Source organism: Botryllus schlosseri, chromosome 4, assembly GCF_051294905.1.
Source record: "Botryllus schlosseri isolate E-star chromosome 4, Bs_hap1, whole genome shotgun sequence".
NCBI lineage: Eukaryota > Metazoa > Chordata > Ascidiacea > Stolidobranchia > Styelidae > Botryllus > Botryllus schlosseri.
In genome coordinates, this window is record NC_137239.1 from 2,629,305 (window position 1) to 2,873,009 (window position 243,705).

Below are 243,705 nucleotides of genomic sequence, written 5' to 3' on the forward strand. Positions count from 1 at the left end.
GTGTATCGTTTGGTATGTTCACCAATCACTAAATTTCGGTTAGTTAAACGATACATTTACAAGTTTACCGAAATCTTGATTTACAAATGACAGCTTGATGATGTATAGCTCAACCACTCAAATGTGTTCATTGCAAAGTATTTGACACAAACAAAATATCGAATGGAGACCAGCACACTGGTTTCATTTCCGAGTGAGTGAAAATGTTTTCTGCTGGCCGGGTATGATTTACATTCAGAAAAACGACCTACACCGATTAAGCGACGCTGTTTCGTATCGGTCGAGTGAGTAAAATTTCTTTGTAGTTCGGTTTAGTGAGTTAATTGCTAGGGATTCAATCACATACTAGTAAGGTATTTTAGCGACTGAGTATTGTGATGGTATTTACTTTAGCGAATGACAACAAAAAAAATTCCGAATACTTTGTCGTACACATTGTTTCTTCGTGATGGTAACGACTTTCAGCGGCTTGGTTTCATGTCGGCAATTATTATTCGAGGGTTCAAGAACAATTTCAATCAATACTACAAATGAACAACAATGCAAAACACGTTTAGCAAATAACAGTGTAGCAAGTAGTCTAGTTTTTGATATTACGGGTGTTGGGCACTAGACACTTCTAGTTGAATTGGATGCATCTAACAAACATATCACAATTTACTTTTACTGTTTCAATTCTCTATCACAAATTCCGACAATAAATCGTATCAATTGCTGGATTCAATGGATTCAATGGATTCAACGTGTCATTGTGATATACTGACTCTACACTTAGTCGTTTCAATTGAAATATCGCGATAGTATTTACTGAAACTCTATTTGACAAACGGAAAACTCAGTCGTGAATAGAGTTGTAAGGTTTCATTACTTGTTTCAAATCAATATGCGTATAATATCTAAATATGACTGGTTGAAAGTTGGTAGTCATGATTGTCAATCTATTTCAATTCAGACTATGTCAAAGTCCAAATATTTCGTTTTGGATTATCTGGATATACCTTTAGTACATCTCGCGAGTGGATTCCGACGCCGTACTATAACACTCTTAATAATACGGGTTCAAGGATTTTCATGATAGAGTTGATAAGTGATAAGATGCGGGTTTTTGTTAAGAGTTTGATTTCAAGTTGATAAAGACAATAACTGTATAATGCATATACTTGTGATTCTTGATTCTTGTAGAGTTATAGTTGGTATTGATTCGATAGGTGTGAAAACAGCGGCGCGGAATGTGTGAATAATTCGACGTGGCTGAAAGTCGGTGTCAGTAATATTCAGGTTACGGTCGAATCAAAAGATCACGTTGAAAAGATTTCTCAAATTAATTAGAATTGTACCGAATTAACACATTCAGATACGAATCAACTTGAGCTGTGTAGTAAGTTTCATTTCAAGTTGACAAATTGACACATTGCTTGAATATTCACATGATTCTTATCATACAACTAAAGTCAACCACGTTCCGAAGTGTCAAAACATATAGCGACCACCAGAAAGTGTCAAATTGTTGGTTTACGAATCACCGTCTGCGACGGCTCCGTGACAAACTTATTGCGGAAATATTACCTTGTGAGCGGTCGGTATGTCTGTAACACCAAATCATGAGCGATCGTTATGTCTGAAGCATTACTCTGTGAGTGGTCGTAGGATTTTAAAATTATTTCACACCTATTTCAGTATGCGGTAACCTCACCAAGGGTTAGGACGGAAATAAGTGGTAATTTGTTGCTATTCAAGTTACCGACACTGACGGTCTGTTATTCGTTACTTATTAAATCTTACGAGCGAAATCAAGTTCTGTGACAAACTGGTTACTAAATTTTCACCGCGTAAGCGATCGTCATGCCTGTAACACCAAGTCGCGAAAGATGGTTATGTCCGAGACATTATCTTGTCAGCGATCGCGGGGTTTTACAAATATTTCACATCTTTTTGAAGTGTTAGTTTGTGAGCGTGGTTATTGTTGATATTCGAATCGCCTTCTACGCCGGCTCTGTGATAATCTAATTACCCAGACATTACCATGAGAGTAATTCCTAGATTTTGCAAACTATTTTCACGGCTTTTTTGTTGAAAGTACGACATTCCACCCGCAGCCTATACCCGAAAGTACGAATCACCGCCGCGGCCATAAGAATAACGATATATCATTGTCGTACTCGCCGTAATTTGGAATATACACATTAACTAAGGACCAATCACATGACTATTTACTTGATACATATTCAACACGAAGTAAGACATACCAACAATGAAGCCGCATGCGACCGATCCCTATACTGAAAAGTTTTACCGTGCCACCGCACCCATAAGACGCAATTGCCGCTTGCCACCCCCGCCATAAGACATAAGAGCCGCATGCCACCCCGGGTTTTCCAGCCGCGTGCGAGCGATCCCTATACTGAAAAGGGTTACCGTGCGAGAGGGGGCCATAAGACACAATAGCCGCATGCCAACGCACCCATAAGACATAAGAGCCGCATGCCAACACGAGTTTCCCAGCCGCATGCGAGCCGGCCCATAAGAGCCCCTGCCAGGTCACGACCGATCTACTATACTACTGACTCGTGACTTGACTTGACTTGACTTGACTCGACTTGACTCGAGTCACCTCCAAAAATCGAGTGACTTGACTAGACTCGAGTCACCTTCCGAAAATGATTGACTTGACTTGACTCGAGTCAAAATCTGCAATGACTCGAAATGACTCGTGACTCGAAGTGACTTGATCCCAACACTGTTGCGATGACGAGAGTAGGTTGCGCATCGTGAACGGCATATGTAACTGATTGCAATAGGTTATTAAAAACGATCGATGAAAGTCGTATTTAATGCATGATATTAAAATTCAGAATGGATAATAAAATTTCGCGTAGTTTAATGAATGGGCTCACAGATAACCTACCGGTGAAAACATCCATACAACTGTGGGGTCTGAGGCGAAGACCCCACAGGTCTAGTTTATCTCCTGACGGGCCCCCATGACCAACGGTTTTATTAGGGGGGCTTACGACGTGCTTTTTCGGCCATGGTTTTGTGGATGGCAAGGTACAGCTGACACATTGTATTCGTAGTAGCCAGAGTAGCCTAATTCTGGTGGTAGTGGGCAATGAGTAAGGTTGAACGACAAAGTGCTTTGTTAGACTCCGAAACGCTTCTTCTCTCGATATGTTTGAGACGAATATTATTCGAGTTAGCGTGGTAGGTTAAATCCATGACCTTCGGCACGAAAGCCTGTGAACGACTCTCGACAGTAGCACGTTTCTCTGGGCAGGGCAATTCTACCTCGCTCAACAGACTCGCTACCGTAAAATCACACACATGAATTTAATCTTCAACATAATTAATTACGACCAAAACCCTCAAAATGTCACTTTGTAGCACCATCTACTTTCAAGAAAACTGTGGCATACTTTTCATTTTGGGTTAACATTTGTGAGTTCACCGGTCCGCTAAATATTTTTTGAAATTTGACTGGTCCGCGAGGTGGAAAAGGTTGAGCACCACTGCTCAACATCACAAGTTATATGAACCAATGCCCACGCTGTCTTGCCTCAGTTAGGATATTGCGTTTTACGTTGAGCATAGCACCATGTCAACAAATTTATTTCATTTGACGGTTTTTGATTCAAAATGAGCATGCAACGGTAGGCCTATAAAGTAGGTTACAATAAGAAAAATGTCAAATGAGAAGTTCACCGACAGTGCAAATATCTATGATACAAAAGAAATGTAGGTTCTAAAATATATTGAAATTATTTATTTGTACCGTATTTAGTATCGGCAAGACGTGATGATAAAATCAATGGGTTATATGTATATTTTCATTGATCGTTTCTCAAAGGGTACGGCGCGATAGCTCGTTCACTCGTCTAAGCACCGGTATTTTAACTGATAATCTACAGTTGTGAAGTAATGATTGTTCCGAGCGCCGGTCGTCGATGATGATAACGATGAGAAAAGACATATGGTGCTTGAAACGAATGTTATAGCCTATGTATTTGTCTCGCTAGTTATTATATAGCGAAAGGCATCCACACGAATAATTAAAATTCTCAATTATACTATGAATCGCTATCAAATATCACACGAAGTATTGTAATCTGACTGTTTTCGTTTTATGCCTATAACAGGGCATACGTATGCCCAAAATTATATATGAGCGTTGGTGAAAGAAACAAACTGACATAAAATCATGATTATAATAATATGAAGCAAATCTAAAACATGCGTTTGCTGATAATTAACTCCTTATAAGCCAACCTCTCATAAAGAATATCTGTCTGGTGTGAAATGATCATTGTTATCAAAACACCACGAATGCTCAACGTCAACAAGATGTCCAGTAGGACTGTTCAAAAATAACTTTTTTCCCAGATTCAAGCCGGTCACCTCTTAAATCGTCAGGTTGCAGTAGAAAACCTTGCTCACCAAATTTCACTCGATTCCAACCAGTTAAGGCCTCCGCAGACCCGATAAAAATTTGTAATTTATTATGGAAAATTAAAAAAAAAATTTTGCAAATATTTCTGCCAACCCCATGAAATTGTTGAGCTGTCTTCAAAGACGTTGCAAAACAAATTTGAGTCAATTCCGACCAGTAGAAGCGGAGTTATGTGAGTTTTTCGATGATAATCCTCGGATTATCCTTGATCTGTGATAATCCGCGATTTATCAACGTAAAACTTACATAACTCCGCTTCTACTGGTCGGAATTGACTCAAATTTGTTTTGCAACGTCTTTGAAGACAGCTCAACAATTTCATGGGGTTGGCAGAAAAATTTGCAAATTTTTTTTTTTAATTTTCCATAATAAATTAAAAATTTTTATTGGGTCTGCGGAGGCCTTAACTGGTTGGAATCGAGTGAAATTTGGTGAGCAAGGTTTTCTACTGCAACCTGACGATTTAAGAGGGGACCGGCTTGAATCGGAAAAAAAAAGTTATTTTTGAACAGCCCTAATGTCCAGGGGTCATTGTCGAAATGTCCATGGATGCTAGTGAGTTTCAGAGGTGGTCAGTAACGAAGTACTACCAGAGGTGGTCAAAGAAATCAAGAAATCTACTCAAGTAGAAGTAAAAATAGCGACTTTCTCCATAAGCAACCTAAAACTACTTGAAGTAGAAGTAGAATTGGCTGACTTTAAAAGTACTCAAGTAAGTAAGTATGAGCCTAATTCATTCACATGGATTGTAAAAAAAAGGGAAATTGAGCCATATTGATGCATACCAGCAGGTACCCAATTTTCGATTGCATAGGCATTCGCCTACATCATGGGATGAAAATGATAGTATTGATATGGAAATGAGATACTAATCCTCTGTTTTCTCGAACAGCACGTTTTAGAAAATAGCATGGTATGGCGCCACCCCCATATTATAAGGCCCGTAGTTTAGTCGAACAGCAATGCGGAGAAGTTGTATAGCATACGGTGTAAACACTTTGAGCGATTAGTAAACGGTAATAGAAAATGTGTTGGACCACAAAAATGCCATATTGTGTAGCTTTATTTCCGGAAATTGATGGCATTACTACACTTGCTTTTATACTTCAACAGATATGTTATCTAGACAAAAGAACTGTTATTAATTATAACCCAAAGTACATGATACTGGCAATGGCAAGTGAAACATAAACACTACTTATGAAAGCGGAACATGTATTTCATGCCTTTAGTCCAGAGAGTTTCAAAGGTTGTATGCTAAAACAGCTCTAAAATTAACAAAAAAGTCAGAGTCCACTTTTCCAGGTTAGGAGAGAGAGAGAGGGAGAGAGAGAGCGAGAGAGAGGGAGAAAGAGAGAGAGAGATTTATCTCGTCAACCGATGACGCCAAAATAAATAGAACTTATATAAATATGCAATATTTAACAAACACAAAACAGTGGTTTATCAGTATTGACTGCACACAAAAAAAATTTACCTCGATTTACCGCGAAATGTCTGGAAGCAGGGTGGCCAGCCACTTGGCAGTAATATAACATTACCGTCACTCAATGTAAATTTAATTTACACCCGTCCGGTAATCTAACTTTACACGCCAGACTGTAATGTTACAGTCATATCTGGTATATTCAACCTATATTCTCTGCTGTACATTTACGACCGAGACTGTAATTTTACCGCCTACCTAGTGCCTACAACTAGGGCTGGGCACAATGATTCGAGTACTCGAATCTGAATCGAGTATTAATTTTAATGATTCGAGTCGAGTAGTAAAAGACGATTTTTTCGAGTACCGTACTGAAATTACACCTATACGCTTCTCACCACTGAAAGTTAATTTATCAACGAGAATTATAGTTTCGATACTAATTTTCCCCGTTGAAGCCTTGAAACCTTACTTGGCGGTATCGTAGCATACGAAACATATAGTACAGAGCTACGAAGGTTACTGGACGTACCATATTTCCGAAGTCATGATTATCTCACAACATTGTCACCAAGTGGAATGAAATCGGTATGGTCGAAAAAATACCAAAGTATCTTATATGGGATGGATAACAGGCATTATATTCTTCGTGGTGACATAAACGGTACATATTTGAATATTAACGTAATGCACTCTGTTATGACGTCATAATGAGTGATACTCGATTACTCGACTCGACTCGAAGCATATTGCGTGATTCAGAATCGAATCACTCAGGTACTCGATTTTGCCCAGCCCTACCTACAACCCTACATGCTGTCCTTTGTAAATCAGATTACATGCCAGCTTCTAGATTAACGTACATCCATACCTATCCCAAAGCAACGTGATGCCAAAATACCGCAAAAGTTTCTTCATGCTCTAAAAATGACATTGGGACAACTGTATATTTATGCATGATTCACGATGAAAAAGTATTGCTGCTGGAGGTCTAATTCTTCTTTAGGAGGCATGCAAATATAGCACGAGTGGTCCCAAGAAAGGGTGAATTAATTCCAACGCCGGATAAACTTCCAATTGTTTCTTTTCTCGTCTTCATTCCTTCTGTGTGACTAGTATCTTGTAGTTCCACTAAAAAGAACTCATGCGTAAGTCGCTATATTAAGCAAAGTTCCTAACCTAGACATGACATTATAATAACTACTAAGACAAATAGGCTAACAAAAATATAAAAATTTTTGAAGTACCGATACTGGTACATTGTGTGATGACGGCTCCGCCTTTTACATGATATAGCAGAGATTCATGACTTACTTAATCTAATGCAGCGGTTGTCAACCTTTTTGGACATGCGCCTCCCTTGGCGATGTTGAATTGCGTGGAGCGCAAGGAAAATTTCAAGATTAATTAAAATCTTTCAAAAATTTGGGAGTGAATTAGTAAATTCAATTTGCATATCGACGGCCGCCAACACATACCAATTGAATTAGGTGACGACGGCCGCAGGTTGCCCACCCCTGATCTAATAGTATACATATGGTGTATCTTACGCCAAGTTTGAATCTGCATTCCAGTGGTTGATTCTTCAAAATTTCTGACAACTTTACCCAAACTTGTTTGAAAATAACAAAAAGACATTGAATAGGACATCAATTTATTTCAATGTAGGATGCACTGAGACTAATTATATTGCTGGTAGTGACTACAGTGAGCACGGCGTCGTTCTGTCCTGCCATACTAAATTTGATCAGTTTTGGAATTGTTTTAAATTGTCTTGATATAGGGTAGCTTAATTGAGGGCGAAACCGAGCAACCTATATTGTATCCAAGTCTGTCTTAAGCAGTGCAGTTTTCCATCTATTACGAACAGCAACCCAGCGAACTGAGCTTTAGGCTACTGCCAAATCTATGAAGTAATGAATGACTTACACGTGGGAATTGCTCTAAATCTTCAAAGAATATCAAAAATTTGCTCAAATGAAGTTGAGTGCGACTGCTGGAGTTTGAATTCGGCGAGCTTTCTTGAATACGAAATAAGTTTCATTTTCAACAATCGTCTTCTGAAAGTGGTTGTGAAACACATGTTTAGTCAGAATTCAGACAAACTTAGTCAATTTCTCGCGCCCCCCAGGTTGAGAGCCACTGATCTAATGTATTCCCAGCAAACACTCGATGTCCAGTTGACTTCCGGTGGAATTACCGGCAGGACGTCCGGTAACTTACGGCCGTCACCTCCCTGGAGTGAGTTTGTCGACAACTAGGGACTTCCTGTCTGCCCTCTGAGTACATCCGCAATGACGTGTTGTGGACATGAAGCGACTCCTCATGGACGCGGCTGACCTATCCTGGACGTCACATGGTTCCCTATGGACGCGTCTGACGTACTGTGGACGTCACGCCACTCCCTGTGGACGTCATGCCACTCCCTATGGACGCGCCTGACGTACTGTGGACTTGACGCCACTCCCTGTGGACGTAACGTCACTCCCTGTGGACGCCAGTCCACGTACTGCGGACGTGTTATTCGCCCCTGTTCAAGTCCCTCAGGACTCCCTTAATGATCTCTATGATTACCTTCTCCACTTCGATACCTGCTCCCACTACATGGAATCACAACTACATGGAATCCAACATCATATAAGCTCACAAACTGTTTATATTGGGTTACTGGAAAACGACAATTGCAAATTTCAAGTAAAACATTAATTAAAGAACTCTTATTATTTAATTTAACAAAGTTAAGGATTAAGTGAAAATTCGATCACAAAATTATAAATATATGAAATAAATGTGTCACATGAATTTTGGAAATATCAGCTAGTTTTAACTAACTAGTCATGACAAACATTCCAATTGAGGTGCATACGAGAAATTTGAAAAAAAAGTGTCAAAGGAATTTGACAAAGGACAACCGCTAAGTTAAGAGCGCGTATTCGTCTTTGGCAATAAACTTTGGTTGCAACAACAGGTTTCTTCTCAGTCCTTGTTTTGCCTGTAGCACATAAAAACAATGTCAGCAAATTGTATGTAGATACACTCTTCATAGCACATGAAATATGTATCAGAGCTTCACTATATATTTCCACTTGCTTTAATTGTAATATGTCTTGTAAATCGCTACTTCTATTTGTACTTGAGTGAAAATTTATGACGATGCTATTTGAGTGTGGAGAGCTTCTGAACTAGCGATACAGAGTATGCGTCAGCCAATCAAATCAATTTGTGGAAACACCCAGGGCTGTAATTGCAATGAGTCGAGTTGCGATTTCTGGTGACTCGAGTCTTTTTCTCAAAATTCGGAAATGACTCGACTCGAGTCAATCTATGTAATGACTCGGACAAGTCATATGAATCGAGACTCGGACGGCCAAGACCGATAACACACTAGTGTAACCACACTATTGGTATTTCGTCTAATGGTTGCGGTACTTGAAAATGCGACCAGAAACTGTTAAAGGTGAGAAAAATCAGTAGCCTATATTATAAATGCGAACCGTTGATATCACCGAACAGAGTTATAAAAAGTGGATTAAACAAGAATTTAACTGGAAACTGTCAACGAAATGGTTGAACTTGAGTCATACCACCATGACTCGAACTCGACCCTATACTCGCTGATTTGGACTTGACTCGGTGGTGAATTGAAAATGACTCGACTTGACTCGAGTCAAAACTATATAAGTGAGATTGACTTGTGACTTCACTACAACCCTGGAAACATCTAAAGTACATACTTGAGTACTTTTCAGAAATTATACTTTCACATAAATTAGTTTGGACAAGACTTGTAATCACTGCTTGTAGCAGAGTGGAAATACATGGCCTTACTACTACTTCTACTCCATTGATGACACAACAATTACTTCTACTTGAGTGTTGAAAACAACTACGTTTTTGACCATCTCTGTTCAGAAGCATGCACCTACGACTCAGGGTTGTAACCAAGTCACAAGTCAATCTCAATTTTATAGTTTTGACTCGAGGCAATTCGAGTCATTTTCAATTCACCACCGAGTCAAGTCCGAGTCCAAGTCACTGTGTTGACCGCTCAGTTTCCAGTTAAAGCCTTGTTAACACTCTTTTTATAAATGTGTTTGGTGATATGGAATGGTTCTCATTCAAAATATAGCATACTAATTTTCCTCACTTTTAGCAGTTTCTGGTCGCGTTTTCGAATACAAGTAGCAATAGACGAATTCCCAATAGTGTGGTCACTTTACTATACTTCGAAATTGCAATGAAATGTTGGTCTCTCGAGTCATATGACGCATGACTCGAGTCCAAGTCGAGTCAATATACAGATGACTCGAGTAGAGTCAAGTCATTTCCGAATTTTGCGAAAATGACTCAAGTCAAGTCCTCAGTCATGACTCGAGTCATTACAACCCTGCTACGACTACATGCAATAAGTCTCGACATTTCGACCTGTGTCCACTTTTTGAAACTACTCACCCCAGTAGCCTACTCTTCCGAACTTCACTTTCTACTTATACTTGAAAGGTAGTTTGATGTCTTGTAAATAGTTATTGATACTGAAGTACTGACCAGTGACCACGACTACTTCGATCATCTTTGTTTGGAAGTGACTACCTACAATAACTAGGACTGGCCACAATGATTCTAGTACTTGAATCTGAATTGAGTATTAATTCCAATGATTCGAGTCGAGTAAGTGAAAGTAAGTTTCGAGTACGAATATAGAATCGAAATTCTAATTCTCAGTTACGTATTATATATTTTCAGTATTCGAAACTATACAATACTTTACCGAGAAACCGAATTTCGATTCTATATCACTGTGAGCAGAGATGCCACTGGGATATTTCGGAAAAACCCAGATGTGGAGGAGAAATAAACCCAGAAAAACCCAGATCCTATATTTCACTCAAAAGACACGATATAGCTGTGAAAGTGGAGCCTGATAGTCGTCGAATACACTCATACAGTCCTTGAAGCCTTTGATATTAAATTTACAACAGTTCATAATGCACATTTCGCTTGGTCGCACAAAACATGTTGCTTTAATCTCGACACATTGCAATGAAACAATTGGGGCGCAGCGTGAATACTTATTAGTGTACCGGCACTAATTATATCATCGCGCTGCGAAAGTTCAATGCAATGCCATCCATTCCCTATTTCTAAGGATGATCTCATGTATTTTAAGCGACCTGGACAGATTGAAAGTAGCTTTCGGTTGATTAATCATGACAATCACTTTTATTTGGAATAATCACGGACCAATATATAGTGAAAATAAATACCGTAACTGACAAATCATGAAATTCAGGGTTAGGGTTCGAATGTGCTGATAACCAATGCCTCTGATTAACTTGCTAGGGGTGTCCAACTAACTAACTAACTAACTAACTCTCTCTCTCTCTCTCTCTCTCTCTCTCTCTCTCTCTCTCTCTCTGAGTGTCCCGGTTGGAACTCTAAATATACTCAGATAACAATAGGATTATATTAGTCGAATCATCACTTGGTCTGTTCATGTGCTTGTGCATAACATGCAGTTACATGATATTTATCGCTACATGCCGAATTGTTCACCAAGTGCCGAGTTCGCTACTGGCAATCGTCCTATATGAACAATGAACATGACTTTCTGCAACCTGGAAGTTACCATTCAATGAAGCTCCATCGCATCAAGCGGAAGCCTCTTATTTTAGTAGTGAAATAGATTCTCAACACTTTGTCGTTACAATAACAGCAAAATCCATCGACAATGGCGAACTGAAGTGCGTGGATTTTACGATATTGTGACCATACGAATCAAATAATTAATTTTTGAGCGTAAAACTGCACTGGAGAGCTGGATGTTGAAAAAAAACCCGATTTCAAGGATAAAAACCCAGAAACCCAGGTGATGCTCAAAAAACCCAGATCTGGGTGGAAAAACCCAGGAGTGGCATCTCTGACTGTGAGGCCTTGAAACGGTGATTGGTCGAATCGCAGAATACGAAACATGTAGGACATAGCTACGCACGTTCGTGTAAATGACACATGTGTTGTCACAAAGTGCAATGAGCTAGGTATGATCCAAAATTTACCAAACAATCTTCGATGGGATGTAGAACTGGAAATTTTGTCTTTGAAGTTGCATACAACTTGTCATCATTCGTACTGTTGTGATGTCATAATGAGATAATTGAATCGAAGCTAAATATTCGATTCAGCATCGAATCACCCGGGTACTCGATTTTGCCCAGCCCTAATAACAACGCGCTAAAAGTATGTAATACCTCCAATAAATATAGTTTTTGAAACTTGTGTACTTGATACTTGCGTAGGCCTACTTTTCAGAACTTTCCTGTTTCTTTTTGAAGTGATTTTTACAGGCCTTGTGAATCGCTAATTATACTGGAGTAGATGTTAACAGCGTTGCTACTACTTCTACTCAAGTGCAAACAATGATTACTTTGATCACCCCACCAGCTATTGAGTATGCAACGGTCTGTGGACATACGGGCATGCGACGCATGGTCATGCGAGGTAAATTACGGGTTAGGGTTGAATTTAAGCTTGGGTTAGGGTAGGGCTTGGGTCGGGATATATAACGGTTAATTTCAGTGTTATGTTTCGGGTTAGGGTTAGTTTTGGGGTTATGAAGTTACATACTGAAGTGACGCATGCTAAAGTGTTCCATGCTTAACTGTTGTTTTCCATTGTGTCGCATGCTCATATGTCGGGCAATCGTATGCAGAGGTGGTCAGTACCGAAGTACTTTTACTTTTTGAAGTACTTGAAGTAGAGTTTGCCTACTCACACTACTTTTTAAGTAGTTGTGATTTTAGACTACTTCTACTTGACAGTTTGCAGTTTTGTAGGCAAAAATGAGCGTAGAATACCAACTTACTTACTTGTGAACCATCATTCCTACTCCTACTAGAGTAGAAATTCCGGTGCTACTTCTACTTCTACTTGAGTAGCGAAGGTGACTACTTTGACCACCTCTGATCGTATGCAACACATCGACCAAATCTACTTTTTAAAAGTAATTACTAGAGCATATTTCAGAACTTCATTCTCGACTTCCATTTCAAATAGATTTGACACACCTTATAACTTGTTACATCTACGTGTGTATAAATTCATGACATTACTTCAACTTCAGTACAAAGGATGATTACTTTGACCACCTCTGGTTTCCATATAGTGTGTTCAACGTTTTTACCTTCGATTGCTTTCTGAGTTTTTCCCGAGCATGGCGCAGCACTAATTTTGTAGAGTAAAAGCAAAGCTTGTTCTAGGTGGCAGTAGTTCTTCCAAACGATGTCGGCCCCAGTCTAGAAGGCATTCTTTGTACAGCCTGCTTGACGTTGTTGACATCAATTGAAGACATTGTCGATCTAGAAAATTTGAATGATTAGAATAGGTTTAGTGAAGGCATTTGTCAAGAACTCAAGCCAGGTATCCATAACATCCTGTTCAAAAAACAAAATCAAATTGGTGTACAAGCTTGGCGATTCGCACATTCTACTCGCTAATCCAGAGGTCTCAAACACGCGGCCCGCAGAGCATTTTGTGCGGCCCGCGACGACGTTTTGGAATTTCAAGTATTCAACAATATATGCACGAGCCATATATCTGTTTAAATATAAGAACTTGAAGTTCACGCTAGAACTAATACAAAAATCACTGAAATCTCAACATACTTCACCATAGCATCACTTTTAAAAGCTACCATGCGGTTGAAGATCAGCTATTACGTCACATTTGTAGTTTATGATGATAAAACACGACCCGTTGATGATTCGTGACTCAAAATTGTGATTCGGTTTGGTGCGACCTTCTCATAAAATTACTCAATTTCGGATTGACTGGATGATTAAATAGAAATGACTCGAGTTGAGTCGGGTCAAACGTTAAAATCAGAGAAGGAATTGCGACTCGGAACGGTGACTTGGTAATCATGCGGAAGCAACAATTAATGAAACTGCCATGGAGAATACAGAATAGTAATATATCAAAAGGTCGTAGCTTGCGTTGCATTGAGTAGGCCTGTATAGCTATCTAATCAGATCAGTATGGCAACTATTGGTATTCTGTGACCTCCGTGACGTATAGTTGGTTACATGCTGGGTGTTGTTTGTTCTCTTTATCCATGTTATTATCGGTGGCGAGTAGGGTATAGTAGTACCTTCTACAGCTGTAACACCAATGAATTCTTCACCGATTGGACATTTCTATTCCAGGGGTTCTTAACCAGGGTCTGTAGACCCCATCGCGGTACGAAGCGCCATATCAGGGTGTACGAGTTGCATTGTGGAATTAGGCCTATATGCTGTGGAATATTTTTGGCCGATTTAATTAACTGGAAAATAGTCTAATATAGATACCACCAGAAATTGTGTTGAAAATGGGCGAGCGATAGCGGTACGAGCACAAGCGGTACGATCGATAAAAAGGTTAAGAAGCAATGATATTACTATGGCTCAATAATGATTTGATTCAAGTTGTTATTGATATGTTCCAATAAATCGAAGGCAAAATCAAACGCTAATTTAATTTGACTTGGGCAATGACAGTAACAATAGCCGCTAGATCTACTCATCACGACTATATCAAAACCAGGATTAGGCTACACCGCTCAAATGCTCTGATATCAGATCAATCTTCAGTAGATTTTAAAATATTTTACATAGAATTGTGGCACGTCAAAGGTTCACTAGCTGCAATATTATAACTCGACAGTTTTACGATACATCATCTCGCATGATGTCTATCACTCATTAATTGGAAAAAATTATGCCCGGCGCAAAAACAATTTTATTAAATTATTTCAAAATGTGATTTTTTCCGTGTCAAGCGTGAATAGTATAGAATAGCAAATTACATTTTCACGATGTTTGTGGATTGCCTGTCTGCAAGGTCCCGTCAAATAAGGCCTACTTAGAAATTATACATTGAATATCCCTATTATTGATGCTGCGGCCCGCGGCGTCATCAGAACTAGGAAATTGGCCCGCGAGCACATTTGAGTTTGAGACCTCTGCACTAATCAGTAGGGCTGGGCACATGAGAAATTGAGTACTCGAATCTAAATCGAGTATTAATTCGATTACCAGTGAACTCGGGCCATGGTTAATTCGGCCCATTGAACTCAGCCTACGGTAAACTCGGCCTTCGGTGAACTCGGCCTAAACCTAAGCCCCTCCAACCCTAATCTTGGGATACACCGAATTCACCATGTGCGATCTGATCCTTGACGTTCTGCACTCTTCGTCAGCATTATACAGCTCCGTACGCCTAATAGAACATTTTATACATCCGACATACGATACCTAAAGCTATTCACTTTAGTGGAAATGACATATCTGTGAAGTCATGATTAACCCAATGCATAGTCACAAAGTGCAATGAAATAGGTATCGGTCGAAAATACACCAAATTATCTGTAATTTAGTCTGATGTAAAACTTGCATGGCATCATTGTATGTTCTTAGTGAAAACATAAAAGATACATTTTCAACCTTCCATAATACTCATACTGTTATGAGAATAACATGATGAGTGTTTATCGAATACTTGACACTTAACACCAAATTCAGAATCAATCACTCTTCACTCAGGTGCTCGATTTTGCCAAGCCCTACTAATCAGAACAGAAGTGATGCGGCCAACCTGAGATATCTATAGAAATCATGCATACCAGATCAGCGTCACTGTGAATTATGGCACACTTGGATTCAACGAACATCGATATAATATCAAAATATCATGCAGCAATTTTGAGCACCACTGGCAAAATCCTGATCGGGAACCACCGACACAGAGTCTATTTGCGCATCATTTATGACACTTTTTTCAGGCTAACAAATCGCTGATTAATGAACATGAACAATCATAAATCATCACTCCAACTTATATGATTCAACTTCTTAATCCATGGACAATGCACGACTGCGATGCGTTGCTCCAAAGTTGAAAAGTACTATATAACATTGCCTGTTCCATATTTAGACTCCTGCTAAAAATGAAGCAATGTTGTATACGCAGACCCAGGTATGCCCAAGCCTCATCCGCATGAAGAATCCATTGATAATAAGGGTCAATAGTGTGCTTTCTTATTCACGACAACATGACTATCAGCAAAGCAATCAGTCTTCCCTAGGGCCCATCTACTTTGTGAATTTCGCTGTAATGTAGGCAATGTTAATATATTTTGTGAATGTTGGCACAATGTCTCCGTGCAATATAGGCCTACTTATTGGAAGGTAATGGGCGAAATATCTAAAGATCAATGTCAACTCAAGGTCCAAGAAGAAGTGAAAATTCAAATGGAATAATTATCTATTTTCACCAATTTTAAACTTTCATAATATATGACGAGGAACGTGCAAGATATCCAATGAGCTAAATGCGACTACTATTTCTTACCAGGGATTTCAAGATATCATATAGCTAAGTTACATGTATATAAATTATAAGCTATCGTTATATTGCAAGTTATAAGTAAGCATTTTAAGTATGTTGCACGGCAACATTGCCGACATTGCGACAACCCGTCTTCCCCATGAACATGTTAAAATCAATGTAGTTTATAATTGGTTTAGCGTTTGGGTATCATTAAATTAGCCTGAGGTTAAAGTTGGGTTAACTATACTGATTGTTCCTGGAATACCCTAACATTAAACTAATAATAAAGCCATACATTTTGACATGTTCACCGAAAGCCTCGCCTAGTATCAATTGTTTTAATGTTGTTGTGGACACAACACAAAATTACAACAAATACGATAATATAGCCTACATGCCGGTCAATGGGATGCTACTATTCATTATCATAGGCGCAACTATAGTTTTCAGCCACAAATTCAGCAATCTCACATTCTGTAAAGGAACATCCTATAATACACTTTCAAATTATATAGCTATATAAACCTAAACACTGGCTATAATACATTCATCGATAACTGCATCTGGTTTGCTGCATGGATCTTGCAGTCTTTGGAAATTCATGTCAAACTTTTCATAGTATATACCGTACACATCAAACAGTAAGTTGGATATTACAACAACATGAAACCCACTGTGCTGCAAATCGAACTTCAATGATTACATTATAATTAAATATTATCATGATCATGCTCATCGCTATACTATATAGTATTACAAGTACTGCATAAGTTTACGATTAGCAGCGGTTCGATTAGTTTCGTTCGTACATGATAAACCGCGGCGCAGCCGCAGACGTGCCACTAGAATCGGTCCGTGGACATATGAGCATGCGACATTACAGCATGCGACAGTTCGGCATGCGACAATTTGGCATGCGACACATGAGCACGTGGGTTAAATTACGGGTTAGGGGTAAGTTAGGTTAGGTTTATGGTTGGGTTAGGGTTAGGGTTTAGGTTAGGCTAGGTTAGGTTAGGTTAGGCTATGTTTCGGGTTAGGGTAAGTTTTTGGGTTATACAGTCACATGCTGAAGTGACGCATGCTGATGTGTTCCATGCTGAACTGTCGTTTTCCATTGTGTCGCATGCTCATATGTCGGGCAACCACTAGAATCATAGTGAAATTCATTACGGTTATCGCAGTTAATGATGACCGAGGCTGTTGCTGTTCAATAAATATAGCACTCAAATACCAAGCTTCCGTGATCTCTGCCTTTCCAGTACTCATGACAGCGACAATATCAATAATAATCAATTGCAGGCACAATCCATCCACGCCGTTAAGTATCCTATTCTAAACTAAACCATTCCTGTGATAAATCCGTCACTCCGCCATTACTACAAAACCTGTTCTTTCAAATTCAAATCGAATCACGCGCGAATGCTCGCCAGACAGAAGAACGGAGTCATTTGGTTTTATGGTTGAATGAATTTCAAGCAACAGGCGTGCTCGGCTCGACACTCGAGATTCGACAGGTATCGGAATGCCTCATATGCATTATCGCTGGCCTCTTGCGCAGTGCGGCCTTAATTATCGATAATAGCCGGGCAGACTGAGTATAGTTCCCTGATTGGAATAGTCATCACCATGCCGTTATTACGGTTGTCAAGTTTTCATGCATTGGGTATACCGTATACGGTATATTTGAAATAATGTATTTTGCCTTGATGTGGACATTTCGATCCAGTAATGTCACAATAAAATAGCTGTATGTCTCTACATCGTAGGCTACATATGTGCGACCGCGATCATCGATAGCCGGGCTTCTGAAGTTCCGCGCGATAGAAAGTCATCGCCATATCATCAATCAACATTCTCGTATTCACTCCGATAGATTACAAATGGTGAAATGTATCATGACATTCATGAGTGTATTCAGAAAACTATTTTGCAATGATTGCACAATGCACACTTGAATTCATAGAAACGATTTCCAAGTAGGGACATTCTGACGAACTGTGTAGGTGGCATCCAGGCATAATACCATTATGACATCCACTGGAATGGTCATTGGTGACTGGTACAGGAGCATTCTAAAATTCACTTCCTCTGGTAGTCACCTGGAGTTACATAAATTGACGTTCAATCTTGGGCATACTGAGCAAGTCCTCCGTAACTGAGGGTGGGAGGTGGGACGAGTGGGAACAATTGTGGACATACCAGTAACTCCACGGGATATCGAGTGTTTGCTGGGTTGAAGCAAAATTTTCCTCATTTGAGGTGGCATGTGTGCCAAACAAATCCCAGCAAGCATGAAATCAAAGTCATCCCGGTTGTGTGCACAGTCGTAGATATTCACGGTAACAAATACAATGTATTACTGTACCTTTTACGATGCATATTCCATTCAGCATTCTTAGGAATCTTCAACGATCCACTTTCTTCAGACACAACAAGCCTCGCTCCACCAGGGTTAGAATCCCGGTACTTTAGCGCTTAGCGAGACACCGATTCCATAATGGCGCGCCACGCTTTGCCCAAATCTCAATAATGGCCAGACGCAGACGACGATACGACACTCAAACGATTTCGAAATAAGTGGTATTCATCCGCTAACATGCCACCAATAATATTTACTGGCCACGTTATAATCTTTGATTTAGGTCTTATTTTTTCATACAGAAACATTTATCATTGCATATAATCCCTTTCTTTTCCATCGAATTTCCTATAAATTGATATTATTCCATGTGTTGTTCACTACTTACTGTACTTATACTTAACCAGACGCTGTTTGTGATGTCACAGTTGGTTGATGCGTTGGTTGTTTACTACGAATCTCAGAAAAAGCAGTAACGCGTAGCGTTAACATACTGTAACCTAAACCTATTACTGGTCGCCCTGTCCGCCATTACCAAATGGTCAACTGAGCATGCGTTGCTGATATTTCTAGTTTCGCGAACAATATTATACATCCTAAACTGTTATTCTATCTTATTAGCCCTATCCGTGACGAATGTAACCAGCGAGACCGGCCGTATAGCCATAGCCTTATAATATAATATAATGGCTATGGTGTAACCACATTAGCTACGATTGTCAGTTGTTTCTTGTACCCTACTATGTTCTATACTGAAATTGGTACTAGGGCCAACAATTTCCGTATGACAGACCCCAGTCTCGCGATCGTGGTTGAATCGGGTCAAATCACCACAAAAATGATATCAGTAACATTCAGTTCCACGTATAACATTGGCCGCAGCGATTTTCAAGCTAATCAATTTTGACAATAGCCTGGTAAACTGCAGTAACGAGTAATTGCCACTGAGCTATATAAACACTGGAGTGCGCTACTCGCGATATTTACGTTGTCACTAGAAACAGTTGCATTGTGGGGAATAGGCTGGACGATTTAGTACAGGAGCTTATGGAAAAACGTCCAGTTTTAAAATATATTTGATTCGTATTGGGTTTGTAGTATTTTATACGAATGGAGCTTTGAATGAATAATCATCGTAACATTCAGGATTTGTTTCAGCCCAATATCTCGTGTTTATATCTGTGTTATCTGTGTATTTCGACATGTCGAAGATATAAGTGGTTTCGCTTGTTCGTGGTAAAATAAGGTTGTCTATGTGTCATCGTATGTATTTTTTTGTGGTTATATTCCTGATGTAGATTGCTTTACTCGTTGTATCGAGCATATTTTACCGGTACAGAAATAACCAAGCTGTCAAAAGATGTATAATGCCAGTTCAGTTATCTTTCAGATATATGTATCTATAGGAAGTAAAAGCATCTACGATTGTCAGCTTGAAGTTATTATCGGAGCGTGCCTCAGAATTACCTATCCTGGATTCAAAATCTTCATACTGCAATGGAGCTGATGTGAATGCTGTAACTGCCAGCTACGTGGTGGCTGTGAATATTGCTGATGGAGAAAATTCAGCATCATGGGACATATCAAAAGGCACTGCTGAAATCAATTGAATGCCATTGTGGTTATTCTACGTATTTATTGGTTCAGCGTATTTAAATAAATCCAAAAAAGAGAAAGTAAAGATATGTCTGCTATGTGTAGCGATGGGGTAGTGATTTCTGTAGAAGTGACTGAATCAGTTCATTGAATGAGAGAAACAAGAAATGCATGGGTCCTTATTCAGATGTAGCTAGAATTGCCCAATTCACAGTGAAATTGAGGCTATGTTGGTTACAGCAATCTGTGCACTGTGGGAGTTCATAATAAATATTAATTTTATCGAATCAATGCGGCACAAGATACAATCTAAATGGCGTACATGTATTTGATCATAATTACACCTTTAGCTACCCATATACGTGTGTACATGAAGCTTGGCTCGTTTTGCACTTTCATGAAACCAGAAATTAGATTAGATTCAAAACTAACTGGAGATGTGAACATTCCAACTCAGTTTTTCTGCCCACGATACTTGCCTACCCTGCTAGATGAAGCACTCGAACCTGGCTTTAGATCAACCATTTCTGTGGTCACACGCAATAACGCGCTGTACTGTCTCGTACCAAAATGCTGAACTTTCGTTTTCAGAAACACCAGCTTCGGTTATGAGAAACGAATTTTTCTATTAAAATAACAACATAAAAAAATAAAAACAGAAATAAATTAATTAATTGTGATCGACTTTACGTCGCCTTCGGCGTAATTAACGGTGATCTGAAAGTCAAATGTGGGATAAGTTAGGGCTTAATATCTGCGAACGAGGTATAATAAACGAACCGATTCTGATCTTAGTTCCAATTTAATGGAATTTCTTCTCTTCTTACGCAGCACAGGCACAGTCACATTGAAGGCCACCCCACTGCGGGGCCTACGACGACGACGTCGTTTTGGGGCACTGTTCAAGATAAATGAACTGACATATGAGAAATTGTTCACTTGAAGACACATTGATCGACATACCTTGATGTCACGACAACGTTTTTATACCAAAATGTGTATAAAATAGTAAAGAAAGTGTGTTAGCCGGTGTCTTCTACGGGTTTGAAGTATGTGTTGGCTAGACTTGCTCATCCTTGCTCCCTTCTTTGTTTTCTTATTATCTGTAAAGAAACCAAGAACGGTTTGTACAGAATTACAATAATGAAAATTCTACGGCATACGAAGAAAGTGGCCTCACCTCATTCAGTGGGTTAGCCGGTGTCTTCCGTGGGTTTGAAGTAAGAGTTGGGTATGTAAATATTATCTCTGGCGACGCAGGGTTGGCTTTACAGCTTAACGATGGTCGATTCCAGAACCTTTGAATGGAAAAGAAAACAGCCACGAGCAAGTATGGAATAAAGCGATAGTTACATCTGTGTACAAGAACACATATCATATAAATTATATATTCACAGTTTACCGCTAAAGGTATTGGACACTGAATGCAGCCTAATGATAAAAGGATGACAGATGTAACAAAATTGTTATCCATCTTCTCAACGACAACATCGGAAAGCGGTAACGAATTGTCATTTTCTTTTTCAACGGAAGGGTGAAGGTAATTCAACAAATGAATCAGCTTGAGCCTCATTATTGAACATATGGCAAAGGTGTCAATCGCCGTAACAGAACCAGCTTAATGAAATAACATTAATGCCCAATCTGTGCTAGTAGAGAATATATTTTAATGGAAGCCTATAAAATACGCATGATCGAAAAAACAACAAAATATGTTCTATAGATAGAACCAACTCTTGGAATTGTTTCAAACATAAAGATTTGAGCTTTCCACATAATTTATATTATCATGACATTACGCCGAGCATGTCCACATTCAAGTCGAAATACAAGCAATTACTACTAAATAAATACAGTCCATCCTCAAGATTACCGGACCACGACTGACCTGTCGATCTCACTCCCCATGACATGCCGCCCTATTTCTTGTCGCTTTCTTTTCCTATACCATCTTCTTTACTTTCATTCAGTGTGCATGCCTCCTCTTTACATCGCCTATAGGCCAAGGTGGGTGTCAGATTCCATAGACTACTCCTTGTCGCTTCGACATCTTCCTGTCTTTTCATTGTATCGCATTTTTTGTGGTGTATTGAACTGATAAAATTGCTAATAAACCAATGATGATGATGATGACTCTAGAGACACAACTATAAGCCCTAGTAATGACCAGAGGTGGTCAGTTAAGAAGTACTTCTACTTAAAGTAGGTTTTGCTCACTTGCGCTACTTCTTCAAGTTTTTAAACTACCTCTGCTTGAGTAGAATCAATAAATACGATGGCCATTGAGCGAACTCACCGGCTTCAGGAATCCTCACATCCAAGTTGCGGTACGTCGATCCGACCATTGATTGTGTAGCATGTCCAAATTGCGACTCTTTTAATTACAAAAATATCAAATAAAATCGCTGAGGGTTACTGAACCACAATAACTTACAAAGCCGTATGCGGATGAAAGGATCGTTCCTTTTTCTTCGCGTGTGCGCCATGTCCTTACTACTTCAGTGTAGATGCACTACTGTGTAGCAACCACGCCAGGCGACTTGGCCGATTTGAATCGGCCGCCTGGATTTCCTTTCCTAGGCCTATACATCGGTCCTGAATGTGATTGCTCAATTGCTTGTCGTATGGGAGAAAGTCGTTCCACAATGTTATGATATGACCTGCCACCGCTTCACTCAAACAGTAAGTACAATCTCTGTGAGTTAGCAGGCAGTCGGCCAACGCTGAAACCTTTTCATATCCGGGAACGTTATTCGATCCCACTGAACCGTCGACTCTGGTTTGAATATCATAGCGTCAGGTTCAGAAGATCCTCTAGCACAGCGGTTGACTGACAATGTACGACAACGACACATTTCCTGAATCTTTAATGCAGCGGGAACTTTGAGCGTGTCGTTGCCCTCGAGCTGGCGAAGATCATCAGCAAATTGTAAACAAGCAACCTGAAAGTTGACTGACCAACTGTGGCAGTTACTGATTTTTGAAGAGAATCAGCTTTGTTAACACTCTGCGGACGTTCTTGTCTGATGTCCTTTGATTGTATTCTACTCCTAGATGTTTGAATTTAATCTTGCAATAGGTCTTGGCGATGTCTTTTGTCATAGTGATTATATGATCGTCACCAACTGAGGTGTCATAAATATGGTCTTCAAGTTCTGGGAAAGCTGGTGATTTACCAGACATGTTCGACAGAATAGCAGTGGCAAAGGCGTTGATCAAGCCCTTGCAATGAGGTAACTTTCCAGAAGTAACATGAATCATTCGCTGGAAGCATTTTTCAGCCTCCTCACATATTGCAATAACACCAGTAGATGGTTTAGTTAGGCTACCCCTGTTCTTGAATTGCAGGAAACTGCCACTGGTTGCCGAAGCCACCATGAGCGACCCTTTACACGTTGGGCAAAGACATCGCTCAGCCACTGACTTGGCAACATAGCCAGCAATATATGATATGGCTTGACTTTTGTACTCAGACAAAGTTGTTATTTTAGGAACATCGGAGTAGTCATGCTCATCTTGCATAGGTCGTTTCGCTTCCAAGTCGTATTTTCTGATCAAGGTCGCGGAAGAAAGAGAGAGTCCATTTTCTTGAATCCTGAAATCATCCAAGAGGTCCAACATGGCGGTTGCGTCTCTTTCTTCGCAATTTCCTGATGATGCACGGATTCCCAACTTCATCAATAACCTTTTATACGCAGCAGTAAATTGCAGACAAGTAGGATTATTGTTGAAGCCTCCTGCTTTACGGACAGCACAAAAAAATAGCTCAAGATGATCTTGACTGAACTTGTACATCAGCAAGTACCTCACCATATTTGTAGCCACTAGGCGATCAAAAAGGCTCTGCGTGCTCTTTATGCAAACCAGAAATCCTGTTTCCCTGCGAGATTCAACAATGGGCTTTCCCGAGGGGTCCTGTAATTTGGCAATATAATCCATCATTTCATACATGAATGGACGCCACAAGTGCTGGTTTGATTCCTTTAAAAGAGATATATACCCTTTTGCAAACGAATTTCTCGAATTGAGTATTTCGAAAAGGCGATCAAAACTACGCAAAAACTTGACGGTAGCAGCACTACCCCGAAAGCATCTCACTTTGAGGTTTTTATCACAATATTCGATTGCATCAGCAACACTGCTGCTGATTGTTTGAGCAGCCAAATTGACTTTCATCTTTTGCTGCTGCCATTCCACATGACACTTCTTCAGCTTATTGCCAAGTCTCAGGCCTTCTGATGCCTGGAGTTTTTGCAGTAAAATGATGAAATTCCAAGAAATTTGGTGCCCACTACCATCTTGCAAAGTACCCCATTCTGCTAGGCAGTTTCTGATTAGTTTGAGCATGTGACAAGGATCTAGAATTACTTGGATTTGATGATCGTGTAAATACGGATTAGTAAAACTAGACACAATGTTCCTGGAGGATATATTTTCCCCTAATGCAGAAAGCATTGCGAAGTGACATGAAGGTCCGTCACATGTCAATGAAGCGACAGTTGCACCCACTTCATTAGGCTTGTTTATGCAAATTCTGACCAAATTTGCTCGTTCCGATCCTGTTAAACCATTAATGAAAAAGTATCCAAGCGGGATCTTCCAGGATGAATTGATACAAACAGCCATAAAAACTGATGCATCTTTAGCAAGAGGCAAAGAATCATCATCCTCACAGTCAGTACCCATGTCTACATATCCTCGGTATCGTTTTCCATCCCAAAAAAACTGTTTGCGGATCGACATTTCATCCATCATTATGGAGCATATTACAGGATTTGCTGATGCCTCTACTTTTCCTCTGATAGCAGAAAAGGCAATACTAGTTAAGCCAGGCTCAGCGGGAAGTTTTCCATACCAGCGTCTTATCACACTTGGATGGGGAAGAGCAAGTTGAAAATTCTGACGCACAAAATTGTATGCTTTAGTGGAATAATACTGAAGCGTCATTGCAAATGATTGCAGTTCCTTAGAGTATTTGACTCCTCTTCCACCAGCTTGTAGCTTCATACGTTGCAAGAGCTCACTTGGTAGACCACTGAATTTTTGCGACATTACCTCTACACACGAATCGCTTATCAAATTGTTCTTCTTAAGAGATGCAATGACCTCATCCAGAGTTTTCACTTTTTTTTGCAGACGGTATGTTCTCATTCTGGCTGCAACCAACCTCTTTTTAATTTCTGCCACCCTACGGCGTTGCTGTTGAACGACTTTTCGAGGAGACGTGTGCGCACAGTAGCTGTGGTCGTGAAGAACTACTTCAGGTTCAGCGGTTTGTGCTTCATAATGCCGTTTCTTATCTGGAACTGCAGAAGGTCTCACTCGGTTGTTCGAAGCCAGAAATTTGTGAATTTTATGTTAACTAGGGCTAAAATAAAGGTATAGTAATTGGAACTCAAACTCCATAAATATATAGTCACTGTCTAGTGTCTACCGTACCTTTGGCCTCATATATTTTGGAAAATTCAGAAATCTTGTCGGCACCGCATTCGTCCTTAAACGAATTCTCCCGCCTACACGGTAAATATCACTTTCTGAAAAATGATCAGAGCAGATGACCGACGATCTTGCTGGCTCCCAGTCTTTTCTTCTAATACATTCTATCCATCTTTCTTTCAGGAAATCATTGGTAGGAAAGCTGCGTTGTAGAGAACATTGTATCAGTTCACAAGTAATTCTATGATACGAAGCACACCAAATTGAACATTCTTAGTTATGAACCATGATAAAAGTAGCAGGAACATATGTGAAATTATCTTGTTTGATTTAGATATATCTGTTACTTTCCACCCCAGAAGGATAAACTATTAGGTAACCTTTTAAATCTAAAGCCAAAGGTAAACCTAAAAATAACATCTTACGAGACAAATCGAACGTCTCGCACGCACAAAGCTATAATGAACTCGACCACGGAATTAGCAATTTGAACTTTAGTGTGAGCATCTGGCACCAGAAATATAGAATTATTACTCAACTATGCTGGACAAAACCGTGTGGCCCTCAATTATACCTTTCCTTCTAGTCCTACCTCCAACCTTCACGACAATTTTAAGCAAGGATTGAATACTAAGCTAGTTATTGGCTGAACTGCCCATACAAAATACAAACAGTGACCTGGCTGGTCATGCTATTACAGGTATACTGATGAACTGACATGGTGCTGAGACTGCTGATATAGTCTGCTCTGATCATACCAACATCCATATACTTGTGACAAAATGTTCTGGTATAATGACACTTTAACATGGCCTATTCATTAATGCTGTGGCTTATCTGGACACTGATTAACTGTGATGGTCAGGAGATATTAAAAATAGAAACTGATTCTTCAAAGATAGTCTTGCTGCCCAGTGCCCTGCATATTCTGCCATTCACTCACCGGTGAAATGTTCTTGGATGCCGACGCTTTACCAAAGACTCTTCATCGCTACTACCATCGCTATTACTTCTCATATATGACTCCGTGGATATCTTTTTCTGCCTTTTACTGCACCCATAGGCGCAACAAACACTACCACCAAAACGAGATGTCTTCGACATGTCGAAATACACAGATAACACGGATATAAACACGAGATGTTGGGCTGAAACAAATCCTGAATGTTACGATGATTATTCATTCAAAGCTCCATTCGTATAAAATACTACAAACCCAATACGAATCAAATATATTTTAAAACTGGACGTTTTTCCATAAGCGCCTGTACTAAGTCGTCCAGCTTATTCCCCACAATGCAACTGTAACATGGTGACAACGCAAATTTGCTTAGCCGGCGATGGCAGTAGTTCGGGGCTTGGTAATTGCCCGTAAATCTGCGACTAAATTCTGGTAACTTGACTTTACAGCTAAATTAAGGTAATATTACATATCAAAATGTAAAATTACGAGCTACTCACAGTTATTGGCTGCGACCGGTAATTCGTTGCAAAATTTACAGAGATTTCCCAGTAAATCTACAAGATTTTTTTCAGTGTGGTACCGGCGATATGAGCATGACGATCTTCGTGTCAGCCGGAACCAGGTTGAATGGTTATTTGAATGAGATAACCTCATAACATGATAACGAACCAGGGTAAGCTAATACGGAATGTACGGAATCTCACAAAAAGCAATAGCAGCAATAACAAAGAATATATGAAACACATAATAACAGTTACAGACAGTCACAATCAATGTGCAAAAAAACACAAGTAGGTTGAGGATTTATAACTGATAATGGGCAGTGTACAAGCATTGACTATTATTTGCTCAGAAGCGAGTTCAACATCCCTGACTTAAATGAATTATAGTTGGAGCTTTTTAGGTGTGGCGGAATCTGGTTGTTTCATACATCAATCCCTGCTCGTTTAAATGGAGGGAAGCCTCTATCAGAGTGGGACATAAATAAGTTAGTGTTTGCGGCAGACCGCGTGTCATGACTATGCACATCTCTACAGTATTGAAAATAGTTCCGTAGAGATACAGGGACTTGCAGCTGGTTAATTTTATACATTACTTTAGCTAGTTCAAAGATATAGATATCACTAATTTTAAGAATACGCAACTTTTTGTAGTACGGATCAAGTCGACTATAGAGCAATAGCTCTTAATGCTTTGTTCTGAACGACCTGAAGCTAGTTCAATAGAGTTTTGGTAGCAGATCCCCAAATTATAATATAAGTAAGTAGATCACAAAATATTACGAAGTAGAAGTAGCGAAAATCAGATCTACTTGAGTAAGTACCACAAGTAGAGGAAAACTACTTGAGTGCTTCGAAAAAGTAGAAGTACTTCGTTACTGACCACCTCTGAGTACTACTATTTCGTAGTGTTCAAGTAGTTCTTCACTACTTGTACCAATTACTCAAGTAAATCTCATTTTCCTTACTTCTACTTCTACTTCATATTACTTCGTGATCTACTCACTTACTTCTTGATGTATTCAGTTGGTCACGTTGAAATAGTAAAATCCTCCAATTCGAAAGAGAGACTGAGGAATTTCGAGACTGTATTCATGGTGAACCAACATTTAATTTCCATAAAGAGAAAAGTAAAGCCCAGAATTTTCATCACGCTACGAGCAAAGTACACATGGAGTGAAAAGCATGTCTTCACGAATGTATTGGTGAATAGGCTATAATTCAGGTAGCGGTGGCGTGGCTCCGTTTACTCACATCACACTGTCGCCCTTATGAAATAGTTCTCCACAGTAAATATGGCCCATCATAACGTTTTAAACTAGTAGCCTAATATAAAAATCTATAATTGGCCTATCATATCGTAATTTAGCACCCCAGCATGGCTTGCCCTGACCTGGAAAAGTGGTCTCTGACTTTTTGAGCGCTAGAACTGTATTAGCAGGCCGCTGTTGAAGCTGTCTTGACAAGAGACATGTAACACATTTCCCGCTTCTCGGAAGTCGTGTTTGTATTTTTCTTTTAACTCACGATATTAGTTTGAGATCTAGGTAGTTTCAGTTCCTTTGTCTGGATCTGGAGAGCTTACATGCTGAAGTTTAAAAGCAAGTGTACTAATGCCTCTATTTTCCGAAACTAAAATTACACTCTAGTATGACATTTCTACGATCATTCATATTTCTTATTAACGTATACTACTCTCGTTAATTGTGAACACCGTGTACGATACAGCTTCTTGGTATTGTTCCGCGACTAAACTATGCGCCTTGTAATATGGGTGAAGGCGCCGACCATGACGTTTTCTAACTTAGGGTGTTCGGGTAAACAAACATTAGCATTAACAGCGATACTTTCATTTGAATCCCATGATGAGGACGAATGCTTTTGCTCTCGATACTTGACACCTCATGTGATGCAACAATATGAATCAAGCTATCTGCACTTTCCGTATACCTCAATTTGCAGATTTTGACAGTCCATGCGAACGTATGACTGTTTTCAAAACTTCTTACTTACACTTACTTGAGTAGATTTCAAGCCATGAAATTATACTTCTACTTCAAGTAGTTTCAGGCTGCTTACTTCTAATCAAATTTGTGTATATTTATGCGTCGCTACTTCTACTTCTACTGGAGTAGCCGACTTTGACCTTCGGTGATGAGTTTTGACTGCTGGTTTCGTCATCGATAGACTAAGTGAATTGTAAGCCATCAATTTATTTACAATCGCGATATTGGATTGCTGTATACTTGCATGCAACCACTCATATTTACCCTAATATTGCCAGTACAGATGTGGTTACCAATGAATGATTCAAAGAACAAATAGCTTCAAAAACTCCCAGTAATGCAATAACAGACGATACCTATGCTGTGAGGCATTTGTCCAATAGAATATTTATTTAATGTACATCCAGAAACTGGAATGCTGGTGAACCGAACAGCGTAACCGAAGATTGTGTATCCCTGTTGCATCGAGAATCCGGTAAATGGAACGATGCTCCATGCTCCAAAGTCAAACACTTATATACTTGTGAAAAAGGTAACGCGTATTAAGAGTTAGTTTGGAGCGGTTGGAAGCATTGGGCGTACGAATGAAAATATTCGTGAATTGGTGTACGGACAAATAAAAATTATTGCATGCGATTCTATGTGTCAATGAAACGGTGTCATACATATTATATATGGGCAATCAATTAATCATCAAAGCATATATACTGAACGAACCAGAAACTGAAATAATTTAAACTTTTGTACTCTGTTCATCTATAGGCCACAAGGTTGACCTCAGGTTGAAATAACTAACATAAAAACCTGGCGGCATTCTACAGTAGATAGATCGCGTTTCATTCGTATCTGTTTTCGTGTTGTTCCGAATCCTGGAAAGACCTGCAACCCACCCTATAATCTGTTGCGGCACACTAATGTGCCGAATAACTAATGTTCCCTCTAAGCTGCGCACGTGCGCAAATGTGCAGTGCTGACAAGGTCTCTGCGCACAGAAACTTTAAGTTCGGCTTTTAACAGTAAATTCATATTTATTGACTCGAAGAACTTTTCGCATGGCTCTTATCCAGAGGTGGTCAGTAACGAAGTACTTCTACTTTTTAGAAGTACTCAAGTAGCTTTCCTCTACTTCTAGTACTTACTCGAGTAGATGTGATTTTCTCTACTTCTACTTCTACTTTGTAATATTTGGTGATCTACTTACTTACTTTTCGCTATTTTTAGTTTGTCAAGTAGAAGTAGCCTGATCTCCCCAATACGAAAGATAGCCTGAGGTATTTCGGAGCTGTTTTCACGTAGTACCAACATTTAATATTCATAATAGTCCAGTAAAGCCCAGAAATTGTGTTGCGCTTCGCGTACAGTAGTTATGGAGGTACAAATATGTTTTCACGAAAGTATCAGTGAATATAATTTAGATACCGGATTGCTTGGTTCCGCTCACACCGCATTGTCGCCCATATCTAATATTTCATCACAGTAAATATGGCCACCACAACGTTTGAAACTACCGTTTTACAATCTAGCAATTACCTATCATATCGTAATCTAGCAGCCCAATACGCGTCTTGCTAATCTGGAAAATCCAGCTTTTTTGAACGTTACACCTGTTTTAGCAGATCACATCTGAAGCTTTATGGACAAAAGACATGAAATATATTTCCGCTTTTTAGAAGTGGTATTTGCATTTCACTTTCGATTGTGAGTGCCATACTTTGAGTTCTATACTCTATTTTCTGAAAGTAAAGCCTTAATAAATATAACATTTACGATCCACAGTATTTGTTATTAACGTATACTAATCGCGTAAAGTGATGAAACCGTATCCGATACAACATCTACGCATTGCCTCATGCTTCGCCGAAACTTGGGACCATATCATACGGGGTAGGGTGCCATGCCATGATATTCTTCAAAACAGGGTCTTCTTTAGTAAACAAGGGGTTAGTATCGCATTTTCATATCAATACTATAATTTGCATCCCTTGATGCCAAAGCATGCTTATTCTGTCGAAAATTGATACGCCTGGGATGCATCAATACGAATCAAGCACCTTTCGCATAGCTCAATCCGCAACTTTTGACAGTCCATGCGAACGAATTAATACTGTTTTCAAAACTACTTACTTACTTGAGTAGATTAAAAGTTAGTCAATTCTACTTCTACTTCAAGTAGTTTTAGGTGGCTTATTGAAGAAGTACTTCTACTCGTACTTTTGTGGATTTTTCTTCGCCACTTCTACTTCTACTTGAGTAGCTATCTTGACTACTTTGACCACTTCTGCTCTTATCAAGAGCAACCAGCACGATAAAGGATACAGAAAAGAGATCGATTCAAAACCAAATAGCGAATTGTGACGCAATAATGGAAATTTATAAATAACATAAAAGGAAATTCAACCATAGCAACAATGCTGCGTATATAACAACAAGCAACTTGAAAAAGTAGTGCCCGTGAGGAATAACATACAAATACAATGAGACAATGCAGCAATACTAGGCTTACCATATTTTGGAAATGTAAAAAGAGGACACTTTTTTAGAAATTTCAGACATGCAAAACTGGAGAAGAATACTCAAAAACAGGTAAATTTTTCCCACTTTGTGATCGGTTGACTAAAAAATAAGGTCATCACTTTCGCTCAGAGCTCAGAATAATGGGTATCTCTCCACATTGCCAGGTCGATGACTAAAAAAAAAAAAAGGGGGGGGGCTTCTTTTCGCCCAGAGCCAAAATCACAGCTATTCCCTCCGAAATACCCGCCGGAGCTTCACTTCTGCGCTAATTTGCGGCATATCACTCGCAATTTCCTCTAAATCTGACCTAAATTTTCAAAAAAGAGGACAAAATCTCAAAAAGAGAAAAAAAGGGCGTCCTCCGAGGACACTTTCAAAAAAGGCAAAAAAGAGGACAAATCCTCTTAAAAGAGGACGTATGGTAAGCCTAAGCAATACAGAAAAAAATTGAACAAACATACGGATGAACAGCTAAGCAACGACAACTAATATGGGATTTTGAGATTATTCAAAAATTCTTTCTGGCGACAAAGGACCGGGTTGTTTAGTTTGATGAAAGTTGAGTAAATAAAGAACAAAATAGTTCCCTACTATTTCTTGATGTATTGTTAGAAAAAACGGGTGACAAATTCACCACATCAGTTTATCGGAAGTCAACATTCACCGGTCATTATGTTAGGTGGAACTATTTTTGCCCGAAAAGGCGTAAATTAAATTTGATCTCCACCCTTGTGCATCGAGCACTTGTGATTTGCTCTAACGACAAATTGCCCTCAGAATGTAATTGGATTTAATCCATTCTGTTCAAAAATCGATATCCCGATAGCATCACTGACTCTGCCATTGCGGAGAAAATGCGCGAATTCAGACAACCTACAGTTTTCGGCTCTGTTTCTAATAGATTCACCAAATCCATCAGATCATGCGTCGAATCGTGTTATGACATTGTTAATGCTAGGATTGTGTATACAACGAATCAAATTTTGCCAAACACGCGAAAGGATGTGCTGCCTGCTTTTCATCAAAGTATCATGTATTAATACAAATGCCACTGTGCCAGTTGGTATGTGGGACGCGCATCCCACCGCTTGCTAGAACGTATCAAACAGCATGTTCCTAGGAGGATAAGATCAGCATCGCAGTCTCCTGATTCTGAAAATGTCACTCAGCAGTGTAAACACGCATCAAAATCCCAATCTTACAGCCAAGTGTTGGCATGCAGTTTTTCAATTGGCCGGCATTTGATCGAAAACCCGTCTTGCTCCTATTCAGACGACATTTTTTCAGTTTTATCCAAGGGTGGATCTATATTTCATTCAACAGCTTTGGAATCCACTTTCATCAAACTAAACAACCCGGTCCTTCGTCGCCAGAAAGAATTTTTGGATAATCTTAAAATCTCATACTAGTTGTCGTTGCTTAGCTGTTCATCCGTATTTTTGTTCCATTTGTTTTTGCGTTGCTGCATTGTTGCTATGGTTGAATCTCCATTCATGTTATTTATAAATTTCCATTATTGCGTCACAATTCGCCATTTGGTTTTAATCCATCTCTGTTTTGTATCCTTTATCGAGCCGGTTGCTCTTGATAAGAAGCACGCGAAAAGTTATTCGAGTCAATAAGTGTGAATTTACTGTTAAAAGCCGTGTTCAAGTTCTGTACCACCAATGAGTTATTCAAAATTTAAGCTGCGCACAAAAAATCCGAGGTGATGACCTTTTTTTTAGTCGTTACGCACTGTTTTCTAACGGTCTGTACAGTGAATTGGTGAGTGTGCTCAGACTCGTCAAAAATTAGAGGGAACATTGCGCATAACATGGTTTGAGAATCACTGATCTTGTCAGTTGTAATCATGCAAGGCATTTGGCAATTTTACCAAGTCGACACTTTTTTAATTTGCTCTGTCGAGAGATGTCAAGTTATGCGACTATGGTAAAATGTATCTGGCTGGACCATAGTTGCAAAATATATATTGCATACCCACATTTCATTGCATATAATATCACACCTTACCAATCTTTCCACTCTTAGATGAAGATGAATGTGAAGCAGATGTGCCTCCGTGTTCTGCATATCAATTATGTCAAAATACGATCGGTTCCTATCATTGCGATTGCATAGCTGGGTACACAAAGTCAGATGTTGACGTTTGCGTTGCTGGTGAGTGTGTATTATAACCTATCGACTGTTTTATGATATTTTTGATCAGCTCCACTGTGATCAGAATTGATCACATGGATATATTCATGTATTTGTGATATAGTCGCGGGAGAGGCTAAAAAACTTTGATGATTGCATAGGCCTATATTACTTGCAATTTTTGGACCTCTTTTAATCCACATGAACAGATTTACCGGTAGAGCTGGTATTTATTACTTTGTTGCATGTAGCTTTTTGTGACATCCGGTCTGCTTTACAAGTACAGTAAGATATATTGGAATTGCCCAAATCAGTGACGTGCGGCGAATTTCATGGCTGGTGAGGCACGACCCCCCCCCCCCGCCCCATATACACACAAACACGCACTCACGTAACAATAGCAGCGGGTATAGAGAGCATTTTGTTTGCACACTGAGAGCCGTTGCAATTCCATATTCTACAATACATGTAGGACTGGTCGCTATTGTGCTAAATGGTCAAGTTTAGACGTATAAGAATTACTACCTCTTCAAGTACCGGTATAGATTATTCGAAGCACCTGAAAATATCATCCTCAGTTACAATTATTTCTTTAAAAAAACACTAGATTTGCCGAATTTCGAAAGAAAATGCACTAGGACACAAGGTCAAGTCAAAATACACTGGATATAGTGTAAAACACTAGGAGCGGCACCACTGGCCACAAACAACGATAACGCAGGCTGTGTAGCTATCACTATCACATACAATTTTGGGTTATTGCAGTCGAACACAGCATAAAGGACACAAACACCGATAATGCAGCCTATGCAAGTAGCTATCACATACCACAATTTAACGTAAAGCTATCGATGGAAAATACATAACAGCTACATACGTAAGGGGATGTATTGGCTCCGCATTACGTATTGGCCGTCGCTACTATATAGTTCCTACAAGACTGTTGGATACCGAAATCGATAGCGCATTTCACTGCGCTTCGATTGTTTAATTGTTAGCGAATAGTGCATGAGGATGATTCGTTTGTGCCTCACCTGGCAATTGTTTCTCTACAATGGCATTGTCTGTAATAAAGCCGAATACCACCTTCATTGCCGATTTTTGGGGGTTCTGGTGTCCTGACACTGTTAATATTTGGATTTTCGGAATCAGTATGACGATAGCATTTGATTGATACCACTTATTATGAATTCGGAGCTATTTATAGTGAGTTGCAGAGTCGCAGGTCTCCTTTTGCGCTGCATTTTTTAATAATAAGTTATGCAAATTGATGGTGTTGGGCGAAAAAAATGTTCAAATTTAGTTATTTATGAGCATCGCGCATTCGAATTGACAATTATTGTGCGTCGCAAGTAAATTCGGTACAAATAGGCCCGACTTGCAATTGGGTGTACTGTAGGCGTTGCTGCATCCCAATTCTCCCATCAGCGAATAAGGAAGATTTGCCTCATAACTTGTGGTAAAGACCGGTTGTACATTAGCAGCTCGTGCGCCCAGTGAAGTAGTTATTTTTTTGTTTTCTCTATTGATCACACAGAAGTGATGTGATTATATATTCACCATCTAATAAATATTATATGGGAATGTTCAGTCCGTAATCTCCCTCCCTAATCATCCGGAGACTTGGTATGGAGCAGCACACAGCTGTTCATGATCGACAGGGCAGAAATTCTTGCAATCATAAATTTTTGTCGCATCGCAAAGCCAGTGTGTACCGGGCTACGGCCTGTGAAACTGCAATATTCAGAGTTGTTATGGTCGTGTTTTAACATGATGCATTAGCCACCCACTATTTACCGATCAACCCACATTTTATAAAACTTCGTGCAGAGAAATGTCCGTCGGTTACCGTCGAGTGTGACCAATTCGTTTCCAAACTTTGTGAGAGTACAATGAATGACATCAAAAACATTACCTTTCCTCCAGTATTGGCCGGATATTCGACGACATCAGACACGAGGTGCGGTGAAAATACAATTAGCGGTGAGTCTAACATTGTACATGTAAAAACGTGACAACCTTAATCACACAACTTCATTAGTTCATTCATAAGAACCCATACCATTTTGACGGTGGAATTGGAAATGTTTAAGATAAGGCCAGATCATTCAACCTGAGTGTAACACTGCTTTCCAGGAAACATATGCTCATATACAACTTCAGATTGGTAGTTATTATCTTTCTGACAATGGATCCATCAACCTTGCCTGTCCTCGTTGGATCTTAGAAACCTAAATTGTGCTTATCGAATCATCCAAAATAGGTGACACTAAGCCAAGAATAGCCTTACTCGCGTAGATGTGATTTCTGTATTTCAATATGTGAAACTGGCACTATTTTCTATGCAGTCTCAGAGACGCACTCTTATGATTTCATACTTTGCGATACTCTGATATTCGGCTGGTCTGGAAGCTTTATGCTTCATTAGGAATCGAAGAAATCTGCTTTTTTCAAACCTTCCAAATGAACAATTATTTGTTACTGCTACATAGCAGCGACGACACCATTTTAGTAACTCGAATTCGTCTTACCGCGTTTGTGTATAATGCTGATTTTGACTGGGATGAATTGTATGAAACCAATATAATCTTTTGATCACACTGGACAACAAAAAATCATCATGATAGGTGAGAAAGATTTTCTGGTAAATCAGGGGCGCTGAGCTCGGTAATGGCTTGGGTTTCTGCAGTCTGGCTCTATTCTTCAAGATATCACTGAATTTGAAAGTTTTAATTTTTTTTCATTTTATTCAAACTAGGTTACATTTTATTCTAACAACCTATATTAAGTGTTTTAATAGGCCCGTATGTACTGAAACCGCGAGAATATGAGAAATGCAAAACAATATTAGATCGTCGGAACGAAACTGTGCTGCATAACTCTATTCTTTGTCACATATCGAACACAAAATCCCCTATTTATTCGTATTTTCAGTGGATTGGCCTTTTATTTAGTATTTTGTCACAATTAGCTTCCTATACCGGTAAATGTGCTCGAAGCGAACAACAAATAGCAGTAACTCGGTAATAATAGACCAAGTATGCCCAGAGGTGGTCAAAGTAGTCAAGAAAGCTACTCAAGTAGAAGTAGAAATAGCGACGGAAAAATCTACTCAAGTACAAGTAGAAGTACTTCTTCCACAAGCAAACTAAAACTACTTGAAGTAGAAGTAGAATTGACCGACTTTAAATCTACTCAAGTAAGTAAGTAAGTAGTCGTGAAAACGGTCGTAATTCGTTTGCATGGTATGTCAAAAGGTGCAAATTGAGCTATGCGAAAAGGTGTCGAGCTTAATTCATATTGATGCATATCACGAGGTATTAAATTTTCGACAACATGATCATTCGTCCGCATATTGGGATGAAAATGATGATATTGATATGGAAATACGATACTAATCCTCTGTTTAATCGAACAGCACGTTTTGGAAAATATCATGGTATGGCGCACTCCCCCATATTATAAGGCCCGTAGTTTAGTTGAAGAGCAATACGGAGAAGTTGTATAGGATACGGTGTAAACACTTTGCGCGATTAGAAAACGTGAATAAAAAATATGTTGGATCGTAAAAATGCCATATTGTGTAGCTTTATTTCCGGAAATAAAAGGTATTACTACACTTGCTTTTATACTTCAACATGTATCTTATCCAGACAAAAGAACTGATATCAAATATAACTGAAAATATATGATACTGGTAATTGAAAGTGAAATATAAATACTAATTATAAAAGCAGAAAATGTATTTCACATGTCTTTCGTCCCGAAAGTTTCAAAGGTGGTATGCTAAAACAGCTCTAAAACTAACAAAAGTTAGATTCCACTTTTCCAGATTATGATACGCCATGGACTGCTAGATTACGATATGATAGGGAAATGCTGGATTGCTAAACATCAGTTTCAACCGTTATGATGAGCCATATATATACTGTGATGAAATGTTTGTTATTAGCAAAGGGAGACAATGCGGTGTGAACGGAACCATGCCAACTCGCCACCTAAATTATATTCACCGAAAACTTTCGTGAAATCATGCTGGTTAATCCGTATCCACGGAGCGCGACAAAAATTCTGGGCTTTACTCAACTTTTATGAACATTAAATGTCTATACTCCTTGAAAACAGCCCCGAAATTCCTCAGGCTATCTTCCTGATTGAAGGATTAAACTACTTCTACTTGACAAACTGAAAATAGCGAAAAGTAAGTAAGTAGATCACAAAAAATTACGAAGTAGAAGTAGCGAAAATCAGATCTAGTTGAGTAAGTACCAGAAGTAGAGGAAAACTACTTGAGTACTTCGAAAAAGTACAAGTACTTCGTTACTGACCACCTCTGAGTATGCCTGAACCTTCTCAAAAATACAATTTGTAACGAAATAAACAAGCGGGCAATATTTTTGTATACTAATGTGCAATCAAATCTTCTCGTAAAAATAAATCAATATCGGGCTGTGCATTGATGAAGTTAATTCTTGGATGTAATTCATAATATGACCTTAAAATAGCTTGGAGTCATTTGCAGGAAAGTACTCTTGTAAGATTTTGTTGGAGACAGATTCGCAATTGGCAGCTGGTGTAATCATTAATAATGTGAGCATCCTAACTATCTTGATATTTCGCTTCCATTTATTTTATTTTATTTATAGGAGAAACCTTCCACCCCGTTCGTCACTCATGTTCCCCCGGTTTCCGGGAAGCGATAATACTGAACTTGTATGCTTACGCTTATCCTTGATCCAAGAAAGTTCGTGAGCATGACTTCAACGTTATGCCCATAGTTTTTTGTCGTCTCAACACAAGCCAAGACCTTCGTTGTTGAGCTGGTCTTGGGTAAAGGGCGTTGGTTCGCTATGTAGGCTATTCGCGATAATGTTGAGGAGTCCGTGTCGATGCATTTTCTACAGCATATACTATTGCCATCTTATTCGTCCACTACATCGGGGGTGGGCAATTATTTTCCTTCGCGGGTCAAATGAGAAAAATAAGTACTTTGGCGGGCCGAATGAAAAGTTTTAGCTATACTCTACAGCGTGTGTTAATTTTATTTCTAAATTACATTGTTAATAAATGCGGGTCGGTAAATGTTTTGATATTAGGTAATGAGAAAGTGACGGTTAATTAAATAAATTATCTATTTGCTGTCATGATTCGCAACAATGTTAAACATGATACATTTTAGCTCTTTCAACCCCTATACACGTTCTTCTATTAGGAGTCTAAAACAGTGGTTCTCAAACCTTTTTAGGCACGCCTACTTTTAGGTTAATTACCAATATCGCGACCCCTAATCATGATATCACAAAACATTAAAAAGAACAACCAGAATGCTAGCAATCCCAACGGATAGTTAGATGACATGGAAAGATTATGGCTGTTAATGAGAGAATTGTGACATATCCAAGTCGGACAATAAACAGAGCAACAACTATAAGACGAGCGTATATCGCGCGGAGCACGAACAAATAATTCAATAAACTTCGGCTTCGCACCACCCGTCTGATGCTTTCACGTCCCCCAGTTCGAGAACCACGGCACTTGAATGTATATGCAATAGTATAAAGCCTATTTTCTCGGTCGCTGCTATCCGAGCAGTGTGCAGTTTAACTAGCCTTTATATTGAGCAAAGCTTGTAATTTTTCTGCACTTCGACCTCCCTTGACCGAGTGTTTCGTGGTTTTGTCATAATACCAACTTTAATTAAAATCCTTAAACTCAGCGACATGCTCGGCAAAAACTGAAAGGACGGGTTTACCTCTGATTCAGGTATGCGAATATTTAGCGCTGTAAATTCTAAACCTAACTGTGCAAGTCTGTAAACCTCGATTGGTCGTATCGTACCTTCTTTGAATTTCAGTTTTCGGCTTTCTTTTTTGGCATGCCCGTTAATCATTTATGAGTGATAGATATGATGATTCATATAGTAAACGCAAGCACTGATTGACTTGTTTTACGAACTGGGGATTTAGAGACCACATTTAAACCACATACCGTAAATGCGTAATTTGACAATGGCATCAAGGAAGGTTGGAACTAAACCATATGAAAAGAGTGATTTCTTGTGACTTCAATTGCTACTCATACTTTGCCACATTGCCTTTATTTTGAATCTGGATTACGCATTCCAAGTATGTAGGCAGCGTAATCGCGGCATACTAAAGAACAGGCGTCAAAGTAAACGAATTTGCTGTTCATTTGATACAGCCTATGTGTTTAGTCAGTCCAAAAGCAGATTTTATGTTTTGAATTCCAAGCAACCTTTCGCGGGCCGCACTTTGCCCAGGCCTGCACTACATCCTATATCGTAGTATCATTCGAACTCAGATCTGGCAGGAACGTAAACCTTTCACTGGAATTTCAGGGGATTGGATAATTCGCTGTAAAGTATAGTCAATGTTGAGTAAGTGCTATGACTTCTTGCTTTTGTTCTATCTTACATCTCATTCATGTAAAAGTATCAATCAACATGGTGGCTCAACATTCTCGCAGAAAACTTCGTGGAGTACAAATTACATCATTTAGACTTCACCTTGAGTCCATAAGCGCGAAGTTTCAGCCTAATGCTGTCAGACCGTTTACATTGCCCTGCATTTATCTTGATCTCCCAACGCCATACCTGAGTACTCCCTGTGAGTGCATTTGATGACGTCTGACATATAAAATCACTTCATGTTTAACGTGTTCTCTTAACATACATAGCAAAACAAATCTAGGTCATTACGACACTTTCTCTGACTAGCTATATAATACTCATTTTTAACATACTCAAAACACCCATCAATTGAAAATTCTGAACATAATAGCAAGCGACAGTATCGAACATTAAAACAGTGACGTGCGGTCGATGGAGCCAGGTCAGGAATTGCCTCACCTGTCGTCAGAGTGGAAGAGAAAATTCTGAAAACCCTCAATGATTATTGATATATTTCATAAATGTTCATGAATAAGTATATTTGAGCATTTTTCATCCAAGATCACCAATTTACAAATCTATTTTTCAATAATACGGCGCGAAAGGAGAGGTGACGTACTGGTAATGCAATTCATGGTATACAGCCCAGAATTCAAAATAACTGGTATCAATCAAATGCTATTGTCGCACTGATTCGGAAAATCCGAATATTATTAATGTTAGAGCTCCAGAACCCCGTAAAATCGCCAAGGTGTGTAAAGTTCGGCTTTATTGCTCACAATGGAATCGCAGGGAAACAATGGCCAGGTGAGGCACAAATGAATCTGCCTCATCCAAGATTCGCTAACAATCGCTAAATCGCAGCACTGTGATACGCGCTATCGATTTCGGAAACCGGCAGTGTTGCCATGAATTGGTATATAGTAGCGACGACCAATGCGTAGTGCCGAGCAAATACATTCCCTTACTGCTGTTATGTATTTTCCATCCATATTGACGTATGTGATAGCTAATCACAAAGCCTGCGCTGTCGTTGTATGTGGCCTTTATGGTGTTTCCAACTGCAATAGTCATCAACACCAGGTCGATATTCTATATTATGATTACATATCTGTCGACTTGTAGCACGGCCCACTTCCAGGCTTTTGTAAGACACCGCTTACGTGGAGCAGATGGCGAGGAGTAGCTTAAATATCCTGCGTGTGTAGATTGCTAATGTGATAAAAACATGTCGTCACCTCAATCAGTTAACCTTATAGGTTGAGGTATTTGCATGCTTATGGAATCTGCATCACCTAATCATGAATCTCATCCTGATTTTTCACAATCTGGCTTAAGTCTAACCCTTCAAATTTGATATATCAAGTTTTGCTGATACAGGGTGCAGAGAAAATGTTCTCACCTACCCGCTTTCTCTTGCTGCTGTTGCCATTAACATCTTTGCGCATCTATATCAGGTAGCTTAGCTTTCTGTGTGTGAGGTGAAGGGGGGGGCGGTCAGTGCCTCACCAATCACGAACCTCACCACACGTCACTGCATTAAAAGCGTCGGGAAGCGTGGTAAATTAGAGCCCACCAATCATCGGTGATGAGATTAGTGTTCTTTGACTCATTCTGTAGCTCAAATGAGGGGTTTGTTTGACGTAATCTGTATAAAAAAGATATTCTCTAAATGATAATTTTCAGGATAAAACGAATTACTTCTTTATCAGTGCACTACAACGCACATGTTAGTACTAGAGTGGAGTTGATATAAAATAAACTAATATAAGCCCACATTGACCTGCTCTAGTGCGAGCTAACCTATATTACCCACAAACATACTATTTTTCATGGCATATGTAGGAAGAGGCAATATATCAAACAATAGAGCCAATTTGTTAAAAGTAATGCCATTTCCGGACGCAGCGCCCTGATATACCACTGAACCGATCTCATATATCATGATTTTCGAAAAAATACATTTTGTTGCCCTGCGAAATGGGAGGTAATATGCAGTGTTGGGATGACTCGAGTCAATTTTTTCGAAAGACTTGACTTGGCTCGATGTTTCAAAAGTACGGATTGACTCATGACTAGAAGCAAAATATAGGAGCCGATTTCAAGTCATCGAGTGATCAGTGTCAACTAGATCGCGGTATCTTGTATAATTTCTGATTGTCAACGGTTCGCTGTTATGACATGTGAGCACAATCCAATACTCACTAATTGCGCGTTTAATCGAGCCCACATTGTTATGTCACAGATAAATTGACCGCAAGCGCAATCATGGGAGTTTACAGATTATGTTGTCGCAGTAATGAAATCTAATATCAATGTTCAGTGTATCTATGTTCTATAAACTGTTCAAATAACCAACCATCTTGTATTATTTAAATCGAACGAATATCGTTTACACGTTTATATTACTCATCCCGGCTCAAAATGTACATCACGGACGTGTAGGGGAGCATAGTGAATTCCATCATATCATTTTTTTCTTGTTTCTGAGGTTCTATACTTTAACTGATAATTACAGTCTGGGCTATACCGTTACTTACGTGGCTTTTTGCGAGTATATTTAACACTACATTCAACTGAATGGAGAATAAATAGGAACACAATCTGTATTTCAAACAGCTAGCTGCTAGCGACATGAAATGAACATGACTTACTACGTACTTTGAAAATTCAACCTGACTTGACCAGCGACTTGACTCGTGACTCGACTTGACTTGACTCGGCTTGACTCGAGTCACCTCTAAAAGCCATCTTTACTTGTTATTGCTACAGGGTAGCGACGACAGCATTTTAGCATTTTCAATTCGGCTCCAGCGTTTATTGGCGTTCGCTCTTGATTCTTCGTCAAAAATCTCGATTGAATTTATGTGATGTAAACCAATATGGTATAACTTGGTAGGCTATATGCCACTAATGAACGCTATACGAATAGATCCCAATAACGCTTCCTTGAACTGAAGATTTTGTTTCAGGCAACGTACCACTGGGAACAAGAGAATGTGCAATTGACGGAACATGGCTAACAGCCACTTATCTGATGTCGTGTGAAATTGGAATCTCGGTAGGAACAAAAAAGTATTGGACTTCGCAACGTAGTTGTTGGGTCCAAATGTTTTTTTTTTATATAATTTCATCGCCAACAGCGAAATCTAAAGTAAGGATGGTGCGAAAGTTCGATTCGCGTTCATGTTTGTTCAGTATGAACACCTTAATAATACAGCACTTCGCATTGCTAAAATATATTGTATATTAGGCATGGTGCAGTGGCGGCTCGTGACAATATCGGGTGGCGGGGCAAGAGGTACATGCGATGTTAATAATCTAAATGACGTCACAATGGTGTATTCCGACGTGAAAATGTGACTTCGTGGTCGTCACACACAGTTTGTATGGTGCATAGATATCATGCATGGTTCACTAGGCTTACGCATTTCAAATTCTATTAATATATTCATGACAGAAATATATTAAAACACGAAGCTTTTCGAGCTGACACTCTTCAAATTATTCGGAAGAAAATATGAAGTACAGTAGTTCATACCTGCATATTGTAACGCTTGTATCAGTAGGCGTTTTGCGCGCGGCGTGATTTCATGGTTGCAAGATGTTCAATAACGAATTCATTGAAATCTGGAATACCCATAATGACAGCGCTGAGAATCCTAAGCACATCTACTATAACTCATCGAACCTATATCTTTACACATCCCGATTCTAAGAGAAGTCTCGATGCGTTTTAATGTGCTGAAACCATGCTTGGATTCTGCGGATGAAATCGGAGTGGTCAATATGATATTTAAATAGCCAGTTACCGCAGCAAAGTTGATAGAAAGTGATTTTTCAACTATAGGAATTTGGAAAGTTCACCACTGGTTACTAGACTTCGAAAAAAAGATGCATTGGAATATAAGCCAGTCAACTCTAACCGAGTAATGTCGACGATCGGGTAATATCGAGACACCGTTTGCAGTAGAGACCACATGATTCAGATCACGATACCCGATTTTGTTCCAACTGCCTCTGGCACCAGCAGCGTAAAAGCGTATAACAAGACGTCCTTATCCTCGCTTATACCTCAGCCATTCATTTTCATCGAAATATGTTGAGAAAAGGTAAGAGTGCGATTTCCTCCCGCGTATGATTAGATCAATGGACATGGACAATCTCTAGGCTGGTAAGTACCGAGTCTCTTTACCTCTAATCATTGCTCTAAACTGCATAAACGGCGTAAGGAACAGAAATTCAACACGATTCATGTTCGTAATTGACCGCTGGCTAACAATCATAAGACTATAACTCGAGATATTGTGTATAGCCAAACCGGGAAGGTCAACGAGTTCAGACACAAACGCCATTGTTATCTCATAGATTGGACCTGTCATATTGAATCCAACACATCATTTTAAATTTGAAGAAGTAAGACGAAAGCAGCCTCGAAATTTCGGTCTCGGAACATCATAGGAGATTTTGGCCTTGAAACTGGAGACTGTGACATAGGCTAACACAAATGGCTTACTGTCTACAAGTCTGCTGCTAAATCGGCGTTGGAAAATATATCACCGAATAAATACGTGAATGAAAGCTGTAAACTTAGTATACTGTTACATGACATCATCGAGAAGTAACCACATGACCCTTTTCGGTATGGTACTGTCAAAATTAATACGAACAGCCTGTTCGGAACAGACCAACAACGAATTTTACGTAAAATTTTCTGAGGAAAAGGTTGATCAAGTGATCAGCTGTTAGCCGTCATCGAAAACGAAATAGCTTTCGCGCATGACAGGCGGTTGTAGACAAATGGCTTGAAGACCACAATTTCATGGTGACATTGACATTGGAGAATATAAAATAAAAACAAATATTTGAATGCAAAACGAGAATGTTAGTAAACTGTTTCATGATACCATCGTCTCATCATCTATCACAGTATGGAACACAGTTAAAGTTAGCACAGACACACCACATCGGCTTTTGCGTGAAATACGCAATGCGTTAAGTAGGCTAAGTGTCAGATCGGCACACATATCTGCCATACTCGACCTCAATGACGAAATTACTGCCCTAATCATTGAGTGTCAACCTTGAGACTTGACACAGCGTTCGATACTAAAATCAAGACATACCGTGCAAAAGCTCATTACCGATCTAGGTAAGGAGCATCGTTAAAATCAATAGAGACCAATACCGGCTTTGCGTAAAATATGTTAGCGATAAATGACGAGTCAGCTCTCACTCGACTCAGGAAACGAAATTACCACTAACACAGTTCAGTGACAAACTTAAAACTTGGTACAGCGTTCGATACTAACATTAAGACTTACCGTGCCAAATGTCATGGCCGATCTTGGTATGGAACATCGGTAAAATAAATGGACACCAATACCGGCTTCTGAGTAAAATCTGTTTGCGATACATGACGGATCAGCACACACTCAATTTCGGAAACGGAATTACTGCCTAATCTTTAAGTACCAACCCTGAAACTTGGGACAGTGTCACATTCCACCATCACGACATAACACACTAAGTTTCAAGAATTATCATGGTGTGAAACACAGTCAAAATGGACCTATACCAGCAAAGACCGACCCAACGCATATGACGGTAACCGAGTTCAGATATAGATACGATTGTTACATCACACCTTAAGGGCAACTAGGCTATGTTGCCCCACCTTCTCGGTAATTTTATGAGTAGGAGAGATTAAATCACCGTTTCTTTATTGTGCGCGGCTTTGAGAGAATAGACAGTAAAAGCTTGTTTTGAGCGCTACCGGGGCATGCCCCGGCTAGGCATTCGCAAAGCGAAAACACGAAGAGAATTCGATTTTCGCTGAGACTTCGCTCTATATGGGCATTAGAAGCGAAAGCACAAGAAGAATTCGATTTTCGCTGGGATGTCGATATATATTGATTGATGTGCGTCTATAAATGATAAATAATTGTTATTGAACCGAATTTTAGGTGGTGCAATGCCCCAGTTGCCCTATAGGACGAGCCGCCACTGGGATGGTGTGAACGTGAGGTCCACGTTCGCGTTCTGTGCGTGAAGCTCTGAAATTTAGAGGTTCACTTTCACCAGCGAACCTTGCATGGTAGGTTCTGCACTGTGAACCTTTTGTATGTATTACAATTTTCACTTCATTATAACATCTTTGGTTCTATTTCAACCTCGGGCCACTATATGCATGGCGCTGGCAGCATAAAAAAACACAATTACCACTAATCGAGCATGCACCGTGACAATCTCCAAAATTTTACTTGCTTTGATACAAAAAATTCATATTTATTGACTCGAAGAACTTTTCGCGTGCCTCTTATCAAGAGCAACCGGCACAATAAAGGATACAGAACAGATATGGATTTAAAACCAAATGGCGAATTGTGACGCAATAATGGAAACTTATGAATAACATCAATCGAAATTCAACCATAGCAACAATGCAGCGTATATAGCAACAAGCAACTTGAAGAAGTATTGCCCGTGAGGAATAACATACAAATACAATGAGACAATGCAGCAACACAGAAAAAAATTGTACAAAAATTTGGACGAGCAGGCAGCACATCCTTTCGCGCGTTGGGCAAAATTTGTTTCGTTGTATTTGAATACAATAGGGCTCCTCAAAAATGACTTTTTTTCTCCAATCTTACTGGCTTCTTGATAAAATTATTAGGTTACCTAATTTAAAACTACACACAAAATTTGGTTCAATTCCAGCCGGTAACCGCTTTGCTACAGGAGAAGAACGTTTCTATTTATTATATAAAAATAAATAATGAAGAATTTGAAAATTTTCTGTTCACCCCATGAAAGTGTTAGGCTGTCTATAGAAACGATGCTCACCAAATTTGGTTCAATTCCAACCAGTGGAAGCGGAGTTATTGCCGTCAAAAATTTGGATTTGAATAAAATAGTAGTTACGGTGAGCACAACTATAATAAATAAACAAAGAATCGGTCACGGTAAATACTATTTTATTGAAATCCAATTTTTTCGACGGCAATAACTCCGCTTCCACTGGTTGGAATTGAACCAAATTTGGTGAGCATCGTTTCTATAGACAGCCTAACATAGACAGCCGACAAACGAGAGAGCAAAGCCAGCCGAAATAAGAATGATTTTCAATATGGATACAGAAGGAAACATGACAGACACTCAGGAAACAGCGCTCGTTGAAATAATCACGATATACAAGCAAGCCAACTGGATGGCAAGAAACATGACGAAGTTTTAAGGAAGGAAATTGGGATACAAGTGGATAGAAAAATCAGTACAACAAAGACTGAAAACAAGAACAAGACTCCAAGGACAAGACCGCCTGGAAGAGATCCTAGACAACATCAGAAAGAAAATGTAAAACACGAAAACAAACATGTGATAGAGAAAGAAAGCCATGCACTCACCCTCATCTCGCTCGTACATAGCCTATGGTAGGACATGTATGCCAAGATGTAGCGGACACCGAAATGTAATCGTTTCTATAGACAGCCTAACACTTTCATGGGGTGAACAGAAAATATTCAAATATTTTATTATTTATTTTTATATAATAAATAGTAACTTTCTTCTCCTGTAGCAAAGCGTTTAGTGGCTGGAATTGAACCAATTTTTTTGTGTAGGCTTAAATTAGGTAACCTACAAATTTTATCAAGTATAGCCAGTACGATTTGAGAAAAAATTCATTTTTGAAGAGCCCTAATATAAAACACTCGCATTCTACACATCATCACTAATTAATTAATATAAAATGCGATTTTGAGCGCAGACAGGTTGCGGTTTCTATTGCCGAGGTCTCGGCATTTCACGACCTAATATGAACGCGCACTACAACTGAATAGGGCTTCATTCGAATACTCGCAAATTTACTTTGCATGTCGAGTATAAGGATAATTTAATCAGCACTGAAACGCCAACGGACTAGCCGCAGGCGCACAATTCTCGGTGTTATAATTAAACAAACTCTTCGCTGCAGGTACGCGATTCCTACCTCACAGTTACGGAGCAAAAGTCGATATTGCTTTGTGATGATTTTGATGTTGTTCCATACCGATTGGGAAGATAGCACACCTAATTTCGTAACTAACTACATAATCCCTAGTAACGTAGTAAGACGCATAACGGAATTTACGCAAAATCGGTATTGCTCTGCGATAATTTTCATCACTATGTTTTGATAATGACTTGCTTCCTAGAAATAAAAAACATTCATTATACGTTAGATGATACTTTTCCTTGATATTCTATTATGCGTATTTAGGGCTAATGCAACATCACTATGTTGACGACAGGCCTGATTTGAACACACTAATTTTGCGAATTAAACTTATCGCCCACCACGGACACTCAATGAAGAGCACCCTGGAGCACCCACATAAATGCTCTACAATTCTTGACATATAATATACTGAGCATATAATAAGCTGATAAAACTTATACTTGAGTACTCCTAAATGTACAAGTACTCTACCTTTACACGACGTTTTGTAAAATGAATACTAATTTTAATGAAAAGTAAAAAAGCGCGAAAAACAATTTGTAAAGTAGATGGAAAATTACTTATTCATGACATAATAATATTTCTACTTGTACACTTTTTCACATTTTATAACACTTTTAGTAGTACTTAACAGTTCCAGTTTTAAATAAAATTCGGAATATAAACTAATCAAAAAATTCGGTAACCAATTTCGCATAGGCTATGCATAGAAATGAGGAAAGTTACATCAACGCGTGTTAACTAGTTGTATTATGTAGCTTGTAATTCATGCAAGTAAGTCGGACATTCTGTAGTCTCCACATTTTACGACTTATTTTCATTAGACACAGGCACAACTGAATATCGCTTTTCAACTCCCAGTACAACTGAATAGGGCTGCATAATTTTTGCATGTCTAGATTAACTGTAATTAAATGGACAGTAAAACGTCGGCGGCGTCTTATAACGTAATAATGTAAGCTGCGACGGGTGCTGCAATAATGTTAGGAGTGAATATAGTAGTAAGTCCAATCTAATAAGGGTAGACTCTCTAGCCCCGTTTATTACTAGAATCTCGCTGTGGTTACAATATGAATTATTTGAGTAGAGCTATACTGTATATTATTTATCGTCTATATTTAAATTCGGTATGCTAATGCGTTGAGTTTGAAGCTAAATCGCCCCATTTTAAACAAACTTTTCGCTGCAGGTACGCGATTCCTAACTCGCAGTTACGGAGCAAAAGTCGATATTACTTTATGATGATTTTGATGTTGTTCCATACCGATTGGAAAAATAGCACACCTAATTTCGTAACTAACTACAGAATACCCAGTAACGTAGTAAGACGCATAACGGAATTTACGCAAAATCGGTATTGTTCTGCGATAATTCTGATCACTATGTTTTGATAATGACTTGCTTGCGAGAAATAAATATCATTCATTATACGTTAGATGATACTTTTCCTTGATATTCTATCATGTGTATTTAGGCATCACTATGACCATGGAGTTAACACTGGTATTACCTTCGCTCACTGATGAAAAAGATGAAAGTTATTAAAGAAAGCAGATTTGTATGAAAAGTCGTTAAATAGAAGTAAAAGTAGCCTAGAAACATAAATACTTACTGAAAAATCGTTACGTAGAAGTGGGGTTAGTCTAAGAACATAACCACTTACTTACTTTGAAATCTCAACATGTACTTGTATTGGTACTTTACCTTTACACGGCGTTTTTGTATGATGGTTACTAATTTTATTAAAAAATAAACAAAAAAGCGCGAAAAATTACATTTTATACCGGAACGCAGCAAGAAAAATCGTATAAATTTTGTAAAGTAGATAGAAAACTACACTATTCCGATGCACTAAATACTCTTACACTCTGGATTTTGTGTAGTATATACTAATGTTACATTGCAGAGTATTCCATAAACGTTAATCCAGTGATCCTCCTTCTATTTTCAATCACGACCGCTTATTATTCTAGGCTTCGAACCCCACACCCAGTACGTTTTATGGAGATTAATATTTTTAGATTAAATATAGCGTATCGAGAACTACTCATTCATGACATAATGATAATTCTACTTGTATACTTTTGCATATTTTATAACACCTTCAGTAGGTCTTAACAGTTTAAGTTTTGAATAAAATTCGGAATATAAACTATTCGAAAAATTCACGAAGTCCTGATACGCTATATCTGTGTTTAAAAAATTGTTCATCCTAATCTGCCTCATCATTATAAGCTTGTAACTAGTTCCAGGCTTGCTTGCGTCATCGGCTACGCAGTGCTAGTCTTCTTGGCCGCATGAAATAGGATGTTTTAGCTTCAACCTCAACGCATTAGCACACCGAATTTAAATATAGGCGATAAATAATATACAGTAGCTCAAATTTTAATGAAAAATAAAAATAAAAAAGCGCGAAAAATTGCATTTATCCTGGAACGCACCAAGAAAAACCGTATGAATATGTAAAGTAGTTAGAAAACTACACTATTCCGCTACCTTAAAGACTTTGACACTCCGGATTTTGTATAGTGTATACTAATTTTACATTGCGGAGTAACCAGTAAAGTTTAATACAGTGATCCTCCATCTACTTTCAATAACGATCCTCTTATTTGTCTAGGCTTCGAACCCCACACCCAGTACGTTTTACGGGGATTAATATTTTCAGAGTCAAGTATAGCGTATCGAGACTTCATGAAACTTACTTGGAAATAGTTACTTCTACCCTAATTTAAAAGGTTTCTCAGATATCGTTACAATGAAACTGGGTTGAGCGAGCGGTGAAGGCGTTGGACCTAAGTTTCAATGAACTCAATTTACTCTCATTTGATACTCAAGTACTAAATCCCTATCTTCCGCAAGTATGATAAAGGCTATCGCTCGATACTCAACGATTCGTAATTTTGCTGGAATACAAGTACAATTAGGGATTTAAAAGTAACCAATATAGGTGGTTATGTTTGTAGATTATTTACACTTCTACTTATATGTTTTTCAGGAGGAACTACCTACTTTTAGGACTTTATATTTTAAAGTAGTTTGAGGTTACGTTTGTATCACCTTGACAAGTGCTATTATCAGAAACTGCTTTTACTAAACTCTTACACTTTCACTAAACTTCTATACTGAATCTTGTAAAGTATAGATAGAAAAGGAAAACTATTAACATAAGGTAAGCGAGAAGCACACAAATTTCGATTGCATACAAATACCATAAATTGCGCTAACTTCCAGAGTTGCTAAGGATAGAAGTACTCGTACTTCTTGAGAATACCCAAGTAGGTTTTTTGCCTACATGCATCAAATACTTTCAAGTCCTTATGATATTAGAGTACATCACCTTCATGATAGCTACAGTATTAAACAGAAATAGACCTAGAGTACTAACGTTTTACTTACTCGGAAATGACTACTTCTACCTTGTTTTAAAGGATTCCTCGCTCGGAGCGAAATTTTATGTGGTTTTGGATAATATCCAAGATGTAGGCTCACTTTGATGGGTACTTCGTAAGACTCAACTATTGCGCAGTGAGAGTTCTCATATTCTCGAAGTATTTTTGTTATTTCTATTGCGATAAGTCATTCTGCGGAGAAAGGCACCTAATAAGCAAGACACATAGTGAAATTAATCGCGCAAGGCGCGAATAAAAATTGAAAGATGTTTGAAAAAGTTTCATAAAAAGACGCTATGATTTTTGTTCATTTGGAAAATATTTTTTGCTCTTCACAAGCTCGGCCCCTTTCCAATTGGGCGGTTTGGGGTGCCCCAGTTAAGGTCTGGCACAAAATGAATGAGCCGAAAACGAATGATCGCGCAAACTGCGCAGTTTAGCGATGAGTCAGCTCGTGGCTGTTCTATACTTGGCACTCGCATGTCGGGAAATGACACGTCTTGAACTTCAAGTCAAATCGAAGATGTTTCCAGCCATAATATTACCTCACGAAGTTCTGAATCAGTTTAAAATTTGATGTTTTATTAATTTTAACAATAAACAAGACTTCAACATTGCATCTTGAATTTAAGGTATAATATTGTAATATACCTGACGGACCGGCAGGAATGTCCTCGCGGACCGGAACCGGTCCGCGGACCGGCGGTTGAGAACCACTGATCTAACGTATAATGAATGTTTTTTATTTCTCGGAAGCAAGTCATTATCAAAACATAGTGATCAAAATTATCCCAGAGAAATACCGATTTTGCGTAAATTCCGTTATGCGTCTTACTACGTTACTAGGGATTATGTAGTTAGTTACGAAATTAGGTGTGCTATCTTCCCAATCGGTATGGAACAACATCAAAATCATCACAAAGCAATATCGACTTTTGCTCCGTAACTGCGAGTTAGGAATCGTGTACCTGCAGCGAAGAGTTTGTTTAATTATAACACCGAGAATTGTGCGCCTGCGGCTAGTCCGTTGGCGTTTTAGTGCTGATTAAATTATCCTTATACTCGACATGCAAAGTAAATTTGCGGGTATTCGAATGAAGCCCTATTGGATTCAGTTGTAGTGCGCGTTCATATTAGGTCGTGAAATGCGGAGACCTCGGCAATCGAAACCGCGATCTGTCTGCGCTCAAAATCGCATTTTATATTAATTAATTAGTGATGATGTGTAGAATTTTGAAATATCATCATAAAACCGCGCCTATTTCATCGTTGATGAGTGTTATCTGTGAATATCTGGCAAATATAGTTTTGCATTGACATCATAGTTTTGGAAATTTAAGTGTAATCTGAATGTTATTTATATCCAGAAAGCAAGTTATTATGAAGCTTCGGAATTTATTCATTCAACGTAATCATCATAAAACCGCGACTATAGCTCAACGTTGATGAGTCTATCTGAGAGCTCATGTTATCCGCTAAAATACAAATTCCAAATACACATAATAATATTATCTGGCGAATATAGCCACTTATCAAGTTGTCCTATATACACATGAACTTATTTCTCAGAAGCAAGTTATTCAATACATATTGCTAAATACACATGGAAAATCGGTATTGAAATTCACAAAACATTCGAATATCTAGGCGTGGCAATTAGGGTGACGTGACGAAATTTGATTGGCCTGCGCGAAAATAGGTCCCCTCACTACTATTGGGATATAGCTTTCAATACAACATCCATTGTAGCAGTATATTTATTAAACTCGAAGACTTTTCGGGTGCCTCTTTTCAAGAGTTATCGGCACACTAAAGGGATTTAAACAGATTTAAAAGCAAAACCAAAAAGGCAAAGTATGACGCAACAATCAAAATCACAGACCATGAAATTCGCATCGTATCAATGGCAACAATAACAAGCTACGAAGTATACGGACATACGGTACTATAGTAGCAGCACAATTTGTAAATAAACTATTACACGCACGGAACAACACGCACTAATGAGAAATTTGTAGGTTATAGAGGAAATCTTTCTGTCTGCATAAAATAGGTTTGCTCAACTGAATAATAGTAGACTCCAACACTTTTAAATGAAACACAGACCTACCACGCGCAATGACAGTGAACATATTGTCATCATAGTGCTGTGCACAGGCAAGGTTTTCGCTCAGATGCTGACCGATTGACGAAGCATATGCTTGGTAATCATCATAGCAATCTGTTTTTGCAGCCAATTTGCACTGACGTGCGAGCTCCGTGCGATCATTTGCGCATGTTTTTCACCGAATCAATTTTGGGATATGCTGCTTAATACGCTCAAACAATCTTTGAGATGTACGTCCTACATACCTACTATCACAGTGGCACTTGTATTGGTAAACAACATTACTTGCATCAAAGGCAGGAAGTACATCTTTTCGAGAGTTGGGTAACAAGGGTTTCGTCGTGTACACTACATGCGTGTTAACGCTGTAGTAGCAACGGTGAACAGCCGATTTAATAAGCTTTTCAAATCGGCTAGACACGTTACCTAGCCAAGGTAGGTGTAAAAATGCCGGGCATTTTTCTGGGCCATATTTTGGAGCTGTATCCGATTTTTTCAATACCCTAGAGATGGAGCATTTTAATATGTGGTCCGGATAGCCATTTTTGGAGAGAATCAAGTGGATATCATCCAATTCGCGTGACGTCTTAGTAGAGAGATCTCTTTAGACGTCTTAGTAGAGAGATCAGGACAAACGTTTTTAACGTCGGTGTACAGAAAACCTACTTTCACTGGTCATTATATTCGTTGGGATTCATTCTGCCCGAAGCGGCGTAAATTAAACCTCATTTCATCTCTCGTTAATCGCGCCTTGCGCCTCTGCTCACCGGAAAAACTGTCACGCGAATTGGATGATATCCACTTGATTCTCTCCAAAAATGGCTATCCGGACCACATATTAAAATGCTCCATCTCTAGGGTATTGAAAAAATCGGATACAGCTCCAAAATATGGCCCAGAAAAATGCCCGGCATTTTTACACCTACCTTGGCTAGGTAACGTGTCTAGCCGAATTGAAAAGCTTATTAAATCGGCTGTTCACCGTTGCTACTACAGCGTTAACACGCATGTAGTGTACACGACGAAACCCTTGTTACCCAACTCTCGAAAAGATGTACTTCTTGCCTTTGATGCAAGTAATGTTGTTTACCAATACAAGTGCCACTGTGATAGTAGGTATGTAGGACGTACATCTCAAAGATTGTTTGAGCGTATTAAGCAGCATATCCCAAAATGATTCGGTGAAAAACATGCGCAAATGATCGCACGGAGCTCGCACGTCAGTGCAAATTGGCTGCAAAAACAGATTGCTATGATGATTACCAAGCATATGCTTCGTCAATCGGTCAGCATCTGAGCGAAAACCTTGCCTGTGCACAGCACTATGATGACAATATGTTCACTGTCATTGCGCGTGGTAGGTCTGTGTTTCATTTAAAAGTGTTGGAGTCTACTATTATTCAGTTGAGCAAACCTATTTTATGCAGACAGAAAGATTTCCTCTATAACCTACAAATTTCTCATTAGTGCGTGTTGTTCCGTGCGTGTAATTGTTTATTTACAAATTGTGCTGCTACTATAGTACCGTATGTCCGTATACTTCGTAGTTTGTTATTGTTGCCATTGATACGATGCGAATTTCATGGTCTGTGATTTTGATTGTTGCGTCATACTTTGCCTTTTTGGTTTTGCTTTTAAATCTGTTTAAATCCCTTTAGTGTGCCGATAACTCTTGAAAAGAGGCACCCGAAAAGTCTTCGAGTTTAATAAATATACTGCTACAATGGATGTTGTATTGAAAGCTATATTCAAGTTCTGTACCACGAACCAGCTATTTAAGTACTATTGGGATATCCATTTTTTGACAGAATGAATCTAATCCAATCTAATTCTGCGGGCAATTTGTCTTTAGAGCAAATCATATAAGTGCCTGATATCCCGATAGCATCATTGTTGCTATATACCAGTGGTCGGGAACCTTTTTCGACCGGAGAGCCATATTGGCCCAATATTTTCCATTGTAACTCCCAAAGAGCCATACATGTCAATTAACTGTCATGTCACGTGGCGTATTAGTAGTGTCAATAATATATGGGATTCGTAGTGTGTGCCATATTTTATTGCTCACATGGATAGGTGGAGCCAAACGTGGTCACCACAGCAGTGCATACCCACCGTGTGATATGCCAGTAACGTGGAGTTAGAGAAGGCAACTGAGGCTGTGCCTCAGATGTCGTCAGGGATGATTGAAGGACAATTGTGAAGCCTTCGATTGTTATTGTTATCTGCTATCGATGTTTATGGATGACTAGATTTTAAACATTTTTATTCCCACAGTCACGGGATTTTCATTTTTGTGGTTCGAAAATAGGGCGCGAAAGGAGAGGTAAGGCTCAGATCAGACAGAGACGGGCCAAGCCTCACCTGTGACGGCGCACCTCCCCTTAAATGGCTTAGAATTTATGATCACTGAAATTAATCAGATGTAATTGTCACCCAGATTCTGAAAATGTAAGTATTGACCGAGTTCTGAAATATACGGCGTAACGTAACGTTGCGTTACACATCTACATTTTATGGCGGTGCTAAAACGCTACTGGCCAATCAAGAAATGGATAGCTATGGCGTTGTTTTTAATTTGAATTTGTAATTGTGAATGTCACTTCTAAGGCATTTTATTTCTCGGCGTAGATCAGGAAGACAATGTGTATTTTGAAACTGCATTGTCCTACAAGTGTCAACACGTCTGCTATTCTCATTCGCCAAACAAGGCACCGTGCGATCCACGATTTATAGGCGCGCGATGGTGGGTAGATTGAATTCGCGCGTGGTGTTCGTCGCTGGTGCGACAGCAACTTAAATTTGGAGATTCTGAAAAGAGGGCGGTATGAGCCTCTAACCCTAGATACCCAACTGTCTTGACCTCACAAAGATATGTTCATGCTGCCACGAGAATATTTATTCTCGCCGTCATGAAAATGTGCTAACAAGTTGCTGCAATATTGATAAATTTGGTACAAAATTTGAAATTTCACACAGGGCCATAGGCTCCCGACCGCTGCTATATACACTGCATTGTTGCTATGGTTGAATTTCCATTATTGCGTCATAATTCGGCATCTGGTTTAGAATCCATCTCTCTTCTGTATCGTTTATCGTGCCGGTTGCACTTGGTAAGAGGCACGCAAAAAGTTCTTGGAGTCACTAAATATGAATTTACTGTTAAAAGCCGTGTTCAGGTTTTGTACCACCAATCAGTTTGTTACAAAAGTTTGCTTGAAATATCCAGCTTTCCTTTAGTGAATATTTAGTGACTATCTGCTGTGAGCTTGACCAGCAATCACACAACGTCAAGAGCGAAATGCACTATATGTAGGTATTCACGGAATGATGCTAATTCAGCCAATCAATGAAATTGATATCGTTGTCGGATGTAACAAATCTAGCAGACGTACGGGGCCAATCTTGATTTTATATGTTTATTGTGTCATAAAAACCTAGTCCGTGCGATTAAGGTGTTGGCTACTGCTGTATAACTCGATAATGGGGCATTATCGGTAGCAAGTATAGAAACCTGTCTTACTCTGCTAAATATCAACATAGCAGTACTCAGACGCCGAATACATTGTCCGATCTGGCCTATACCGTTAGGGCGTTAGCTTATATTCCCTGTCAAGTCCTCGTCGAAGTTGTTGCCAAAGCGACGGAAGATATTAATTTTCTGGGATAATTATACCATTTGATTTTCCCAGTAGATACACTTGACGACGTTTAAAATGTCAATATGTGCTTCAGCATTGTGGCATTATGTGGCCCGAGCCGTCGCTTGGTATAGTGTACTGGCGTTCCTAAATATACGCCATCACTCCACTGAAATGCAGGGTTAGAATTAGCAATATAACGTCACGTGACGTCATGAGGTTCGCGTTAACACAGAACCTTTCGAAAAGGTTCGCGTTCACACGAACCTGAACCTTTCAGAGGTTCACACCATCGCTATTGTATATGTTTAAACTGCAAAAAGTTTTCTGAAATATCAGAATTTTTTAAATGCCCGTTGGTAGATGTAATATTTTTAAATATCGACCTAATGTATCGGGGTTATCGGTGGCAGCATACTCGGCCATCAAGAAGTCATCCGTGCTCATTTACATCAGCTATTTTTAGTGCAAGTCGACAGCTGCATGGCATTACAAATATATTTTGACAATTTCCAAATGAGCTTCAAGATTTATAAACTAAAACCTGCTAGCTAATGATATTAGTCTCCAATATTGTTCGAAATTTTGAATAAATTCTAATTCATTCAATAAAGGATTTAACTGTAATGCAACTACATTATTCTTGCTGTAGAAATCTGAAGAGTTGAACACAGCAATCGAAATACATGATACCAAATCATGGTCGCGCAAGACATGCTTTCTGAAATCACTGATGAAATCGGTTGAAAAAAGCCGTTTCCTCATCTGACAAAGAAATGCTGGAAAACCACACTAACGCGGATTTACCACTTGTCGCAAATTTGCAGAACGTTGCGAGTGGGCCAATTAAGAATGAAGAGCAACGTGAAGAAGTGTCAGCCACTTTACAACTCCTGACGTCTGATCCTGACAATCTCGACACAAATGATGTGGCTGTGACGATGCAGGCCTTGGAGAACGTCACTAAAACAGCAGACGTTATATTTGAAACTGTGGGTATATTTGACCTCTCATCCGTGTCCTGTATCTATGGTGAGAAACTTCAAGGCAACGTGGTCTGCATGCTACAAGCGGTTAACATAGTTAAATTGTCTGTCCCGCAATGAAGCTTCTATTTTAAATAATGGGCGGCAGACCATATAGGTTTCTGATTAAAGTCAACGTTTGAAAGGTAACCTAAGTCATTTCCGGGAATAGAGAAAATAACGTTAATCACTATATTATGGAAATGTCGACTTTACGGACATGATTGTTGTATAACACAGTAACTGAGAGTAGACATTCCTCACTAAAATCTTTTCCCTGCGTGATAAATCCTGATTAAACTCGTGCCATCACTAATTTTCAACAGACTGCCACCGCCGTTATCTCCACCATGAGCAATGTGATCGAATCAGCAGCATTCGCTGAGAGTGGTGAATCGTCAAGGTAAGTAATCGGATGGCGTAGCTACAGACTTATACTCTCCACTTGACTGAAAATCAATTTTGTATACGTTACTAGGATGCTGCAGCTGTTGGATCGCGTCGCTGCCCTTGTAGATATGAACAATACTAATATATTCAAAGCTTCGAGCAAGAATCTTGCAGTGTTGGTGACTTCAAGTAAGCTAATAGTCGATATATAGTATATTTGAATGTTGAATTACGAAATCGAGGTAACGAACTCTAGTCATCTAACTAACCGTTTCATGTCGCTTAGGCCATCGGTACAGAGACATTTTGATAAAAGTATGAAGTTTAGGACAGTTGTCGTGGTTATTAAAACAAAAATTTATGTGTATCCATTTCGCCAACACCAACAGGTGATAAGCGCCGATTTTTTTTTTTGAAACGAAAACAACAACAACAACAACAACAACAACAACAACGACAACAACAATAACAACAGTGACGCTTGTTATGACACCCTGACAGTACGAATCACTATGTAAGTCTTTGCGAGCACAGTCAAAATAATGATAATGCTAAAATTTATTTCAAACTTCCAGGCCTTAAAAGTTTCATCGCGCTTTTACGATGCTGCGGGTCGGTAACAGACCTGTCATGTTCGTGAATTTAGGTAGTCTTGTGTCATCCTTTAAAGATTGCGCGATACTGATTGGCGTTTGATTAGTGAACAATCTCTCTCTATTCGAATCCTTTCTCCTAGTACCAGCTGCAGGTCAATGTAGAATTGAGTTTCAGATTGATTCGATTCACTCCGAATCGAGTTATTACGCTTCGACTCTAGTATTCGACGACCACTCATTATAACGTTTAAACAGTATGGATGATTCAAAATGCTAAAAAAGAGACTACAAGATCAAATTCCAGTTATGCACCAGTGCACATCAAAGATCAGTTGCTCTAAGTCTATAAGAAATGATGTGGCTGGGTTGTTGGCAGATGTGTCGTAATGATTTACATATCAACTTTGAATATTGGTGACATAGGAATTTTGTAAAATTATGTCATGTTAAGTTATTGCACCGCGACACCACTAGGTTCGACTGGTTTGATTGATGTCGGTGTTATAACATCATATTACCTGTTCAGTGTTCAAAGATAAACCATGCCCTTTCGATTTCGTGACAGCATGGTGTCACGGGTCTTTGAGACTCACTGCAGTGTATTATCTAGGTTTGCATTTAAAACAAATAGTGGTTTGAACAAAGGCCTTTAAAAAAATATTCTTTTTCAAGTTGTAAAATTATTTCATAATTGTGTAAATACTTTCCAAAAACATGTTTTATGAGCATACAGACAATTACCACCCGATATAGCCGATGTATATCGATATGGGTTGGAGAGAACCCTCAAAATAGTCGGCTCAACCGCAAAAGTACAGATATTTCGACAAATGAGTTCTATTAAACCCTATATTTTCCATTGTCAATGTCAATCCACTATGACGTCACTACTGATTATTCATGACGTCATGACTTCCAATAAAATTGAAATTTGTTTCAAATGCAACCCTAGAATTATCCTTATGCGAAATTGAACAACATTCTCGGTCATTTATGTAGTAAATTTGTGTTATTTCCTTGTATGAGACATGATATTTGGTGATGGTTATAATCTGTGTTCACTCGAACCACTGTACATGTACATGATGACGTACGAGAGAAAATTACCGCTCGGGGATAGAGATATCAGCATACGTATCTTATACAAGAAAAAAGCCTCAAAACAATAAATAGCGATTTGAGGACCGCGGACATTCTACATTAGCAAACTTTGTACACATTTTGCGCGGCATGACACGATTTAGGCCAATACCGATACTATATGCCCTACTCGCATAACTATGTCATTTGATTTCATAGGAAACACAACGCAGGGCGGTGTCGGTATCTTAACGTTTGAAAGACCAAACACGACCACACTTGGATTCAGAAGCGACCAAATCAATGTCATGAACACGTCAATATTGACAGGAAGAGTTGTGAATGGAGAACGGGTACAGGCGTACATTCACGTTCCGAAACTTGTGTCGCAAAATTGTAAGATTATAGTTGATTAGCCTTGTCGTAATTGATGCTCTAGAAAAGCATTTAGTGGCGGTATGTTATGGATGCAGTTATAGGAACAAAATTGTCAGCAAACGTTTGAAAGTTGCCGAGTAAAAGTCAAAGGTATTGAATGTATTTTAGCATAACCATACGCCCGGGTTTCGGCAAAAGTTTTCGTGATATCGGTGGTGAAATTTAGGTTGGAGATTTATGCTAAAATGTCCGACATTTTTAAAAACTTAATATAATTTTTGGCGGGCATATGGACCTTCAAAACGTAGATCGTTCCGGTAAGTGTGGGAAGCCTATAGGCAAGTGGACAAGGTGCCAAGGAAGCCATCAACGTGGTTGGTTGGTTCGTTCCTTCGCTACCTTCTATAGATCGTTAGGCATCGTAAACACCACTGACAAAGTGGCAAAGTTAGTCGGAAGCTCGCATTGAATAACCGCTCTCAAGTGTGTGATTTTTCAATCAATTTTAAGTGCTGAAAATCGGTATAATAATGTAATTCACAGAGCCACAAATACTCCATCAATTCATTTGTTACGCCGTAACGACACTAATGCTAAGACGCTATTGCAGTGACCCAGATATCAAACGGTAGACAAGTAGTGATTGATTAATATGAAAGTTATGTTTATTTTTCAGCGTCGAGAGTGTATTTTAACGTTTTTGGGAACACCAATTTATTTGCAACAAACAACAATGAACTATCATCAGCGTTGGACAACATTAATGTATTATTGCCAGTGCTTTCAGCGACGGTGGAAAACAACAATATAAGCAATCTACCGTCATATGACCGTCTAATCTACTCGGTATGTTTCTACAAATAGATTGGAATTTGAGTAAATAAAGCACCATTACAAAGTTGTGTAGGCATATTATAAACAACGGACATTCACCTAAACACTGTCGATAGTGGCACTGTGGGATGGAGTTCGGGTATTTTTGTCTCTGGCAGGCCGTACCGACAGTAATTCAGTCATATCTCTTGACTTTTAGTCGAATCGGCATGACGTGTTCGGACCATACTAATATTATTTGTTTTCTTGTTTACGAGAAAAATTCCGCTTTTATGTCATCCTTAGGGGGTCATTGATGAAAATGATCTCGCGTCACACGGGTAGTGCAAAGGAAGATTAATCTACCTCTCTTACAGCACCTTTTATCGCCGACGCGACTATGGACGATGAGTGAAAATTGAATATGAAATCTTCGAAGTAAAAATCATTAAAATAGATTTAATTGCTACCAATCGTGGGTAGATAATGTAGATCAGCGGTTCTCAACCATTTTTGACACGCGCCCCCCTTGGCGATGGTCAAAAAAATCGCGCCCCCTGACCCCCCTTACATTTATCGTCATGTCAAAAAGAGCACATCATCTAATATCGAGGTCGGCAACCTTCCTGCTAATCATTGCTTATGTAGCCTAAGGCCGCATTCCAGGACATAGCCACAATGAACGACCTGGACGCAAAATACCTATGGTAAACTGTCCATAATATCCATTCCCGGTGAACTCCGGACTATTCTACTTTTCACAACGGCCTATTGTGCGCACCGAAATCGCGAGTGGCAATGTTATGAATAGTTGTTGGAAGTGCATATTGTCGCGCTAAGCGGGAAAACTTTTCAGAGCCGCGAAGGAATTGTTATTTCTTGAGGATTCCCATTCCTGCTCCAAGTAAGAAGGGCGCTACCGTATTAAATCGCAAAAGGAAGTCTTGTTGAATTGCGCGGAGCGCGAAGAAAATTTAAAGATTAAATAAAATCTCTCGAAAAATCGAGAGTGAATTCGTAATTGCAATTTGCATGTCTACGGCTGCCAACCAGAGATGAGCATGGATTAGGATTAGGTTTTGAAAAAACAGGATTTGTGAAATTTTGTCGGATTTGGATTGGATTTGGATTAGACATTTTTTTCTGAACGGATTAGGATTTGGATTGGATTTACCTATTTTCAGGAAGATTGAAATGTCGTGTGGCAAATGGCGACAAACTTTATTCAGATCAGTTATTAATGTACTTATGGTTACTAGGTTATCTTGAATCAAGTAAATCGTTGGTTGTGAAAGAAAATTTTCGAATCCCTCCATTGCATAAATTAGTTTTTTTCTGAATTTCCAGTTGGAATCGGATTAGGATTGGACATGGACTTGAATATGAAAAAATTATGAATTAGGATTTGGATTTGGCGGTTCGGATATGGATTGGATTAGGACATCGAAATTTCAAATCCGCTCATCTCTGCTGCCAACACATACCAATTGAATTAGGCGTCGACGGTCGCACAAATCCCCTTCTACGGCCGTATGCGGCCGTACGGGCTGCCCAGCCCTGATCCAATAGTATACATAAGGTATATCTTACGCTAGTTTTGAATCCGCATTCCAATTGTTTAGTCTTTTACATTGCTGACAAACCTACCCAAACTTGTTTGAAAATAACAACAAAAAAACATTGAAAAGGACATCAATTAATTTCAAGGTAGGTTGCACTGAGAATAATCCTGATGCTGGTAGTGACTACAAAGAGCACGGCGTCGTTCTGTCCTGCAATGCTAAATTTGATCAGGTTTGGAAATGAATTAAATTGTGTTGATTGATAGCCAAATTGAGGGCGAAACCGGGCAACCTATATTCCATCTAATTCTGTCTTAGGCAGTGCAGTTCGCCAGCTATCAACAACAGCTACCTAGCGCACAGAGATTTAGGCTACTGCTAAAGCTATATAGTAATGAATGACTTGCACGTAGGAATTTCACTAAATCTTCAAATATCAAAAATTTGCTCGAATGAAGTTGAAGTCAGCCTATACTCCGTTGAGCGCGACTGCTGGAGTTTGAGTTTGGCAAGCTTTCTAGAATACGAATTAAGTTTAATCTTCAATAATCGTATCTTCAGAATGGTTGTGAAACACATGTTTAGTCACAATTCATACAGACATTGACAAAAATTTCTCGCGCCCCCCCTGAGAGCCTCCCGCGCCCCCCAGGTTGAGAACCCCTGATGTAGATCAAGAATGGCCAACTCGTCGCTCCCAAGTCATATGCGGCTCGTGTAAGCACTCGTAAAACACATGCTAAAAAGTTTACATGGATTACATGGTGAATGCTGCAAACTGATAACACTGGACATCAAAATGAAAAATAAAATCAGGCAAAACATCTGAGAGCCGTTTCTGGGGTTTTTGAGGTTGCTGATTACGAATAGCACATTAGTTTTGCCACATTGGATCTTTGTCAGAAGATATTTATACCCCTAAAAAGCCATCAATTACTGTATTTACCCGTAAATGTTTCACTTGCTAGGTATAAAATCGTAGTTTTTCATAATTTTATACTGCGCCTAAATAGATAACGCTGGTCAACACATATTTTTAGGCAGACAAAGTAAGAGTGGTTTTGGGGGTTCTGAAGGGCACTGATTCCGAATATTGCCTTAGTTTTTTTTCAAATTGGCTCTTGTTGTGGAGATAACCCATGGGGCTATTTTGACCAAAATCTTTTCTAATGGTAAGATGTATCGTACGTTAAGATTGTTCGGAATAAACCAATTTTCAAAAGATCGTCCGTTTCATTCAGTTTCCAATGCCTTACACATTAAAGACGTATTCCAGCTACCTGTCTCTGTAACTCATCTCTTTCCTATATCTGCATTTGAATTTATGATAAAAGGACTTCAAGGCACCATTTTGAAATTGGGCACTGCAATATATATAATGCAACATGCGCATGACAAATTACACTGGTCAACACACATTTTTAGGCTGACAAAGTAAGAGTGGTATTGGGGTTCTGAAGGCCACTGATTCCGAATATGACCTTGGTTTTTTCAAATTGTCACTTGTGCAGATAACCCATGGGGCTATTTTGACCAAATCTTCCATTTTTGCGGTACTGACGAGATATAAAATCGGCTTAGTCGTACTATAAGGTTTAGAAATTCAATCTACTTGTTATTTTTACACACAGAATACTATTTTAAATCAAAATACAGCAACAGCACTATATTTAGGGGCAATAGATTTATCATAGTTACAGACTTTCACGGATATCATGTGCATAAATAAACTCCAGTCATGTATACAAATATTTACCTAGATACTCAAATAACGTGACATTAATTCAATCAGTTTTACGTCAACCACCTATTGTAAATTTGAAATATTCAGTTGGAATACAATATTATTGATATATTTTTAATCGATATTGTTTTTTGTACGATTTTCGCCTGTAAGCTGTTTAGTGCAGTTTCTCGAAAGGTTCCGGCAATGGTCTGACATAATATGTTCAATGGTTCATCTCATCTGCCCTGGTATCTTTCTTTTGTTGTTCTGATGTCTTGGTAGTACCTCTCCCCTTGCTAATCAACAAGATGATCGGGAAATATATCAAGATGACTGAACAGGAAGTGAACTTTTATGCTCATGTTTGTTCCAAGTTTTCGATATGCAGTTATGAATTTTCGGACCAACTGGGTGCTTTGTGATCATCTAAAAAGTTTTATTTACTACATCTTAGGAGAAATTACATGCTGTGAACCCCTTCCTAATGTGAAATTGGAATCTTTCATCGGTATTCGAATATACCAGATACCAGATTTAAGCTTCTCGTTTGATAGGGTTACTAGGTATACCCACTTCGTTAAATCATTGGAAAATTAACCATTTACCAGTCGAAAGAAATGAGGCACATTTGAGTATTGTAGTTGAGCCTTTCAAGGACAAAGTTTATAGTTTTATACTCCTCTTTAATCTTGATAGAATGACCAATTGATACAGGAGAATACGAATTTCCGTGGTGCAAAAGTACAATTTTTAGGCTTGACAAACTGCTTTTTTGACGAAAATATATTTCGCATCATGCCCATTAATATTGCTAGAATGACTGAGAATGACATGAGGGTTCTTCACAGTCAATTAGCCATTTATGCGCAGTATAAAATTAGAACAAAACTACGATTTTCTTCCTACCAAGTGAAATATGTAAGAGTAAATACAGTAATTTTGGGGTATAAATATCTTCTAACAGAGAGCCAATCTGACAAAACTAATGTGATATTCGTAATCAGCAACCTCAAAAACCCCAGAAACGGCTTTCAGATGTTCTGCCTAAAAAATTTCATTTTGTTGACTAGTGTAATTGACTATGAAGAACTCTCATGTCGTTCTCAGTCATTCTATCAATATTACTATGACATGATGCGAAATATTTGTTTCTCAAAAAAGCAGTTTGTGAAGCCAAAAAAATGTACTTTTGCACAACGGAAATACATATTCTTCTGTATCAATTGGTCATTCTACCAATATTAAAGAGGAGTATAAAACTATAAATTATGTCCTTGCAAAGCTTTACTGCAATACTCAAATGCGTCACATTTCTCTTAACTGGTAAATGGATAATTCTCCGCTGAGTCAACAAAGTCGGTATACCTAGTAAGTCTATCAAACGAGAAGCTTAAATCTGGTATCTGGTATATTGGAATTCGAATAATAGATTATAATTTCACATTAGGAAGGAGTTCACTGCATGAAATTCCTCCTAAGATGTAGTAAATAAAACTTTTTAGATGGTCACAACTCACAGAGCATCCAACTACAAACAGTTGGTCCGAAAATTATTAGCTGCATATCGAAAACTTAAGCACAAACATGAGCATAGAAGTTCACTTCTTGTTCAGTCATCTTGATATATTTCCTGATCATCTTGTTGATTAGCAAGGGGAGAGGTTCTACCAAGATATCAGAACAACAACAAAAAATATATCAGGGCAGATGAGATGAAGAATTGAACATGTTATGGAAGACCATTGCCGGAACCCTTCGACAAACTGCACTAATTAGCTTACAGGCGAAAATGGTACAAAAAACAATTGTTTCCAAGTGATTATTTCATATTTACAATATGTGGTTAATGTAAAACTGATTGGATTATTGCCAAGTTATTTGAGTATCTAGGTAAATATTTATGTACATGACTGGAGTTTATTTATGCATGATATCCGTGAAAGTCTGTAACTATGATAAATCTATTACCCCCAAATATAGTGCTGTTGCTGAATTTTGATTTAAAAGAGTCTTATGTGTGCAAAAACAATATGTAGATCGAATTTTTTAACTTGATAGTATGACTGAGCCGATTTTATATCTAGTCAGTACCGCAAAAATGGGAGATTTTGGTCAAAACAGCCCCATGGGTTATCTCCACAAGTGACAATTTGAAAAAACCAAGGTCATATTCGGAATCAGTGGCCTTCAGAACCCCAAAACCACTCTTACTTTGTCTACCTAAAAATATGTGTTGACCAGTGTAATTTGTCATGCGCATGTTGCATTATATGTATTGCAGTGCCCAATTTGAAAATGGTGCCTTTAAGTCCTTTTATCATAAATTCAAATGCAGATATAGGCAAGAGATGAGTTACAGAGACAGGTAGCTGGAATACGTTTTTAATGTGTGAGGCATTGGAAACTGAATGAAACGGACGATCTTTTGAAAATTGGTTTATTCCGAACAATCTTAACGTACGATACATCTTACCATTAGAAAAGTGATCACCACAGATTAACTGATAAAAGGTATGCGACCCTCATCAAACTAGATTTATTAAAACTACTCTATTCTGCTGTTAACATACCTTTCACTTTCTACTTCCATTTCACTTTGTCTTGTCTGCTTTGGAAATTGCTACTGTACTGTGTCAGTAAGTATAAATTTACGTCTGACTGTTGCTAAAGTGTTGTATAATTACTTTTATCAATTTGATATCATAAAAGTAGTATATCTGTTTCCATATTACGCCATATATAGTATTATCATTCTTGGTATTGCCAATATGAGTGGTGCTTATCGCCATTTATAACCTTGTGCGCCACGGTCCCCAGGAAATTAAAATCAAGCAGTATACATGATGTACAGTATGCTATCACAATGCTATGTTTATGTCAGCTGTTCGTGCCATACGACAATTTAACGCACGATATAGAATGCGCTTTTTGGTCGGAATCACCAAAGATGTGGAGCGATGAAGGATGCAATGTAACAGACAAAAGTCCTCAATCATTGACTTGCACGTGTGATCATTTGACAAACTTTGCAGCTTTATTGGTGAGATGGTACAAATTTGATATTTTTCACTAACTTTATGTATGTATGCATTCACTTAGAAGTGAGGAAACTGATACAAGTTAGTAATGGTAGTTATAATAATTGGTTATAGTGGATTAATATATTATTGATATTGATAAATAGCTGTCAGCCCACCTCATTGACGGGATCTTGTGAGACATGTCGTCAGTGTTGTGACATCGCGATATCCTATGGATTTCCGCTGCCGTAATTATTCCGTGTCATGGCGTCGTTGTGACGGTTTTGAGATTTTTGAGCGGTATTATCTGTGTTTGCCAAGCTTGCCAAGTTACACTGTCAAGTGTCACTGTCCAGTGACGAGAATTCTGTCTTTTAGTCGAAGATTCGAATCGCCCACCAAGCCATTGATAATAGGATATTACCAACGTAGGATTCAATTAGACCCAACCTAGCTTGCCTTCGCTTTTGGGTAGTGGAGACAACAATGAAATATCAATGTCTATCACGATAATGTGGATTAACTGCATGCTAACGACGGTTCATATCGGAAAAAAATCGATCATTTTTCAAAATAGAAATGGGGTCCAATTACTGCTATAAAGATTAAGGCGAGAAAACACTGAAGTGAAATAATTTTATTTAAAGTTTCCACACAGATGAACAGAGATAGTTGGTTATCATCAATAATTATATCATAGATATAAATAAAACGTGAATTTCACCTTTCTGCAAAACTACAAGTTATTATTCTGTTGCTATTCATGGTTTTTAGACAACTATGGTGATTAACACCAGCCCGATAGCTGTGATGATGATTCCTATGTCGCCGACTTGTAGGTGTAGCACGGAACGGTTAATATCTTGGATTCTCGTGAGACACCAAATTATACAGCCCGGTCTTACTGCTACAACAATGACAGCGTCACCCACAGACAGGCTTGTGGCCAAGATGCGACACCAGCCCTCTCACTGGTGTTACCTTGTGCATGAATTGAATAAATGAGTAGGATAGCACAAATTAGAATACCATATATGATGTGAATATTTCCGGGCGAAGGTCCTGACCTTGGTTTTAATAATCAGCATCCCAAATTTATTGGTTATCCGCGGAACATTTTGACATCTCAATTAGGGTCACGTCCATAAAGGTTTGAACCCCTGAATTAAACTCTCCGAATTCAAACTCTATTTTGGATTATGTGTTCCAAATTATCATTAAGTTACTTTTTGCGTCACTGTACAGAGACCCATTTATGATGTACCTGAAGCACAGCCGCTCCGTACCATAACTATGGCTGGATGTTCAATTTCCAGTTGCTCGCTGCTCCTGATCGTGATGATCTTCGTCTGCCATCCGTGAGTACATAGTAATAAATATTTGCCGTAAATTAAAATCACATATAGACATAAATTGTCAGCCATCCACTTTGTTACCCACACAGTAGGGCAGAGTCACCAACATGCGGTCGGCAAGGTCATTTGTTGTGGTCGCGACATGATTTTAGATTTACAAAAGAATGTTTAGTAAAACCATTAGAATTTCCGAAATTGACTGTAAATTGAAAATATTGTTGTTGTTGTTGTTCAAAATAAGCTATTCTTTTGTGCCCAACACCACTTTTCCTCCCTAGCTGATACGGCTTAGGCGATGGTAACTGCATTCCATAGATGAGGAATTAGCTCTTATGAACAGGCACAGGCCCATCAACTTGACGTGCAATGTCCTAAACCAGTGTTTCCCAACCTTTTTTCCCCCACGTACCACTTCGAGGTTTTATGCAGTGCTCGCGTACCACCTACATAATTTACGCGCGCCATAAGCAGTCAAAAATGTGCCCACCATTTATTACGTCATAATCACGTATTTGACCTATGCGGGTATAATAGCTATGGCGATTTTTTACCTAATAAATGGAGGATTTTGACCAAAAAAGACTTAATTTGGACCAAATTTTGACCTCACGTTTGCAAATTAGGTGTTATCGCACATGATGGTAAAATTGTAGGCTACTTCTTATATTCATTTCTTGATGGGAGTCTATGTCCTTACGAAGTAGTGTGGCCTGAAAAAGCGTTTTTGACTTAAAAACTGACAATATTTACATGATAAAACTTTATTTAAATGATATCTGGCCCTATGAAGAATTTCAGTAGTTACACCACGTAGAGGTAATTAAAACTTGCTGTAGTACAACGAAAGATACCTTCCTAAATTCTGGGGTAGAAAGTGTCTGTCCTTACAAAATAGCTTGCCAAGAATGGAGAAAGAACGTTCAACAGCAGCAGTTGTTGGCTGACAACACTGAAGTTGTGCGTACACTGCTGGTGACACACCGTGTTGCTTAATTCCGACAATGCTGTCTACATCACAATCTTTCATCATGCGCTTCTTGATATAAGAACCATGCCATGCCCAAGCAGTCTTGCTGCAGTTAGGATATTGCGGAACGCTGACCATAGCACCATTTCAAATGTCGACCTGTTTGTTTCGTTTGACCGTTTATTGTTTGTTTTGTTTTTGGGGTATTCATGGCGTTTGTCGACTACCATGGTCATTTACACCAGACTGATATTCTTCTAATTTTCCGTAACTGCCGACTTATAGCACGGCCCACCTCTAGGCTTTTGTAAGACACCGCTGACGCGGATGAGGTGGCGAGGAGGAGCCTAGGTAAACCTCCAACACTTAGGTATCGGAATTCGGAAGTCGACCTCGGTCGGACTCGAACCCGCACCCATTGGTGTTGCAGCCGCGGATTATACCACTGCGCTATCTCGCCACCCAGTTTGACCGTTTATGATCCACGATGAGCAGAGAATGACATGTCAAAAAATCGCCCAAGTAATAACAAATTCTATTAAACTAGGAGGCATTATCAGTCAGGGTTGATGGGATGCATGGAATTGTTTTTTCACCCCTAGTCAAAAACTTTGAACAACCTTCGGTCGATAAAAAAACAAAATCTACTCGCGTACCACCTGGAAGACCTTCGCGTACCACTAGTAGTACGCGTACCACAGGTTGGGAACCACTGTCCTAAACAGTGCCAACACCGATACGCTTAGAAAATGGATTTTGGCTTCCCGTGCACGTGATCCAGCGTTAAGAGGGTCTAGTTTTCCAGCAAGTACCGTGTCTGGCTAACCCCAATATCGATTATTTAGTCACTGAAGTGTTATCAGGTATCTTGTTCAGCTCACTGTTTAAAATAGAATGAAAGTTATGATCGTGATATTTTTTCTGTAATTGTATTTCTTTATTAAAATATTTTTTCGGTAACTATGCCCGTCACCATTGTTAGAGAGCACAGTGCTGTACCCTTGTATAGTTTAAAAATATTGCTTGTTAGACTGTGCGGCCTATTTCATCCCGATATTGATTTCATCCGTCCCGCGGCCTCTACAAGATTTGAAAAGTGGCCCGCGACCAAATTGTAGTTAGCGATTCCTGCAGTATGGTATATTTAATATACTGCACCAAAAATATGTGTCATGCTTGGCGAAGGTTTCTGCCACTTGATAATTCGGTGTTGTGACTTTATCAAAACCATCATTAAAATCAATACCTTAGCCCTAATAGATGAGCAAAGAAACCCATCAATTCGGACATGTAACATTTCCGACGTGTGGTTTCGAACATTTGGACACCTAAATTGTCAATCCCCTCATTTTTCATTGCTGCAGATCGACAGTTTATCGCCAGTCACCAATGACATTAGACTAGCTGTTTATACTCAATCCCTATCATTGCAGTAGAAGTAAGTTTTCCGGAATCCAATGCGAATGAAGGCGATGTTTCAGATGATTATGAATGCATTTCTGACCTGAGAATGTCCAAGATAGTGTTTCTGCTGCCTCACAATAAGCATCGTAGTCACGTAGTTTATATCTTGCGGAAGAATAGAAGATGGATATGTCTAACTGCGTGCGTAACACGGCCCGGATTAAATATGCGTCTGGCTATAGGACAATATCAAATATTTGCAATGGTTTCGCGTTTTACCATAAATTCCGTTGATTTCACAGGAACACGCGCTCAGGACGAAAATTCAATGCCGCATTTTTGTTTCTTAATCTATCAATCGCTCTTCTCGGACTTAATGTCACCTTATTGATCAGTGAGATGCCATTCGTCACATATCCATTCGACTATGACGACATATCTTCCTCGTGCATCGCCATTGCGGCGATTTTACATTTCTTTCTACTTGCTTCGTGTGCATGGATGAACTGTCAGGGATCCATGCTCGCCGTTGCGGTCATAAAGGTTTGTGCATGCACATAATTCTGGAGTTATGCGTTATGGGAGTGAACCGGCCACTGATTGATTCGGATCTGTTTACTAAATCACCAATCGCATTTCGCAATGCAAGGATCGTCGCAATGCAGATTAACCCACTTTGCGATGAAATCGCTATAATAATAAGCCTGCATCTTTCTTGCCACGGGAAGCAAAAAGTTTCCGGTTATGATGTTTTGTTCAATGTTCAAATGTTTTTGAGCGCTTGTGTGCACAGCATATCCAGGGGTCAGAATAAATAAGAGCGTATAACGAACACCAGCAGCTACAGTATGGGGTATAGCGTGTCCATATTTTGATCGATGGCGAAATATTATAATATTACAATAGCACTTGATATTTCACTTGCATGGAAGTGTGTTCGAGAGCAAATGTCCAAATTATGCTGTGCTGGACAGTAGATACCACACCACAGAATTTGTTCTGATGCCAATCCCCCAAGAAAGAATAATTTCGTTGTTCATAAATTTTCATTCCATATACCCAATTCAAATTTACAGCCTGGAGATCGAATCGCTGAACTTGTATTATATATAAGCAACAGCTTATTCACGTAATTATTGAATTTTGTATGTCCACGATCCAAAATGCTGTTTCGATGTATACGCATCATGTTTAGCCTATATGGACAAAGACATGCTTAAGTGATCGGATGGTGGTTTTGACTTCGATATCGTGGGCGTGGGCTATGCCTGCGATCTTCGTGGGAGCTGTGGCCATTATGGATTACGAACTGTACAAATATCCACATGGTGAAGATGCCCCGGTGATGTAACTATTACAAAATGCAGCACACGAGTGCGAATTTGAGGCGCATTTTTTAATCTTACGCAGATGCTGGATTGACCCAGATTACATCTTCTACCTTGCTGTCACACCCACAATCGTAATGATTGGCTCAAATCTCATCACGTACGTCGTGCTATCGTATAAACTATGCAGAAATCGAGAATCTGGTTAGGTATGTAGTTCGAAAATTTTTACATTCAATGTCATATAACACATAGTATTTGAGAATGTTCCGACTTTGTACGCCAAAGCAAGGACACGCATCTCTATCTTACACTTCAACTCGTGGAATATCAACAGCATTATTCATATTAAACACAAAAATGACCATTTACTGTAGATTAACCTAACCGATTTCGTGCCTGGGACATGTTTGTGCTGCGCCAGACATGCCTCAGATATGATAACTCTGCACTATTGTTATCCGAACATGCTCCGGTGCTGATACCTCTGCACTAAATACGCACTAAATACCCCCAGGCATGGTCCGTACCAGATTTCTGCGCGCTTAATGGTCACAGACATGCGTCAGACGTGATACTTGCGTCCAAACTACGAGTAACCTATATATGACCTATATGTCTGCGATTTTTGCTGATATCTGCGATAGCTGGGTATATCCACAGTAGTGATAGATGAGGATATGTTTGTGATGCGCACTATTTTGCTCTGGACATCCTTCGGAGCTGATACCTGCGCACCAAATACCCAATACCCCCAGGCATGGCCCGGACCTGATATCTGCGCGCGGAATGAACATTGGACACAGATATGTTTCAGACGTCCTAAATGATGCGTGACTTATATATGACCTCTATGTTTGCGTTTTTGGTTATATATGCGATAGATGAGTAAATCCGTAATTCCACATACACAGTAATGATATCTGTGATAGCTGAGTATATCCATCACCATCATCATTGGTTTGTTAGCAATTTTATCAGTTCAATATACCACAAAAATGCGACACAATGAAGTAATAGGAAGGTGTCGAAGCGACTTGGAGTATTCTATCGAATCAGACACCCACCTTGGCCTAGGCGATGTAGAGAGAACACATGCACACTGAATGAAAAGTAAAAGAAGATAGTATAGAAAAGGCAAGCGACAAAAATGGGGTGGCATGTCATGGAAGGCGAGATCGATAGGTCAGGTCGCGGTCCGGTAATCTTGAGAATAGACTAGTGAGTGATCATTTAGTAGTAATCGTTTGTATTTCGACTTGAATGTAGACATGCTCGTCGATTGACAGATGGCTTGCGGGATACTGTTCCACGCGTCAGCTCCGGCATATTTGATGGAGCGATGATCTTTTCGGTCTATCATAATGTGATATTTGGACGACGTGGACGCGCGTGTGTTGTACTTGTGCGCTTTTGATTCCCAGGTAAAGAAGTCATTGAAATATTCGGGGCAATGACCGCAGCGGAACTGATACATAAACTTGGCTATTTCTAGTTTCCGCATATCTTCTGTTTAGGACACCGAATCTCTTCAGCAGCGACTTGTTGGATTGACAACCAGGACCCTTTGTGGCCCTAGCTATGATAAGGAGTACGTTATGTTCTAGTTTTTGCAGTGACTCGAGTGCAGTTTTACTGGAAGCACCCCAACAGAGGATGCCATATTGTAACTTCAATTTCACTATCATAAAGGGGGGCGTATCTAAAAAAAAAGGTTGAGAACCACTTCTGCAGAACAGGCCGCACTTCGGTGATAATTTAGTGTCTAGGAACTGAATATGACTCTTCCAGGACATGTCCAGCTATCACTACTGTAGACGTGGATATATGCTCATCTATCACTACTGTGGATATACCCAGCTATCGCAGATATCAGCAAAAACCGCAGACATATAGGTCATATATAGGTCACGCGTCGTTCAGGACGCAGGTATCGCGTCTGACGCATGTCTGTATCCATTAGGCGCCCAGATATCTAGTCCAGATCATGCCTGGGGGTAGTTAGTGCGCAGGTATCAGCACCGGAGCATGTCCGGATAAAAATAGTACTAAGATATCAGGTCCGAGGCATGTCTGGCGCAGCACAAACATCTCCCAGGCACGATGTCCGAAGGGCAACACAGTCCGAACACCCCCTCAAACACGATGTCCGAGTGACAGCACAGTCCTAACACCCTTGATATGATGTCCGAACACGCCCTAGACACGATGTACGAATGGCAACACATTACGAACACACCCTAGGCACGATGTCCGGGTTGCAAAACTGTCCAAACGCCCTTAAGACATGATGTCGCGAACACACCCCAGACACGATGTACGAGGGGCAAAACAGTCCGAGCTCATCCCAGGCATGGTGTAGGAATGGCAACACAGTCCGAACACACCCCAGACATGATCTCCGCACATAGCACAGACTCGATGTCCGAACACGCCCTACTAGTACTGTATTTCAATGTACAAATGAAGTGTGCTCTTGAAACTGCAATTTCATCACTTTACAGTCTAAAAACCAAAATCAAACAGCTTTGAACGAATTCTCCTTGGAGCAAACTTTCATTTAATATCGTTTTTTTTTTTTTCAAAATAAAATGATATGTTTTTGAGCAATCCGCAGTCTAAATCGTGTAACGCCTGACTGATTTTAGATTTCCCCCTAAATTTAACCTTTGGCCCTAACATACAGGGTATCAAATTTCACTTGGAAATGTGGACGATCGGACAAGCTTCAGATAAATCCGAGTGCTGTATCTCCACTATCGTCCATCATCTAGCTACACATTCTTGAATATTTCATTGATAAAACCTGAGAAGTGCAGACCCAAAATGAGCAAAATATTGTCAATTTTCAAAGTGGCGTAACTTTTGACCCCAAAGTCCGATTTTCATAAAATAAAGTTCATCCTGTATTAAATTAGCTCTTCTGTGTGTGTACCAAATTTCAGGAGATTTGAAGAGGTAGTGATATAAACATCGGTTGTCTGTGTATGGAATGACCCTTACATGATATAGCTCCCCTTGTCTCGCCTTAATATGTATTGCTTTTTCGCCCGCGCATTGTTATTTAACAGAGCAAATCCTGGCGTTCAACGAGGCAATCTCAGAAGCGGAAATTACGAATCAACCTCAGCATAGTGACGTTATTGGGAATAACGTGGATTTTTGGATTCCTTCTAGTGGGAATTCCAGATGAAACTGCGGCTCTCGTCTTCGCGTATATTTTCACAATATTCAATTCGTTGCAAGGTAACAAGAAATGTTTGCTTGCAATCTTCTACCTTATGAAATTCAAAGACGATATCGATTTTCTTATGGAGGCGTATATTTATCAATTACCGCTCAGCAAATTACAAAATCATTTTTAATGTGTATTGTACACATACATTATAAAATCGACATCTTATGCGACAGACCGAAGCATCGAGCGGCAGCTGTGTTTTTCAAAATGAATGTCATTTCACCCAGTTCCTCTCTCAAATGCCTCGGCATAGTCACATTAATAAATTGTCACTCAAATGAAGTTATTGCCAATTCCCTCTAAATGAGTCATCATGCAGTAAAGCAATTAACATCTGTCAAATGTGTTCACCAGTCAGAGGATCGTGAAACATTTTAGTTTAATTTCATTACAGTGTGCAACACAGCATTTGTCCAGGAATTATTATAATATTTTCTGATTTAAAATGGCCCAAATCAATGCAAATGAGCATTAATAAGCTTCAAACGTTGGTGCTAAACTTGTGAGAATAGATATTTTTAGTTTTTAATATTCAATCAAATCACGTAATAGTGCTGATATAGGGTTACCATATATTGGGAATCGGAAACGAGGACACTTTTTTCAAAATTTTCAATGTTACAATACCGGAGTGAAATCCGGAAAAATTGGTAAATTCAATCCGAGTTTTACTTGATTGACTAAAAAATGGCATCTTTCCAACTCGGCCACCGAAACATTCACTTGGTATGAGATTCGCCGTTGCTTGACTAAAAAAAGTCGTCTTTCTGACTCAACTCCCGAAGGACCCACCGGACCGATATTTGATACTAATCTCCTATATCTCAGTTTAAATATCAGGTACAATTAATCGAAAGTTTTAGAAAAGATGAGATTTGGGCGTGCTCCGAGGACACTTAAAAAAAAGTCCAAAAAGAGGAAAAATCCTAATAAAGGAGGACGTATGGTAACACTATAGCTTATATCAGCGTATAGGTCTTTTGTATTCCAAGTTAAATAATTTCAGTAACAACACAATCTTCTTCATTAATTTAGCAAAGAATTATATAATATTGATAATAATGATCTAATTGTCAATAATTATAAGATTAATTGGCTATGGTACAACATTGTACTCTATGAAGTATTGGCATTTCCCTGTACTTTTCGGGGAGAAGAGTGTCGCTTCGGACAGCTTCCCGACTTTATGACGTTTTTTCGTGTTCGGCTAGTAAGGTCTTGTTCACCGGGCACCGGTTAAATCAGATATGCCTAGTTTGTCTACACAATACAACAAATTCTACGACTGAAATAATCACGTGCGGATCTGTTAACACACATTCCGAGTTGAGGGTCACTTTGTTACGTTCGGCTACGTTTTTCCATGCTATGATGACCCAATATTTTCAATTGTCAATGCCATTCCACTGTGACATCGCAATTAAAGATTCATGACGTTATGGTAAAAAAAATCGAAAAATCAATCAATTAGAAACATGTTGTAAACAAATCCCTACTTTAAGCATGTTTTTTTCAAATGGATTTTTGTTTTCAACCCTAGGAATAACTAAAAATTTGGTATAACAATATACGGTAATTATTGCCCAACAGAGCCCGCATGTTATCTAAAACAGCGGTGCCGATCCGCGGCGACTTTCCTGCCGGTCCGCCAGGCATTTTACAATTTTATACCTTAATTCTAAGAAGCAATATGTTGAAGGCTTGTCCATTGATGAAATAAATAAAACATCGAAATTTAAACCGATTGAGAACTTCGTGAGGTGACATTTTAGGTCTGGAAACATTTGACTTGAAGTTCAAGCCGTGTCATTTGACGACATGCGAGCGACAAGTACGAGCTGATTCGCTAAAATGCTCAGTTCACACGATGATTCGTTTTCCATTCATTCATGTTGTGCAGTAGCCTAGGCCTATCGTAACTACCGGACCACAGACCCTCAATTGATGGGGGCAAAGCTTGGAGGGGGCCGAAAGTTATATCGTGAATGAACATAAATTATAAAGTATTTTAGTTGAAACTTCATCCAACTTTTTTCAATTTATTTTCCACGCTCGGTTCGATTTTGTGTCACTAAATACCTTGATTATTGGGTGCCCTTCCGCTAAGAAATACGCATGATTTATGAGATCAGGCATTTTCGGCGTCAGCCATTGCCGCGCCACGACGTACCAACAATAGATTAAGTTTAAGCTAACATAGGACTGCAAAAATGTGCCAAAATTTGGCAGCGAGAACACCTTGGCCGAAAACGGATGCCCTTTGTAGACCGAAAACCTTGATATGCATATGTCAAATTGGCACCAAAATGGCTGGAGCTAAATTTCACTGTCCTGGCAATCTGTACCCCACAGGAAAAACGCGATCCCACAGAGAAAAGGTATGTTCCAGTGAAGAAATAGCAATTTGGAATTCTGTGCGTCTTTTAGCTTAGTACGCTTGAGCGATTTCAATATCTATTCACTATACAACAAACAGTAGGTCATGAATTGATGACAGGCCGGGAAGTTATTATTTGAAACAGTCCAGTACGAATATGCTTAATTTGATTACATGCCCTAAATTTTCCAAGACGACACCTCGCTTACATCTACCGGATAATCTGATAATTTATAGAGGAAAAAAAACTTACAGTAATGTGTACGCAATTCACAATATTATTGACTGATTCGGTCAGGAATTATAGAAAATCTCCGCGCATGGCGCGATTAGGCTACGTCAGTGGTTCCCAACCGGGGGGAATTCCCCCTGGAGGAATTTTGACATTTTTAGGGGGGAATGTGGCTTTGGCGTTGTATTGGAAGATCCACGGGGTTCACAATGTGTGGCGAAATAGCGCAGTGGTAAACTCCACAGCTGCAACACAAATGGGTTTAGGGTTAGAGTCCGACAGAGGTCGACTTCAGAATTCCTACCTAAGTGCTGGGGGTTTATCTAGGCTCGTCCTTGCCATCTCATCCGTGTAAGCGGTGTCTTAAAAGAGCCTAGAAATGGTCTATGCTGTAAGTCGGCCGCTACGGAATATAAAAAATACAGGAAATGGGCCTGGCCCGCGACAGCCTCTCGACGAAATTGCTACTAAGCAGGAAAAAGTCAAGCTGAATTCAGCACAAGGCCGCTGGTGAAATTGTTTACCTTTTTAAGACAACATATGAGCTAATGTGAAAAACATAGGAAATTAATCGATTCGACTCAAGGCCATAGCAAGCGGGCTTATAGTGATTTATGTTTCGTCAACGGCTATACCCGACCGGTAAACAAACAAGTCAAGTTTAGCTGTACTATGCCACAGTTTAGGTAGTGCGGTCCGCATTCGACATAGTTCGGACATATCTGAATATGATTGTCCAGTAATTGCTAAGTCAAAAAAGCACCCTTTTTGTCACAGGCAAATTTTTCATAGGGAGGAATTTCAGCTAAGATATCGGCCAAGGTGGCCACTAGACGAAAAAGGTTGGGAACAACTGGGCTACGTAAACTCTCTGCCTGCACTGAGTAGAATGAGTGTGCTCAAAAGTACCGGAGAAAGCATCCATTTAACTGTTGGGGGGGGGGCAAGACCAATGTTTTTCGGGGATTGACTGACGATGTGCTTTTTCGGCACTGGTTTTGTGTATAGCCATGAGCCAGGTATGGCTGTTGCCAGGTGTTTTCGTGCGGCCCATTGTATCCGTAATGGCCAGAGAAGCCTACGCCTGGTGGTAGTGGGCAATGGCAAGCTTCTTGGTGCGACTCCGAAATACTTCTTCTCTCGATATTGTCGAAGAGAAGAATATTATTCGAGTTGGCGTGGTCGGTTAAATCAACGGCAAACGGCGCGAAAGACTGTAAACGACTCTCGGCGGTAGCACTTTTATTCGGGAAAGGCAATTTTACCTCGACTGAGAAGACTCAGTACCGTAAAATCACATGGATGTCATCATGAACATAATTAATTACGATCAAAACCCTAAAAAATTTCACTCTCTAGCACCCTTGCAAAAAACGGCTTCATACTTATACTATACAAATGTATTTCCGATATTCAAGGGTTTATATTATATATGCATATATTTAAGACAAACCAAACATTGATTTGATGATGTCAGAAACATGGCAAAAAGTAATGTTAATGGACTCATCCTTGATATAAAATTTGTAAGAATTGGGGATGACTGTCGAATGTGCCGCTTCTTAGAAGAGGATGTAATTTTGAATCTATGAGGAACGATCCGTTCATAGATTTGATGATTATACTTTAGGTTTACCTCAAAGACATACTCGTGATCCGAATTTGACCTTGTCACTTTCTGTGATGTTGAGCAATTCAAACCTTTTAAAACGTCTGGGACTTTAAATCAGGTCATGCGCCAGCAGTAAAATAATCATAATATTAATAATATAAATTATCCTTGCCATGGTGAAATGTATCAAAAATAAGTTCAGTCAATTCGCTGCCATAATTACATTAATCCACATATGAGTATATTTCTTGAGGATTTCGCGGGCCGCACAAAACGGAGTCTCAGACCGCAGTTTTCCCACCCCTTGTGTAACCCATGTGGACCTATAGATAGGAGGCTGGCTATATATGAGATAATCGACGCTATCTTTGCGAGTCCGTCATGATGTTACTTCGCTAAACGAAACTCCTCATTTATTACCTTATATATAAGCTGTATTCTTTTTTCGGAAGGTGAGGGTAGCTAAAAGAGCTAAATTATCGGAGCGGAGGCAGCCAACACTAATTATGGCTCCCGTTATTACCGCGCTGGCCGAATATCCGGCTACTAAACTATTCGTTGCTGGACGATTCTATACATATAAATATATATTTCATAACTATGTAAATAAGCGACATCGCGATGTGCAATGGTACAATATTCTGCACGGGCACTTCGATGAAACCTTGTTAAAATATTGCCATTACATGAAGGCAAAAACTCTCGTTCACGGTAATATTTAGGGTCCGAAATAGCACCCCCGAAAAACACTGTGCTCTTACAACTAGGGGTTCCCAACATGTTGGCCATTGCTCCTTAGCGGTTCATGAAAAGTATATCTAAGTTTACTACTGATATAATATTATTTATTACTGTACCAATGAGCTATGCATTGATCTTAGGTTTAATTTTTGTTTACAAAAATAATTAAATCGTGCATGAATCTTATAGATGGCGGTATTAATTGCATGTCATTAGTGTTGCCTTTCCCATCAACATAGCGTTGAATGTGGATTTTCAACAATGAATATGCAGAATGCGGCACATTGTCATGGATATGAAACATGGCATGCGGCGTGCTCTTTCCATCACCAAACCAGACATTGCCTGAACAAAATCGAGCTCAAACGTCACATTAATTGAATATGCATGAGGTAATTAATTTACAGTCATTTCCATTGTTGTTGTATTTATATGAACTCTTCATTCTAAACAATGATACTGTATGAACCAGATTTTCAATTTAAAAACATCACGTAATCAATCAGGAGGTTGACATAATATGTGGGATTGTGGGCCGTGGGTCTATTTATTTGTCGAAATTAGCCAATGCACCAAGGTAACAAAAGTTTCGGCACCACTGCTAATTTGCTTGGTAGTCGTCTTCAACGATATCATATAGCAGTGACTCCAAACTGTGTTCCGCAACAGATTTCCAGGTGTCCTGCGTAATTTTTGACAAATCTGGAAAATAATTTTAGAATATATTTGAATGAATCAACTCATAAACAAGAAATCCGTCCGCAAATCACGGGCATATATTGACTGGAGCTCCACTTGCACGGTAATAATGTATTCCATAATAAGTAGTTAATAACTTTGGGTATCTGTAAACTGTTTGAAAGTTATGAATCTTTCGTAGTAGAAGAACAGCTCATTGATAGGGCTGGGCAAAATGATTCGAGTACTCGAATCTGAATCGAGTAGTAATTTTAATGATTCGAGTCGAGTAGTAAAAGACGATTTTTTCGAGTACTGAAATTATACGGTCCTCGCAACTGAAAGTTAATTTACTGACGAGAATTATAGTTTTGATACTATTTTCCATTGAGGATGCCGTGAAACCTTGATTGGCCGTGTTTTAGCATACCAGGCACAGTACAAAGCTACGAACGTTACTGGAAATAACACATTTCCGAAGTCATTATCATCCAACAAAATTGTTAAGAAGTGCAATGAAATCGGTAAGGTCGAAAAAATACCAAAGCATCTTTAATGTGATGGATAACAGGCATTACGTTCTTTGTGGTGGCATAAAAGGTTCATATTTGGACTTCGACATACTACATCCTGTTGTGACGTCATAATGAGTGATACTCGATTACTCGACTCGACTCGAAGCATATTACGTGATTCAGAATCGAATCACTCAGGTACTCGATTTTGCCCAGCCCTACTCATTGATTTACGAAAGGACCCGTTTAAAAAAAAATCGATGTGTTTTGACTGTCTTCTTTCCAATCCTATGCCTTGGTCGCTGTACAAGCGAGCTAATTATAAAGTAGATGCATCCTCCGAGCTTTATGAACGGGTCCGTATGTGACTTTCCCCTTCAGTTCATCCCCACCGATGCAAATTCATCCGTTACTTCGTGATTCCGGATTCTTATGTGTGTTGACCTGATATTTCATCATTTTGCAGCACTGGTACAGTCAATGTACGAAGCAGATCTACGTTCAGGCGGATGCAAGAATTTCCAGCCATGCATTACAGACCGCAACTTCCAGCTGTGGATCAAGTCGACGTCATTGCGGACGCGTTGTCTGATGCATCTATTAGCAGGCGACCGAAGAATGATTGTTGTGCTGATGTTGCAGTGGGAAAGCAAACCAGGAAAAATGTCAAGGCTCATTGATATCGACGCTGCAACTTTGCAACTGAACATAGCTATTACTTACCATCTACAATTAAACATGCAATTGAAAATGAATATATTCAAATAAATAATTCTTCTCGTCAACAAAAGTCATGTGTACTATGTGCTATGTACCTAGATAAAAACTCCATCGAGTCTAAGAAGAATGTGCTCATCTTGAAAAAATATAATGAAGACTATCTTGAATGTTGACATAAAATAACGTTTAGATTTAATCTCAAACTTACATATTTGCGGGTACATACATATTGCCGTAAAACGACATTTTTACTTCCAAATAGCTCGTTATAGCGATAAAATATAGTGCAGGTAATTATGACATATAGCAACGCTGCCTTAAGGCGTATTTCAACTGTTGCGCGATTATTCCAACTATTTAGCCTGATTTGGCTATGGTGTTCCATCGGTCTTCACTCTAAAATTTGATTTGTAATAGAATTGAAAAAAGTCAAAATTAAGGTCAAGGACGGTATTGAATATAAAGATATGTGTTGTGATATAGCATGATACAATTCCTACACTTAACATTAGAAACTATTGCCGGTTTGTTCGTGCTGGTGGTTACAGAGAGCGTCGATCTAAATTTACTTAACACTGATCAAAACAGAAAATATCTGTCACAGATCCCATAACTCGCGCGAGTCGGAGTTGATTGTATGTCAGAAACGCATGCAATTATAATTAAATTGACGGATTATCATCATGAGATTAGCATAAATATTGTTTCAAGTACTTTTAGTCCCACTTTTTCATCGGTCCCGCATCCCCCACCCTCCAATGCGACGGTTCACAATATCCACTTTTCGACTTTAAAGACGTGATAATCCAAAATGTCTCCATTATAATACGCTTAAGATCTTGGGAATACAATTTTCCCTGTCGATTCATTGTATTATAATGTTCATTCGTAATTGAGAAGATACGTTCCTAAAATCCAGCGTTAAAGTGTGGAATCCACCAATGTGCTACATTGGTCGGCCTCCAACTCGAGCGAAAGGGTAAATTATCAAATATGAACCTGGCTGCGTACTGTGCTGTAGCCTATATGTGGCGTTCTATTTTGTCGCATCCGCCTATTTATTATTGAAAACTATCGTGCATCACAAATCAACATTTTACAGATTCACGTAAAGTAATGCATATACACTGTAAATTCATAGCGTTGAATGAGACACAACATTGTGCATAGGTATATACAATATTTGGCTGACACGTATTATTGGCTGAGATCTGACATCGAGAATCCGCCATGTTGTGTGCACGTCCACACATCATCAGGGAATGTTATAAGATGTGGGTTAATGCTCATATGATGTGTCTATGAGCTCACATGCATATCAGCAGTCATTCCGGACGAATGTCATGCGGTGTCAAACATTCATACCGGATATCAATTGAGAGGGAGTTTGAGAGATCGCCGGCCAAGCTTCACTCTGAAACTTCGCGAAGTTACTATTGACGTGATATATCATCCCAGGCAGCCTAAAGAGCGTTAATCTTGATGCACGTCGAAAAGCCTCGCAAAATGTGATTTGATTGGTATGTCCTAAGCTATAGATTTTTCTTCAGGCTGCAGTGTTTAATTACCAATATTATTACAGATATAACTAACCAAGGTTGTAACCGACGGTGGTACTGGGATTAAAGCAAATAGGTTGGTGATCAGATATTAATATGGTCGTGCTGTACCAATACCTGACTGACGATTCGCTGTTTTGAGGTTTGCTCTGATCTGACTTTACATACCTACGATAGTCACGTTACTCCTTATAGTTAATCGCTTGTTGTTGTATAAACAAATTATCAGATCAACATACCAATAGATTGCGATCAAATAGGAGAGAGAGAGAGAGAGAGAGAGAGAGAGATGATATTCTTTCTCGCCTGCACCATCGAGATGCTTTGGCGACGGAGTTGCGATACGGCCCCATGAAGTCATCTAGTCTAGTCCGGCCGGGGATCGAACCCACGACCTACCGCTCGAGAAGCCGGACGCATAACCATTACACTATCTCGCTCGGAAGGAAGGTGATGATATTATTTTCCTACCGAACTTACTGAAGAAATTTGTGATACAAACATGTATGAAACACCCCGACGTTGAACATTGTACTTGTATTTGGTACCGCTGTCATTGTCATCGAACTACAGTATACCAATCATTCAGTTAATAATAGTACCCTTTCCATTTTATTATTGATGAACTCTTTTACGCATGACTTACTGAGTCACGTGACTGTATGACGCAATCGGAGCAGTAAACTGAGTCTCGTGACTGTATGACGCAATCCTGAGACGATAGATCGATACCACGCAGGACCAGAGTGAGTGAGATATATCGTGAATCTGTCGGTCAATGTTACGTGAATCTAAGTAGCATATAGCGAGGAAATGGAGATGTTTTTAGTGCAAAACGGAATTAAGAGGGAGCACATTGATATACTGCAAGGTAATTCGTTTATGTAAATTTTCAACATCATCTGTAAATAATGTCATGTTCATGTTTTCGAGTTTCACACACAGCACCAGCGGCATGAGTACATATATAGATTATCTATTTTCTATCTAGCAGCTTAATGCGCCATAAGAGCAGACCATGAAAATGGAAGCTAATGCTGTTCAAGTACTTCCTCTGAAGATATCATAATAGACCTAGTGATGAAACCTCACTTGTAGATTAAGTCAGTGCTCTTCAACCGGGGTGGTCGTACACCCTAGGGTGTACCAGAATTCACAAAGGGTGTACCACTCGGATGGGGTGTACAGGGGTGTACCAGATCCGATTAACAATGAGCCGATGGCTAGCTATCACAAATGCCGGTTTATAGGTCAGTACAGACAGGTTGACGCACAGGTTAACGATAGGCTTACCATATTTTGGAAATCAAAAAAGACGGCACTTTTTCAGAAATTTTCAACTTGCAAAACCGGAGTAAAATTCTCAAAAACCGGTTAATTTTTCCCACTTTGTGATCGGTTGACTAAAAAAAAAAAGGTCATCTTCTCGCTCAGAGCTAAAATCACCGTTATTAACTCCGAAACACCCGCCGGAGCTTCACTTCTGTGCTAATATGCGGCATATCACTCGCAATTTGCTCTAAATCTGCCTAAATTTTCAAAAAAGAGGACAAAATCTCAAAAAAGAGGACAAAATGGCGTCCTCCGAGGACACTCCGAGGCTACTAGTTGGAATTGAACAAAATTTGGTCAAGTAGCCAGTACGATTTGAGAAAAATAGTCATGTTTGAAGACCCCTAATGAACAGGGGTGTACGAGTTTTGAGCAAAACTTAAAAGGGTGTACCACGTCGAAAAAGGTTGAAGAGCACTGGATTAAGTTACGTACATCTTTCTTTGCAGTTGACCTGTTTCAATTAATTGATATGGTTCGGTAGAATGTCTATATCTAATGGAAAGTGTTGGTTGTGCCCCTTTATCGGAACTACCGATTTGCTGTCTACACATTTATTGAGGCGTCACAGACAACATCCGAGTGTTGTCATGACATGCAGGATCTGTGGCATAGTGTATTCAAAATATGAAGATCTCCGTAGCCAATGTAAAAGGAGACACAAAAATATGAAGACTCTGGACTTGTATTGCTATGAAGCAACATCCTCTCTTGACTATGACCTGCTGCCCGAATCCTATTGCGAAATTGGAAATGATAAGAAATCAAGCCCTTCAGCTTGCTCTGAACTTACATCTACTTTACCCATGCAAAATGAAATTGCTTGTGGATCAGGTTATAAACCTTGTTCTGAGCTTACCTCCATTTTACCCATGGCAGCTTTATTGCTGAGACTGCAAACATTACATAAATTGAGTGATGCAGGACTTGATGATATAGTCAATTCAAATGGTGGTGGTCATTTTTCTCCTTTGATAGGTACCACTAACACTACCATTGACAGCCCTTGTACATCCCATCATTCGGGAGAACAGGGATTGGGAATTTCACTATTACAAACTAAAGCCGGTAGAAACAAATTCTATCGAGAGCATTTTGGCCTAATTAATCATGAAAAAGTTGTATTAGGAATGCGTTTTGCAAATGAATATCATTGTGGAAAGTACCAGCTGATTGAAAAACCAGCCACGGGTTTTTTTGTTCCTTTTCTCAAGCAGCTTGAAACGTTATTGTGTAGCCTTACTTTGCCATCACCACAATCACCGCGTACAAATGGTATAATGAAAGATGTCACACAAGGAAAATTTCTTGAATCACATATAGGGTTTAATCGTAATCCTGATAGCCTCCTGTTTTCGCTGTATCATGATGAATTTGAAATTGTGAATCCAATCGGTGCCCATCGCAAAAAGCATAAAATGTCTGCATTTTACTGGTCCCTTATGAATACTCCACCCGAATGCCGTAGTAAGCTTGGTAGCATTCAGCTCTTATGCATTGCAAAATCTATTGATTTGAAGGAATTTTCTTCTCGTAATGAACTTTTGAAGGATTTTTCTGAGGCGATGCAACAAATGGCTAGAGGTGTTACTCTCACAGTGAATGGTATATAACTCGATATATTTTGTATTAAAGTGCATTCATGATCAAATGCTTTTCAGTATTACTTCTCGAAAAAGCTGTCGCAAAAGTTGAGGAATCTCAGACAAAAGACAAAGGCATCTGGTACGTCTTCTTGGAGAGCGCCGGCTTTGTGTCTAGGCTCATCAGGTGATTGGGATGATTGTTATTCGTTTTTTATTATTTATAAGTTTCATGTTATTCAAAAGGTCACCCTAATATAACGATTGAAGATGCCAGGGTGCAGCTGGAAACAGAGTTCAATAGACCTGGCGCCAATTGGCTGAATGTCATCACTCTCATGAAGTTCACTCATCACGACAGACGCAATCAGTTAAAAGTGCTAGAATTTGGTGGCGTTGCCGAAATTTTGAAGAGCTTTCCAATGCTGCAAGATATTAGACTGGTGAGTTCTTTCATTCCTTACAGATGACTTCAATTTGCAGTCATAACTTCGAAAATCAGTAAATTGAAATTGTTCGTGTGCCTCGGCAAAATAAGCAATTATATTGCATATTTATCTTCCTAATATTTTTTCGCGTTATTCTGAATAACTATGTGTTTTAAAATTAATAATATGGATGAATTTACTTCAGCTAACCTGTTTGAGTTATGTGCATATTCATGACTAACAGCTCTGAGTAACGCATTGTTATTCTCAATAGATCAGACATGAGTTTCAACTGCTTGTTGATAGAAGTGTTGAAGAAATGCATGAGAAGTACATGGAAATGCTTCTCACTCTTGATAAAGTTTTTGGAAATCAGACTGATCATGAGGTTGGTATCATGTTTGATAATTAACAGTGCTACAGTCATAGGCGCTGACTTTTATTTTTGCATGTGGTGGCGGCAGGCGCGTAACCAGGGGGTGTCGAAATCCCTCTATTTGAAACGCTAAACCACGATCTTTTAAAATGGCCATTCTGAGTCTAATATTCAGTTGTAATTCGACTCGAGTCACCTTCGAAAATCGATCTACTTGACTTGACTCAAGTCAAAATGTGCAATGACTCTAAATCACTCGTGACTCGAAGGTAGTGACTTGATCCCAACACTGACAAGAATTAGTAGCCTTCAGATGATAGCAAACGAGATAGCGCTCATTTAATCAGTAATTCCACAACTTGCGTACAGCCCAAACTTGCCTTTATCTGAAATGGAATGTGATGGATGGAATGGAAACTTTTGAATTGCAGGAATGTCCCTCACCTGTCTATTATGGCTCTAATTGTTTGCAGGGAAATGAAGACGATGAAATTTATATCCTGCTCGAACTCCAGAAGGCTCTCACAGACAAGAAAATAAAGTCGAACCATGGTTTGAGTGCAATATGTCTTTGTCAGGTAAGATTTGCTACCTGTCTAGTATGGATCTGCTTCAGTTTAGATCAGAGGTCTCAAACACGTGGCCATTTTATGCAGCCCGCGACGGTATTTGGGATTTCGTAGTATGTGACATTATTTAACTGCCAAATATCCCTTTTTACTTTGAAAACTGGGAATTTGCCCCCAAACTACCCCAGAAGCCTGAAACGATCGCTAAATAGACTAAGATGCAATGCTATTACTGTGGCTCAATAATGATTATATTCAAGTTGTTATTGATATGTTCCAATAATAATCGATGGCAAACTCTAACGCTGATTTAATTTGAATCTGGCAATAACAATATCAATAGCCTATATTTATAACGACTTTATCAAAACCAGGATTTGGCTACACCTCTCAAATGCTCTGATATCAGATCAATCTTCAGTATATTGTAAAATATACTACCTAAAATTGTGGCACGTCAAAGGTCCACTAGCTGCACTATTATAACCCGACAGTTTTACAATGTCATGTTAAATGTTCCCTCGCACGTGCTGCGCACGGTGCTGACACGGTCTCTGGGCACAGATTATCTAAGTTGCGCACAAAAAATCCAAAGTTATGACCTTTTTTTCGTCGTTATGCACTGTTGTCGCAGGGTCTGCGCAGTGAGTTGGTGAGTCTGCGAAGACTCGTCAAAAATTAGAGGGAACATTGGTCATGATGCATCCTCTCGTATTATGTCTATAACTTATTAATTAGAAAAATTGGGCCCGGCACAAAAAAGATTCTTCGAGAATTTGAGAATGTGATTTTATTTCGTGAAAAGCATGAAAAATGCAATAGTAAATCACATTTCCACGATGTTTGTGGAATGCCTGTCTGCAATGACCCGTCAAATAAGGCCTAGTTAGAACCTTCACACTGAATATCCCGATTATTGATGCTGCGGCCCGCGGCGTCATCAAAAACTAGGAAATGGCCCGCGAACACATTTGAGTTTGAGACCTCTGTGCTATGCTAAACACTGCGCTCGACGTAATGGAGCTGCAGAATTTCGTACTAAAACCAACTGACGTGGCTGCGAGTCATCGATTCTTGACCCGTTGCGAAAATATAGAAGTCACAACGAGTAAAGCGATGGTGAAGTTAACGCACCATAAATTTCGCAATGGGTTAAGAAACGCGGGAGCTCGAGCGTAACGGGTCTTATGCAAAATTCATTTAATTTATATATTTGTCATATTTTGGAATCGGGATAGGATTTTGACACTAACAGTACTAGAGTTGCCAAAAAGGAAGACATTTAGGCGTCCTAGGACGACAATTTGAAAAACCTGAAAAAGGAGGACAAATCCTTCTAAAGCAGGTCGTATGTTAACCCTAAGTTAATTGCAGCAACATTACGGTGGCTTTCTGAAGACGATGTCTGTGGCAAATTTTTTTTCAACCTGCGAGTTAATATGAGGCCTCATAATTTTTATAGCGCAGTGCCCCTTTGAGAATAAGCAGGTAACAAGTTATGATCAAACGAGGTCTGAGGTTCATTGGTACCCCTGAAGATTCTGATGAATTAGAGAGAAATTTATGCATCTGAACACAATTGGTGCATAAATCAATGCTTCAATTAATAATCGAATAATATAATAACTTACAATATATTTTCCCTTTGGAGCTAAGCTTGTTAACGGTGCACTGCACTCTAAAAATTATGTGGTCTCAAATTGAAGGGCGAAACGAGAATTTTTTTAGGCCGCAGCCATTTTCTTCAGAACACCACTGTAATGGAGCTGTAATTTATTGAATTTTCCACAGGGGAATCATGCTCCAGCAGTCACGCAGAAATCCAACTTCATATAGTTGTCAGCCGATCCTGTATGAAGGAAATATGTCGTACACACCCTATGTCCTCAAAAAAATAGAATACACTAGGCCCGATTTTGACATAAATCTCCTGACTGAACATATTCTGTTGCACGGGGTATTTGAACGACTTTTGCTTGTACGACGTATTTCCTTCATAACATCGGCTGACAACGATATAAAGTTCGATTTCTGTGTGACTGCTGGAGCACGATTCCCCTGTGAAAAATTCAATAAATTGCAGCTCCATTATGGTGGCGTTCTGAAGAATATGGCTGTGGCATTAAACTTTTTCTCGTTTCGCCCTTTAATTTGAGACGACATCATATTTAGAGAACAGTGCCCCTTTGAACTGTTAGCCGATTCAACTACATTTATATCTTTAGTATGAGAAGCAGGGTCGTAATAACCAAGTCACAAGGCTCCGAGTCACAACTCAATGTCACTTTTATAGGATTGACTCGAGTCAAGTCGAGTCATTTTCAATTCACCACCGAGTCAAGTCCGATTCTGAGTCAACAAGTAGAGGTTAGAGTTCGATTCATGGTGTTATGACTCAAGTCCGAGTCCAAGTCATTGTGATGACTGCTCAGTGCTCAGTTTCCAGTAAAAGTTCTGTTGAACCCATTTTTTATGACTGTTTGGTGATACCGAATTATTCGCATTTATAATACACCGATTTTTCTTTTAGTAGTTTCTGGTAGCATTTTTTAGTGCCAGTACCAATAGAAGAAATGCCAGTAGTGTGGTTATTTTAGTATTATTCAAAATTACGGTGGAAATTTCTTTCTTGGCCATCTGAGTCTCGAGTCATGCGCAATGACTCAAGTCGAGTCAATACACAGATTGCTTCGAGTCGTTTTTGTATTTTGAGAAAATGACTCGAGTCAAGTCGAGTCAAGTCGAGTCAAGAGAAAGTCATGACTTGAGTCATTACATAATGGGAAGTCTCAAATAAGCATTTCTAGCTAAAGTTCGTCATGTGCTCTGGATTCGCACATGAGTATTTAGCGATATAATTTGAAGCTAACATATTGTTTCAATTCCAGGCACATACAGTCGATTTAACGACATCAAAGTTGACACCTCCACATCTTCTGATTGCACGTCATGAGAATGGAGATGAACAATCGTGGATTGCGGCCAATGGCATCACCATCAAGCGCAGATCCGAAAACGAAAGAAGACCGTTTGAGATGATTATTGATCTCGTAGCATGCTATTACGCATGGGATCTTAGTTATCCCAAGGTCTTTCAAATATTGCCATTCATTCAACGTGTCCTTGTTGGTGATAAAAATTCAGGATTCCAGTCGAACAAGTTCGTCAATTTTTGGAAAAAATATCAGAATGCCCAGCAATCGATTGAAAAAATGTAGGCTAATTATTCTCCCTTGCTCCAAGTACTTGGACTGTGAGTAGTGCTTTCTTTTGGTATGGAATGTACCTGTACATTAGGGTTGTCCATAATTTGGAAAATCTTACAAATCCTCGGTTGTAATGTCTTATTCGATAGATTATTGATAAAAAACGACACTGAGCCTGAAAGAAGCTCACAGAAAGGCCGTTTAGATTTCGTACAAAGCGTTTGAAAGTAGCTGCCGAAGAATGGGCGTGCCACCGACCATAGAACGGCGAGAAGACTAGTAATCAAGAAACCACGGCTCTTGATTGGATAATCGGCTATGCTTCAATGACCACGTCAGCAGCAGCTTGCTGATTAGGTGAACAAGGAGTCTGCTACTGGCGGCGATTCTGAAAGCGCATTGTATGTAGGTTGACAGATAATGATTTAGGATTGATTAAGGGTATGTTGAGGTACGAAATACATGATGAACAAACAACAGCTGCTTCACAAAAACGTCTAAAGCATGACTGCTTTATTGTGAAAGAAACCGCCGTAGCCTATATGCCTTGTTTTCAACGAGGGAAAGCATAGGCGCTTATGCAAGTGGCGACGGATTCCTAGTTTCAAAAATAATATATCATTATTGAATACAAAGATAAAGCTTAACAATGACACTATAGTTTGTGTGATCTCATTGGGTTCAGGTTGTAGTACATAGTTGAAGTTTTGAAAGCTCTAAGGGTCGGCTGAATCAGCGGGTTATGCTTGGCACTTGTCAGACAATAATCGATTTTTTTTAGATGCCACATTGCGTGGTAGCGATGTATGTCATAATATTGTGTGGTCTGAAGTGGCATGTCAGTACCTATCGCTGCAGAGCTCGAAATTATGTACCTGAAATACCTCCACACTGTGGATCCACAGGCTCTTCTCGAAACAATATTTTATTTTAAAAGAATCGGTTGTGGAATGTACAATAAAAGAAACAGTGTAAGTTGCCGTTAAATATGACAATACAAATTGAAAACATAACAATTTTTTGACACAGTAAGACAGGATTTTATACAGTAATAACAGAGATTCTTGCAGGTACAGAACTGCAATACACAACTGAATAGTATGTGCTGTGCATGTTGAAATGAACCCAATCATTTTCGGATGACACTCGTCAGAGGTAAACGTCAGCAACTAGTGGAGAATTGGAAATAACATTGTATATCAACAATCGTATCACAAAATAGGCCTTCACCAGCATGAAATTTCGCGAGAGTGAGCGTTTAATGCACTATTCCCATGCAGGTGGTGCACAAACTTCTGTTGACAGAGTTTCGAATGGTGTATTTTGATAAGATATAAAATACACCAGCCGAAACTCTGTCAACAGGAGTTCGTGTACCACCTGGGAATATTGGATTGAATGCTCTCTCGAAATTTCATGCTGCTGACATCATATTTTGTGATACGATTGTTGATATACAACGTTCTTTCCAATTCTCTACTAGATTTGCTGACGAGTGTCGACCGAAAATATTCGGGTTCATTCCGATAAGAATATACTATTTAACAGTAATAACAGTATAAAAGAACTGGATTCGGAACTAAAGCAAGGTGTATGTACAGTAATGTAGTCAATAAATATTGTTTCTCAAAAATTGTCTGGTTTCATGATCAAATGATTGATTGAATTGCCAAAATGCCATAGTAAACCAATTTTGGCTAAACAGTATGTTATTTTGGAACAGCCCTAATATACAGTGCCACTAAAAACGAAAAATTTACTAATGAAGGCATAGCAAAAGTCTAGCCACTAAAAAAAACGAATTATTGTGCAAATGCATAAAATAACGAAATCCACTAGGTACAGGTACATTCCATACCAAAAGAAAGCACTACTCACAGTCCAAGTACTTGGAGCAAGGGAGATTAATTAGCCTACATTTTTTCAATCGATTGCTGGGCATTCTGATATTTTTTTCCAAAAATTGACGAACTTATTCGACTGGAATCCAGAATTTTTATCACCAACAAGGACACGTTGAATGAATGGCAATATTTGAAAGACCTTGGGATAACTAAGATCCCATGCGGAATAGCATGCTACGAGATCAATAATCATCTCAAACGGTCTTCTTTCGTTTTCGGATCTGCGCTTGATGGTGATGCGATTGGCCGCAATCTTAGACTGTTCATCTCCATTCTCATGATGTGCAATCAAAAGATGTGGAGGTGTCAACTTTGAAGTCGTTAAATCGACTGTATGTGCCTGGAATTAAAACAATATGTTAGCTTTAAATGATATTGCTAAATGTTCATGTGCGAATCCAGAGCACATGACCAACTTCAGCTAGAAATGCTTATTTGAGACTTCTCATAATGTAATGACTTTCTCTTGACTCGACTTGACTCGAGTCATTAATTTCTCAAAACACAAAAACGACTCGAAACAATCTGTGTATTGACTCGACTTGAGTCATTGCGCATGACTCGAGACTCAGATGGCCAAGAAAGACATTTCCACCGTAATTTTGAATAATACTAAAATAACCACACTATTGGCATTTCTTCTATTCGTACTGGCACTAAAAAATGCTACCAGAAACTACTAAAAGGAAAATCAGTGTATTATAAATGCGAATAATTCGGTATCACCAAACAGTCATAAAAAATGGGTTCAACAGAACTGGAACTGGAAACTGAGCAGTCGTCACAATGACTTGGACTCGGACTTGAGTCATAACACCATGAATCGGACTCGAACCTCTACTTGTTGACTTAGAATCGGACTCGACTCGGCGGTGAATTGAAAATGACTCGACTTGATTCGAGTCAATCCTATAAAAGTGACATTGAGTTGTGACTCGGAGCCTTGTGACTTGGTTACGACCCTGCTTCTCATACTAAAGCAGAGGTCTCAAACGCGCGGCCCGCGGGCCGCATGCGGCCCGCCAGAGCATTTTGTGCGGCCCGCGACGACATTTTCGATTTTTATTAATTTGACAATATAAAAGTGTCACATATATAATTTCAGGTTATAAAGTGAATATTCCCTCTTAAATTGCCCCGAAAGCCTGAAACTATTAATCAAACATCAGCATCACATCAATTGCAAACGATGTCGCAGTGGAAGATTCACTATTTCGCCACATTTCCAATTCATGATGACAAAACCTGACCCTTAGACGATTCGTGACTGAAATTTGTGAGTTGGACTTGGACGCGACCTTTTTTAGAATTACTCCGACTCGGGCTAACTCGATGGCAAAATGAATATCACTCGAGTGGACTCGGAATACCGTGAATTTGTTAGAACCATGGACGCAACAAACTAGTCGCGTACAGGGGGGATAGTAATAGATCAGAAAGTCGCCGCTTGGTATTTCGCTAACTAAGCAAGTAGTTTTGGCAACCATTGGCAATCTGTTAGTTACATCTTTGGTCGCTAAACCATGTTATTAGGGTCACTCAAAGGTTCCGATAGTACCGTGGTACGCTCCAACGATGTAACAACAATGGGCCGTTCGGCGTTCCAACATTTCAATCACTAGGACACATTCATCAATATATTTATATTATATTTATATTTTTTTCCGTTCCTATTATTGAAGATATTTGGCCATGAGATTAATAGCCTACTTATCAGAAGTATACCCGAATCCTGGATTGGAATTACAATGATCAACCTAAAAATGTTTTGATATCAGATCAGTCTCTATTATCAATCTGTTAAATTCAAAATATTCACAGTAGCTGCAAAATTGTAACCCGATAGCTTTTATGAAGGCATCATACGTTTGTCCGTCCATATGGTGTCTATATCTTATTATTAATATATATTATGTTTAATCGTTGAGTTGAGTACAACAACAATTCTATCCAAATTTGATGATTCTTTTCGTGTCAGGCCTAAATTGATACAAGAGTAAATCACATTTTGACGATGTGTGTTTACTGTCAGTCTGGTGGATCGGCTCACTTTCAATAGGACAATTCATTCCCGCTAAAGAGGGCCTACTTGGAAAGACATAGAGTACCCCTATAAATGATGCGGCCCGCATCGTCGTCAAAACTGGAAAACTGGCCCGCGAGCACATTTGAGTTTGAGACCTCTGTACTAAAGATATAAATGTAGTTGAATCGGCGAATAGTTTAAAGGGGCACTGTTCTCTAAAAATGATGTCGTCTCAAATTGAAGGGCGAAACGAGAAAAAGTTTTAGGCCACAGCCATATTCTTCACAATGCCACCGTAAAGGAGCTGCAATTTATTGAATTTTTTACAGGTGAATCATGCTCCAGCAGTCACACAGAAATCGAACTTTATATCGTTGTCAGCCGATGTTATGAAGGAAATATGTCATACAAGCAAATGTCGTTTAAACACCGCGTGCAACGGAAGATGTTCAGTCAACTACAGAAGACAACTATATGAAGTTCGATTTCTGCGAGACTGCTGGAGCATGATTCCCCTGTGGAAAATTCAATAAATTGCAGCTCCATTACGGTGGCGTTCTGAAGAAAATGGCTGTGGCCTAAAAAATTTTCTCGTTTCGCCCTTCACTTTGAGACCACATAGTTTTTAGAGTGCAGTGCACCGGTAACAAGCTTAGCTCCAAAGGGCAAATTTATAATAAGTTATTATATTATTCGATTATTAATTGAAGCATTAATTTATGCACCAATTGTGTTCAGATGCATAAATTTCTCTACATCATCAGAATATTCAGGGGTACCAATGAACCTCGGACCTCGTTCGATCATAACTTGTTAGCTGCTTATTCTTAAAGGGGCTCTGCGCTATAAAAATTATGAGGCCTCAAATTAACTCGCAGGTTGAAAAAAAATTGCCATAGACATCGTCTTCAGAAAGCCACTGTAATGGTGCTGCAATTCAATTATGGTTAACATACGAACTGCTTTAGGAGGATTTGTCCTCCTTTTTCAGGTTTTTCAAATTGTCGTCCGAGGACGCCTAAATGTCTTCCTTTTTGGCAACTCCAGTACTGTTAGTGTGAAAATCCTCTCCCGATTCCAAAATATGACAAACATATAAATTGAAAGAATTTTGCATAAGAACCCGTTACGCTCGAGCTTCCGCGTTTCTTAACCCATTGCGAAATTTATGGTGCGTTAACTTCACCATCGCTTTACTCGTTGTGACTTCTATATTTTCGCAAAGGGTTAAGAATTGATGACTCGCAGCCACGTCAGTTGGTCTTAGTACGAAATTCTGCAGCTCCATTACGTCAAGCGCAGTGTTTAGCATAGCATAATATACCTTCGTTTTAGGACGGCTCAAGAATTTCGATCATATTGAAAGATTTTATTAATAGAACTTTTATGTATATCTAAAACAGAGGTCTCAAACTCAAATATGCTAGCGGGCCAATTTCCTACTTTTTGATGGCGCCGCGGGCCGCAGGCACCAATAATAGGGGAATTCAATGTATTTCCGAGTAGGCTTTATTTGACGGGACCTTGCAGACTGACATTCCACACACATCTTGGAAATGTGATTTACTATTGTGAATTCATGCCTGCCACGAAAAAAATCACATTTTAAAATATTCGAACACAATTGTTGCTGCACTTGGCATAGTTGCTATATATTTAGTTGTAGTCACCATGCGACTGTACAAATGCATCGGGACATCGTAAAACTATCGTGTTATAGTTTTGCAGCTAGCGGACATTTGAACTGGCACAATTATAGGTAGAATACTTTAGAATTTTAAAAAGATTGATCTGATATCAGAGCATTGGAGCAGTGCCGCCTAATCCGGGTTTCGATCATACTCCTGATAACAACGCTATTGATGATGTCATTACCCAAGTCAAATTGAATCAGCATTAGATTTACGCTCAAATGTTGGAACAGATCTATTATAACTTGAATATAATGATTACTGTGCCATAGCGTTAGAAATTTCCAATCGCCGAAGTATTTATCGACCTTCCATTGCGTGGTAACTTTTGAAATTGATGTAATAGTGAAGTTTGATGAGTAGTTTCAGGTTTCTGGAGTAGTTTTGGGGCAAATTTCCAGTTTTCAAAGTAAAAAGGGATATTTGGCAGTTAAAGATTGTCGAATACTGCGAAATCCTAAATACCGTCACGGGCTGCATAAAATGGCCGCGTGTTTGAGACCTCTGATCTAAACTGAAGCAGATCCATACTAGACAGGTAGCAAATCTTACCTGACAAAGACATATTGCACTCAAACCATGGTTCGACTTTATTTTCTTGTCTGTGAGAGCCTTCTGGAGTTCGAGCAGGATATGAATTTCATCGTCTTCATTTCCCTGCAAACAATTAGAGTCATAATAGGCACAGGTGAGGGACATTCCTGCAATTCGAAAGTTTCCATTCCATCCATCACATTCCATTTTAGATAAAGGCAAGTTTAGGCATTAGCACTGTACGCAAGTTGTGGAATTATTGATTAAATGCGCGCTATCTCGTTTGCTATCATCTGAAGACTACTAATTCTTGTCTGCTTTATACACTCGTATTCCGTCGGTGTCACTTGTCAGTGTTTGATTTGTTATTAGTACTGCGCATTGTGCAGTACACGGCGTTGAATTACGTTGTCAAAAATTGATGCAACACAAGATTCTCGATGGCGCAAATTCTGAATTTATTCGATTAGTTTGAGCAGCAACATTCTATGCTGATTTCACCAAACTTACGATCCTTATTTGATGTACAAATTCGACTTCATCGTTAGAAACGTAGATTTCATCGCGCGCTCCGAGAAAACCATCTCTTATTGCGATTTGACGAGCAAATATACCTTCTACAAATTAAAGTGCATTATTTGCATCGGTGAGGACCGCAAGCCGCGTTTAAAATATTTCAGCGGGAAATCGCATTGCGTAGCATTGTGCGATGCGATATGCGTGACCAGACGAATCTCGCTAAATGGTCGCGGCCCCGCGTAACACTGATGATACGACTTCTTGAATTACAACTGAATATTAGAGTCAGAATGACCATTTTAAAAGATCGTGGTTTTGCGTTTCAAAAAGAGGGATTTCGACACCACCTGGTTACGCGCCTGCCGCCACCCCATGCAAAAATAAAAGTCAGTGCCTATGACTGTAGCACTGTTAATTATCAAGCATGATACCAACCTCTTGATCAGTCTGATTTCCAAAAACTTTATCAAGAGTGAGAAGCATTTCCATGTAGTTCTCATGCATTTCTTCAACACTTCTATCAACAAGCATTTGAAACTCATGTCTGATCTATTGAAAATAACAATGCGTTACTCAGAGCTGTTAGTCATGAATATGCACATCACTTAAACAGGTTACCTGGAGTAAGTAAATTCATCCATATTATTCATTTTAAAACACATAGCCTAGTTATTCAGAATAACGCGAAACAATAACTTCATATTGTTTATTTATTCGCTAAAAGCTTTTCGACTGACCCTCATCAGTAGCGAACGTCAATGATAGGGTGGATCAAATTCGAAATGTAAGAATTATTTTGTGTCTAAGATGTAATAATGACAAAAACAAACAACTAGTAGACGGGCAACATACGGTAGTAACGATACAATACAAACGTTAACGAGTACATATTCGGTTATAAATAACCGAGAACACAGCACACATTAATGAAATATTCCAAGGGTTTAGAGGCGTTCATTCTGCCTAATTGACCATGTTGTTTCGTAGTGAGCTAACAAAAATATCCGCCTCGTGCAACAGCACGACCAACTTTTCAGCTATGGCGCTGCAATTTGGAAGAGCTAAAAATTTTTTAGTCGTCCAAGCCTGGTATAGTGTACACTGTAAGCATGTCATGTAATGGGAAAATAGGGTATGCTAATGCAATAGGAAGATAAATATGCAATATAATTGCTTATTTTGCCGAGGCACACGAACAATTTCAACTTACTGATTTTCGAAGTTATGACTGCAAATTGAAGTCATCTGTAAAGAATGAAAGACCTCACCAGTCTAATATCTTGCAGCATTAAAAAGCTCTTCAAAATTTCAGCAACGCCACCAAATTCTAGCACCTTTAACTGATTGCGTCTGTCGTGATGAGTGAACTTCATGAGAGTGATGACATTCGGCCAATTGGCACCAGGTCTATTGAACTCTGTTTCCAACTGCACCCTGGCGTCTTCAATCGTTATATTAGGGTGACCTTTTGAATAAAATGAAACTTATAAATAATAAAAAAACGAATAACAATCATCCAATCACCTGATGAGCCTAGACACAAAGCATGCGCTCTCCATGAAGACGTACCAGATGCCTTTGTCTTTTGTCTGAGATTCCTCAACTTTTGCGACAGCTTTTTCGAGAAGTAATACTGAAAAGCATTTGATCATGAATGCACTTCAATATATTGAATTCGGATAGGATTCGGGCAGTAGGTCATAGTCGAGAGAAGACGGTGCTTCATAGCAAAACAAGTCCAGTGTCTTCATATTTTTGTGTCTCTTTTTACAATGGCTACAGAGATCTTCATATTTTGAATACACTATGCCACAGATCCTGCATGACATGATAACACTCGGATGTTGTCTGTGACAATAAATGTGTAGACAGCAAATTGGTTGTTCCGATAAAAGGGCACAACCAACACTTTCCATTAGACATTCTACCAAACCATATTAAGTAATTGAAACAGGTCAAGTGCAAAGAAAGATGTACATAACTTCATCTGCAAATGAGGTTTCATCACTAGGTCTATTATGATATCTTCAGATGAAATTATTAAACAGCATTAGCTCCCATTTTCATGGTCTGCTCTTAAGGCGCATCAAGCTGCTAGATCGAAAATAGGTAATCTATATCTACTCATACCGCTGGGCGCTGGTGCTGTATTTGAAACTCGATAACATGAACATAACATTATTTACAGATGATGTTGAAAATTTACATAAACGAATTGCCTTGCAGTAAATCAATAGGCCTATTTACATGACGGTTTAAGTCAGCTTCGAAGCTGACTCGTCGATCCGACTCTCTCGTATTCGATGAAGAGAGAAAGGCAAACTGCTTCAAGTCGACTCGAGCCTCAAGCTGTTGTGTAATGTGGTTTACGATCGGCTTGAGCGTTCGGCCAGCGGCGTCCGGCGATTTTCGTTCGACGGCGCTGGTTTTTGCCGCGCGGGCTCTTGGCATCGTAATTCGTGTTTTTCATCTGATGTTGAGAAATTGGGCAAACATGGCAAGGAAAAGTGGGGTTACTTTGTAAGTGCTCGCTTGTTTATGATGGAATACATATGTAGTACACCAGTACCGGTGTAGCAACCGTGCTCATTTACGGCAGTTTTATTAGCGATTCCCTTCGCGTTCTTTGATATTTGGCTGCGACGCTTCGATCTGTAGTAGCCTAGTTGCTGTCATCAGCTACATAAGATGGCTAACAAGGTAAAACGTTGCATCTGTATTTCGCTACTTCTCAGACTACAGTTCGGAAGAGATGTGGATTGTACCGGTACTACAATTCGACTACGACATGCATAGTGAACTGATGGAAGAAGCGGCCTTGCAGTGTGCTATATCGATACGGGAATACATGAACGATTGCTGCATTTCCTACATACTGTTCCACTGGATAAACTGATGTGAGCGCGCGTGTGATGGGATGGAGCTGGTGTCTCTCCCGGGAGGATGATATGGAGATTTGTGACTCTCCTGGTGATGATGAAGCGCAGCGGTGTTAGGATTATTGCTTTGTTTTTAGTTCTGGGTTCTGGGTTATAGTGTTCTGCTGATATGATGCGGTCGTGCGGGTGTTCACGATTTTCAGCTTGCCGTTTTGATATTGTATTCATGGTAGCCTATGTGTTTGTGAGGGTGCTGAAATTGGCACTTCTCAAAGTTTAATTGGTGGGTAGCAATTTAGTAGTAGTGCTCTATATTGCTCTTTATGACAGTTTTTATAGACATTCTTGGTATTGTTAACTACTTATTTGGTATATCATGCCGACAAGATGCTTCAATAAAATCTCTGCAGTAGTTGTTGTATCGTGACTCTTGAGTCACCGGCATACACGGGGTAGTCTGTTACAGAGGAGCTGCCGAACAACTAGAGGCCACATGGGGGTTGCAAGTGGGTCACTTGAGTGTTAATGACCTTATTTTAGTCGCATCGACAAGTGATGCCTGAAATATCAAAACAGTCGTTACTCCCGCCTATACTCCACGGCCCATTTTCGTTGACGCCGAAAAAGCTAGCTGATAACTTATACTTGTTGTTTTCTTCTACAATCATGATATAAACAAGATTATTTTCCTCTACAAATATCGATGTTATGAGTATCTCATCATCCTCGTTAATTTCGAGGATAAGAAACGTTTCAGAGTACGACCAAACACACATTGTCGTTGTACCTTTGCCCACCAAACTTACTACGAATATATATTTGTAAGGGGTAAAGCGACACCGGGTCGTCCACGATACAGCTTCCTGAAGGATCATGTAAACAGGGCCCCGCAACGAGTCAGCTTGGAGATGAGGCGTGACGTCACCGGAGACGACTTGAACGCCAAGTCGAGTCGAACATGTAACCAGGCCTAATGTGCTCCCTCTCCATTCCGTTTTGAACTAAAAACATCTCCATTCCCTCGCTATATGCTATTTAGATTCACGTAACAAAGACCGACAGATTCACGGTATATCTCACTCACTCTGGTCCTGCGTGGTAACGATCGATTGTCTCAGGATTGCGTCATACAGTCACGTGACTCAGTAAGTCATGCGTAAAGAAGAGACAGTTCATCAATGATAAAATACAAAGGGTACTACTAATAACTGAATGATTGCTATACTGTTGGCAATGATAGCGGTACCCGATACGAGTAAAATGTTCAAAGTCGGGGTGTTTCATACATATTTGTATGACAAATTTCTTCAGTAAGTTCGGTAGGGAAATAATATGATCAACCTTTTATTTTATCGCAATCTCTTAGTATGTTGATCTGATAATTTGTTTATAATAAACTGAAATGAGTAACAAGCGATTAACTATAAGGATTAACGTGACTATCGTAGGTATGTAAAGTCAGATCAGAGCAAACCTCAAGACAGCGAGTCGTCAGTCAGGTATTGGTACATCATGACCATAATATCTGATCACCAACCTATTTGCTTGAAGCCCGGTACCACTGTCGGTTACAATCTTGGTTATTTATAACTGTAATAATATTGGTAATTAAACACTGCAGCCTGAAGTAAAATCTATAACTTAGGACATACCGATCAAATCACATTTTGCAAGGCTTTTCGGCGTGTATCAATATTACCGCGCTTTAGGCTGCCTGGGATGATATATCACATCAATAGTAACCTCGTGAAGTTTCAGAGTGGAGATTAGCAAGCGACCTCTCAAACTCCCTCTCGATTGATATCCGGTATGAATGCTTGACACCACAGGAAATTTGTCCGGAATGACCATACCGATATGCATGTGAGCTCATAGACACATCATATGAGCATTAACCCACATCTTATGACATTCACTGATGATGTGTGGACGTGCACACAACATGGCGGATTCTCGATGTCAGATCTCAGCCGATAATATGTGTCAGCCAAATATTGTATATACCTATGCACAATGTTGTGTCTCATTCAACGCTGTGAATTTACAGTGTATCAACTCAATCTACTTGAAAAGTGAATTTCTGTTATCGACGGGTGAGTTATATCGTCCCAAACACGCGGTTCGGGATACCAGATTGCATAATGGTGAGCGTCCGGCTTCTTCATCGCTAGGTTGTGGAATAGACACCCGGCCGGGTCAAGCCGACCCCTCGTTGGAAGCGCCGTCGCGAGACAAATCCGGAGAAAAAAATGATCCGAATCGAGTCATCCGGAGCCGAGATATGTCCGGTCAAAGGGCGAAAAAAAGCGACCTTCGATCGGCTCTGGAGGCCACAACGTTTGTCCGATCCGGATAATTTTTTCACGGGGCGCCTAGTTATTGAGAAAGGAACGCGACTAGGGGTGTTTGGGCAAAAGGAATTTTGGACTTCCACTATCTTTCAATTTCGAACCCATGTTAAAGTATAGGGAAGTTGGACTTAGTGGTTATTACCAGATTTTTCAAAACTTTTGATCGGCTCTTGAGACCCCGCCGTTTGCCCGATAGGTGCGATTTCTTCTCAGGACTCAAATTTAGATTTATAAGATTTTTTTGTTCATTCAGATTTTAATTTTGGTGTGAGTCCATCATCTGGATATTCGATTTTAAATAGGGATTTCTGAATCATGATTACAATAGTGCCTATTCAGATTCAGACCGACCAGTGGTTGTCAAAATTTTCAACCTTGCGGCACCCTGGCGCAGTGATTCTCGACCTTTTTCGCTAACGGCACCCTGCAAACTGGAATATTTGACGGCACCGAAAGACATACAGAGTTTTGTTTTGAGGTGTTCATGGTGTCTGTCGACTACTATGGTCATGGTCATGTACACCAGGCAATTCTTTTCATTTCAATTCCGTAGCGGCCGACTTGTACAACGGTCCACATTCTTGGCTTTTATAAGACACCTCTTATACGGATGAGATGGCGATGAGGAGCCTAAAAAACGTCCATCGCCTAGGTAGGAATTCTGGAGTCGACCTCGGTCGGACTCGAACCCACAACCCATAGGTGTTACAGCTGTGGATTATACCGCTACGACCCTCCAAGTCAGAAATCCCTATACTTTAACATGGGGCCGAGATCGCAAAAAGTTGGACTTTGGTGGTTTTTGGGCCATAATTTCCCTCTCCTTGGCCCGATCGAGACAAAATAAGCACCGCCGCGTTCTACAGCGTGCGCAGCTTCGACCGATAGCAGAAATTCGGGAATCGAAAAAAATTGAAAAATTATGAAATTTCTGAAAAATCGACCGAAGTCCAACTTCCCCATACTTTAACATTGGGACGAAATTGAAAAAAGTTGAAGTCCAAAAATATTTTCGGAAAATTTATAAAAAAATTTCTCGGCCAAACACCCCCCCACGACTAGGCTCACACGAAATCTGGGACCGATCCGAACAAGTATAGGCAGTTTGCCATGGGGCCACGTGTTTTGGGGTAGGCGACGCGCGACAAAGTTGCAGCAGTTATTTCGCCCACGTTAAAGTATAGGCGAGCTCGAAAATTTTCGAAGTCCAGACTCCCCTTTGAAATGCATGGGCCACGTTACAAGGTCTGCTCCCGCCAGGCGGGTCCAAATGCCCCGTGCTACAGAGTAGTTATTAGCTTAATTAGCTTTTCATTAGATTATAATTTTCATTAGCGTACTTTTCCATTAGCCAAATTAGCTTTTCATTAGCTTAATTAGCTTTTAATTACCTTAATTAGCTTCATTAGCTTTTCATTGCCTTGCGTGTACAAAATAAAGGCACCCAGCGAACATGATGTCATTTTCAATGACGTTGGTGACAGTGGCGTTCTGCCACTCTCTGACCTCGCTTCCCCGTAATATCATCTATATCAGTTATTTTTAACATTTTTGAGAACCATCCTCACTTTCATATTTGCGAAAGATTCATCAGCGCCAAAGAACCGAAAATAATAGGATAGTAGATTGTCAATTGTATCACCCAGAAGACAACTCCTTTGCCTAGCTTTGATATCAACTTGGCCACTAAACCCCATGCAACCCAATTGATTTGATCGGCTTGTTTCAAGAACTTACAGCGTTTGGATCATAAGGAGACTAAATTATTGTAGACGTTACTAAAAGTTTTTACGTACAACGATAAAAGTTAGGGAGAAAAAAGTATTTATTTCTATTAGCTTTATAAGCACTGACTTTCATATTCCGGACACCATTCCAATTATGCGAACCGATTATGCGAGGATTGCCAAGTGCCCGAGTGGCACAGTGCCTACATGCTCGATTGAACGAAGTACGATCGACATAGGTAACATCCATAGGAAAGTGAACAATATTCCAACATAACATTGAATTCATACCGTTGCTTTCTGGCTCACAGTAGCAGAAATTGTAATATCATCTGACAGATAAATATTTCACGGACATTGTCTATATATATTATATAATAGTATTGACTGAATTGTATTATATGAAGTGGTGCGCTTTGTGTCTCAATCATTGTTAGCGTGTTTCGTCCTTAGAAAACTATTGTATCATGAAAGACTGGAGCGCAGCAGTACAATAGAGACGTATTCACTCTCCGCACTCGTGAGTAATTACATGTGGCATCAGAATTCATGTTATTGTTTTCGCAATACCAACATGTACTTTCATCATATTAAACCAGGCCGATATCCTTCATTATAATTTATCAGCTGCCTATAGCTCAACCCAGTTACGTCCTAGGTTTGTGTAAGACTTTGCGTGTACGGATCAGATGAAGAGGAGAAACCCCATGTAATTATGTAGGAAATATAGTGCCGCTGAGAGATGTCTACCAGCGAAGTCGTAATCGGATTCGGAATGTGATCTCACAGTGATTGACTCTTTGTGTAGATTCGATAACACGCTTACATAGTAACATGAGGTGTATTACTAATATCAGGTTGCAACGAACTGCATATTCTTATTATATTCTTTATTTACACTGAAACTTGTGAATACACACATAATTCGGGGAGCAACCTACCCCAAAAGAAAATGGTGAGATTGGGTAAATTTTTAAAATTTCAGTAATACAGTCAAATTGTTATTCCTATGAAATACACAAAGAAGTCCGATTAAAGAATTGCACTAGATGAAGAGTTGAAAAGGGTCACAGAGCAGAGGTGGAGATGATTAAAAATGAAGATTGAAATTATAAAAATTATGCTGTGAGCACGTGAACGAGTGGAATTTTACTTCAGTGGTGCATTCAATGCCTTCCAAAGAATATGCACAGTGCTCAATAACGTGATCTTCTGGATCATGTCGAATCGAACGTTACCCGGAATCTGTTGGATATGTCTCATGAGTTTTTTGCTTACGACCCCTGTAGCGTCAATGACTATCGGTACAATGTTTATTTTGCGTCGCCCCATTTTCTCACATTCCATTTTGAGGTTTGCGTACTTCGAATGTTTTTCTACTTCTTTTTGCATTATATTGTGATCAGCTGGGACAGCCAGTTCAATGAACAAGCATTCTCTTGTCTTTTTTTAGTTTGATTGTCATATCCGGGCGGTTGCTCCTGATTTCGCGGCCAGTTATAACTGGTAGGCCTACATCCCACTGAATTTTTACTTGGTCGTTTTCTGTCACTGGTTGTCACGAGCGTGTTTACGTGAGATAACGTTTGGATTTTACCAATCGTATATTCAAACGCCTTTTGTAAAGATTGAGCAGTAACTCCTCCTGACTGATCATCTTCCGTTCCGGTAGCGTACGCCTGCTTACCGTAACTAAATTACGGCAGTTTGTAAGACACAATTCCTTCATAATTCGGCTGACAACTATCTGAAGTTCGTTCTCTGCGTGACTGCGTAATCGCGTCGAGTAAGTACGACAGTGAAGATATCGTGTCAGAAATTTCCAGCGGGTTAAGAAACGATGACGCGCAGTCGCGGCATCTGGAGTGGAACGGGTCTCTATCCAAAAATCATATAGTTGCAGTTCCATTACGGTGGCTTTCCGCAGAAAATGACTGCAGCGATAAAATCTTTTTCCAGCTGTTCATCAATTCGATACCAAGCCATTTTAGAGCGCAGTACCCCGTCAACAATTGTTGTCGGTAACGTGCGGGTATCAGCGTTGTTGTTGTTGTTCGCGGTATTCAATGTGTTTGTCGACTATAATGGTCATTTAGACCAGACCAATTTTCTTCATTTCTATTCCGTAGCTGTCGACTTGTAGTACACAACACTTCCAGGTTTTTATAAGACACCATTTACATGGATAAGATGGCTTGGAGGAACCTAGATCAACCGCCCACACTTAGGTAGGAATTCTGGAGTCGACTTCGGTCGGACCCCAATCCGCAATCCATTGCTGTCACAGCTGTGGACCGTTGTAGTTGTTCGGTTCTACCACTTACGTGACACCACGTACGAGTTGACATGAGTTCTTTCTATATTAGATATCCTCATAATATTACATGATGGGGGAATCAATTGTCTCTCTCGACTCTCAGTGGCAGCATCCTATCACTCACGGTAATCTATTATTACAATGAGTTTTCATATGTAGTAATGGAATTTTACTATTTCAGTGACGACGCACTATTGGAAGAATTAGTATAGGCAACCGGGATGACGAAAAAACGCGGTAAATCGTGGGGTTTTATCTTCGGCTCGATCGTATTACTGATATTGCAGACTTCTGTGTTTGGTCAAGGTAGTGGTCAAGGTAGAGTTGTGGCTCGATCGTATTACTGATATTGCAGACTTCTGTGTTTGGTCAAGGTAGTGGTCAAGGTAGAGTTATTGTTATGTGTATTGCCTGGGTGTTGGTAATCTAATACATTTTTATTGTCAAATGGACGTACGCCACACACTGTATATGTATTTATGGATTGTATAACGCAACATCGAAGTTGAAAAGCTGGTCGAATGCACATCTTGTCTTTATGATAGAGAGTTAGGAACAGCACTAAATTACCAAATCAAGCCTTTAATAACAGTTACATGATTTGCTCAGCAACATATTTTCATATTTATTTCAGATAAAACCCAATAACTTCATGAAAGAGATGTGACTAATTATACACATTGACTAAATGGATAGGATTGGTCCTAACTAATTTTAAAGTGGTAATTGGCTGCAGTACAACAAGGGTCGTTTTAGATTTTACTGTTCAGCCCTATTCACTTCCTTATTCGTGTGGAAGGTTCAGTACGTTTTTAATATCTAGAATATAAATTAATGCCGACATCGCCACATGTTATTTCCAATATATTTTCATTCTTGCGACAGCAACTGATACTATTCATGAGCGATTTATTTGAAATTACGTACTTTACAGAATACAATCCCTTTGCATATGTATATTAATTAAGTATAATAAACTATACAAAAGCCTTCGAAACTCAATACATATTGCTGATTGAAGTCCTACTACGAGCATATGATCTTGAAACTGGACGAACCCAATATGAATTAATAATTAGAACATTTATACTATATATAATTGAACGCACCGCACATTCGACACTTGGCGAGTAAAAATTGCGGAAGGTTATCGCAAACATAACTCATTAGACTTGCGACGCATTTCAGCAGTAATGATGTCACATTTTATGCCAGTCGATTCTGGAAATGAGTGTATTTGTGTATACTATTTACCGTAAATGAAAATTATATCTTGTGATATCTGTCTATCCAGATCCGTGCGCTAGCATTACTTGCGTCTGGAATGCCATTTGTACTGTGACTCAAGGATCACCTACCTGTACTTGCAATGCAGGTTACGAAGGGGACGGAACTAATATTTGTTCGGGTGAGAACTGACGATGTCAGGCATGGGGTGTCCAACATTTTTTAAACCAAAGGGCCACATGCGGCTTGTAATGATTGCGAGGGCGACTTTCGTGTTTATTGGTCATATTCATGATCTCGGAAACGAATGTCTCATAATATGGGCTGTAAAATCTCTCTATCAGACCGCCATAGATTACTCTAATCTTTGATTTCGACATGAAAATCTATCTAACAGCTTCTCGCTGTGTCCTATTTACCTTGCGGGTAATTTCTACACTGCAAACAATCCACAAACACGTATTACACATATACAAGAGTTACCATATTTTGGAATCCGGAAAGAAGGACACTTTTTAAAATTCATAACTGTAAGTGGATAACAGTCGATTTTGGAATATGTACTAGAAATTATGCTGTGTTGACTATGAAAAAAGAAAAAAAAGTTTTTCATTTCGACTCGACTCCCAAATTACCCACATTTTACGATAGTCATCACGGTGATTTAACTCCCGAATGACCTGCTCCCAATACCCATTTCGAGTCATTTATGCCGGTTTGCAGTTGTTGCTGTCAATTAGCCTAACTAAATGCTTTAAGCGATGACGAATTGACAAAACCGCGGGTATTTTGGCGTCCTCGGCGGATGTTTTCAATTTCCTCAAAAATGCGGAAAAACTCTACTAGAGTACGACGTATGGTGAGCCCAGCATATGTACACATATACGGATACACCCATTCCGTAGCAAACAAAACGCGGTATTACGAGATTCAACAACGAGTCGGAATAGATAGCCGCGAACGGGAAACATCTATTTAGGCTTCACAAGAGGTCAGAGTAGTCAAAAACGCTATTCATCCTACTGAAAATTATTAGAAGTAGCAGTGCTTTTTAAAAGTAGTTTAAAACTACTCGAAGTAGGAGTAAAATATTATGCATTTGCAAGCTACTCAAGTAAATAATTAGCTGTGGAAAGGAGTCATAAGCACTCTTCCCTGGACTGACAAAGCCATGATACTGACATATGCGGTATGTGTAGGGAGCTGTGTATGTGTCTCCACATTCCTTGCAGGAGATACATATTATTAAAATCGCGACATCGCAGTGGTTCTACATTATACCCTTTCACCCCAGTGTATTCTTTCAGAAAATTTGACAGTATGCAGTCATCCATAGTATTACAAGGCCCCTATCTAATAAGACGATAAATGATAGACATATGTTTTACCGGATGCTACATTAAGAAGGCATCTGAGAAAAGTTTTTGCTGAGCGCACTTCTTTAAGATGAAACTGTCATGTGGGCCACTATACGGTTTTAAATTGCGCGCTTGAACCTCGCAACCACTACATAAATTAGATTAACCGTTGCGCAAAGCATGGCGAAAAATCTGTAATCTTCGCAAAAATGGCAATCTCTCTCTCTCTCTCCTTCTTTCTGATTGAAAGTAATAGTAATTCTTTTTGAAAATCTGTGAATAGCGAAAAGTAAGTAAGTATAAGTGGTATATTATTATGAATTGAAGTAGGAGTAGAAGAAAATTAGATTTACTTGATTAAGTACTGAGAGATGACGGAAAAATTTTCAAGTACTTCGTTACTGACCGCTTTTGCTTATATTCTCTTAGAATGTATACCGCATTATCAAATCAGATTTCTTGAAGCGTATTTTGCGTCATATTTTGTGCTACGATTGTTGATATACGATGTTCTTTTGAATTCTCTACTAGTTGCTGACGATTACCCCTGATGAGTGTCAGTCGAAAATATTCGGTTTCATTTCAATATGGATATACTATTCAATTGAAGCATATTTATAACTTACTTGTTGAATAAATGCAATAAAACTGTCTTGTAAGAAGTAATGTATAGCTGTCGCTTGTAGTATAACTGGTATTCCGTGACTGTAATGTTCATTTACATAAGTGCGTTTCTTTATCATGATTCCGTATAGGCCGACTTATATAACGTCCCAAGTCCTGTTATTTTTTATATTCTAAAAACACGGCTTACGTAGGTAAACAGTAAGCAGTAAATAGTGTTGACGTTCTTGAAATGACATGATGTAGCACGAATAACTATTTATAAAGTACTTTATTTGACCAGTACTCATCCATTGATAAGTGGGAAAATTACATGTGACTCGGAGTCACATTTTCGAGTCAATTTTCAAGACATTCTACCTCTTCAGAAATCATTATTAAGGTGCCAGTCACAACGAGAAGTGACCGCGACATCAACACCAAATCTTCATTCACGAATTTATCCAATTACATTCCCATTTAGGTTTTCAATATTTCATAATTCAATCAGTATTCAACCCACCTACAAGACAATGCTGACATTTCCTTGATACAGCTATTATATCATTACATCCATGCATAAATTTTTGTAATAATTATGGCAAGCTTTTGTTGCAGTTAAATCCGTGGAAAGTTGCACTTATTTTTCACTAAAGTTTCAGTAAAAAGTCGCATTTAATATTCACAAAAGTTTCACTAAAAACTGCATTTATGGGCAAGTTCCTTGAAATTATCAAGGTACGAGACACTCGAATCGTTCCGTATCCAAGGCACTTTAGCAAAATCCGATGTTGGTGACTTCAACAAAATCAATAGCCTGAAAAACTTCACCCAGTGAAAATATTATTTTTGTAGGTCTAGCCTGAATGTACGTCAAATCAAAAAGGACCTCAAATGTAAACGACAGTGAAATAATTAACTGTCTACATATAGTGCCAAATATTTCCAGTAAAAAGTTAGTTGCATGAAAAATAGAAAAAAGTTGCAAAACGTTTCATGAAATATGGAAAAAGTTGCAGAAAGTTGCATAAAAATGGAGAAAAATTGCTAAAAGTTGCAATATATGATGCCTTTGAACAGCTTAAAACACCATACCATGTAACTTATGAGTATTTAGGAAACTGCCGGAAGTTGTAAAAAAAGTTGCAAAAGCTGCAAAACCTTGCCCTAATAATAATGCTACATCGCTTGGATAAAACCAGATGGGGTTAGCTATAGACCAACGGTTCTCGACTGCCGGTTTGTGGCAAGTTTCCTGACGGCCCGCCAAATGCATTTGACTTGTATACCTCAATTCCAACATTGCGAAAGGTGGATGCCTGTCCATCAGTTGTAAAAATATAAAATCAAATTTTAAATTGATTGAGAAGTTTGGAACGAATTTCTCAGCATGATGTGGTACTAGAGAGTTGGACTACTTTATCCCTATGTCACAATGGTGCAAGTTTAGTACGAAAAGTGTACAACTCGTTTCGGACAAGTCACATGATAAAGCTACGGGACCTGTTTAACGAACAAGGTTATATTCAGGCGATATTAGAGATTATGGCATTGTCACATTTATTTGAAGGATACCAAACAATCCGAAACGACTTAGTGGTCTTTAACACGACTTCGTGAGCAGCTATCAACGAAGTGCCCAATATTACATTTGAGTTGCATACATATATGTCGCAATAAAATTTTGGGATAATTAAATTTAGGGTTGACCGGTCCGCAACATATGTTACGAAGTTTTTACCGGTCCACGAGGTCACTAAAGGTCGGGAGAGCTTTCTACCGCCTGGGTACATTTACCCAAGGGAGCTCCTGTTATAAAACGGGGGTTTTAAAATTTATCCAGATATCGACGAATGCTCGAGGGGCACCTATACTTGCCATGAGAACGCTGATTGTTGGAATCATGATGGATCTTATTTTTGCCACTGCCGTAATGGATATTCCGGGAATCAATATTCGTGCAACGGTAAGTTGGCCTAGTCTAAATTTTAAGCAGATGCCAACGATAACTCGCGATATTTCGGTATGATAATATATTAGATATACCCACTCATAGCGACGGTGTGAACGTGAGGTTGTGATGGTGCAAACCTCAGAAACTTTTAGGTTTGCGTTCGCAAGCGAGCTTTTCTAGGTTCTGGACCGTGAACCTTTTTCATTTATTGCAATTTTTCACTGCAATATAAGATCTTTTTTTCAAATTATTTGCATTTCAACTTTGGACAATGCTACAATGCGTCACGTGCCGTTTTAATCGAAAAAACAAATATTTTATTGGAAGTATGTCGACGTAGTTTGTTCATGTATCCCCAAATACGACACTCGTAGAATGCTACTTTTAGGACATTTAAAACAGCCCGAAATTCCACAATTGATTGACTTTGCTCCACATCATTTGATTTTTACTTTCTGAGTTCGATAAGAATCATTCCAAACTAGAGAAATTTGTACTCCGTTGTACCTCAAAATAAATGCGCCATTGGATGTAGTAGATGAGCGCAACCTGCAAAGAGAACCACTCCAAAAGTGATAAACTATCCAAATGTTCATTACGCAGAGGGATATTCTCGAAAAATACAGTAAAAAAAACTGAAAATTTCATTAACGTCACAGGTGATTTAATGAATATGGTAGTAGTAACGATGTGTACTGCGCTGAGATGAGTTACCTAATTGCGCTCTCTAAGCAGTTTTGGTTTTCCATGTCCTGAACAACATATTACTTCCCAAAAAATGTTATGTTCTGTTATTGCGTTTTGATTTTATGAAAAGGAGGTTACAGTCGTCCGAAGAGGCTCGGAATACAAGTCACACGTCGTTGTCTGTTCATGAATAGTTTTAATGTTCGTCAGTTTAGACCTCTGACTCATGTCTAATCGCGACAGAACTTGAAATTTACGAAATCATACATGTGTCAATGATGTGCATCGAAATCGGTGATCAGAATCCCGACGTAATAATTCCCCTTTTACGTGGTCATTGCTTAAATATATATACATTCAAATCTTTTTTTAGAAATAAATTGCCGCATGGCACCACTTTTTACATTAATATTTATATGCGACCCCTTTGTCATGACTACGGTAACGATAATACATTGGTTTCCCATTATATTCAGATATTGACGAATGCGCGGCAGGCCACCATACTTGCAGTAATAATTCAATTTGCATAAATATATCGGGAAATTATACTTGCGAATGCGATATTGGATATACTGAAAAAAATGCAACATTTTGCGAAGGTATGCCACTTGTAATCAGTGCGTACTTATCTTCTTCAAGGTTTCGATCCGGATGATTGGTAGCCACCATAGGATAGCATTACACCACGTTATACAGTCTTACCCAACTTTTCCCACTGCGTTCCAACATGGAGTATTTTGCAACGCTCGATTCCTACTCCATAGCACGGAAGAAAAATGAAGAAACAATAACTTATTACAAATGTTATTTTTCCATTACTGCTCCGTGCAAACTTTGCATCTGTTATACTTCAATGAATCGGCATACAAAATTGAAGCGTTGTGATTAGTTTTCTTCATCCAGATATTGACGAGTGCAATGAGAACCCGTTTCCCTGCACGGATGCTGAGTTATGTGCGAATACGATTGGTTCTTATGACTGCCAATGTATTGTTGGGTATACCATGTCTGCAGATGGGTGCATTCCGGGTGAGTAGCATATCTATGTATATGTCATTAAAACCATGAAGTCAGCACATGGGAAAGTCATGACTAATGTCTTTCTTTTTTCTAATCAGCCCTCATTTGGCAAAAGATTTTACCGATCGATAAAAGTGTTTGAACTTCTAACTAACGCAGGATATCATACAGAAATCGTAGTCGTTTATTCGAGATATATATAATCCGATTCATAGTTTCATTTCTAGACATGCTGTTCACCACAGGTACCTAACTCGATGATATATAGTCGCGTCAGAAAGAGTTATATAAATCCATATCGGTCTTTGTCTTAAATGTATTTAGCATTCGTAACCGTTCAGTTTCAATAAATTTTATCTAGCACACTGCACCCTGGTCCCATTTCCAGCACAACTTCCGAAGATGCTTATATGAAAATCAAGATGATCATTGACGGTAATAAGCTCCAGATAACATCGAGTCGAAATCCAGAATGCACATCGTACCCCCCTGATTTGTGGCTTCGTACCCCATGGGCTCTACAGACTCCTCGTTGAGAACCCACGATATAGGTCAAGGCTTATTCATTTATCAAATATCCTGGTATTGCAAATGGGTTCTTAAACAGGGTTATGTGTACCACTTCGTAGTATGAAGGAGCGATGCAGGAGGTCACGACATGCGGTATGAAATTATACGATATATGGGCTGGGCATATATGTGAAAGAAGTGTAAGAAATTACCTCTGTAATCTTTTCCAATTGTAAATTGGCAAAGCAAATTTCAAACATGCAAGGCTTGTATGAGTCTTGCCGGAATGTGGAGTTTTACGATTGAAAATCCGTCGTTTCTAGTATCTGAAAATTTGCTAAAAAAGTCTGGGATCCTCAACTTTTCATCAGTATGTGAGATATATTAATGCTTTTTTGCAGTATGTGCCGCTATCTTCTGAATCTATCGATGCCTTTGGTTTGTATTCTGATCCAACGAGAGACTTCTAAAAACATGCGCGCGAACTTTATCGTTATTCAAAAACTATCTTTCATTATATAGAGGTGATTGCAAACGTTACATCAAACTAGTTTAGGTATCACTTGTAACTAAGAGATATTCATATTGAAAAAATGCTCACGTGATATATTATGTTATAAAGGCAATTATAACAGTAATAAAAGGCATGCCACATTGTTACGTCTGGCATGCCGATTCTGATTCAGTTCTACACGTAAATGAAGATTCGAAATACATCAATACTAACCCATATTACTTCAATTTAATTTTTTGCGCCGTGTGTCTTAGACAGGTTTATGACAGAACTTCAGGAAATCTAAAGTGATACGAGTCAGTGGCGTCTCGTGACAATATCGGGTGTTGTGGCAAGGGGTACACGCGATATTTGTTGTCTAAATGACGTAACAATGGTGTATCCCGATGTGAAAATGTGACTTCGCATTGGTAACAGACCATATGCTTCAGATCGTGTCTAATACACGAGTGCTCACTCTCGCATTTAGCAATGGAGACTGTGATGCCACACATACGGCTTACTGTCTCTGTCGATCGATATTGGAAAATATATTACCGAAGAAATATGCGACTGAAAGCCCTAAACTTAGAACACTGTTAGATGACATAATCGAGATGTAAAATACGCAATCTCATCTCCCATTCAAGTATGTGACCCCTTCAAAATCAATACAGACCAACATCGAGTTATTGCGGTTTTTGCTGATCAAGTTATCAGCCGTTAGTCGACATCAGAAACGAAATAGCTATGGCACTTGACAATGCTTATTGCTAGCTACGCATTGTTTCGACGCGACACTCCAATCTTAATGAGTGCCGATTTAGCAGGCGTCGAACCCTGTCTGGTCAGCTGAATCTGCTCTTGGACTCAACAAAACTTGCGTATCAGTCTTTATATTCAATAAAACACATCCAAGCACTCCTAATTGAACGAGGCTTTGGTTTGAGTTAAAAGACGAACTGATTCCTCTAAAAATGTTATCAAATAAAGGATAGAAAAACATGCGCAATCGCAAACAGGCATTTACAAAGCGAAAGCACATAAGATTATTCGCTTTTCGTAGAGACTTCGCTATATAACGGAATTTACAAGCGAAATTAAAAGATATTGCTATTTTCGCCGTGATCTCCGTATATAATGATTGCTGTGCGTCTGTCAATGGTAAATCATTGTTATAGAACAGAATTTTAGGTGGGGGAATGCCCCAGTTGCCGTATAGTACGAGTCACCACTGATACGAGTGCTATATGGGTTAGGTAATACTGATATATCAGATCATGTGGTATTATGAACAATTGTAATTTCGTTACAAAGATTTGTGGTTTTGATTGTGAATGCATTTAAACATTCCACAACACTTTGGCAGACGCTATATAAACATTACGTTATTGGGTTATGTTAGACGAGATGCTCTTACATGCTATTTCTTGGAACATTTGACTGTTTGTTGATATCATATTTTCGAACACTGGATGCGATAACGCTTGAAGATAAACCAAACCCATTGTTTCGCAGTGATGTGCCAACCAGTTGACATGCCTTGCAACCAACTAGATTCACTGATTGATCTCTGTGCCAGCGCCATGAACGGCGTCGATAGTGTGGCGTTTCCCGCGGCTCTGGCTGGGTATTCAACCACATCGGACACGAAATGCAGCATTAATACGCCAAACGGTAGCCTCATCACCTCGTCTAGAAATGGGATGCGTAAAATTGGGATTCCATTCCAGTTGATGTACCGCTTGGATCTAGGATATGTCAGCTGGACGGAACCTGGGCAAATGCGACATGGTTGGGATCATGTGGAACAGGGCTAACGGTAAAATAATATAGTTCTAAATATGTAATTATGTAATACGGCAGTGGTCGGGAACCTTTTTTGTTCGAAGAGCCATTTTGGCCCTATTTTTCTCATTTCAACTCCCAAAGAGCCATACATGCCATACTGTTACGTCACAATTGAAACTTCGGTGACGTCATCGTAGCCCCAATTCGAACTCACTATACATGGATTCGTCGAGTGCGCCACATTTTCTCTGTGAAATCTCGTACTAATCATGCTGGTTGCCTTATTTAAGAATGCGAAATTTGAGGTACGAGAACGTAGGTTTGTCGAGATGCTAGGCTACTGTAAAATGCGTGAATCCATGATAGCATGCTTAGGTTGGGCCAAACATGGTTACTACAGCAGCTGTGATACATCAGTGACGTCGGGTCAGCGGAGGCAATTGGATTGGTATCTCACCTATCGTCAGAATGAGTCAACGAAAATTGCGAAACCTTCAATGACTATTGGTATTTTCAATCGATGTTCATGAATGACAAGATTTTGAACATTTTTCTCCCAAGATCACCCAATTTACATATTAATTGTCTCGAAATAAAGCGACAAACGAGAGGTACGGCTCCATTGATAACGCACTTCATCGTAAATAGCTTAGAATTTGATATAACCGATATTAATCAGATCCAACTATCGCATTGATTCCGAAAATCTAAATACTGATGGAGTTCTCAATTCTCAAAGTATCCGGCGGTAAAACGTAACGTTGCGTTACACGCCTACATTTGATCGCCGGTATTATCAGAGGTACTTACCACTCAAGAACGTGGATAGCTATGATATTGTTTGTAATTTGATTTTAAACACGGCTTTGAACAGTAAATTTATATTTATTGACTCGAAGAACTTTTCGCGTGCCTCTTATCAAGAGCAACCGGCACGATAAAGGATACACAACAAAGAAGGATTCAAAACCAAATGGCGAATTGTGGCGCAATAATGAAAATTTATAAATAACATGAATGGAAATTCAACCATAGCAACAATGCGGCGTATATAGCAACAAAATATATAGCATCAAAATCCCAATCGTATAGCCAAGTGTTGGCATGCACTTCTTCAAGTGGCCAGCATTTGATCGACAACCCGTCTTGCGCTTCAAATTATTCAGACGACATGTTTTCAGTTTTATCCAAGGGTAGATCCATATTTCATTTAACAGCTTTGGAATCCACTTTCATCAAAGTAAACAACCCGGTCTTTTGTCGCCAGAAAGAATTTTTGTTTAACCTTAAAATCTCACAATAGTTGTCGTTGCTTAGCTGTTCGTACGTATTTCTGTACATTTTTTTCTGTGTTGCTGCATTGTCTCATTGTATTTGTATGGACACTCCTTCTTCAAGTTGCTTGTTGCTATATACACCGCATTGTTGCTATGGTTGAATTTCCATTCATGTTATTTATAAATTTCCATTATTGCGGCACAACTCACCATTTGGTTTTGTATCCATCTCTGTTCTGTATCCTTTATCGTGCCGGTTGTTCTTGATAAGAGGCAGACAAAAAGTTCTTCGAGTCAATAAATATGAATTTACTGTTAAAAGCCATTTTCAAGTTCTTTACCACCAATCAGTTTTTCAAGTATTTTGATTTTGTAATTGTGAATGTAATGTCAAAAGCAGTTCATTTCGCGCCGTAGATCAGGAAGATAATGTGTATTTGAAAACTGCGTTGTCATATGGACGTCGCCACGTCTGCTATTCTCTTTGGTGAATCAACGTATCATGCAATGCAACATTTCGAGTCGAATATACATCGAATTCGCGATGGATATTGGTCGCGAACGCGACAGTAACTTGAATTTGAGGTTTTTGAGAAGAGGGGTCTTGGTCCTTGAACCTGTGGACGGCATTGTCTTTACTTCTCGAAGACATGTTTATACTGCCACCAGTATAATTATTCTGGCCGTGATGAAAATTTACTAACAGGTTGCTACTATAATGATCATTTCAGTACAAAAATAAATATTTGTCAAAGAGCCATATCTTATACCCAAAAGAGCAATATATGGCTCGCGAGCCACCGTAATAAGGGTTCACCTATCGATGTCAAAATACGGATATAGACCGGACCTGTACAAAATATCTATCAGGTCAGTTGATTGGTAACTAACTATTGATTTTTTTAGTATGCGTTAGTTCTAAATTATGTTTTGGTCGCGCATTTTAAAATGAAATTATTCGTAGAGCTAGTGTCACCGTTTGGCGTCAATCGTGATGCCGGTGGCCTATCGTGTGATGTTCTTGCATCTGTTGCTAGTTCAAAGTCATCGCTATGGACAGCGGCGTAGCCATATACGGAGTGGGTTTTAGGGTTCGAAATCTTTTCCAATACAAAGTCGAAACATTGTCATTTTGAAATGCCGATGCTATCTCCAATATGTCTTTGCTCGTTTGCAATTAGATTGGAATTTTCGGATTCTGGATAGTATTATTCGGATTTGCATGTATATTTGGTTGAAATTGTTCGGATTCGGACGGATGCTTCTTACGAGACTCGAGCTGTCGGACGAATTCGTATTCCCAGAAATGAATATCCGCTCATCATTGGCATGTATTGACTGATTAAGGATGTTGCAAGTCAAGTAATTGAGACTGAAGATGAAAGGATTCAAGTATCCGCCAGTTTGCAAATTCTGACGTCGAATGTCGATCGTCTCACCGTTACTGACGTGTCAACAACATCAGATGCGATAGAAAATGTAATCAACTCTGCATCTTCGATATCAGTTTCAGTGAGTAGTCTATATCGACTAATGCTATTGATATATTGGTTATACAACATACACCAGGTATTTTCTATATTTACTTATTTAGACAGCTACTTCAGTAATATCCACAATCAGCAATGTATTGGAATCGCCTCATCTTACCGTTACCAATCAAACATCCCGGTGAGTTCTTTGCTAATTTACTCAAAAGCGATCTACGCAGGTCTACTTTTTTGCCTTTACTCACTCAGGTTCGTCACTCATTTGGATACAGCGGCGTCCAGAGTTGAATTGCAGTCCAGCCAAATAATCAACGCTGTGAGCAATAATGTCGCCGTGCTGGTAACATCAAGTAAGGGCATTTTAACACTGCAGTGGGTGTATGTGATCGCCTGTCCTAGAATGTCTATCAGATAGAGAGAGAGAGAGAGAGAGAGAAATAGGAAGATAATCGGATATGTGCAATTGTATGGAGAATCTCCTATTATGTATCGTAATATTTACCGTTGCGGAAGTCTTTTGGTAACCCCAGCATTTTTAGGATTGAGAATGTTTATGTTTTTGAAACAAATGTTCGATATAGTTCAAAGCAATATTTCTGAAACGCCAGTCCGTGCCAACATTCCTTCATATTACAATTACAATTTGATATATAAATTGTATATATTGCAGTTGTAATTATTGCCATGCGGAAATTACAGGACCCAAAGTTTTAACTTGAGAAAAAATTGGGTCGTATCTTTTGTAATATAGCGTTTATGGTTTACTATGGATTCCGGTGAAGAAATGCGGCATTGTGACGTGCTTAATAGTATTTTTAGTTGTTCACATATACCTGGTGTTACACGAGAATAGGCTACTTTTATTAACGGAACTTGGTGTTGATGAAACTTATTATCAAAAATGAAGCAGAAAATCAATACAAATCAAAGTTTCCTGCTTTCAGATTGCGTAAATATATACCATTTAATTATTTTTGAGATATGTAGATTCTGCGTTACACAAAACGTTTATTTATTCACCGATTCGCTAGATACAAGGATTAAAAACTACCGATATATAGAGTGCTTGGAAGAATGAAGGCAGATTATTTGCGAATAAATTCTACAATTCCATGAAAATACATCTGCAGAATAAGTTCCTCGATCACATTATAATGCATTTTGCTACGTGCCTCTCTTTTAGTCGTTTTTTATATATTCTTTTGTCTCTAAATTACTGAAATCGAAAAAGGAGCAATTCCAGAATTTTTTAAAACCATGCAATATAACAATTATTGATTTTATGAAACTCTCCTCCAGGGAACTCCTCCTCAATTGGGTCCATTAATGCCAAGAATATTCTTGCTCATTTTGTATGGACCCAAAAACGAATTCCAAGGTAATCAAGCGAAATATGATGATCTATGTACAGGTAACGCTTCCGTCGGCGATATTTCAATGATTATGGTTGTTAGACCGAACACTGACGCGAATGGTTTTCGAAGTGACCAATTTACGATAACCAATATGTCCTTTTCATCCGGAAATGTAGTCGATGGCGAACAAGTGCAGGCATCCATCAGCGTTGCCGCAGAAGCAATTGGAGATATCCGTGAGATTGTATTGATCCGTTTATTGTAGGCGAGCTTTCACAACTAGAAACTAGAAACCAATTTCAGTTCAATGCTATAGAAGTGGTCTTATGCACTGATAGCATCATTCCTACTAGAACGAGAAGGCAAAAATATAGTTTCTCGTTTCATATTCAAGGATTCGAAAAATGTTAATGGTATTAGAACTGGAAATGGAAGGATTACACAAAAACCAAGTTCAGTTACTTTCAAATCAGAGTGCGTCCTCGCCTAATATGCATGACAACATGGTGTATAATTTGTACTTATCATCTTCGTATATACATTACCATATAGTTTCTAAACGTCCTCTTTTAGGACGATTTGTCCTCTTTTCTGAAAGTGTCCTCGGAGGACACCCAAACGTCCAATTTTGAGGATTTTGTCACCTTTTTTTGAGAAGTTTGGTTAAATATAGTGCAAAATTCGACTGAGATGCAGTAAATCAGCACTGAGGTAACGCTTGGGCGGCTATTTCGGGAGCTGGGGCGGAAAGTTGGCCTTTTTTTTCTTTTTTAGTCAACCAACTGTTATGTGGAAAAAGACTTTAACTTGGGAGCAGAGCCAGAAAGTTGACCTTTTTGTAGTCAACCGAACATGAATTGCAAAATAATTACCATTTTCCAGGATTGTTAACCGGTATTGCAGGTCTAAAAATGTTGGAAAAGTGTCCTCTCTCCAGATTTCCAAAAATGGCAACCCTACACTAACACGATATCAATATATAACACTACATAGGAAATACTTTATCTCGTAACTCTAAAACATCAATAGCTATGCCAACCAAGGCGGTAACCCTGTATGCGCATCATATTCATTAGAAAACCCTGTATACGAGGTACACCAACGCATGGCCTGCAGCCTACATGTTGCCGATATTCGTGAATATTAAATCACTTAATTGTTATCATTTATGATATATAATGAAATAATCTATCACTCGTATATATGTCTCTCATCATTTACTTTTGATAGACAAGGTGGATATTTTTATTTCAGCATCCAAAGTTTATGTGAAAGCAATCGGGAATAGTAACAATCAATTTCCAATCGATAACAACCTTCGTTATTATGAGACGGGGAATATTCGCCTATCAAGGCTCGTCCTCTCCGCTACAATAGATAACAGATCAATATCGAATCTTTCATCAGAAGCGCGTGTGCAGTACTCGGTAATTTACAAATATATTTTTGGCGGAAAATGTGTTAATTGTGAAATGTAGTCTACTATATATGCATTGCAAATGAAAATACTGCAATCGACCCGACACGGCGAATATAACTGTCGCATGATATGTAATTTTTGAATTACAATCCGCGATGCCATGATTCTTATTCGCCTCTTCGCGAAATTACATTTAACAAAGGAACGATTGAAATTGTCGAGAATCTACAGGTTCAAAGCTGCTATTACCTCCTCGATTAAAATCAGTATCTAGCTTCTTTTTTTTCCCTCTATAGTTGCCCGCATCATATGACACTGATAGACATGAAGCTTTGTACGTGTTTTGGAATGAATCAACAAACAGTTGGGGCGACAAAGGATGTAGATTAGCAGAAACAACTGTATACGCACTTACTTGCTCGTGTGATCATTTAACGAACTTCGCTGCATTGCTGGTAAGAAATAAAATCTAGCTTATAACTTAATGTGGGGAAAGGCAAGGATCATGCATATAATTTAACCAACAACTTGATAGATGTTTCACAACCACAAAACTCAAAACTAATATCCTATTTTCGTATTGAAATTGTGGTAATTTTCCTTATCTCGACCTTTTGTAAATTTTAGTAATTATTTTTGTTCAAATATACGTCTACCTAACAGAGACGAAAACCAACTAAAGATCCTACCAAACCAACGCCATTAGACATCGTAACTATCGTGGGATGCAGTCTGTCAACGGCGGCGCTACTTATTCTGATCGTGTTGTTCGCGTGTATTCCGTAAGTGGATCTGCTTTTCGATTTTATTTTTTATCGCGTATAGTCGTTCATAAGAATGGAATATACTCAGATATCAGCATGTCTCTATTTTCAGAATAGGTATAATGAAGCTATCGTGTTTTCAATATTCATTACTGTATTAAAGCCGATCAGGTGACTTTGGTGGCAATTTGTATTGAAGGGCATTTGATGCGAGTGAGATGAACATATGTTACAAGTTACACCTAAGTTTGGATTCCAAAATTATATACGAATACAGAATGATGCATTCACTTACTATAGTTACTGCCCCAGTTACGTATCGCTTTTCTTTATTTCCACGCCTTTCTGGAGAAAAGAAGCATGTGCAAAATATCTTGTAGCCGTGTGAAAGCATAGATACCAATCAAATCCTATGGTTCATATAATGCATTTCTAATGGATTGCCGTTACTATTATGCTCTATGTATCAAATATATGTCCCTAAACCAATGGTAGCTCAACCTTTTTTACACAGTATATCCCTTTGAAAATCTTGAAAAGCCAAAGCTCACCCTATTTTTAACCTGTAAGAATGATTTATAGAGTAATCGATAATCAAACGGATAAATGATCTAAATGCAACTCACAATAAACTTGACAGTATATCAATTTGTTTTACATATAAAAATGATGAGATGATTGAGCTTGTTTTCGCTCAGCTACTATCTTAGCTGCCAGTTTTGTGGTAAACAGAATAAAATAAACTCAGAATCATGAAGTATAGCTTATTGTTAATATCTTCATGAGAATTATGAATACCCTTCCTTAACCCCAACAGGAAATAGACTCTTGTAATGTACATTTTACACTGTGCACCGGTCCCTTGGTATCCCCTTGATTTCGAATATGTTATTCCCTCCAAATGAACGATATTTTTCTCTTCATTGTTTAGTATTAATCAGTGAACCTTTGCTCGTGTAATTGTGTTGCTAAAGTATGTCAATTTAAAGGAAATCAAGGACGGGAAGAAAATTCCAAGGTTCATTTTTATTGCTAAATCTCTACATCGCGCTTCTCGGACTCAACATCACGTTACTCATCAGTGAAACTCCATTCATCGCGTATGCCGCGGATTACGCCGCAATTTCGTCTTCATGTAGGACAATAGCAATATTTCTACATATATTTCTACTTGCATCGAGCGCGTGGATGAATTGCGAAGGGGTGATGCTTTTTCTAGCAGTGGTTAAGGTGAGTTGTAGCGAAAACGCAACTAAATGTGAGGTCTGTACTGTGCTGTTGGACAGGAACTTGATTGCTCTGTCAGCCATCAGACCCAATACCAGCCAGAAATCAAATCATCTTCTGATGGCAGGTACATACATGGTGAAACTTCGTAAACTTGCGAATAAAACATTATAGTTCAATTCATGACATTATGGCTGACATTAACTGCCATTATAATCCAGTGCTTCCCAACGTGGGCGGTTCTGAGAAACAGGGAGATAAAACGTACGGGATGGGGCGATAGGGGTCTACAATGCTATAACGGCTACATTTAATTAATCGGCACGACATGCACGCTAAAACGGTATCTTAGAGATCTGCCTCGAACGTTGACTAAAACAAAGATTAACTTTAAACGACTAGGTCGGCATTATTATCTTTTATAATTCCCGATTATATGACCTCATTTTTCGCTTCAGAAATTATTGGTTGCGAAAATTTGTGTTGAGCTTGATAAAGGGGTAATAACTCTAAAAAGGTGGGGGCCACTGTTGTATTCGGTGAAAATTAATCGTCAAATACTCTTCATACTACCTTTTTCTATGTTATTGTTGTCGCTGATGTTTTGATTTCCATGCCTTTTGACGTATATATTCTGCAAAATTGACTGCCGACATACAGCACGAAAACATTAACACATGAATTTGAGAGAAATCGCTCTCAAAAGTACGAATTCGATATTTAAAAAATAGATATCTTATTTTGAAATAGATCCAAGTCATCGTAAAACATGCTAGACCAAGTACACCATGTGGGTTAACCAGCGGGGGTAATCAGGATTGTATTCTAACCAAGTCACAAGGTTCCGAGTCACAAGCCAATTTCAATGTGATGGTTTTTATAGTCGAGTCATTTCCGAATCACCACCGACTCAAGTCCGAGTTCAAGTGGGCGAGCAGAGGGTGGAGTCCGGCCCGCAGTGTTTGACTTGAGTCTGAGTTCAAGTAATGGTGTTGACTGTTCGTTCAGTTGCGTGTTAAAGTTTTGTTAAACACACTTTTTGCAACTCTGCCTGATGACCATTGACTGAAGTCGAGTCGAGTAATTTTTAGTATTTTGGGAAAATGACTCGAGTCATGTCAAGTCACCAAAATCGAGACTCGGTTCATTACAAACCTGGTGGTCAGTACCAAAGTACTTCTACTTCTCCGTAGGTAGGTAGGTTTTGCTCACATGCGCAACTTATTGAAGAGGTTATGTTTCAGACTACTTCTTTTCCCTAGCGTTTAGTTTTTTCATGCATAACTAGTCCGCTTGCAGTTGATTGTACATCTCTACTCCTACTAGGAGGGAAAGTTACGATGTGACTTCTATTACTGCTGGAGTAGTAACAACGACTACTTTGGCCACCTCAGGAGTTTTGTTATTTACAAACGATGGTATTACAATATATTGAATAGTGCTTATCAAATAATTCTGCACTGAAAGAAAAAGTCAGAAAGCAAATAACACATTCATCAAATATGGCTCTCTCGACTTGTTGTTATGCATTCGATGGTCTTGAACAATTTTCCGTTTGGGGCCGACCTCTGGCATCAGTAATAATTAGAGTAACAGAATGAATAAGCTAGGACATTATGATAAGCAGGCCTAGTTTTTTATGACTGGACTGAGTATCCGGTCTAAAAATCTTCACTTTATTCTCAGCCCCTATATACTCGGGCGTATCTAAAGAACAAAAGTGTTGTCCTGCTTTCCGTAGCGTGGGGTTGGATAATGCCGACAATATTCGTGGGCATAACGGCTCTTGTCGATGTCAGCGTATACACGTACCCGCATAATGATGGTTTCGCAGTGACGTAAGTCAACAGCATGGATCTTTATATTATAATATATAACTATTTATTGAGAAGGTGTTGGATTAATTCTGTATATGTCGTCAACCTGGCCGTCGTTCCGATCGCAATTATGATCAGCGGGAATCTCATGATCTATATTATTTTAACGTACCGACTTTGCTGGAAACGAAAGGCTGAATGGGTGAGAAGATACATATTTATTTATCTGCATTGAAACAACTTATTATGGTGATACCAATGTATATTTCAACACCAGAGTTTCTTGACCTGGTGTGCATAGAGTTTAGTTTTTCGGGGTGCATGTATGTTGAAACGACAGCTATAAAACGACATTGTTCTTTCTAACATCTGTACTTATTCTTGACTCATGTCCTCATTTTCAGCGCTCACCATAGGTCAACAGCAAATATAACAACCTTGTTTTCGTCATCAGGGGTGGCTTTTCACTCAATAACTTGGACCAGTTTGCACTTTGCAATATGATTAGGTCTTAGAGGACCCGTTTCAATCATCGCTGCCACAAACTGTACGTGTAACGTCTCACGCAATTATCCAACAATATTTAGGGGTACGAGCTAGATAAAACGTTAAGAACCAGTTCTTTGGAGTCTAGACGTCAATTCTATTCCGATAAACCTTCAATTCCAACAATGGTTGGAATACGCAACTGAAAATGTTCAATCCGACTTGAACTCGTTGAGTCAAAATTCCCTATGTAAAATTCCATTATACGCTTTGTATACTTTCCCAAGACACGATATAGATATAGCGTCATTTTTGTTTCTAAAACCAGTTCTAATGCTGCATTCAAATTCTTATTATTGTTTATTATTCATGGTTCAATTAGTCCATTGGTCAAGAGACTTTGAATTTTCTGTGACATTTCTTATGTCTCATAACAGGACAGAGTATCGCGAGCCTCGAGAGAATCTTACCAGCGGAAGATCGGCATCAACCTCAGCATCTTCATAATGTTAGGTATAACATGGATATTCGGATTTTTCATTCCGGCAATCGAAGATAAGACTACAGCTCTGGTCTTCGCATATATTTTCACAATTTTCAATTCATTGCAGGGTAAGTATTGCGACACGACGTTGTAGGAGTAGTTTTGAACAGTAAGCCTAGATATGTTTCACATTGCGGTTTAGTCCAAACCAGTGATCTCGTAACAGTCTGCTGCCACAGATTTTAAATGCGCAGAGGATATTTTAAAATCTTGAATAGTATGAGTGTAAATATTTAAAATAAAGAATGTAAGTACACAATAATTGGAGAAATAGGCTCTGACTGCTTCCATATAGCATATGAAGATATATATGATAAAATGAATTAAATTGGCTCCAAAGCTACCAAACGTTTTTAGCTTGTGGCACAATAGAAATCAGGGAAAACGATCGCACACACTGGTGGGAAGAAATGTTGCTTTAAAAATATATATCCACGCGTTGATGCATTTTATGTCCTTGTTATGTGAGTAAAACGACCTTGAAGTTGGGTTCATGTTCGTAAGTTATTCTTGCAGTTTATCCTGCAGTGTTTGATGGTTCCTCCCGAAATGTATCCTAAGCTAACTGGAAACAAGCGTCTTCATAGCATGAATGGCATAAATAGTCAGTGTTGTCACAAGAGCGTAAATTTCAACACAATTGAAACTAAGATTATTTCACGGAAAATTTCGCTCAAGAAAGGCGGTCTCAAACTAAAATTCAAAGCGTGAAAAGAATTTTGCGGCAGTTAGTGGCGCATGGGCCAACCGGGGCCTTGTCCACCTACAATTATGTTCTATGACGGTAATAAAAATATATTGTTTACAAACACAGAACAATGCAAGATTTGCAGAAAAAAAACGCGGTATATTTTGTGTTCTCTTGTAAATGCCAACATTCCCTTCCGCTGGTAGTTCTTGTGTATATCTATCTAGCTTGACTCGTCCTTTCCTTTGAAACCACTTATAGTAGAAAAACGATTTGCCGTCTTTATTTTTCGTAATCGTTGAAATTGGTAACAATGTGGGACAAATATTAATTGACTCATCCCCATAATGTATTGACGGTATCTGGTCTGAACTATTTGTCACGGTCCTTAGCATTTATATATAAAAGTTTTTAAGGTGTTCCAATCCTATACGTGTCTTCAAACGTGTTAGCTCCACCCCGGCCTACTCCAAATGAAACCAATAAGTCCATTACCAAAGGTTAATTCATGAGGACAAACATTTTCTTATGCCTCGAAGAAGGAATGCAATTTGCAACTGCCTACAGTGTCACCTGTTCAGTAATTTACGTGCGTTTATCTATAAATTTAGTTCTTGCATAGACAGAAGTGCAGCGGCAATCATACTGTCGTTACAATATAGCACAACAGGCGATATTTTGTTCAGGTTTCTTTTTTCTGTTGTTGCACGTGATGAGAAACAAACACATTAGATTGATGTTCACAAGAGATGCGTCGACGCTGTATAGCAATCGGATCGGATTGGGTAGCGCGATGTCCAGAGGATCCAGGCGTGCTGGGTAAGAATACATTTTGAAATATATAGAAGCAACTGAATGAAATTTCTTGTACGCATTGCTAGTTGGGGATTGCCAATGAACAGTAAAATGACAATATTATTTGACCGAAATTCTGCAATCTAACGGAAATTTTAAAAGATCAATTCAGTATCGAAATTTTCCTTAGATGCAGGTTGATCCTCGGAATATTGTGTATTTACAGTGTTTTAAAGTTCATGCCATCAGGCATTACCTTGTTACGAGAAGAATGTTCATTATGATCGAAGCTATTTGTAAATCGTGATTGCATTCTTTTTAGAAAATCCGAGCCATCGTTCTCGATTGGAGAGTCTTCGTTTAGCTCGTCTAACGTGAAAAGTTTAAAGATGGACTAACTTTCGAATACCCTAGCAGTTTATGGCACTGCTTGAAAATGCCTTAATATTCATAACGAAAATTTATGAATTATTTCATGTTTAAGAATTTTCTGGAAACTGCATCAACAATTACTTTCGGGAAAGTATGACAGGTCTTTCTTGGGGCCTTTTAGATACCACTGATTTAATTCAGTACGATGTCCAGACCGTCTGTACACTCTTTTCTGTATTGTCGTTTTGTGAGCGTTCGACAGTATATTTTGTGTATGCTGCTCCTTCGTGAATAATTGTGTAGATGGAAATGGTTTCTATACTTGAGATGTTGGCGTATCAGCGCGCACAATTAATTCCAGGGGTACTTACACAAAAGCGCGTGTACCGCTTGGGGATATTGATCACCCAAGTGCGGCGTATATCAAGAAGTGTGACATTATACGCTATTTAGGTACGTATTTGTAAAGATTTCGTGACACAAATTTCTACTCAATTAGAGGCATATTTCAAATACATTGATGTGGAAATCTAGAAATAAAGATATGAAAAGTACTCAAATATGTATATCAAAAAAGTGGATTGTGTCGATGGGTTGCGTACTTGTAGCTGGTAATCGGATATGACAATTGCAGGATAAATATCCACCACTTACTCAAAATTACCAATCACACAATTAATAGATAAAATTATTGAAAATAGATTCAATTGCCGCGATGAAGGGACGTTTGTCGCTGGGTTGCAAGGCTTAAGCAGTACCACATCTGTTACCCCAAACGTTGGTCCTGTACTCCGACAGGGCCATAAACCAAACGTCCCCGGACATCGTCCCAAAATCCTCCTTCACGACAGTTTTTTTCACCACTACCACATGAAACACGTTTTACTGTAAGGGCCACTGTGTATACGGGTTAGTAGCCGCACCTACCGCGAAAAATTGTCACATTAGATATTGAATCTTGTCTATTATATTGGTTATTGCATATATTGCTATTAATCTTTCATCTTCTCCCAATCCACGTGGCCAGATTTATTTCTAGAGCTGAGGGAAGTGGTGACATCAGACAGCAACTGCATGACTATTCTGCGCCAATAGACAATTTACAGCATGGAATTGGGCCGTAGGCTACATAAGTGATCGAAATGCGGCCGTGAATAGCAAAACGGTTGGCCCACCCTGCTTCGGTTGCTGGAGAGTGTTGTCAGGTATCCTGCGCAGCTCATACATCGCAATAAAATGGGCGTGATGATCCAGATATTTTTATTGTTTTGTATTTCCTCAATAAAATATTATTTGTTTTGTGGTAACTATGCCTTTCGCGTTGTACTGACGTGGAGTTATCAAAACGTGGATGTTAGTTGCCTTATTTTAATCCTGATATTGAAGTCATGTTGCCCGCGCACTTTAGGAATTATGAAAAGTAGCACGCGACACGTTTTTAGTTGGCGAACCCTGTCTTAAGTTAACTTGGAAGTAGCTTGAAACGTAACCAATCGATTAAGTAGCAAAATTAGTAAAGCCCACTTTCGTACTTGGAACATAGTTTTACTGGCCACCTCTGGCTATGATGTCAAAGTGTAGCCTGGAGACAATGGGCAACCAGACGTCAACAGGATCATAGACCGGATTGACTCCAATACAGACGAATGTAGTGCTATCTAGGTATCTACCGTTGGACATCAGAGTTATCGCTATCATCATTATTCGTTCGTGTTGATCAATTGACCAATTACTGTTGGCTGGACCGGGCCACTCAGGCCTTTGATTCATAAGGATCGTCTTCCTGCTATATAAAAAGGCAATATTTCATGGGAATTTCAAAGCATCTGGGACAGTGGATAGTCGGTTTCTGCGACGCACGACTTTGCGATTTTATGAAGCTGTTACGCAGCGTGTGCCTTCATCGAATAGATCAGTCAATTAACCAATCGATTGATCGCTCTGAGCTCGCACATCTGTGCATATATCAGTGTTAGGAACAAGTTAATGCCGTCGAGTGACAATTCATATCGAATCATTATACATTTTGATTCCAGTTAAGTCAATTCCCTCGTTTTTAAGAGGTGACCGAGTCAAGTCAGATCAACAATGGCCTACTTTAATGTTCGAAGTGCGAGGCATGTTTCAAAGTCATGGCATTTCGCTAGCTGGTTGAGATGTAGATTGCGTCGCCATCTATTATGAATCGAAAAACGATTATAGAGTAAAATACGCTAGCAAAAAGTAGTTGTGTCGCTCTCGAGTTGTGTGAAAATAGTCAAGTAATCATATTGTGCATGTCGTGCGTTAATGGTTTTCAGTCAAGTAGAAAATGAACTGCGACCTCAGAAAGTTGAATTAAATTGATATGATGCACATGATGCACCACTGCTCCCCTATACACATCTATGAGATACAATTTAGGTGTGCTTCAAGTTTCCAACTGCAGTCCGCGAAACATTTCCAGATGTCCACGAAATCTGCGAATATGCGACATGATTCATAGTAACCAAATAAGTAAACTCCTAACCTAGGCTTGATCAATAAGTTAATCTGAAGCGGTTTTGCTTCATAACTGCTAATACACCAGGGTTCTCATCTCAGCGGCTGTTTGGGATAAACATCCTACTGTGCGTCTGGACCTTGTGCAAACTCATTTCAATCATTGCTTGTGACTGAATTGTTTAACGGTTAATCCAATTGATGTAAACATATTGCTACTTCGATTTCTTGTTGCGGTTTCAAGAAAAGTCGGGTATTTCGAATATAAATTTTGAAGTCTGATTCGAGCTGTCAGTCTCACGAACACTAATATACATCCGTAACCACTTGACGGAATCCCTTCTGAAATAGACATGACACCATTCCCGGAGAACTTACCGATGAGTTACTGGATATAAATGACTAGGTGAACATGATATGTTAGTTGATAAATATATTTCTCTATAAGTTTGGTGCCATATTGTCCATTGCCATATCCACAGAGGTGGTCAGTAACAAAGTACTTCTACTTTTTACAAGTACCCAAGTAGTTTTCCTCTACTTCTGGTACTTACTCACGTATATCTGATTTTATCTACTTCTACTTCTACTCCGTAATATTTTGTGATCTACTTACTCACTTTTCACTACTTTCAGTTTGTCAAGTAGAAGTAGTTTAATCCCCCAATAGAAAAGATAGCCTGAGGATTTTCGGGGCTGTTTTCACGGAGTAGGCCTACCAACATTCACTATTCATAAAAGTCAAGTCAAGCCCAGAAATTTTGTTGTGCTTCGCGCACAGTAATTGTGGAGTGAAAAATATGCTTCACGAAAGTATCAGTGAATATAATGTAAGTACCGGATTGCTTGGTTCCGCGCACACCGCATTGTCGCCCATATCAAATATTTCATCACAGTAAATATGGCCCACTATAACGTTTGAAACCACCGTTTCGCAATCTAGCAATTGCCTATCATATCGTATTCTAGCCGGCCATGACGTGTCCTGCTAATCTGGAAAATCCGGCTTTTTTGAACGTTACACCTGTTTTAGTAGATCACCTTTGAAGCTCTATTGACAAAAGACATGAAATATATTTTCCGCTTTTTAGAAGTGGTATTTGTGTGCTCACTTTCAATTCTGAGTATCATACATTTGGTTCTAATTACTTTCAGTTCTTTTGTCTTCAGAATATACATGTTGAGCATAAAAGCAAGTGCGGTAAATGCCTCAATTTCCCGAAAATAAAGCTACACTGAATATAAGTTTTACGATCCACAATATTTGTTAAGTGTTGAAACCGTATCCGATACAATTTCTCCGTATTGCTCTTCACCTAAAGTTGGGGCCTTATAGTATGGGGTAGGACGCCACGCCATTATATTCTCTAAAACGGGGTATTCTAGTAAACAAAGGGTATCGCATATTTATATTAATACTATAATTTTCATCCCATGATAGGGACGAATGCTTAGTCTGTCGTAAATTGATACCTCATTGGATGCATCAATACGAATTAAGTTCTCTGCACCTTCCGCATAACTCAATTTGCAGATTTTTTACAGTCCATGCGAACGAATTCAAACCGTTTTCAAAACTACTTACTTACTTGAGTAGATTTAAAGTCAGTCAATTCTACTTCTACTTCAAGTAGTTTTAGGTGTCTTATGGCAGAAGTACTTCTACTTGTACTTGAGTAGATTTGTTCGCCGCTACTTGTACTTCTACTTGAGTAGCTTTCTTCACTACTTTGACCACCTCTGCATATCCAAAGGTATCGTTTTCCTATACCTATAGGCATTGGAGGTTTATCTAAGCGCCTCCTCGCCACCTCATCCGCGTCAGCGATGTCTTACAAAAAGCCTAGAAGTGGGCCGTGCTGTAAGTCGGCAGTAACGGAATAAAAAATGAAGAATATTTGCCTGGTGTAAAGTGTGACGCGCGGAAGCGTGACGCGATTTATTCCAATCACCTCCCCTCCATATATCCTATACCAGTCAAAGTTTTCATGTCCTGTTCGTGTCAAATCGAAGGTGTGTATTTTCAAAACACTACCTTTTGACATGCAACCGAAGAGCTTGTTTTGAAACAATAAAAGTATTCACAATTTTTAGATAGCATAACGGGTTGGGATTGTGTGAAGGTGAAGTCACGTTCGCGTTCTTTGTGCGCCTCATAAAGTTAGAGGTTCGCGTTCATGAACGAACCTTGGTAAGTTTCATACTGCGGAGTGGCGACCTTTTCATTTATTACAATCACGCCAATATCGTATCGCTGGTTGAAATTCTTCGCATTTTAATTTCGTACCACTCGGGGCATGGCGCTATCAACATTACAAATATTACCACTAAACGAGCATGCACCTTTCCAATTTCCAAATTTTTAGTTGCTCTGTTATAAAATTTTGCTCGAAATATTCATATTTCAGTTTGTGAATATTTAGAGACTTTCTGCTGTTGTGAGCTTGGTCGGCAACCACAAAACATCCATAACGATATAGACTACAAATAGGTAGTTAGCATCTTGTGCTTATTCAGTGGTGCAGTTGATCATAGTAGAGAAAACCGTTTTGCACTCTGATTATTATCAATGTAGAAACAGTCGTACTTCGAATGCATTGTCCGGCATAGTCTAGACCAGGGGTCGCCAACTCAAAATGAGCCGTGGGCCACATTCCTAACTTGATAGACGCCGCGGCGCGCACGATTTCATTGTCGACTACTCATATTTGGAACCTGATTAGCTATTACCTATTAGTAAAGATGAAAATGCATTGTATCAATGTAAACTGTTGTTGTTAAACACGCGTGATACATATTCTTAATAAGAATCACTGCTTTACCTGAATCAACTCTATCAATTATATATATCGAATATAGCATGATGTGTATTCTGTCGTATGCCCTGCACCCGATATATGGCCGCGCTTTGCTGCGACTGGACGGTGAAAGGTTGTTGATTTGATAGTGTCAAGACGTCTTGGATATGCTCTGTCAGTCGCGAGCGTAAGGCAGATCCATTATGTCAGTGATTCTCAACCTTTTTGTCTTCCCGAATCCTTTTGGACCGTCATTGACCCTCGCGGACCCCCCAGTTTTAGTTCAAATTTAGCTCAATTATTATGCCACTTTCTCGTGCAAATATTTACTGCATGCTAGTGGTAAATGGCAAAAAATGACTTTTCCTGAAAATAATCTCATGCTATTTTTGTTCTGGAATAGTGGATGGGTATATCACAGGACAATAGATTTTTACAGAGATTTTTATGTCACGCTGATTGACCTTACTATTTCAACTTTTCCACAAATACCTGCAAAATATCAGTAAACAGCAATATGTTTGTATCAGTAGAATATTGGCTATTTGGGAAAAATGACTCCGCACGGTAGGATATTTCATCTTAGACGGTCATTCTATTGGTGTGAGGGAGGTTTTAGCAGTAATGAAGCGAAACTGGCCGGTAATTAACTTGAAAATAAAATAAAAATCAGGTTATCAACCATTTTGCCAATTTATAGGATTTTCAAAACCCCTAAAAGTCCCTGCGGGCCCCGGTTGATAACCACTGCATTGGGTTGACCATGACTTGCTAACTGCTAGTGTAAGGTCGAGGTGGATTCAGTTTCCTCTGCCGCTGTCGTCTTTTTTGAGCTGAGCACGCTATTAGTAATGTCAAGGCCATTTTACAGCGACGAATGGTGATATTGAAAGCGAGGTAATACATCTTTGCGAAAACGATGAAGATTCGCACCATCCCTAGTAATAGGTAGGCCTATAACTGAAGATAGGAAATACGTTTTTTCTCTAATGTATTTGTTCAGTGCTTCAAACAAAAGAGGCGATTCACGTGAAACCTAATACCACGCCCGTGATAGACAAGCCACGATCGTTGCTTTTCTTAAGGCAAATAGCTGTTTAGGATCGGTCTTATTAAGAAATCATTACATCATTACATTCATTACAAACACAACAGGACTACTATAAAATGAAAAGATAGGAAAATGACGAAATGACTAGTAGGAGTAGTCCTCGAAATCAGACACCCAACGCGAAATGAATAGATTAGGTGTAATAAAGGTATCTGCGAACCAATTTCTGTGATTGGGCAGCTCTCACTAAACCCGACGTAACAGTACGGATGTGTGGTGACTTCAATGTATTGAATCAACAAATTCAGGTAGATCAGCACCCTCTTCCCTCCTTGAGTGAAATTTACGGCAAGTTACAGCGTTGTTTATTTTCACGAAAATAGATATTGCCCAGCTTATTTTCAGCTTGAATATGACGAAGATGTGATAAATTTATTTGTCATTGACACGAAATTCGGCCTTTCTGTAATCGGTGAATGTTTTTGGAGTCGCTGATATGTAGCACTGTGTTTAAAGACATGATCAAGATATATCATACCACCGTCGCAAAATAATTTATGCGGTAGACTAGATTCCAGATAAACGTGCAGCTATAAACACGCGCGACTTCAGCAACGAAATTACTATCTTCATCATTGAATGTCGAACTTGAAACTTGACATAGGTTTGATGACAAAAAACAAAGCGTAGTAGGACGAACTTGTTATTCGTCTCGGTACCAAACACGAGAATATACCGATTTTGTCCTGAATCGACGCTGCAGCCGGATCGACGATAATAAAGCCGCGAGCCTAATTCAAGCGTGACGCGCGTGATTTGTCCCAGTGTCTATACCGGCTTTGATTACACGCTGGTGTCATATGAGTCTGACTTGAAAGGGGCTAGTAATTAGTAATAGAACATTATTTACTCGTGAATCTTGTTTCACAGTCCTATTCATATCTGTTCGAATCATCTCCACCTACTCTTTGAATAAGTCATTGTATTGTGCTCTCCTGTTTTAGTGATTTTCCCGTAGACTGACGTTATTCTGGTAATTAGTTACAGGGAACTGTTCACTGTGTGTGTCCTTGGTGTACCGTTTTGTTCGTGCCTTTAGCATTCAAATTTTAGTCGATAATTTCCATATTTGTGTCAGATGTCATTACTTCCTCAAGATTCGAAACTAAAACTTCAATAATGAAGAATTTTCGTCGTATTTGATTTTGTTTGTAAAATTCTGCAAACGATATTTAGTGATTATTAGGATTCGATTGAAGGGGTCATAGCAGCCATTATTCAATCAAGCGAGCGTGAGTAAAAATTTAAAATCTTGCGAGTTGAGAATTCAAATACCGAGAGAAACCAAGAGCAATAGGCCTAAAATGTATTTGACGATTGCCAAGTTTTCTTGTGACTCAAATTCACCAAGGACTCGGCGGTATGGTTGAACGTAAATTGATCTGACTACACTTGTATACCTCGCAATGCATCGTAATTGGTTATCCAATATTGCACGCAAGGGCTATGATGAGCAGGCATCCGATGTCGTTACGTTTGTCGATGGGGTATCTCAGTCCACATCAAGCTTGCCGGGCCAGTTAGAATGGGGTCATTGCGTAATGGATAATTATCGAACATAACCCCGGACTGTTTCGACAATTACCTTTGGTATTCTATAGTGAACATTACTCTTGTCGCCACCTGAATTGTCTCGTGGTTGTGGAGTGACTTTCGAGATAAGCCAAGCAGAACCGATTAGTAATCAATGACTGACTGAGTGACATGCCATTGTGTGTGATACGCGCGATAATACTAGCTACTATCGTTTCGCTACTTCATGAACATCACACTATAGCAGGATTTAGTATAATTGAATAAGACAGCAATGATAAATAGCAAATGTACCACACGGATTTTGATCCTAAGATCGATAGCAATACTGATATCACAGACTGTCGTGTCGGCTCAAAGTGAGTGTTATATTTTTTGTATTTGTTTCATGAGTGATACGAATCGTTAGAAATCCATCGCCTAATTCACGACTCCTATATCCGTGAAATGATTAAGGGTTTATATCACGGCCGCCTAACATTTTGACTCAATCTGACAGCATTTGATAACAATTTCGGTCAAACATGTAAGTGATGCAGTTTAATTTTATGACAAAGTCTTTGAAATTGCAATCATGCAACCACATTTCCATATTTATCTGTTCGTTGGCTTCTAGATCAGCAGTATTCCAGGCTATGCATTAATTTGTTATTCAAATGCGCAAATATTGTAGGTCAATTTATATTCAAATTGATGTCATGCCTTGATGATACACGTATGATATTTTCTGTGGTGGGTGAATTGAAAATTCAAAAATTAAAAATACTCTGAATAGTATCACGGAAACTCGTCATACGCAAATTATATCCGACAACATGTCTAAAAACAAGGAGATTCGTGTAATGTTTCTTTTTTGTTCAACAGGCACCACGGACATGATATCAACGACAGGTTTCGGTGAGAATTCGATTTTAACATAGATCAACACGTTCTGACTGTATTAACATACAGTTGACTTACACCAATGGCTTATGAGTATGAGATAGTCACTTTGTTGATTCTAGTGTTTAGAGTTTCTCGGTATGCATGCAGATACTTATTACTTATTTTGATGTTCATCAATGTCTATTTCAAAACAAAACTAAATTACATTACCGAGTGCGTGAGCGTATACACGCATGCCTGCATTGGCCTTTTTAAGGCTCAAATCTCATGTGTTGTTCCTATACCGATTTCCTCTACCGCATATCAATGAATTATAAATTGTCTGGCAGAGTTAATGTGATGTCCCAGATGAATGAAACCTGAAGACCATTCCACATATTTGTCTGCTGGTGCAATCAGCTCGTGGATGAAAATCTGCATGTTCTATAGCAGTGGTCGGGAACCTATGGCCTGTGAGCCGTATATGGCTCTTTTGTGTACAAGATATGGCTCTTTGACATATTTTCAATTTAGTACCTAATTTTATCAATATCTCAGCAACTTGTTAGTAAGTTTTCTTAACGGCTAGAATAATTATACTCGTAGCAGCATAAACATGTATTTGTGAGGTCAAGGCGATGGCGTATCCACGGTCAAGGGCCAGGACCACTTTACAAAATCCTCAAATATATTAGCGCCTGTGGCTAATATCCCTCACGAATTCGATGTACCCGTCATCGCGCGCTGAGTAATCTTGGATGGCACCACACATTGGTTGATCAAAGAGAACAGCATGACATGGGGACGCCTATATGACGATCTAGTTTTTAAAGGTGCCATTCCAACTACAAATCAAAATTACAAACAACGCTCTGCCACCCACGTGCGTCATTAATAAGTAGCTTTCTAGTAATGCATTTGAAATACGGGCGTGTAGTGCAACGTTTATGTTGCCGCCGAATTAAGAAGTCGATCAATATTTAGATTTTTAGAATCAGTGCTAAAGTTATATTAGAATAATATCTATTATTATAAATTCCCAGCTATTTACGATGAATTGCGCTACCACAGGATGATTGCAGTTTCACAGAGAAAATATGACGCCCACAATTAATCTCACGTAGGGAGTTGGAATTTGTACTACCATGACATCACGAATACTCAATTGTGACGTAGTATTTGATTGGCATGTATGGCTCTTTTGGACTTAAAATATAAAATATTGGGCTAACAGGGCTCTTCAGACAAAAAAGGTTCCCGACTACTGCTATAGGAGGGGGGCGACGCAATTAGAATTAATTAATTGTGCCTTATTCTTCGAGAGAATGATGATTACGGGACTTTCTCTCGAGAATGAGACAGTAGAAACGTGTACTCTCACGGCACAGCTAGACTCGTGGGCAGAAAACTCGCTTGAATAAGATGTAGGGTTGGGACTTCGGGATCAAATTTGAAATCCCGGGATCGGGATTTGCGCTTCTCAATCCCGGGATTTCCCGGGATCAGCAAAGTAGTAAAATACATATACAAGCTTCACACACAACATTTATTCCTTGTAGTATTGACGCAAAAACATGCTTCCGCGAATACGAATGAAACCCAGCGACCGAATGCCACTCGGATAATGAGCGTTTAAATTCATGTACCGCCTGTTTCGTGTAAAAGTTGGTTCGTCAAACGTGATCAAAAAACGTCCAATGCTGCGTTTCATAGCCATAAGCTCTTCTTCCACACACTTACGGATTTATTTCCTGTGCTCGATCACCAAGTCACGAACCCGTTGCGTCATTTTGACAAGTCATAGCCATAAGCCTTGAAGGTCCGACGAAATCACTCACTTTGGGTAATTGAATAAATGTTAACCCTGCCACAGTAGTTAACTGGTTAAGACGTTCATCGATGCGAGGCTTATGCGATTTATTTTATAGGAATCGATCTTCCTCATCTTTATTTTTGGCTGATCTTTCTTTGACGTGTCCGATTGAATCAAGCATGATTTAATTACTATTATTTGTACGGACCTTAAATGCGTTATTAGTCGCTTTGTGCTAGACACTGAAGCTTTCAAAACGTCTTGACACGAGTTGCAGTTGGCTTTTTATGTAGATTTATGAAAAAAAACAGTTTCGCCAAACATGTGATTTTTTCTTTGCATTGGCATCTTCGAAATTCGCCATTATTCGACCTGTATTTCACCTCCACAGCACCGTCCTTGTGACTTTCCGATACAGTAATCAGTTACACTGCTACGAATCGTAGACTACGACGGAAGTGATTGTGTAGTTCATCGTTATGCCATAGCTGGCTTAAATATCAAATAATTGTGAATTGTTTTAGACAATCAGCAGAGTTTGTGACATTACTTTATTACCAAAATAATTTTCCGGGGTCCTAACGCTAATACGATGACGTCCATTTCGATGCTAGAATATATCATTGTGATGTCATTATGGCAAAATCGCGAAATTGTAGGCCCTTGTCAGAGCACGATATCTTGTCACGAACCGCCACTATCACATCATTATCTGAAATTATTTCTCGAACTCGGTTTTGATCACATTCAAACTCCTTATGCCACTTAAAAAAGCACTACCCATGAACTATCGATTTTAGTTATTAAAATACATAACAGCTATATAGGAAACGTATAATCGTAATCTATCGGAAGTGGAATTTGCTGTGCCATTTCGCCGATGTCAGATCGAGCAGAGCTACCGCAAACGCGTGGACAGTATATGCAAGCGAACCCATCAAATTACCCGGGTACATTAAACGTTGAAACAAATTGACGATTTGTTCGTCGCCAACAATTAATACAGGCTTAAAATAAACATATGGACGGGTAAGCGGGTATTGCATAATATAAAATTGTTCTACTGTTTGTTTCGTAATCTATTCTCCATTTTGACTGGTAGAATATAGATATTGTCTTCGCGCTTGCAATCTAAGCACATTACTGTACACATGCGAACCGCTGAGGTAAATGATGCACTCCGCAACGAAATTCCAATTTGGAATCGCTTGCGTCTCACAAAGTTTTTCCGCATTCTCTGCGCAAAGACTTAGTAAGTGTGTTTTCACACCCAAATTTAGGTACATGACAACGGATCCTAACTCCGAATTAATTACCGGCTATAAATCCTACACTTTCAACGAATAGGGTTTTCATTTCAACCCTTGTACCCTCCCTGATATACGGGTGTGAATATACACCCTTGGCACGCGACCCCAGAATCTACCTCAGACTCATACCGCGTTATATCGAGTACCTATCGATCTCGCTTCCCATGACATGCCGCCCTATTTCTTGTCGCTTCCTTTTTCTATACTATCTTCTTTACTTTCATTCAGTGTGCATGCCTCCTCTTTTCATCGCCTAGGCCAAGGAGGGTGTCCGATTCCATAGACAACTCCTAGTCGCTTCGACATCTTCCTTTCTTTTCATTGTATCGCATTTTTTGTGGTGTATTGAACTGATAAAATTGCTAATAAACCAATGATGAATAATGATGATGATGATGAAATCATGTAAATCCAAATTATGCATGCACGTAGGAACATACGAAGTTATACACATAGGAAAGTAGGATTCATGATCACGATATACTCTGAGTTAGGTTCTGTTTTCGTGTACCATCCGTTACGGTTCTTTGGGCGCGGAAGTTTGATTTATACCGCGGTATACCGAGGTTAAGGAAAAACAACTTGCAACAATGAGGTAAATAACAACCCGAAGATGCATGATCATTAATTATGTGCATAAAGTGTTCGACAACAAACCGCAATCAGATTCATCATTTAACCTGATCCCCTGGACTGAGAAAGAAATATATTTGACAAGAAATTGATACGTAATTCACAGAAAACAGTGATAACAGAAAAACCAAAAGGACTGTCTGCAATGCGAAGTCCTCCGGTAGCCATTTTAACATTAATATTTGGCGTCCAGCTGTTCGATTACGAATGTACTCTACAATGCCGCCGTATGCTATATACCAGGGGTGGGCAGGCACATATACCATCCTAATTTTAATAGACCACAACACAAAAGTTCATGATACCAATTTAGTCCGTCCGTGCGTTTCCACCTGGACTGCAAGGTGTTTGAAAACAGGCGCATATGACGTTAAGGCAGCGTAGAACAGTTCATTGAAGTCTGACCAGCATTTAAGGAAGATTTCAGTTTTGTAATATTAGTATATCTCTCTTTGTTGGGTTTGTTATATCTGTATTCGATGGGTAACTCATGACAAAGTATTGGTGTTTTGTTTCGTAATTACGTTTCCAGTTACTAGCTTTGTAATTAATTAACGAACCTTGACAGGTAAGGACTATGGCTTTCCTCCATTACATTGAATGCAAACACCTCCCATTCTGTTTTATACGTTCTAGTTTCTTGTTGATACTTTCTTTTCATGCAATTATCGCTCAACGGCATTTTCTTGGCCAAACTGTACAGTTATTGCTCACCATTACAATACAAATGTGAGAGCTGCATCCCACCATTCTCATCCCTGAAATGATTGTGACCGGCGCTACCGTAATTTTCCATGTATAATGCGCAAAATGTTACCTATTTTTGCCCTAAAATAGGGGGGTGCGTATTATACATGGGTACAGCAAGCCTTGAAAAAATCTCCCTCGATCAAAAACTTGACATCACACTTTTCTTTGTTTGTTTCCAATCGCGCATCACCTCTAGCCATCGTGCCCCGTAATTCGTATTATAGAGTGTAACGCGCTGCCAAATAGAGAAGCGTGTTGCTAATTAACGAAAAGGGTATTGCCAATTATCGAGAGTCTACGGCACAGCACGCGATCTCTTGCTGAGTTAGTTTGCCGTTTGTACGCGAGCGAAATTAGGTCGCTGATTGCTACAAGCGTGCGCTGCAATCCTTGCTGATTCATCGCGTCAACGACAGGCCTGAACAATCGCATACACAAGAGGCCAGGGTTGGGATGACTCGAGTCATGACTTGACTCGAGTCAGACTCGAGTCACCTTTTTCGTATGACTTGACTTGACTCGAGTCACTTTGCTGAAATGACTTGACTTGACTTGACTCGGCGTATTTGAAATGTGGATTGACTCGTGACTCGGAGCAAAATTCACGAGTTAATTTCAAGTCACCAAGAAAAAATCACCTTATCTTGCATGTTCGGATTGTTCGCCAAACACTTGTGTAACCATTGAGAGCGACCAATCACTCAATGATCGTGCGTTTTACTGAACCTCCATTGTTCTGTCACAAATATATTGACCACAAATGAAGTGATTGCGTTGTCGTAAACTATAGCAGTAAAGTAATTTAATAGCAAAATATTTATTTCTGTTATCTGTTTTACCTTAACCGAACCTCTTGTTTTATTGAAATTGAAATCGAATATAGTTTATATACTCCTCAACCATTGGTGCGGACTCAAATTGCATCATATCAATATGTATAAATAGGTACTGTAGTGCATCTTATCAATTCGATTCTCGATTCTCTATCTCAGCTGGTACCTATAAATGAGGCTATGCAATTACTTACGTAGTTTAACAGTTCCACGTATATGTGAGCGATACAGCCCCTTATTGCCTGTATATTTTACTCTATATTCGTTCATCATTTCAGAATCAATGACCAATCAATCTGTTATTCAGACACCTAGCGAAATGCAATGACGTAATCATGCTTCATACTTCGAAAGGGCTACTTGACTTGAATTATGACTTGACTCGTGACTTGACTTGACTTGACACGACTTGACTCGAGTCATCTCCAAAAATCAAGTGACTTGACTTGACACGACTTGACTCGAGTGACTCGAAGTTACTGACTTGATCCCAACACTGCAAGAGGCCATGTGCGCAAGATATAATCGCTTGTGTAATCAGTCGCATCTCTAACAGGACTGGTGCGCCCGACATAACCGTTAGCCTGAGCAATCTCATCTGTAATTGTAATAGGCCTAGTGCGCAAGATGTCATGTATCGCTAGCGTGAACTATCGCGTCGCCGGCCTCGCAGTCTTTGTCTACTATCTGCTCTTGGTTAGAGACAATGCCGGTAATTGTATTATGATTAGCGATGCGATGGTTATGTCATGATTGTTCGACGATAGTGTCCTATATGGTGTCGACACAAGCAAATATCACGACTCAGTGAAATTGTATCACGTCACAATTTCCATATGGCTACAGGCAATTTGACGGTCATTTTTGACTGGCTTGCCGAGCATTAAATTTGGTAAAACGGGTATCAATCGAAAGCTGACTCTGCACTGATTAAAAAAATATAAATTTTATTCCGCTCGCGGCCCTGGAACCCCCACAATCAGCCTCGAATTTTGCATTGTTATGGAGATTGGCGTTGGGACGCAACAATGCTGTCTGGCGAAACGAGAGAGTAGCTCAAGAGAAAAACAGCGGACAGCATTATTGCGTCCTAATGCCAATCTTCATAACAATGAAAATTTCGAGGCTGATTGTGGGGGTTCCAGAGCTGCGAGCGGAATAAAAATTATATTTTCGTAATCACTGCAGAGTCAGCTTTCGATTGATACACGTTTTACCAAATTTAATGCTCGGCAAGCCGGTCAAAAATGACCGTCAAATTGGCTGTAGCCAAATGGAAATTGTGACGTGATACAATTTCACTGAGCCGTGAGATTTGCTTGTATCGAAACCATATAGGACACTATGGTTCGACAGTGACATCGCAAAACAGAAAACCATCGTGTACTAAAACACAACTATTCATGTACTGGGAATGCAGGGTGCGTACTATACATGGGTACAGGCTTTTTCGCAGAATTTACACGCCATTTTAAGGGTGCGTATTATGCATGGGGGCGCACTATATCCGGAAAATTACGGTATACCGTGATTATTATTATCAAGTTCAATGTTGCGAGTGAAACGTTTATGTCAACTGATTCTAGAGTTCAATTGTGAAGTTCTAACCCTGCAGTGCCATGCAACATAAATGACTAGTGGTTAATTTGCGATACCTTTCAACAGTAATAATGATGCTCTATCTAATGCAAAGGATCTTAAATCCATCATGTATTATAAATGTATATTAAATCTAGTGATTTTTGTCTATTTAGTTCTGGACGAATGCGCCATTGATAATATTACTTGCGAAGTTAATGCTGTTTGCACGGTGACGAACGGATCCATTACGTGTGATTGCATCGAGGGCTACCAAGGGAACGGAACCGCTTGCTCGGGTGAGTGACCAGAATTGGATCAATTACATTAATTCAGTTAAATTAAAATTACAATTACAATTACTCCCTAGCATGTTTCTATCACATTACAACTCTAATTACTCCATGCTTAAAATATCAAATTAGAATTACAATTACTGTTAAACATGTAATTCATTAATAATAAACTCGCCTCCGGTAGAGAGGTGCCCTTTGACAACCGTAGCGACATAATTAGTATCAATCACAAGCTATTCATGATCCATTCATGATACGTAGAATATACCCTTCAAATAAATAAAAACTCGATCGTTTTCGAACTATTCCTAATCATGAGTACTGAAAAATACAAACACGGAAAAAAATTAAGCAACCGGTAACAACCAAATGTTTGAGCGACTGTCAACGACTAACAACGAATAGACTACATGACAGGTAATGAAATGCAATCAAACGAATAGACAAAGCTGAGTAATGCAAATGAAATGTAATTTGTAAGGCTTCAGCTATAAGGATGATAACGATAAGGTGTGTAAAGTTAAAATAAATGCAAAAGGAAAGAGCTCCTGATAACTACAAATTAAAAAACTTTGCTTCGCATTTATATTTCACTTGCTCAAAACTGTTGGATTGGATTTGAGGAATATTATGGTGCGAAAAGTTTATTAGGAGATATTAGGGTTGACGGTGGGTTTGGATTACTGATGTTAGGATTGGAGTGACGGATACGTCACTCCCAACCCTAATCATGGGATACCCGAACCCTAACACCACTCCATCCTAAACTTGGTTCACTTTAACTCACCTACTACCCTAATATACCGCCCCCATAACCCTAATCTTCGGATACACCGACCCCAACCCTAACCCGCAAGCCTAATATCCCAAAACAGGTAACCCTAATATTCCATCATCCGCATTCCTAATATCCCGCCCCCACAACACCAATCCCAACGCGAAAAAACAATTTATTTTAACGTTTATACATTTTCACATGTTCATGGGAAAGAGTTTTTGGTGTCACGGTGAACACTGGTGGGCAGAAGATAGCAAAACGAAGAAGCGCCAATTACTTTATGTTGTACTTGTCAGGTCTTAATAGCAATGAACTGTAATCGAAATTATAATTAGGCAAACGTTTTCTATCAAATTACAATTACTATCATACAAAATAAAAATGCTTCAATTACAATTACATTACAATAGTATGAAAATATAATTTTTTGCATTCAACTCAATTACAAATTACAATTGATCTCACTCTGGTATAGACTTTTCTCTTTGACTGTGCTAACGAATCATAACTCCTTCCGTTAATCAATTTTCATTTTACATTGATCCATGTCAATTATATACAGTATCTCACGGTAAACCCTATTTTCAGGAATCATTGGATAGGATTGTCAGATGTTTTAAGAATCTTCTCGAATGGTGACCTAAATCCAAATACTATCGAAATCATGCGTGGGCGAATAGTGCGCATCTAATTCGATGGTTGTTATCCTCGTGAAATATTTTTCGCCTGTGCGTGCCCAGCTCGTGGATACTCACATTTGCCGTGATAATAAATTGCTTTCTGACAGCTATTTCCGTTTTTATGCATTTATTGTCTACTCAGAAGCAATTACATCTACCTTGAGTACAGTGGCATCTGCTGAGATCCACAATTATTAAGTCACTTATCCCTTTACAGTTAGATTTTCAAATAGGGCTTATATAAACCCAAAGTGGTAGCTAATTCAGTTGACGTGAATTGTGTCTTATCGCATTAGCCCTCTTCTCAGACTAGATACAAAAGAAGCTACTGTACATACCCACATTTGAAGGTAAGCGTGGGCTGCAAATATATAACAGATAACTGAGTCGGCGTATAAATTTGACCGTTGTAACTACAGGTTACGTAGTATACCATCGATTTACGGAGTGGATACCAAAATGTATCACTGCACTGCGATTGTCAGCTGACAGTGAGTGAGACGCTAATGGTGGCTAAGATAAATTCGGGGATGTTTATGCTGAAATGCGTTGTCACAGGTTAGAATATCCCCACTCTGCTATCGCGCTTTATTTTGGAACAATACATATGCAATTTTTTTATTTTTGATGTAAAAATGTTTAAATCATTCATGAACTTAAATAGAAGCTGGCTGTAAATAGTGGTGTTATGATCATCGAAAGTTTCACAATTTTCTTTTACTTATACTGATGACAGGTGAGGCACTGCCTTACTTGCCTTTCATGACCGCTCGTCACTGCATGAGTAGGCTACCACACGAAAAAATATTTAACGTTTCCGAATTGAATTCAGATACCGACGAATGTGTGAATGGCACTGATGTTTGCAATTGGAAATCGACATGCAAAAATCTATTGGGATCTTATGCTTGCGAATGCGATATCGGATATACCGGAAATGGAACGCTGTGTGAAGGTATGCCATTTGGGATCAGTGTGATTTCGATATTTCAGACACCGGGAATGGGATGTTATGGTGTGCTGGTATATAGCGTATGGCGCATCATGGAAGACATTCGTAATCGATTAAGGAATTAGTAGGCTTCAAAACACGAATAGATTCTTCGGTGATTGGACATTTCTATTCCAGGGGTTTTTAACCAGAGTTCTGAGGACCTCTTCGGGGCACGTGGCAAGCCATCAGGGGGTACGAGATGCATTGTGGAATTACGCCTATATGCTATCAAGAGCTTAAAATTATTTTGCAAACCAACAAAAAGTGAAATATTTTCATTGGCCAATTTACTAAACTAAAAAGTATTCTTCGCTCATGTGCGACTTTATGCGAATAGACATTTTGATTGTAATATTGATACCATCGTGAATTGTGTTGCTAGCGGACTGGGGGTACCATTAATCTTATTGAATGGAAGAAACACTGCCATTACTATGGCACAATATTTATCATATTTAGGTTGATATTGATATGTTCCAATAATCGAAAACAAATCTAACGCTGATTTAATTTGACTTTGACAACGACATGAACATCTGCTTATCAGGACTATACTAGAATCTCGAATTGGGCTACACCGCGCAAATGATCTGATATAAGAACGATATTTGGTAAATTCTAAAATATTCTACCTAAAATTGTGGCACGTCAAATGTCCGCTTGCTGCAATATTTCACCGCCACAGCTTTTAAGATACCCAACACAAAAATCAACTTTATTCAGATACTTGAAAGCGTGTCTATTCCGGGCCAAGCATGAATAGTACAGATAGCTAATGACATTTTCACGGTGTTTGTGGAATGCCAGTCTCGAAGGTACCGTCAAACAAGGCTCGCTTGGAAATTATACATTGAATACCCCCATTATTGATGCTTATGGCCCGCGGCGTCATCAAAAACTAGAAAATCGGCCCGCGAGCACGTAGGAGTTTGAGACTCCTGCTCTATACTTTCATTCTATCATAGTCGTTTCCCATTTACTAATAATTCCTAATTTATCATATTTATTCAGACATCGATGAATGTTCCAAGGGATTGGACAACTGCGATGTCAACGCCATTTGCATTAACAACGATGGATCATTCAATTGTATTTGCGAAACCGGGTACACAGGAAATGGAACCAGTTGCGATGGTATTTTGCTTTTCAGCTAGAACTCCGAAACAGCCGTGCAACCAAATCAGCGACTGCTGAAATGAGGAATTTAGAGATAGAACAACTGTGACTTAATCATCCTAGTCTGAATTTGGAGAAAGTGTATCCGCCTCGTACAGAGGTTAAGAACCACTGGTGTTGCCGGTATGTCCACCGCTTTCATATCTCCATTATCAGTCTAATATCGGCCCATTCAGGCGTGCTATGCGGTTTATAGCGTTTTAGCCATTTCAAACCAAAGGTCTCTGTCCAACCCACCATCTCTAAGGTGCGTTTGAAATTTTCCACAACCAAACAATCATGTGAGCAATTTATGAATGAAAAGTCGGATTATTCTTTCCGCAGCGTACCAAGTCTGATGTCACGCGATTAGTGGATGCGGCCGTGTTTGGTAACGGAGAACGCTAAACTTATCAATTTATTTTTGTCGGCTTACCATGCACCACTCGCTAATATAACTGCTGTGAAAAATCAGTATGCATAAATTTACTGGACGCGCAAAATTATTTTAAAATGTATGTATGAATTCGGTCAATAATGTTAGAACTTCGTTATATTTATAGCCTACATGTAATCAGATTTCATGCGGGAGCTGATGGAAATGTCTTCAAAAATTTAGGAAACTCTAATGTCACACAGTTAAGACTAATAATGAAGTTTCGTTTGGGTCCACAACACTTTGTTGAAGCATACTGTTATTTTGTGATCACCAGTAAAGATTGTCGCTAGGCTCGAAAGATTCCAAATTCGTATTTTTTGACTTGGTGATGTGTTTTTCTCTTCGATTTATATGTGTACCGCGGGGCTCAGATTTCAAGGGCAGTATTGTTGGTGTTATTTCGGAGCCACGCAGTCATATCAACATCGACAGTTTCGGAGAAAATGGGTCAATCATTCCGGATTCTAGGTGTTACCACTGTCGATCTTTCAGGAAGTATACTCGGCGGAGTCGCAGGTTTCGCGAAATCTTTATGTCTTGATGTGTCCTAGCGCGGATATGCATGTTTCTAATAGTCCATCACTAGCCTGCTTCACAACTAGGTACTGATGCATATCTACGGCCTCAAGGGATGCTAAGAACACACCGTCCTTTTGTAATTGCGAATACAGCTTGACTCAATTCTGTAAATCAAACGGCCTATTCAGGCGCGCTGTTTCATTCCATCATATTCGATGCACGTTTGGGTTGAAGATTGTAATATTCGCTGATTTTAAAGAATACTAATCACGTGAATGAAAACTGCTAATCGTGGCGCATTTTGGGCGAGAATCATAAAGTTAGGTCACACGGGAGAATGCTAATCGCCCGAATAAAATTCCATGATGTCGGATACGATTACTCGTGATAATTTCCTCGACGTGTCTGGAGTTGTCAATTAAGAGGTGTACAACAGTGGTTCCCCCTCTTCTTGTTGACCTCGCGGACCGGTAAAACTTCACATCAAATGTCTCGGACGCGTGAACCTTCAAAATTCAAAGTTAACCCTAAATTTAATTACATAACATGTATGCAACTCAAATATTTATTGTGGACTTGATTTATACGCCCTTTTGGTAGTAGCTTATAATGCGTGATTCCGTTGAAGTTTACAGAAGCCGAAGCTTGCGAAGTCATTGTAAAAACCGTCTATCAGATCATGATTGTTCGATATCCCCTGAAAGAAACGCGGTGCTGTTTGATATAGAACTCTACCATAATGTCGCTTAATTGCACTGTCGCAATTTAACGAAGCTTGTTCGAAAGTCTAGGCAGCTTTCGCATGTAACTTTTCCCAAAAAATTTGTACGCTACATTTAAACAGTTTCGTTGCACCATTGTGACATTCCCCAAAGTCGACTATGAGCTCTCTATTGTAAAGTTTCTCAAACTTTTTCAGACATACGCTCCTCTTGCAGATGGTGAAAAATTTTGCGCATCCCTTATCGTGATATGAAAAAAAATTGATCTGTAGACAAGGCAATAATTATGAGCTCAAGGACAAATATTTCAGTTTAATAATTTGACAAAAATAATCATGTGCAACTAACCCTATGGCAAGCAGCATATACATATTTTAGCGATTTGAGTGTCAAATACCAACTTTTTCCCGACTTAATCATGGCTCAAAAGTATCCATGATCATAAGCTAATATCAAAAACCAATAGCTCGGGCCGCACGTAATCTAAAATTGTCACTTCTTCACGTTACAAACAATCTTCCGTTACGGATCGTGCGTGTTAGGCAAGAGAATAGTTCAATTCGGTCCTTTTGGGTGGCCATAAAATGCGCCTCTTAAGAGTGACATTATGTAAAAGGTGTCCTAATTGAGTATACTTGGAGTTCGACGTTCGATAAATAGGAAAACTGTTTAAAGAGGCCCATGTTTTAAACACGTATGTTTCGAATTGATTTTTTTGTAAATGCAACCCTAGTTGTACGGATGGTACGACGCAACTATTACATTTAAAATCGCTATATAATTAGGATTATTGCCGTCGTTGGAAGTTGGAAGTTTCAGCAAAAATTATAATCATTCCGAGTTCGGAAGACATCATTTCGCTTGGGCGGTTTTACCCCGCCCCTCTGCAGGTCGTGTCCAATTTGTACGGTACTGTGACGAAACGATTATAGAACACATGTCATATGTATTGCTCAAAAGGGTGCGTGCATAATTCGTTGATTGTTCAATTGTTGAGTGAAGCCATTACCTATGAAACAAACGTCATAAACATTATCGGAAATATTTCTGTTTGGAATTATACACACTGGACTGCACAGTTTGTCCGGGTTGGCTAAATCGGGAGAATAAAAATGTAACTCGATCGACTTTATGCGCTCCGGTCAACCGGTTTCACTTATCCTGGATTTTTAATCCTGATGAACGGGATAATCCACACTTTAATCAGTCCAACTTTAGGAGTTCCTCCCTAATATTAATTCATATTTTATTTTATCAAATTCAGATATTGAGGAATGTTCGGATGGATCGGACAACTGTGATGCCGACGCTGATTGCGGTAACACTGATGGATCATTCACTTGTGTTTGTAAAACCGGGTACACAGGAAATGGGACCACTTGCAAAGGTATTTTGCTTTACAGTTTGAACCCATAAACGGCTGCGCAGCCAAATCAGTGCATACATAACGCTATTTAGGGGTTGAACTACTGCGACTTGATAGTCCTAGTCGAAATTTGATGGGAATCCATCTATCCCACGCCTGTTCGGAGTTTGAAACTGATAATAGCCTTTATGGTACAATTCAATACGTTATTAGGTCAGAGTATCATACATGCGAATCCGGAAACAACATATCTAATTCAAAAATGGTGTGTGGCATGCATGAAAAATCATAATTTTCTGCAATATTGCAATATTTCATCACTTGGGAAATGAAACTGATGGCATCCACTCTGGCGAGATTAGTATTCGTTGTACATATTTGCCATGGCAATGACCGCTAGTAAACAGCTCGTAGAGCAATGGGTGACAGTTACGTAATGAAATATCGTGATTGTGTTACTGTATCACTCAAAAGCAGATCATAACTTCGTTCGCTCAAGGTTGGATGCACTAAGGTTAGCATTCCATAGTAATATTTTTGTCCATTTAATTGTAATTACAAGCCAACACGGAAGCTGTATTCTGATTATATAGCAACCATAAATTAACCGAAGTTCTAGACACATTAGACAAACAATTTATACAGTGACTTGACGAATGCGCATATGCGTCAGAAACATTACCGGAATTTTCTAAACTGGCCATCATCAATCAATTGTTCAAAATTAGGGGCGAAAGTAGGTTATTCTGATTCTTAAGTACGGATGGAAATTTGAATATGGGAGCAGCGATCGCTTCAGAGATATATACTGATTCTGCGTTTGGTCAAATTAAGAACGCACAATGCTGACGACATCGTCATAACCAGCATATCACCTACGTGTTAGAGAAGTGCTTACTGTGTGACAACTCCACGTACTTTTGTGAGGACGACATACACGACATCATTTATTGTTTTTTCGGACATTTTACTGATTCGGTTGATTTTTTTGCACCTTATAATTTGAGAAATTGTTCCTGTAAATAGGATGGTCAGAATCAAATTCTGTTTCAAATTGTAGCAGCAAAACTTTTCGCTTTCTATATGGATTTGGACATCTAAATATGAATGAGTTGAGAACGAAGTTATAATTGGTTTGCACAGCTTTCATCTCTTCATTTTTAACATATTATTGGTCTATTGAGATGGGCTACTCACATTCAATCAGAGTGGATTCCCATTTAATAATAATTCATATTTTATTATTATTATTCAGACCCTGATGAATGCGCCGTGGGATCGCACAATTGTGATGTCAACGCCGATTGCTTTAACACAGATGGATCATTCAATTGTTTTTGTAAAACCGGGTACACAGGAAATGGGATCACTTGCAAAGGTATAATGCTTTTCAGTTTGATCCCAGAAACAGCCGTGCAACCTAATCATGAAATGCTGTAATGAGTAGTTTAGGGATGGAACAACTGACACTTAATTGTCGTAGTCTGTATTTGAAGAACGTGTATCCGTCTCTCACAAACGTTAAGAAACGCTGGTGTTGCCAGTATGTCCATGGCTGTTAGCACTATGTTATCAGCCTATTATCGTCCTATCCATAAGCGCTACTTCAATTTTCTCATAGTCGATGCGCGTTTAATGTCAAATAATAATTCAACCGGTTCGGACAGCTGCGATGGCAACGCCAACTGCGTTAACACTGGCGGATCATTCAATTGTGCCTGTAAAACCGGGTACACACAATGGGACCACTTGCGAGAGTCATTTTCTCAAAATACGGAAATGACTCGACTCGGCTCGAGTCAATCTGTGTATGGACTCGACTTGGACTCGAGTCATTGCTCATGACTCGGACTAAGTCATAGTAAATTGACCACACTATTGGGATTTCGTCCATCGGTACTGATACTTCGAAATGTGACAAAAACGGCTAAAAGTGAGAACCATTAGTGCATTATATATGCGAACCATTCAATATCACCAAACAGACGTATAAAAATGGGTTTATCAAGATTTTAACTGGAAATGGAGCGGGCAACACAATAACTTGGACTCGGCGGCTTGAGTCATAATAGCATGACTCGGACTCGACCCGCTGTTCAATGACCTGGACTCGAGTCAAAACTATAAAAGTGACATTGACTTGTGACTTGGAGCCTTATGACTTGGAGACAACTCTGATTGAACTACTGCGACTTGATAGTCCGAGTCTAAATTGGGAGGGAGTGCATCTGTCCCCCGCCTGTTCAAAGTTTGAACCTGAAGATAGGTTTTGTGATGCGACTAAATACGTTATTAGTAGGGCAAGTTTTCGCAACTTTTTGCAACTTTTCTCTCATTTTTCATGCAAATTTTTACTGCAATTTTGATCAAATATTGCGTTAAGATGTAAAGGAGTGATTTGAAAATATGCTATAAACCAGAGGTCTCAAACTCAAGTGGGTTCGCGGGCTGATTTCCTAATTTTTGATGTCGCCGCTGGCCGCAGCCCTATTATAATAGGGGTATTTAATGTAAATTATCCGAGTAGGCCTTATTTGACGGCACCTTGCAGTCAGGTTTCAACAAACATAGTGAAAAATGTAATTTACTTTTGTACTATTCACGCTTGGCACGAAAAAAATCACATTTTCAAATATTTGAATTAAATAGATTTCCCGTTCCCCTTTCTATTTTCAACATAATTTCTTATGGTACCTATATGAAAATCAGAAAGCCGATTCACATGAAATAGCGCGTAGCGCAAAGAATATTTTCCAGTTGAATAAATTGGCTCTGAAAATATTCCACAGCATACAGGCATATTTCCCAGTGGCGGCTCGTGACAATATCGGGTGGTGGGGCAAGGGCTGCAAGCTACTTTTTATTAAGATGACGTCACAATGGCGTTTTCCAACGTAGACAAGTAACTTAATGATGGTACGGTAACATGAATTTGCCGGCAACAGTGATTTTAACGTATGTGCCACGAGAGGTCCGCCGGTGAGCTGTGACTTGAAGTGTGGTAACTGCGTGAACGGCGTACGGAACAAAGATTCAACACGGTTCATGTTCGCACTAGACCTGGAAATGACTATAACTCCAGAGATAACGTAAGCCTAACTCAGTGGTTCCCAACCTTTTTCATCTTGTGCCTCCCTTGGCCGAAATTTGAGCCAAAATTCCCCCCTTAGGAGAAATCTGCCCGATGATTAAAAAAGGAGAAATCTGCCCGATGATTAAAAAAGGTCATTTTTTACCGCGCAATCACCTGTTTACCGAAGAATAAGACCGGAGGTACGGGATGTCTGTTTCTAGCAGGGCTGTAACAATACTTTGTAGACCTCCAAAAACAATCAATCAAACAAATTCTGGAAGGCTTGACTCAACAGACCCCCATACACTTCCATTCCCATACACTTCCATTCGGCTTATCATGCACCAATCGCTAATATAACTGCTATGAAAAATCAGTATTCATAAATTTGCTGGTCTCGCGATTTTTTTCTCAAGTGTGCGTATGCATTTGGCCAATAATATTGGTATTTTCATGTATAGCAGGATTGACCACACTCGAGTCGGACTCGAGTCAGCATTTTCTGATGACTCGACTTGACTCGAGTCATTTTCTCAAAATAGGGAAACGACTCGACTCAACTAGAGACAATCTGTGTATTGACTCGACTTGGAGACATTGTACATGACTCGAACGAAGCCATATGACTCGTGACTATAAGACGGCCAAGACCGACATTTCATTGTAATTTCGCAGAACAGTAAAGTGGCCTTCCTATTGGAATTTCGTCTATTGGTCCTGGTACTTGAGAATGCGACAATAAATTGCTCAAAGTGAGGAAAATTAGTATATTATAAATCAAAATCATTCAATATCACCAAACTGAGTTATAAAAAGTGATTTTAACAAGACTTTAACTGGAAACTGAGCAGTCAACACAAGGAATTGGACTCGGACTCGAGTCATAATACCATATCTCGGACTCGACCCTATGCTCGGTGACTTGGACCGTCGGACTTGACTCAATGGTGAATTGAAAATGACTCGACTTGACTCGAGTCAAAACTATGAAAGTGAAATTGACTTGTGACTCGGAGCCTCGTGACTTGGTTACAGCCCTGATATATACCCTGATATAATACACGTGATCAGATTTCCTGCTTGAGCTCATTGAAATTTAGGACACTCATTCGGTTTCGGCAACATTGCACCAAGTTTAACACGCATTTTTTCGATCGAGTAGCTGTTCACTAAAAATAAAGCAAGGCTAGCGATCTCTTTGACTTGAATCGATGACGTTGGAATATTTTGTCACTTTATGAAAATGTTGTCATGAAAATATAAGATAAATGCTTTCGTTAGAGGCCTTGTTGTGATAGATTCGGCACGACATTTGCTCGCTTGGTATATATTTGATTGAGAGGCCGTCGCTGGCCTGCAAAATTGTCTTGCGAACTGCAGCACATCTGAACTAGTTAAAAAAAAACAAGGGCGAACTTGTATGGGAGAAAGAGATTTAAAATAGCATTTGAACATACTTTCAGCAAAAAACAGCTATAAGGAGCAAACGCTCTGATATAACTTGTTGCCAACATGACAGTTCGGACATGAACATTTTGGGAAATCCGCTACAATTCTAAAGTGGAATTCCTCCCTAAAAATTGCAAAATTCCCCCAAGGGGGGAATTCCTCCCCGGTTGGGAACCACTGGCCTAACTGGAAAGGTCAACGAGTACGGACAGATACGCAATTGTTATCTCATAGATTGGGCCTGTCATATTGAATCCAAAACATCATTCTGAAGAACTAAGAATAGCAGCCTCGGAAATTCGGTCTCGGTACAGCATAGGAGATTTTGCCCTTGAAACTGGAGACTGTAACACGACACATACGGCTTTATTACTGTCTATAGGTCTGCTGCGAAATCGCCTTTGTAAAATATATTACCGAATAAATACGTCGATGAAAGATTTAAACTTAGTACACTGTTACATGACATCATCGAGCAGTGGTCTCATGGCCCTTTTCGGTATGGTACACTGTCAAAATTGATGCGAACACTCGAACAGACCAACACCGAATTTTGCGCAAAATTTACTGAGGAATAGGCTGATCAAGTGATCAGCTGTTAGCCGCCATCGAAAACGAAATGGCTATCGCGCTTGACAGCAGGGGGTTGTGAGCAAATGGCTTGAAGGCCACAATTTCACGGTGAAATTGACATTGGAGAATATAATATCAAAGTAAATATTTGAATACAAACTGAGAATGACATCATCATCTCAGTTAACGTTACCGCAGATACACCGGCTTTTGCGTGAAATCCGCAATGCGTTGTATGCTAAAGTGTCAGATCGGAGCACATCTCTACCATACTCGACCTTGATAACGATATTACTGCCCTAATCACGTGTCAACCTTGAGACTTGGCACAGCGTTCGATACTAAAACCAAGACATACCGTGCAAAAGCTTATGACGGAACTAGGTAAGGAGCATCGTCAAAATCAATAGATAGCCTACCAATACCGGCTTTGCGTATATTCTGTTAGCGATAAATGACGAGTCAGCTGTCACTCGAATTAGGAAACGAAATTACCACTAACACAGTTCAGTGACAAACTTGAAACTTGGTACAGCTTTCGATACTAACATTAAGACTTACCGTGCCAAATTTCATAACCGATCTCAGTATTGAACATCGTCAAAATCAATGGATACCACTACCGGCTTTTGAGTAAAATCTGTTTGCGATACGTGACGGATCAGCACACACTCAACTTCGGAAACGGAATTACTACCCTAAACGTTAAGTAGAAACCCAGAAACTTGGGACAGTGTTAAATACCACCATCACAACATGACATACCAAATTTCAAGAGTTTTCATGGTGTGAAACACCATCAAAATCGACCTATACCAGCAAAGGTCGACTAAACGCATATTACGGTAATCGAGTTCAGATATAGATACGATTGTTACATCACATCTTAGGGGCGACCAGGCATATTTGCCCCGGTTGCTCGGCCATTTTACGAATAGGAGAGAGTAAATCACCGTTTCTTCATTGTGCGCGGCTTTGAGAGATTTGACAGTGAAAGCTTGTTATGAGCGCTACCGGGGCATGCCCCGGCTAGGCATTCGCAAAGCGAAAACACGGCAGAGAATTCGATTTTCGCAGAGACTTCGCTATATATGGGCATTTACAAGCGAAAGGACAAGAAGAATACGATTTTCGCTGTGATTTCGGTATATATAGATTGGTGTGCGTCTATAAATGGTAAAGAATTGTTATTGAACAGAATATTAGGTGGGGCAATGCCCCAGTTGCCCTATAGGACGAGCCGCCACTGATATTTCCACAATGCACTTCGTACCCCCTGATGTGTTGCTTCGTACCACGAAGGGGATACGGAACCCTAGTTAAGAACCCCTGGAATAGAAATGACCAATCGCCAAAGAATCCATTGGTTTTACAGCCGTGGAGCGTACCAGTACCTTACTCGCGCCCCGATAATAACATGGATTAAGAGAACAAACAACACCAAGGATGTAACCAAATATACGTCACGAGGGCCACAGAATGCCCCATACAGACCTGATTAGGTATCTATATACCCTGGGCAACGCAAGCTACGAGCTTTTGAAATATTACTATTCCCATGACAGTGTCATAGACTGTTGCGTCCGTATGATTACCAAGTCACTATTCCGAGACGCAAGTCGTTCTCTGATTTCAAATTTTAACCCGACTCAATTCGAGTAATTTTTAGTTCATCACCCAGTTAATCCAAAATCGAAAGGTCGCACCAAACAAAATCACGATTTTCAGTCACATATCATCATCGGGTCATGTTTTATCATCATGAACCTGAAATGTGACGTAATAGCGATCTTCCACCGCATGGTAGATTTTAGAAGGGATATGTGATAGTGAAGTTTGTTTAGATTTCCGGTTTTTGTAGTAGTTTTAGAATGACCTTTAAGTTCTTAAACCTAACAAAGATATATGATACTTGAATATATTGTCGAATACTTGAAATTCCACAATGCCTTCGCGGACCGCACAAAATTATCTCACGGGCCGCATGCGGCCCGCAGGCCGCGTGTTTGAGACCTCAGTAGTATAATCGTGGTCTCTCGAGGCGTAAAATACCGGAAACAAGAATGTTGGATTTCGGAAGTCAGAAACGGTGCATTTTGAGCTAGCTAGCAGTCGAAAATCGGCCTACGGAGCTTCGAAAAAGCGTCATTGTGCGCTTCCCGCGATCGATTTTGAAAACAGGTGTTTTAATGCGAAGTGACCTACATATTCTGCGGAGACAAATGACTATGGTATCCTGTCGACTGAATCACTACGCGAATTGCTTCCCGTGGAACAGGTTGGTCTAGAAGCAATCCGTGAGCGTAAAACAGGTGTTTTAATGTGTAGTGACCTACATTCCGCGGCGCAAATGACTATGGTATGCTGTCCGCTATAGTGGATGTATCGTGAATTGTTTCCCGTGGAACAGGTTGGTCTAGAACAGCGGTTCTCAACCGGGGGTCCGCGGACCCCTAGGGGTCCGCGAAGCAATTTCAGGGGGTCCGCGAGACCTCTAAATTTTTAGTATGGTTGATATTCTAATTTTTATTTTTATTTTATTTGAGAAAGCACGAGGCAGTTTAGCACAACAACTGCTATAACCTCATGACTCATAACATCGTAATATTCGTCTGACATGAACTATCGTAGTGCGGAAATTCATTTTCATTGCCAATTTTCCATTAACCTGCTGATACAAACATATTGCTGTTGAGAGACGTTTTGTTGGGGTTTGTGGAAAAATAGAAATATGGAGATAGTAACGTCAATCAGGGTGACTTCGTAATGTCTGCGAATCCTTCTCGATTTGAAGTTGTCAGTGTCATCAAATTAGTAAACAGTCGTTAGAAACAAAAATTTCCGGATTATTTCCCTAATTTGACCCAATGCAGGGATTGAAACCTCGCCACGAAATCCATTTTATGCTGTGATATACATAACCACTATTTAAACAGCTTCGTGGGGGTACAGAACTTCAATATATAATTTAATAGTATATTCATATTGAAATTAACCCGAATATTTTTGGCTGACACACGTCATAAGTCGGACAATGATATACCTGCTTCTAAAGCTCGGCTATCAGATTTGACGCATTCTTATTGCTGATCCCCTGTATCGACAAGGCTGTTTTTTGATGAACAAGGAGTGTTCCGTTGCTATCAAAGCATTACGCTCCAACCCTGAGATTCATATCACCAGTTATATTGGTATGCAGCCTTGTCTTGTTAATGTTCAATTGTTCATGGTCGAAAATGTTTGCTCGTAAATATATATGTAAACCCGAACAGAACAAGTAGTTTCATGACAGTCTTTCCTAGGTTGGAAAACTTGGATCCATTCTTCGGCGCATAAAATTTGTCTATGCTTTTAGATTATGATTTTACCTTGACGGCAGAAACTCTCTGCGGGCCGAACAAAATGCCGTCGCGTGCCGAATCCGGTCCGCTGTCTGTTGCCCGTCCTGGCGCTAGATGCTCAACGTGATATGTTCATAAAATATATGTTTCTTCATTTTGGTGCCATAAATGTTGCGATCACACCAAATGTATCGTAGAAGCGTTATGCGTTAATATTGCATTAGCCCCCATCTGTCTTTGCGGAGATGGTTTTCGGAACTCCTCGTTCATATCAAAACGAAGACGCAGATTTTCAAGACACGACCACGTACTTCAAGAAATACAGTAGCAAAATTAGCTTCGAAATAATAAAAGTCTACCAATTTCTACATAAATAGTATGATGTCATTTGTATGAAAAATCATTATTTTGCTATTCATCACAAGCCTACAGTTCATATTTGCACAAGACAGATATGAAGGTTGCACCATAATAGAGCTAAAATTGAACTAAAACTAGAGGGGTCCGCGAGAGTCCGTGACGGTCAAAAGGGGTCCGCGAAGCCAAAAAGGTTGAGAACCACTGGTCTAGAAGCAATCGTGAGCGTACACAATACCAAATACACGTATAGATTTGAAACAGGCTCTCGAGCGCTTGCGTCAACGGGGTCATAACTATACCTGATTATTGTCGTGTCGCGATTGAGCTAGGGTAAATCTTAACAGATTTGAATATCTGATCAATGACAGATTGCGCGAAATAATTTTCTGACAAGCGAATCCATGTATTATATTGCATGATATCGTGATGCTGTACTCCAGAATGGTATAATGTCATTATCTGCAAATATTTCACAAACCTAATCGTTTACACGAATCAAAGCTAAAGGTTAAAAAGCAATATGAAGGTTTGAAACCTTGCAACTCGATCAGTGATTTCTTATTCAACTGTAAAATAGGTTTATATTCTGTAAGACACAGCAATTATTGCTCGACCAATGTGACTTTGAGAATAACAAATTGTATATTGAGTATACGAGATTTGAATGTTTGACTAATGATAGATTGAAAAATATATCTCGCAAGAGAATCCATGTGATATGATGTAAGATATCGTGATACCAGTATCCTGTCCACTATAGTGGTTGTATCGTGAATTGCTTCCCGTGAAACAGCCGCTACAGTATACTGAATCTATCGTAATATGGTATCGGAGTATTACAGTAGTCTGTCAAACCCTTTCATGAATTCAGCAGCGACACGAGAATATTCATGAAACATTGTGTATTGTGAAACAGTAGACACACATAGGCCTACCTATCATTCTTGTATTTCTAGAATTCGACAAGCCGAAATCAAGATGGTTTTATCTCGAGCGTCGCGGGTTGAATAATGCTTGAATTCTTTCGTACTATCTAACGTGCCCTATGTAAAACATTCTGGGTCTACAGATTTATCAAAAACACTTCCATCATCGCAAAACCGATTGATAAAATGATTATTACATGCAATCTAATCAGGTGGACTTACCTTATATGTCGAATGCAGAACGGTAAAGTTATCGGAGATATAGACTCCACTGTATTTTGTCTCGATGTTCGTGAGTACTATTGATGCATTTTTTCATTTCTATTCTCCAAAATAATTGTCATTACGAAATCTAGAACACTAAACAGCGTTGCTTGGGTAATATGATTATGAGTTGGTATTTAATTCCTAACATATTACTACAGGGTAGGCTCAGGCTGCAACAGTTCTGATTTAGCAGACGCTGGTGACAAGGGTCTCGCCCACTCAACATAACACACGTATTTAAAAGTATCGCACACTCACACCGAAAGCACTGACAATAACGCTTACCCCAAATAGTGTTCGCCGCGTTATTATTTCCACGATATCACTCATTAAATATTACATTTATGTTTTTGTGTGACACGAGGTAGAATTGGATCACACCAAACTCGACGTTGCATTCTTTTGCGTCATGATATGGATACTGGCCCGCCGCGCATCAGTGGTGTGGATCTATATCATACAAAATATATTGTTTTCCCCGAAAGCGGTGTTTACTCACTTGGTTGATAGCTGCGTGATTTGGCATACCACTGATTGGTTATTACTCAATTCCGTGCATCCTCTCTACGCCGCACTGTTTCTCACAATCTTACCACAGTTTTTACAGAATGGCATTATGTGATTATCAAATAATATTTTACGAACTCGAGCGTTGTAATAGATCTTAAGATAAAACAGTAATATGGTTAATGTCGAATGCACCAACTCACACAAGTACAGTGGCGAGATAGCGCAGTGGTATAATCCGCGGCTGCAACACCAATGGGTGCGGGTTCGAGTCCGACCGAGGTCGACTTCCGAATTCCGATACCTAAGTGTTGGAGGCTTACCTAGGCTCCTCCTCGCCGCCTCATCCGCGTCAGCGGTGTCTTACAAAAGCCTAGAGGTGGGCCGTGCTATAAGTCGGCAGTTACGGAAAATAAGAAGAATATCGGCCTGGTGTAAATGACCATAGTAGTCGACAAACACCATGAATACCCCAAACAAACAAACAAACAAACTCACACAAGTCGTATTATCGGTACTTGTGACGGGAAGCTAAACAGATACTCGTAGCGTCGGTACATGGCGATGTGCATCGGTTCGTATGATCACTATTCGAAGCGCGTGAGATGTGACATATGGTGGCTTGATTAATGCTTGAGTCTATTCGCAGCACCATCCAACACACTCAATGTAAAATATGGCGAGATACAGAGATTTCACAAAGTTTCATGATCATAAAACAAATTGGGATTATGCTTAAACTAGTTGGGTAAAGTTATTGCTTTATATGTTAAATTCGAAACATCAAAGAAATCGGAATTGTACACCGTAATATGGTGAATCTGGTAATCTGGTGTTTTGTATCACTATGTTCATTCGCAGCAATGGAACCAAATATTATCACAAAATCCAAATCACCGAAAGGTATTTTTCGGTTAATATGAATTTGAGTTGTGATTGAATTACTACCAATTTACCCACACATAGCTAAATTCAGCAATACACAGGAGCATCACTGAGTTTTCAACTTAGTGCGCATATCCAAAATAGCACTTACTCTAATAGTCTAATTCATCAATCAACACCTAAAGCACCGAAGAACGACCAACATAAATTATTAATCGCTGTGTTGTTATTTTTTCGATATCAAAAATCATATAATACAATTGTTGTTTTCGATATCGCACAGCATATAACACAATAGGAATTTTTTCGATATTACACTTATAATATAATTGATGTTTTTGTGTGACGCGAGGTTGATTTTGGTCAGATCAAATTCAAGGCCCGTTTTACTCACTCCCATAATGCAAATGCATATCACACATTACCATTTTCATATTAAACAGTTATTTACAAGATACCAAAGGTACATAAAAATTTTGGTCGAAATAAATTATTAACTTGATTTTGCATACCACTGATTGATTAATACTTAATTCCGTTTCATCCTCTCTACCCAGCGTGCTAAAGTTTTAAAAAACACTTTGATCACCACGAAAGCAAATAGAAAAATGTTTGCAACTTTGAGCCTAGTCGGATAGACTTGAGTTATATGTAGAATGCCGAACATCAAATAAATCGTAATATGGACTACTCCAAAATCGGGTTAATGTGTTCTCGATCCACCGATACATACTTTTTTCCATTCTATCTATGAAAATAATTAACTTCACAAAATTCGAACCATTAAAAGAACTTGATTTCCTAACATTAATTCGATTAGTTTAGCAACTTGTTAGATCCGCCCCGCGACGTGATTTTGGGCGACCCGCGGACAGATACCTGTTTTGTTTGTTTTGGGGTATGAATGGTGTTTGTCGACTACGATGGTCATTTACACCAGGCCGATATTCTTCTTATTTTCTGTAACTGCCGACTTATAGCACGGTTTTTGTAAGACACCGCTGACACGGATGTGGTGGCGAGGAGGAGCCTAGGTATAGACCTCCAACACTTAGGTATCGAAATTCTGAAGTCGACCTCGGTCGGACTCGAACCTGCACCCACTGGTGTTGTAGCCGCGGATTATACCACTGCGCTATCTCGCCACTGACAGATACCTGTCTTGCATGACAATGTGCCCCGCGACACGAATCTACATGGATTTGCGTGAAACATTTTCTAGTATGAACATTAACAAGACGTTCCAATCTAACTTATGTTCACGTACAGTCTAACATGTGTGCGTCTAACATACAGCCAGAGTTCAAAGAACTTGTCCACAACTCTGATCGACCACAGATGTCTGATTGACTTCAACAGCTATTGAAGTACATTACGTTAATAATTTTATTGACTAGTGTCTTGGTATCTTAACCCTAACATTAAATACGATTCCTTTCTGCTATCGGTGGATAAATACGCGATTAATGTATCAATTCAGGAATCCGGCCCCCTGCAGTAAATCGTTTTCTCATATCCACCCCGAAGACTGGATAAGTTACCCAGCCCCTGTCTTACCCTATGGTTGTTATAACAACCTGGATTTGTTCCGAAAATAGCACATACAATTATACCTTTAATTAGTCGAGAGGTCTAATAGTGAATTCCCAACCCGAAACCTGACTTCGACCATTTACCCATTGTTTTTACTACATTCCTTAAAATAGGACCGCCAGACCCAGGCAATTTTTTGAAAGGGGGTGCCGGAGAGAAAGGGTTAAGAACCACTGATCTATACCTAAAGCACAGGCAAACGAATGACTTCGATACAGTGAACAGCACAAGAGCGATATATTCACAGTCAAATATGGGAACCATGAACAATAATGAACCCCGATTTCCGTTGAATATTCACAACACCGACAAATCGATACATCTGTTTACCACTGACATCGACGATACAATTGTCATCCCAATGCACAGTTCGAATGGTAGGCTCATCTGGCGTGAAATCCAAATCAAATAACACCAAGGTGTGCTTTCTTGACTTCAGGATCTGTATAGAGGCATCATGCCTGTGTTTTAGCACTACTGTGTGAGGCCAGAGAAAACGGTGTACGGAATACCGTATTGTCATGATCCCGTTGATATGATTAACTCACTCGATAGATGTGTGGTGATGACTAGTTTCGAAATGTAGCTGGATGAACTAGACCAAAACTTTTGATGACAGGTTTTATAGTTGTTTTATGTGTGAAATTACGAGACAGCGCTCTCTGGCGGCGTTAACGACTGACCTATCGATCTCGCTTCCCACGACATGACGCCCTATTTCTTGTCGCTTCCTTTTTCTATACTATCTTCTTTACTTTCATTCAGTGTGCATGCCTCCTCTTAACATCACCTAGGACAAGGTGGGTGTCCGATTCCATAGGCAACTCCTAGTCGCTTCGACATATCTTCCATTCTTTTCATTGTATTGCATTTTTTGTGGTGTATTGAACTGATAAAATTGCTAATAAACCAATGATGATGATGATGAACGCGATATCAGTCTTCATCTCGCAGAAACACCCCGACCTGGATTACATTACCAAATCGTAATGCTGATGTATATAAGCGAGACACTGCGTTCTCAACAGATGTATCGATTTGTCGGTGTTGTGAATATTCAACGGAAATCGGGGTTCATTATTGTTCATGGTTCCCATATTTGACTGTGAATATATCGCTCTTGTGCTGTTCACTGTATCGATAGCCTCTATGGTATATATCTTATCGAATAACCATTTAACAAGACTGTTAGTGGAAATGCGGTTATCGTTTCAGGTGCAACCATATCGTCTAATTATGACAGACAGTAAACTATCAACTGTAAAACAATTGTACAACTTCAAGTATTTCGTACTAATGTCGGTGACTTCTAGCATAGGCCTACATGATGATAGAATCAAAATATTTCCAGAACGAGGTAGCATCTATCAAACGTTATTTACACACAGTTTTCACACCATTTTACCGCTCAGTCACTACCAATCACAACTAAAAATTAGGTTCACATGCTTCCATCGTAATGAAATACCTATAAACACCTGAAGCCAATTATTGAGCAGAATGTGAGTGCTATGCGCGATTTTTATTGGTCTGCTGATCACATCAAAATCTGCAATATATCGCCGACTACAGTTGCCGTTAGTATACTATTATGAGTGTGAGACAGATTTGCACGTCTTATGCAGAGTACTGATTTGCTTTATCGCGTGGGTGAACACTGAACATATTGTTCGTGTGATGAAACAAGATCATTGTTCAAATGCAAATGTGTATATTACGCGTTCGGTCTAAAGCAACGCAAAAGAGATGGACCTTTTAGGAAATCGCGTTGTATACTTCGTTCTACGAAACTCCATAGAATACCACATGTAAATAGAATCGAAATATCTCAACTCTTTATGCATTCTATCAAATCGACACAATTTTAATACGGGTTCCTGGGTATGCCATACACACTAAAATCACAAACAGGTCTCGATGATATTGATGTCATAATGATACCAATAAAAATAATCATTAACTGTAGCTGTTCAACAAAATCATAATATTGGTTTCAACGAGTAATTACTCTTATTGAGTTATGTGTTCGATGAAAATGATGGATTACACATATGCTTCAAGGTTGGTGAAGAAAATTAAATATTCAACATCGTGAAAGCTTGTGATAAAATAAAGGTAATACATTCGTGGTTTAAATTAGGTTGTGACTGTGACGCTTTGATGTATGCTTTATTCCACATAGGGACTCGACGCTCAAGAAACACTTTCACGTTGTTCACCAGTTCAATTACCACAACATAAATACTGTACTACATACTGTTGTACGATTTATCGCGAGTGTGTAAATGAAGCTCAACATTTTTTTTTTCAAACGAAACTGTCTTCTGGTTGTTTTGATGCGAGGACAATCATCCGATAACTCTCTACCTTCCTATAGTAAAGTAACTTGTTTTGTGTGTTAGGTTTGTAAGTTATGAGTCGAATACATACCTATACTCTTTTGTAGAGATGACTCCGATTACATTGACAGATCTGTCAACCAGTGACTATGGCTTTTGTTTGACAAAATGCCGACGTGAGTGTAAAATGATAATATTAGGACCATGTACATGAATGTTATCCGTCGGGCTAAACCTGAAACACCACATTTTTCGTGTAGGTGTATATCATGGTTGTAGGTGTTAGTTTATCCACACAAAAATCATTCTTCAAAAAGACCCCCATGGAAATTTAATATTACGATAACTAAATTTTTGTAGGATCACAGATTCTGGTATAGGCTACAGTGTTTTCAACTCATCAAGTCGCGTATTAGTTGTCGTTAGTATGAACTATTATTGTGAGTGGCAGGATGTGTGTCTCTTACGCAGAGTGTTGATTTTATTTAACAGGAGAGTGAACATATTATTCATATGGGAACAAGGTAGCTGTCAAACGCGAATGTAGAAAGGTATGCGGAGTAGCTTTATAACCAACCAAGCAACGGTTTTGCAATATTGTAATATATAGTATACACGACTATTTAGAGACACATACATTATTCTGTACCTTCGTTGCTGTGACCTAAATAACTACTTGGTATAATAAATCAGTTGAGTATGACAATTCGTATCTGTCGCAGTTGAATGTTTAACCTTTTCGAAATGAATCCGAATACATGAAGTATGCATTGACCACATTCGAATACAGAGGAGAGCGTTAGCCATTGAGCGTGTTTTGTATGAAAGTCATTTCCAACGCGCTTACCTCGATCCGAATTAATTCCATGTCATACAAAAACATGAATTGTATTAATTACCGACGGCATCACGAAACTAAAAACCTAACAAGCTATACTTTAAGTCATTCGTTTGCCTGTGCTTTAGGTATAGATCAGTGGTTCTTAACCCTTTCTCTCCGGCACCCCCTTTCAAAAAATTGCCTGGGTCTGGCGGTCCTATTTTAAGGAATGTAGTAAAAACAATGAGTAAATGGTCGAAGTCCGGTTTCGGGTTGGGAATTCACTATTAGACCTCTCGACTAATTAAAGGTATAATTGTATGTGCTATTTTCGGAACAAATCCAGGTTGTTATAACAACCATAGGGTAAGACAGGGGCTGGGTAACTTATCCAGTCTTCGGGGTGGATATGAGAAAACGATTTACTGCAGGGGGCCGGATTCCTGAATTGATACATTAATCGCGTATTTATCCACCGATAGCAGAAAGGAATCGTATTTAATGTTAGGGTTAAGATACCAAGACACTAGTCAATAAAATTATTAACGTAATGTACTTCAATAGCTGTTGAAGTCAATCAGACATCTGTGGTCGATCAAAGTTGTGGACAAGTTCTTTGAACTCTGGCTGTATGTTAGACGCACACATGTTAGACTGTACGTGAACATAAGTTAGATTGGAACGTCTTGTTAATGTTCATACTAGAAAATGTTTCACGCAAATCCATGCAGATTCGTGTCGCGGGGCACATTGTCATGCAAGACAGGTATCTGTCAGTGGCGAGATAGCGCAGTGGTATAATCCGCGGCTACAACACCAGTGGGTGCAGGTTCGAGTCCGACCGAGGTCGACTTCCGAATTTCGATACCTAAGTGTTGGAGGTCTACCTAGGCTCCTCCTCGCCACCACATCCGTGTCAGCGGTGTCTTAAGTCTATAAGTCGGCAGTTACAGAAAATAAGAAGAATATCGGCCTGGTGTAAATGACCATCGTAGTCGACAAACACCATTCATACCCCAAAACAAACAAAACAGGTATCTGTCCGCGGGTCGCCCAAAATCACGTCGCGGGGCGGATCCAACAAGTTGCTAAACTAATCGAATTAATGTTAGGAAATCAAGTTCTTTTAATGGTTCGAATTTTGTGAAGTTAATTATTTTCATAGATAAAATGGAAAAAAGTATGTATCGGTGGATCGAGAACACATTAACCCGATTTTGGAGTAGTCCATATTACGATTTATTTGATGTTCGGCATTCTACATATAACTCAAGTCTATCCGACTAGGCTCAAAGTTGCAAACATTTTTCTATTTGCTTTCGTGGTGATCAAAGTGTTTTTTAAAACTTTAGCACGCTGGGTAGAGAGGATGAAACGGAATTAAGTATTAATCAATCAGTGGTATGCAAAATCAAGTTAATAATTTATTTCGACCAAAATTTTTATGTACCTTTGGTATCTTGTAAATAACTGTTTAATACGAAAATGGTAATGTGTGATATGCATTTGCATTATGGGAGTGAGTAAAACGGGCCTTGAATTTGATCTGACCAAAATCAACCTCGCGTCACACAAAAACATCAATTATATTATAAGTGTAATATCGAAAAAATTCCTATTGTGTTATATGCTGTGCGATATCGAAAATAACAATTGTATTATATGATTTTTGATATCGAAAAAATAACAACACAGCGATTAATAATTTATGTTGGTCGTTCTTCGGTGCTTTAGGTGTTGATTGATGAATTAGACTATTAGAGTAAGTGCTATTTTGGATATGCGCACTAAGTTGAAAACTCAGTGATGCTCCTGTGTATTGCTGAATTTAGCTATGTGTGGGTAAATTGGTAGTAATTCAATCACAACTCAAATTCATATTAACCGAAAAATACCTTTCGGTGATTTGGATTTTGTGATAATATTTGGTTCCATTGCTGCGAATGAACAGTGATACAAAACACCAGATTACCAGATTCACCATATCACGGTGTACAATTCCGATTTCTTTGATGTTCCGAATTCAACATATAAAGCAATAACTTTACCCAACTAGTTTAAGCATAATCCCAATTTGTTTTATGATCATGAAACTTTGTGAAATCTCTGTATCTCGCCATATTTTACATTGAGTGTGTTGGATGGTGCTGCGAATAGACTCAAGCATTAATCAAGCCACCATATGTCACATCTCACGCGCTTCGAATAGTGATCATACGAACCGATGCACATCGCCATGTACCGACGCTACGAGTATCTGTTTAGCTTCCCGTCACAAGTACCGATAATATGACTTGTGTGAGTTGGTGCATTCGACATTAACCATATTACTGTTTTATCTTAAGATCTATTACAACGCTTGAGTTCGTAAAATATTATTTGATAATCACATAATGCCATTCTGTAAAAACTGTGGTAAGATTGTGAGAAACAGCGCGGCGTAGAGAGGATGCACGGAATTGAGTAATAACCAATCAGTGGTATGCCAAATCACGCAGCTATCAACCAAGTGAGTAAACACCGCTTTCGGGGAAAACAATATATTTTGTATGATATAAATCCACACCACTGATGCGCGGCGGGCCAGTATCCATATCATGACGCAAAAGAGTGCAACGTCGAGTTTGGTGTGATCCAATTCTACCTCGTGTCACACAAAAACATAAATGTAATATTTAATGAGTGATATCGTGGAAATAATAACGCGGCGAACACTATTTGGGGTAAGCGTTATTGTCAGTGCTTTCGGTGTGAGTGTGCGATACTTTTAAATACGTGTGTTATGTTGAGTGGGCGAGACCCTTGTCACCAGCGTCTGCTAAATCAGAACTGTTGCAGCCTGAGCCTACCCTGTAGTAATATGTTAGGAATTAAATACCAACTCATAATCATATTACCCAAGCAACGCTGTTTAGTGTTCTAGATTTCGTAATGACAATTATTTTGGAGAATAGAAATGAAAAAATGCATCAATAGTACTCACGAACATCGAGACAAAATACAGTGGAGTCTATATCTCCGATAACTTTACCGTTCTGCATTCGACATATAAGGTAAGTCCACCTGATTAGATTGCATGTAATAATCATTTTATCAATCGGTTTTGCGATGATGGAAGTGTTTTTGATAAATCTGTAGACCCAGAATGTTTTACATAGGGCACGTTAGATAGTACGAAAGAATTCAAGCATTATTCAACCCGCGACGCTCGAGATAAAACCATCTTGATTTCGGCTTGTCGAATTCTAGAAATACAAGAATGATAGGTAGGCCTATGTGTGTCTACTGTTTCACAATACACAATGTTTCATGAATATTCTCGTGTCGCTGCTGAATTCATGAAAGGGTTTGACAGACTACTGTAATACTCCGATACCATATTACGATAGATTCAGTATACTGTAGCGGCTGTTTCACGGGAAGCAATTCACGATACACCCACTATAGTGGACAGGATATCACATGGATTCTCTTGCGAGATATATTTTTCAATCTATCATTAGTCAAACATTCAAATCTCGTATACTCAATATACAATTTGTTATTCTCAAAGTCACATTGGTCGAGCAATAATTGCTGTGTCTTACAGAATATAAACCTATTTTACAGTTGAATAAGAAATCACTGATCGAGTTGCAAGGTTTCAAACCTTCATATTGCTTTTTAACCTTTAGCTTTGATTCGTGTAAACGATTAGGTTTGTGAAATATTTGCTGATAATGACATTATACCATTCTGGAGTACAGCATCACGATATCATGCAATATAATACATGGATTCGCTTGTCAGAAAATTATTTCACGCAATCTGTCATTGATCAGATATTCAAATCTGTTAAGATTTACCCTAGCTCAATCGCGACACGACAATAATCAGGTATAGTTATGACCCCGTTGACGCAAGCGCTCGAGAGCCTGTTTCAAATCTATACGTGTATTTGGTATTGTGTACGCTCACGATTGCTTCGAGACCAACCTGTTCCACGGGAAACAATTCACGATACATCCACTATAGCGGACAGCATACCATAGTCATTTGCGCCGCGGAATGTAGGTCACTACACATTAACCCTTTGCGCCCGGCTGTCCAGTATACTGGACCGCCACTGTTTAACACAGAGGAGTCGTTATTTAATCCAAGATAGCTAGACCTGTATTGGTCATGAACCGTTACAATCGTTTTATAAGGATAACTCTTATGTATACGCATACATCGGACCATGTATAATCTATTATATCAATGTATATACTATTTGAAATGAAGATTGAACACGCAAAAACGTTGCCAGCAAAATTAAATTTGTAACGATGTTCGCTTGAATGAACGCCTGAGATCTAAACCATTGTACCTTCCGTTCTAGACGTCATATAACCAGTGACAGTTATCTTCCATGACTTGTTGTAGTTATACCATTGTATGAAAGCCCTTATATCGAAGATTGGCACGTAGAAGATGTTTCAAATTGACGTGAAAGAAAGCGATACCTTGCCACGTAAAAATCATGGCTGCGTAAGAGCACCTGGCTGGTTGCGGTTTCAGACAAATGTATAATTGCTTCAGGCAATTGCAAATTATACATATGGTTAGCCATTATCATGGCAAATCCATCAATATCGCTATCCTGGAGCTTAGCTTTATATAAGACAACCGACACCAGCCCTAACACTGAACATTGAACAAATTAGCGTGCGAGTTAGGCTATTTCGGTAGCCGAGCCTGTAATAACAACATCACATAGACGCAGCCTATGTCTGTTTTAGATGGCATAGGAAGTTACAGTTGACTTCTATGAATAGTGTTGATCATACGTAAAACATTCGCGCTATTGAAGACAGTTCAAATGGATGTGAAATGAAGCAATACTGTATCGTGTAAAATGAATTCTCCAGCGCATATAGGCAGCGTCGAATAAGGATAAGCCAGTATATGTTCACTTGGATTGCCTTATTGCAGTTACACACAATAACCAACTGAAGCTGATAACACTTGAATAGCAGAGATATATATAACTTAGGCAATGTCGCCAGGACAGTGCCTATTATGTTACGTAGAACTGGACACGCGCCGCGTTGCCTTCAGCGAGAATACGAGATTACGTAATCAATCACTTATCGGCGGCCGCCGCGTGAGTCATCCTTATCCTCTCTATCTTTCCAATATCGTAGCGCTGGGCTGTGAAGCGTTATAGTAGCGTGTAATGGCTCGTTGGAACGTGAAGATTCATGCGGAGAACAATCAGGTGGTCATATACCAAAATAAGCCATATGAATGACGTCAGGATAAATTGAAGAACAAAATCATCTTCCATTTTCAAAAAATTGACAACATTTCTTCGCATAACGCAATTCCCTCACGCGTCTGAGCCGTGCGAGTGTCTCAGTCCGCTAGGAGGCTACTTCAGGTTTACAGCAATATATTGGGCGTCGATTTAAGCCCTATGTATCGCATTTTATCGGTATTTTTATGGATGCAGTAAAATTTTGGTCAGTAGGCCGGCCGATCACAAAGGGTTAAAACACCTGTTTTACGCTCACGGATTGCTTCTAGACCAACCTGTTCCACGGGAAGCAATTCGCGTAGTGATTCAGTCGACAGGATACCATAGTCATTTGTCTCCGCAGAATATGTAGGTCACTTCGCATTAAAACACCTGTTTTCAAAATCGATCGCGGGAAGCGCACAATGACGCTTTTTCGAAGCTCCGTAGGCCGATTTTCGACTGCTAGCTAGCTCAAAATGCACCGTTTCTGACTTCCGAAATCCAACATTCTTGTTTCCGGTATTTTACGCCTCGAGAGACCACGATTATACTACTGACCTCTGCTATAAACTATTTCTGGTATGGTTCTATTCTCTTTGATTTGCAACACAAAGAGGTATATGATGGGTTAGCTGCATCTCACTGTTATCTATGGCACAATGACTTGCAACCAAGAAGTTTAACTACCCATGCCAAGAACGACAGTGCCCGAATGATATTTAAATAGTTTGCGTTATTACTTCTGTCGTTCAAATTTGAAAGTTTCTCATTTCACATTCGCCCAAGCGAAACTTCCGAAAATTACATTCTCTCTGAATCACCTTTCTCAGGCTATTGTTGTGTTAAAGTCGCTGAGAGGGAGTTTTTCTGTAATGCCTCGGGTCAATTTTACAGACCTAGGGGGTTTGGGGTGTGTTATTTGACTGTTTAGGGGGAGATGGTTATCGCTATGCTGTTTGACTTTAGGTGAAAATTATTCCCACATTGCGGAGTTTTGCTGCTATGTGCCGGAAAAAGTGTAGTTACTGGCGGTTTCACCAGTCCGTGCGTTAAATGACAATGAGATAACAAATTGTACAGCTCTGCAGGAGCTAGGTTATACATGTATCTCATACCCTGATAATTCAATTAAAATTATAAATGCAACTTTTTACTGCACCTTTTGTTAAAATTAATTGCAACTTTCTCGCGATTTTAGTGCAACAAAAACTTGTCCTGGTTATTAGTACAGAGTATCATACATGCGAATCCTGAATCAACATTTATAATTAAAAATGGTGTGAGGCCCGCATGAGAAATAAAACACTATTTCGATACTGCAATATTTCATCACTTAGTAAATGAAACTGATGGCATCATCTATGGCAATAATAATATTGCCATGTACATATGTACCATGGCAAATACCGCTTGTAAACAGCGCTCGCAGAGCAATGTATAACAGTTATGTAATGAAATTTTGTGATTGTGTTACTGTATCACTCACAAGCAGATGATAACTTCGCTTGCTCAAGGCTGGATGCACTGATTGGATGCGTTGGCATTCAATACTAATATTTTTGTCCATTTAATTGTATTCTCCAATTTCCGTATAGGTATATGTCAGTCACCATCATGTCTTCACCTCAATCTTCATACGGGTATTGATAACATAGATCTACATATAGCTAGAACAGATTCACCCAATTCTCAGTATAGTTTGCATGTCCTCCGCTACTATATATTAGTCATTTGATAGTCATGTATAACGCAGAGCGAATGTTTGTAGATGTTATAGTTGTATAATCTGACGCCAGAAGGTTATGTTTACAATTCGCTGCGTGTTTCTTCGTTTGTCGGACCGGCGTAACCACGCCGTACGGCCTTGTTGGCTGACGTACCACGAAGCCTGTCTATTGCACACGTATTCGATGGATCACACTGACGAATATACGGTATTTTGTTTCTGTCTCCACGACTTGTAACTTTATTGAATCACGTACGGCAATGCGACGGACTTCCGAATCAGCGAATAAATGAATGATTGTCTCTGCGTGGTATTAGATACGTATATATATTCTAGCCACGAGAGAATATATGCACCAAAACATCGTACGATTTATTTCTCTTATCTTTATTCACACGACTCACAACGGTCTCATCAGGTTTTCACTTCAGGGAATTAAGTAAGGTTTTACAACACTCCTCATTGATCACTATTAAAATGGTGTTAACAATATATTTCGTTAAAAATCCCCCCTTCCTACCAAAAGAACATGCTGTAAAAAAAACGAATATATTGTTCAAAACGTTACACCTAGGGTCATAACTAATTAAAGGGACTGGAGACAGGTAACAATTTTATATACATGGGCAAAAATAACTAATAAAACGAAATACCATCATAACATAGTATTCGGCTGATCTTGAAATGAATCGAAGTAACATCAGTCTGTTCATGCAGACTACTGAAATACAAATCAACAACATTAGGCGCTCAAAAAAACACAAACATCACTTACGACCTCAAAACACCGGCAACATTGATTGATACATGAAATTGGGCATTCAGAAAACCGATAATATCACTTGGACACGAACTATTCAGCAAGATACTCTTATGGGTATAAAAAAAATCGAATTTTCACCTGTAATCATTTTATTCTAAATTGATATAAAACTTCCTAATTCATATCACGTAGCATTTAACATTGGTATTTTCCAACAGAAAGAGAGTGTGCCCTATTTATTGTATTACATGCAAAGCAATGTTTGCAAATATCATGCGCTACCGCAGTGCATATTTTTCTCAATGATATAGTCAACATGAGGGTATCGTCTTATGGCAGAGGCCTAATCTCTCTTCAAAAGGCTTGCAATATATCATCATTCATCACACATACATAATAAGCTATTCAGCTATTGGATGCATCATGACATCGAATAAATAGGGTAGCCTTCCTGCTGCGGGTTTACTTCTCTGATATACATCATGATATAACATGATATCATCAATACAATAAAAGAAACATACTAATTAGCCCAAAAGCATTTATTACTACAATGCATACTTCTGCAACGAGCTTCGGTGATCCCACCTTACATTCTACGACGGAAGTCACATGATGCGGCAATCCTGCATTTACATAACATATCAATGCACAAAGCACGCTTTTCACCACGCATATCTTTACTTTACTCGACTGAATGCAACACATAATCATTCAAATGTCTTGGTCTAACAATTCGTCACCCTCTGGACGTATATTTTTGACACGTCTCGGTGCGATTTCTGCAATCACGAGATATTTGTGCCTCAGCATTATCGTGCAAATTGGATTCATGCCCAGGATTATCACGATCGACATCAACAGGTAAGCATACGGAGATACGCTCTCGGGACGCGCTACCAATACTACTCGGACAGTCGCTCTCGCTGTCATCACTACCGGACGATATTACACGTGCGTCATCCGGATTTGCCGCGGAGTTTAGTACCACTTTGTCCGCATCAACGGGCGGAAACTGCCGAACAAAATCATCGAACACGTCGTTACCTACATCAAATGGCGTTATACCAATATATTTCGTTAAAAGTTCCCCCTTCCTACCAGAAGAACTTGGTGTAGAAAAACGAATATATTGATCAATATCTTAAAATAAGGGTATCGTCGAATGGTATTCTCTCTTCAAAAGGCTTGCAATATATCATCATTCATCACACATACATAATAAGCTATTCAGCTATTGGATGCATCATGGCATCGAATAAATAGGGTAGCCTTCCTGCTACGGGTTTACCCGCACACTTCTCTTATCAAAACATCATGCTATATAAGAACCTGCGCCATACATCTGCAACTGCAAGGAGCGCAGTATTTGACTCGCAGGAAATGCGACCCCTACCCGGGTTTAGAAACCAATGATTGCAAGTTACTTTACTAAACTATACTTTGTCAATATCCCAATAACAGTAACCAACTAACGTCGTAGTGCAAGAGAATAAAATTGATCTACCTTACATTTTTCTAATCCGTGTGATGCATGCTAGGATCACCACTGTCCGCAAAACTGCACAACTTCTGCGAATTCCAACCGATTTCGGACACTGCAAAGTTGTTGTCTTCATTATTGTCTTTGTTCCGGCGTACTGATTGTCGAAAGCACAACCCCGCTGCATTTCTTCCTGGCAATAACGTCTCGTCGGTTACTCTGAATGGTCTTTCACGCCGTTGTGTAAGGCGAATCTTTATATTGATCGTTTCCGTGGTCCGTTGCTCGGTCTGCCGGTCGTCGTGATTAATTGAACGTCGGAGGTCAACCATATCACGCAGAGCGAATGTTTGTAGATGTTATAGTTGTATAATCTGACTCCAGAAGGTTACGTTCACAATTCTCTGCGTGTCTCTTCTTTTGACGGACGAATGTTCATGCGTCAGAAACACTACCTTAATTCTACAAGCTGGCCATCATCAATCAATTCGTCAAAATTAGGTAGGGGAGATGTGGTACGGATGGATCAAAAATTGCAAAATGATCTCTGGCCCTCAAATCTTCTGCCGAGAATAACAGATCTTTTGCTGTTTCAACACTTCGATACAAGCTCTACCTAACGCGGACATTTACATGAATATCCGCCTTTTCAAAAAATATTTATAAACTTTTAAAATTTGTTGCTCGAACGTGCCATCGGTCCTCACCCGGTGGGTCCAAAGGCACACGACCGTGGGACTAATGAGACATACGCTCAAAAACTCAAATTTGTAACTTGTTTTGTTGTGTACTATAAGCTAAGCTACAGCAAGCCAAGAAAGAATGTTTCGTCACGACCTTCAAGAAGAAAATAGATTATATCAACTCAAATGTTGCCATAAAATCAAGTTTTGATTTACGCCTAAACCTACAAAATTAATGCTATATTCATATTACCCGCAAATCGACATTTTGACTTTCAAATACCTCGTAATAGCGATAAAACACCACAGGTAACCATGGTTTGCAGCCTGTATATATATGTAGGCGAGTATCTGTTGTTAAGTGATTAGTTGGTCCATCTATTTTGCTTGATTTGGCTATGGTACCATAGGTCCCCCACCCCATAAATATTGTAATTGACTTGAAAATAGTCCACTCAAGAATGATATTGATTTGAAAAATATGTGCCATTATATACCCTGATACAAGCCCTATACCTCACATCAAAAATTATGGCGAGTTTGTTAGTCTGAAAGGTGATATAGAAAAACACAAACCTCGATCCAAATTTACTTTACACCACCTTAAACGGTGGTTCTCAACCTTTTTCTAGACACCCCCCCCCCCCTTTTTGATAGTGAAAAATTTCGCGCCCCCCTTATCGTCATATCACAAAATCTAACTGGGATGCTAGCAACCCCAACAGATTGTTTGGTGGTATGGTCGGTTATAAATGTTGATGACAGAATAAATAATATGAAATTGGGTCTATATAGAGAGAAACACGCGTGCATTGTAGGTAAATCGCGAGGAGCGCAAAATTTTGTTTCAGGTGACTGTATCTTCGCGCCCCCTTCAGATGTTTCACGCCCCCAAGGGAGGCGCGCCCCCCCAGGTTGAGAACCCCTGCCCTAAAACGTATATCCTTCGTCGCAAACCCAATAACTCACGCAGGTCGCATTTTTTTGCATGTGAGGAAAGATGCTGTCAGCATTTAATTGTAGACAAATTCACGGAGTGTAATCATGGAATTATCATGGCGAATTTTTCAAGTATTTTCGGTCCCAGTGATCCATCGGTACCACATCTTCCCTACGAAAGTAGGTTTTTCCGATTCTCAAGTGAAGATGTAAGACCTTGATAGCTTCCACACCCTTGATAGCTTCCACTTGCATGAATAAAACTTTATTATAGTTACACTAGCTTTCGGAGCTGTGTTCCTTCATCAGGTGTTAAAGCAAAAGTAACGCAAAATGAGAACGCAAGAAGATTTTGAATTTGAACACATATATATATATATATATATATTATTACATCATATTGGGTGAGAGCGTTCCAGATTCCAAAATCGTGTACTTTATGACGTCATAGGTACTATGATTTATATATATTAGAAACGAATAAAGCTGTGCTCTTAAAAAGGAATACGATATAAGGTGTTTGTTTGTAGTATAATTCACCTGCAGAAAACCGTCAAGTGAGGTATTACATGGTGTAGTGAGACAAGCACCCTCTATCTATATTCAGCCCATCATCGGAATGTATCAAATTTGTCAATATAACTTTTGTTCAATAGGCTTGCGTAGGTTAGAGCAGTGCTCTTCAACCGGGGTTGTCGTACACCCTAGGGCCTAGGGTGTACCAGAATTTGCGAAGGGTGTACCACTCGGATGGGGTGTACAGGGGTGTACCAGATCCGAATTACAATGAGCCGATGGCTAGCTATCACAAAGGCAGGTTTATGGGTCACTCAGTACAGGTTGACGCACAGGTTAATGAGCAATATGATACCATGTTATCTCAAGTTTAATACTGTACACAGCTTGATTGTGATGTCATAAGCAAATATTCCTTCTATTCATTTAGCCGTCGGCAATAGACCAATGGTTCCGTTTGGTGTTGGAATGTATGCAGTTAATAAACATGTGTTCAGCTAGTCATTTGTCTTTTAGTGATTTTTGAGGAAACCGCAGCGATAGCTCAGACTTTTTGAATCTGTACTTCCTACCCGACGTTAATAAATACCGCAATGCACATAAATGAAGTGACGTAGCCGGCCAGGGTCGAAACAGCTTCCATGTTGAAATCGAAACCCTTTTGTTTTTAAATGCCGATTGTATGTCCAATATTTCGCCTTACATTTGCAATTTAGTATTTTGTTATTAGTGATGTAAATTAGCGACAATAGACTGTATAGTGGCATACGATCTGAGGTTACTGACATCTCCTGTGCTACTATCGAACTGTGAGTGGGTGGGGCAGGCCTGATACGCAGTAGGCTGGTGCGCCTGCTATCATCGCTGATCTGAATTACCGCTTCTGCAGCAGTAGCTTTATCTACTCTCTCCCCAATACTGTTACATTTAGGTTGATTATCGTTCGTAATGTCAGGCTGTTTTTGCTCGAAATATATTCCAATTTGCGTGGCGGGGGGCCTAACTGGCTGCGAATAGACTCTGTGACCATTGACCAAATACTATTTTATTCAAATCCAAATTTTTTGACGGCAATAACTCCGCTTCTACTGGTCGAAATTGAACCAAATTTGAAGAACATCGTTTTATAGACAACCTAATACTTACATGGGGTGAAAACAGAAAAATTTCAAATTTTTCGTTATTCGTTTTTATATAATAAATAAAAACTTTCTTCCCCCGTAGCAAGGCGGCTACTTGTTGGAATTGAACCAAATTTGGTGTGTAGGCTTAAATTAGGTAACCTACAATTTTATCAAGTAGCCAGAACGATTTGAGAAAAAAAGGCATTTTTGAAGGCCCCTAATGAACAGGGGTGTACGAGTTTTGAGCAAACGTTAAAAGGGTGTACCACGCCGAAAAAGGTTGAAGAGCACTGGGTTAGAGTCTTCAATGTTCCCGACCAATACGTTGATGAATATGTCGTTCTCCGAGTGTCCAGCCGAAGAAAGACACAGACAGGCTTCGATTTGTTGGCTTTCGATATTTCATGTCGATTTTCTACTCTCTTGTAGAGAGGTTGACTGGTCACTCCAACACACAATGAAGTGGTACATATTTTTCGACAGCGAATCAAGTATATCAAAAGGCTTGATTTGCAAGTGAATTGGCTTTTGGTGTTGTGCTTGGCATGTCATCTTGTAATCACGGTAATCTAATCAAGAATAGCATACGTCTTGCATGACGATTGCCTGCAATTTTACGCGTCGTTTTTTGTCCTTATCGGGGTAGTCTGCTATCTACTAAAATGTTAAGCAAGTTGCGTGGTTGTCGAATGGCTGAAATAGGCCATCTCGGGAATACTTTAATGCATTTTGAATCATTATTAAGTATCCGCTGTTGTTTGCGCAAAATCTTACGGATCTTTTCTGCTCCGGAAATTAAGTAGTGACCAGCGGTACTGTGTGAACTCGTGCTTCCTCATTGTTGTTCCGACTGCAATCAAGGAGTTCTTCGCGTGACACATTGAGGGCTTTTTTTATATTTGATTTTTTATTAGCTGTTGGTCGTAGCCGGATTTGGTTAATTCGTGTGTCAATGCTTCCAAATGATCATTTTTATCCTTTTCCTTGAAGCAGATTTTTCGAATGCGAAGGGCTTTGCTGTAGACCAGTGATTCCCAAGTGCGGCCCCCAGATAGTCTTCTTGCGGCCCCCAACATATATTAAGAAATCGATTTATGACAAAAATAAAATTTATATTTATAAAATACTCTTGCTTGGCTTGACCTATGTGGTTTTTAATTATAGAATTGCAGGAAAGTTGTGAATTGTGAGTATCGACTGCCAACGTTATGTCACTGCTGTTTCGATGCAATGTGCCCTAACTTTCCAGTTGAACGAGCAGTAGCTATAGATATAAATAGGTATCGATAACTTTCAAAACCGGAGGAAAATCTCTCCCTCGTGGTCGCTTGACTAAAAAAGAAAGAGGCTCAACTCCCGGAAAATACAGTTTTTCTTTTACATTAACAGGTGGTTGACTGAAAAAAAACGTCCATGTCCAGATCCGAAATAGCCGCCGTAGCGTTCCTACAGTGCTGACTTTATGTATATCCGTCGAATTTCGCCCTATGTAACCAAAATCCTCAATAAAGAAGACATTTGGGCGTCCTCCGGGGACACTTAAATAAAAATCAAAAAAGAGGACAAATCATCTTAAAAGAGGCCGTATGGTAACCCTATGATAACTAGATGTGCAACACGTGACTCACGGTTGAATACGCCGAGATGCATACTGCTTAGTCGGCTAAAAGCAGCATAATTGGCAGTCAGGGCCGTAACTGCTGCACCCCAAACCCCCCAATTGAGGGGGCCGATCTCGAAGGGGCCCAAAATTATTTCGTGAATTATAGAGTATGTTTTGAAAATTTATGCAACTTCTTGAAAAAAATTTTCGCGCTAGGCGCGATTCCAATTCGCCGCATATCTTGGTTATTGGGTACTCTTCCCCAAGAAAAAATACGCAATATTTATAGAAATGGGCATATCAGCGTGGGCCATGACCGCACCACAACGCACCAAGACATTTAAAGTTTTAGGCCATGTAGCATGTGACTCCAATAAGTGTGAACGATTGGCAGCGAGAAAGCCATGGCCGTAAAGGACTGCTTTTATGCTGACCAAAAACTTCGTTATCTATACAAAATACATATAGGGTTATTTGTCCATATAGGCGCCTAAATGACTGGCGCCGAATGTTCTTGTCTTGGCAATCTGAACCTCACAAGATAAATTCCATCCCGCAGGAAAGAAAATTATATGCCAGCGAAGAAATACCAATTGATCTGAAATCGTGTGATCTTCCAGTTTAGTAGGCTTGGGCAATTCTACATTTTTTGATATAGCAGAAAGGATGTCACGAAATAACAGGGTTGTAATGACTCGAGTCATGACTCGACTCGAGTCCGACTCGTGTCACGATTTTCTAATGACTCGACTTGACTCGAGTCATTTTTTCAAAATACGGAAATGACTCGACTCGACTCGAGTCAATCTGTGTATTGACTCGACTTGGACTCGAGTAATTACGCATGACTCGAACCAAGTCATTGACTCGAGACTCAGACGGCCAAGACCGACATTTCATTGTAATTTCGAAGCCAACACACTATTGAGATTTCGTCTGTTGGAACTGGTACTTGAAAATGCGACCAGAAACTGCTAAAAGTGTGGAAAATTAGTATATTATAAATGCGAAATATTCGATATCACCAAACAGAGTTATAAAAGTGGGTTTCAAAAGACTTTAACTGGAAACTGAGCAGTCAACACAATGACTTGCAATCGGACTCGGACTCGGACTCGACTCGACCCTCTGCTCGCTGACTTGGACTCGGACTTGACTCGGTGGTGAATTGAAATGACTCGACTTAACTCGAGTCAGAACTATAAAAGTGACATTGACTTGTGACTCGGAGCCTGGTGACTTGGTTACAACCCTGCGAAATAACATCATGTGAAGAAGTCATACCTAGGGGTCTGCCCGCCCGAAGATGTCTAATTTCACGGGGTCTGCAGTTTCAAAGACACCTCTCACTCAGCTCTACCGGTAAATCAGATTACGTGAACAGAGACAAGATGAAAATTGATAGCAATACATGCAATTCCCGATCATATTGACCGATTCAGTCATGAAACTAAAGAATTTTTTCGCGCTTCGCGCGTTTAGACGAGAAAAGCTGATTCACTCAACAGACACCCAATGCAGCAGACAAGTAGTGGTAAACGGTGTACAGTTTTGAAATCTCGCCAGGGCAATAAAACTACTCCGAAATAGCCATTATGACTGTTTGGGTCCGTTTCATAGCCGTAGTATTCGTGCGGCCACGACCGTACTCTGAAATTCTAAATTTGGCCCTCACAACGAAAAAGTTTGGGAACCACTGCTGTAGACTATTCCTTTTTTGCAGTGTAACGGATGGAAATCATGATAGTACTAAATCTTACCAGAATCGGTTTGTTTGCAACAGAGTGACTTGAAAACATGGCCTTCTTCGATGTTGAAGAACGTGTCGAGGAAACAGCTTATATCATATCAATTTTTTAGGAATACAGCTGTATGCGTTTTTAATATATACTAGGTATTAGTGCATATGACGTCATAAAGTGAACGATTTTGGAATCTGGAAAGTTTTTACCAACTATGATGTCAAAATATGAATATTTTCAAGTTCAAAATCTTTTTGGGTTGCTCTTTTTGCGTTACTTTCGCTTCAACACCTGATGAAGGAGCAGAGCTCTGAAAGCTCGTGTAACTATATTAAAGTTATATTCATACAAGTGGACGTTAAATAGAGCGTGGAAGCCACCAAGGTCTAACGTTTATATAAACCGTCACAACAAAGTATTCATCTGAGTTAAGATGGAAATTTGAAAAAGGGAGCAGCGATCGGCTCATAGATATGCTGATTCTGCGTATGGTCATATTAAGAACGCACAATGCTAACAGCGTCATAACCAGCATATTACAATACGTTCTAGTGAAATGCTCACTGCGGTACCTCTCCACGTACTTTTGTAAGGACGACGTAGCCTACACGACATAATTTATTGTTTTCTCAGACATTTTGATAATACGGTTGATTTTTTTGCACCTTATAATTTGAGAAATTGTACCTGCAAATAGGATGGTCGGAAGCAAATTTTGAGCAGCAAAACTTTTTGCTTTATGTCTGGATTTGGACATTCCAATATGAATGAGTTGAGACCGAAGTCATAATTGGTTTGCACAGCTTTCATGTCTTAATTTTAAATCTATTATTGGTTTATTGAGACGGGCTACTTTCATTCAATCAGAGTCGATTCCCATTCAATATTAATTCTTATTTCATTATATTTATTCACACCCTGATAAATACACCATGGGATCGGACAACTGTGATGTCAATGCCGATTGCTTTAAAACAGATGGGTCATTCAATTGTTTTTGTGAAACTGGGAACACATGAAATCTGACCACTTGCGAGTTTTTCTCCTTTTCAGTTCGAAATCAGAAACCGCCGTACAACCTAATCGGAGATGGCTGTAATGAGGAGTTTAGGGATAGAACAACTGACACTTAATTATCCTAGTCTAACTTTTAGGAACGTGTATTCGTCTCTCACGAAACGCTGGTGTTGCCGGTATGTCCACGGCTGTTAGTACTCCATTATCAGCCTATTATCGTCATATCCATAAGCGCTACTTCAATTTCATCATAGTCGATTCGCGTTTAAAGTTAATTATTAATTCATTATATTAATTCAGACTTGGATGAGTGTTCCACCGGTTCGGACAGCTGCGATGTCAACGCAAACTGCGTCAACACTGTCGGATCATTCATTTGTGCTTGTAAAACCGGGTATTCAGGAAATGGAGTCACATGCACGGGTATCCTGCTTTGCCATTTTGAATCAGATGTAGCTTAGTATAGGGTTATCATATTCCTGTGACTCAAATTCCAGACACTTTTTAGCGCCCACTAGTGGATTTCAAAATGAGCTATGAGCACATTGTCTGTCAATATGACGTCACGCTAGCAAAGCTTTGCTTATCGACCAGAGGTGGTCACGATCCGGTTCAGGAGTGCCTGTGTGTTGTGTAACCACGAGCGGAACCACATTTTTTCAGCCCTGTCCGCCCAAATAAACAATCAGTTTGGGCTCACCATAAGGCAGGGGTGGCCAACCTTTTTGGCCAAAGGGCCATATTCAATTGACGAACCTGCGCGCGGGTCACTAGCCGCGCGAAGCGCGAAAATTTTTCGAAGTTTATAGGTCAGTAATATTGTTACTTGAGTATATTGCGGGTCTGCTGTATATCGCTGCACTATGTTCGCTAGGATTTGACTATTCGGAGCCTGGACATATTGATATCGAAAGCTTCGGCCAACATGCATCAATCAATTTGTGCCTTTAGGTTTCATCGGCGACGGTCTTTCTGCGAGCGCAAACGTAAGATCGCTTGTTGGACGACACTTTCTCTCGTAATTGCGAATAGTTACTCTCGATCTGATACATTATGCGTTCTTTATTTCCAGGGGGGTGTAACAATACATTAAAAGTAAGAAATCGAGTGATAACATATTGCGTGAAGCGGGAAGAAAAAGTTTACTTCAGATAAATCTACCGCAGAATATTCTACTTTATTTAGATGTACGTAGATGCGACTGGCCCATGGATCTGCCAATGCGTAAGAACGGATATTGTAGTCGTCACATCCCAAGTGATGCGACCAGACTATTCAAATTTTTGGTTAGTCTTGCAAGTTCACAATCTGGGTTATCCATTTTTGATGATATCACTAATTTCGAAAATTACCTGGCGGGCCACTCAAAACCTTCTCGCGGGCCAAATGTGGCCCGCGGGCCACGGGTTGGCCGGCCCTGCCATAAGGTAATCGATTTTTTTGTTGAAGCATGTTGTTATTTCGTGAACTCGGGTAAAGATTGTCGCTAGGCTCGAAAGATTCCAAATTCGCATTTCTTGACTGGGTGATTAGTTTTCGTCTTCGATTTGTATGTGTCCTGCGGGGTTCAGATTGCAAGGGCAGTACTATTTGTTGCTTCCATTTCGGAGCCACGCAGTCATATCAATATCGACAGTTTCGGAGAAAATGATTGAGTCATTCCGGATTCTAGGTGTTACCACCATCGATCTTTCAGTAAGCACACTCTCGCGGAGTGGCAGGTTTCGCGAAACTTTCATGTCCTGATGTGTCCTAACGTGGATATGCATGTGCCTAATGGTCCAGCACTAGCCTACTTCACAAATCTGGACTGATGTATATCAACGGCCTCAAGCGATACTAAGAAAATAGCGTTCTTTCATAATTGCGAATACAGTTTGACTTAGGGCGGAGGTAATAAAATTAGCTGATCCGGAAGAATGCTAATCATGTGATTAGAAACTGCTAATCGGGACGCATCTTAGGCAAAAATAATAAAGTTAGCTGACCCAGAAGAAAGCTAATCGCGTGATAAGGTACTGACTTAATCGCGACGCATGAAGTTGGAAAAAATTACACGCGATGGTTAGTCGAGGTGTCCCGAGTTTTCAATCAAGCGGCGTTATCTGTTGCATCATAATGCGAAAACGCAGTATAGGCTGTCAGTTCTCAATTTGTTGAATGAAACAGCAGCCCGCTGATAACGATACTGCCACTACAATAGCTAGAATTATCATCATCGGGAAATTGAAGTTGTGTCCAATTCGTTCGGTGTAGCTAAGAAACGAATTATCGAATATTGATATTTCTCTGCAATAGCGGGTACATAATTCGTTGATTGTTTTGTGAAGCCATTACTTAGATGAGAGTCGGCACGGTCATTATCGGAAATATTCGTGCGTAGGAATGGTACGCAGTTTTCATAGATAACTAGTGATCTATAGTTTGTCCCGGTTTGTTGAACACTAACTTTATGCGCTGCGATGAACCGGTTTCCTTAATTCTGGGTTAATAAATCCTGACGAACGTGATAATCGACTTCATTGCTACTCCAACTTTATTATTCCCGCCCTTAATTCTATAACTCAACCGGCCTATTCAGACGCGATGTTTCATTCTATCATATTCGATGCCGATTTGGGGCGAAGATTGTAATGTAGGCCGATTTGAAACAATGCTAATCACGTGATTAAAAACTGCTAATCGTGGCGCATTTTGGGCGAGATTCATAAAGTTAGGTCACACGGGAGAATGCTAATCGCCCGAATAAAAATCCATGATGTCGGATACGGTTACTCGTTATAATTTCCTCGACGTTTCCGGAGTTGTCAATTAAGTGATGTGCAACAGTGGTTCTCCCTATTCTTTTTAACTTCGCGGACGGGTAAAACTTCAAATTAAATGTCTCGGAGGCGTGAACCTTCAAAATTCATAGTTAACCATAAATTTAATTAAATCAAATGTATGAAACTCAAATATTGTGAACTTGATTTATACGCCCTTTTGGTAGAAGCTAATAATGCGTGATTCCGTTGAAGTTTACAGGAGCCGAAGCTTGCGATATCATTGTAAAAACCGTCTATTTGACCATTATTGTTCGATATCCCTTGAAAGAAACACGGTGCTGTTTGATATAGAACTCCACCATAGTGTCGCTGAATTGCACTGTCGTAAATTAAAGAAGCTTGTTTGAAAGTCTCTGCAGCTTTCGCATGTAACTTTTCCTAAAACATTCGTACGCTACATTTAAACAGTTTCGTTGCACCATGGTAACATTCGCCCAAAGTCGACTATTGTAAAGTTTCTCAAACTTTTTCAGACATACGCTTCTCTTGCAGATGGTGAAAAATTTTGCACATCCCTTATCGTGACATGAAAAAATTTGATCTGTACAAAAGGCAATAATTATGATCTCAAGGACAAATATTTCAGTTTAATAATTTGACAAAGATAATCATGTACAACTAACCCTATGGCAAGTAGCATATACATATTTCAGCGATTTGAGTTTCAAATACCAACTTTTTCCCGACTTAATCATGGCTCAAAGGTATCCATGATCATAAGCTAATATTAAAAACAAATAGCTCGAGCCGCACGTAATCTAAAATTGTCACTTCTTCACGTTACAAACAATCGTCCCTTACGGATCGTGGGTGTTAGGCAAGAGAATAGTTCATTTCGGTACTTTGGGGTGGCCATAAAATGCGCCTCTTAAGAGTGACATTATGTAAAATGTGTCCTAATTGAGTATACTCGGAGTACGACGTTCTGAGCCACTTCGATTTTGATAAATAGGAAAATTGTCTAAAGAGGGCCATGTTTTAAACATGTATGTTTCGAATTGATTTTTTTAATGCAACCCTAGTTGTACGGATGGTACGACGCAACTATTACATTTATAATCGCTTTATAATTAGGGTTATTTCCGTTGTTGGAAGTTGGAAGTTTCAGCAAAACTTAAAATCATTCCAAGTTCGGAAAAAATCATTTCGCTTGGGCGGTTTCCCCCCTGCAGGTCGTGCCTAATTTGTACGGTACTGTGACGAAATGATTATAGAACATATGTCATATGTATTGCTCAAAATGGTGCGTGCATAATTCGTTGATTCTCCCATTGTTGAGTGAAGCCATTACCTATGAAAAAACGTCATAAACATTATCGGAAATATTTCTGTTTGGGCATTATACACACTGGACTGCACAGTTTGTCCGGGTTTGCTAAATCGGGAGAATAAAAATGAAGCTCGATCGACTTTATGCGCTCCGACCAACCGGTTTCAGTTATCCTGGATTTTTAATCGTGATGAACGGGATAATCCGCACTTTAATCAGGCCAACTTTAGGAGTTCCTCCCTGATATTAATTCATAATTTATTTTATTAAATTCAGATATTGAGGAATGTTCGAATGGATCGGACAACTGTGATGCCAATGCCGATTGCGGTAACACTGATGGATCATTCACTTGTGTTTGTAAAACCGGGTACACAGGAAATGGGACTACTTGCAAAGGTAATTTGCTTTTCAGTTTGAACCCAGAAACAGCCGTGGGACCTATTCGGGAATGCTGTAACGGGGAGTTTAGGGATAGAACAACTGACACTTAATTGTCCTAGTATAAATTTGAAGAACGTTCATCCGTTATGAACCGCTCGTGTTGCCGGTATTTCCACGGCTGTTAGTACACCAGTCAGTATGCATCAATTTATTGGTCGCGCAAAATTATTTCAAAGTTTATGTATGAATTCGGTCAATAATGTTGGAACTTCGATGTTCTACAAACATGTGATCAGAATTCATGCGGAAGCTGTTGGAAATGGTGTCTTCGAAAATTTAGGAAACCAATGTCACTTATTTTTATTTAAGACTAATAACGAAGTCTTTTATGGTACGAAGCACTACATCAGGGGTACGAGACGCATTGTGGGATTGCGCCTATATGCTATCAAGAGCTTAAAATTATTTTGCAAACCGACAAAAAGTGAAATATTTTCATTGGACAATATATGAAACTAAAAGTATTCTTCGCGCATGTGTCATTTTATGTGAATAGACATTTGGATTGTTATATTGATACCATCGTGAATTGCAAATGGACTGGAGGTACGATTAATTTTATTGAAAGTACAAGGGGTGCGATCGCCAAAAACGTTAAGAAATACTACAATTACTATGGCACGATAATTATTATATTCAAGTCGAAATTGATCTGTTCCAAAAATCAAAGGCAAATCTAACTCTGATTTAATTTGACTTTGACAACGACATGAACATCCGCTTATCAGGACTATACCAGAAACCCGGATTACGCTACACCGCGCAAATGCTCTGATATAACAATATTTGGTATATTCTAAAATATTCTACCTATAATTGTGTCTCGTCAAAAGTCCGCTAGCTGCAATATTTTATTGCGACAGTTTTTAAGATATCATAATGCATTTCTCACTCACATGGTGTCTATAACTCATTATTTTGACAAATTATGTCCAACATAAAAACAAATTTATATAAATACCTGAAAATGTGTCTTTTTCGTGCCAAGCATGAATAGTACAGATGGTAAATTACATTTTCACGATATTTGTGGAATGCCAGTCTGCAAGGTGCCGTCAAATAAGGCTTGCTTGGAAATTATGCATTGAATACCCCCATTATTAATGCCGCTGTCCGCGGCGTCATCAATAACTAGGAAATAGGCCCGCGGGCACATATGAGTTTGAGATCCCTTCTCTATACTTTCATTCTATCATAGTCATTTCCCATTTACTAATGACTCATGATTCATTCTATTTATTCAGACATGGATGAATGTTTGAACGGATTGCACAACTGCGATGACTACGCCATTTGCATCAACACAGATGGATCATTTCATTGTATTTGCGAACCCGGGTACACGGGACATGGAACCATTTGCTATGGTATTTTCCTTTCAGCTAGAGCGCCGAAACAGCGGTGCAACCTAATCAGCGACTGCTGTTGTGCATAATTTAAGGATAGAACAACTGTGACTTAATTATCCTTGTTTAAATTTATAGAAAGTGTATCCGACTCACACAAAGGTTAGAACCACTGGTTTGCCGGTATGTCCTGTCCACCGCTTTCATATCTCATTATTAGTCTAATATCGGACAACGGAGGCGTGTTATGCGGTTTTTAGTGATTTAAACATTTCAAATCAATGGTCTTTGTCTAATCCGCCATCTCTAAGGTGCGTTCAAAATTTACCGCCACCAAACAATCTTGTGAGCAATTGATTAATGAAAAGTCGGAATTATCTTGCCAGCCATGTAATCCTAGTCTTTGTTATGCACTATGAATGAGTATCAGCCATTAGCTCAGTGGTTCACAACCATTTTCATCTCTTCGACCCCATATGACTGAAATTTGAGCCAAAATTCACCCTATGAGATATTAGCCCGACGATTTAAAATGGTGTTATTTTTCCGCGCAAACGCCTGATAACTGAAGATTGAAGTGGGCGCGGAAAGAACACGTTGTAAACCTTCAAAAACAATAGTCTTCGTTCTAATCAACGCAATTTCTGGATGACTTCGCCCCCCCCATACTTCCATTGATACACGCGATTCACATTAACACGCACACACACGCATACACTCTCGAACACATACCCTTTGCGCAGCGTACCAAGTCGGATATCACGCGATTCGTGGATGCGGGCGTGTTTGGTAAAGGAGAACGCGAAACTTATCCATTTATTTTAGTCAGCTTGCCATACACCACTCGCTAATATAATTGCTGTGAAAAATCAGTATGCATAAAATTACTGGCCGCGCAAAATTATTGTAAGGTGTATACATGAATTCGGTCAATAATGTTAGAACTTCGATGTATTACATACATGTGATCAGATTTCATGCGGGAGCTGTTGGAAATGATGTCTTCGAAAATTTAGTAAACCACTGTCACTTATTTTTATTTAAGACTAATAACGAAGTTTCGGTTAGACAACAATACTTCTTTGAAGCATATTGTTATTTCGTGAACTCCGGTAAAGATTGTCGCTAGGCTCGAAAGATTCCCAATTTGTATTTCTTGACTGGGTAAATAGCTTTCCTCTTCGATTTGTATGTGTACTGCGGGGCTCAGATTCCAAGGGCAGTAGTATTTGTTGCTTCCATTTCGGAGCCATGCAGTCATATCGATATCGGCAGTTTCGGAGAAAATGAGCCAGTCATTCCGGATTCAAGTGTTACCATCGTCGATCTTTCAGTAAGCACACTCGGTGGAGTGGCAGGTTTCGCGAAACTTTCATGTCCCGATGTGTCCTAGCGTGGATACTGGATATGCATGTGCCTAATGGTCCAGCACTAGCCTACTTCACAACTCTGGACTGATGTATCTCCACGGCCTCAAGCGAAAATACCGTCAAATACCGTCCTTTCATAATTGCGAATAGTTTGACTTGGGGGGGGGGAGATAATAAAGTTAGCTGATCCGGGAAAATGCTAATCATGTGATTAATAACTGCTAATCGGGACGCATTTTAGGCGAAGATGATAAAGTTAGCTGATCCAGAAGAAAGCTAATCGCGTGATGAAGTACTGACTAATCGCGATGCATGAAGTTGGAAAAGGTTACACGCGAAGGTTGGTCGAGGTGTCCCGAGTTTTCAATCAAGTGGCGTAATCTGCTGCATAATAATGCGAAAACGCGTTATAGGTTGTCAGTTCTCAATTTGTTGAATGAAACAGCAGCCCGCTGATAACGATACTGCCACTGCAATAGCTAGAATTATCATCATCGGGAAATTGAAGTTGTGTCCAATTCGTTCGGTGTAGCTAAGAAACGGATTATCGAATATTGATATTTCTCTGCAATAGCGGGTACATAATTCGTTGATTGTTTTGTGAAGCCATTACTTAGATGAGAGTCGGCACGGTCATTATCGGAAATATTAGTGCGTAGGAGTGGTACGCAGTTTTCATGTATAACTTGTTATCTATAGTTTTTCCCGGTTTGGTAAATCATGAGATTAACACTAACTTTATGCACTGCGATCAACTGGTTTCCTTAATTCTGGGTTGATAAATCCTGACGAACGCGATAATCGACTTCATTATTAATCCAGCTTTATTATCTCCGCCCTTAATTCTATAAGTCAACCGGCTTATTCAGACGCGCTGTTTCATACTATCGTATTCGATGCCCATTTGAGCGGAGATTGTAATGTTCGCTGATGCGAAAGAATGCTGATGGCGTGAATAAAAACTGCTAATCGTGGCGCATTTTGGGCGAGAATCATAAAGTTAGGTCACACGGGAGAATGCTAATCGCCCGAATAAAAATCCATGTTGTCGGATATGGTTACTCGTGATAATTTCCTCGACGTGTTCGGAGTTGTCAATCAAGTGGTGTGCAACAGAGGTTCTCCCTCTTCTTTTTGTCCTCACGAGCGGTAAAACTTCAAATCAAATGTCTCGGACGCGTGAACCTTCAAAATTCAAAGATAACCCTAAATTTAATTACATCAAATGTATGCAACTCAAATATATATTGTGAAATTGATTTATACGCCCTTTTGGTAGTAGCCAATAATGCGTGATTCCGTTCAAGTTTACAGAAGCCGAAGCTTGCCGAAAAAATTCAATTTAATAATTTGACAAAAATAATTATGTGCAACTAACCCTATGGCAAGTGGCATATGCTTATTTTAGCGATTTTGGTGTCCATCACCAACTTTTTCCCGACTTGATCTTGGCTCAAAGGTATACAATACATGATCATAAGCTAATGTCAAAAACCATTAGCGCGCGCCGCACGCCATCCAAAATTGTCACTTCTTCACGTTACAAGCGATCCTTCTTGTCCTGACACACAATGTACAATGCGATGTGATGAACAGACATGGTGCTGTCGAAAGACCAGGAACGGTCTCCCAATCTGGCATCATGTCAACCCGATATAACGGTGTTCGGTCTTGATCTTTATTGATTCAGACTATTCTCTCTTATCATTCTCTTCCTTGCATTCGTCTTTGGTCGGTTCTATCTATGAGCCTTCGTTGTTAGTCCGATATAACTACAGCGACGTATGAGGGAGGTGAATATCAGAAAAAAACTTCGACGCTTCGAAACATGCTGCTGCTAAGAATCAAAACGTGACAACCACTGTCACACAATACAGAATCACTCCACTCACCCACATATACTAGCATTTAAGATGGAGATATATAAACAAAAATTCACCAGCCAGGTAACTAGTATAGGTCGTGATGCCGAGGTCTGAACCGAAGTGTCTACCTTTTTTTTAGTCACCGCATTCGTAACCTTAGACACCCAGGAAGGGATTCTGGAGTCGACCTCGGTCGGACGTTGACCCGTTGGTATTGCAGTGGTGTAACGTATTATTATGCTTTTTCGCCACTGCAGGTACTCGACGTGTTAGGCTGCCGGGGAATATTTCTCCCTTTCAGAGGGTGCCGCGAGGTCGAAAAGGTTGAGAACCACTGTATCAGCGTAGGGTATCACCAGGATCACCGCCTTCCGCCTTCATGTCGATATTTTTAGTTTTTTATTGTTTCATTCAGACCCACTACTTTTTATTGTATCATATAGGCTATGCCAGTGGACCCTGGGGTTCCGTGAAGCATTTTCAGGGGTCCGCAAAGCCTCAAAATAGTTGATAATTTAATTTCTATTTTTTTAAATTGGAAAACCCCGAGGCACAATTTGACTTCATTACTAGTAAAACTCCAGAGCTCACATCAATAGTATAGCCGTATGAGATGAAATATCCTACTGTGCATACTCATTTTAATTCTTAAATTGCCAATAGGCTGTTTAAAGATGTTTGTAGGGGATTGTGGAAAAAAGTTGGATGAGTGAGGTCAATCACGGTGACTTCGAAATGTTTACAAAAATCAATTTTCTCCAGTGATATACGTAATCATTTTTCCATTATAACTTCAAGATAAGCTGCTAGATAGAAATGACCAGTCTCGACGTTATATGTTCATTGAAAAATTTGTTTGTCAATTTTGGGGCCATATTTGTTGCGATCATACCCAAATGTGTCGCCGGAAGCGTTACGCGTTATTATTACATTCGCCACCACCTATATTTTTGGAAATCGATTTTCGGCACTCGTTCGGGTCCGCGAAGACAAAAAGGTTGGTTGAGAACTATTCGGCTACGCCGTACGGGCAGAGCTGGACAACTTGAAGATTTTCAGCTTTTCCAAATTAGATTGAAATTAGAATTAGACATACACAGCTTTTTCCAAATTAAATTAGATTTAGAAGTAAAGCTACACAGTTTTTATTTCAAAATTGGATTACAATTGGAATTGAAATAACCGAATTCGTAAAAATTTGGAAATTGAATGACATGAGACTTAACAATGGCAAGAATCAAGTTCAATTCACAACAAAACAAAGTGCATTACCATAACCATTACAATGTTTAACGTCTGTACACCAAGTATGGCTCGTTTCGCAGTGGTCACGACTACGCTAGCGGCATGCCGTTAGCGCTCGGATTTATGAGTTTAAATTTTGAAATGCTTCAATTGATTTCAGTTTCAAATTATTGTAGTCGTTTCAAATTAATCTATTCGCCTGTGCCCAACAACACTATTCCTCATTAGCTGAAACGCTTTCGGCGATGGCAACATCATTCCATCCAAGGATAGCCAGCTGGTATGAGCATATTGTCTTGAAGAGCAATGACCCGGACACTTTCAAGACCGAGACGCTATAAATGGCTTAGGGCTTTCCCACAATAGCGATATTTGAGATGAGATAGTAGGGTTGTCCAAAATTTGGAAAATCTCAAGAATGATGGGTATCAATGTCTGATTCTATAGATTATTGATAAAAAACCGCAATGAGCCTGGAATAAGCTCACATGAAAGTCGTTAAGATTTGTCGCAAAGCGTTTGAAAGTAGCTACCGACGAGTGGGCGTGCCAGCGACCATAGAACGGCGACAAGATTAGTAATCACGAAATCACGGCTCTCGATTGGCTAATCAGCTATGCTTCAGTGATCACGACGGTAGTGGCTTGCTGATCAGTTGTTAAAGGAGTCTGCTAACGGCGGTGATTCTGTAAGCGCATTGTAGGTTGGTTGGAAGATAATGATTTAAGATTGATTCAGGACATGTTGAGTGACTATAGATACATGATGATGAACAACAACAGCTACTTCACACAAACTTAAAGCATGACTGGATTACTGTGAAAGAAACCGCCGTAGCCTACATGTCTGTTTTGACCGATGAATAGCACAGAACCTGCGGAGAAATATTGCAAAGGCGCTTATGCAAGAGTCGAACGAATTTCTCGTCTCAGAAGAGATGCATCATAATTGAATACAAATATAAAGCTTAACGATGACACTACTTGGTCTGATCTTATTAGGCTCCAGTCGTGCTGCATAACTCAAGTCTTGAATGCTCTAAGGATTGGCTGAATCAGTTTTATGCTGGAGACTTATTAAACTCTTACAGCAAAATGAATTCACTCGTAAGCGTTGTCAAAGTCGTCAATGATGCTGTAGAAAGAGGTGTAGAGATAAGCACAGACTATGCTGGTATGACCAGCAAAAATACAGTACATCTTAGCATGTCCTGATGGAATCTTGAATCATTACCGGCTGTAACACTACAAACGCTGGAATGTAAAACGAGCTTAAAATGCATTGAAGCAGTGCGATGGTTACATTTCTTCGTGGTTCCATTATACAAGCTATCTGGTCGGCCAATATAACATCTTCTGAGCAGATGAGATTTTGTGCGGCATCCATCTCACGTATGGTGTGCTGTACCAGTTTGGGCGTAAAATGACTAATATACTTTACTTACGCCCAGTCTGACGTATTTGCAACCATAACTAGGTATCTCTTGGATTTATATCTAGTTCTAAAAGAGCACAATCATTCGCCGTTTCACCTCTGTCATGACTGCAATTCTCTAAGGCTAAGTTAAGCTTTACAATCAAACTGTCTTTTTAATGGACATAATGGCATAGTCTGTGCTTACACCTTTTAACTCTTTGTGCGGCATCATTGACGACTTTGACAGTCCCCAGCATATACGGCTGATTCAGCCAATCTTTAGGGCATTCAAAACTTCAAATATACCACGACTGGAACCTATTAAGATCAGACAAAGTATAGTGTCATTGTTAAGTTTTATATTTGTATTCAATGATGATGCATCCCTTCTGACACAAGAAATTCGTTCACCACTTGCATAAGCGCCTTTGCAATATTTCTCCGCAGGTTCTGTGCTATCCATCGGTCAAAACAGACATGTAGGCTACGGCGGTTTCCTTCACAGCAAGCCAGTCATGCTTTAAGTTTGTGGGAAGTAGCCGCTGTTTGTTCATCATCATGTATCTAGTCACTGAACATGTCCTGCATCAATCTTAAATCATTATCTTCCAACCAACCTACAATGCGCTTACAGAATTACCGCCGTTAGTAGACTCCTTTACCAACTGATCAGCAAGCCACTGCCGTCGTGATCATTGAAGCATAGCCGATTAGCCAATCGAGAGCCGTGATTTCGTGATTACTAGTCTTGATTCCGTTCGATGGTCGCTAGCACGCCCACTCGTCGGTAGCTACTTTCAAACGCTTTGCGACAAATCTTAACGACGTTCCTGAGAGCTTATTCCAGGCTCATTGTTATTTTTTATCAATAATCTATAGAATGAGACATTGATACCCATCATTTTTGTGATTTTCCAAATTTTGGACAACCCTAATGAGATAGTCTAACAGCTTGTAACATGTCTGGCTTGCTGGTGGATAGCCTCATATGTCTTCATTGGTCGATGACAAGCTTGATCAGGTATCGTGCGCAGCTCATTGTCCAAAATTAAATGAAGTTTTTGATGATGATATCTAATGTGTTACTTATTACTTATACTTACTTACTACTACTTACTTACTTATACCAATGATATATATACAATGATTGGAAACTCCAGTGAGCTCTGCGTTTGAGCGCGTCGCGAGTCATGCTTCACTACAGGAATGAAATCGATGTAAACAAACGGTTCGCCAGCAATCTTTCTTCTGGAACTGACGTTAATGTAGTGAAAAGTTTTTTAACGAGACCTATTTTGCACGTGAAATGTGTGCATACTGTACAGGTTTTGGCCAATACCAGTAGCATGGCTTAATATTCAGACGAAACTGATGTACCAGTGTGCCTACGTGATGAACACTATGATCGGAGGTGGTCTCGCAGTATCAAATAAAGGTGGATACTTCATAGTACGAGCTAGAGTTGGGATCAGGTCACTATCTTCAAGTCATTGCAAATTTTTAATCAAGTCACGAAGTCATTTCTAATTTTTTCAAGTCAATTCAGGCAGGTTCTAAAACTGACTCTGAAGTCAGGCCTTCTGAAGTTGTGAAAGTAGGCAAAACCTACTTGAGGATATCGCAAAAAGCATCACGTTTTTGAAGTAATAATAGTCATTATTCCTTTGTTACGGAGATTCATCTTGTGATCCGAATGCTCATATATACAATTGAATAAAAATATTTTTGTTTGATACATATCAGGAGTAATCGTCAGCAGCTTGTAGATACAGTATACAATTGACTAACAGATGTATACAAAGTAAAGTCTAACTCATTTCTTCATACTACTCGAGTACTTTTCAGACCGTTCATTTTCTGCTTCAACAAGTAGATTTCAATATCCAATTGACTAAGAAACGTCTGCAAAACCTGGTCTTAACCTACTTTTTCAAACTACGCTACAATTTACCATGATATGATGGTATATCTTATAAGTGTATGTGTGCGCAAGAGCGACCCACAATAGGTAGAAAGTTCCTGCCACTGTCCATGTCAGGTTTGATAGACTTGTGCACAGCCAATGATCTATAAATGATTGTTCACAGCATATACTTTGTATAGTCATTAAATTGTGATGTTGTCCATGTCCAGTCCAGTTTGTCAACTCTTACAGTCCTAGTTGACTTGCAAGATGGTGACTTCGAAGAATGGGACGGGATAGAGACTATCCAACAATCCCCTTCACTCAACAAATCTCCATCTCCACATCACCATCTATGCCCTCAACGGTCGAGGTGATCATGGAAGAAGTTGATCGAATCCGAGCATCATAACAATGTGTCATCGCATGGGTATTACAGAAGCAGGATTTTGAACAGCTTAAATACCTCACCTCTTCATGGACTCCTAAATGCTCTGATACTAGTCGTGTCTAAATTTCAATGAGGATACCAACACCATAATATCATTGAAAATTTTATACAGGGTATGGATATTTCATTTACTATAACACTTAAAAACTGCATAAACAACTTTTGTTATCATGTCAGACTTGTTGTCATCTAAATTCAGAATAACAAGAACCAAAATCCTAGTCAACGGAAAGCATTCAAGTCAAGTGAATATGTAGCAAAAAGGGATTTTCTTGTTTATGCAAATTACAATATCAGATATACCTATGTTTAAGCCAGGGCCGGCCAACCCGTGGCCCGCGGGCCACATGTGGCCCGCGAGAAGGTTTTGAGTGGCCCGCGAGGTAATTTCCGAAATTTCTAATATAATGGATTGCACAGATTTTAAGCTTGCAAGGCCAACCAAAATTTGATTATTCTGGCCGCAATACTTGAGATGTGATGACTAGAATATCAGTTCCGACGCATTGACAGATCCATCAGTCATTCACATATTGGTATATCTTCGTACACTACAATAAAGCAGAATAATTTGCGATAGATTTATCAAAGGTAAAAATTTCTACAAGCTTAGCGCAATATGTTGCCACTCGATTTCTTGTTTTTAATATTGTTGCCCTTTTGTGAAAATGGAAGAACACCTAATGTATCAGCTTGAGTCCAACTATATTCGCGATTACGAGACAAAGTGTCGTTCAACATATGCGACCTTGCGTTTGCGCTCGCAGTAAGACCGTCGACCATGTAACCTAGGCAGGACATGATTGGCGCATGTTGGTCACAGCTTTCGATATCGATATGTCCATGCGCCGAATAGCCCAGTCCTTGCAAACTTAGCCCAGCGATATACAGCAGGCCCGCAATACAGTCAAGTGACAATATTATTGATCTACGAACTTCAAAAAATTTTCGCGCTTAGTGGCCTGCACAAAAGTTCGTCAATCAAATGTGGCCCTTAGGCCAAAAAGGTTGGCCAGCCCTGGTTTAAGCCATTCGATAAATGTACTGTCTGCATCTATTTTTGTTGTAATTTGTGAAACTGTGCTGTGCTATTATGAACAATCGAATAACTGTGCCTAGTAGTTGATAACGTCAATGTTTCTTGTCACGTAACAAAAATATATATTCTCAAATGTTATTTTTTCGAGCTTTCTGATCCTCTCTTAATGACAATATCAGGACAGCAGTTGGATGGTAGAGCAGCGATCTCACATGACGTTGAACATCGGAGGGCATTCAAGCATCAAGTACCATGGCATTTGAACACTAGTATGTTTCAAGCCTCTTTAGAAATCAATTATTCTTTGAAAATTACCATATCGCAGGTGCGGCCAGATTTCCTGATCAGAATAAAAATGATTCCAATAACGGATCAAGACTCAATCTCTTGGTGATAATGAGGTAGTCTGCTCGATGGTTGGCAAAAATGTCCGTATCAAATTTATCATTGTTGTTGTTTTCTTGTCTCTTTGATAAGCTTCCCTGCTCACGAATTTCGTTGCTGTTTCTGCGGCATAAGAATATCTCCAGTTTTGCAGTAGCGGCATATCTTTTTCCAGCTAGTACAAGTGAAGCAATATTATCTGGAATGCAATATGGCTTTAAATGGCAGTTGTAGCTGAACTTGGTTGTCATATTCACAAGGCACACGAAATTATCCACAGGTTGCATTGTAGTGTCCATCTCTTCACCTCTCGTACTCGAATAATATGTATTTTCTTTCAGCAAGACTATTTTTCTCTGCATCAATCGATCCAATGAGTATCAATCCAATCCGGCACCATTCGTCAAAGTATTATTCATTTTGACTACAATCTTTGGAAATATCTCAATGTCTGAAGCAAAGTGGAACATGACATGGTTGCTTCTCATGGACGGCCTGGCGTGCCGAAATCCCACAAGATAATGATTTGCACTTTTATTAAGATCCCTGAATCCTTTTCAATTTCCTCGCGGCTTTGCGGCTGTTTCAATACACGAACAATCTTTTCTTGAAAGTTAGAATGGACTATAATTTATAAAAAAATGTTAACGATCCTGTAAAAAATTTATGCATTAGACATTTACAGAATGGGAATTTGTTATGTCACAGTTTTGCCAGTCAACTACAATTGAAATCAAGGTATTTATTCAATCCGTCAAGTATTTTCCGTACTGCCGCATATGCAATATATATGAGCAATGTGCATATTCAAGAGAGATTTTGCATTGGATGATTGTGGAGTTACATTGCTGGAAAAATAACCTGGGTAGCAGCACATACAATGCAAGTTGATGCTCATGCTCAGGTCATAAAGCGTGATGCAAATGGCGAAAAGTTATGAAGGTTATACATAAAAAACCATAGACGTACACACTATACAATGACGAAGGTTACAAAATCATTTCCTAACCTTTCAATGAATAAGACACCATAGAATGTTGCTCGCAAATGCATAAATCATCTATTTTGTACAATCCTTCCAGCTATCAATCTTAACGAGTACTAAATGTTAATTTTCAAGGTTTACAGGCAATTCATGGGGAACACCTCACAACAGGTAGTTCATATCAAAGAAGTGCCAAAACGTTTACCAGGTATATTTTGAATAAATGGGCATTGGTAGATGTTTTCGGACACCCCGGTGTGAAAGATTCAACTATTGAGAGAAGTACGACATATCACGCCAGGTCGATGTGAACAATACTAACTATGGAGTGATTATCCTAAATGTCATTCTAGTGCAGTGGTTCCCAACCTTTTTCGACTCATCGCCCACTTTTCAAGCTCAACGCCGATCATCGCCCCCCAAATTTTGTGAACCGAAAAACCGGTATACAAACAGTAATCACCGGCGGGTTGACTAAAAAAAAAAAAAGGTCAACTTTTCCGTTCCATGTCGAATTTTCCACTTTTGCAACTGAATTTTCGTGGGATGACTAAAAATAAAAAAAAAGGTTATTTCTCTGACTTGACTCCAACATAGCCGTTTTAACTCGTCATTGCCCCCCTATCGCCCCCTTCGCTATTTTCGCCCCCCCCCCCCCATCGCCTCCTTTGTCCATTTTCGCCCCCTTCGCCATTTTCGCCCCCCCTAGACCGCCAAATCGCCCACGTTAGGAACCACTGTTCTAGTGCATTGTTTTGCCGATGGTATATTCTTTGGAACAATGCCGATTCTCATCATTGATGTGGATTCAACGGCCTGATCAAGTAAAAAGTTATATATGTTAGCATTTTAGCAATCAGTACAATGATAGTTTTCGGTTAGTTCCGATTTTATATTATGAAGGTACAATCGCTATATTGGTACAATAGTTGCCAGTTAACTCGGCCCTTGGTGAATTCGGCCTCACAATATTACAATATATACTATCTAAAACAACTTAGTTGCTCACACAATTATCGTAATCAACCCTTCTCTTTTAAAAAATCAGGTGACGTAAATGCTGCCAGAAAAATTTCAAATCCTCTTTCAACAATCCTTCCAGGTTCTGCACATCTATATTGACGCTCACCCACAGTATCTATAAATTCTTTAGGCTGTGTCGTACATGCATGGTTGCAACTGATGCTAAAATGCCTCGCAGCTAGTCTGTACTTTGATAAATGTGCATTGTTAAAAGTTGTATTACATCCTATTATGCAGCACTGCCTCACTATGCTCAAGAAACCAACAAAAACTAAACCGATTGGGGAAAATCAGTGAATTAGTATGCCAGCAAGGCCGATCGCAGCACCCCACCACAGTCGACATACGCAATCCCGTTTCTGTACTCAAGCATATCCCGCGACGGACTGATTTCGCCAGGAAACTATCTTATAGCGTTAAGGGGCGTGGCAGTTTCCAATCATTGTATATATATCATTGCTTATACTTACTTATTACTTACTTATTTTGTGGTACCCATGTTAGTGAGCACGGCTTTTTCCCACGGTGAAGTTTTAAAAAAGTGGTTGCTCAACTGTGTTGCCTATTTTGTCTCGATATTACATTACTGCAGCCCGTTGCCTCTACTAAACTTGAAAATTTGCTCATGGCCCGTTTTGAGTTGGCGACCCGTACCGTATAAAGTTATCCTGTATGGCTGAATATTCTTTCCCGATACGCTGATGTTGCAGTTTTGCCTACGAGATCTCATACAGCTGCCCTAAGATGAGGAAAGTGATTTTCTCTTTTTCAGTAACTAAAAGATCGCGGCCCATGCTCTCACGGTTTGATGCTAAGTATGTTTCCACTTCATCATCTATTATTTATTCTCTGGTTAGATCTAAAGCAGTGGTTCCCAACCGATTGAGAATTCAATGATTTCTGGAGGGAATACATGTATTTCGTGAACATTATATACACGACAGTCTACATATTTACGGAGACACCTGTGCGATTACAGACACCAGATAGCTGCTCTGGAATGTATGCATATAAAATTATATTGTGTGTTGTTCACAGAAACTCATTTTAACTCCGGATAATCAGAGATGGCGTCATAAACGGTTCCATACCAATACCGAGTAAACCATTACCGCGAATGGACGTTACCAAGAATGGACACCACCGAGAATTGACATTATCGAGAATGGCCAGTGTCGAGAATCTAACTTCCTGAGACGGACGTTGTCGAGAATTTTTCATCTGAGAATCGAGACCGAGTTTGGCAGCGCCGTAATGTACATACACACGGCCTGTACATGCATAACATACCTTAATAGCATACATTACATTCTCAGGAATGTCCTTTCTCGGTGGTGTCCATTATCGGTAATGTCCATCCTCTGTAGTGTCCAATCCCGGTAATGGCATTTTCAATAATGATTTTATCGGTAATGACCGGACACCGTCATAAATGCAGCCAACAAGACCGACATGATGTGAAATAACGCTTTCGCTCACTTTTGAGGGGTACCGGTATCGATTCACGATACGTTTCTGTTGCAGTTATAGACTATCGTCTAGCGTACTGGCATGACTGTGTGTCTTGTGTACTCAAACAAGCAAATAGCTGCATCCGTAACGACTGGTAGTGGGGAATGAAGACTAGGAATAAGTCTTTAGTGGGGAATGAAGTCAAGGTGGGGAATGAAGTCAAAAAGGCTGGGAAACACTGTTTTAAAGCAATCATTTTCTTTTTTCCTGTCGTAGGTTCGGGCATGAAAGTGAACAAGCCTGTGTTAACAATCTTCTTTTCGTCGGTGCTTTTCTGTTTGTGATCGAAATTAGAATGTAGTTTGCAATATATTTTGAATATGGGAAACGTAAAAAAAGTTTAAATCTATGGGCCCACGAGACGCGTGAGTACCTGTGCCAGCATGGCTACTATTAGTCACAATAACTACTGTAACGGCCCGGTCTCGGATTGGCAATGCTTCATTACGGAGCTTCACATACAAACTGCAACGTATCGACACCACAACATAATACGACCTTAAGCCGGCGGTCACACGACCGACCAGCACGACGGCCAGACCAGAAAAAGGGAATATCATGATTACAAGAAACCACGTGCACAGTTCATGACCACAGATACAATAACAACAAGGTTAACAGCAGCACTTGGGCTGCTACATCACCTTCCCCTAAATCAGTGAGACGCTACCAAAAGCGCTCTCAAAATATGTCAAATTATAATGAATATACAGCATATTAATCATAAACAAGAACAAAGCGCACGGATGAAAGCACGAGATGCCAATGATACCACAACTCATGGAACCTGGATTCTGCCAGAAATAACCAGATACAACACAGCAATCAGCGAAAAGTTACATAACCCAATCTAGGACTTCTTCCACTACCAACAGCTAACTCCATACATACACTAGGCCGCCACCAATCCCATCCACAGGGACAACTAAAATCCAATACACGGCCCATTAATCCCATCCTTACAGGGATACCCTACCATAACACAATACCAGTCAATCCCATCCTTACAGGGATAACCGCAACACACTTAACACATGAAGCGTCGACGAAGGACAAAGCCATCCCACACGTCAAGAGTCCAACGCTATGATTCTGATCGACCGAGATCGTCCTCACCCGGGAGCGCCCTTTTAATGTCTTCCTTCAACGAATGCCACACATACAAAACACTGCTGATATCCGTCCCAAGAGTCCTATATCTTTCACTTGTCACTGCAAGCATCACGTTCACCGACATAGCCCATATCATCTGCATCAGCGTCACAAACTTCATCACGTACGTTCGAAACTTGTCCCCGCACAGCACCGGTATACTTCATAACGATCGCCCATCTCTCTTCCTATAAACTGCAGATCCATAACGTCCGCAGCATTCCAACCCAAAGTCCTGGCGTGCTCGCCACTGTAACGGCCCGGTCTCGGATTGGCAATGCTTCATTACGGAGCTTCACATACAAACTGCAACGTATCGACACCACAACATAATACGACCTTAAGCCGGCGGTCACACGACCGACCAGCACGACGGCCAGACCAGAAAAAGGGAATATCATGATTACAAGAAACCACGTGCACAGTTCATGACCACAGATACAATAACAACAAGGTTAACAGCAGCACTTGGGCTGCTACACTACTATGATTGTACGTTGCACAACTGCGATGTCAAAGCCTTTTGCATTAACACCCCAGTAAACACAGTACAGACCAAAGATGTAGAAAGCCGAGCCCGATATAGTAGATATTAGATCTCGGCAGGTCGTAGAAAGGGGGATTTTGTGTCGACTCAATTCAATGTCCTTCAATAATGTAAATATTATGGAGATGCTACAGCCTTTAAACATGGTGAGTAGAATGTAGATCCTACATTAAAAGAACATCCTGATATAATAACCTGTTTTCTACCACTGGGCATAACCTGATCACGGCTGCGTACACACACACACACCACATTATCTACTACATATTAATCACATTTGCGGTAATTTAATTCAAAACGAATTGGCAAGTAAATAATGCCGGTGTAAAAAATGAAACGAACGAAATTACTTGTAGGGCCAAGTAGCAATGAATGAAACTATGAGAACAGTCAGTAATCAGAAGGTTTCATCGTCTGATGATGATAATCCCTCTGGCGTTTTCTTTTCAACACCCTGTAGAAATAAAATGAAAATGACGATTATTAGCCAAGACATTCCTACTGCGAAAATGGCAGAGGTAGCGAGTAACGAATGACTCCTACATTTTTTTCACCCATACTTACTAAAATGGATTTGATTCTGGACTATTTCCACTCAAGTTTTCAAGTTTTTATTATTATATTTTTTATTATTATATGACTAGAGAACTGACTTCAATCGCCACTTCTACTTGATTATCAAGATCAACGATGACTACTTCAGCAATCTTTGAAAACAGCCACTAACACAAAAAGAATTCTTGACTAAAATTTCTTCACATTCTGTCAAAAATGATCAATTCAACAATCCAAATGAATCAGTTATTTGGCAGCTAGTTGGAGAGATATATACTCAAGTCTAGAAAGTGGAATGATACTCTGCCTGGAAAGCTGAAGACCTAACAATATTGTGTACAGAGAACAAAACATTTGAGTGGCGGCACTGGTATAGACAATTAGACATTAACAAATTATTAGAATTGACAGCAAGATAACCAGCAAGACATTAAAATGAGAATTAGTGCAGTTTCTTAGGCTGTAGTGATACTCAGCCAGTAATTGACCTAGCAGAGAGCAAAACGTTGTAAAAAAAGCGAGCGAAACCTCCGACAAATGATACGATAAAACTTTAGAATCGACAGTCTTACTAGAAGCAGAATAACAATCATGAGGGGTTAGAGAACAGAAGCCCGGGAAGTGACCATCAGAAATTACTGCATACTGGCCGAACAAATCCATGACCACTAACAAATGGTCTTTTAATAGTCAATATTGATACCAAATGACACCACACCTATTTCACCGCAACATTTAGCAAATACAGCGCTGGAGTCAACCTTATAAAGCGCCCAAACGCCCATTAGTTTTCCCACCTACTACTTCGCGCTTCGCGGATGGAAATACGCATTAAAGCGAATGGACGCGACTTGTCACACTCTTGCTATTTCTGCTCCCTTTTTCTCTTCCTTCCTCTTGAGGAGAGAAACAATCGGCCGCGTTTCCGGATCGTGAATTCCCGGCTTAAGGGTGATTCTTCCTCCAATGGTCAGCACCTTGAAAATTGAGAACAATGTTGTTGCAAAATGCATGACAATTTTAAAGTTACATCATTCTAATTATTCCAGTTATGGCCGTGAATCGTTACAAGTGCGGTAACCATAAGAATTATTACTATACTTCAACTACAAATACAATATATTGTATAAAAGAATTACTAATTCTTTTACGTTGATCGAGTCCCAAATGGATGAAATATGTCAAAGAATTTGCTGAATTTTTTTGTATAATTTGACAGATTCCGAAATCTTCTCCAAAGTGCACCTTTCAAAAATTTGATATCAAGACTCCCAACATTTTACAATTCGAAGTTGGATGGCTTAACCAATACAAGCGAACAGTTTGTATCGCAATTGACAATTATGTAGAGAACGCTTCGAGACATGCGAGTAGGCCTACCCTAAAACGTTTCTCTGACATGGACATTAGGGCTCTTAAAAAATGACTTTTTCTCAAATCGTTCTGGCTACTTGATAAAATTGTTAGGTTACCTAATTCAAGCCTACACATCAAATTTGGTTCAATTCCAACCAGTAGCCGCATTGCTACAGGAAAAGAAAGTTTCTATTTATTATGTAAAAATAAATGAAAAAAATTCGAAAATTTTCTGTTCACCCCATGAAAGTGTTAGGTTATGTATAGAAACGATGTTCATCAAATTTGGTTCGATTCAAACAAGTGGAAGCGGAGTTATTGCCATCGAAAAATTCGGATTTTAATAAAATAGTATTTACGGTGGGCACTACTATAATAAATAATTAAAGAATTGTGTCACGCTGTCATACTGTTTTACGCAACCGTTGTTATGCACTGCATTGTTGCTGTGTTCTGGCTCCATTGATGTTATTTCGAAATTCGACATTAATGCGTCATAATTCTCCATCTGGTTTTGAATTCAACTCTGTTTTGCTTCCTTTATCGTGCCGGTAGCTCTTTAATAGGCACGCGAAAAGTTCTTCGGGTTTCAATAACGTTTATCATGAAGGTACTTTTGAAAGCAGTATTAAAATTTTGTACCACCAACCAGTTATTTAATTACTATGTATCTTCAAAGTAAATGCTCATTGCATGAAGCAGGGTTGTAAGACTCGAGTCAGGATTTTCTGTTGACTCGACTTGACTCAGGTCATCTTCTCAAAGTACTGAAATGACTCGACTCATTGCGCATGACTTGAGACTCAGACGGCCAAGACCGACATTTCATGATTATTTCAAAGAATAGTACAGCAAATCGCTATTGGGATTTCGTCTATTGATACTGGTATTTGAAAATGCGGCCAGAAACTGCTAAAAGTAAGGAAAATTCGTATATTATAAATGCGACCCACTCGATATCACAAAAAATATATAAAAAGTTGGTTTAACAAGACTTAAATTGGAAACTGAGCAGCTAACACAATGACTCTGGCTCGAGTCATAATACCATAACTCGGACTCGGCCCTCTGCTCGCTGACTTGGACTCGGACTTGACTCGGTGATGAATTGAAAATGACTCGAGTCAAAACTATAAAAGTGAGATTGACTTGCGACTCGGAGCCTTGTGATTTGGTTACAACCCTGGCATGAAGCCTCAATAGTTACATGAGTGGGGTGACTAGACAAAGAACACAGTGACATTTGCAGCATATCATGAATGTCTCTTACTATATGTGATCTTGTTCAAATGGAGGTTGATGAAAGCGTATTACCCATTCTTTCCGACTCTGCTATAATTTCACCAGACTGGCAACCTTCTTCATGATGCTTTTTGCTGACTGACCAATATTGTCGCCGCCAACGGTACGAGTGCAAATGTCTGATATGTCAATATAGGAACAGAATTAGTTGACTGTTCATGACCGTCCACGTTCAGAATTGCATCTCAAAGACCAAAATAAGCCTAAATATAATCCAAGCAATACGATCGTCCACTTTGACTGACTGAATTTCTAAAAATAATAAACATAACACCTTGATAGCTTCCATATCTTACGTTTATATATACCGTCTGCTATCGGCAAGCATTTGAAAATAAAAAAACAGATTCAACATACCACATCTCTTGCAAAGGCTTTTGCTTTCATTCAATATGTCATCAAACTTCTTTAAATCCTCCTTTGTGGTGAGTGGCTTCGTTTTATCATATACAATCTATGGCGGAATAAAAGTTTCGGATAATTTCTAAAACGAACACAATTTTCCACACAAAAGTCAATTGCCACACGAAATGCCAAATGCTACGGTCCCATTTTACAAGGTATGGCGAGGTAACGTAGTGGTACCCTCCATTATAGCTAAACACCAATGAATTGCGGGTTCGAGCCTGACACGTCGACTCCATAATTCCTACCGAAGTGTTGGCCGTTTATCTAGGCTCCTCCTCGTCATCTGATCCGCATAGCCATGTCTTAAAAAGCCTACAGGCCGTGTTATTTTTGGCATATGCCAAAACTGCCAAAAATAAGTTATTTTTGGCAGTTTTCGATTTTTATTTTTGGCAGTTTTGGCATCGTCCTCTAAATAGATAGTTTCAGCCTCGAATTAGTCACAAAAACGCTTTATTTGGGCTAGTTTGTCAAGAGACACCACAAAATGCGCAGCATCCACGCATTAATCAGTGCCAACAAACAATAAGAAGAAGAAAAACCTAACGATTTCATAGGTTAATAATATCAAACGAAACCACAAAATGTGCAGTAACCATCGGAATCGGTGCCAATAAGCAAAACAAAAAAGAAAAGCCTAACGATCACGCTCAACAGCTGATTGTTACAGCTGTTGAATAGACATAAATCGTTTGCACTGTAACAGTGCTTCCTAACTCAGGTCAGCTAAGTTTCTCCTAAATTCATTTCTCGCCCAGCGAATCTGGGGAATATCAGCTTCAACAGTAGCCGTTGAGGGAAAGAATGTTGCCTGTCATCCACAAAAGGTTTTCAGAGCTTCGAAATCTTTGGAGGGCCGAACCGGCTTCCATGCATCATGAAAAGAGATCACTTCGCCGGTGCCATCGATCTCATCGCGGAAAGAATCTTCTTTCCGATCCTTTTCCAGGAGTTTCCTGTGTTGTCTCTCAACACATTCTATTTAGTAGCCCGACTATCATTTCTCCTTCAGTCTACCGATATATTTCCGGAGGACGTTTGTCACTTCAGGTGGCTTTAATATTACCAACTCGCATGGAAGAGTCCTGGGAAGGTTAGCTTGTTTAAGAACATTGACGCAACAAGACTGTCTGGCAAAACGAGACTATGCAGCTCAGAAATAGCCAGATAGTTTGTTGCGTCACAATGTTCAACTCGATCACAATGCAAAATTCGTGGTTGATTTTGGGGGTTCCAGTTCCATGAGCAGAATATAATTTATATTTTAATAATCAGTACTGCGGCAGCTTCTCATAGATACCCGTTTTATCTAATTTAGTGCTCGACAAGCCGGTCAAAAATGGTCGTAAAATTGCCTTTGGACAAATGGAAAGTATGACGTAAACCAAATACAGTCAGCCGTTCAATCTCGCTGTGCCCACACCATTTAGGACACCATGCTTTCACCCCTAATGGGTGGGCTGAACCCAGATTAAGAAACCTGCCTTTCAAAAACGCTCTTCTCGCTTGTAACGCGGTCCTGTTAACACAACACCATGAACGAAATACACTATTTGGCAGGCCATGTTATTTTTGGCATTTTCAAATTTTTATTTTTGGCAGTTTTGGCATCTGGCTCCTGAAATGCCAAAAATAACACGGCCTGAAAAGCCTAGGAGTGGGCCGTGCTATAAGTGGGCAGATGGTTGCCGATGAACTCGGCACTTGGTTAATTCGGCCCTCGGGAAATTGTGTAATGAAGTGTATTAACAGCTATTAATATGAAATATTAAACTAATAATAGTATTATCAAGTGATTCGTCAATCTTGTAAGGAGGTCAGGGCATCCGTAGATCACGCAGTCACGGCGTGATTAGATCACGGATTGCGTAGCCGCGGGAAATAACGCAGCGCTCATATACCGACCACGCGCGGTCTGCTTGGAATCGATGGCGTGAGTGACGGGCCTGTGTCGTGTAAGTTTTAATAAGATGGATCTTGGCGTTGTATGTGAGATCGAAACTGTGGAAGATCAAGCGGCGCTTCTTCGTTTATCGATCACGACAAGCCAGTGTTCCTCATCAACAAATGTTTCGCATGATCAAGTCAAAATGAATTATTTTTTGCCTTTGGAGAGACGATTCCACACTGGGGTTAGGGTGTCTCGATAACAGGGTTGAAGGATCCCAAGATTACGAGATCTACCGCGAGCCACGACGCGTTTAAATTTCCTTTTTGATACTGTTCATTCATATTAAATGCATTTCTAATGCGAAGGTGTTCTAGTGCCAATTCCTCCTAGGGCAGAGTTCACCAAGTGAAGAGCGTCGCGTTATTTCCCGCGATTACGCAATCTGTGATCTAATCACGCCGTGACTGTGTGATCTACGCATGCCCTGACCCCCGTACAACATTGACAACCACTCAAAGTGCCAAGTTCACCGGCAAACATTCCAGTAACCAATCATGGTGACCGGTATCGCTACGAGATCTACCACGGCCGAATTCACCAAGTGCCGAGTTTGGGCGGCCGAATTCACTAAGTGCCGAGTTCACTGGTAATCGGGCAGATACGGAATGATAATAATAAGAACCGGCCTGGTGTAAAATGACCAGTGTAGTCGAACCACCACCATGAACACCACAAACAAACAAACATCTAACATGGAAAAGAAATTACCTTTACAGCCTTTGACAAACACAGTTACCATTGAAATCAGCAATTTAGGTCTTATTCGAAAGCAGAATAACAACTGTTTTAGCGGACATATCAAATCAAATGTTGGAAAGTTCATGTAAATTAACCCAAAATATTATCTTACTGTGACCATATTCTATCAATATGGTCTGGCTAGCCAAATTCTCTGGGCCAACATAAACCAGCTGCGTTTGGTTTCAACGATTAATAATCTTGTCACTGGATTCGAGGTATAATTGCACTCAAATATCAAATTTTGCTCCATTAATCAACATCAAGTTGAAAATGTCCATTCTTGCACCAACTTTTATAAAATCACGAATCAGTGTTCTACAGGTATGTATATCTATATGACTTATATACCTAGAAAATTCAAGCATAATATTATGATATACCGTATGGTATAGGTACCGGTAATTCAGATGTTTGAAGCGACTTGGACAACTAGATAATTATAGTGGTCTAATTTCACTAAATTAGAGCGAAATGCCAGCAATATAATTGTATTCTAATTCGGAAAAAACGGTTTAGCTCTAATTCTAGCCTGGAAAAGCTGAAACTTTTCTATAGTTGTCTACACCTGTTTTGCAGAAAGTCAAACAGCTCTAGGCGTCATATACTCCAGGCAATTCGAAATACCCCATAAGCTATATGCTACTGCGTATATACCTTTAACCCGCTACCCCAGTCAGTCACAATTCCTATATATTTACGGCATTTACCACACAGAAAGAGCGAACTATGCCTGGCTGCGACCTGTTGCGCGTCAAATCTTTGTCCGGCGCGATGACGTAAAATTTGAATCGCCGAAATATTCTAGAAGTCACGCATCGATAATCATATTCTTAAACGTACAACATCTCACTTATTTAGTTATTCTCTGAATAAAACTATTAGCCATACTCGTTGAACATGCGAGATTACCGAAAGAGCGAATATATATATAATGAAGATCATATATATAAGAAGTAAACAAAACTGTTCGACCTTAGAGCAACAACACGAATATACAACACCGGTGACATCCTCACGCAATACAACGAAGGGAGAACATTGTTTTCTAATGGATAGAACGAAGCTACCGCATGAGATCGAACAAAACCGGATAGGAATTCATCGTGATTGAATGTACCGACAAAGTCATCCTTTCTACGTATTTTAGTCATACCAGCGAGAGATAGAAAATTTGCATTATTAGGTTAACTACCGGATATAACGAAGCCTAATGCATGAGATGGAGCAACACCGAGTATGAATTTATTCTGATTGGATATAACCACAAGACCATCCTACTACGTATTTTAGACATTCCCTCGACACTTAGAAAATCAGAACCTAATCGAGATGATCCCGGATGATCCTTTTACGGTTTTGTGTTTGCTGGGTCCGTACATTTGGATCATTTACTCGTGTTTGTAGTACCGGGTATACGGGAAATGGCGCCAATTGCGCAGGTATTCTCTATTATTTAGTTTAAACCTCGATCAATTGAGTAATCAAACGAACAAAAGCCATAATGTGTTATTGAGTGATTGAACAACTTCGACTTAATAGTCCTAGTCTAAATTTAGAGAGACTCTATCTGTTCCACACCTTTTCCAATTTTCAAATCTAAAAGTAGCTTTTACGATGAGAATGAATACGCTGTTCGGAAGGAGAATCATATTGCAACTCCTATTGCTACAGAGGTAGTTCTAAATTATAAATTATTTTGATGTTACTCAATACTTTATAAAAGAAACTGATATCATCATATCTATCAGAATAAACATTGAGTATGTTGTAAAACATTGGTCATAGTGACGGCCGCTACCGAATAATTCACATAATGATGTATGGCAGTCGATAAATTTAACTTTCGTAAATGTGTTACTTTCAGACACAAATCATGTCTTACCCTCAATACTGGATATTATGTGGAGGGCATGAACTACTAACGTTTTATGGAGATATGTTTGAATTAAATTGAATTCTTAACTTTGCTTTGGTATATATGTAAATACTCTACTTCCACGTCAAATTTTGAGCTTCATCATTAGACGGTATATAATACATAGAGTGTAATCGTGCATAGAACGAACGGATTGAATTTAGTATAATATACGCAGCTAGCCGATATCATGTCTTCATTTGAAGTCGTGTATTCGCGCGTTCAAACGTACTACTTCCATTCTGTTATATCTGAATCCTATTTATTGGTTATTGGTGATGGCTCATATTCATTCAGACATCGACGAATGCTCGGTCGGATTGCACAATTGCGATGATAATTCCGATTGCATCAACACTAACGGATCGTTCATTTGTGTTTGTAGAACTGGGTACACAGGAAATGGAATCATATGCCGAGGTGATTTTCTTTTTCATTTTGAACATAATGTAGCCTGGTATTATTATTATTATAGATGGTAAAAAGGGAAGTGGCGCATATCACCGATAAAGGTCTGGTGCACCACGTGCAAGGTTAATCGTAAAGAATAGTCAATTCAGGACAAATACATATGAAAAGGTTGAGAAAATCATAGCAATACGTTACAAGAATCCACGAATTCGATGACAGCCGTAAAAAGTAGCGGGTTAACTAAAAGGTTATAAGTACTGAACGCAAGATGTAGTCCCTCACAATACTGTTTTACCGTACGTCTATGATGAGCGTATTTACAACATGATAAAAGAAAATGTTGGACTGTGTCTGGTACGACACAGAAATCACATAAAGGAGAGTCAACACAGCCAATTTTAAACAGATGCACATTTAGCCGGCAATGACCGGAACGAAGGCGAAACAAAATATTGTCATGCCGGCGCGATATTCCGTCTGACGATATTCGGTCGAATATGGAAGTTTGAAAAACTCGATAGTGACATCCTTTTTCATTGTTTCTGTATTCCGTGTCTCATCGCGATCGGATGGACTTCCGAATCACACTTTTCGCATCAGAAAACTGGATTGTGGGTGACCAAAGAGGTGTAGGTTGAGAAGCTGCTGTCCGCGCCAATTCATCCGCAATTTCATTTCCGTGAATGCCGCTGTGACTGGGTATCCAGCCGATGGCTACGTCGATGCCTGCCCGTTTGATCTGTTCAAGATAAGGATACATTGCATTAAAGATATGACTAGGCATGTTCAGCGGCTCGCCAATGGATGTATTGCGCTGAGGCAATCACTAAGTATGACGAACTTGTCTGTGCTCAAACCGTTCTCTGTTATCCGTGAGAGTGCATACATGATCGCATCCAATTCAACAGTAATTACCGACTGCAATGGTGCGCAAGTTTGCAAATATTTCATTAGCTCATAGGGTATGTAAACACCGTAACCAGTGGTAGTGGCAGTTTTTGAGCCGTCTGTGTATACTTCAATGTATTGGTCACAGACTTCGAACAGAAAGTCTTTGAAGATAGATTTTACTTTGTGTGGGGTATCCAGTCTAGATATCACGCCACACAGTTGCGTGTGGACGTTTAGTGGGCTAACCGACCACGGCTCTTGAAAAGTAGGGTAGCGCTGGCGAACACTGAATTCCGCCAAGATCGGAGACTTGGAAACTATATTGAACGTGACGAAATTCGGCTTAGTGAGACTGTATATTTCTTCCCATGAATCCTCTAATAGTCCTAACGTCGGGTGGGATCCGGGTGGATGTCCAAGAAGATGACAACGGTATACGCTACAAAGATACTTATGCCTCAAATGGAGAGGAAGCTCATTACAAGAGGCCTCAAGTACGCAGATAGGTGTACTGCGCATGGCACCGCAGCAGAGACGTAAAGCCTGGTTCTGCGCGACTTCAATTTTGTTGATGTGGCACTTTGGGGCAACAAAATACGCTGGCATCCCATAATCCACAACGGATCGTATAACTGACCTGCATAGGCGGAGGAGAGATCTCCTGTTCGCACCCCAATTAGTGCTCGTCAATGCACGGAGTATGTTTAATCGTTGACAGCATTTCTTGACGATGTTTGTTATGTGATCCTTGTATGACAAGGTCTTGTCGAATGTATAACCCACAAGTATTTAAAACTGTTAACGAGTTCAATTCTGTGATTTTCGATCGTCAACGATATTTCTGGAATATTACGTTTCTTACTAAAAACCAAGGCAACCGACTTGCTTTTTGAGAGAGTAAACCCCCATTGATCACACCATTTCTGGACTGTATCGAGAGAGGTCTGAAGGGATGATACAGGTGAGGGTATTGAGAGTCCACTTTCCCAGATTGCAGAATCGTCTGCGTAGAGGCCAATCTGGCTGGGTATCAAAGGTGGCAAGTCGTTGAGCATGACAGTGAAAAGCAAAGGACTAAGAATACTACCTTGTGGAATTCCGTTTTCTAGGTGACTGGTGTCCGATAATGAGACCCTACTCTAACCTGGAAGGTTCGGCCGTTGAGAAAGTTTGCTATCCACTTCAAAATTCTACCTCTAATGCCAAGTTGCGAAAGCTTGTGTAATAATCCGCTACGAAACACCATGTCATACGCGCGCTCGAAATCCAAAAACACGGCCACTGTTGAACGCTGGTTATTTATCGCTTTGTAAGCTGTATCATGCATTCGCATAATGTGATCGAGGGTGCTACGTCCTTCCCGGAAACCAGATTGAGAATGATGGAGAAGACTTTGTGATTCTAGGAACCAACGCAATCTGCGGGCTATCATTACTTCGAACACTTTCGACAGATGGCTCGTAAGCGATATTGGACGGTAAGATGTTGGATTCGACGTATCCTTTCCAGGCTTCAGTATCGGAATAACGATAGAGTGTTTCCAATCACGAGGAATCTGACCTTTTTTCCATGATTTATTGAACAGATTCAGTAGCCGCGACGTGGCAAAGCGAGACAAGTTCTTCAGCATGGCGTAGCATATCGAATCCTCTCCCGGGCACGAGTCCCTACGGCTATGTACCGCAGAACGTAGTTCGGCGAGGCTGAAAGGCATGTTGATTGCAAGTTCGTTACCACTTTCGAATCCTGGAATGATATCTCGAATCCTGGAATGATATCATTGCTTCTCATGAACTCCGACTGATTAGATTGGAATGTTGCGGAGTAATTATGATTACTAGAGACGCCGGAAAACACTGATGAGAAAATTTGTGCTTTAGATCTGTCGTCATGGTAACTGTTGTCCCCGGAGTGCATCGTCGGCATGGTTCGATGTGACGTGCAACCGGACATCGCTGCAATTGTTTTCCAGATCTTAGAAGAGCTCGTTTTCTGATTTACCGAATCACAGAAAGCCTCCCAGCATTTACGTTTAGCTGATAATATTACTTTACGGCATTCTGATCGCATTTTCTTGAAATTTATCACCTCCGTCATGGCAAACGTTCTCTTCAGTTTTTCGGATTTTCTTGAAATTTATCACCTGCGTCATGGCAAACGTTCTCTTCATTTTTTGAAAGGCTTTTTTGCGGCGTACTGCGCGGGCACAGTCTTCGTTCCACCATGGGACTGGTGTCTTATTAGAAGCGCGCGATCGAGGTATTGACATTTTTGCTGCCAATTTGTAATCTCACTGTTAAGTTGTTCCACATCACCCGACCTAAATTCACCTATCATGTTGTCCACCGATTTAGAGAATTCCAACCAGTTTGCTCGTTGCAGGCACCATTTTGTAGGTCTGGTTTCACTTCGGTTTTGACCTACATTACAATAGGTGAGAACTACGAAGTGGTCGCTTCCTAGAAGGTGAGGTGAGACCGTAGTGCGGCATTTGTGGGCCATACTTGGTGAGGCAAGCGTCATATCGATGAGTGACCATCGATGTTCGGCGTTTACGGACAGATTGATCCTGGTTGGTTGAGAGGTGTTTACTAGGGTGGAGTGAAAATGACTTTTTTTTTCAAATCAAAAAAGGGCTTCCTCAATCCTGACAGATGACCTAAAACTTCAATAAAAAGTGACTTCAGGGTATTACCCCCATTTTCCAGCCGGCAACCCCCAATTTCTGTGCGTGGGGGGGGGGGGGTAAAATGGCCCATCTCGGCAACCGCTGGTCGTAGAGTTATGATATATAGCTCAAAATCTGCGGAAGCATCATGTTTCTATCTGTCTTCAGAAGAAAGTTTTCTCTATTGTGAACACAAAATGAGTTATAGCCAAAAAACAATATATACCCACATTTTTGTTGAAATTCAGTATTTATTCTGATGAATTGTGATCTGTCATCAGTTTTTTTTTAATCTAAAAGTACAAAACTGACAATACTGAATATTGGGCCCATAATACAAATATATTCACAACACAGTCCTTTTAAAATCGGTTCAAAACATCATAATGAAACACTCACATTTAACGACTTATTGAAAATGCATTTGCATTTTTGTGTCAAATTTTTTCATCAGTTAACGAGACTTAATTTTTTGGCAATTAAGAGGCCATCTCGTCTTTCAAATCCCGAAACTCGTGCTGATGCTTCTGTTACGAGCTTTACATGTCCTTCCACTGTTTGATAGTAGCATGGATGAAACAAAATCGGAGGCTTCTCGCGGCATTCTTCCAACTCTGCATCAGTTAAGTGCTCAATCGCTGGAGGAAGTTGTTGATAAGGTTCAATATCAACCAACTCGTGGCATGCCTTTGCTTCCAAGTTCAACTTTGTGACACAGAATAAACGAATAGGACCCCAGTTCAATTACGACACTGCGAGATGGTAGGCAGTCGAGAAATGAGAAATCATTCGTTACTAGTCGACAGTCAGGAGACACGTAGACGTTGAATATCGCCGTGGTCCCAACTTTTACACAAAGCAGTTCGAAACATTGCGACGTTATAGATGGGTCCTCAGTTGAGCTTAGCGCTTCGGAGACGAATGTTGCGAGACCACCTTTATGTACGGTATTGTCCCTTCTAAATAGTTTGTATCCTTTTAATTTAGGCGTGTATTTAGCAATAAGATGGGTCTCCTGAATTACTATAACGTCCGGTTTATGATCAAGGAATGCCAGGAAGTTTTTAAACTCGTATAGTTTGCGGTAAATACCGCGGCAATTCCATTGTAGCACTGCGAGTTGTCTATGCGTCATGGCTGCCAGTATCTTTTTCCTGCTGATAATGGTCCACCAAATTTGATGAACCCTGGAGCGCGGTAGGGGAGATCTCGTGCCCTAAATAGCTACTGGACACTTTAGCCACTATGTTGAATATATCAGTGTTTAGCCACTATGTTGAATATATCAGTGTTTCCAGACTTGGATGCGGATATTGTTAGCTGAACAACTTGTGCAATCATTACTAGCAGTTGTACGGTCTCGATTTTGGGTACTTCATTGTCATTGCTTGTAGGTGCAGTGCTCACGGGGTTCAATGACACCTGTGGAGATGGTGACATATTTCCACATTGAAGATGTCTAAGATCGCCATCGTTTTGTGCTGGACACGGTGCGGGGCCGCGAACTTTCTTACTATTTGGGGTAGAGGCTGCCTTGTGTGCGTACGAGACTTCGCTGTTTTCACATTGAATATTTGGTGTTGCTGGCTGCGTGCGAATGAAAGTCCTAGCTTCGTCGTATGTAATGTTCGAGCGTTCTTTCACGACCTGAATCTTGGCCTCTTCTCTATACCTCGGGCATCCTGCGTAGGCGGCGCTGTGCAATTGATGGCAATTAGGGCATTTCTTATCATTGGGACAAGATTCGTATTTGTGGTCTCGACCACGGCATTTTGTGCAACTGTGTTTACCTCTACATGCTTTCGCTGTATGTCCGTACCGATTGCAATTATAGCACCATTCCTAGGAATCAACTCCTCTAACAATTCGGAATCCGATATGTCAAAGGGGACGCCCTTTATGACACATCGGGAAGCGCAAGGTTTACGATAATCACGAATCGAAGCCTTGATCGGTATGCTGGTTTGTGTGACGGTGTCCTTGATGTGGTTACATTCTAATATTAGTTTTACCTGCCTTTGATTGTGGCATTTTATAGCAATGTCTCCGGACGGTAAGGGTTTTATTTCGTCGTAACCTCCTATAAGGGAGTGCAGAGCCCTGTTTACTTGGGTGGGATGATACCCGGTCATACGTCTATCCTGCTCGGATATTATGATCTGAAGATCGGTTCTACCTCCAGGAGTGGACTGTTGAGGTGTGTTTACGGCAGCAGTCACCGATTCGGCTGCTGAATAAGATGCCATGGTCTGGGTTGAAGTATTTTTATCATGACCATTACTGGCCGGTTGGGCGCAAGGGGCCGTGGAATTTCTATTGTTAGCCGGTCGGAAGGTTCGATGTTCAGGAGGGTTGGATATAGAAGCATATCCCCTTGCTGGAACCTTAACTTTTGAACGCGATGTGCTATCGTCGCTATCAGATGAGATGGGGGCTGCTTTACGCTTTTCTGAAGATACGCCGTACATCTTCTACCCTAATGGTAGTGAGAAGGCAACGATATCAGGCAGATATCGTCTAGCGCTGACACTACACTACACTACACTACACTAGTAAAAGGAAAGATCTCACCGTAATGAATCCTATCGTAGAACCTCTTGCTACACGTGGCGCAATCCACTAATTACCTGACGTGAACAAGAGACCTCCGCACTCGACGAGAGTCTGAAGCGAGAATGAAGCCTGTTAATCTATTGAGTTGGAGCATTTGTTGTCGTTGTTGTATGAGTTTTATATTGGTGCTGGACTTCTATCGGTCTTTTGAACCAAACCTATGCTGAGAGTGTCATATAACGTTTTTATATCCCTACAACTGTCGACCAGTTAGAAGGGCATACTCTATTAGAGTGCCCATGTTAAGAGGATTGACGAGTGATGTTTCCAAGCGGAAAGGAACGGTGTCTCTTATTTGGTCACGAAGATACTGTCGAGGGCCTTCGTACTTGGTGCAGTACATGACATAATGCTAAACTGTTTCAGGCACGCCACAGCTTTCGCACTGCCCAATGTCTTGAATCCCTAGTATATGCAGATGTGAGTTCAGTTTGCAATGACCGGTTTGCAGGCGTAGAAGTATAGGCCTAGTGTAGGCTCTTCTTGGTGATGATAGCGCGGGGGCATCTAAACTGGTGGTTCGGAACAAATTTGGGTGAAAAGAATTCTCCGCATTGCTCAAAAACTCTGATTTCCAGTTGGACGCACAATTCTCTTGAATGAATTACTTGCATTCCCTCGCTGTGATCTCAATGGTGTTGCTGTGAGTATGCTCACCCTCGGATGTTGCTTGTTTTGCCAGCTTGTCAACAATCTCGTTACCGCTGATGCCCTTGTGACTTGGGACCTAAATTAAGGTGACTGAGATGGCATTGGAAGATAATATAACACGCCTTTCGGCAATTTCCCCGATTATTTCGTTTTCTGTGAGGCAATTTTCGATGGCCGCCAAGGCACTAAGACTGTCCGAGAGAATGAGCAATTCGGCCGATTGTGGGCACTGCTCGACTGCCCAAGACAGTTTTTCTCGAACTGCAATCAACTCCGCTGAAAAGATCGACAGTCTTCTGTCTAATGTGAACGTATCAACTTCTCCTGAAGCCTGGACATGATATGCTGCGCCACACGTTTCCTCTGATTTCTACCCATCTGTAAATATCTTGATATGATTTTAAAAATGATGACTGATATATTCCAAACATTCGATCTGAATCCGGAGAGGATTCTTTATTTGCTGTGTGAGTGAACACAGATGAGTATCAACTAGGGATGGTGTGAACGTGAGGTTTACGTTCGCGTTCCGTGTGTGGACCTCGGAAATTTAGAGGTTCGCGTTCACAACAGAACCTTGGTAGGTTCTGCACTGTGAACCTTTTGGTAAACTGTGATTTTCACTCCATTATAAGATCTTTGGCTCAAATTGATTGCATTTCAACTACGGGCCACTCCATGCATGGTGCTGGCAGCATAAAAAATCAACGCTAAACGAGCATTCATCATGTACCTCGACAACCTTAAAAGTTTTACTTGCTTTGTTGCAAACATTTTCTCGGAAAACCAGCTTTCCGTTTGTGAATATTTAGTGACTCTCTGCTGTGAGCTTGACCCGCAATCGCACAACATCACGAGCGATATATACGTAGTCAGCGAATGATGCTTATTCAACCAATCACTGACGTTGATATCGTCTTCTGATGTAAAAAATGGAACGGGTGTACAGGGTCCATCTTGACTTCATGTCTTTACTGCATCATTAAAACCAAATCCGTGCAATTATAGTGCTTGCTACTGCTGCATAACTTGTTGTTGTTTGTGGTATCGGTAAGCGAGTATAGAAAACCGTTGTACACTCTGCTCAATATCAATGTAGCAATACTCAGACTACGAACACATTGTCCGGTCTGGCTTAGACCGTTGAGGCGTAAGCTTATATTCCTTGGTAAGTCCTCGTCGAAATTGTTGGCAAAGCGACGGAATGTATTGATTTTATGCAATTATTATATCCTTTGATTACCGCGGTTGATACATTTAGCGACGGTTAAAACGCCAATATGAACTTCAGCATTGTGGCATCATGTGGACCGAGTCTTCGCTAGGCATTGTGTACATTAATATAGGCTATGACTTCATTGGAAGATAGGGTTGGAATTAGAAATATGACGTCACGTGACGTCACGAGGTTCACGTTCGTGTTCACACAGAATCTTTCAAAAAGGTTCGCGTTCACACGAACCTGAACCTTTCAGAGGTTCACACCATCCCTACTATCAACTACACAGTCTACAGCCGACCAGGGAGCTATTGGGCACGCTTTCCTCAAACATTGGCAGTCTTGACAGCATGTTGAAAGTACAGAAGAGCGAGGAATCCGGAAAGATCTCTAGACAAGAGTCTTCAATAATGGGGGAGCAAATGTGTTCATCGTGGGCGGCAATTTGACATCGACTTGATTTTGAGGCACCCCATTATGTGCCACACGGCAGACGAATTATATTTATACGTATGTTGAATTTATTCTCCACAGAAATCGAGTGCTGTCTGTAAGATAGCCGTGAATCAAAAATGATTCATAGATATCTGCATTCATTTTTAGTCGGAAGTAGACAGTTCGACACTGACAGCTGAACCGGCAGTGTTTTGCGTTTCCTGGTGAACAAAACTGCCGCTGATTTTTCGACATTTATTTTGAAACCCCTTTCGTCACACCATTCAGATACTTCGTTCAGGGATTGCTGTACGTCAGATAAAAGCGTGTTCGTAACCAGTCCGGATTCCCAGAGACAAATATCATCTGCGAATAGGTTAATATTGGAAGTAATGTTTTCTGGCAGATCGTTCGTCATGACCGTGAAGAGTAGTGGTGAAAGCACGCTGCCCTGTGGGGTACCATTGTCTATGGAAAAATTCGTGTCAATGTTGACCCTAGTCTAACGTGCACGGCTCGTTCGGACAGGAAAGCGTCTATCCATCTTATGATATTTCCTGAAAGCCCCATTTTCACCAGTTTTGCTAACATCCCACCGCGCCACATCCGATCGTAGGCTTTCTCTAAGTCCAGAAAGACGGCAACGGCAGATCGCCTATTCCACAGGGCCTTGCATAGGTCGTCATGGAGTGTCAAAATAGAATCTCTTGATGATCGATTGGTGCTAAAGCCGCTTTGTGCCGGATGAAGTAATTTGTTCAGTTCGCGCCACTAACGCAATCGATTACATATATCATGCGTTCCATAATCTTGCAAAAGTTATTTGTCAGTCAAATCGGTCGATAAGAGGCTGGATTACTTGGTTCTTGGTCGGCCTTGAGAAGTGGTATCACTATCGAATGTTTGAACTCATCAGTCCTCGTCGCAGAAAAGTTAACCTCATAGGCACCCTCGTACATAGAGCGTTGATATGTTCGGGTAACAAACTGATATTAGAACTTGACATCCGAAAAATCTTACTGGATAACGGTTACCCTGAACACGTCATCAGCCGCGGCATAGACAGGAAATTAACGCAATTCAATGCAGAAAAACCAACAGAGCCCACCGAACGAACAGTAAAAGATGTTTATATCCATCTACCTTGGATTGGCCCTATCTCCGCCCGCTTATAAAACAAATATTTTCAGCGGTCAGTAAGTGTTACGACACAGTCAAAACTAATGTGATTTTTACAATAACACAACTGCTCCCTTCAACACGCAAAGACGCTCTTCCTGCACTTCAACAAAGTAATGTAGTGTACGAATATAAGTGCCACTGTGATTGTGGCTACGTAAGAAGAACGTCAAAACGTCTGCAGGAACGCATAAACCAACACGTCCCCAGATTCATCAGAACACGTGCATCACGCTCAGTGAAAAGCTCACCCTTAACTCATCCGCTTAAGATTGAAGCTGATCGATCAAAGGCCATTAATTCTGCCATCGGCAAACATCTGTTAGATAATCCGATGTGCGCGAATAATTATCAAGGCGACCGATTTCGAATCGTTGGGCGAGGCCGTTCACAATTCCATTTGTGTGCCTTGGAGTCGACTTTTATCAAAATACACCAACCAAAACTCTGTCAACAAAAGCAGTTTGTGTACCACCTAAAAATAGTACAGTGAACGCTTTCTCATTCACGAAATTTCATGCTGGTGACGTCATATTTTGTGATACGATTGTTGATATACAATGTTCTTTCCAATTCTCTACTAGTTGCTGACCATTACCCCTAACGAGTGTCAGCCGAAAATATTTGGGTTCATTTCAATATGAATATACTGTTCAATTGTATATTTAAGTTCTGTACCTCCAAGAAGCTCTTCAAATATCGAATGTTTCCAGATTTTTCGGCACTTTCCTTCTGACCATAATGAATTAATACATCTTAGGCAGAGGTGGTCAGTAACGAAGTACTTCTACTTGTTGGAAGTACCCAAGTAGTTTTCCTCTACTTCTGGTACTTACTCAAGTAGATCAGATTTTATCTACTTCTACTTCTACTTCGAAATATTTTGTGATCTACTTACTTTCTTTTCGCTATTTTCAGTTTGTCAAGTAGGAGTAGTTTAAGCCCTCAATGCGAAGGATAGCTTGGGGAATTTCGGGGCTGTTTTTACGGAGTACCAAAATTTAATATTCATAAAAGTCAAGTGAAGCCCAGAAATTTTGTTGCGCGTCGCGCACAGTAGTTATGGAATGACAAATATGTTTTCACGAAAGAATCAGTGAATATAATTTAGGTATCAGATTGCTGGGTTCCGCTCACACCGCATTGTCGCCCATATCAAATATTTCATCACAGTAAATATGGCCCACCAAAACGTTTGAAACTACCGTTTCGCAATCTAGCAATTACCAATCATATCGTAATCTAGCAGCCCATTACGGGTCTTGCGGGGCCTCGGGTCTTGCTAATCTGGAAAGTCCAGCTTTTTCAAACGTTACACCTGTTTTAGCAGATCACCTTTGAAGCTGTATGGACAAAAGAAATGAAATATAGTTTCCGCTTTTTAGAAGTGGTATTTGTATTTCACTTTCAATTGCGAGTACCATACTTTGAGTTCTAATTACTTGCAGTTCTTTTGTCTGCAGAACATACATGTGAAGCATAAAAGCAAGTGTAGTAATGCCTCTATTTTCAGAAACAAAGCTACACTGAACATAACTTTTACGACCTACGATATTTGTTATTAACGAGCACTAATCGCGCAACGTGATGAAATCGTATCCGATGAAACTGCTATGTATTGCTCTTCGCCTAAACTTGGGGCCTTATAATTTGGGTAGGGCGCCATGCCCTGATATTCTCTAAAGCTGGGTCTGCCAGTAAACAAAGGATTAGTATCCCATTTTCATATCAATACTATAATTTGCATCCCATGATACGAAAAAATGCTTATGCAGTCGAAAATTGATAATGCTTATGCAGTCGAAAATTGATATCTCCTGGGATACATCAATACGAATCAAGCTCTCTGCACCTTCCGCATAGCTCAATTCGCAGCTTTTGACGGTCCATGCGAACGAATTAAGACTGTTTTCAAAACTACTTACTTACTTGAGTAGATTTAAAGTCAGTCAATTCTACTTCTACTTCAAGTAGTTCTAGGTGGCTTATTGAAGAAGTACTTCTACTCGTACTTGAGTAGATTTTTTCGTGACTACTTCTACTTCTACTTGAGTAGCTTTCTTGACTACTTTGACCACCTCTGATCTTAGGACGTCTTTTGTGCATTCGATTGACAGGTTAGTGAACATGGGGTAACACAGTTTGTCGTGTCCTGGAGAAGAGCTTTTTCAATGTATGAGTACCCGTGTTAACTCTATGAGAGAAAAAGGAAGTGTTAATCTCCTCGTGAACGCTCGAATCATTAAATGCTGGGACGATTATTTCGGATCTCAGGAGTTCGCGTCGGCGCTTAGTTGGTTCATCGATTGTGTCGCCGCTACTTATTGAGGCGAAATGTGCACCCATAGCGTCTGCTTTCATTCTGTTGTCGGTGATAACGTAGGCTTACCATATTTGGGAAATCTAAAAATGGGACACTTTTTCAGAATTTTGAGACTCTCAAAACCTGAGAATTCTCAAAAATCGGTGACTTTTTCCCACTTTGAGATCGGTTGACTAAAAAAAGGTCAACTTTCACGCTCAGAGCCCAAAATACCGTTGCTTCCTCCACATTGCCCGGTGGTTGACTAAAAAAAAAGTCAAATTTTCGCCCAGCCGGAGCGTCACTTCTGTGCTAATTTACGGCATATCACTCGCATTTTGCTTTAAATATGACCTAAATTTTCAAAAAAGAGGACAAAAGGGCGTCCTCCGAGGACACTTTTACCAAAGTCAAAAAAGAGGACAAATCCTCCTAAAAGAGGGCGTATGGTAACCCTATGATGACGGTGCTGTCCGATTGAAGTGTATGAATATGATTGAAGCAATAATGCGGGATTTACTGACTGATCAATATCGGCTCAATACCAATTCTCGTAGTTGAAATATGATGAGAATCTATCATTCGCATGCCCTCTCACCTCTCTGAATATAAAGATACCACGGCGTCTGTTTGAGCGATTGAATAATATATTTCCTTCTGCCGCGGTTGTTAGCAATACTTGTAAAGTCCGTATTATGTCACTGCAGTGGTTCTTAATCGGCGTTCCCGAATCTTGGGGGTTAAGCGGTAGGTGGAGACACACTTTCAACTCGCACATATGATTAGTTATAACTGGGGCAAATTTTTGCAAATTTTGCAACTTTTTATACAGCTTCCGGCAGCTTCGTAAATAATCGGAAGTTATGTAGTATGGTGTTTTAACCTATTTGAAGGAATCTTATATTGCAACTTGTTGCAACTTTCGTCCATTTTATCCGTGCAACTTTATGCAATTTTTCGATTTTTCATGCAACTTTTTCCGATTTTTCATGCCACTTTTTTCGATTTTTTCATGCCATCAACTTTTTTCTGGAAATATTTGGCAACATATGTAGATAGATCGCTTGATTATTTCAGTAACGTCTAAATGTGAGGTCCTTTCTGATTTGATTTACATTCAGGCTAGACCGTCGAAAATTACATATTCAGTGGTTCAATTTTTTCAGGCCATTGATTTTATTGAAGTCGCAAAAACTGAGTTTTGCTACAGTGACTTGGATACGGATCGATTCGAGTGATAATTTCAAGGAACTTGTCCATAAATGCAACTTCTTAGTGAAACTTTCGTAGAAAATGAATGCAACTTTCGTAGAAAATGAATGCAACTTTTACAACAACTTTGCAAAAAATAAATGCAACTTTCCCCGGATTTGACTGCAACAAAAACTTGCTGTAGTTATAACACGCCAGTCTGGGCGGTAATTGACTGCAGTCAATTAGGCGCGATGGGCAGTCGACTTTTGACGTCTATGTGGTGTCGATTCTAGTCCAGTGGCGTACCAAGGATAGGTTGCGTTCAAAGTTCCATGAGCAATAATATATTACGCATGAAACAGCCGCGTACGTAATCAGCGAAAATCAGAAGGTGGGGCTTGGGCATTAAACCAGGGGTGGCCAACCTTTTCAGCCAAAAGGCCACATTCGAATGACGAACTATTGCGCGGACCACTAGCCGCGCCAAGCGCGAAAATTTTTCGAAGTTCACAGGTCACTTGACTATTGTCACTTGACTATATTGCGGGCCTGCTGTATATCGCTGGGCTCAGTTTGCAAGGACTGGACTATTCGGCGCCTGAACATATCGATATCAGAAACTTCGACCAACATGCGTCAATCATTTTGTGTCTATGTGTCATAGTCGACGGTCTTTCTGCGAGTGCAAACGCAAGGTTATTGAACGACACTTTGTCTCGTAGTCGCGAATATAGTTGGACTCAATCTGATACATTAGGCCAGTGGTTCCCAACCTGTGGTACGCGTACCACTAGTGGTACGTGAAGGTCTTCCAGGTGGTACGCGAGTAGATTCTGTCTTTTTCGATCGAAGGGAGTTATTAGTTCAGGTGAGGTTGATTTTGAGTGTTTTGAAGCCGTCGTCTCACGCTATTCACCAGCTGCTAATTTTCGTTTATACGTGGGAATGCGAGCAAGGATTTTCATCCCTAATGACTATCAAGTCGAAGAAACGAAACCGACTTGTTGCGTCCATACATGACTTTCGATGCGCTGTAACCAAACGTATGCCACGCATCGACAACCTAGTGGTAAATAAACAAATGCAGCCATCGCATTAAATAAATTGACTTTTGTTGTGTGTTATTATAATTTGATTACGCTGTTTTTCCTGTGACTGGTGGTGGAAAAGTACAATTCCATAGCCTACATCCCATCAACCCTGGCTGATAATGCCTAGTTCAGGGGTGTCAAACTCAAATTGCCACGCGGGCCGGATCGAAGTCATGAAATCGCTCGCGGGCCGGACCAGTCTACGGAATCCAAAATTTTGGCCTCGTGCCATTGCTTTTCGCTGGAATACTTCATCATCAAGCATATATAGAGAATAGACGGATCGTAGGGGTTACATTTTAACGAGTCGCAACACCATTATTTGCGACCAATGCGAAAATACGATGTTTGTCCGGTTGAATACAGTTAAGAACCGCTAAAACTATGGCATCACCGGCGATACAAGTAGACATATTTAAGTGTTCCCTTTGCTTCAGTCCAGGCGTGGCCAACCTGCGGCCGTAAGAGGGAATTTATATGGCCCTAGACACGCAATTCAATTAGTATGTGTTGGTCGCCGTCGAGTTGCAATTCGAATTCACGAATTGACTCCCGATTTCTTGAAAGATTTTAATTATTCTTGAAATTTTCTTCGCGCTGCGCGCGATTCAGTGCGATTACATTTTTTGATTTTAATATAGTAGCACCCTTTGCAATCTGAGCCCCACAATACAGATACGAACATCAGTGGAAAATGATGCGACTCACACGAAAATATCAACTCGGAATCGTTTGCTCCTCACTATTAAAAAATACTGATGGGAGGTCACGAAATAACAGCATGCTACAAAGTGGCTAATACCAATGTTGGCCCACCCGAAGATGCATCATAATTTATAACTTGCTTTAAATTTTCGAAAACACCCCTACATTAACTCTATACCAGTGAATCTGATCACACGGGATGAGAAAGGATAAATGTTTGAGGGTAATATGTAAAACTACTAATATCAATGACGAAATTCATTGGTGAACCTGAATATGGTGAACTATGAGAACTTCCTTCCTTAACATTACCAGTGACCACTCGCGATTTTGGTGCGCATAGTAAGTCTATCATTAAATAGATTAGTCCGGAGTTCACCAGAAATGGACGTAGACACTTTAACCTGGGTATTTGGCGTCCAGCAGCTCGTTCATTACGACTAGGCCCTGGAATGCGGCCGTAGGCTACACGAGTAGTCGAAATGCGGCCGTGAATGGCATAAACGTTGGCCACCCCTGCTTTAGCCATAAGCTGGCGTTAGCCCTGCGTATGCGTTGCGATGAATACAAGATATTTACCTGTCAACGCAGACGCTGTAATTTGGTTTATTACTGTATATGTGATGGATAATATAATCTTTTTTCAATGTACTCAGAATTGCTATGCGGGCCGGATAAAATCGTCTGGCGGGCCGGATTCGGCCCACGGGCCGTATATTTGACATCCCTGGCCTATTTCAATAGATAATAATACACCTCGCATAGGTCAAATACGTGATTATGACGTCATAAATGGTGGAAACGAGCGTAACTTTATAGGTGGTACGCGAGCACTGCATAAAACCTCAAAATGGTACGTGGGTGGAAAAAGGTTGGGAACCACTGCATTAGGCGTTCTTTCGTTTTCACAAAGGACAAGGCAACAATATTAAAAGCAAGAAATCGAGTGACAACACGTTGCGCGAAGCGAATTTTTAAATTTGATAAATCTATCGCTAATTATTCTGCTTTATCGTAGTCTACGAAGATCTACCAAAATGTGACTGGCTCACGGATCTGCCAATGCGTCGGAACTGATATTTTAGTCATCACATCTCAAGTGTTGCGGCCCGACTAATCAAATGTTTGGTTGGCGTTGCAAGTTCATAATCTGTGCAATCCATTTTTTATAATATTTGAAATTTCGGAAATTACCTCGCGAGCCACTCAAAACCTTCTCGCGGGCCATAAGTGGCCCGCGGGCCACGGGTTGGCCGGCCCTGCATTAAACCAAAGTGACTAAATAGTTCAAGCCAAAATTCGATAGTAATCTATCTGTTTTTAATTGGGCGCATCATTTCCTCTTCGGTTCGCATTCCTACGGCGAGACTCAGATTGGAATGACACTGTTATATAAAAAACGAAAAATCCAAATCACCCTGAATCGCCCTGAGCGTGAAAAAAAAAATTAATTTAGATGTTGAATTAAAATCTCTGATAGATTCTGAAGCCAATATGTTATTTCAAATTGCATGTTGACGCCCGCCATCACATGTTGATGTAATTATTTGTAGACGGCTGCAACGTATAAGTATAAGCTAAATATTAATCAGGTCTCGGGTTTACCGGACCATCGTACAACACAGTGGTTCTCAAGTTCGTCCCATGAGAGGCCCTGGCTACGCCCATGCATTTTTGTAAAGATCGTACACTGTGTTATTTATAAGATAGTCGCATGAAGTACCAATTCAAAATGTCCCAGCAGCGGATTCCTCGAGAATCATTATATACTGACATGGCAAGCTGAGCACATGAGTAGTATAGTAGATCGCTCGTGGTGTGCCATTGGCTCTTATGGGCGGGGTGGTGAGGTGCCTGAAAACCGGGGGTGGTGATGGCACCCTTTTGACCCCCCCTCTCGGTGATGAGGTGCCATGTGTTCTTATGGATGCGGTGATGATGGTACCCTTTCGGGTATAGGCGGCGGCGGTGAGGTGCCTGAAAACTCGTGGTGGTGATGACACCCTTTTAGACCCCCTCTCGGCGGTGAGGTGCCATGTGTTCTTATGGATGCGGCGATGATATACCTTGAAAACTCGTGTTGGTGACCCCACCCTTTCGGTATAGGCTGCGGCGATGACCTGCCATGGAATGTTTGGTAGTGAACTAACGTTGTGGGTATAGGTTGCGGCGATGACCTGCCATGGCTTGTTTGGTAGTGAACTAACGTTGTGGTTATAGACCGCGGCGTCTTTTCGCGCTGTGCCTATTGATTCCTACGTAACCTGAATAGCACGCCGACTTTCAGATCGGGTTATTCACACCTTCAGCTGTTTCACATCTACAGAATAGTCTGCTGTTCACAAACTAACACTCCAAAAAGGTGTGAAATATTTGTAAAATCCTACGAGCGCTCACAAGATAACACGCCAGACATAGCCATCTCTCATGGTTTGATGTTACAAAGGTAGGAATTACGCACAAGGTAATATTTCCGCAATAAGTTTGTCACAGAGCCGTCGCACAATATCCGCGTTCACAAACTAACACTCCAAAAAGGTGTGAAATATTGGTAAAATCCCGCGATCGCTCACAAGATAATACCTAAGACATAACCATCGCTCGCGACTCGCTGTTACATACATGCCGATCGTTGACAATGTAATATTTTGGTAATTGGTTTGCCACAGAGCCGGCGTAGACGGCGATTCGAATATCAACAATAGCCGCGTTCACAAACCAACACTTCAAAAACGTGTGAAATAGGTTACAAATCCCACGATCGCTCACAAGATAACACCAAAGACATAGCCATTTCTCGCGTCTTGTCATTACATACATCCCAATCGCTACAGTGTAATATGTCGGTGGTTGTTACTATCAAGTAATAAGTAATGAATAACAGTACCAGCGCAGACCGTGATTCGAAAACCAACAATTTGACACTTGCACGCGATCGCTATATGTTTTGACACTTTGGAACAGTCGTTGACTTTGCGTGATAAGAATCATGCGAATATTCAAGCAATGCATCAATTTGACAACTTGAAATGAAACTTGCTACACAGCTCAAGTTGATTCGTATCTGAATGTGTTAATTCGGTACAATTCTAATTAATTTGAGAAATCTTTTTAACGTGATCTTTTGATTCGACCGTAACCTGAATATTACTGACGCCGACTTTCAGTCACATTGAATTATTCACACATTCGCGCCGCTGTTTTCACACCTATAGAATCAATACCAACTATAACTCTACAAGAATCAAGAATCACAAGTATGTGCATTATACAGTTATTGTCTTTGTCAACTTGAAATCCAACTCTCAATACAAACACGCATCTTATCACTTGTCAACTCTATCATGAAAATCCTCGAACCTGTATTATTAAGAATGTTATAGTACGGCGTCGGAATCCGTTCGCGGGATGTACTAAAGGTAAATTCAGATAATCCAAAATGAAATATTAGGACTTTGACATAATCTGAATTGAAATAGATTGACAAACATAACTACCAACTTTCACCCAGTCACATTTCGAAATTATACGCATATTGATTTGAAACAAGTAATGAAATATTACAACTATATTCGCGATCGGACTTTCCTTTTGGCAAAGATAGTTTCAGAAATACTATCACTATGACATCTCAACATTTTAACATCTTGCCATACACAAAAGAGTAAAATACAAAAACCTTGTCAAGTCAATCCGTTTGTAGATGTACTAAAGGTAAATCCAGATAATCCAAAATGAAATATTTGGACTTTGACATAGTCTGAATTGAAATAGATTGACAAACATGACTAACAACTTTCAACCCAGTCATATTTAGAGATTATACGCACATTGATTCAAAACAAGTAATGAAACATTACAACTCTATTCGCGACCTGTCTTTACGTTTGTCAAAGAGAGTTTCAGAAATATTATCACTATGACAGCTCAACATTTTAACATCTTGCCATCAACAAAAGAGTAAAATACAAAAACCTTGTCAAGTCAATCCGTTTGTAACTCACCGAACCAAAGCAAAAAGTGTCCATACGAAAAGTAGACAAGACTATCCAAGTAATCACTACAACCCACAAACATATCAAGTTCGGTTTTAGGCATATACCACCAACTCGTCTTTTTTTGTTCAACTGTAAAAGTCGTTACTATGCCGCAAGACAAAGAAATTACTATGCGGTATATTTTGTAAGACAAAAGTAATTACTTCTCGGTGTCGGCGACTTGAGATTAACATAATATATTTGAGTATACGACATTTGAAAGTATGACCATCGTAGTTTCTTACAATCGAACGCAGGTGTTATATCGAAAATTATCGTGATGTAAACATAAGGATTGTCACATCGATTTAACATATGAGATTTTGTAATGGTCTATCATGACTTGATTATTAAATTATTCGCGTTAATTAGACCCGGCGTTGTGGTAAAGGTTATTACGACAGCAACAAACTTTTCAGTACCGTTGTTATTAACATATTGAGTTGTAAAACTATGCGTGTCTGAAATGTTCTTGAATGGAAAATTATTCCACCTTGGTACATATCACCCTGCATATCGCGGATATCAGAAAATATTTTACAAATGTAATTGTCTCCACTAACCAAGACTAAAGATGAAACAACAATTTCCTTTGTTAAACAATAACCGGTACAATACTTTATCATCGTAATCAGCAGTGAGAATTGAAACACTTTCGCACATTATCCGGTGTCAAGATATCACACGAGGTGAATTGACATACCGCCGATTGATTAATACCTAATCCATTCGCACCATTTCACATACTTTGATCATTACAAAAGTAAATTGGAATATGTTTGCTAGATGCATTCAATTCAGTTTGAAATGTCTGGTACACAACAATCGTAATATCAAGGAAGTACTTGCTACGCTGTAATTCACTTAACGTGTTTTGTATTGTTGTTCATTTGCAGTATTGATTGTTTTTGAACCCCCAAATAATAATTCCCGACATGAAACCAAACCGCTGAAAGTCGTTACCATCACAACGAAACAATTTGTACGATGTTTGTCAAATGTATCCTATAGTTAGGTGCACTAGAATTATTTGTCTAACACATACACCGACAATGCAACCGAAAATTTTTCCGTTATCATTCGCTAAAGTAAATGTCATCACAATACTCATCAAGCTGTCATCTGTAAATCAAGATTACATCCAACTTGTAACTGTATCGTTTAACTACCGGGTTGCATCAGTTTGCTATTTTTGTCATTTAGTGACTGCTGAACATACCAAACGATACACATTCACTTACGAAATACTGTGTTGGTCGTAATTTCCATCATCGTGATAATCGAAGTACATTTGTTTCGAGTTCATAACAACCGACTACTTCTCTATGACATGACGAATTTTTGAAAAGTTATGCTTAGAAGATTGGTGCATCTCGCGAAAAATAATATACCACTCATATTGATACTGTTACTCCATTGACCGGTATTTTCAAACGAGTCGATTTTCAACCGAGCAAAATTTATGACTTGAGTTGTCCCGCTTACTATATTTAAATGTAAACTCACCCATCTTTCAACAACAAACAATGATAAAAAGTACACAAGCAAACACAACAAGTTTTACTTTTGTTGGAAACTAATTATTATTCCACACATCTCATTTCATACTAAGTGTATATGAAAGATATTCACGGCACACGAAAATATTCGATATTCCATGCTACGAACATACGCAATGATTGGTGACGCTTTCGCACTATTTCGATTTAGTGTAACAAAAACAACAACAACAATTTTCACTCTCTTGACTTATGAAAACAACAGACGAACCTTCATTCAACATTTTGTTTTTGTCAACTAGTTACTTTTCCAAGAGACCCCCACAACTCTTACAAAAGTACGAAAGATATTTACACAAAGTAATCAACTTTACTCGATATTCTCACATTACGAAACTAAAGAATGGTTGGTTTGACTCTACAAACTGTTTCGTTACCTCAAGAACTTTATTGTCTGAATGGTTTTCATGTGTCTTAAGAATCAAATAGTTCAACACAGCACTAGTACCGACAGTAACATCAGAGTTGTTTACACAAAAGTTTGTATGTGCGCAGTATGCGAATACCACGTGTAAGTCCAGCACAATTGCAGTATCCAGCCGAGATTAGTTAACACCAATTTATTACAACGGAGCCACGTAAACTTTCGTGAATGTAAGGCATACTCACTTCTCGAGATTCTGTCAATGTCATAGCAATAAACCAGCTACTCCAACAACAGAGTACATACGTTTTCTAGTAACGACTCTCGAATCTTACACACAGATCAATCTACTTTGCTAACGAAAAGTGCTGAGTCATCACATGATTATCCTCACAGCAACCAGTAGATGGAGCTGTATTAAAATGTTCCTAACCCTCTGCACACCAGTGACAAATTGTTTTGTGAATCGAGTTGTTGTTCCGCGTCAAGTCTCCATGTTGAAGCGTACATTAACCAGCGCAATCCAATTAAAACCATGAATCTATTTTCATTTCCTCACAAACTGTCACATACAGAAAAATAAATTTTATTCCGCCAAAACATACTTGTAACCAATCGCTTTCATTAAACACACAACACCATAAAAGTATTTACTTTCTACAACATAGACATTCCGATGTAGTCAAGAAATATTTTTATTAATCAAAATCATCGACTTCTGTTTACGGCGTTAGTGTGTGCATGTCATACATGTGGGGTCCGTATTAAAATGGACACGACACGACTGAATGTAAGGAGATAGAAGTCTATCGCATAGATTTACATGTGGTGTTCGCTACGGTTTCAAAAAACTAATCATCTCTTTTGGCATTGATCGAGACCGGGCAAGTTAGTTAATGGCCATGATTGTGTTTTTCATATGCGAATGATAGGGTTACTGTCAAATCTACATACAACAACCTTCTGACACTCATATTAGCAATTTCATTCTCTTCCTTCGTAATTGTAGACTCACGACAAGTATATTGTACAACTCGACAGCTACGTTTAACAAGACCAACGACACTGAACCCACGACGTTTACCTACGTAAAATTACCACTTTCACTTGGCAGTCCATCGTTTACCTGACTAAACATATTATTTTCCTTTGGAGATCTGACGTCTACCCAGAGTAAGAAACCATTTTCATTGGGAAATCTATTTTTTCCCTGGGTAACAAACCTTTTTTCACTTGGAAATATATTTTTTCCCGGATAACAAACCTTTTTCACTTGGAAATATATTTTTTCCCCGGATACCAAACCTTTTTCACTTGGAAATATATTTTTTCCCTGGGTAACAAACCTTTTTCACTTGGAAATATATTTTTTCTCTGGGTAACAAACCTTTTTCACTTGGAAATATATTTTTTCTTTGAGCAACAAACCTTTTTCACTTGGAAATATATTTTTATCCTACAGCAACAAACCATTTTCACTTGGTAGTCCACCGTTTACCTGAGTAAAAATATCATTTTCCTTTGGAGATCTGGCGTTTACCCATACTAACAAACCATTTTCACTTGGAAAAATACTTTTACCTAGAGTAACTAATCATTTTCTTTTGGAAATATATTTTCTCCCTGGGTAACAAATCCTTTTCGCTTGGAAAACTGTCATTCACCTGAGTACCAATACCGTTTTCACTTGGAAATCTATCTTTTCGCTAGGTAATAATACCATTTTCGTTTTGAAAACTGACACACACACCGGACAATTTGATATTTTTGTATATTGTTACAACAGACGGTGACAAAATATACACCAACAACGACTCCATACATTTGTGTAATCAAATATTCAGTTGCTCTGATGCATCCCATCAAAATCATTGGTTACTCACATACAATAACAATGTGCTGTTGTACATCGACATGTATGTTTTCGGAATTGGTGAATAAAGGGGTTTCCGATATGTCCGGGTTCGTGCTTTGGATTTTCCAGAGTCAAAATATCTGAATAAAACACCTCCTCGACTTTGGTAACTGGTTGATACACGGATAATGGTGTTCGGAAAACGGATGAATTTATGTTCCCCATCGCGCTGACAACATCGGGTTACTTGTGAGTTTCCTCGGGTCTGTTTACTATATTGTGTCTTTACTGGTCAATACATGTCGCTCCAGTCAGCTGAAACCGGATCACTAATATGAGAAAGTGTGGGGGCCGGATCCGGATATTCACTCATGACCCAACGACCGATATTCGAGTAAACATGTTACAGACCGTGTTTTGTCTCCATGAAAAATACCAATGCATACACCATCACATCAAGTACGTCACGATTGTTCACAAGTATTCGCGTAAACGAGGTGTACATACAATGTGTCGGTGTACAAACATCATGGGACAAAAATTCACGTTCTCAAGTCTCATCATGCGCCGACTCTGTACATTCAATGTGGGCATAGATGACACACGACATGATACAATGGACAGTGCATTATGCATACCGATATATTCTCAGTCAAATATGCGAACCATACACAACCATATACCCTGATTTCCGCTGAATATCTACAACACCAACAAATCTGTACATTTCTTTTCCCTTGTCCTCGACGATAGAGTTGTCATCCCAATGTACCAATCAAATGTCACCAAGGTATCGTTTTTCATTTTCAATATTTCCACCGCTGCATCTTGTCTGTGTCGTAAAACCACGGTGTGGGGCCAGAGGAATCTATGGAACGTTACGCGTAGTCCCATAATTACTCGTGGATATTGCCAGGTAACGACAACGTTTTCTCAGTGGTCTGCGTGGGTGCACCGTTTCAATACGTAGCTGGATCAACTAGACCAAAAGTTTCCAACCGCGTTTTATAACGACATGTAGAATTACGAGACAGCACCCTCTTGCGGATTGGTTAACACGAAATCAGTCTTCAACCCGCAGAGACACACCTTGGATTACATTATCAGATCGTAATCGAGATTCACACACACAGAGTCCCCGTTTACGATTTCAATCCGGAGTCACTGCTCACGATGTTTAGCTGGAGTCGTTATGTGGGAGTAGCGACATCCGACATACTCATCGCGTGAAAGATTGATAACGATGGTGATCGCCAAATACATTAAACCAGGTGAAACTCTGCGGTCTCAGCAAAAAAAGTTCACAGGTTATGACCAACAATACGTGGGGATTGAGCGAGTTACGCAAACCGATTATGTCGAGGTCTGGATCACGATGCAAGTCTACCTGAGAATCCAAACAATCTTGCAAAATCAAGGTGTGAACCCGTGAAATGATTGTACTCGTGTGAGATTCATTTTTCATAAGTTGGGTGGCGACGGTTCATACTAAGATCGTGTTACGTCCAAATATGGCTGCTTGTCTGTCCCCAAGTCATCTATGCCCACATTGAATGTACAGAGTCGGCGCATGATGAGACTTGAGAACGTGAATTTTTGTCCCATGATGTTTGTACACCGACACATTGCCCATTTTGACTCGAGTCAAGTCAAGTCAATCGATTTTCAAAGGTGACTCGAGTCAAGTCAAGTCACTCGATTTTTGGAGGTGACTCGAGTCAAGTCGAGTCAAGTCAAGTCAAGTCACGAGTCAAGTCACAATTCAAGTCAAGTTGCCTTTTTGAAGTATGGGGCATGATGACGTCATTGCATTTTGATAGCTGTCTGAAATACAGATTTAGTGGTCATTGATTTTGAATTGATGAACGAATATAGAGTTAAATATACACGAAAGAAGGCGCTGTATCGCTCACATATACGTAGAACTGCTAAACCACAGTTTATAGTTACCAGCCAAACTAGAGAATTGATACGATTTGATAGGATGTGATACATTACGCATTTACAAATCGATGTGATGCAATTCGAGCCTGCCCCAATGGTTGAGGACTGTATAAAATATATTCGAATTCAATTTCATATATTCGAATTCAATTTCAATAACACAAGTGCAGTAGTCGAGACTTCGAGCGGTAAAGGTCCTGCGCGTCTGGCTGTTTCTATCTATATACGAAGTTCACTCTTACGTTAATCAAAGCTGTATTCTTCACAAGTATCAGAGTACGAATGGAACACGAGGTCCCATGAAACTAGTCATGCATGTTAGCGTACACACACACGCTTGCGCGTTGGCATGTATCTACTAGCTACCACTGCATCTCCCCCAAAGCGTGTGGAGAGCATATTAAATTTCAACAAAACAAATCACTTTCTACAACATGCAGAAAGGGCGAACTTAGCCTAACTAATACAGTGGGGGTAGACTGCCCCATGTATTCAACAGGTCCGGGGATTATTCTGCCCCTTGAATGGATCCTGTCTCCTAAGAAACAGTTAAGTTAGCATTCTTCAATGAGTCTCTGAGGTCGTCTGCGAAGTCTCGAAGATCTGCGCGGGTTTGCATCAGGAACGTTAGTTGAAGATTGAGGTTGTTGAAGAGGTTTCGGTAGAGTCACCCGAAGAGGTGTTTCGGTGTCTTCAATCGGATCTAATGAGTTATCGATGTCATCTGGCAAGTGGTCTTCAGAGTTTCCAGGTGAATGATAATTTCGAAGGTGTCTTCTATTGCGTCTCATTTTTCCTTGGTCGGTTTCTACGACGATTGATCTTGGAGCGTCATGCATTTCTTTCACTGTTGCTCGCTTTCGGCAGTCGGGAATGTATACATTATCGCCAACTTCAAAGCTGTCGCTTTCGACCACGCGATGTCGTTTGTTGTAGTCTTTGGACATCTTCTTCCTATATTCTCTCTCCTTCCTTTGAAGAGTAGATTTGTCGATCGTCTCAGGAAGCAAACGATCTGGGTGGCACGGAACAAGTGTTTTTAGGCGGCGTCCCATGCTCAGCTGCGCTGGAGAAAATCCATTATGCAGCGGAGTATTTCGGTAATTCATCAGAGCGAGGAGGAAGTCGTCGCTCTTTGCCATCAGCCCCTGAAGGGAGGATACCATTTTTTCAGCTAACCCGTTACTTTGAGGAAATCGAGGCGACGAGGTAATGTGGCTGAAGTTCCAGGCTTTACAGAATTGCTGGAACTCTTTCGAAACGTACAGCGGAGCGTTGTCGGTCATCAGCACATCACAAATACCTCTACGGCTGAAAACTTTCTTGAATTCTGTTATAGTCTGTGCAGAATTGATGTTGTGGTTTACACGGGAGACTTCAATATCCCTTGAATAGTAATCCACAACAAGCATATAGTAATTGTTTCCAAATTTGAAAAAGTCAGATGCTATGCGAGACCATGGTCTTTCCGGAAAGTCAGTCGAGATCATTGGTTCTACGCGATCACGTCGTTGTTCTAAGCAGCGATCGCAGTTTCTCACGATTCTCTCAATGTCAGTTGAGGATCCGGGCCACCAACAAGTTTGCGAGGCAAGCTGTCTCGTTTTGGTCACGCCTAAGTGACCGTCATGAAGGTGCGTCAATGCATCTTCTCTCAAAGTTTGGGGAATTACGAGTCTATCTCCCTTGAGTAATACGTCATCGTGTACTGTCAGTACACCGCGTTCGTTCCAGTATGGGCGTACTGGACCATACAATGTCTTTTTCGTTTTGGGCCAACCATTGCGGATGTAGCCCATAACAGTTGACAAGGTCGCGTCTTTTTGAGTCTCGTCTCGAATTTGATCTAGTCTGTCATTGGTCGGAGCCAAGTCTGTGAACAGTCTATTGATGTGATATTCAGTCTGTTCGCGCAGGTCGTCAGCATCAGCGAAGTCTGGCAGCGGACTACGACTAAGAGCATCTGCGGAATACATTAGTTTCCCAGGAGTATGACTGATTTTGAAGTCATATTTCATTAGTCGCATACGGAATCTTTGGATCCGAAGCGGAAGCTCGTCCAATGATTTTGTGGAGAGGAGCGGAACCAGAGGCTTATGGTCAGTTTCTACTCGAAACCCTTTCATACCTAGTAACAGATCTCTCCAACGTTCAATAGCCCATGTAGTTGCCAATGCCTCCTTTTCGATTTGAGCATAGCGTCGTTCTGTGTCATTCATTGACCTACTGGCATATGCAACGGGTCGAAAAATATCATCATCTTGCTTTTGCATTAACACGGCTCCTAAGCCATAGCTGCTTGCGTCTGCGGAAACTAAGGTTTCTCTATTCGGGTCATACAAGGCCAGGATTACCGTAGAGGTGAGATCAGTTTTCACTTTTTCAAACGCCTCTTTCTGTCTGGGTCCCCAGAGCCATGCATTTTTCTTAGACAGCAGTTCTCTCAAAGGTTGAGTAGTTTCAGCCAAATGGGGAGTGAATTTCATTAACTGATTTGCCATGCCGAGGAATATTCTCAGTTGGGCTATATCTTGGGGAGGTGGAAAACCGGTGATGGCCGTGACCTTTGTCTGGTCTATAGTGATACCATCTTGGCTAACGACTTGGCCCAAGTAATCAATCTTAGTTGCATGAAATACACATTTATTAGCATTCAGGGTCACGCCTGATGCTTTCAGCTTGTCAAGGACTGTTGTCAGAGTCTGATTGTAAGTTTCCGGCTGACATGAGATGACGATGTCATCGACGTGACATGTCACATGTGGGATTCCAGCTAGTACTTTTCCCATACATTTTTGAAATATTTCTGGCGCAGAACTAATGCCATATGGGAGTCTCTTGTACATAAAACGACCAATGGGAGTAATAAAGGTTGTCAACTTACGGCATTCTGGAGTCAGTTCGATTTGGTGGAATCCACAATTTGCATCCAACTTAGCGAATAGAGATCCTTTCGATATCTGGCCCAAAGAATTTTCGACAGTGGGCATGGGATATAGTTCTCTTTTAACTGCTTCGTTGAGCTTTGATAAATCCACACAAAGTCGTATGTTTCCATCTTTCTTGGCTGCAACCACTATGGGAGCACACCAATCCGTCGGTTCGTCGACCGGTTCTATAATTCCCAAGTCTTTCAGCTTTGCAATCTCTTCAGTCAATTTGCCTATTAACGGTATTGCAACTCTTCTCGGCGTATTCAGGCAAAATGGTTTGGCATCTTTCTTCAGTTTGATAGTGTATTGGTAATCTTTGAGTCGACCAACACCTGTGAATAGATCTGGATATGCCAACATAACGTCATCCTTGTCACGCAATGATATTGTATTACAGTCAGCTTTTGCCGTTGCGTTCATATGTTCGATCCGAACCTTGCTTGTATTGATAACTCCAAGTTTGTAAACCCCCGGGCATCCAAGAAGTAAATTTGTAGCGTCGCGTACAATGTAGACTTTCTCAGAAAAGGTTTTCTCTTGTGCGGAAATTGTCATTTCCACCACCCCTAGAGTTGTCATGTCACGCCCATCAGCGCTACGAAGTATTGTTCTAGTAGGCTGTAAGGTGCCATATTCTTCTTTGTACATGCGTTCCGGCATCACTGAGACTTCTGCTCCAGTGTCTAGCATCCATGAGAACGTTTCACGTCCGACTCGCATGTCTTTCATGAATCTGAAGTTGTCAACATCTGGAACTGAATTTACAGCACCACAGAAGACTACGTCTGCGTTGTTCTCACGGGAGATTTGTACGGATTGTACTGAGTGAACGGAATCCGGGTCAGCTTCAACAGCACGAACTGATTTCGTGAAGCATTGAGTCGGATAGTGTCCAACTTTCTTGCATTTCGGGCACTTGCTTTTAGCTGCTGGGCAGTACTTCTTCCCAAACTGATGCTTTTCGCCACACCATTTGCATTTATAAAGCTTCTTCGGTGCGTCATGAGCTTGAGGTTTGGGATTCCGTTTTGATACTGCGCCAACTGTTAACAAACTCGCTTGCTGGTC

At 39.7% G+C, this 243,705-nt stretch overlaps 4 protein-coding genes and 4 long non-coding RNA genes across 15 annotated transcripts; 5 read left to right on the forward strand and 3 right to left on the reverse strand.

Moving 5' to 3' along the window:
* Nucleotides 1-20,791: 20,791 nt before the first annotated feature.
* Nucleotides 20,792-21,515, reverse strand: LOC145437913 (uncharacterized). The gene is made up of 4 exons (XR_013914778.1): nucleotides 21,371-21,515; nucleotides 21,154-21,293; nucleotides 20,971-21,088; nucleotides 20,792-20,907 (listed from the first exon to the last, which is right to left on the reverse strand). It is a non-coding gene; the product is annotated as an uncharacterized LOC145437913 (long non-coding RNA).
* A 66,323-nt stretch (nucleotides 21,516-87,838) lies between these two features.
* LOC145436845 (uncharacterized) lies at nucleotides 87,839-92,927 on the forward strand. The gene is made up of 4 exons (XM_080314060.1): nucleotides 87,839-87,974; nucleotides 88,234-88,347; nucleotides 88,809-88,913; nucleotides 91,793-92,927. Exons 1-4 carry the CDS (start codon nucleotides 87,870-87,872, stop codon nucleotides 92,120-92,122), a joined length of 654 nt encoding a protein of 217 aa, XP_080170186.1. The 5' UTR covers nucleotides 87,839-87,869; the 3' UTR covers nucleotides 92,123-92,927.
* A 92-nt stretch (nucleotides 92,928-93,019) lies between these two features.
* Nucleotides 93,020-99,952, reverse strand: LOC145436846 (uncharacterized). Its single transcript, XM_080314061.1, has 3 exons — nucleotides 99,220-99,952; nucleotides 98,284-98,388; nucleotides 93,020-94,354 (listed from the first exon to the last, which is right to left on the reverse strand). Exons 1-3 carry the CDS (start codon nucleotides 99,313-99,315, stop codon nucleotides 94,034-94,036), a joined length of 522 nt encoding a protein of 173 aa, XP_080170187.1. The 5' UTR covers nucleotides 99,316-99,952; the 3' UTR covers nucleotides 93,020-94,033.
* A 1,066-nt stretch (nucleotides 99,953-101,018) lies between these two features.
* On the forward strand, nucleotides 101,019-102,548 carry LOC145436847 (uncharacterized). The gene is made up of 2 exons (XR_013914437.1): nucleotides 101,019-101,304; nucleotides 101,520-102,548. It is a non-coding gene; the product is annotated as an uncharacterized LOC145436847 (long non-coding RNA).
* Nucleotides 102,549-107,306: 4,758 nt separating this feature from the next.
* On the forward strand, nucleotides 107,307-131,594 carry LOC145437886 (adhesion G-protein coupled receptor G7-like). Of its 4 annotated transcripts, XM_080315267.1 has the most exons (22): nucleotides 107,307-107,527; nucleotides 108,240-108,376; nucleotides 108,433-108,444; nucleotides 109,353-109,466; nucleotides 113,090-113,212; nucleotides 114,364-114,489; nucleotides 114,794-114,919; nucleotides 117,432-117,590; nucleotides 117,647-117,735; nucleotides 120,329-120,493; nucleotides 120,576-120,652; nucleotides 120,721-120,821; nucleotides 121,883-122,062; nucleotides 123,081-123,253; nucleotides 123,543-123,701; nucleotides 123,910-124,028; nucleotides 125,000-125,240; nucleotides 126,924-127,075; nucleotides 127,130-127,256; nucleotides 127,978-128,152; nucleotides 129,459-129,591; nucleotides 129,890-131,594. In XM_080315267.1, exons 2-22 carry the CDS (start codon nucleotides 108,280-108,282, stop codon nucleotides 129,963-129,965), a joined length of 2,724 nt encoding a protein of 907 aa, XP_080171393.1. In that variant the 5' UTR covers nucleotides 107,307-107,527; nucleotides 108,240-108,279; the 3' UTR covers nucleotides 129,966-131,594. The 4 variants fall into 4 exon arrangements, 3 of the variants coding, with proteins under 3 accessions (XP_080171393.1, XP_080171395.1, XP_080171394.1); XM_080315269.1 differs by lacking the exon at nucleotides 121,883-122,062; XM_080315268.1 differs by lacking the exon at nucleotides 114,364-114,489.
* Nucleotides 131,595-137,439: 5,845 nt separating this feature from the next.
* LOC145437896 (uncharacterized) lies at nucleotides 137,440-215,765 on the forward strand. 4 transcript variants are annotated; one of them, XM_080315281.1, is made up of 8 exons: nucleotides 137,440-138,221; nucleotides 138,727-138,759; nucleotides 145,820-145,942; nucleotides 148,230-148,352; nucleotides 149,403-149,525; nucleotides 152,491-152,613; nucleotides 185,882-186,004; nucleotides 191,365-191,630. In XM_080315281.1, the coding sequence occupies exons 1-8, from the start codon at nucleotides 138,137-138,139 to the stop codon at nucleotides 191,553-191,555; spliced, it is 924 nt and encodes a 307-aa protein (XP_080171407.1). In that variant the 5' UTR covers nucleotides 137,440-138,136; the 3' UTR covers nucleotides 191,556-191,630. The 4 variants fall into 4 exon arrangements, with proteins under 4 accessions (XP_080171407.1, XP_080171409.1, XP_080171408.1 ...); XM_080315282.1 differs by lacking the exon at nucleotides 191,365-191,630 and adding an exon at nucleotides 214,884-215,765 and having other exon boundaries at nucleotides 137,442-138,221; XM_080315280.1 differs by lacking the exon at nucleotides 191,365-191,630 and adding an exon at nucleotides 189,953-190,198 and having other exon boundaries at nucleotides 137,443-138,221.
* LOC145437908 (uncharacterized) lies at nucleotides 198,486-203,383 on the forward strand. The gene is made up of 2 exons (XR_013914773.1): nucleotides 198,486-199,829; nucleotides 200,935-203,383. It is a non-coding gene; the product is annotated as an uncharacterized LOC145437908 (long non-coding RNA).
* Nucleotides 206,626-213,026, reverse strand: LOC145437909 (uncharacterized). 2 transcript variants are annotated; one of them, XR_013914775.1, is made up of 5 exons: nucleotides 212,639-213,026; nucleotides 209,929-210,025; nucleotides 209,540-209,690; nucleotides 207,711-207,890; nucleotides 206,626-206,812 (listed from the first exon to the last, which is right to left on the reverse strand). It is a non-coding gene; the product is annotated as an uncharacterized LOC145437909 (long non-coding RNA). The 2 variants fall into 2 exon arrangements; XR_013914774.1 differs by lacking the exon at nucleotides 212,639-213,026 and having other exon boundaries at nucleotides 209,929-210,286.
* Nucleotides 215,766-243,705: the final 27,940 nt, after the last annotated feature.

Coding starts and splice junctions, on each gene's coding strand:
- LOC145436845 (XM_080314060.1), top strand. CDS start 87,870: ATGAAGTTCACTCATCACGACAGACGCAATCAGTTAAAAGTGCTAGAA. Junction 87,975..88,233: donor TGCTGCAAGATATTAGACTG/GTGAGTTCTTTC, acceptor TATTCTCAATAG/ATCAGACATGAGTTTCAACT. Junction 88,914..91,792: donor GTGCAATATGTCTTTGTCAG/GTAAGATTTGCT, acceptor TTTCAATTCCAG/GCACATACAGTCGATTTAAC.
- LOC145436846 (XM_080314061.1), bottom strand. CDS start 99,315: ATGCTTGTTGATAGAAGTGTTGAAGAAATGCATGAGAACTACATGGAA. Junction 98,389..99,219: donor GAAATCAGACTGATCAAGAG/GTTGGTATCATG, acceptor AATTGTTTGCAG/GGAAATGAAGACGATGAAAT. Junction 94,355..98,283: donor GTGCAATATGTCTTTGTCAG/GTAAGATTTGCT, acceptor TTTTAATTCCAG/GCACATACAGTCGATTTAAC.
- LOC145437886 (XM_080315267.1), top strand. CDS start 108,280: ATGACGAAAAAACGCGGTAAATCGTGGGGTTTTATCTTCGGCTCGATC. Junction 109,467..113,089: donor CGGAACTAATATTTGTTCGG/GTGAGAACTGAC, acceptor AAATTTATCCAG/ATATCGACGAATGCTCGAGG. Junction 123,254..123,542: donor AAGCGCGTGTGCAGTACTCG/GTAATTTACAAA, acceptor TTCCCTCTATAG/TTGCCCGCATCATATGACAC.
- LOC145437896 (XM_080315280.1), top strand. CDS start 138,137: ATGATAAATAGCAAATGTACCACACGGATTTTGATCCTAAGATCGATA. Junction 138,760..145,819: donor GATATCAACGACAGGTTTCG/GTGAGAATTCGA, acceptor TTGTCTATTTAG/TTCTGGACGAATGCGCCATT. Junction 148,353..149,402: donor AAATGGAACGCTGTGTGAAG/GTATGCCATTTG, acceptor ATATTTATTCAG/ACATCGATGAATGTTCCAAG.